The 274,177-nt window shown below is 40.5% G+C and overlaps 1 protein-coding gene across 11 annotated transcripts; it reads left to right on the plus strand.

Annotated features, from left to right (window-relative positions):
- Positions 1-12,110: 12,110 nt before the first annotated feature.
- Positions 12,111-225,772, plus strand: SLC8A3 (solute carrier family 8 member A3). Of its 11 annotated transcripts, XM_070734513.1 has the most exons (11): positions 12,111-13,876; positions 169,694-169,800; positions 179,845-179,861; positions 184,544-184,556; positions 203,810-203,870; positions 205,973-205,988; positions 208,010-208,034; positions 209,130-209,245; positions 210,928-211,027; positions 218,406-218,681; positions 225,396-225,772. In XM_070734513.1, exons 1-11 carry the CDS (start codon positions 12,111-12,113, stop codon positions 225,770-225,772), a joined length of 2,874 nt encoding a protein of 957 aa, XP_070590614.1. The 11 variants fall into 11 exon arrangements, with proteins under 11 accessions (XP_070590614.1, XP_070590639.1, XP_070590624.1 ...); XM_070734538.1 differs by lacking the exons at positions 179,845-179,861; positions 184,544-184,556; positions 203,810-203,870; positions 205,973-205,988 and adding exons at positions 170,084-170,085; positions 177,876-177,889 and having other exon boundaries at positions 169,694-169,802; positions 208,020-208,034; XM_070734523.1 differs by lacking the exons at positions 179,845-179,861; positions 184,544-184,556; positions 203,810-203,870; positions 205,973-205,988 and adding exons at positions 176,191-176,213; positions 177,876-177,889 and having other exon boundaries at positions 169,694-169,802; positions 208,020-208,034.
- Positions 225,773-274,177: the final 48,405 nt, after the last annotated feature.

A 274,177-nucleotide genomic window follows, 5' to 3' on the forward strand; every position in this document is an offset into this window, starting at 1 on the left:
GAGGAGCCGAAGATCGGGGTTTCCCCGCCGCCCACGCAAAGGGGAAACCCCAATCTTCGGCTCCTCGCTGCCGCCGCCCTGCCGAGCAGATCAGCTGCTGGGTGGCCGAAGAAACCTTCCCTGGGTCTTCCCCGCCGCCCACGCAAACTCCACCATCTGCGCATGCACGGCCATGGAAAAAGGGCACGCATGCGCAGATGGTGTTTTTACTTCCGCACCGCTACATCGCGAAAAAACGATTATCGCAAGGGGTCTTGGAACGGAACCCTCGCGATAATCGAGGGATCACTGTACATGATGCTAGCAAAACATAAAGAGGCATTAGGACAGGGGACGGAAGGCACGCTGGTGCACTTATGCACACCCCTTACTGACCTCTTAGGAATCTGGAGAGGTCAACAGTGGACAGTCTAAGGGTAAATTTTGGGGGGGTTAGTTGATGATACTACAGAGTCTGGTAGTGAGTTCCATGCTTCAATCACTTGATTACTAAAGTCATACTTCTTGCAGTCGAGTTTGGAGCGGTTTACATTAAGTTTGAATCTGTTGTGTGCTCATGTGTTGTTGAGGTTGAAGCTGAAGTAGTCATTGGAAGGATATTGTAGCATATGATTTTATGGGCTATGCTTAGATCATGTTTAAGGCGACATAGTTCTAAGCTTTCTAAACCCAGGATTGTAAATCTAGCTTCGTAGGGTATTCTGTTGCTAATGGAGGATTGAAGGGTTCTTCTGATAAAGTATCTTTGGACATTTTCTAGGGTGTTTATTTCCAAGATGCAGTGTGGGTTCCAGACTGATGTGCTGTATTCAAGAATAGGTTTGCTGAAAGTTTTGTAAGTTGAAGAGTGTTTCCTTAATTACAGGCAACAAACTCTAGATAAATCTTGTTGGGGAAAAGACAGATATAGGGCTATTATTGTAAATTATCTGGCTGTATCTGATCGGCCACCCTGGATTAGATGTCTGTTCTTAAGGTTAACTAAGTAACATGAATAGCACCTGATTTAAGTGAAGTAGCATATAATCTGGGCATGATCTTCAATACATGTTTATAATAAATGTCTAAATTGGGATGGCCCAGTCATTCCCTAACAGTTCCTCTAATCTCCTTAAGAATTAACATGTTGGATAATACTGTATTATGAAGAAGCAGAAGAATTATTATACTGTTGACATCTGTGAGATTAATTCAATATTGCATGATCTGATAGTAATTGAAAACAAGTGAAAGCTGTTGCATTTTGTGACTTTAGAAAAATAGTGATGGCATACACATAAATCTTTTCTATGGGGATCAAGAATTTTAATGATAGTCTCCAGTTTTTTTTAAATCTGCACCATCAGTTAGTCTTTAGTGTGCTCTGGGATTCTTGATGTTTATATGATTCCAGATACAGATTGGCATACAGTATCTCCCCTGCGGAATTTGAAAATTATTGGCCCTTTCTTTATGGAAGGCTATTTGTCCCTAAGGGCTATGAGTGATATTACACTACAGTTGCTGCTGGCTGAAAGCTTAATCTTGAGCTACACTTCACCAGGTCTCGGCTCACATATTTATCTTCTGCAAAAGAACATTGTCTTCTAGCCTTAGTTGTAGCCCTTGAAATTCTATTCACTGCATACTATGAAAGCATGGAAATGTGTCTGCTACCTCTCTTTAAAATATTTGTCATTGAGTCTTCCATCAACATCGATATACTTTGACTAATTAAAAAAGAGGACTTGAGGTTTTAAGCCCAGATTTCCTGCTTGTAAACTCTCATTTCCAGAAAGTCAGATTTAAATTTAAAAAAGGGAAATAAGTAACTGGATTTTCAGAAAGGACAGCAGAAAGAATCTGTCATGTCTGAAACAATCAGTATAATGGCCCCAAATCTTTTGGGCACCAGGGACGGGTTCCATAGAGAGAGATTTTTCTGCGGACCAGAGGCGTGTACGGTTTTGTGTGCTGCCTGTGTTATGTCCCGAGAAGCTAGGAAGTTTTCACTCCAGTCCGACAAGGAAGTGGAGCAAGGAAATTCTGATTGCCTCCTTCACAAAAGGGCTCCCTATTTAAACTCCTGCCAAAAGCAGGCAGGGGCCGATGTTTGCTCATTATAATGGTCAAACTTCTGGCAACTCCAAATCTCAACCAACAAATGCTCTGTCCTACACATTGGCAAAAAGAATCAGAGCACCAAATACAAGCTGAATAAACAAGACCATACAGATAACCTCACTCTGTAAAAGACCTTGGAATACTCATATCAAATGACCTAAGTGTCAAAACCCACTGCAACAACATTGCAAAAAAAGGCTTGAAGAGTTGTTAACTTAATCCTACGTAGCTTCTGCTCTGGTAATCTCACACTACTAACTAGAGCATACAAAACTTTTGCCAGACCAATCCTTGAATACAGCTCATCTGTCTGGAACCCACACCACATTTCAGAAATAAACACTCTAGAAAATGTCCAGAGATACTTCACCAGAAGAGCCCTTCACTCCTCTACCCGAAACAGAGTACCCTACTAAACTAGACTTACAATCCTGTGTCTTGAAAGCTTAGGACTACGTTGTCTTAAATACGACCTAAGCATAGCCCATAAAATCATCTGCTACAATGTCCTTCCTATCAACGACTACTTCGGCTTTAACCACAACAACAACAAGCACACAACAGATACAAACTTAATGCAAACCTCTCTAAATGTGACTGCAGGAAATACAACTTTAATAACTGAGTAGTTGATGCATGGAACTCACTACCAGTCTCTGCAGTATCATCACCTAACCCCCAAAAACTTTACCCTTAGACTATCCCCTGTTGACCTCTCTCGATTCCTAAGAGGTCAGTAAGGGGCGTGCATAAGTGCTCCAGCCTGCCTTCTGCTCCCTATCCTAATGTTTCTCTTTTACTAGTATCAGGTATATAAATATTGTTATATCTTTGTATACCACAATACGTACTTGACGAAACAAACAAATAAAATAAAAATAAATAGATAAAATAATCAATAAAGAACTGAAGTCTCACTGTCAGTCTCCTGCCTTCTCAGTATCTGAACTCAATAGCCTGCATCCCATCAATGAAACTTCACTTATTTGTGTGGCCCGGTTTCTGGCCTACCACGGTTTGGTTCAGACCAGGCGTTGGGGACCCCTGGCCTATTTCATTTCAATCTTCAATCATCTCAAGACTGCTTGATATGGATTTGTGATCCAGATATTACAAAACCAGTTATCTCCTGTTTCCTTCGCTTCATCAGCTCTGTTTCTTGCCATTCATATCATTATTTATTCCTTTCTTCTACTTTTGGTTGTCATTAAATAGTTTTATCTGGAAACTTTAATATTATTATTATTATTATTATTATTATTATTATTATTATTATTATTCACTATATATTAAATAAAGAATAATTAATAAATAATAATACTGTAATTGATATTTAGGAAGAAATAAATGAGGCAACGCAGTGAGAAAACTTCCCTTTTAGATATACCTTTTAAAACTAATAATGTTCAAATGATACCTGCAATGCATTTTATATTACATTTTGTTTGGATTTCTGATCACCTGTATTTCTGATCTATCGTTAGGCATGTAAAACTATTTCGTTCCTCTAACAATGCTACTGAACATTTCCCCAAATAGTAACGTCTGACCATTCGAGCCTGCAAATAGATTGTTTAAATTCAGACTTCAGAAAACAGTCGACAGACCTTGGCAGTAGTGAGCATTCATAGGCCTTGTCTTTTGAGTCTGCTTTTCAAAATATGAGATTGAATTCCTGAGAAGGAAGGAAAGAGATTTCAAGGCAGCATAAATATTTTCTAGGCTCCTGCCTCCCCCCCCCCACCTGACCCCTGCTGTTTGTATTGATGGCTCAAAAATTGAAAAATGGTGTATTTTTCCATGTTAGCAATGTTAATGGAGCTGTCAATCCCTATTATTAACAGAACAAGGCATTTGGAATATCATGAAAGGGCAACCCATAACATTTAATTTATTTGTGTTGCATTTGGACAATCAGCAAGAAGAACTTATAGGTAATTGGCCTCAAATGTCAAAATAGCCTGTTTAGCCACTGGACATGAGTTAGTTAGATGCCATTGACTTCTGATAATTACACAGAGAACTGCTTGCTAGAAATAAGTCTTCAACTCAGTCCTTCCATTTTATCTGTTGTCTTTCATTTCTTCTTCCCTCAACTTTGCCAACTACAGGTAGTCCTTGATTTACAACAGTTCATTTAGTGACCGTTCAAAGTTACAATGACACTTGTTGTTTCCTCATTGCTTATCTGACCCCTATGACAATTATTAAGTGTTGTACCTCATGATTCTTGACAAATGTTTCTTTTTCTTTTATGCACACTGAGAGCACGTGCACCAAAGACAAATACAAGGAATTGGCCAATAAAGAATTCTGTTCTTTTACAAAAAGTGACTTGTGACCAATGTTCACACTTATGACCATTGCAGCATCCCCTTGGTCATGTGATCAAAATTCAGATGCTTGGCAACTGACTTGTATTTATGACAGTTGCAGTGTCCTGAAGTGATGTGATCACCTTTTCCAGCCTTCTGATTTCCAGCAAAATCAATGGGGAAGTCAAATTAATTTAACAATCTTGTTACTAACTTCATAACTGCAGTGATTCTAGTTAACAACTGTGCCTCCCCCAAAAAAGGACATAGGATGAGGCAAAACTCACTTAACAAATGTCTCACTTAAGAACAGAAATACAAGGCTGAATTATAGTTCAAGGACTACCTGTCAATTATTTTTCAGTCCAAGGATGTTGAATTATTTTCAGCCAGGTTTAATAGATGCCTGAAGCACATGCAGGTATTTGTTGTTGTTTCACTGTATGGCTGTCCTAAATGTTACAGAATTTTCTAAAGCAGCTTTTCTCAAAATAGATTCATTGAAATACTGAATTTTGAACTAAGAATTTTGTCAGTTCTAGTCCATCATTATTATTATTATTATTATTATTATTATTATTATTATTATTATTGATATTGATATTAATAAGATTTGTATGCCGCCCCTCTCCGAAGACTTGGGGCAGCTCACAACAGTAATACAAAAACAATATAACAGTGAGACAAATCTAATATTAAAATAAAACATATCTAAAACCCCAACAATTTAAAACCATACAACACATACATACCAAACATAAAATATAAAAGCCTGGGGGAGGATGTCTCAGTTCCCCCATGGCTGGCGTTAAAGGTAGGTCTTGAGTAATTTGCGAAAGATTGCATATCAAGAGTCATCATCCTAGGACAGTGATGGCGAACCTATGGCACGGGTGCCACAGGTGGCACGCAGAGCCATATCTGCTGGCATGCGAAGTGTTGCCCTAGCTCAGCTTCAACGTGCATGTGTGTGCCAGCCAGCTGGGTTTTGGCTTGCACAGAAGCTCTGGGAGGGTGTTTTTGACTCCCAGAGAGCCTCCGGGGTGGGTGGGGGAGGGCATTTTTACCCTCCCTCAGCTCCAGGGAAGCCTTTGGACCTGAGGAGGGCAAAACATGAGCCTACTGGGCCAATCAGAATTTGGGAAACAGGCTATTTCCGACCTCTGGGGGGGAGGGAAGCTGTTTTCATCCTCCCCGGGAATTGAATTATGGGTGTGGGCACTCACACATGTGCGATAGCACACACTTACACTCTTTCGGCACCTGAGGAAAATAAGATTCGCCATCACTGCCCCAGGAAAAACATGTTTTTCAATTCTGAGATTGAAATTAAGTATACTCAAGCTAAACACTATTTCACATGTAGATTTTAGAGTTTATTTCAAATCGGATTTATTTTGATGGAGGCCGCTTTTCTTCACTGTGTAGTAGTGAAAAATAGTGGCCTTATGCTAGAGTGCTATTTCGCCAATCTTCTCTGGTGATGCTTTCCAAAGGAAAAAGAAAAGAAAAGAGAGTAGACTTGAGCCACATTAACAATGTCAGTGATGGTTAAGGTGACCAGACATCCCGCTTTCTGTGGGGCAGTCACACTTTTTACCAATTTGTCCTGCATACCGTGGGGTTTTTAAAATGGCCCGATTTTTTTATATAGCAGCCGGCGGCTTGAACGCTGGCTGGAGATTGTGTTGGAGTTGCTTGCCATGCTTGAAGGGATTGGCTAGCAAGCAGCTCAGCTTGGGGGACTGCGATGGGTGCGAGGGCTCCTCAGCCTTCCTGGCTCATCGCTGAGCGGCCAACACCATGCCCCCTCGCAAGGAGAGAGAGAGACAGGATGGACAGGGCGGCTGGCGAGTCCTGGGCAGTTTCAAGCAGTGGATTCACCATCCTGTCTCTCTTCTTTGTCAGATGCTCTTGCTGCCTGGGGGTTCATCGGCGGCGCGGTGGGTGCTCTGTGGATGTTCGGCTGCATGGAGGAGCTTCATGGGAAGCACTCCTTTCCAACACGCTGTTCTGCATGCCGACAGGCCTGGAGAAAATGCTGGTAGGCGCCGTAGTCATGTAAAATTTCTACCCAGCAGCAAGATCCTCTTCCTGGCCCCTTCCTTCAACGTTCCAGAGATTTTTCAGTTGTGCTGCCCTCCCCAACAACAGTGTCCTGCTTTACTGAAATTATAATCTGGTCACTTTAGTGATGGCGAACTTTTTAGACACCAAGTGCCTAAACCCCGTGTGTGCATGCCCAAGCTGAAAGGTGCATGTGTGCATGTGAACATGTGTGCACACACACAAATGCATCCATGCACAGACATGCATGAATGTACATGCGCATATGCGCAGCAGAGATCAGAAGACCAGCTAGCAGGTTGGAGCTAGGGCAGCAAAAAAGATAAGATCTTTTTCTTTCGTGAATTTATGTTTCGTCTCATGCAGGGAAACAGAAGCTCACAAAAGAAACGCCGTGGAGATCTGAGCTGGGGCAACAGCACGCGTGCCAGCAGAGAGGGCTCTGAGTGCCACAAGTTCGCCCTCACTATGTCTTATTAGGTTTTCAAATGAGTTCTTTGTCTTATTAGCAGACACCCTGTTCTTAACAGAAAATTGTTGTGGTTGGCTCTGGCCCAGCTCCTGCCCCAATGAATGTGAAGGTGGATGCAGGGGAAACATCAACATGTCATAGGCCTGTTTTATTGCCAACAGAGGCAGGTAGTGCAGTTTCCTTGGACGAAGAAGAAAGTGGGGGTGACTTGGAAGAGGGGGGTTTGGCACACAGCCCAGGAAGCCAATCTCCATTATCTTCGGTTGATTCGGATGCGGAAGTCTTGGACCCACGCAGGCGCAGAGTTATGCATAGAAGAGACCAATTGAGGACATATTACAGGAGATAAGAGAGGCCACCTGTCTTTGGGTGGGGCTCTAGTAATTAGAGCTGCTGATACAAATAGCAGCATGTTGGTTTGGCCGTTGTGGAAGATTATCTGATCGCAGTTCTTCAGGACCGTGCTTTGCTGTTTTCCGGACTTTGTTTGTTGATTTTTCACACCTTTGAAACCAAAGCAGAGCAAAGTGTGTGTGTCTCACTTCGTTGGAAGAAGGAGGGCTGTGACGTTTTTTCACAACTGCTAGCTAAGTACTTAAGGGCTGATTAAGGGAATTGTACAGCCTACAAGGTTGTTTTGGGATGAGTGCTCTTTGCAATACAAAAAGGGTGCTTTGTTTCTTTTGAATTTTGTGATAAAGAACATTGTTTTGAATTTTCAAACGTGTGTGTGTCTGAAATTTGTACCCTTGAATTTTTGGGAGGCTCATACCAGAGAGCCCAGCAGAACAGAAAATATTATCATCCTTCTGAAATATTGAATGTGTTCTGCATTTATTTATTTTAAATTCCTATGCCATACCCTCAATGTTGTAAAAACAACTGTAACAGTAGGTGGGAATGAAGTTGGAAGACAGAAGGAAGAGTAGCGCTGTAGGCAACAGCGCCATAAAAGGGGCAGCTGAACCCACAGAAGTAATAGGTGTAGGTAAACAACTTAAAAGGGACCATTCCTAGTGTCTTGAACTGTAAAGGTAAGAGGAGGAGACATTTACTTTCAGACTTGCAAGACTGTTTAATGTACCGTTATGATAGAGCTACTACTTCTGGATTTGCTTGTTGTCTGGACTACCTTGTAAGGTGGACAGCCACTCACATGATTCAAATCAAAGCAAAATCTGGTTAGGATGCTGGATTTGGACCAGAAAAAGCTGAACCAGGGAAACCCAGTTCAACTTCCTATTTGGCCACTAAATTTATTGAGTGCTTTAATCCAATTTCCTTGGTGGTAGTGTTGCAACCAGTCAGTTAAAGTTAATGTTGGCTTTGCAACATTTTGGAGCTCTTTACTAGGAATTACTGGGATTTTATTCTAACCAAATTCATAGGATTATATCATAAATGTGAGTAAAGGTAATAACGTTGATGTGGTGGTGCATCTTGGCACAAATGATTTGTCCCAGAGAAATGTTAATGTAGTAAAAAGAGATTTTCAATGTCTAAGTGTGGAGCTGGGTAAAATAACTGATTCAGTGACTTTCTCAGAGGTGTTACCGGTTTGTGGCCAAGAGGATAAAACAACGTGTATCAGAGAGTTTAATGTGTGGTTAAGACAGTGGTGTAAAGCTGAAGGTTTTGGCTATGTAAGTCATGATGTCAGTAGGTGGTCTAATTGGGAGTTGTTTAAGAGGGATGGTTTGCATCCATCATACAGAGGTACCCAGGTGCTCGGTGAGGAATTCAGAACTTTTTTGGACAGGCATTTAAACTAGGTAAAGGGGACAGAGATGTAACTGATGTGGGTGATTTCTGTCCCCGACCAATGAGGATAAAGCAGTTTTTGGAAGCTTATGAAAAGGGAGCTGCAAATAATATAGATGTAGTTGTTGATGATAAGGGGCAAACTAATAACGAAAATAATGTTCTTCGGGTAATGTGCACAAATGCTTGAAGCTTGAGCAACAAGCTCTGTGAATTAATGGCCATAATATCTAGAGATAATTTGGACCTGGTTGCCATAACTGAGACATGGTTTAAGGATTCTAATGAATGGGAAATATCCATACCAGGATATACACTGTATAGGAAGGATAGAATAGAGAGAAGGGGAGGTGAAGTAGCCATTTATATTAAAGAAAGTCTAAAAACAACACTAATTCAAAATACGTGTCAAGATCTAGAGACTCTCTGGATTTGCATGCAAAATAAAGAAGGTTCTGTCATTAGAATTGGGGTGATCTATAGGCCTCCAGGGCAATCCGAGGAATATGACAACAAGATGGTGGATGAAATTACCCAAATGGCAGTAAAGGGAGATATTGTGGTTATGGGTGATTTCAACATGCCTGATGTTGACTGGAATATCCCCAGTGCCCTTACATGCAAAAGTAAGAATATAGTAGAGACCTTTACAGGAGCAGCTCTGGCACAGCTGGTTAAGACACCAACTAGAGGGGAGAATATTCTAGATTTAGTTTTTACGAATGGGAATTGGGTTTCAGATGTCAAGGTGGGAGAAAATTTAGGTTGCAGTGACCATCTATGTTTGTGGTTTGATGTAAAAACTCATTGTGAGCAATCCTATAATGCAACCAAAGTATTGGATTTCAGAAAAACAAATTTTAATGCAATGGGAGAATATTTAGATAATGAATTAAAGAAGAGGGATAAAATGGCAGGAGCGAGCATCCAGTGGACTGTATTAAAAAAGGCCATCTTAAAAGCCACTGGACTGTATGTAAGACAAATAACTAAAGGTAAAAGGAAGAAGAAACCGCTATGGTGTAGCAATGATGTAAGGGCTATAGTCAATGAAAAAAAGGCTGCCTATAGGAGGTATAAAGAGTCTGGAAGTATAGCTGATAGGGAGGTATATAAAATGAGACAGAAGGAGGCGAAACAGATAATATATGCTGCTAAAGCCTCAAAAGAGGAAGAAATTGCCAAATCTGTAAAGAAGGGGGATAAAACCTTCTTCAGATATATTAATGATAAGAAGAAGAAAAACTGCGGCATCACGAAGCTTAGTACCGGGAATAATACATGCATTAATGGGAATAAGGAGATCGCTGACCATTTCAATAGCTACTTCTGTTCAGTTTTCTCAAAAGACACCTTACAAAATAATACTATAGAGGGATATAGCATTGCTTCCAGCTGTACGGATTCAGCTCCAGTGATCTTAGAATCCGATGTCTTAGAAGAACTTGAACGATTAAAGATAAATAAGGCAATGGGTCCAGATGGCATCCACCCCAGAGTTCTTAAAGAACTCAGATCTGTCATTACTACCCCCCTGACTGATTTGTTTAACCAATCCTTGTTAACAGGAGAAGTTCCTGAGGATTGGAGAATGGCCAGTGTTGTGCCTATTCACAAGAAGGGCAGTAGAGAAGAAGCTGGTAACTACAGGCCAGTTAGCTTGACATCAGTTGTAGTTAAAATGATGGAGACTCTACTCAAAAAGAGGATAAATCAGCACCTAAAAAACAATAACTTATTGGACCCAAATCAGCATGGCTTTACTGAAGGCAAATCATGTCAGACTAATCTCATTGATTTCTTTGACTATGTCACAAAGGTGTTGGATGAAGGTGGTGCCGTGGATATTGCCTACCTGGACTTCAGCAAAGCCTTTGATACGGTTCCACATAAAGAGCTGATAGATAAATTAGTGAAGATTGCACTTAATCCCTGGATAGTTCAATGGATTTGCAGCTGGCTGAAGCGTAGACATCAGAGAGTTATTGTTAATGGCGAGTATTCTGAGCAGAGTCAGGTTACAAGCGGTGTGCCACAAGGGTCTGTTCTGGGTCCTATTCTTTTTAATATATTTGTGAGTGACATAGGTGAAGGTTTGGTAGGGAAGGTTTGCCTATTTGCCGATGACTCTAAAGTGTGCAATAGGGTTGATATTCCTGGAGGCGTCTGTAATATGGTAAATGATTTAGCTTTACTAGATAAATGGTCTAAGCAATGGAAACTGCAGTTTAATGTTTCCAAATGTAAAATAATGCACTTGGGGAAAAGGAATCCTCAATCTGAGTATTGTATTGGCAGTTCTGTGTTGGCAAGTACTTCAAAAGAAAAGGATTTGGGGGTGGTGATTTCTGACAGTCTCAAGGTGGGTGAACAGTGCAGTCAGGCGGTAGGGAAAGCAAGTAGGATGCTTGGCTGCATAGCTAGAGGTATAACAAGCAGGAAGAGGGAGATTATGATCCCACTATATAGAATGCTGGTGAGACCACATTTGGAATACTGTGTTCAGTTCTGGAGACCTCACCTACAAAAAGATATTGACAAAATTGAACGGGTCCAAAGACGGGCTACAAGAATGGTGGAAGGTCTTAAGCATAAAACGTATCAGGAAAGACTTAATGAACTCAATCTGTATAGTCTGGAGGACAGAAGGAAAAGGGGGGACATGATCGAAACATTTAAATATATTAAAGGGTTAAATAAGGTCCAGGAGGGAAGTGTTTTTAATAGGAAAGTGAACACAAGAACAAGGGGACACAATCTGAAGTTAGTTGGGGGAAAGATCAAAAGCAACATGAGAAAATATTATTTTACTGAAAGAGTAGTAGATCCTTGGAACAAACTTCCAGCAGACGTGGTAGATAAATCCACAGTAACTGAATTTAAACATGCCTGGGATAAACATATATCCATCCTAAGATAAAATACAGAAAATAGTATAAGGGCAGACTAGATGGACCATGAGGTCTTTTTTCTGCCGTCAGACTTCTATGTTTCTATGTTTCTATAAATAAGTGCCAATTTATCATGTTATCTTGCTTTAGGGCAAAATTGGAATGCCTGATGTGATTCTTTGATAACAATTCAATTGATATCAAGATACTAGCCATGCCTAAGATAAATAATAAAGTTCTGTGCTCAGTACAGTTTCCCTCTATTCTGCTGATAAATGATAATCTTGCATGATCCATGTAAAATTAACCAAACATTATTACTATACATAAGGTAGTATAACCAGTTGTGAATAACAGAATTTATTATTATGAATTGCATTAATTGCGATGTCAGTTCTTCCTTTTATTTCTTTCCGTCTCATGGTTTTAATCTCTTTATTTCAGATTCTTAACCTGAACTGAAGACATTTGCTCCTGTGTTGTGGATGTTAAGCCTGGTGTATGGCGCGGTTAAAGTTACAACCTGTCACCTCAGCCTTCCTCCGGTTTGGGCTTTTTACTTTTGTCCTGTTTTTACATGGTTTACAAGCAGATGCTGGCACAGGGACAGATTCACCAAACATAGGACATAACGCCTCATGCTCCGACTCTTCCGAGTGCAAGGAAGGTGTTATCTTGCCGATATGGTACCCAGAAAACCCATCCCTGGGGGACAAAATTGCCAGAGTTATTGTTTATTTTGTGGCACTCATATATATGTTCCTTGGAGTTTCTATCATTGCCGACCGTTTCATGGCTTCCATAGAAGTCATTACATCCCAAGAGAAAGAGATTACAGTCAGGAAACCCAACGGAGAAGCCATCACTACCAACATCCGAATATGGAATGAAACTGTTTCCAATTTGACCCTCATGGCTCTTGGTTCCTCTGCCCCGGAGATCCTTTTGACATTGATAGAGGTATGTGGTCATGGATTCATTGCTGGTGAGCTGGGCCCTTCTACCATTGTTGGTAGTGCAGCTTTCAATATGTTTATTATCCTAGCCATCTGTGTCTATGTCATTCCTGACGGGGAGACGAGGAAGATAAAACATTTGAGAGTTTTCTTTGTCACTGCTGCTTGGAGCATCTTTGCCTATATCTGGTTATACATGATCCTTGCGGTCTTTTCTCCAGGTGTGGTTCAGGTATGGGAAGGGTTGCTCACTCTGTTTTTCTTCCCTGTTTGTGTCATCCTGGCTTGGATTGCAGACAGAAGGCTGTTTCTCTATAAATATATGCACAAAAAGTACCGTACTGACAAACACAGGGGTATTATCATTGAGACAGAAGGGGATCACCCTAAAGGGATTGAAATGGATGGTAAGCTGATGAACTCCCATTTTTTAGATGGAAACCTAGTGCCTATCGAAGGGAAAGAGATGGATGAGTCTCGCAAAGAGATGATCCGGATCCTCAAGGACCTGAAACAAAAGCACCCAGAAAAAGACTTAGATCAGCTGGTAGAAATGGCCAACTACTATGCTTTATCCCACCAGCAGAAAAGCAGAGCGTTCTATCGGATCCAAGCTACCAGGATGATGACTGGAGCAGGAAATATTCTCAAAAAGCATGCAGCTGAGCAAGCCAAGAGGAGTACTAGCTTGCATGAAATACAGCCAGAGGAGCCAGAAGAATTCATCTCCAAAATTTATTTTGATCCTTGTTCTTATCAGTGTCTTGAGAACTGTGGTGCTGTCCTCCTAACTGTTGTCCGGAAGGGAGGTGATATCTCCAAGACCATACATGTGGATTACAAAACAGAAGACGGCTCTGCTAATGCTGGGGCTGACTATGAATTTACAGAAGGGACCGTTGTTTTGAAGTCTGGGGAGACCCAGAAAGAGTTCTCCATAGGGATCATTGATGATGATATCTTCGAAGAGGATGAGCACTTTTTCGTGCGTCTTAGCAACCTGCGGGTGATAGATGCAGAGGAACCCCCTGAGCTCAACAAACTGCCCTATCCCAAGGCCATACTGGTCTCACCTAGCGTGGCTACTGTGACTATCTTAGATGATGACCATGCAGGCATCTTCACCTTCGAGTGTGATGTGATACATATCAGTGAGAGCATTGGGGTGATGGAGGTGAAAGTCCTTAGAACATCTGGTGCACGGGGGACAGTCCTAGTCCCCTTTAGAACAGTTGAAGGAACAGCAAAAGGAGGTGGAGAGGATTTTGAAGACAGTTATGGAGAACTGGAATTCAGGAACGATGAAACTGTGTAAGTAACTAATATTCTTTGTTTAAATAATTATCTGTATTTAACCCTACAATTTTCATCCATCACAGGTCAACATGGGCAACATGGACTGTCCTCTCCTCTCCTCTGGTTTCCATACTTACCTTCTCTACACAAGAACCTTGTAGCAGGATCTACTTCCTTCTCTTTCTAAGAGATGAATTAATGGATATATAGAAGCTTTTGGATGGCCTAACTAGCCTAACAGTTGCCTAATTTTTATTTTAAAGAATCTGCCAAGATTCAATACTAAAGAACTTCAAAATTAAAGCCAATGGAATCTTGATCTTGTTAGCTGCATGTACTTAATGGATTCAATGATCCTTGGCCATCAAAACCTAAGAGGACATCTGGTTGGGGAAGGCTTCTCTCGTAAATTAGTTATTATTTTCATGAACCAAATTAATATTGTTTTTTAAAGCAGTAATAGTTCCTTACTGTTCATTACTTTGAAAATAATCTTTCAAAAATGAACTCAAATAATCTTCATATAGCAAATTAATTTTTAGTATAATGGGATTCTGTACCACTAAATAATGATACAGTATATTATATTACTATATTAATCTCTGACATAGCAGATCCTGTAAACAGATCCCTCCATTAGGGAAGTCTGCTTGAACAAACATTCACCAGACAGAATTTGGTTACATGTTCCTTTTCTATTGCCACTTACTTTTGACTCAAATGGTTTTCATTTAAATATTGAAGAGGGAAGAATTAATATGCCTCCAGCGTAATCATCTCTTTTAGGAAAGCCTTAATAGTCTTCTAAAAACAGCATAACAGTCCACTCCATGGATGTGTTTTCTTCTGTGTATCTCTACAGTTTATTCCAATTGATGTCACTGTGCGATTCTGTTACGGAATGCAAGCAGATTAGCAACCTGTCCGCACCTTACTTAGGTAAAAGCAGAAAGTTCAATGATTTTGCATGATAAAGGCATCACTAGTTTAAAAAAAAGTAGGACATTATATCTGCCTTTGATCTCAGAGAACTCCTGCCAGTTAGTGTGGAATGACCACACTGAGCTAAACTGATTAACATTGTGGCTTGATTTAATGCATCCGCTAAGCAAAGGTCTTAAGCACTTATAGAAACAATAAGGTGGCATTTAAAAAATCCTGCCCACTGACATCATAGCAAATTACATCACATATGCTCACTGCATTTTCATGGTTAATTACCTTAATTACCCGACCCTAATTTTCTGTTCCTTCAGGGGGAGATTCTGCATGTTGTGCTACATCAGATGTGTCAAATAGTCGTTGGTTTGTCAGAGAAACACCAGATTATTCAGACCAAGGAGTTCTGCCTGCAAGTGGCTTTCACATAATGATTCATTACTCTTCCCCATATTGATTAGGCTTCTGCAGATGTTCAGCTCGTTTCCAAGAGGATTCAAAACTACTTGGATATAAGAGTCTGCTGTCCACCCCTGGTATTTCAAATGTGATAAAAAAGTGTGAGAGAGCTTCTGTTTGAATGTACAGGTAGTCCTCAACTTACGACCACAATTGAGCCTGAAATTTACGTCGTTAAGTGAGTTTTCCCTGATTTTATGACTTTTCTTATCAATTTTCTAAGTGAGTCACTGCAGTTGTTGAGTGAGCAACATGGTCATTAAGTGAATCTGGCTTCCCCTATTGACTTTGCTTGTCGGAAGGTTGCAAAAGGTAAATCACATGACCCCAGGACACTGCAACCATCATAAATGTGAGTCACTGGTCAAGGGTCAGTGGTAAATTGCATAACCACGGGGGATATAAGTGTGAAAAGTGGTCATGTCACTTTTCCCAGTGCTGTTCTAACTTCAAACGGTCTCTAAGTGAACAGTTGTATGTCGAAGACTACTTGTAGTCAGTTTCTTGGCTGAGCTGAGTTGTGTCCCAGCAAACACGAATAGAAGTCCTTTAAAGCAGGGGCCTCCACCTTTGACAACTTTAACACTTGTGGACTTCAACGCCCAGAATATCTATCCATGGGAAGAAAAGCAATTGGTGCTTATTTTCTTGGATCTGGTGGGAGGGATAAAGAACTAGGGAATCCACAAATCAGAGGTCATGGAATGGAATGGAATGGAATAGAATAGAATAGAATAGAATAGAATAGAATAGAATAGAATAGAATGCTTTATTGGCCAAGTGTGATTGGATTGAATTCTGGGCATTGAAGTCCACAAGTCTTAAAATTACCAAGGTTGGAGACCCCTGCTTTAAACCACCATGCTCAGCTAAGAGATGATGAATTTTTGTGTACACCCATATACTCACAGTGAATATCTACCGGGCATATCATGTTAGTACTTTCATACCCCAAACTGTACACAAGATGCGTCAGGGAGTAGATTTTGCCTCCTTGGGGATATATGATTTAAGCACCACCATTGGCCAGAGATGATTGCAATGGACATGTTTTTTTTAACCCATAAGTGGCAATAGAGAGGAATCTCATTAAAGTACTGAAGGAGATAAAACAATTTCAATTCTTTTAAATATACTTCCCTGAGAGGAATACTGGGGATGTGGGGTGGGAGAAATCTTTGAAGGAAATTTTTGAAGGAAGTTGATCCTGCCACAGTTCTTACTTATTGCTCCTGTAACTCTAGTATGGTCAAAGTTTCCTCACCTACATCTGGGTTGGAAAAAATGCAGTGTTGGCATATAGCTGGTTGAGATGATTTTCTTGGAACCCATTGTGATTTCATTGGGAATCTAACACTTGTAAATTACTACTTAATCCTGCAGGTAATGCAGATTCCATTTTTACTTGCTTTCCCCCCACAGAAGCTGACAATCTGCAGTTCTTTTGTATGTTTTCAGCTTTGCCTCTGTTAATCCCCTCTTGGATTCTATAGATGTTTTGGGAATTTTTGCACTGTATTTTCATCCTAAACCTTTAGGTCAGAAAAAAATAAAGATAATAAAATAACTTGAATTGTAAACATAGAGGCGGATTCAAGAATTACTTAAAAAACATTGTGCATAGAAAATTATTTCAGTTTGCCAGTGAAAAAGGCAGAGCGTTGGTGTCAGCAAAGTGTTCCAAATTTGAGGTGCCACCACTGAGGAGACCATTTGCAAATGGCACTTGGATCACCTCTGGTCATAGACTGGAAGCCTACATTTTATCAATCTTCTTACAGGTTAGGAGCAGTGGTGAAATCCTACCGGTTCAGGGGGTACAGGTAGCAGCAGTCACTGATAGTTTTGAAAACCAGTAGCGGCTGCAGCATGAGGCTCCGCCCACCTGCCCGGACATCACCATTTTCTTGTTTTTAACTCCCTGAGCATGCGCAAATCCTTCTGCATTTACACAGAGGGTGAAAAAGCATGGGTGCAAAGGGCGCAATTCCAGACCAGTAGGAAAGGGAAGGTTTCACCGCTGGCTAGGAGCCTAGAAAAATTCCCACTATCTAAATTCTGCTGTTATCACTTGAGCCTCCTATCTATGGCAGTTAGTTATCGATATTTAGTATCCAGATACTTAATTTTTTTTAGGTACCTTGGAGCCTACTTTCGCATGAGCCTGTTTCTCATTAATATATGTTTCAGACCAGTGATGGGTTCTAAATCTCATTGCTACCTGTTCATTTGTGCACTTGCGCATGCCCGGAGGCATCTAGGGTGAGTGGGCGGAGCTTCCCACTGCTTCCGGTTCATAGAACCATACCGTACCGGTAGCAACGCACCACTGCTTCAGCAACCCACCTTCACTCAAATATTTTAACCTTTGTAAAAAATTTTTTACTGTTCTCCCTTTTTACTTGAGTTTCAAACAACAATTTTCAATCCCTCTTTTGCTGCCACTAACACTCAGCACAACAGTAATTCATGTTTGTGTTCTCAATGCTTTAATAGGAATGGCAGCAAAATCATGCCCGCAGGCTTTGGAAGGGTTTTTGTTTGTTTGTTTTTGTTTTTATTTTTAATCATCTAATGTTCTCAGAGCTGATTCTTTTAATACTTAGTAGTGCAACACTGGCTGGTATATACAGCTGTAATGCCTTAAAATCTATCAAGTAAGTTTCATTTATTTTAGTGCATGTTTTTTTTTCAAATTCAAGGAACTTTGGAGCGCATAATATCCCTAACCTTTTTAACCTGGGGTTTTAAAAACGTAATAATTGATATGGGGAAAGAAACCTGGAGCAGATCCATTAGGGTTGTTTCCTTTATCTCCTTTGCAAATAGACCTCGCCTGAATCCTTGCCAACTTTCACCACCTCTGTGTATTTACTTTTTGCCTGAACCTGCCCCTTACTCAAGAGCCTGTCCACGGGTTACTCATTCTTAAACTGGAACCTAGATCTCATCTCAAAAGTCCTGCAATGCTCTAAAAACTTCCAGAATGCTTTCTGAGAAGAAAAATGGAGACTTTGCAGGAAATGTGTCAGTGGAAAAATGATTTCAGGTTTTTTTTAATGCCTGGTTAGATTGCATTGATTTCACTGAGGATTTTGCTATTGTGTTCACATCTGTTCCTTCATAGAGTGATATGCTTCTTAATCAGTGAAAATTGTTTAAGGGGAAAGTGGAAGTATAGGTCAATTCCTGGTCCTACCACCATTCTTTAAAATGTGCATTTGTAAAAGCAAGTCTGCTATACTTACATAGGCTTTGTATGCAGTTTAGAATTTGTGCAAGCTATCAAATTGTGTAGGAGGTTGGTAGGTTGGTGATAGAGATATAAAAGTTGAGTAAGGTCACAATTTCCCCCTGCTTGTATGGGGTTTATTTTATTGGTTTTATTGGTTGGCTATGTAGTGAGATAATGTTGTAGCTCTAGTAATTTTATAACATTAGCTTTCAAATTAAGTATGCAGTATGTCCTTGATTTTGCCAATAAAATTCACGGTTCCATTACAAGAGTAGTATTAGAGTTTAATATTAAGAATCACACTTCAGTATTAAACTTGGAGACAAGTTGGCTATTAGCCCAGTGAATGGAATGACCATCACTAATCTTTTGCATGAAGTCTATTATTATTTCTTAATACATGTTGTATATTCAAAGCAGTCGACTAAAAGGCCAACCACTGTCTCTAACAGTTTTCTTCCATCAGCCAGCCAGATCAGACCCTTGATTTACTGGGAAGCTGAGAGTGATAACAACTGATGCAAGTAGAGAAAACTCAGAATGAATCTTGAGCATGGGTTAGGGTCGATGCGTGTCAGAGAAAGCAGTGGAAAGTGCTTACTTCTCAATCTCTACTGTACTTACACTGAATAGGCAGAAAATCACTGTTTTCAGCACTGCTTTAACCTCCTTTATTCATAGGGGCAACCAGAAAAGTCAGTAGTGTGCAATCAACAATCTGCTAGAGTTCTAAATCTGTCAATTCTAATATTGGGATAGGTCACACTGATATTGTCTGGGCATTTTTAATTATGTGATGAGGACAACTACGATGATAGTGATGTTATCCATTCAATTGTCTCTAGCTCTTGCCAATTCTATGGACTGGGTCTCCCCACATCTTCTGATCTTGCATTATTTCTTTGAGGTTTTTCTGTGCTTTGACTATTGTCAGCTTTGATGGAGTTTTTGTTTTGAATTTTATTTTATTTTATTTTATTTTACTTTACTTTACTTTACTTATTTATTTTATTTTATTTTATTTTATTATTTTATTTTATTTTACTTTATTTTACTTTACTTTACTTTACTTTACTTTATTTATTTATTTATTTTATTTTATTTTATTATTTTATTTTATTTTATTTTATTTTATTTTATTTATTAGATTTGTATGCCTCCCCTCTCCCTTTATATTTTTTATCACGTTATTTAGCTGCCAATCTCTCTAAATATGAGACTGGGTGGCATAAAAGCTATAGCCCTAAACAATATCACAACTATTTAAACCCCTTTAAAGGTAAATATAAATGAAAATATTTATCTAAACACACAATACACCTTGAGGTTTTCTCCCTCTCGTGTCGCGTGGGCACACCAAATGGGCGCACATGCGCTTTGCACCGGCCCGCATGCACAATAACGAAAAAACAGAAGCAAAAAAAAAAGCCGGATAAAGATGGTGACCACATGCACAGTGCCAGAATTTGCATTGCTCAGAAGGAAATAAAAAATAAAAAAGATGGTGGCGCCCATGGATGTTCGGTGACATCATCATGACATCACCAGCAGGCTGCTACTGGTTCTGGTGAGCCAGTCCGAACCGGGAGAAACCCACCCCTGTGTGTCAGTGTAGAGAGGCCTCGCTTAAAAGATCTGTGAATTGAAACTACATGCTCTCAAATATCTATCCATGCGAAGAAAAGCAATTGATGCTTATTTTCTTGGTTCTGGTGGGAGGGATAAAGAACTAGGGAATCCACAAATCAGAGGTCATAGAATGGAATGGAATGGAATGGAATAGAATAGAATAGAATTCTTTATTGGCCAAGTGTGATTGGACACACAAGGGATTTGTCTTTGGTGCATATGCTCTCAGTGTACATAAAAGAAAAAGATACATTTGTCAAGAATCATGTGGTACAACACTTAATGATTGTCATAGGGGTCAAATAAGCAAGTAGGAAACAATCAATATTAATAAAAATCTTAATATTGATTGTTTCTTCATTGCTTATTTGATCCCTATGACAATCTTTAATATGTGAAAGTGGTGTCCTTTTTAGGATACAGTGGTTGTATAAAACCACTATTTTTAACAATCCTGTTCCTAATATGAAATTGTGATGATTTGAAGGTAAATATTGAAACGAATACATTCACAATATTGAGATGAATGGATAATTGGAACAAGGTAATTTTTGCACAGGATATGTGAAAAAGCACCGATATTTTAGACAGAGTCACATTTTTTTAATCTTGTAATGTTTTGATACTGGGAAAGCTGTCTAATATCAAGGTGGAAGTTTTATTATTAAGTATTGGCTTGACATTCTCCAAGCTGGATGTGTTCCAAAGTTATAAATCTGATATGCTTTCTTCTTTTCTTAGGAGGTAATATCTGTAAAAAATACCTGTTCCTTTCATTTGATTTTCACTGTATATTTGCTGCATAGGACTATGAGCATTAATGGGCTGCAATGAATTAAAGAGAGAATTGCGATTTATACATCACAATTTTACAAGAAGTCTTCAAATTGGCTGGTTGGTCATCTGTCAGAGATGGTCCTGAACTGACCAATGGGTTAGAGTAGATCACCTCTAATATTTCTGTTTCTAAGATTTTATTTCATTTTATTTAGGTACCAGTTAATTATATTCCTGCTTTTTCTTCCCAGAGCTTTAAATGGCATACATAATTATCTCATATGAATTTTATCCGCATAAAAAATTGGTGAGGTAGGCTAATTTGAAATATAGTGATAGAACCAAAGTGACTTGAGGATGACTTGATCCTTAGGTTAGACCAGTGATGGCAAACATTTGGCATGGGGGCCACAGGTGGCATGCGGAGCCATATCTGCTGGCATGCGAGCTGTTGCCCTAGCTCAGCTACAACGTGCATGTGTGTGCCGGCCAGACTTTTTTTGCTTCCAGAGAACCTCCAGGGGAATAGGAGAGGGCATCTTTACCCTCCCCCTGCTCCAGGGCAGCCTTTGGAGCCTGGGAAGAGCAAAACACGAGTCTACTGGGCCCACCAGAAGTTGGGAAACAGGTCATTTTCAGCCTCCAAAGGCACTTCTGGGGGTGAGCGAAGCTGTTTTCGCCCTCCCTAGGCATTGAACTATGGGTGTGGGCACTTGTGCATGTGCAATATCGGGTACGCACGCTCTTTTGGCACCCGAGGGAAAAAAGGTTCACAATCACTGGGTTAGACTGTTAATTGCCGCTCTCATATAGATTGCATAGGGTTGGAGCATACGGTAGATGGTTTGCAAGGAAATTAGAGATATTTTCAGAATTTGTAAACTCAGTCCATTGAAATTAGATACCACGATGGTTTCTAAAAGCAGAGACATACTGATCTGTTCTGTGACCTCTTACAGATGTGATGGTGAACCTGGGGCAGGGATGCTACAAGTGGCACGTGGAGCCATATCAGTGGGCACACGAGCTCAGGTCTGGTGTGCATACACGGACCAGCCAGATGATTTTCAGGCTTTCTGTGCTTATTGTGAGTCAGGAAACAGCCTGTTTTCAGCCTCCGATGGGATGGGGAAGGCCATTTTCGCCCTCCCCAGGTTCCTAGAAATGCTCTGAAGCCTGGGGAGAGTGAAAAACTGTGGCATCGCATGGCAGGAGCGGGTGGGGATCAACCTTGCATGCACAGGGGTGCATGCAGGGGTGGGTAGCAGGCAGGACGGGGTGGAATACAGTTCCACCGGCTGAAATGAAGCTGTGTGCCCAGCTCCAGCTGACTATCCCCTTCTCCCATCCTCTTCTTTCTCTTTGGAAAGTGGCAGGGAGACCAGCACCGGCAGGAGTTGCAGGGGGCCCATTTCCTCCCCCCTCTTTTTTCAACAGCTGATCGGCACCCATTCACCTAGCTACCCAGCCTGAGGTGGGTGGCGACCCAGGAAGGAGAGCACGGGAAACATGAAGCAAATTGACACCTCAGACAGCGACACTGGTGAGGTTGTAAGTTGAGGACTTAACAGTTCACTTGAATGCTAATGATCGTTCAAGCCACTCCACCTGGTCACATGGCCAGCAAGCCACTCCTACATAGTCACATGACCATCAAGCCACACCCACAAAATAAGCCACACCCACAGTGTGGCAGTAAAAACCTTGGCTGCCCATTACTGGGCACATGGGATTATAGATGCATGTGCGTGACCCCCACATCTCCCTCACTTTTGCACGCGAACCAAAAAAGGTTTGTTATCACTGTCTTATAGCCTTTATGATGGTGGCTGATGAAAAGTATGTGGAATGAAGAATAATGTATGGTTGGATCTGTGGTATCTTCAATTCAAGGCAACTCCCATACAGTCTGTGACTGGAATGAAATATGTCAGCAGAAAATATGTGAGGAACATTCTTAGCATTAAAAGGCCTTGGTGGGAAGGCTGTGAGATTAATTCTCATAGGGAGGACATGAATTTACATAACCATAGAGAGAGCAAGCCCGAACATGCCATTTTTTGACACAGATTAAACTATTCGTTTGTGACTGGTGGTGTTTCAATTACTCTTCACTGTGGTGTGAAATAATATTGCTGTTTGTTATACCTTAGCAATGTGTGCGAGTGTCCCCTTCAGGTATTTTAGAAGTGTGGTCAAAAGTATTTTCCCTGACTTCTTTCTGTTGTCAGAAAAGGTTATTTTTGCTTTGTAACCTTAGGATTAGGACAGAGGTCTTCAAACTTGGCAACTTGTGGATGTCAACTCCCAGAATTCTCTAGCCAGCTTTGTTGGGATTTGAAATCCACAAGTCTTAAAGTTGCCATGTTTGGGGACTCTTGGGTTAGAAGGTATTTCCCTTGTCAGTTGAAAAGTTCTCCAACTCTTGCAGTGGATAGAGAATGTACAGAGAGTAGATTTAACTTTGCATCTGCTAATGGCGTTGCTGGCCCCTCATTGTATCAAATCTGCAGACAACTTCCATTTTTGATCCAGAACATGTTTATCCTTATGAATCCTTCTATTCAGTTTGATTTGCAGAAGAACATTCATCAAGGCCTTATGTCAATTGAATAGAAGTATTTCCACGACAGTGATTCTTAAGTTGCAGTTGTATAACCTAATTGTAATAATCTCAAATAGATATTGCTGCAGATTTCGGGAGAGCAACAGAATAAAGGGCTTTTAAAAAATCCCTCTGCCTTTCAATTAGACTCTCGTAATTAATATACATGCTCACACATTATCTCTCTGCATGTATGAGGGTGGGAATAAAGGGGATGTAGAGAAAGAGTTTCCCTAATCCTATTGAAATATCAACATGCATATATGAGATGCTCATTTCTTAAAATGCATAAATCTGCTAAGATTAAATAATTCAAAAGGCTATGTTGAACTTCCCAGTAGAATACTTTATAGCAGGAATCAAGGACCTTTTTCAGTAGTGAACATATTTAAAACCTTGAGATCTTGCTCAATTGGCTAAATTTACCAAATGTCTGTGTAGGAAGATTTACCCTTCTACAAAATAACTGCTATGAGGAACGTTAGTTAAAGAAGAATGCCATTAGCTCTAGCCTCCCGCTCTCACCAGGATGTCGTCAGAAGAAAATAACATGTATACTGTAAAACATCTAACTATGTTAAAAAAAATTACATCTGGTGAAAGCTTATTGGATTATATAAGATAAAGCTATGAATTATTAATTAAGACTACTATTTATACCTCATGCTACACATATTTTTGCTTCTATTCTTTGTAAACCTTATAAACTATATAGAATTTTGAATTTAGCCATAACCTGGCTAGGGAGAATATACATAGTTTAGAATAATATACAGACTTGTTGTGCACTCGCCCATATTTTATTATGTGTTTTTTTTCAATTGATGTATTGTTTACTTTTTTCTTTTCTTTTTAGTATTGTCCTTTGTATTGTTCTTTTTTGTATTTTTGTATTTATAATTGTAAATAAAAACTTTATTTTTTTAAAAAAGAAGTAACACCCTTCCCATTGTGGCTCCCCCTGTTAACCATCAGGAATAGTCTAGACATAGAGCACAAATTGAATACTGTACCAGCTCTATCTTTGTTGGTTACATTAATCTTGCAAGTCTAAAAGTGTGTCTCCCATCCTTACTTTCTACTCTCTGGAAAACTAGGGAGGATCCCTTCTAAGACACTTCCCTTACTCCATCCTTCTATGGATGGAGCTATCTCCATAAGAACCACGGTGGCACAATGGCTAGAATGCAGTACTGCAGGCTACTTCTGCTGATTACTGTCTGATTGCAATTTGGCAATTCAAATCTCACCAGGCTCAAGATTGACACCACGTTCCTTCCTTCTGAGGTGGATAAAATGAAGACCCAGATTGTTGGGAGTAATATGCTGAGTCTGTAGAGAGGGCTGTAAAGCACTGTGAAATGGTATATAAACTAAATGTCAACTGTTCCAAACTAGATGCAAAAGATACGACTTCAGCAACAGAGTAATCAATGCCTGAAATGCACTACCTGACTCTGTGGTTTCTACTCCTAACCCCAAAACCTTTAACCTTAGACTATCTACAATCAACCTCTCCCCCTTTCTAAGAGGTCTGTAAGGGGCGTGCATAAGCGCACCACTGTGCCTACCGTCCCTGTCCTATTGTCTTCTTTGGTTATTTTTTATCATTACTTATCTAATGTTTTATTTGTACAAATTACCACCCTATAATTGTTTGACTAAGTAAGTAAGTAAGTAAGTAAGTAAGTAAGTAAGTAAGTAAGTAAGTAAGTAAGTAAGTAAGTAAGTAAGTAGATAGATAGATAGATAGATAGATAGATAGATAGATAGATAGATAGATAGATAGATAGATAGATAGTCTTAGTGCTATTACCTATGATGATTATCCAATCTAAATGTTCTTCCTCCTGTCTTCCAAGGTCATTTCTGCATACCATTACACCACTCAGCTTTATCCATTAGTGTAGTCAATGCTGTCTCAATATTGTGCATACAGACAATCCATTTTTTCTAGTGTGTTTTACAGCTGCAATACAATCAAGGCTGAACAGTGATTGTCCAGCGGTAAATTATTGAAGCTGAGGCACACACAGATTTCAAGGCTGGCCCAACCATCCCTTTTCTCAAGGAGGATAACCCTACCTTGCATGGACCCAATCGCATCAGCCTTTGCAAACCATGTTATTATTAGATTTTTACTGCAACTAAGCTCTGACATCTTGAATTTTGAACTGAACAAATGCTCTTTTGGAATTATATTACTCCCCTCCTCTTCCCATTACTCCAAAACCTTGCACATTTTGTGCTGGATTGCACCATGAATAAGAACCCAGTCTAATATTTAAAATAGAGCTGGTCTCAATTAATTCACATACTATAGAATTATAGGATTTTAAAGTGCCATTAAATTAGTGCTGAATTCCAAATTAAGACCCCCATAGACAGATGGCTATTGACTCTCTGCATGGACATATTCAGTGAACATATTCACCATCATTCTTAGAAACCAGTTCCATGATAAAACTGCCGGTATAAAGGTTTTTTTAAGTGAATTTTCTTTATTATTCCATTTTTTTCTATCATTCAACTAGAAACTGACTTTCTATAGACCACTATTTGTCTGGGATAATAAAGACAAAGTACGAGATTCTTTGCTATGATATCCCTGGAGTCACTCAAAGACTCATATTATCTCTCCCTCAATAATCTTCTTTCAAGGCTAAATATGTCCCACTACTTCCTTCTTTCTTTTTAATACCTGATTTACAGTCCCTTGACCATATTTGCCATTTCCAAGTCTGTTTGAGTTTCTCTATTATCCTTTTTAACGTGCAATGTTTAGAAGGGAATACAATATCCAGTATGAGGCCTGTCCAGTGTAGAATAAAGAGGACCTATTATTTTCTGTGATTTGGAAACTTTCTTTTAATGCAGTTTAAAATTGCATTTGCCATTTTAGCAGCCACACCTCTGTGCTTATTCATATTCAGCTCTGGTATATGCATGTTCAGCATATTCAACACCTATTAATACTAAATGAGGTGTTCCCCTTGCTTTATCTCTGCGTCTTACTTTTTTTCCCTAAATGAAGACATTTGGCATTTGTCTCTATTGCATTTCATTATTTTATTTTCAGCCCATTTCTTTATCAAGGTCATTTTTAATTTTATTTCTGTCTTCTCAAGTAATAGCTGCCCCACCCAGTTTTGCTTCATATGAAAATTTCCTCTGCATTTTTTTTTCACTTTTCTGGAGAAAAAAACCTTCAGCATTAATTTTCTGCCCTGTGAGCATCTTAATTGCTTTGGAGCTAAAAAGGTGCTGAGCAAGCAATTTATCACTTATGCTTAAAGATTTCCTTTCCTTCAGTTTGCATATTGTTGCAAGTAGATCCGTTTTAAAACTAGACATTTGTTTCACTAATCCAAATCATTAATACTGTATAAAGAGATATTGCAGATTGCCGAGACTTAATTCTGTGGCAGATTGCATGATACACCACCCCAGGTTGAGGGAGGGGTGGGATGAGAAACTCCTTGTAAAGTCTTAAAGCCAGTTGAGGATCACCTAATAAATATACAACCCAGGTTGAACTTAATTTGCTAACTGGAGCATCATAGGATAGCCTCCAGAGGGGCTGCTGCAGTAGATGATTCCAGTAGTGAAGAGGAAATAGTACTAGATGTTCTACTGTATGTGGTTCTTTTCAACCCTTACATTCCACAATTTTCATAGATGAAATGAGCAGATGAGTAGCAGCATCTTTTGATTATTTTTTTAAATAAAAGTTTTGTCTGCTTTTTTCCATAGGAAAGCTAAGGGTCTGAGTCATGCAACTTGTTCATTTTGAGGGACTGCTTTTCCTGTTCATCCTTGCAGATGATTTGGAAGAATCTTTCAGACTGATACCCCACCCACACCATAGAATGGTGCATGCTTAATTCAGCATTCAGTGTTTTTTAATAGAGACTGGGGCATTCTGAAGCCTACTGATCTGTTCCTGGTCAAGACTATTAAAAAGTGAAAATCTTTTTGTATGACCATGTGCATACAAATAATCCTTGATTTACAATGCAGTTTGGAGTGCGCATTTGACTCGTGAAAATTAGAAGAATAACTTCTGGATTGAGAAGATAAAATCCTAAAGTGTTGCCTAGTAGTTTTGTTCATTCAAATGGATGGGGAAAGGAACTTTAAAAATAAATGGCTACCATTATACTTTGTCCACTTATATCAAAATGATCACTTCCTCCAACATTTGAAATTGGGGTGGGAATTTTCTGAAATTGTTCAGTCTCTCCTATAATATTTAGTTCCAACCTAAGGGATGAAACGGCATCTGGACTGTCAGCCCCTTACCCAGTATTTAGAGGCTATGCTCAACAGATTCCCACAGAAAGTTGTCATCAGCCCAATCCATTTTAAAATTGCTTTCACCATGCATGATTTGTCTGTAATACAGTGATCCCCCGGGTATTGCGATCCCGATCATTGCGAAACGGCTATATGGCGATTTTTCAACCTGGAAGTAAAAACACCATCTGCGTATGTGCGCCCTTTTTTCTATGGGCACGCATGTGTAGATGGCGCCGGGCAGATCAGCTGCTGGGTGGCTTCCCTGGGTCTTCCCCCTCTTGCTGGCGGGAGGGCGAGCGGCGGGCATCAGCAAGGAGTTTCGACACCGCCCACGCAAACTCCTTGCTGCCGCTCGGCCGCCCTTCGCCCGCCCACGCCGTTCGCTCGCGCCGCTTCCCAGCTGAGTCCTGAAGCGAATTGGCTTCAGGACTCAGCTGGGAAGCGGCGCGAGCGAACGGCTTGTCCGCTGCCTGCCTGCCCGCGCGCCCGCCGCTCGCCCGCCCTTTGCCCGCCCACGCCATTCGCTCGCGCCGCTTCCCAGCTGAGTCCTGAAGCAAATTGGCTTCAGGACTCAGCTGGGAAGCGGCACGAGCGAACGGCGTGGGCGGGCGAAGGGCGGGCGAGCAGCAGCGAGGAGTTTGCGTGGGCGGTGGGGAAACCCCAATCTTCGGCTCCTCGCTGCTGCGGCGGAAGTAAAAACACCATCTGCGCATGCGCAGATGGTGTTTTTACTTCCGCAGCGCTACTTCGCGAAAAACCGATCATTGCGAGGGGTCCTGGGACGGAACCCTCGCAATGATCGGGGGACCACTGTACTGGTAATCAACATTGGTGACACATGTTCTTTTTAGCAATTCAGAGAGTTGGTTTTATCAGTCAAAATGAACAGCTAATTTTCGATAGTTCTAAGAAGGTAGGCATACTGCAGTCACTTTGGTTAGGGAAATGCATTCAGCACCATGGACAGCACAAACAAAACTATTTGGTGTCTTAATAACTCAAGGCATAAATATACCCAATACAGTACTCTCTTCTCTTCCTGTTTTCTCCACAACAACAATCCTATGAGGTGAGCTAGGCCGAGAGAGAGTGACTGGCTTTGATGCCTAAGGTGCACTAGAATTCGGTCTTCTGGTTTTTAGCCTGGTGCCTTAACCAGTAGACCAACTTTGTTGTTAAAGTGATAGGGACTGATGAGCTCCATATACCTATTGTATTAATGGAATAAAACATTGTACCAGAAGTCCAATGTACTTCTGGTTTGGACCAGTTCTATAGAACCAGTAGTAACTTGGTGGCCTGGGTCACTAGAACTGGCGGTCACCAAGGCCTGTCACGATTCAGCTTGTTACCATCTTGGTTTTTTGCTTCTGTGCATGCTCAGAAGCTTTGTTTTAGCTCTGTGCATGTGTGCACGCAGCCCGCAAGCTGCCCACACAGCGCGTCTCTGAGCAAATCGGCAGTGAAGGCAACTGGAACCCCCCCACCTGCGTTGTACTATTTTAACAATTCTGTCAGACACATGGGACCATGCCAGGAAACAGTGAGACTTTGAGTTTGGTAGAATATGTTCCAGAATATTAAATACAATTAGTCCTGTGAGGGGGATCTTTTGAGAAATGGAAGAGACAGACCAGCAGCAAAAGGCTCTTTTTATCTTCCCTGCGAAATCTGGCTGTTCTATAATTATCACAGTTTGGATTTAATATGTTCGCAGGGTCACTTTTCATTAGATATACAGTGGTCAACACAGATACATTGTGCCTGACATTTGCCCAAAAGCAACATTCAAACTAATAATAAAACAAGGGGAAATGTGTTGGCAGGCTCAGGGTTTGTTTTTTGTTTTTGTTTTTGTTAGCTGTACTGTATTACATTAAACATAAAAAAAATAAAAAATAAAGCTGAGCTTATATTATAAATAAGATTGAAGTGAAACTTTATCTCTACTATTTATCAATGGATGAGTTCCTGCCCAGGAGTGGGCTACTGTCTGGACGAGGGGGGGAGGGAACACAGTAGGGTAGCGAAAATGGAGCTCCATCTCCATCCCAATTTACACTGAAAGGCGTTGAAAGAAAATGCAGGGTGTTCTGCATAAACCATGCCCACAGTGTTGTAGTAAAAGTTTTGGTAGCCCTTCACTTCTCCTGCCCATTCATATTGGATTACCTTGGAAGGGAATCTGTTCCGCAAAGTACCGTACTTCTCTTAACATCTAAGTGAATCTTATATCTGTAATTTATTCATTCAACATCACTGTCCCATTAATAAGCTCTTTTCCACTTCAGTAAAACTGATCCATGTAGGATGAAAGTAACAATAGTTTCCAGAGGCCTTAAGGAAATTATAATTGCTATGGGGGCTATGATTTTTTAAAAAAACACATACACACAACTATTTACCAAACCTTAGCAGAGTCTGTCCTTCTGGGAGTCACAGTCATCAAATCTCCATTTGTTACATCTTAAAAATGACACATGAGCAGGATTGTGCCAAGTACATTTGGAAGGCAGATTTCCAACAAAGTGCAGCTGAAAATTTTTAGATACAGATATGATCACACAGATTTCAATCTCAATTCTTTTTCTCCCTAGCATTTTTGCCACAAGTGCTTTTTGTTTGGGCATTCATTCATTCATTCATTCATTCATTCATTCATTCATTCATTCATTCATATTTGTATGCCACCCACTCCCGAAGGACTCAGGGCTGCTTTTGTTTGAAATAACCATTTTGTAAAACACCCATTAGTTGCAACAGGAATTGACCAATTAGTGTGTTACCTGATGAGCGTGATGTTGTAGACTTAGAAAAAGTAACTGGCTCAAAGTCACCCAACCAGATTTCATGCCTAATAATAATAATAATAATAATAATAATAATAATAATAATAATAATAATAATTTATTGGATTTGTATGCCGCCCCTCTCCGCAGACTCGGGGTGGCTAACAACAATAATAAACACAACATGTACAATCCAATAATAAAAAACAACTAAAAACCCCTATTATAAAACCAAACATACACACAAACATACCATGCATAACTTGTAATGGCCTAGGGGGAAGAGCTATCTCAACTCCCCCATGCCTGGCGGTATAAATAAGTCTTGAGTAGTTTACGAAAGACAGGGAGGGTGGGGGCAGTTCTAATCTCTGGGGGGAGTTGGTTCCAGAGGGCCACGGCCGCCACAGAGAAGGCTCTTCCCCTAGGGCCCACCAAATGACATTGTTTAGTCGACGGGACCAGGAGAAGACCCACTCTGTGGGACCTTATCGGTTGCTAAGTGGGACTAGAGCCTCTAGTTTCCCAGTTTCTATCCTGGGGCCTTAACCATTAGACCAAAATGAGACTTTATTTAAATTTAAATACTCCAGCCTAAAGTTCTATGAACTGTTGTTGTTGGAATTGATCTAGTTATATTTACAATTATATATGTTATTTAAAGTTCGGAATTAACTTCTGTCCAATTGAAAACACTCAGAAAATAAGGGGTCAGGGTCAGAATTGTCCTTGAATCAGAAATTAGTCTGCAGTGAGATCGAAACTTATCCAATATTTGTAATTAGAATAAATCATCATTGTGTCTGAAAATCACAAATCATGCTTTGTTATTCTTTGCTTTGTGGCACTGTAGCTGAAGCAAGTGGAGCGAAAATAGGAGATAAACTTTTTGCTCACTTCAACTCTACCTCCATCAGCAATTGTGCCTGATGAGCAGTAGATTGACTCTTATTTGAGATTTAAGGCATTTGAATCAGTGGGTGGAAGGAAAAGAACCCCTTGAAGATTGCAAATTTAAAAATAATGTGTGTGGCAGACTACTTCATGTGGTAAGATAACACTCCCTTGAGGATATTTCTAACTTAATTATGGGAGCCTCTTGATCTTGTTCTGGGCAAGAGAATGGCTCAGCTTTCTTTAACCAGTGCCCAGAACTCTTGTGAGACACCACATAATTCAATTAGAAATGCCCTCTGGGGAGCATATAAATTATCTGTGAAACCTAATGACAACTTCCTGAAATCACATGGAGAAGGACACCACAATCTTTCACCAGTAAAGAACTAATCTGCTTAGCACAATTTGAACTTGGCAGTGGACAGCACTTGCCCAAATGCTTGAGAAGGAACCCTGCCAATGGAAGCTAAATATACGACTAAAACTCTTGTGTCTGTTTGATACGACTTTGTAACCTTCAATTGGGTGAAATGTTGCCATCAGAAGGCAAAACATTGTCAACAAAGGTACTTCAGCTGGGCTAACTTAAAGAATGCCAGGATCTTTGACTCCTAAGGGAGTGAAATTGACAACAGTTATAGTTAAAATGATGGAGACTCTACTCAAAAAGAGGATAAATCAGCACCAATCACTTATTGGACCCAAACCAGCATGGCTTTACTGAGGGCAAATCATGTCAGACTAATCTCATTGATTTCTTTGACTATGTCACAAAGGTGTTGGATGAAGGTGGAGCCATGGATATTGCCTATCTGGACTTCAGCAAAGCCTTTGATATGGTTCCACATAAAGAGCTGATAGATAAATTAGTGAAGATTGGACTTAATCCCTGGATAGTTCAGTGGATTTGCAGTTGGCTGAAGCGTAGATATCAGAGGGTTGTTGTTAATGGCAAGTATTCTAAGCAGAGCCTGGTTACAAGCGGTGTGCCACAAGGGTCTGTTCTGGGTCCAATTCTTTTTAATATCTTTGTGAGTGACATAGGGTAAGGTTTTGTAGGGAAGGTTTGCCTATTTGCCGATGACTCTAAAGTGTGCAATAGGGTTGATATTCCTGCAGGCGTCTCTAATATGGCAAATGATTTAGCTTTACTAGATAAATGGTCAAAGCAATGAAAACTGCAGTTTAATGTTTCCAAATGTAAAATAATTCACTTGGGCAAAAGGAATCCTCAATCTGAGTATAGTATTGGCAGTTCTGTTCTAGCAAAAACTTCAGAAGAGAAGGATTTAGGGGTAGTGATTTCTGAACAGTGCAGTCAGGCGGTAGGGAAAGCAAGTAGAATGCTTGGCTGCATAGTTCGACATATAACAAGCAGGAAGACAGTGATCCCACTGTATAGAGCGCTGGTGAGACCACATTTGGAATACTGTGTTCAGTTCTGGAGACTTCATCTACAAAAAGATATTGATAAAATTGAACGGGTCCAAAGGCGGGCTACAAAAATGGTGGAAGGTCTTAAGCATAAAACTTATCAGGAAAGATTTAATGAACTCAATCTGTATAGTCTGGAGGACAGAAGGGAAAGTGGGGACATGATCAGAACATTTAAATATGTTAAAGGGTTAAATAAGGTTCAGGAGGGAAGTGTTTTCAATAGGAAAGTGAACACAAGAACAAGGGGGCACAATCTGAGGTTAGTTGGGGGAAAGATCAAAAGCAACATGAGAAAATATTATTTTACTGAAAGAGTAGTAGATGCTTGGAACAAACTTCCAGTAGGCGTGGTCGGTAAATCCACAGTAACTGAATTTAAACATGCGTGGGATAAACATATATCCATCCTAAGATAAAATACAAGAAATAGTATAAGGGCAGACTAGATAGACCGTGAGGTCTTTTTCTGCCGTCAATCTTCTATGTTTCTATGAAATTTGTGGAAGTGGCTGCTTTAGCAGGGCTGCTCCTTCAGCAGGGCTGCCATGCTGCTACAGTCACGTGAGCCTCATTTTAAGTGGTCACTGACAGCTTCCCCATCTTCACATCATTTCCTCCTTTGTAGACAAGGCAAGAACAGAAAACAAGGAAGGAAAAAAGGATGGGAGGGAGGGAAGGACCGAAAGGAAGGAAAGAAAGAGGGAGAGAAAAAAAGGAAGGAAGAATGGGGGGGAGGCAGGGAGGACTAGGTAGAAACAAAGGGAGGGAGGGGGGAAAGAAGGAAGGAAGGAAGGAAGGAAGGAAGGAAGGAAGGAGACTTCCAATGAAAACTAAATGGGGAAGCCATCAGGAAGCCAGAAATCATTTGCACTCCCTCTGTTTTTTTGTCCGCTCACAGCATTTTTTTTTTGGTTTAGATAAGGAAATACTGTATCTCTGAAAGGTTGACCCAACAGGTCAAGGATTGTCTAGTAAACTTGTTAAATGCCGAAACATAGCATCCCTTGAGGTGTCTGTCCCCTCATTCACAGGCATCATCTTGTTCATTTAAAAAAAATACAAAGATACAGTGATTGTTTTAAGAAATGGTGGTAATGTTTACAATAGGTAATGTTTCTTTGGTTGTACCTCAGCCTTCCTAATCTCAAGCCCTCCAGATATGTTGAACAATAACTCACAAAACTCCAAAGAACCATATTGGCTGTGAATTATGACAGTTGTAACATATCTGTTAGGGAAAATTGCCCTGGGCTGTCATAGCATCATTATTACCATCATCCACTCACTGTACACACGCTTTGTTTAGAGTGTTTGTCATCAAGAGCTTTGCTTCTGTGATCTATTTAATCCCTTATCTTCATTTAAACTAGGATTTATTTATTCCATCTGCATTTCCATCTAATCCATCCTAATTTAGGATTCCTGCTATCAAATGCTTTTTGTGGGGGTGGAAGGGTGAAGAATTCAAACTAGAATTAATGGTTATTTTATAGTAAGAACTTCCTTACAATAATGGGAAATTTGGCCTAGTGAATTTTTAATAATTGATGCCAAAATAGAATTAGTATAGATGCTAAATAATCATTTTCAAAATGTAGCTCTAATTTAAATATTTTTGGAAATCTTTGGAAACTAGTTCAAGGTGCAATTCAATACCATCTATGTTGTATAGGCTGAAAGTCTTCTCCACTCCTGATTTTCGGGCAGAAAGTGTTATTTATTATTATTTATTATTTATTAGATTTGTATGCCGCCCCACATACAGTAACAAATCTAATATTAAAGTTTTCCTTAAATTCTTTTGAAATATAAAGATAATACCTCTGGAACCGCCTTCTACCGCACGAATCCCAGCAGCTGATAAGGTCCCACAGAGTTGGCCTTCTCCGGGTCCCGTCGACCAAACAATGTCGTTTGGCGGGGCCCAGGGAAAGAGCCTTCTCTGTGGCGGCCCCGGCCCTCTGGAATCAACTCCCCCCGGAGATTAGAACGGCCCCCATCCTCCTTTCGCAAGTTACTCAAGACCCACCTATATCGTCAGGCATGGGGGAATTAAGACATCTCCCCCAGGCTTTCTTATATTTTATGTTTGGTATGTATGTGCTGTCTGGTTTTTAAATTGTTGGGGTTTTTAATATAATTTTATTATTAGATTTGTTCCATTGTTATACTGTTTTTATTACTGTTGTGAGCCGCCCCGAGTCTTCGGAGAGGGGGATCATACAAATCTAATAAATTGAATTGAATTGAATTGAATAGTTATTTAGAAATAAAACAAACAAGTTTTCCAGTTTTATAAAAGATTATTTGGAACCACTGTTGTGTAAGGTAAGACTCTTGGGAGTGATTTATAAATAAACAATATAAATAAGCAGCCAAGCAATAATAGTTAAAATGAAAATCATACTACAGGTCTTGTTTCCAGTGCTAATTTTACTGATACTTGTTCTGCAAAGGCATGAATAAAAAACAAGCAAATCTTTATTTCCCCCATTGTATTATTTATACAAAATGGGCTTAGAGAGCAACTGGTCCCAAATCACCCAGTCCAATCATATATCAAAAAGGAGGAGGCATTCCCAGTGTCTTTTATAATCCAATAGCCTAATGCTCAAATTAAAAGATTATTTTTGTGATGCAGAATATACAGTATCTTGTGAATTCATCACCACATTCTGCTTACCAGGGCTTGAAGAGACCTCACTGCCCATTTTTAATAAACATGTCCTTTAGTTGTTCTATCATTAAAGTGGTGCTTTCCCACTTCTCCCAATATTAGTTTTGCTTTATAAACCAGGGGTCTCCAAGCTTGGCAACTTTAAGACTTGTGGACGTCAACTCCCGTAATTCTACAGCCAGCTATGCTTGGAGCTTGGAGACCCCTGGTTTATAAATAGTCTATATAACATTTGAGTCCCACGGGATTGGGCGGCTTATAACTCAAATAAATAAATAAATAAAATCTAAGCAATACAGCAAGTGATAACATGCTGGAAGTCAGAGGTCATCCCAGTTCCAGTTAATGTTTTAAGTTGATTTAGACCCCATCTAGGCCAAGGGTTGCAACTTACCACCGCTACCTGTGCACTTCCTGTGGGCACATGGAAGGGGATCGAAAATAAGTCGGTAAGTGTTGTATTGCCTCTGTACAAATCGATGGTGAGACCACACTTGGAGTACTGTGTACAGTTCTGTACACAGAAGTATATAATGGAACTGGAAAAGGTGCAAAAAAGGGCAACAAGAATGATAAAGGAAATGGAGCACCTCCCTTATGATACCAGGTTGCAACACCTTGGTTTCTTCAGCTTTGAAAGATCGAAGTGTATAAAATCATGCATGGGATAGAAAAGGTGGATACAGAAAAATTATTTTCTTTATCACACAATACTAGGACGAGGGGGCACTCCCTAAAGCTCACAGGTAAGAAAGTGAGGAGAAATAAAGGGAAATATTTCTTCACCCAGAGGGTCGTTGGTTTATGGAATTCACTTCCAGAAGAGGTCGTGACAGCTGTCTGCCTTGATAGCTTCAAGGCAGGATTAGACAGATTCATGGATGCCAAGTGTATCGGTGGTTATTGAAATGGATGTCCACATGCCGCCTCTATGTTGGTTGAGGCAGGCAGGATTCCCTTGGGTACCATTTGTTGGGGTTCAGGGGAAAGGGAGGGTTTTGCCTTCTCCTTCTGCTCAAGATCCCCATGGACAATTGGTGGGCCACTGTATGACGCAGAATGCTGGACTGAATGGGCTTTGGCCTGATAGAAACATAGAAGTCTGACGGCAGAAAAAGACCTCCTGGTCCATCTAGTCTGCCCTTATACTATTTTCTGTATTTTATCTTAGGATGGATATATGTTTATCCCAGGCATGTTTAAATTCAGTTACTGTGGATTTATCTACCACGTCTGCTGGAAGTTTGTTCCAAGGATCTACTACTCTTTCAGTAAAATAATATTTTCTCATGTTGCTTTTGATCTTTCCCCCAACTAACTTCAGATTGTGTCCCCTTGTTATTGTGTTCACTTTCCTATTAAAAACACTTCCCTCCTGAACCTTATTTAACCCTTTGACATATTTAAATGTTTTGATCATGTCCCCCCTTTTCCTTCTGTCCTCCAGACCAGTGATTTTCAACCTTTTTTGAACCGCGGCACATTTTTTACATTTACAAAATCCTGGGGCACACCACCAACCAAAATGACACAAAATGACACTCTAAGACACTCTCCTCTCTTTTTCCATCCTTGTCTCCCTCCCTCTTGTGTGTGTGTGTGTGTGTGTGTGTGTGTGTGTATACATACTTTTGAACCATTTCCAAAAACAGGTGAGGCCTGGGGGGTTTTCTCTCTTATTTTTTGGGTGCTTTTTATCATATGCTTTAAATCAAGAGTCACTTCTCTCTCTCTCTCTTGTTTCTCTCTCTTTCCTCTCATTCTCTGCCTCAATCCTTTTCTCATTTCTCTTTTCTCCTCCCCTTTTTGCTCATTTCTCTCTCTCTCCCTTCCTCTCCTTTTCTCTCTCTCTCTCTTTCTCTCTCTCTCTTTCTCTCTCTCTCTCTCAGCAAAAAGTTGTGAGACCAGAACCTGAGCTTCCTTCTTCGCGGCACACCTGACCATGTCTCGCGGCACACTAGTGTGCCAAGGCACACTGGTTGAAAAACACTGCTCCAGACTATACAGATTGAGTTCATTAAGTCTTTCCTGATACGTTTTATGCTTAAGACCTTCCACCATTCTTGTAGCCCGTCTTTGGACCCGTTGAGCATGGCTCTTCTTATGTTCATGCCTGAGTGAGATTTTGTTTCTGCGCATGCGCAGAAAGCAAACTCTCACAAGGGAATGTGCATGTGAGAGAGATTTTGGCGATTCTGTGCATGCGCAGAAGCAAAAAATCACCAAAATCTCACATGTGTGTTCCGGGGACACAGAGCTGCCTGCACAGCTCTGTTTTCCCCACCAGAGTTATGGTATGGCCCATACCAATAGCAACCCACTAATGGCCCCATTCCCTTTCCGCCTGGTCTATGGGCACTGCCCTTTACATCCATTTGGCTTTGCGCTTCAAGAGAAACTGGACGCCTGCCTTGTGCAAGAATAGACTTGTCAGCCAGAATTCTTTTGTTGTTTTGTCATAAAAACTATCAAGGCCTCAGGTGATTAATATTCTTCTACTCTCCTCCCTCCTCCTCTCTCATTTTTCTGCCCGAGAGCTGGAAGGGCAAATGGGAGAAATTAGATAAAGCAGAAAAGATATCTGTTAGTTTTTGTGCTAGCTGGCAAGTCATGGGGTTTGTCTGATTGTTATTGTTGTTTTACCTACTTTGATTTGATTTTTCCCCCCCAAAGGACTATCCTTTCAGGCGATTGATAATCCTAATACTTCTGTGGTTGAAAAATCTGGCGGAGGCTAGGTGGCGATTAAGAGAGCACAGGGTTGAAACCAGAAGCAGCATCCCTTAACCTAGGTGCAGGGTCTATCCCAACTGTTGGTTCTTGTTTTGTCACATAAATAACATTCTCTCAGGAGACCGAAAGCCTTGCAAGCCAACCAACTGGATGGAAAGGTCAGTGGGGAATATGAAGCAAGTGGGTTAATAGTAGGGGAACTATTATGAGCTCTATCACAAGTTACTGGAGAAAAGACAGAAAGATAAGATAAAAACATGGAAAGAGAGAGAGAGAGAGAAAGAAAGAAAGGAAGCTACAAAGACAAAATGGTGTGTGTGTCTGCCTAACTCTCAACAACAACTGGGTAACTCACAACAATCAAAGAAATAGATTTCTCCCTCTCCCTTTCACTCCCCCACTCTTCATATATATAAGAAAAATGGATCATGTGGAGCTCACCATCATTGCCCATCCTAGATTATTTGTTAATCAAATTCATTTGACTGCTCCATTGACGAAAAGGTGGCATAATTCTAGTTGCTTCTGAACTAGTACCACCTAGGTCAGTGCACTTATCTGCAGATGTTAGTGTTTGGGCCATTTGTCTACAAATATATATATACAGTGGAACCTCGACATATGAGAAGCTCTACTTACGAGCTACTCGAGATAAGAGCTGGGAGGGGAGCGACATTTTTGTTCGCCTCCTGAGCTCACATTCGGGATACGAGCGCCAAGGAGCTGTCTCCTGAAGCCGAACGCTAACTTCCGCGTTCGGCTTCAGGAGACAGCTCCTTGGCGCTCGTATCCCGCATGTTTTAAAAGGTTGCAGCCGGCCTGGGGGGCTCGGGGGGGGTGGTGCTGGCAAGCCCCCCAGGCCGGCTGCAACCTTTTAAAACATGCGCGCCGCTTCGCAACTGTCTCCTGAAGCCGAACGCTAACTTCCGCGTTCGGCGGCAGCGGTTTTTTTTGTTGTTGCATGGATTAATTGACTTTACATTGTTTCCTATGGGAAACAATGTTTCGTCATACGAGCGTTCCGACTTACGAGCCTCCTTCCGGAACCAATTAGTCTCGTAAGTCGGGGTTCTACTGTATTTTGGAAAGGACAAATAGAGTTTAGTTCATTTTTTGTAGTTTGCTGTCACAAGCATAGTTAAAAGGAATTTGAGAGGAACTTTCCATAGTGGCCTCTCCTAAATGTGGAAGTCTCTTTTCTGTGAACTCATGCTGGCTCCTTCTCTATTATCTTTCTGCCAATTGGTGTGCTCCTTCTTTCCCATTTTTTCTATTTCCAGACACACATATATGGCAATAACACTTAGACTTATATACTGCCTCACAGTGCTTTACAGCCATCTCTAACTGGTTTACAGAGTCAGCATATCCGATCCCCAATGATCTACATTTTACCGACCTCAGAAAGATAAAAGGCTGAGCCAACTTTGAGCCAGTCAAGATCAAACTGCTGGCAGTCGGCAGATGTAGCCTGCAATACTAATACAGTGATACCTCTACTTATGAACTTAATTCATTCTGTGACCAGGTTCTTAGGAAGAAAGGTTTGTAAGAAGAAGCAATTTTTCGCATAGGAATCAACGTAAAAGCAAATAATGTGTGCGATTGGGGAAACCACAGGGAGTGTGGAGGCCCTGTTTCCTCCCAGGAGATTCCTAGTGAGGCCCCACAGAGGCTTCTCCCCGCCTTTTCCGGTTACAGTTTCGGAGGCTCGGGTTTGTAAGTGGAAAAAGAGGCAAAAAAATCTTGAACACCCTGTTCCTATCTAGAAAAGTTCATAAGTAGAGGGGTTCTTAGGTAGAATTACCACTGTATTAGGTATGTTTATGCCTTGAGTTATTAAGACACAAAATAATTTTGTTTGTGCTGTCCATGGTGCTGAATGCATTTACCTACCCAAAGTGACTGCAGCATGTCTACCTTCTTAGAACTGTTCTTATCTAGAAAGGTTCGTAAGTAGAGGACTTCTTAGGTAGAGGTACCACTGTACTGCACATATGTACTGCACATATGTGTATGCAACATTCGTTATCTCAAAGGATTTTCTGAGTAAACTTATGTTTTATAGTTACATTCCACATTTAGATTCAAGATTTAAAGCTGTTTTTTCCTTTAATTTTGAAAATTAACTACTTTAACTACTGTGTTTTCCCAAAAATAAGACATTCACCCATTTCTGGATGTAAATCGTTCCCTGAAAATAATCCCTCCCCTGAAAATAAGCTTTCACCAAAAATATTTAAATGTATGAGCGTCCGGTCCCGCCATTTCCTCTGGTTAGGGTTAGGGAGACAGAGCTGGAAATCAGGAAAGACAGCAAGAGGCGCTCCATCTTGCTCTATTTACCCCAAAATAATAAGACATCCCCAAAAATAAGACCAAGTGCTTATTTCAGGGTTCAAAAAAATATAAGATAGGGTCTTATTTTCAGGGAAACACTGTGCCAATGGTTGGTAGACAACAAGGAATGTTTTTACTGAATGGTAACATCCTTCAGGATTGGACAGCTTAGAAGTCTCAATCAATCAATCAATCAGTCAATATGCTTATTAATGCAGTGTAACATTTTTAAAGCAGAGATTAAGTGTAGTCTTTTTTTTTAAAAAAAAATCCACTGGAGCATTTATTAACATGTGTCCATTTTAGAACACACATTTATATTTTTTTATTTTATTTGTTTTTGTCAAGTGAAGATATGATAGTATTAAGATACATGATACTAGTAAAAGTCAAAAATTTGAAAAAAAGTATTAGAAATAATAATATTCAAATACATGCAACTAGTAAAAATAAAGAACATTAAGGACAGGGTACGGAAGGCACACCCCTTACAGACCTCTTAGGAATTGGGAGAGGTCAACAGTAGATAGTCTAAGGGTAAAGTTTTGGGGGTTAGGAGATGATACTACAGAGTCTGGTAGTGTGTTCCATACATCAACTACTCAGTTACTGAAATCGTATTTCCTGCAGTCGAGTTTGGAGCAGTTTACATTAAGTTTGTGTCTGTTATGTGCTCGTGTGTTGTTGTGGTTGAAGCTGAAGTAGTCGTTGACAGGAAGGACGTTGAAGCATATGATTTTATGGACTATGCGATGTAGTTCTAAGCTTTCTAAACCAAAGATTGTAAGCATTTCCTTTCTTCCAGCAAGGGTGACAAGACCAAAAGAAGCCCTTAATGATGTGAGAGTTTATTTGTTCAGATTAGGGCTTTATCTCTATTAGCATTTTTATTTTCTTTGTCCCCAACGTGTTGCAGGCTTCTATTATTCCGTGGATCCATTGTTTCAATAACTGAGAAAGCTCTATTTGTTCTTTTATATTTTGCAGCTCATAATCTTCTCAAGTTTATTACCGGAATAAATGTGGTTGCCAAGAGTTTATAATAAATATTATATTATTACTGGTGATTAGTCCCAACATTTGTCATTTGCTTTAAATCCTTCTGTTAAGAGGCAAATAGATGCTATATGAATGCTACACTGAGGCGGAAGGGGAAAGCTTGATAAATAACAACAATGCCTCTCGAGAAAGGATTAACAAGGATTTTCCCTTTTGGAACTCTGACTAAAGTGACCTTTAAAAAAAGTGGTATGTTTGATTTTCAATGTGAAAGCTTAATTGGAAGGAGTTGATATAATTCTGATGGATAGTCATTTGTGAAATCAGTTACCCAAAAAAGCTTAATGATCAAAGCATTTCAACACCCACAGGTATCTTTCTGAACACAGGTGCAAAAAAGAAGCAGTAACTAGGAGCTGGGATGATAAAGAGCTCATGGATATGAATCGTTCAGTCTTTGAAAGTGGCAATAAAATATGCAGAACTAAAAACCTTTTGCCCCAAGGAAGCTTAATGTCCCTGAGCATAAGACAGCAACAGAGCTCTCAGCAGGGATCCACTCCAGCTGATCAAGGCTGTTATGTCAGAGATAAATATTAGGAAGAAGATACCTTGGTCTTATTGAAACTCATTTTTTCCCCTTTCTGCCAAACTGCATCGTGAAATTTCATTCAAGGAAGAAACACCAATTTCCCCTTGAAGTTTCACTGAAATGGAATCCTGTTTTAATCTAGTTAGAGAGCTATTTTGATACATTAGATGAGGTTTATCAATTCATAAAGTTTCTAAAGCTTTCTAAAGCTGCCTAACTCCAGAACAACTCTGGGTGCTGTACAATACTAAAACAATAAAACAGGTAGGAAAGAATGACAGACACAACCAGAGAGATGTTCCATCACATAGGACCTAAAAGTATAATGACTATAGAATAGAGTAGAATTCTTTATTGGCCAAGTGTGATTGGACTCATGCAGTATACAGGTCCTCAATGGAAGGCAGGTTGGCAGCAATTGTTTTTTTCTGCAGTTCTGATTATCCTCTGAAGTCTGTGTCGGTCTTGTTGGGTTGCAGAACCAAAACAATAGGCAAAAAGTACAGGAGACAAACTGGCCATCAGATAGCCAGGCTCTATTCTAGACATCCTGGGTCAGCTGCAACTTCTGAGAGGTCTTCAATGCAAATTCCATGCAAAGTGTATTGCAATAATTCACAAGTCAGGTGATCAAGGCATAAGTGGCTGTCCAAAGGAACTCCCAGTTCGGGAATGGGCACAATGAGTGCACAAGAAGAATATCTTACAAGAGTTTCAGCAGGATTATCCCATCAGCTAGAAAATGTCATTGGGCAGGGCCCAGGGGAAGAGCCTTCTCTGTGGCGGCCCCGGCCCTCTGGAATCAGTTCCCTCGAGAGATTCGCACTGCCCCCACCCTCCTCGCCTTTCGTAAGAGCCTCAAAACTCATTTATGTCGGCAGGCATGGGGCAGCTAGATCAAGCCCCCTTCCTCTGTTTACGAGATGTAATGTGTCGTTGTGAATGAATTGGCTGACTGATTTTATTATATATGGGATTATAGTAGTCATTTTTAATTAATTAGATTTGTTGTGTTGTTTTTGTATCCTGTGAGCTGCCCCGAGTCTTCGGAGAAGGGCGGCATACAAATATAATAATAATAATAATAATAATAATAATAATAATAATAATGGACCAGAATATCTCCAAGACCGCCTTCTGCCGCACGAATCCCAGCGACCGATTCGGTCCCACAGAGTGGGCCTCCTCCGGGTCCCGTCAACTAAACAATGCCGGTTGGCGGGCCCCAGGGGGAGAGCCTTCTCTGTGGCGGCACCGGCCCTCTGGAACCAACTCCCCCCGGAGATCAGAACTGCCCCTACTCTTCCTGCCTTCCGTAAACTCCTCAAAACCCACCTTTGCCGTCAGGCATGGGGAAACTAAACATCTCCCCCTGGGCACGTTGAAGTTATATATGGTATGCCTGTATGTGTGTATGTTAGTATAGGGGATTTTCTTAAATTTATAATATTTTAATTAATTGGATTGTATTGGATTGTTTTTCACTTGTTGTGAGCCGCCCCGAGTCTTCGGAGAGGGGCGGCATACAAATCCAAATAATAAATTAATAATAATAATAATAATAATAATAATAATAATAATAATAATAATAATAATAATGCAATCCTAGGTGCTTGGGAAGCGCCCGACTGATGATGAAATATGAAATCCAGCATGGCGATCTTGTTTGCTGTATTGTACTGACAATAATAATAATAATAATAATAATAATAATAATAATGTCAGTACAACACAGCAAACAAGATCGCCATGCTGGATTTCATATTTCATCATCAGTCATGCACTTCCCAAGCACCTAGGATTGCATTATTATTATTATTATTATTATTATTATTATTATTATTATTATTACTATTATTGTTATTGAGCACTAGTGAAACATAGGTAGATATTAACAATCTACGAAAGTTTTCTGTAAATTCCCGGTGGCATTGTGCCAAATAAATGTTCTTACTGGACTTGGTTTTGCTGCTGTGAAATTCCCGGAATAGGTAAAATTGTAATTACTCATATAAACTTTATTGCATGTTGTATATTTATCCCCAAGGGCATCCTTGGTTGTCAAATTTAAAGGAACTTTCTTAAAGTGTGGCATAGTGCTTGCACAAGGCTAGAATTTAGGAGGGGGAGTTCTGGTTTTAGATACAAAGCCAGGGAGGAATCCCTGACTCCTAGAAGAGGAAAGGGAGAAGGACAAACTTCTTCTGAAAATCTTGCCAAGAAAACTTCAGGGACTACCACCAGCAGTCAAAATTGACTCAGAAGTGCATGCACATCCTTTGCTTCCCTTTGCAGTGGAATAGGGATGTATGTACCCTATTGGTGATTTTACATAATGTTGCACTCTCTCTCTCTTTTTCTTTCTCTCTCCCTCTCCCCCCTTCTTTTCTGATGGAATGTCCATCACAATACACAAAATACAAAACTGTATTTCTTCTATAAATTAGATATGAATTGACTTCTCTGCCAGGGGATATGGGAGGTAGGGAAGAATTGTGAGTCCCAGCTTTACAAGGAAGGCATTAGAACAAGAAATGGATGTTATCCAAGCATCAAAATACAGTGGTACCTCTACCTAAGAATCCCTCCACTTACGAACTTTTCTAGATAAGAACTGGGTGTTCAAGATTTTTTTGCCTCTTCTCAAGAACCATTTTCCAATTACAAACCTGAGCCTCCGGAACTGTAATGAGAAAAGGCAGAGAGTAGGCTCTGTGGGGCCTCTCTAGGAATCACCTGGGAGGAAACAAGGTCGGAAAAGGCAGGGAGAAGCCTCCATGGGGCATCTCTAGGAATCTCCTGGGAGGAAATGGGGCCAGAAAAGGCAGGGAGAAGCCTCCGTGGAGCCTCTCTAGGAATCACCTGGGAGGAAACAGAACCGGAAAAGGCAGGGAGAAGCCTCCACGGGGCCTCTCTAGGAATCTCCTGGGACGAAACAGGGCCTCCACCCTCCCTGTGGTTTCTCCAATCGCACACACTATTTGCTTTTACATTGATTCCTATGGGAAAAATTGCTTCTTCTTGCAAACTTTTCTACTTAAGAACTTTTTCTACTTAAGAACCTGATCACAGAACGAACTAAATTCATAAGTAGAGGTACCACTGTATTCCTTCCAGTTTTATAGTTAAGTGCAAGCTTAGATCCCTCTTTCATCTGGTTGCTTTTTCCTCATTTCAGAGTGAAATTCAATTTGGAATATCTGGGATGGGATGTTTAGATAATTTATCGCAATGTATGAGTTATTATTTTAAGTATCTTTTACTGCCACTGTAATGAAAAACGCTTGATTTTACTGGTGTCACTGTGAGCAGATATCAGCACAGCAATGTAGATTGAGCCTCAGTGGTACCAGTTGGTGGATATTCTTACCTTGAAAAACATCATCCATTAAATTAGGTTGCCTGCAATTGGGAAAATGTTGCTCAAACTCCTAATATGCTTTCATCTTTTTGAATAGATTAATAAAAAAACCCTGAAAAGTCATGCCTCAAAATATCTCCCTGGCCTTTGGCAAAGAGCAGAGTTTGCCGATATATTCTCCTCAATTATTTCTGGTATTTGTTTTCCCTTCCTATGGCAGGTTTCACCTTCTGTTTTCTCCCATTCTCAGTTTTCTTCTCTTGACACAGGCTATTGATTAGGTCTCTGATCTATTAACTGCTAATCTTTGGGGTTTAAGTAGCAAATAGGAAAGGAAGGTAAGGTAAGGAGTTATAAGATAGAAATCTATTAAATGCTAAGCACGTGGAAGCTGATCCCACTTGGAAAGGTTAGCTCAACTTTCCAAATGTGTTGGAATAAAAATCTTCTGTAATTCAAAGGGGAACACTCTTTTAAACACAGAATCTGAACGGGGTACGAAGCCAAGGAAAGCAGGCCATAAATATACTGTAGGCACAAACAGCAGAGGATGAAGCTGCCAAGGTTGGAAGCTGAAGGCCTGAGAGCAGAAAGGATCATGATCAAAACAAGGTCCAGATGTCCTCTGTGTCCCAAATGACTGGCAAGATTCCATTCTGGTAGGAGAAAAGGATGTAAGATTATATAGAGCAGGCTGGAATAAAAGCAACTTAACCTCTTTAAGCTTTCTCCTTGACTCCCTATTGTTGTGAGTGGTCCATGACCGGGTCACAGATTCTGAGGAGGATGAACTGGGTTCGTCTTGGTACCCTAGGACAGTGTTCTTGACAACTGAGTCAGATAGGTGAGAGTGAGGGAGAGTTAGAGCCTGAGGAACTGAGGAACCTCCAGAGACTGAGAAACCCCAATGATGGTAATGTCTGAGTCAGAGGAGGAGGGAGACATGGGAGATCAGGAGCCCCTAATAGATCCCCGGATCAGAAGGTCAAGAAGCAGATAGGAATATCTTTATGGGAAAGGTTCAGAAGGTGAGTCTATGAAAGAAAGTCTAGGCAGTTTTATCTCTAGGAAACAGTTGACCACACCCAGACAGTATATAAAGGAGGATTTCTGGGTAAAGGAGTGTTCCAATGTTTGTAAGGGTGGCAGTCCTAGATTTGGGGTTCCAGAAATGCCTCGCTGGCAACCTGCTATTATTCTTCTAAATTGACCGGGCAAAGAAGCAGCTTTATGAGTAAAACTTGGAGAATTGTAAGTGTGTATGTGTGACCAAAGAAACATTATCTCACTGAGGAGTGTGTTAATTAGGTTTGACTCTTGGTGGCTGCCCGGAACTTTATCTTTTAGCTAATTTAATAAGGAAAGCTGCCAAAATGGACTGAAATGCCTGAGGTTGCTTGTAGAAATCCTGCTTTTCATATAAAAGTGTTTGATTTGAAATCTCAGCGCGTGGATTCCCCCTTTGTTCCAATCTACGTAGCCCAGAGCAGAACACCAATTATCACACTAAAACACGGGTTGAGTTTCTAGAGGGCGAGTTATTGACATGTTCTGGGTAAACTTCTGGCACAAAGAGAATTTTCTGGCAAGCCCAGCTCAAGAATCCCAATAAACCAGCATGCTAGCAGAAAAAAATTGGGAACTGTAGTTTCCAATACATTTGCGGAAACCCAGGGGTGGGCTGCTGCCCAGACCTGGGGGGGGGTGCAATGGAGTAGCGAAAATGGAGCTCCACCCCAGAGCACCCAATTTGCACAGAAAGATGTTGAAAGAAAATGCATAAGCCACGCCCACAGTGTGGTAGTAAAAATTTTGGTAGCCCTTCACTGGGGAAACCTGAAAAGATGTTCAACCTGATGCTCTGCACTGCAGCTATCAAAATGTTTATCCCTCCTTCCTCTGCCCCCCTTGTTTATTACAGATAGTTTGTTCTCATTATCTGTCTGTTGCAGGCAAGCACGCATGCACACAGCCACCCAGAGAGACACTACTAAAAGGGATAATACATTATCCCTAATTTTTATTTAAATAGGATTTTACACATAGCAGCTTATTGCTTCCTCAAAAACTCAGCTTTACGAGATAGGCATGATTACTGCCTTCTATGCTGTTGTGAAGAAAGTAACAGGCAGCTACCACAGGCAGGTTATTCTTGGGCTGGAATAAATTGTTCAGCAACCTTTCAAGATTACGATAACACTGAAGGAAGGGGACTTAGAACCAGCCCACAAAGGTGCATCCATGGCAGTTTCCCCCACAGCAAACAGAGAAAGAATGTGTCCAAGACCAACGTTCCATCTCCCTGGTCACTTGATTGCAATTGGGATGCTTGGAAACTACCTTGCAGTTATAACAGTTGCAACATCCTACGGCTGTTTGGTGTAGTGGTTAAGCCAAGGAATCAGGCTAGAAACCATGAGTTCTAGTCCTGCCTCAGACACGAAGCCAGTTGACAACCATCACTTTCTCTCAGCTCTAGGAAGGAGGCCATGGCAAACCACTTCTGAAAAACTTTGCTTAAAAAGCTGCAGGGACTTGTACAATCAGTTTCTGAGAATCGGATATGATTGAATGGAAGAAGAAAAAAGCCTACATGTACATTATATATATATATAGGTGTGTGCACACACATATGTTTGGTTTTTAATAAGGGTTTTAAATTATTTTAAATATTAGATTTGTCATATGCTGTTTTATTATTGTTGTTAGCCGCCCCGAGTCTACAGAGAAGGGCGGCATATAAATCTAATAAATAAATAAATAAACACAAATTATTATTATTATTATTATTATTATTATTATTATTATTATTATTAATTAGATTTGTATGCCGCCCCTCTCCGTAGACTCGGGGTGGCTCACAACAGTAATAATACAATATAAGCAAATCTAATAATTAAAAATCGCTAAAAACCGCTTATTAAAAAAGAAACATACATACAAACATACCATGCATAAACTGCCGGCGCTCCACCCCACTCCTACCCCTCTGGATTTCCTCTCTCCCCCCCCCCCCCAATTTTCCCTTATTCCCCCTGCAAACAGCTTTGGGGGACTCGGCTTCTCACTTCTCACAAATATTCATATACATTTATTGTCAGCCTTTCAAGGCAGTAGATGGAGACTATAACTGAGTACTAAGACTACATTTATTGTAAGAGGAAGGTAACCAAATCTTATATGATTGAAAGCACGTCTCTTCCCCTGCCTTTACTTCCCAAAGAACTTGGGAGAGTGCCTTCTGAGACACTTTCTCCATCCCATTCCTCTTTTGGACTTTATCTAGGCTGCGCTTCTTCCTCTTGTCTCTCAGATGCCTGTGCGTGCAAGCACACACTGATGCACATGTGTGTGAAGCACACACATACATGTCTGTCTGTTGGTCTGTGTCTATGTACATGCTATACACATGCCTTATTGCTATTTCTAAGGTCATCCTTAGAACTTTAAAATATCCTCTTATGGCCAGTGGCAGGTTTTATTCAACTATATTCATCATAAAGAATTTTTGAGTAGAATAAAGTACATGGTTAAAGTTAACCATTCTCTGTCCAATTGTAGTTGATTAGATTAGATTAGATTTATTGGATTTATATGCCGCCCCTGTCCGCAGACTCGGGGCGGCTCACAACAATGGCAAAACAATACATGGTAACAAATCCAATACCCACCAATCCAATTACAATTTTAAGCTAAAAATACATAAAAAAACAACCCCAGAATATTAAAAAAACAAGCACACAATCAATCCAACACCAGAACAACATGGGCAAGGGGGACATGTTTCAGTTCCCCTATGCCTGATGGCAGAGGTGGGTTTTAAGGAGTTTGCGAAAGGCAAGGAGGGTGGGGGCAATCCTAATCTCAGGGGGGAGTTGGTTCCAGAGGGTCGGAGCCACCACAGAGAAGGCTCTTCCCCTGGGTCCCGCCAGACAACATTGTTTAGTTGACGGGACCCGGAGAAGGCCAACTCTGTGGGACCGAACCGGTCGCTGGGATTCGTGCGGCAGAAGGCGGTCCCAAAGGTATTCTGGTCCGGTGCCATGAAGGGCTTTATAGGTCATAACCAACACTTTGAATTGTGACCAGAAACTGATCGGCAACCAATGCAGACTGCGGAGTGTTGGAGTAATATGGGCATACTTAGAGAAGCCCATAATTGCTCTCGCAGCTGCATTCTGCACAATCTGAAGTTTCTGAACACTTTTCAAAGGTAGCCCCATGTAGAGAGCATTACAGTAGTCGAGCCTCGAGGTGATGAGGGCATGAGTGATTGTGAGCAATGACTCCCGGTCCAAATATATCCTGTGCTGGAGAAATGTGCCCTAGTGATTCTAAAAAGAAGCTTTATTAAGCCCTAGAGCAGGGATCAGCAACCTTAAACACTCAAAGAGCCATTTGGACCCGTTTCCCACAGAAAAGAAAATACTGGGAGCCACAAAAACATTTTGACATCTAAAATGAAGATAACATTTGGACCCGTTTCCCACAGAAAAGAAAATACTGGGAGCCACAAAAACATTTTGACATCTAAAATGAAGATAACACTGCCTATATCGTCTTTAAACTTTATGCTATGTATTTTTAAAAAAACTATAGTGTGTTGTATTTATGTAATTAATGAACTGCTACAGAGAAAACATATTTTTATTTCTGTATGCAACAAAAACATTTGAACTCCCCCCCCCAAAAAAAAAGATGGATCGAAAAGCATGCCAGCAGATGTCACACATTGAAGGTTGTGATGCATGTTTTGAGCAACAGGAGCTGCAGGAGAAGGATGAAAGAGCCACATGCAGCTCCAGAGCCACAGGTTGCAGACCCCTGCCCTAGAGGCTATTTTCAGTGAATTCACAGCACTTTTTCCCAAGTTGCTGTCTCCTCTCCAGTTCTTCTCCTCCTTTTCTAAAGCAGAATTTAATTTCTTTTGGCATCACAACTGCATGGGACCGAAGTAAGGGATGACAGAGGCAAATGAACCAGGTCAGTTCCTCTTCCCCAATCTTCATTAAATTTGAACTGTACATCTCAATGCATATCATTATCCATATTGAGCCCATGCTACAACAGGTGAGGGATTTTGTTTTGGTCTTGGCAAGAAAATACACTCGCTCTGAACCTCAAGCCCTTTCAAATCTTTTGTTCAAAAGCACAAAAAGAACTGAAATGTGTGTATTTTAGGGAGACAAGAAATTACTTGTGAAATGCTATTTCTTTTTCTTTTTTTTTCTTTTTGGATTACCAGTAGTAATATATTGCTCGGTCAATATTACCTTATCTTGTGTCTCAGTATTGAACAATAGTACAGTGGTACCTCTACCTAAGAACGCCTCTATTTATGAACTTTTCTAGATAAGAACTGGGTATTCAAGATTTTTTAGCCTCTTCCCAAGAACCATTTTCCACTTACAAACCCAAGCCTCCAAAACTGCAACCAGAAAAGGCAGGGAAAAGCCTCCGTGGGGCCTCTCTAGGAATCTCCTGGGAGGAAACAGGGCCTCCACCCTCCCTGTGGTTTCCCCAATTGCACTCATTATTTGCTTTTACATTGATTCCTAAGGGAAAAAATTGCTTCTTCTTGCAAACTTTTCTACTTAAGAACCTGGTCACAGAATGAATTAAGTTCTTAAGTAGAGGTACCACTGTATAACCATGTTCATTTGGTATTTGGAATACTTGCTACAAGTAAACATTTGCATCTTTATAGTACAGTCCTTTATTTATTTATTTATTTATTATTTATTTATTATTTAGATTTGTATGCCGCCCCTCTCCGAAGACTCGGGGCGGCTCACAACAGAATAAAACAAATCATAAATAATCTGAGTAAGTTTAAAATATTTAAAGATTTTAAAACCCCATATACTAACAGACACACACACAAGCATACCATGTATAAATTAAACATGCCCAGGGGGAGATGTTTCAATTCCCCCATGCCTGACGGCAAAGGTGGGTTTTAAGGAGTTTACGGAAGGCAGGAAGAGTAGGGGCAGTTCTAATCTCCGGGGGGAGTTGGTTCCAGAGAGCCGGTGCCGCCACAGAGAAGGCTCTTCCCCTGGGGCCCGCCAACCGACATTGTTTAGTTGACGGGACCCGGAGAAGGCCCACTCTGTGGGACCTAATCGGTCGCTGGGATTCGTGCGGCAGGAGGCAGTCCTGGAGATATTCTGGTCCAATGCCATGAAGGTTTTTAAAGGTCATAACCAACACTTTGAATTGTGACCGGAAATTGATCGGCAGCCAATGCAGACTGCGGAGTGATGGTGAAACATGGGCATACCTAGGTAAGCCCATGACTGCTCTCGCAGCTGCATTCTGCACGATCTGAAGTTTCCGAACACTTTTCAAAGGTAGCCCCATGTAGAGAGCTGCATGCAAAATAAACAAAGAAACATAGAAACATAGAAGTCTGACGGCAGAAAAAGACCTCATGGTCCATCAAGTCTGCCCTTATTCTATGTATGCACTCAATATAATTTTGGATTTATTGTGTGTCTCATTTGGACTTAAAAACTGGAATTTTCTTTTTGCATTAAAGTGTGGTTTAAAAGAGTGATTAAATGTGCTACGAAGGAGTATACAGGAGGAGTGGGAGAGCCATATCCGGGTCACCCTAGCCATATCCAGGTCACCCTGGCCGGCCATCAAGTTGTCCACATCCGGGGCAATTTGGAGATGGACTTGGAGGCCCTCTTCAATGCCGTCCTAAACCCCAAGAATGCCAATGTGCCCCACATGCTCCCTTAGCTTTACTAGATAAATGGTCAAAGCAATGGAAACTGCAGTTTAATGTTTCCAAATGTAAAATAATGCACTTGGGGAAAAGGAATCCTCAATCTGAATATTGCATTGGCAGTTCTGTGTTAGCAAAAACTTCAGAAGAGAAGGATTTAGGGGTAGTGATTTCTGACAGTCTCAAAATGGGAGAGCAGTGTGGTCGGACAGTAGGAAAAGCAAGTAGGATGCTTGGCTGCATAGCTAGAGGTATAACAAGCAGGAAGAGGGAGATTGTGATCCCCTTATATAGAGCGCTGGTGAGACCACATTTGGAATACTGTGTTCAGTTCTGGAGATCTCACCTACAAAAAGATATTGACAAAATTGAACGGGTCCAAAGACGGGCTACAAGAATGGTGGAAGGTCTTAAGTATAAAACGTATAAGGAAAGACTTCATGAACTCAGTCTGTATAGTCTGGAGGACAGAAGGAAAAGGGGGGACACGATCGAAACATTTAAATATGTTAAAGGGTTAAATAAGGTCCAGGAGGGAAGTGTTTTTAATACGAAAGTGAACACAAGAACAAGGGGACACAATCTGAAGTTAGTTGGGGGAAAGATCAGAAGCAACATGAGAAAATATTATTATTTTACTGAAAGAGTAGTAGATCCTTGGAACAAACTTCCAGCAGACGTGGTTGGTAAATCCACAATAACTGAATTTAAACATGCCTGGGATAAACATATATCCATTGTAAGATTAAATACAGGAAATAGTATAAAGGCAGACTAGATGGAGCATGAGGTCTTTTTCTGCCGTCAGACTTCTATGTTTCTATGTTTCTTTGTTTATTTTGCATGTTCTTAATATAACACACAAGCTGCCGAAAGATACAATTTAATCTATTTTGTAGAATGCCCGAAATAGATCCTTAGATAGAAAAATATGTAGGAGAGTTGAAGGTGAACTTTCCATCTTTGCCACTTTTCATATTATTAGTGGTTCACGAAGTAAAACAGGAGGTGGGCGGACGAGCAATGAGCTGGGACCATCTGGCTGGAAAATAAACAGAAACTGGCACTGGGGTGGCAAATGAACCCCGGGCCTTGCAAGTTGAAGATGTGATGTGGAAGCCTAGACTTGAGGTCCTTATTGCTACTTCGCCAAGACAAGAGGCTGATTAAAGAGCAGCTTTTCTGATGTTGATTACTGCCATTCAGGCCTGGAGAGACAGAAAGAAAGAGATGGGATGTAACTCTGTATTGGCAATCAATAGACAGCAAGACATAATATAGGCTGTTCACTTGCCAGAGCAAATCTCTGATTTCTTAACAGCCCTTGCATTACCTATTATTCCCTCTTACTGATGCCAGAGGTGCTCAGGCATGAAACTGGGTTTTGTCAACATTGCGTCTTTAAGGAAAGAGTTTTTCACAAGATACCATATCTTTGGGAGTATAAGACGCACCAGAACATAAGATGCACCTTAGTTTTTGGGGAGGAAAAAAGAGAAAAGAAACTGCTTATCAGATATTCATCTGGCTAGCATCCTTAGTGTTCTGTCGGGCTCTCTGGTAGAATCCTTCCAAAAATTCACAGGTACAAATTCCAGACACACACACGTTTGAAAATTCAAAACAATGTTCTTTATAATGAAAATTCACTTAAACCAAGCCTTCTTTTGGTATAGCAAAGAGCACTCGTCTCCAAACAAACTGGTAATTTGTACAAGTCCCTTACAAGTTCTGTGATACTTAGCTTGCAGCTGTGAGGCAATTCACAGTCCTTCTTCTTTCACAAAGTGAAACACACTTTGCTCTGGTTTAGTTTCAAAGAGGGGAAAAATCAGCACACAAAAGGTCAAAGTCAGTAAAGCAGTCACGAAACACAATGATCAGATAATCCTCCACAATGGCCAAACCCACAGGCTGCTCTTTATAGCAGCCTCACTCATTACCACAGCCCCACCCAACCACAGGTGGCCTCATTTTCTTTGATAATAATCTCTCAGTTGTTGTTGCCTATGCATCGCTCTCTGCATGCGTGGCTGTATCATTAACTCTTGTTCTGAATCCAAGGAGGAGCTAGATAATTGATCTCCTTCTGAGCTGTCTGCCACACTCTCCTCCTCCCCTTCACTCATGTCTTCTTGGTCAGAGGAGCCTTCATCAGCAGATTCCACCGGGGGGGGGGCAAATCAGGCCTGCAGCATGTGGATGTCTCCCCCACATCCACAGTCCTTGGGGCAGGAGCTGGGCCAGAGCCAACCACAACACTTAGTCTGGTCAGCTTCAGCATGTTATTTTATCCCCTGGTTAGGGCTTTTAAAAAAACCTTATTTGGAGAGAGTAACAATGAAAGATCCTGCAAGCCAGTAAGAGCTGGGAAAATCATTAGCACCTGGTTAGAGCTGGAAAGAAACATTCAGAGCAAGTAGAGCAATGAAAAAAATCCCTGCAAAGACTTAGGGCTTGAAAAACATTCTTGGCAAAGAGTAACAATGAAAGAGCTTGTGAGAGCTGAGAATATTATTAGCACCTGGTTAGGGCTGGAAAGAAACATTTGGAGCAAGTAAAGCAATTTTTTAAAACCCTACAAAGACAGGGTTTGGAAACCATTCTTCACAGAGAGTAGTAATGAAAGAGTTTGCAAGTGGGTAAGAGCTGGGAACATCGTTAGCACCTGGTTAGGGCTGGAAAGAAACATTTGGAGCAAGTTGGAGCAATGAAAAAAACCTGGAAAAATTTAGGGCTTGGAAAACATTCTTTGCAGAGTTTAACAATGGGGGGAAAAGCTACATTCAGAGTATAAGACACACCTGAATTTTAAGCCTCTTTTAGGGAGGAAAAAGGTGTGTCTTATACTCCAAAAAATATTCAAGGCAGGTAAATTTTTTATAGTTGACAAACTATAAAGAGCAATAACATTGCATATGTTGCAACCTCACTGGTATTGATTGGTCCCTAGTAGTCTGATGATCACATAACTATATGCTTTGTAGTGGATCCCACCAACACAGATTTATCTCCCCACTTTACCTATCCCCCCCCCCCATTGTGGTCTTACCCACAATATCATACCTGCCATTTTAATTTCTTAAAAAGAGTTGTGCCAGCCAATTGGGGAAATGTGGGAAGTTCAGAATGTAAAACAGCTTCTAGCTACTGATCTGTGGAATGGCACCGGTATGTGACATGCCAGAAACTGGGCCACACAAACAAGCAAAGCCATGGGATGCAGGCAGCACATGAAACCACAACCCCTCTGGTCAGTGAAGGGCTGCCAAAAAATTTACTACCACTGTGGGGATGGCTTATTTTGTGGGGGTGGCTTGCTGGCCATGTGACTAGGTGGGAGTGGCTTGATGATCATGTGACCGGGGAGTGGCTTAAAGGTTATATGACTGGCTTAAAGGTGGCTCACGTCAAGGGTTTGGGTTAGGGTTAGGGTGCCTGGCCTCTCCTTGCCTCAAAGAGATACAATTTCTCTATTTACTATTACTGAACATCCAAAATATACTATTTAATTCTATGTATATATGCCATATGTGTACATACATATTACGCACAGGCACACAATAATATGTATTATCTACTATATAAACTGTATGTGTATGTATATATATACACACACGCACAGCTCTTCTAAAATTATACACATTCAACCTCATTTACTGCAATAGGAAAAAATACCCAGAGCCCAGAAGGGAAGAAAAGAAAAAATAATAATTTTTTTTCTACCAGTTCTGTGTACCTGACTATACTCGTAGGAGCCTATCACTGCCTCTGGTCCACAGAAAATCCTCTCTCCAAGGAACCAGTCCCTGGTGCCCAAAAAGGTTGGGGGCTGCTGCTTTATATGTTGCATTCTCATATTTAAAAGCCAGGTTTCTCTTCTTGCTAAATACTACAAACTTCTCTAGTTATGGCTGTATTCAAGGTTGACTTTAAAAAAAAATCACCTTTCTTCTTCGTTGTGCTAACGCTTAATTTCATCTTCGGTCAATGTACAGCCTATACTACTCTCATAGAACCATAATCGCCAGAAAGCCTTCCTCTTCTAACCTTATTCCCACCTTCTCCTGGAGAAAATTGAATATTGCGATAATTAGAAAGTTTTGTGCTACAATGAGCCTGGCAGAGCTCAGCTTGATTGCCTTTGCTGAGGATGGCCTGCAAGTATGTGATAGGCCTGTATCTGCTGCTGCTGCATTCCTTCAATTTGCCTTTATTCAAATCATTTTCCAGCATAGGAATCCAATGCCAAAGACTCATGGCCGTTTCATTAAGAGACTCCTCTTCACTGTCTCTAAGCGGAACCGAAAGGTGTGTAATTTAAAAATTAATGGACAAATCCCTTCTTCCAATGATTCCTCTGTGAAGGATACTTATAGGCTGATATCAGACCCTACTCTGTCCCACTGGAGAATCCTTATTTTTATCAAATAATTCTCTTTTTAGCTTATTATTCCATCTTACTGATGACCAAGTTTTTTCAGGCTGCAGAACCTGCTAATTAAGGTGGGGGCGAGGGGGGTCCCAGAGTTTTGATCCAGAGGCAAAGCTCTAGTAACAGAAAATGGTTATGTTCAGTATTGGGTTGCTGGCCGAAACGGGCCACACTGTGTACCAGTAGTGAAAATGGATCTGCTCACATAGTTTTGCGTTGCTGGTGTGTGCGTGCATACCCCCAGCGAAATTTTGCTTTTGTGCACCCGCAGGAAGCAAAATTTCACGAGAGGACACGTGTGCATGCAAGATTTTGGCAATTTGTTGCTTCTGCACATAACCGAAATCTCACACGCTTCATGTCCTCCCGTGAGATTTTGCTTCCTGTGGATGCACAGAAGAAAAATCTCACTGGGGTGCGTGCACCCCGGTGACGTGGAGCATCATTCCAGTAGCGATGGTAAGTAGCAACCCCACAGTGGGCTAGGAGCCAGAATGCTAAATTGCACTCACCACCGTGGCTCGTAAGTTGTTGCAGGGCCGGCGCGATTTGGCTTCCGCACTTGTGGGGGTAGCAAAATCATGCGCGGAGCCACAAGTGCACCCCTGTTTCGGCATGCATGGAAGCAAAAAGCACTCACCGAAACACTGGCACACCTGCGGCTCCGTGCATGAGTTTGCTACCTCCACAGGTGCAGAAGCAAAATCGCGCTAGCCCTGCAAGAACTTACAAGCCGCAGCAGCGAGCGGAATTTAGCGTTCCAGCTCATAGGCCACCGCTGAGCAACCCCCACCTTTTTATGTTGACTGAATTTTTCTTTTCTTGACCTTAATCTCTGCAAAAACCCCATCAGATTCTTGCAGAACTCTAGAATTCTGCAGAACATATATTGGTAAACTCTCTATTAAGGAAAAAGGAAGTATTTTGGATCTTCCTCTTGACCAAAACTCAGAACTATAAAGAATAAACTATGTTTTATTCCTGGGCTTTTTCAGTAACTGCATATTTTTAGCAACGTATGTACTTGAGCTAGGGAAAGGACTACAAGATGCAACAAGATGCTTTGGGGGTTATTAGTGTTGCCTTATTATTCTAGATTCACATGGCTACTGTGCAAACCCAAGAAAAAGATGTGGCTTTTAAAGGAAGTGCTCCGAACCGCCTGCTACCGCCCGAATCCCAGCGACTGATAAAGTCCCACAGAGTTGACCAATATATAAATGCAATGACTTTAGCACAATTTTCAGCTAAACAATGTTGTGTGGCGGGCCCCAGGGGAAGAGCCTTCTCTGTGGCGGCCCCTGCCCTCTGGAACCAACTCCCCCTGGAGATTAGAACTGCCCCCACCCTCCCTGTCTTTCGCAAACTACTCAAGACACTTATACCGCCAGGCATGGCGGACTTAAGATATTCCTTCCCCCTAGGCCATTACAAGTTATGCATGGTATGTTTGTGTGTATGTTTGGTTTTATAATAAGGGTTTTTAGTTGTTTTATTAATTGGATTGTTACATACTGTTTTTATCATTGTTGTTAGCCACCCCGAGTCTACGGAGAGGGGCAGCATACAAATCCAATGAATGAATGAATGAATGAATGAATGAATGAATGAATCCATCCATCCATCCATCCATCCATCCATCCATCCATCCATCCCTGGGAAACAATAATATCATGATAACACGTGGGCTACCTATATGGGCTTTGTAAGGATGTTAAAAGGGCAAACACAGAATTTTTGCTTTTCTCTATATTATGGGGCTGTTGTCACAAAGATTCAAGATGCTAGTAAATGGATGATTTTATAAGACTTTTCATCATAGATTTTATTTGCTACATAAGAGATATAAAAATTGTAGTTCCTTCCCATATCATTTTAAAAAGGTATCCCAAAGTTTTAAAAAAAATTAAGCAAAAGGTGGATCACCACTTTGACTCCTTCCATTTATACTGGATTATTGATTTTGAATAATGTTAATGTGCATAGTTCAAAGTACTGTACAGTAATACTTCCAAAATAATAAATGGAGAGGTTTTGGCAGCAACTTGTGATTTCTATTTCTGCATTAACCCATGACTATCCAGGTCTATTGACAGAATTGGAAATCTGCCACCACTGTTAATGTTGCCTTTATTGGCAGTAGGCCCTGAATCAACTGTGATTTGATTTGAAAGGAAGATTCAGAAAGCACATGACTCAATTTGAGTTTGTGACTGAGATTGAAATTGAAACTCAGTGACAACTTGATTTCTTTCCAGCTGAAGATTGGACTTGATCCACTCATAGACTATAATAGAGAAGTTTCAAGACATTTCAAATTACATTTTATTTTGGGATAGACTTCATTCCTTGATGACATTTAATTGGCCATGTTTTAGCTAAATAAATGCAATGACTTTAGCACAATTTTTGAAACATTAAGGCAGAGAGAATAAAGCTGAGGAAAGGACAGTCAAACAAGCCCACAGAATGACTAAAATCTAGCAAACAACTTATGAACTTGGGGTAGTTTCATACTGCAAACTTTCTGAACTCTTTTTAAAACTTGACATTTTTTAAAATTTCAAGTTTTAAAAAAACTTTTAAGGTTTGAAATTTTGGGCTTAAACAATTTAGAACTATATCCCCTTCAGTCTGACCTAAGCGTACTACATACAATTATCTGATACAATATCCTACCTGTCAATGACTATTTCAACTTCAACCACAACAATATACGAGCACACAGTAGATAGAAACTTAAGGTAAACTGCTCCAAACTTGATTGCAGAAAAATACGACTTCAGCAACAGAGTAGTCAATGCCTGTAATGCACTATCCAACTCTGTGATTATTTCTCCAAACCCCCATAACTTTTAATCTTAGACTGTGTACAGTGGTCCCTTGACTTTTGCGGGTCTGACTTTTGCTGAAAGCCTATACCATGGGTTTTCAAAAAATAAATAAATAAATAAAAATTTTGAAAACCCGTGGTATACCCAGGGTAAGTTTTTTATTTTTAAAATTTATTTAAAGAAGCCATCTTTAAAGTTTAAGTTTAAGTTTAATCAGATTTGTATGCCGCCCCTCTCCGCAGACTCGGGGCGGCTCACAGCAATAACAATACAATGTAAAACAAATCTAATATTTAAGTTAATTTAAAAAACACCACAAATTAAAACCAATCATACATACTAAATAAAAGCTCTGCTTCTGTCCCAGCCTCCTGATCCCTCCCCTTTAATTCTCAGAGCATTGGTACGCTCCACTTGAAGCCAGGCCCACTCACCTAAGCCGTCTCCCTTAGCCTGACCTCCCAGCTGACCGGCCTGGAATCCTGGCTTCGACTCATGGCCTGGATCCCTCTTGCCTTGAGCTTCCCCCGCCCCTGCCCTGACCCTGAGCGCCGGTGCTGCCACCATGGGATATGCCGGCAGCGAGAGCAGCAATGTCCCCAGCTTGCCGCCCCTTTGCCCCTGCGGGTTCTGGGGGTAAGTAAAACCAGGAATAGAGGAGAGAGGGGGAGGAAGGAAGGGAGGGAGGGAGGGAGTGTCTCTACTTCGCAGAAATTTGACTTTTGCAGGCGGTCTTGGAATGTATCCCTTGCGAACGTCAAGGGAACACTGTACTTTTGACCTCACCCCACTCCTAAGAGGTCTGCAAGGGGCGTGCATAAGTGCACCATCCTGCCTACTGTTCCTGTCCTACTGTTCCCCATTTATTTGTATCCATTTCCTGTACTCATAATCATGGTTATACTTTTAATCATGTTTATCTGTTACAAGGATGGATTGTCATTACCGCTGTTACTGGTGCACTGTGCACGCTGTGTGTTTTGGCTTCTGTGCATGTGCTGGTTCAGATTGGCAAGACTGCCCCCCTCCCTCTAGGCTCCTGCAAAGTTTTGCCTTACTGACAATAGCTGTGTTAGTGATTTAGCAGAGGAAGTGGACGGAGGCAGCCGAAGGGAAATACAATGCCACAGAGATAGGCAGCCTGGCACAGAGAAACTTGCAATTATAGCCTTGTCCCTATTGAAAGCACTAAATGGTTTGATCTAACACCTGCCAATATAAATTTGGCACATGTTCACTCTTAACGTACAAAGACCACAATGTACCCCCATCGTGCAGAATGGAAGAGAAAAGGCAAACATTTGAGCCGAGAATGGGTGCTGTTGAATCCCGAGAATGCTAAAAGCAGGCTTGAAATCCCAGTTGTGTTGGCAAGACCATGGTAGAATTACAATATACCACAAGCACAGAAGAGAACAAAATGGATCGTTCTGGCTGATCACAATAGAGAAGGTAAAAACTGAGAAAGTGAATAAAGTCCAAAGTGATGCTAGCCTGGACATCCTGCAAATGCTCAGCTAAGCTGAGCCAAGGTGGCGCAGTGGGTAGGGTGCAGTACTGCAGGCCACTAAAGCTGACTGCTAGCTCTGCAGGACAGCGGTTCAAATCTCATCACTGGCTCAAGGTTGACTCAGTCTTCCATCCTTCCAAGGTGGGTAAAATGAGGACCCGGATTGTGGGGGCAATATGCTGACTCTGTTAAAAAAGTGCTTCTGCTAACATGTTTGCCTCCCAAGGACAATTCCATCTGTCCATCCATTACCCTGGGGGGAAATCATTGACCCCCTCAGAGAGGGTCCGCAACTTGGGTGTCCTCCTCGATCCACAGCTGACATTAGAACATCATCTTTCAGCTGTGGCGAGGGGGTCGTTCGCCCAGGTTCCCCTTGTGCACCAGTTGTGGCCCTATTTGGACAGGGAGTCCCTGCTCACAGTCCCTCATGCCCTTATCACCTCGAGGTTCAACTACTGCAATGCTCTCTACACGGGGCTACCTTTGAAGAGTGTTCAGGAACTTCAAATCATGCAGAATGCTGCCATGCGAGCCATCATGGGTCTTCCCAGATACACCCATGTTTCCCAAACACTCCGTGGTCTGCATTGGTTGTCAATTGGTTTCAGGACCCAATTCAAAGTGTTTGGTGATGACCTATAAAGCCCTACATGGCATTAGACCAGATTACTTATGGGACTGCCTTCCGCCGCACAAATCCCAGTGGCCAATAAGGTCCCACAGAGTTGGCCTTCTCCAGGTCCCGTTGACCAGAATAATGTCATCTGGCAGGGCCTAGGGAAAGAGCCTTCTCTGTGGCAGCCCTGGCAGGGCCTAGGAGAAGAGCCTTCTCTGTGGCAGCCCCGTCCTCTGGAATCAGCTTCCTCCAGAGATATGCACTGCCCCCACCCTCCTCGCCTTTTGCAAGATCCATCTACGTCACCAGGCATGGGGCAGCTAGATTATGCCCCCTTCTTATCTGACCGTTAAATGTTATGTGTGGATGTGATTGAGTAGACTGACTGTTTTTTACATAATGGGATTTTAGCTTACTGTTTTTAACTATTACATTTGTAAACATATTGTTTGTATTGCATGTTGTGAGCCGCTCCGGGTCCTCGGAGAGGGGCGGCATACAAGTCTAATAAATAAATAAATAAAAATAAATGTTGTAAGCCACCCTGAGTCTAAGGAGAAGGGCGGCAAAGAAAATCGAATAAATAAATAATCAGAGAATTCAAATCTCATAGGCTAGTTACTCATGCCAAAATAATATGACCCATTATACCACTCAACTCTCCTTGTCGCACACATGCTATTTTCATAGATGGATTTGAAGTTGTGACATTATATGTTATCTGTTCGAATCTCTGAAATTTGAGAAAGTTCATTAAAAACTTTGAAATGCTTTGGAGCATCCAATTCAATGTATTGCTTTGGAGCACTTCAATTCGCTTCAAGGGGGCATTTGATCAAAGTTCTGCTTACTGAAATCACCCATTCAGAACTTCCTAACAGCCTTGACAGAGAGCATCTAGCAAAACTCCTTCTGGATATCTCCCTTTAATTTCACTTGACTGATGTAGAAAAATCAAACAAGACACGAGTTTGTCCTTTATGTTTTGACGCACATGTGGTATATCCCATCACTTCTCTCTAGCTTTTAGAATAGTGTGACAAAAAAAATACTCTTATTGGAACTGCAGAAGGGGGGAAATCAAATATTTTGCATTTGAAAAAGAACTTCTGGTTTACTTGGTCTTATCCATTTTCTTCAAAGGCCAGAGTAATCATGAAGTAAGACATATTTGACGGAATATATCTCTCCTTTCATTCTCCTTTTTGTTGCTTAAAAGCAACTCCTAAGGATATTCAAGATGGGGGGGGGGACTCTAAAGTCCTCTCCATTCTCCATTTTTTCTGCAACCAATAGCAACTCTACATGCATTTAAATCGGGGAAGTTAACAGGAAGAAATGCTCATTCCATTCCTACCTCTTTTTGGGTACCTTAAAGGCCACTTTCTTTTGCATCCTTCCACTGAAACTGACTTTGGATATTAAATCAGTGATTTCCCATGTATTGTCTAGTTTAGTATTTGAGTCTTACATTCACTCTATGCCCTTTCAGTACTGCTTCTCCTGGAAGTTTCAAAGCATCTTTTTTTAAAAAAAAAAAATTGCAATGAACTTTTTAATTTAGTCTGAATACTAAATTTCCTCTGGGAAAAATGCAAGAAGCCATTCCTCATTATTTCATCAAAATAGTAACGCTGCCATGAAAATATGTAGGAATATGTTGCTGTATAACAGACGCAGTGGTCCTTCACCTGTGTTGCTGAACATTTGTTCAGAAGCAGATGAAAAGGAATGAAAATTGTAAAAGGCAATGTCAAAAGGCTAGAAAATAAACCAGCTGTGATTTTGCATATATTTGCCAAATTGATCCAAGGACAACAACTCTAAATTTCAGATGCTTTTTAAAAAAAGTATCTTTTCCTCCATTTTAACAAGGCAGGAGTTGTTAATTCCAGCTGAAACCAGCCTCAGAGATCTGTACATGGGGCACACTTATGTGCAAGTTTATATGTATGTATACAGTGGTACCTCTACTTAGGAACACCTCTACTTAAGAACTTTCCTAGATAAGAACCGGATGTTCAAGATTTTTTGCCTCCTCTTAAGAACCATTTTCTACTTAAGAACCTGAGCCCGGAAAATTTTCCCAGGAAATTTGAGAGCAGCATGAAGGCCCAGCCAGTTTCCTGCCATTTCCCTTTTAATCCCAGCCATCTCGGGCTTTTCTGGGTGGCCAGAGGAGCCTTTCGGTGGCACTTAAGGAGGCTTTGGCAGCCCAGAGCGAACAGAGCATTTTCCTTTCTATGGGTGCTTGGAGAGGGAATAAACCACTTCGCTGTGGTGACTCCCTCGCGCTGCCTCCCATACACCCAGCGTGGGGTTGCCTCCCAGAGTGTCTGGGCATGGAAAGGCAAAAGGGGGCACTCACCTCACCTTCTTCCTTCGGCAGCAACTGTCCTCACCTTCTTCCTCCTCCTCCTCCCACCCAAATTACGAGCTTTTATTTCTTTCCTAATGTTTTTGCATACATTATTTGCTTTTACATTGATTCATATGGGAAAAATTGCTTCTACTTAAGAAGGTTTCTACTTAAGAACCTGGTCACAGAAAGAAATAAGTTCTTAAGTGGAGGTACCACTGTATGTGTGTGTGTGTGTGTGTGTGTGTGTATGTATATATATACAGTAATACCTCATGATACGAACTTAATTGGTGCAAGGAGGAGGTTCGTAAGACGAAAAGTTCGTAAGATGAAACATTGTTTCCCATAGGAAACAATGTAAAGTCAATTAATCCGTGCAACCAAAAAACCCCCCGCAAAAAAACAGCTTTCGGCGACTGCTGGGAAGCCGCACGGCTGTTTTAAAAGGTGACAGCCGGCCTGGGGGGCTTCCCAGCACCCCCCCGAACCCGGGTTCTGGGTTCGGGGGGGTGCTGGCAAGCCCCCCAGGCCGGCTGCGACCTTTTAAAACAGTCGCGCCGCTTCGCAGCTGTCTCCCGAAGCCGAACGCGGAAGTTTGGCTTTAGCGTTCGGCTTCAGGAGACAGCTGCGAAGCGGCGCGGGTGTTTTAAAAGGTCACAGCCGGCCTGGGGGGCTTGCCAGCAACCTCCCGAACCGAACGCGGGGTTCAGCAAAATTTTGCCTCTTCTTACGAACTTTGTTCGAGTTACGAACCGGCGTTCGGGAGGCTTCTGGGAAGCCCCGCCGCCCGGCTGTCACCTTTTAAAACAGCCGCGCGGCTTCCCAGCAGTCTCCGAACGCCGGTTCGTAACTCGAAAAAAGTTCGTAAGAAGAGGCAAAATTTTTCTGAACCCCAGGTTCGTATCACGAGTTGTTCGTAAGACGAGGGGTTCGTATCTTGAGGTACCACTGTATTTGTTTTCGTAGATTTTCACAGGTACCGGTATGAAGGTCTTGGCATATTTGGGTTTCTTCCCGTGTAAGTTTCAGAGATTTCTGGCGACGTTTCAACGAGGTCCCACTCATCATCTTCAGGCTGGTGCTTTTGTCCTTGTCTGGGTTCGCCCTAGCACAAAAAAAAGAGTAAATGTATATTAAGTTATATTATATTGCGTATTAAGTTATCGTATTTTTCCTGAGAATAAGACGCACCCCCCCCCCTAAAATAGGCTGAAAATTTGGGTGGGTCTTATACTGCAATTGCAGCTTTTCCAAAGCTATTTTTTCCAGCCCTAATGAGATGCTAACAAGCTTCCCGGCTTGCAGGATTTTTTCATTCCTACTCTCTCCAAAGGAGGGTGGTTTTTTTTCAGACTTAAGACTTTGCAAGCTTGTTTTCATTGCTACTCCCTTCGAACAAGATTTTTTAAAGCTCTAACCAGGGGATAAAATTATGTGCTGAAGCTGAGCAGACTAAGGACACTGGCCAGATAAATACCTGGTAGGTAGATTTTTTCCTCCTATTTTCCTCCCCCAAACTAAGATGCATCTTATATTCCAGTGCATGAAAAATATGGTTTATTAATTACTACTTTACCTTTTATGAAGTCTATGAAGTAAAATATGACATTTATAAATGTAATTCATTCCTCTCTGCCTGCATCAATCATTTTCTCTCCTATCCCCAGTCTTTTGCCTCATGCAGATAACGATAAGTACAGACCAGTGGTGGGTTTCACTTACCTTTGCTACCATTTTGGGAACTGGAGTGTGTGCACGTGGGCAGAGCCTCCTACTGTCACTGCCACCAATTCACCAGAACTGAGCCGAACTGGTAGAAACCCACCACTGGTACATACGAGCCCGCACGCACACATTCACACAGAGTTTCCAGAAGAAATAGCAAAAAAGGATGTATTTTTTTTTAAGTAGCATGGATGGTTGTACTGAGAAGAGGAGAGGGGAGGGAAAGAAATAAATGTACAGTGGTACCTCTGCTTACAAACTTAATTCGTTCCGTGACCAGGTTCTTAAGTAGAAAAGTTTGTAAGAAGAGGCAATTTTTCCCATAGGAATCAATCTAAAAGCAAATAATGTGTGTGATTAGGGAAACCACAGGGAGAGTGGGGGCCTTGTCTCCTCCCAGGAGATTCCTAGAGAGGCTCCACTGAGGCTTCTCCCCACCTTTTCTGGTCCTGTTTCCTCCCAGGAGATTCCTAGAGAGGCCCCACAGAAGCTCCTCCCTGCCTTTTCCGGTTACAGTTTCGGAGGCTTCAGTTTGTAAGTGGAAAATGGTTCTTGAGAAGAGGCAAAAAAATCTTGAACACCCGGTTGTTATCTAGAAAAGTTCGTAAGTAGAGGCGTTTGTAGGTAGAAGTACCACTGTATTAAGGTTTCTTGCAGGAAGATGTCAGGTACCAAATAAACCGGTGTCATTTTAAGTTAACTGATGTCCATTAAAATGAAAATGACCATTCTATCAGACCAGGCCTGACCCACAGGCTGGGTAGAATTCAGATAACCCCGCACTCTGGTTTGTAGTTCTGTGTTAGCTTTTATCTCTTTTTGATATGGAAATAGCCCTTTGAGAGAGAGTCATTGTGACAACTGTGCATTTGCACATTTACAGCGGCTTCTCAAATTAATTCTAAAGACTGTCATCTTTATGACCAGCTGAGCAAGAAATAAGCAGCAGAAAGGGAATATTTCCAGCCACAAGTTGCTAAGAGGTGGTTTGCAGAATTAGAATGTGCAAAAAGATTAAATTGATTTTTAAAGGGAGCATATTTATTTATTTTAATTTTTTAAAATTTATTTTATGCCGCCCCTCTCCGAGGACTAGGGGCGGCTCACAACATATAAACTATACAATACACAATATCTTAATCCAATTAACTAATTAAAAATCTACAAACACCCCCCCCCCCAGAAACCACAAAAAACAATCATTCCATTCACTCCACATTATCTCAACACATTCATTGGGCAGAGGGCAAAGATCTAATGGTATAAGTTGAGTCTTCAGACTCTTAGGAAGGCAAGGAGGGTGGGGACTGTACAAATCTCGGGGGGAGCTGATTCCACAGGATCGGGGCCCCCATAGAGAAGGCTCTACCCCTAGGCCCCGCCAAATGACATTGTCTGGTTGATGGAACCTGGAGGAGGCCAACTCTGTGGGGCCTGACTGGTCACTGAGATTCATGCGGCAGAAGGCAGTCTTGGAAGTTAAATCACTGCACCGGAGACTTCTTTGGGTTCAACAGGTTTATTCCATAAGACATAGCAGAGTGAACAGCTATCTCTGACAATCAACTCGCATTTGGCCAGGACGGTGCGGAGACGGATGGCGAAATCGTTAGTTGACTCGCCTTCGGCTTGTTGCATGAGCGCGAACTGGTGGTGGTAGACACACACTGGGGTTGTAGGTTGGAAATGGGAGGCAAGCTTGGTTTGAAGAGTGGACCATGTGATGGTTTCTAAGGTTTCTGCGTTGACCAGCGTAGAGGCTAAGCTGTATATTGTCGGTCCGCAGTAATTAAGAAATATGGCTCGCTTCCTATCGTCTTCAGCATCATGGAGATTGCTCGCTTGTAAAAAAAATGCGGAATTTTGACATGTGGGACGTCCATGGTTCTGTGTCCGGATTGTAGAAGGCGGGTGGTTGAGCCATGACCGAGCTCATAGTTGCTCAGCGGGAGTTCGACCTCCTCATCTCTACTGTTAAATCACTGCACCGGAGACTTCTTTGGGTTCAACAGGTTTATTCCATAAGACATAACAGAGTGAACAGCTATCTCCAACAATCAACTCCCAACAAAGCCAACGGCTAATCCGTTGCCCTATTTATACTATTTCTTTTGCGCGGGAATATTTCTGACAACTGTTTATTTTTGGAGGCATTCTTAACGCAAGCCATGTCTTAACCAATCAGCGAATTTTGCCTTTATTTCTTTTTACGGACATAACAGGAAGTATTCTGGTCTGATGCGATGTGATTGGGTCCGGAAACCAATTGGCAACCAATGCAGACCACGGAGCGTTGGATAAATATGAGAGTGTCTGGCCAATCCTGTGACTGCTCACGTGGCTGCATTTTGCACAATTTGTAGTTTCCGAACGCTTTTCAAAGGCAGCCCCATGTTTAAGTCATTAAGAGGAAGAAATGACAGAGCCTGCCTTCTGACTAAAGCCACACTTTAAGGCATGTCCAGCCTTGACAATTTTATGGCTGATTGGAGATTTATGGGAGTTGAAGTCCCCAAGTCTTAAAGTTACCCCAGTTTTCAAGAGACAGACACTAGTCTTCCTTTTTCTCTCCATCTTTCATAGTTTATAATTTTCAAATCTGAGTTGTCTTTGAAAAGACGAGCACTTATCCTCAAGCAAGACATATCTTGCTTACTGGCATAAATTGCAAGGTCATTCCTTGCCCATTGTATTTTATATCCTCTCTAGAAAAATGACAGACTAGCAAGCATCTGCAATCTATTTCCCTTTGCCAAAATGTGACAGGAAAGGTCCATTGCAAGGATTGATGACAAAGAGCTAGCTTGAATTATAGCTTGTTGCACATGGAAAGTGGCGCTGGATCCTCGTAAACCATCCCTCCCTGTTTCCCACACCAAAGGCAAGTAGAAGAAGGGAAAAATAAGAGAATCAGAGGTTTGTGTAAGAGCTTTTGCTGAAACAAAACATTGTGTATCAGTGAAATATTCAAAGATATTTTACTTGAGTCAGAGAAATTATTGTCAATTGTCAGGCAAAGATACTTTAAATCTGTGACGGCGAACCTATGGCATGTGTGCCACAGGTAGCATGCAGAGCCATATCTGAGGGTACGCGAGTGTTCGGAAACTTCAAACCTTGCAGAATGCAGCTGCGTGAGCAGTCATGGGTCTTCCCAGATACACCCATGTTTCTCCAACACTCCGCGGCTTGCATTGGCTGCCGATTGGTTTCTGGACACAATTAAATTGGTTGTTGGTGATGACCTATAAAGCCCTACATGGCATCGGACCAGATTACTTACGGGACCACCTTCTGCCACACAAATCCCAGTGGCTGATAAGGTCCCACAGAGTTGGCCTTCTCCAGGTCCAGACCAGACAATGTCATCTGGCGGGGCCTAGGGGAAGAGCCTTCTCTGTGGCGGCCCCGGCCCTCTGGAATCAGCTCCCTCCAGAGATTCACACTGCCCCCATCCTCCTCGCCTTTCACAAGAGCCTTAAGACCCATCTATGTCACCAGGCATGGGGCAGCTAGATCATGCCCCCTCCTTCTCTGACCATTAAATGTTACATGTGGATGTGATTGAATAAATTGACTGTTTTTAAGATTATGGGATTTTAGCTTACAGTGTTAACTATTAGATTTGTATACATATTGTTTTGTACTGTATTTTGTGAGCCGCCCTGGGTCTCCAGAAAGGGGCAGCATACAAGTCTAATAAATAATAATAATAACAGCAATAACAACAACAGCAACAACAGCAACAACAGCAACAACAACAACAACAATAACAATAACAATAACGCCCTATGTCACTCTAGCATGTATGTGCATGCTGGCCAATTGATTTTTGGCCTTCTGGAGGAAGTGCGGGAGGCCATTTTCGCTCTCCCCAGGCTTCAGGAAAGCCTCCAGAGCCTGTGGACGGCGAAAAATGGACCCAACAGGCCTATCAGAAATCTCGAGGCTTCAGTGAGGCCTGCATGAATGCACCAGACTGGGGCAGCATGGGGGGGAGGGTTTGTGCGCGCATGCATGGGGAGAGCATTGCATTATGGGTATGGGCACACATGCATACATTATCCTGCATGCTCACATCCTTTTGGCACCTGAGCAAAAAAAGGTTCATCGTTAGAGCTTTAAACAAAGGACAGAGACAGAACAAAATTGCTGGTAACTTCCCATTTTTGTTCATTATTATGGGAAAGGGGGTTATCTAAAACCTTAGATTTTGTTTAAAATCAGGGGCAGGAATCACTCACTATACGTTAATAACGCTACCTTTTAAAATTAGGGACATTATCACATACTGTATACTGTATACAAAAGCAATTCCAGAACAAAAATCATAGCAATACTAGGAGTCATCTAAAAAAAAATCAGTAACAGGTATCCAAAACTCTATCATTATATATATTAATGTAATTGAGCTCCTCAGATTTCAGAAGAGCCTAATCCCACCTCCAAGACTATCTGCTTATGTCCCTCCTCTTGTTCTTCACTGATGCTTCTTGTTCATGGGACATCTCCAAAGGCATTAGCAATGACATGGTCAAACTTTTGACAGTCTGTCTTTTTCTAAACCCAAAAGGTTCACCCTCCCTTCTCTTGTCCTCTCCACTATAGTATAGACTTGCATAAATAAAAAAACAAGCAAATTGAGAATAAGAGAAGATTTGGGGCAAGGATCAATTCAAGGAAGAGGATTCTCCGAAATCTGGAATCCATAGTGTCAGCTGCTTTCCTTTCCTTCTGACTCAGGTAGATTCCAGATATCAGGATTACAAAAGCAGGATTATCCCTCATCCTCCACTTTCAGCCGGATATATCTTCTCATCCACAGCTCAGGGTTTATTGAAGGCTGATGAGTCTTATGAGCAAATCAACTGTGGCATTTTGCCTAGAAAGGATGATGTGAATAGTGAACTAACACCAGTATACTAAAAAGCAGCTATAATTTGAAGAAATAAAATAAAAGTTTATCTTATTTGTTGTGGTTAGCTCTGACCCAGCTCCTGCCCCAAGGACTGTGGATGTGGGGGAGACATCCACATGCTGCAGGCCTGTTTTGCAGCATGGAAATCTGCTGATGAAGGCTCCTCTGACCAAGAAGACATGAGTGACAGGGAGGAGGAGAGTGTGGCAGACAGCTCAGAAGGAGCTGTCAATTATCTAGCTCCTACTTGGATTCAGAACAAGAGTTAATGATACAGCCACGCATGCGGAGAGCGATGCATAGGCAACAACAACTGAGAGATTATTATCAAAGAAAATGAGGCCACCTATGGTTGGGTGGGGCTGTGGTAATTAGTGAGGCTGCTATAAAGAGCAGCCTGTGGGCTTGGCCATTGTGGAACATTATCTGATCGTTGTGTTCGTGACTGCTTTACTGGCTTTGACCTTTTATGTGCTGATTTTTTCCCCGCTTTGAAACTAAACCAGGGCAAAGTGTGTTTCACTTTGTGAAAGAAGAAGGACTGTGAATTGCCTCACAGTTGCAAGCTAAGTATCACAGAACTGATAAGGGACTTGTACCAATTACCAGTTTGTTTGGAGACGAGTGCTCTTTGCTATACCAAAAGAGGGCTTGGTTTAAGTGAATTTTCATTATAAAGAACATTGTTTTGAATTTTCAAACGTGTGTGTGTCTGAAATTTGTACCTGTGAATTTTTGGGAGGAGTCTACCAGAGAGACCGACAGAACACTTATTTTTATTTATTTATATTTTGGATTTGCAAATAACTCAAAGCCATCAAATCTATCTAACTTCTACCTTCCTCTTCTCATTTTCCCTACAACAACATGGTGAGGTGAGTTAGGCTAGGAAAGGGTCACTAGAAAATAGCCCAAGGTCACTCAACTGGCTTTTATGGTTAAATTGGGACTAGAACTCAGTTTCCTGCTTTTTAGCCTAGTATTATAATCACTAGACAAAACCAGCTCTTTGTTCCTCCTCCTTTTATTCCATGGGTAAATGTCAACAGGATGAGCTGTTGAAACATAATTCACTAACTCCATTGCCTATAGGTAGTGCTGGCCAAACCACCTAGCAAACCACCAAGTTAGTATCAAGTTGCTGAATAAAATAAATTAAAATTAGAACAACAACATGTTAATGTGTTGAATACAGAGGACCAGTTTCATATTCACCCTCACCCAAGGAAGTTCACTGGGTGACTTTGGACCAATCACTGGGTTTTAACCAGGGAAGGCCTGCCGTTTTTGGTGCTATCAGTGCGCCCTCCGAAGCTGTTGCGAGTGTGCGCCTGCCCAGCACATGGGCCTGTCAGTGCAAAATTTCACTTCTGCGCATGTGCAGCAAACAAAATCACACGTAAAAACACTTGTGCAAGTGAGATTTTGGTGATTTTCTGCATGCGCAGAAGCAAAAAATTGGTGAAAAATTATTGATTGATTGGTTGGATTTGTATGCCGCCCCTCTCTGAGGACTCGGGGCAGCTCACAACATATCAAAACAATAAACAATATACATATCTAAAAAATCCAATTAATATAGCTAAAAAACTTTAAAAACTCTAATAACATTTAAAATCATTCATTCCCATTCACACAGTAAGGCATACTACACTCGTCGGCCAGGGGGCTAGGGTCTAATGGCCCCAAGCCTGGTGGCACAGATAGGTCTTTAAACTTTTATGGAAGGTGAGGAGGGTGGGGGCAGTGCAAATCTCTGGGGGGAGCTGATTCCCTTCTAGTCGAAGGGACCCAGAGAAGGCCGACTCTGTGGAAATTGATGAAATCTTGCTTGTGCAAGCATTTTCATGCGCAATTTTGCTTGCTGCGCATGCGGGACCTTGTGTACGTGCATCAGGGGCATGCAGCTACACATGCATCCCCAAAATTGCTGCCCGAATGGAGCACCTTACTGTTTCGGTAGCAGGCCATCACTGATTTTAACCCAAATTGCTCACACTAACAGGCCACAGCCTATTCAAAACTGGGCTGTGTGAATGGCAAGGTGGCATGCACATGTGTGTATGTGCAGCTGGAGTTGCATAAGTGGCTTGCACTTAACTTGCACAAGTTGAGCCAGCCCACCATTTGTGCAAGTTGAACTGCGTGCACATGTGCACATTGCCACTCACATACCTCAATTTTCCTCTCCTCCCGCCTCCAGTCAGGCCTCCAAGCTTCAAAGGTTGGGGACCACTGCTCTTAGGCACTAAGGCAAAACCTGAACTCCTAGTCTCGTAATTTCTAGTCTCGTGTCTTAACTGCTATACCATATGGCTGGAATATAAACCCAACATATTAAAAGACAGAGAGGCAATGCATTAGTAAAAGACTTTTTCTCACCTTGTTCCTTTTCTCTTACTGTAATAAACCTCCGATCCAACAGAACAGAAGCATATTTCTATCCTCGCATGTTTTAGATTTTTACTGGGGGTGAACTAATTGAGGAAGAAGAATGGCTCCAGGAGTCATGAGCAAAATATAGTGCATTATCTTGTTAAGTAAGGTAACACTCTGGAATCATTCATTTCTGACATAATGGATGTTTTTAGTGGTGTCCCAGGTGACAAAGCAGAGGACTTCATGTAATTTGATGCCAACACGCAACACTGTTTTCAATTAATGATTGTGTATTTATGGACAGAGGACCACCACTGGTAACAACTGCTGGGTGTGCAGAATGCCTACGTTAAGAATAACAAAAGCTGCTAGAATATCTTATGCCCAACTCTGGAAAAATAAATGGATACCAACATAAAATAACATACAGTGATACCTTGTCTTACAAACGCCTGGTCATATAAACTTTTTGAGATACAAATCCAGGGTTTAAGATTTTTTTGCCTCTTCTTACAAACTGTTTTCATCTTACAAACCCACCGCCGCCGCTGGGATGCCCCGCCTCCGGACTTCTGTTGCCAGCGAAGCACCCGTTTTTGCGCTGCTGGGATTCCCCTGAGGCTCCCCTCCATGGGAAACACCACCTCCGGACTTCCGTGTTTTTGTGATGCGACAGGGGAATTCCAGCAGGGAAATCACAGCAGTGCAAAAATGGGTGCTTCGCTGGCAATGGAAGTCTGGAGGTGGGGTTTCCCAGCGAGGGGAGCCTCAGTGAAATCGCAGCATCACAAAAACACAGAGGTCCAGAGGTGGGGTTTCGAGGACTTCGGTGTTTTTGCGATGCTGCGATTTCACTGATGCTCCCCTCGCTGGGAAACCCCACCTCCAGACTTCCATTGCCAGTGAAGCACCCATTTTTGCACTGCTGTGATTTCCCTGCTGGAATTCCCCTGTAGCATCACAAAAACACGGAAGTCCGGAGGTGGTGTTTCCCATGGAGGGGAGCCTCAGGGGAATCCCAGCAGCGCAAAAACGGGTGCTTCGCTGGCAACAGAAGTCCGGAGGCGGGGCACCCCAGCGGCGGGGAAACCCCATCTCCGGACTTCTGTTGCCAGCGAAGCGCTCATTTTTGTGATGCTGGGATTTCCCTACAGCATTGCAAAAACACAGAAGTCTGGAGGTGGGGTTTCCCATGGAGGGGAGCCTCAGGGGAATCCCAGCAGCGTAAAAATGGGCACTTCGGCTGGCAAAAGGGGTGAATTTTGGGCTTGGACGCATTAATCACTTTTCCATTGATTCCTATGGGAAACATTGTTTCATCTTACAAACTTTTCACCTTAAGAACCTCGTCCCGGAACCAATTAAGTTTGTAAGACAAGGTATCATTGTACTGTAATTGATAACATTTATAAGTGCACTGAAATGGACAAAATAACCATGGAAATTAAAGGAATAAATGATTTGGAATATTATAATATCCGGAATCTATGGTACAATTGGATAGAGAATAGAAATATGAAAAAATGATGCAATGTGTAAAAGCATACAAAAATAGACAAATATATATAATGTAACGAACAATTTGCAAACTGATTGATATAGAAATGTAAATATATAAAATGTAAAAATGCAAAAATGGAAATATAAGGAAAAGATGAAATGGGTAAGATCTGTATACAAAAAAAAAGATATTGTGGTGTATACACCTTCTTTTATTTCATTTTTGCAAAATTCAATAAAGAAATTTTTTTTAAAAAAAAGAATACAGTACATCTTCTTTTCTGGTGTTCTAAGATCTTCCTCCATTTCTTAACATTTCCTCTGAAATCAAATATGTATTCTTTGGGGCTAGGTTCCCACAGTGTAAAAGGCATTTGCCTGTTAAAAAGAAGAGAGGATTTAAGCATTTACAAAATTAATACTGAAGTGCAAAGATCAGACTTTGCCACAAGCAGAGCCATGGCGCTTAGATCAAAACCACCTCTTCTGTCATCCTGCTTTTGCACAGTGGCCAACAAGACACTCCTGGGAAGGCTAGGAACAGGATTAAAGCTAATAGCCCTCTCCTGTTGATTTCCGGAGCATGCTGCCTCTGGCCTTGCAGAAATCTGTATTCTGTTCGATACATCAGACATTCCAGGAAAAAAGTAAGCAGTGGTTAGAAAGGGCTTGTTGTGAAATTCTCTGTGTTTTTAGACTTGCATTGTCAAATCGTGGCTTCTTTCTGTGGTTTTTTTTCCCCCTCAAAACTTCTGAAAGTAAAATTTGAAGAAGAACTTAGACTACAAGAAAAGTTTATAAAACCAGATGATCGGACAACAGTTTTGGATTGGAGATCTCAGTCTTTCAAGGTAGACCAGACTAGGAAACTCAAGATCATGCAGGCTAATATTCCCTTCATTATTAAATACAAGGGTCGCCCAGAAAGTAATGCACCACATTTTTTTTCTTCAACAATTATTTATTGAACACAATGAAACTTGCATATAAGAAAGAATGATGTTTCTTCTACACTCCTTATTTTCCCACATATTCTTTGTCCCGTTCTATGGCCTTCCTCCAGCGAGACACAAGGGCATGTATGCCCTGTCAGTACCACTACTTGTTCTGGTCACGAAGCCATTTCTGCACTGTTCAAATCAACGCTAATGGCCTCACCCTCTGTGCCCAGCGACTAACCGTACTTCTATCGACTGCAGATTCTCCATAAACTGTGCACAAATGTTTGTGAATGTTCCCAACAGTTTTTTTCTCCGCAGTGAGAAATACAATGACGACACGCTGCTTGTAACGTACATCACTTACAGATGCCATTTCAAAACACTGCTGCAACTACGCTATCTGTCTGAAGAAATGCACACTTTACACACGCACTCCTGACAATTCAAATAATGTATATCTAAAGTTTCGCATTCTTACCATTACTGTAGGCTGAGAAAAAAAATGTGGTGCATTACTTTCTGGGCGAACCTCGTATGTTAAAAATAAAATTAATATTATTTTACTATTATTAGATTCACAGTGTCATCACCCCTCCCTTATCTTTCTGAGAACTAGAGAGTGTCTTGTTTTCTCAGGTTATACTTCTGCCAGATTCAGCCCTTTTATCTTATTGTTATCTCAGGATGGATCGTCCTCCTATCTCTCATGGTTATTCCTTCTTCCCATTACAGGAGGTTTCATGGAAAATATGACAGCATTGTATGAAAAATACCACCGTGGATAATTCAAATAAGTCATTGACAGTTGTGCTCAAAACAGTCTGGTTGGGCTGTGGTCTCAAGAAAGGCTCTTTTCAGGGACCAAGGTCTTTATCTGGGGATTTATTTATTTATTTATCCATTCATTCATTCATTCATTCATTTATTGGATTTGTATGCCGCCCCTCTCTGTAGACTCGGGGCGGCTAACAACAATGATAAAAACAACATATAACAATCCAATACTAAAACAACTAAAAAATCCTTATTATAAAACCAAACATACACGCAAACATACCATGCATAAATTGTAAGGTCTAGGGGGAAGGAATATCTCAGTTCCCCCATGCCTGATGGCAGAGGTGGGTTTTAAGGAGCTTACGGAAGGCGAGGAGGGAGGCGGCAATTCTAATCTCTGGGGGGAGCTGGTTCCAGAGGGCCGGGGCTGCCACAGAGAAGGCTCTTCCTCTGGGCCTCGCCAAATGACATTGTTTAGTTGATGGGACCCAGGAAGGCCCACTCTGTGGGACCTAACTGTCGCTGGGATTCGTGCGGCAGAAGACGGTCCGGGAGATAATCTGGTCCGGTGCCATGAAGGGCTTTACAGGTCATAACCAACACTTTGAATTGTGACCGGAAACTGATCGGCAACCAATGCAGACTGCGGAGTGTTGGTGTAACATGGGCATATTTAGGGAAGCCCATGATTACTCTCGCAGCTGCGTTCTGCACGATCTGGAGTTTCCGAACACTTTTCAAAGGTAGCCCCATGTAGAGAGCGTTACAGTAGTCGAATCTCGAGGTGATGAGGGCATGAGTGACTGTGAGCAGTGACTCCCGGTCCAGATAGGGCCAGAACTGGGATGGTTCAGCCACCTCTAAAATGGTCCTTTGAGGACAGTGCGTCAGTTTATGATTCTTAGAAACCTATGCAAAAACTAAAGAACGGTGATAATATTCCAAGAATAGCTTAATCATATTTTGAAATGGGGGGGGGGGGGTGTCAGGAGTGATTGCACATCTGAACGTCGGTAACTTAAAAGGGTTAAGTTTGTATTTTCAGTCCTGTTGCTTTGGGAGATCCCACTCGGCAGGCATGGGATGAAAAGAAGGAAGAGAAGTGGAAAACTGATGATTTCGGCATGCTAGACAGTCATTGACAGATGGAAATCCAACAGGGGACAGAAGGCAGCCTGGATTTGCAGTCCTCGCTTTGGTAATTGTTTCTTGTCTCCTGCACAAAGTCCTTTGATTCCCTTTTTGTTCTGAGCATTTGTATGAATTAGACACTAGGACTAGACATTTCTGGGAATAAGAATAGCATCTACAGACGCATTAGCCAGCTGTCATAATTACTGTGCCTTTGAATTGTCAGGATTTCGAAAACGCAGTTTATATCAGCTTTGGCCAGGAAGATATACAGACTTGGAAAAAAAAGAAAGTAGACAGCTTTTACAACAAGAGGTGTTGCTACCTTCCTACACATTGATGTCACATATTCAAAATAGGCACACTGAAAAGCAGCTATAATTGGCGCTTCATATCTCACACAGTCTAATATCTATGAATAGGCTTGGGTAACACATCATATTCTCCATCAGAAGCAGAGAGGATAATATAGTGGAGATGTGCAGCACTGTTGCAATCTAATGAATCTATTCAATCCAGTCAGGAAGGGGCTATATTTTAATGGCAAAATCTAACAACAATATTTCCAAACCCCACTGTGTATCTTTTAACAATGTGCATCTGGTTGCCAATTTAGAAAAGAAAGATGTAAATGTTCCCAGAGTCCTCATCAAGGCTGCAGCACCCTGGTATAATTGGCTAGGGCTGGGGAATTCTGAGAGTTGAAGTCCACCAGGCTTAAAGTTGCCAAGGTTTATTTTATTTATTATTTATTTATTATTTGGATTTGTATGCCGCCCAACTCCTTGTGGACTCTGGGCAGCGAACAGCAACAACGTAAAAACAATAAAACAGTATTAAAAAACCCTTAATTTTAAAACATTCATCCATTCATCCAGGACGAGATAGAACTATTCACTAGCTCCAGGCCTGCCAGAAAAGCCATGTTTTTACAGCCTTTTGGAAGGCCAGGAGGGTCATGCAGATCTCAAGGGGGAGTTGATTCCATAGAGTCAGAGCCACCACAGAGAAGGTCTTCCCATACGGTCCTGCCAGCCGACACTGTCTGGCCAAAGGAACCTTGAGGAGACCAACCAGCGGCGTGCCACCAATTTTGGCCCTGCCTGTGCACGTGCCTGGGGCACGCCTGTGCCCACTGCATAATCTGGCTTCTGCACATGCGCAGAAGCTGAATCTCACGCGAAGATGCACGCCCGTGTGATTTCCAGGTTTTTTTTGCTTCCGCGCATGAGCTGAAGCAAAACCCCCCAGAAATTGGAGAAAAGAGGTAAGAGCTGCCTGCCGCGCTGCCAGCCGCTGCCGCACTGCCAGCTGCCGCCATGCCCCTTGCCCTTGCTCCCCCCATTGCTCGCCCTGCCATGCCCCTTGCCCTTGCTCCCCCGCCACTTCCCTGCCATGCCCTTCACCCTTGCTTATCTTTTTTTTATATAAAAGTTTTTATTTACAAGTATACAAAACATAAAAGACGATCATAACAATTGACAATTGAGACTTAATACAATACAATATGTCTGGATGTAAAAATATAACAATTAATAAACATATAGACTTACGGAAAAAAGGGATAGAGAGAAAGTAGAGAGAAGAAGAAGGGAAAAGAAAAAGAGGAGAAGCAAAGAAGAGAAAGGAAAAAGAAGAAGAAAGAAGGGTGGGCGAGTGTACATTGGAGCTGTGTTAAGAATATGAACTAATTTTAAATTTGTTAGCTCATTACCTTAGATCAAGATTAATCGTATAGATAGGTAGAAGCAAGCGTTGAATTAATCATAGTATAGAGATTTTGAAACTAGAAGTAAGATTTCATATTTATATATCTAATATCTCTTGCAACTATTAGAAAAGAAAGGGAAAGGTTTTATACAGGATTTGTGTCTGGTCTAATATATACAGATCGTTCCATTGTTTAAACAGATTGTTCTCTTTTTTTTTAACCACCTGTAGAAGGGATCCCAACAATTGTTGAATGAAGACTCGGTTTCATTTCTGACTGTCATGGTTAGCTTAGTCACCTCTGCAGGGGCCATGGCACAGGGAGCAGGCTGGGTGGCCCCAATTCTGGCTGTACGGACTGCTCTATGCTCACCCGTGCCGCAGGCATCTCTCCTGTGACCTCACTGATCAAAGAGCAGGCCATGCGCCAGGTGCAGCAGCAAGATTCGACTGCTGCGCATGTGCAGCAGCCGAAATCTCTTTCTGGCAGCAAAAATTACCAGTTTCTTTGCTTCTGGGCATGTGCGGAACATACAAACAAAAACATAACATACAAGAACATACCACTTTATAATATTTAGGTTACTTTGGTATCAGAATTTAAGCATCTAATACTTAACATATATGCCAGCTATTCTGCTGAGCCTTGTTCCTTAGACCTTATCTATATTTTATTCTATTTCATTTTCTAACTTTATTGTAAACTACGCTTTATAAATTACATGGTTTATATCTCTTTGTGTTTCTTTTTCTGGGTTACATTATTTCTCATTACTGTGAATTGGTATTTCAATGTGTGAGTTTGTCTGCTTACTTAGTTGCCCGTTGTTGAAAGGATTTATAAGATTACTCTTTGCTTTTATTTGATTTCTTTTTAAAGTGTATACAATGTTAAAGCTTCAAATATTTTTTTTTTTGGCTTAATCAGTCATACCGCCTGTTCCAAGTTTTTGTAAAATTTTGTATTGTCTTTTTCCTGGAGTTCCATTGTTAACTTATTCATCTCTGCTACCTCATATATTTTAATTATCAAATTTAATGTCGAGGGGGAGGGGGTTTCCTGCTTCACCATGTAGGGCTTTAAAGGTGATAACCAACAACTTCGTTGGAGACCCATGGTCTAGGCCTGTGATGGCTAACCTATGGCATGCATGTCACAGGTTGCCCTATGTCAACTCCAGCGCACAGGTGCACATTAGCCAGCTGATTTTCAGCCTTGGGGAAGCCCTCTGGAAGTTTCCCTGAAGGCTCCAGAGTGCAAAAAATAACACAACAGGCAAACCGGAAGTCCATTTTTTCTGAACTTCTGGTTTGCCCGTTTGGCTGTTTTTTCACCATCCCAGGCTTCTGTGAGGCCTGTGCCATGCATGGGGCGGGGGGATTGTGCCCATGTGCAGGAGTAGCGGGGTGCGTGTGTGTGTGGGTGTGTGGGAAATGGGTGTGGGCACACAAGCCCCTTTGGCACACAAACTAAAAAAGGTTTGCCATCACTGATCTAGGGAATGTTGAAGTTGAATGTAAGTGCTGAAATATTCTAGGATTCCGATGTTTGAAGGTACGATCCTGTCACAGAAAAGAACTACAGATCATTGTAAACAGATGACCAAAAGTAACATTGCCCATTTCACAATATGCTTTTTATGTACAAATCCATCTTAGATGTTAAAAGTCTTCTGAGCAGTTCGTTCTTTTGGGAAAAAAACTGTGGATCACTTCAAAAGCAACTGGGGATTTAAAGATGAACTTTTCCCATCTACAAATTCAATTTATATTTTAGAACAGATTTTCTTAGTCAGTAGGAATTCTTCGGCTGGATCAGTTGATTTTCCATCGTGCCTTATATTGTTTTTAGTAAGAAGACAGATATCTCTAAGAAAAATAGAAGCAATGCGCATCGGAGAATCTGTTCCTTGTTGAGGACATTGGATCCTGTAGGCTTCAGTTAATAATCAAGAGATCTATCTTTCCTGGCTCCTGGACTTACTTTAAAAACCATTGATGGCAAAGGTCTTCAGTTGCTAATCTTACCACAGTATCCATCTATATTATGTTGAGCTTTTGTTTATCCAAGTGTCAACTTCTAGAAAGAATGAAGAGGGGGAAAAATCTCCTCACTTGGTATATAACCTAATATATTTACAGCATGCTTTAATTTTCTGGAATATTCCATAGTGGAATAGTGGCAGGTTACTACTAAAAATAAGGCCTGCTGAATTCAGTGACATTTATTCACAGAAAAATCAATACCATATAGGATTATGCCTCAGGTAGTTTCTGGTGGGAATTATATTTTGTAATTTTATAATAACATCTTTTTGCCAGTATTATTTCAGCAAAATTGGTCTGATTGTGTGTAAGACAAAAGTTACTGAAATTCTCCTGTAAATATCTCATCCTAATTTCTAGGAATGGATGGATCGATCTGTGTAAGGCAGAGAATTATCCTCTATATATATTGAAGGGATTGGATACTGTAGCCTAGAGGATAATTCTCTGCCTTACAAGGCAAAGGTTGCAGGTTCAAGTCCCAGTGGGTATGGCTAGCTGATGAGGCCAAAATAAGGCCGAAATAGATCTATCCTAGTCTCCCTTAATTTTCAAATTCAGCAAAAAAACATGTGACATATATATATTTGTATATATTTTTATATACAATTTCTTTAAATGTTCTTATTCTTGAAAAGTCTCCTTTTAGTGCATTTTTAATAGAAAGCCACGCTGAAAAAGATGGATAAATATAAAAGTAAATAAGTTAATGATGTTCTTGTTCACTCATTAGCCTGAGAAGTAGGAATTATGTTGCTTTTTATTAAATGGTCAACCAAATGGAATTTGTCCTTACACATTCTAAATTCATAAAAAATATATTTTAAGCATATTTTTATACATCTGTTATTTTAATTTTATTTTCCTTCAATGTTTTTGGCTTCATTGCATTTGCATTCATTGCAACATAAGGTTTTGGAAAAATTACAAAAAAATACAATTCAAGTCTTTGATTGGCTCTCGCTGCCTCACACATTCATCTCATATCCAGTGAGTGTATTCTGAATACTTTCCATGGTCTGATCCTTTGGCTGTCCTTGTCCAACCTTCTATGCTGAAAGGTCTCTTGGTTCTTATTAATACCTTCCAAAATGAATGAAGTGAAGTGACAGTTCAGCCAACTTGAGACTTTTACTTAACTCCCAGGACAAGCAGCACACAGGCTGCTATTTCCCCATCATATACAGTAATGTTACTCTCTTCCCAACCTAAGATGAGAAGAAATAGTAAACACAGAAGGAAGATCAGGCAGAGAATTCTTTCTGAACCCTTAATAACAGCTCTAGTGAATCATGTGATGAATGGGGCTTAAAATGGAGCATTCAGTCACATTAAAAGCATTGAATGTATTTGGTGATTTTTTTTAAAAAAATACTGTATGTATGCGAGTATATATGTTTATGTGCACAACCAACCCCAAGCAAGATCTGGCCAATTTTCAGATATAATATTTATTTTGGCAGCTACTCTCCACATACACCCAATATGGTCTGGTTCTTTTCAGCTTTCAGAAAGTCATTTTGCTAATGGACAGACAGACTGAGTTCTGAGCCTCTTTATATAATTTCTTTCAAAGTTCTGTAGGAATGGAAAAAATAAAAAAAAGTAAAATCTTGATTGATTCTCCATGTAGCATGGCACTTACGTAATGTTTGCCAGGTGTAAGCAAAAAAGCCCCTCTTAACTTATGTCAAATGTCCATTATCAAGGTTAGAAAGCCAGCAATTTTAAATTCCTGCTAGATTTCAACCCCACCTCAAAGTTTCCATTTCTGACAGTTTACCCTGCAATCTCAATAAAAATATTTTATTATTATTTTTTAAATATAAAGATTATACTATAGCTTAACCAATGCTAAACTGTGACTTTTAAACCACGTTTAATGCTAAACCATGGCTTTTCAAATAAACTGCAGTGGTTGGGATTATTCAGTTTCTTTGTCAAGCTAAAGAAAATAAGTTTATGGCTTACTGCATGATGTTTTGAAGCTCATCACATGATTGACCCTGTCTCTATTTTTCCATGTCCTTCTATGTGAATTCAACATTTACTGAAGAAAAAGCAATTTTGAACCGTGATATTTTAATACCCAATGGAGGAGGAATCATGTCACAGGATTACAGTGATCCCTCGATTTTCGCGGTCTCGATTTTCGCGAAATGCTATACCATGGTTTTTCAAAAAATATTAATTAAAAAATACTCCACGGTTTTTTTGCTATACCACGGTTTTTCCCACCCGATGACGTTATACGTCATCACCAAGAGTCACTTCTCTGTCTCTTTCTCTTTCTTTCCTGTCATTCTCTGCTTCAATCATTTTCTCATTTCTCTTTTTTTCTCCCCTTTTTTCTATCATTTCTCTCTCTCTTCCTTCCACTCTTCTCTCTCTCTCTTTCTTCCTCTCTCTCACTCTCTTCCTTCCTTTCTCATCTTTCTTTCTCTCTCTCTTTCTCTATCTTGCTTCTTTCTCTCTCACACTCTCTTCCTCCCTCTCTCATCTCTTTCTTTCCTTCTCTCTCTTTCTCTATCTCTCCCCCTCTTGCTCTCGAGCGGCCGGGCAAACGGCAGGTGGCCGGGCGAACGGCGGGTGAACGGGCGAGCGGTGAGCGAGCAGCCGGGCGGGCGGGTGAACGGGCGAGCGGCAAGCGAGCGGCCGGGTGAACGGGCGAGCGGCGAGCGAGTGGGCGGGCGGGTGAACGGGCGAGCGGCAAGCGAGCGGACGGCCGGGCGGGTGAACGGGCGGGCGGGCGGGTGAACGGCGGGCGGGCGGGTGCTGGGGGGGCAGGGGCAGCCGACATTCAAAGCAATCTTTGTCGGCTTCCGCACTTTCGTCGCTCCCCAGCTCCACCATCTGCGCATGCGCGGCCATGGAAAAAGGGTGCGCATGCACAGATGGTGTTTTTACTTCCGCACCACTATACCGTGGAAAATCGATTATCGCGGGAGGTCTTGGAATGTAACCCCCGCGATAATCGAGGGATCACTGTAATTCAATTTTGGATTCACTTATAATTTAGGCATGCCTAGGACTTAAGGACAGAAAGAAGATGGAATATGTATATCAGTGAGGAAGCTTCTCCCTGCACTTTCTCTGCTTCTCTGAGATAAACTACACATAATCTTAAAAAACCACTGGAGTCATAATAGTCGTAAAGGGGCATTTTAACCATTGAGACCAATAGTTGGCTCAATCCATAAATCCAAAATCAAACATCCCTGACAAATAGCTGTTGTGCATCCTTTTGAGTGTAACCAATGAAGGAAATCATGTCACATCACCTACATTTTCTTTTGTTTGGCAACCTATACATCTAAATCTAAATAAATAAAGCTCAGGATCAGTGCTTACATTATCAAACTATGTTATTAGGAAATTGTTGGTTTTCTACTTCTAACATTCAATGTCCTCTGCTTGCTGTGATTTTCAGTCTGTTATTCTGTATCCTGCACTCTTGGATCTCATCTCAGACTTTTCTTCCCAAGCCTAGACATTCCCAGTTCCTTCAATCTCTCTTCTTAAGACTTGGATTTTTGTCCAGTTTTTCAAAATGCAAACCACTGAAGAGTTTTAATAATTGGTGGTGTGTCAAGTATATAAACACACACTTAACCTCATTGCTGCTGTTGAAGATTCAGTCTCCTCCAGTTGTCTAGCATTTCCTTCAAATTCCTTCAGTGTCTGAAAGCACAGTTCATTTGGCTCTGGAGATTTCATCTCACTTAAAGAGATATTCCCAGACCAACTTTTTGTCATTCTCAAGCTTCTATGCTGCCTTTTCTTGCTGATCTGCACAGTTCCTGGTGAAATAAACTCCCTTGATGGAGAAGGCGGAGTGAAATATGGATTGAGTATCTTTATTTTTTTCTCTTTATTTGCTGTTAGCATTTTAAGCATTTTACCAACTTCGTTGAGCAGTTGGTATTCTGATTCTCTTTCTTTTATTCTGAACATATCCATGTCCTCTCCCTACAATTCTACATTACATGTCTATCTTCTTCCTTGGTCATCTGATCCTCTTTGCACTTTTTCCTTCTTTTTTTCTTTTCAGATTTTTTTTTTGGTGCGGCAATATTAGCCATCTCTGCTTTTTATCTTTTTTCCACCTTGTACTTGTTTGTGACTGTGCTTTTAGTACCTACTTCTTTCAAAATCTCTAACCACCATGGGATTCTTTTTCCATTAGCTTCTCCTGCCATGAAATCCAACTTATCGCTACTCTGAGTTAATTAAAATCTATTATCTTGACGTTCAAGATGTGTTTTGGACTACATGCATCTTTGCATATCCTAAAAACAAGAATTTCCATGTTACTCCATTACTTTTTCTCAGGTTACTATTATTTCCATTTAGCTCCCCATTGGATAGTGTCATATCCAGGAAAACATATCCCTTTCCATCTTTTTCTGCTACTTAAAGGAAGCGGTTGTCAGCAAAATACACCAAGGATTTCCTGAAAGGACCATGCTTCCCAGCAGTAAATGAAAATCTCCCTCCCAACATTACTATTTCAAACTCTTTGAAAGTGCATAATTTAAGTTTGGAAATCATTTCCACATCTTGTCCATTGGATTGGCAATGGCAATCATCAGAAACAATATTACCTTTATGTTTACAGGATTATAGGACTACTACTGTACTATTAAAGCTGCAAAGTCTGGACAATCAGAAGGTGGCAGCAAACAGTAAGAATTCTCTGTATTTCTTTGGTGGCATCTGGTGGCTATCCAGGGTACTGCCATCCTTTTTGGTGACTCATATAGGGCAAACTATTTAATTTAAATCAAACATTCTCTATAGTACCACCAAATTAAACATTCAATTGGATTTCTGAGAGGTCAGTTGCTTCTTACAACTCACACGAAACCTTTATAAGTGGCAGTTGTAGACATATAAATTAGAAGGAATTTAACTCGTTTTTCGCTGATAAAGTCGCTCAGATCTGGGCGGACCTCGACTCCAATTGGATAGCGGTGTTGGCTGACAATGAGTCAGTTGATGTGACTGGGGCACGTACTTGTCCACCTGTCTGGGAGTAGTTTGACTTGGTGACACCAGTAATGACAAGGCCATTACAGCTGTGAGTTACGCCACCTGCTTACTGGATCTGTGTCCCTCTTGGTTGGTTTTGGCCAGCCAAGAGGTGACACGGAGCTGGGTCCAGGAGATTGTCAACAGTGGTGGCACTCCAACTCCAGAAGTCCTTGGAAGAAGCCAATTATCTAGGCCCTCAACAGTCAGGATTCAGGCCCGGCTACAGCATGGAAACTGCTTTGGTCATGCTGATGGATGATCTCTGGTGGGCCTGCGACAGGGGCTTGTCCTCTGTCCTGGTGCTTCTTGACCTATCAGCAGCTTTTGATACCATCAACCATGGTATACTTCTGCACCGGCTGGAGGGGTTGGCAGTGGGAGGCACTGTTTTAGTGGTTCTCCTCCTACCTTTTCGGTCGGTTACAGTCAGTGTTAATGGGGGGTCAGAGGTCGACCCCTAGGTCTCTCCCTTGTGGGGTGCCTCAGGGGTCGGTCCTCTCCCCCCTGCTGTTTAATATCTACATGAAACCGCTGGGTGAGATCATCCAAGGGCATGGGGTGAGGTATCATCAGTACGCTGATGATACCCAGCTGTACATCTCCACTCCATGTCCCATTTTACAATTTTTCTTGCCATATTTGTTGAATAAATCACTGCAGTTATTAAATTAGTAACATGGTTGTTGAATGAATCTGGTTTCCTCGTTGACTTTGCTTGTCAGAAGGTCACCCATGACGCCAGGATGGGACACTGCAACTATAATAAATTTGAATCAGTTGTCAATGCAATTCCATGTGATCATGGGAATGCTCAATAGTCAAAAGTAAGAATAGTGGTCATAACTCACTTTTTTCAGTGCCATTGTAACTTTGGCCAACAGTCAAAGTGCCATTGTAACGTGCCATTGTAATGTGCCAACGGTCACTAAGTGAACCATTGTAAGACAAAGAGTTACTGTAATTTCAGTCATGCAAGTCTTCATTTTACTTACCGTGTTTTTCAGAGTATAAGACACACATCCCTTAAAGAGACTGAAAATTTGGGTATCTTCCCAGCTTGCAGGATTTTTTCATTGCTACTCCTTCCAAAGAAGGTTTTTTTTCCAATCGTAACCAGGGAATAAAATAATGTGCTGAAACTGACTAGACTAAAGATGCTAGCCAGATGAATACCTGGTAGGTAGATTTCCCCTCCCCTATTTTCTTCCCCCAAAACTAAGGTGTGCCTTATGCTCCAGTTCAACTTATACTCCAAAAATTATGGTACATGGAAATAAAGCCTACTGAACACTTAAGGACTTGGTTGTAAACTGCATTGTACACTTCTGATTCTCACAATCTACAAAAATAAGACAGAAGTGTATTTTAATTTATGTTGATTTGACAAGTAATTATCTTACACAGCTCTTGTTAACTTCTTCTATAGGATCTATTGCCTCATTTTCTTAGAATAATGACTTCTAGGACTAGCTGCTAAAAAAGGCAGCTAGAAAGGATTAGGTTAACAAATAATTCAATATCTCTATTTGATATTTCGGTAGGCTTAATGGAGACTCTTGGGATGCTTGAAAGAAAAAGGCAGGGATAGATTGTCATGGAGAAAATCTATTTGTCTGGCTGCCAGGAGTCGAAATGACTCAATGACACATAATCAATCATCAATCAGCATATCGACTCATTTCACGCTGGTAGGGATGTTCTTTTATAAGACTATATTGTCAGCCTTGGTTTTGCCAGTTTCCCATGCTAGCTGGAAGTTCTGAGAATTAGTTTTCACCGATTTTGGCAGGCACTTACTTTGAGTGGTGTACTTTCTTTTGCCTCCTGGAGTGAATGAAATCATTAACTAAAAGTTTGACATTAGAAATAGGGCAGAAGAGACATTGCCGTCTCTTGTTGGGGCAGTAGGCCCATGTAGCTTTTCATAGTTATTTGAACCATCTCGGCTGGCTTAGTGTTATATCTCCGCCACCCCCATACATGGTTTTTACAAGCACATTGCTTTCAACCCACTGTGTTTTTCCCTTGATACCTCCACTGCTGTGATGTCCTTAACAGACACCGATGTGACATCCAAAGCTCTGAAATAGAAGCTCTAGGGGGCTTTATCTCCTGTTCCTGCAATAAGCAGTGACAGTCTACATTTTCTTCTCCATAGGCACTATTCAGAGCCCTTTCATTAACAAGTCCCTGCGAATTAAAAGGCTTGCAGAGTGGGGGAGGGAGTGGACGGCATCATTATTAGGAGGTAAAGATCAAAATGAAAGGTGATATCCGAACTACCGGTATCTCCCGTGCCATGGACACAAATGTTACCTGAGTCTTCTCTTTCCACATGGAGGGTAAAAGACTGCTGAAACAGGATTCTAACCTTTGCATGATATTTGTCTAAATTCCGTCTCAGGCCAAGACTGAAGGTGGTATGGTGTGGCGGTGGGTTTTTTTGTCCCAAAAGAGTTCCTTATTTGAAACCAACTTGACAAAAAATAGGTTACTAGTACTGTACAGTGGTACCTTTACCTAAGAACGCCTCTACTTACGAACTTTTCTAGATAAGAACTGGGTGTTCAAGATTTTTTTGGCCTCTTTTCAAGAACCATTTTCATATCTGAGCCCCCAAATCTGTAACCAGAAAAGGCGGGGAGAAGCCTCCTTGGGGCTTCTCTAGGAATCTCCTGGGAGGAAACAGAGCTGGAAAAAGTGGGGAGGAGCCTCTCTAGTGCCTCTCTAGGAATCTCCTGGAAGGAAACAGAGCTGGAGGCTCTGTGGGACCTCTCTAGGCATCTCTTGCGAGGAAACAGGGCCTCCACCCTCCCCGTGGTTTCCCCAACTGCACACATTATTTGCTTTTACATTGATTCCTATGGGAAAAATTGCTTCTTCTTACAAACTTTTCTACTTAAGAACTTTTTCTACTTAATAACCTGATCACAGAATGAATTAAATTCATAAGTAGAGGTACCACTGTATTCCTTCCAGTTTTATAGTTAAGTGCAAGCTTAGATCCCTCTTTCATCTAGTTGCTTTTTCCTCATTTCATGCAGAAGAAGATAGAGATAGTCCTTGACTTATGACCACGATTGAGCCCAAAATGTTGGTTGCTAAGTTAGGATGTTGTTAAGTGGTTTTCACCACATTTTACTCAATCCATGACATCTCCAGTCCAGTCAACGAAGCAGTGGAAGTGATGTGCCGGTGCCTGGCGGCTGTTGGGGCCTGGATGGGTGCCAACAGACTCAAACTCAACCCAGATAAGACGGAGTGGCTGTGGGTTTTGCCTCCCAAGGACAATTCCATCTGTCCGTCCATTACTCTTGGGGGGGAATTATTGACCTCCTCAGAGAGGGTCCGCAACTTGGGCGTCCTCCTCGATCCACAGCTCACATTAGAGAACCATCTTTCAGCTGTGGCGAGGGGGGCGTTTGCCCAGGTTCGCCTGGTGCACCAGTTGCGGCCCTATTTGGACCGGGACTCATTGCTCACAGTCACTCATGCCCTCATCACCTCGAGGTACGACTACTGTAATGCTCTCTACATGGGGCTACCTTTGAAAAGTGTTTGGAAACTTCAGATCGTGCAGAATGCAGCTGCGAGAGCAGTCATGGGCTTACCTAGGTATGCCCATGTTTCACCATCACTCCGCAGTCTGCATTGGCTGCCGATCAATTTCCGGTCACAATTCAAAGTGTTGGTTATGACCTTTAAAGCCCTTCATCGCACTGGACCAGAATATCTCCAAGACCGCCTCCTGCCGCACGAATCCCAGCGACCGATTAGGTCCCACAGAGTGGGCCTTCTCCGGGTCCCATCAACTAAACAATGTCGGTTGGCGGGCCCCAGGGGAAGAGCCTTCTCTGTGGCGGCACCGACTCTCTGGAACCAACTCCCCCCAGAGATTAGAACTGCCCCTACTCTTCCTGCCTTCCGTAAACTCCTTAAAACCCACCTTTGCCATCAAGCATGGGGGAATTTAAACACCTCCCCCGGGCATGTTCAATTTATATATGGTATGCTTGTGTGTGTGTCTGTTAGTATATGGGGCTCTTTTTTTAAAATTTAATCTTAAATATTTTAAAGTTATTAGGATTATTTATGATTTGTTCTATCATGTTGTGAGCCGCCCCGAGTCTTCGGAGAGGGGCGGCATACAAATCTAAATAATAAATAAATAAAATAAATAATAAATCTCCTGGCTCCAACAGTCATGTGCAGGCTAGGGAAGAAAATCTGAAGCATTTGTAATGATCTAATGTACAGAAGTTATGGTTAAATGTGTGGCAGAAAGTAGACTCTGGGTCTGTTTTTCTAAATGCTGAATATGAATAGTTTTAGAAGAGGGGTGTGTGTGTGTGTGTGTGTGAACATACATATACTGTACATAGAGTATATATTGTAGATAATGTACTTTTCATGTACCTATACACACACACACTATACTATGAAATATGTGTGTGTGTGTGTGTGTGTGTGTGTGTGTGTGTGTGTGTGTGTGTAGATTGTTCTGAGTTTGGGTTTTGTCCCGTGTAATATTTTGAGTGTCTATGCAACTTTCGGTGAAATCACATTCACCATCATCAGGCTGAAGTTATAAGCTTCGTGCTGCTGTAAATATAGTTTGTTTGCAACTGCCATTTGTTCCTTATATATAGTGGTGGGGGTGGAGATTTGGTTTGAATGTAGCAAATAGATTGGGTGGCTATGTTTTAATGATTTGATTGGTTGGTGGAATCACATTTAGTTGAAGGATTGACATGGTGATGATTATGATATGTTTTTTTGTTTAAGGCTGGTTTCCAAATCTCTGGTAGGCGAGACGTGTCAACTCGTTTGTTCATGCTGAGGGGGTGTTTTTCTATCTCTATGGCTTCCATGATTATTCTTTTGTATACATTTTCTGTTTTGGAAAGTAATTTAGTTTTTTCAAAGTCAATTTCATGCCCTGTTTTTTTAATGTGCTGGACAAGGGAGGAAGTTTTTTCTTCTTTTTTGACTGCATTCTTATGTTCTGCAATGCGTGCATTTACTCTTCGATTAGTTTGTTCAATGTATGTGGCTGCACATGTTTTGCAAGGGATTTCATAGATTCCTTGGTTTTTGAGTTGGATTTTATCTTTTGGGTTTCTTAGGATGTTTGATATTTTTTGGTTAGTGACAAATGAAGTTTTGATATTATGTTTGTGTAGAATTTTACTAATTTTGTCTGTGGTGCCTTTGATGTAAGGGATGTTCTTGGTCTTGATTTTTGGGGGATGTCTCTTTGTTGATTAGGTTTGTAATTTAGAGAGAGAGAGAGAAATATATAGATATAGATATAGATATGCACATATATATGATGGTAGCCCTCTCAGAGATATCTTAACCTTGAATGTGGGAGTTCTTGTAGATTCATCCTAAATAATACAGAGTTGTTGGATTTGTTCAAAACCATGGAGTGTTGTTTAATCCACATAACACCCTAAGCCACAACAAGCACAATATGTGAATGCAAAAATTTCTGTGTATGTAGATAATAATACTTTTCTGAAATCCATGTAAACCAACAGAGTTCTTCTTATCTTAGCAAAACAAATTTGTGTTTGCCTAAACAATCTTAAAAAAAATTAGGTCTAGTACTAGTGGAGCTTTTTGTAGGTAAATTGTTTTGTGAATGACCCAGTTGCATTTTTTCATTAAAACTTCCAATACAACTCTTCACTTCCCTTTGCAATAGTCCTAGCCTTGTTGGCTGTGACTTTTCTCCCATTTTATCTGCTACTAATATAACATTATAGTTTGTATTACTGCTTTTGAGCAATTTGTTAAATGTCTGTCTTCACACTATACTGTAAGATTGAAGATACTTTACTTTCGGGTTTTCAAGTCTGGATATTTATTGATATATAAGTTTTCCAGACCACAATCCCTCACTTCAGAGGAGTAATAAAGAAGAGAGAAGCTGAGTGTTTAAGATTAAAGAAGATACTTGCCTTTACTATAGGAAGAACAAGAAGAACAAATGCAAACACTAAGGAATGAACAGTTGAACTTGATGGATTGTGGGTTCAAGTACTAATTCTGATATCTGAACTCCTTCCTGTGGGGAAACTAAAATGTAGCAATTTCTATTGATATATGGCGAGTGCCGTGGTTGACTTCTGTTAATCTGCAATGCAAAGTCCTTTTATTTTTGAAAGCCATTTGAACAAAATCCATGGAATTGACTTAATGATGTAGAAAAGAGTTGCACAGTCGTCTTCTGCTATAAGAATTGGTAGCTTTTTGTAAACTCAGGCCTCTGGCAAACTGGGATCCTTTATTTTCCCCCTTTTCTGGTCGTCTTCAGTCAGCTGTCTAGTTTGCTCTTTTCTCACCGCTGACACCTCCTGAAATGGCAGAAAGTAATTACTGCATTCTGTATGGATCATCTTCACTAATCATGATAAGCAAGTCCCATCAGGAAACAGACCATTTGAATTGGTCTCTCCACATGTCATCCTTGGTGAAGCATACAAACCAGTGATTGTATTTCCTGTGTTGGATGAGGAGAGGACATCTTTCTTCTTCTACCCTGGCCACTTTTTACAGAGGCACAATTGAGAGTGTTTTAACAAACTGCATCACTGTTTGGTTTGGTGGCTGCAGTGCCTCAGATAGAAAGTCCATACAGAGAGTGATAAGGACAACCAAGAAGATTATAGAAGCTCACTTCCTGTCATTCTAGATACTGCTTAAAAAGCACTATGTGCTTAGAGCTCAAACCATCGTCAGAGATCTCACACACCCACTTTATGGTCTGTTTCTGTTCCTCCTCTTAGGAATCAGATGAGGTCAACAGTGGACAATCTAAGGGTAAAGTTTTGGGGGCTGTGTGATGAAACCACAGAGTCAGGTAGTGAGTTCCAGGCATTAGCCACTCTGTTGCTAAAGTCGTATTTTCTACAATCAAGTTTGGAGCGGTTCACTTTGAGTTTGTATTTGTTGTGTGCTCATGTATTGTTGTGGTTGAAGCTGAAAAAGTCATTGACAGGAAGGATGTTATGGCAGATAATTTTATGAGGAATGCTTAGGTTGTGCAGAAGGCAATGTAGTTCTTTGCTTTCTATGCTCAGGATTTCAAGTCTGGTTGTTTAAGGTATTCAGTTGTGTGTAGAGGAGTGGAGGGCTCTTCTCGTAAAGTATCTCTGGACACTTTCTAATGTATTTATATCTGATATGCAACGTGGGTTTCAGACAGATGAGCTGTATTCAAGGATTGGTCTGGTGAATGTTTTGTATGCTCTGGTTAGTAGTGCAATATTACTAGAGAAGAAGCTACGTAAGGTTAGATTAACAACTCTTGAAGCCTTTTTGGCAATGTTGGTGCAGTGGGCTTTGGCACCTAGGTCATTTGATATAAATATTGCAAGGTGTTTGACAGAGTGAGAGTCATCTGCAAGGTCTTGTTAATTCAGCTTGTATTTGACATTCTCATTCTTTTTGCCAATGTGAAGGACCGAGCATTTGTTGGTTGAGACTTGGAGTTGCCAGATGTTTGACCATTCTGACACAAAGTCAAGGTCTTTTTGGAGGGTAGCAATGTTGTCAGTGGTGTTGAAGGTCCCTATGCCATCCATCTGGTAAACTCTCAAGATTTGTTTTTCTCACCATGTAGATTTATACATCCGAACTACGCTGTGTTGTTTCTCCGTGTCATATAATATATGTGAATACATGCATAGTTTTGTGATTATTTATTTATTTATTTTGTCATGTTTATGTAGTGTACTGTATATTGAAGGCGAAGAACCTAAGAGAGCTGTATGCAATGAAATTTCATTTTAATATCTGCCAATTAGTGTACATTCAAAGTGACAATAAAGTTATTCTATCTATTCTATCTATCATCTGAAGCCCATGAGCCAGATCCCAGTTTTCGTATGACTCAATAACAAGCTCTGCTTATTTCTGTTTTTGATCTCTTCCTGCTGTCTGTCTCTCTAAGTTGCTAATACCAAAAGCTGTAGTCCCAACACATCTGTAAAAAATCAGTTGGGAAATTTTCTACATCATTAACTCAATAGTTTCATGTATTTCCATTACAACATTTCTACTTTCTCAGGTTCTTCTTAACAATCTCATTTGTGGCTGGAGATAATGAAGCTTTTCCTGGTTGCCCCTATATAAGGGGGTGTTGTAAATCCTCTGAGAAATTTTGGTATCTGGCAATCTTAAAAACCAACCAAACAAATTAAACACCTCCTTGCTGTTTCCAGCCTTACACCATTTTTTTTGTGTGGGCTGACAGTAATAGTGAAGCAGTGCTACATTTTTTCCACTTACAAATACCTGTTATTTGTAGCAAGTGGACTTGATGGATTGTGGATTCAAATAAGTTGAGACGATAAGGTGGTTTTTTTTTTTTTGAAGAATTAACGTCTTTCTATTGTTCAAAGACAATTAAGAGTACTGTATAAGCTATTAAAATAGTAATTGTACCCCACCCAAAATCTTTCTATTTAATGGGTACAAGCAGAATTCAAGGGAAATATTTACAGAACACAAATGACTGTCTGGAATATGCCTGATTAATGTTATATTAACATATTTTAATAAGTAATAAGTGTATTTTTAGAAAGCAGGAATCTTCAAATAAATAGAAAAGTGAATTATTTTTTTCCTACAAATGAAGCATCTATTATTATTATTATTATTATTATTATTATTATTATTATTATTATTATTAATTAGATTTGTATGCCGCCCCTCTCCACAGACACGGGGTGGCTCACAGCAATAATAAAAACAATGTATAACAAATCTAATAATTAAAAGTCACTAAAAAACCCTTATTAAAAAGCAAAACATACACACAAACATACCATGCATAAACTGTAAAGACCCAGGGGAGATGTCTCAATTCCACCATGCCTGGTGGCAGAGGTGGGTTTTAAGAAGCTTACAAAAGACAAGGAGGGTGGGGGCAATTCTAATCTCCGGGGGGAGCTGGTTCCAGAGGGTCGGGGCCACCACAGAGAAGGCTCTTCCCCTGGGTCCCGCGAGATGACATTGTTTAGTCGATGGGACCCGGAGAAGGCCAACTCTGTGGGACCTAACCGGTCGCTGGGATTTGTGCAGCAGAAGGCGGTCTCGGAGATATTTTGGCCTTAGAGAATGATCAAATCCATGATTGTATGTAGTCAATGGTCAGTAAATATGCATTTTAAGAGCTCAAGAACCAAGTTTCATTGTATTTTCAACATCTTGTCCCTACATCATCTATTAATTATGATGGTAGGGAACTTGCAATGAAAATCAGTGTGTCCTTTTTATACCTCATTATGATTTGCTTGCTTGGAGTTCATTCAAGAAGTCTTTTCCATGTGAAGGCACTTTGAAGTGAAGGTTAGAAATAGTACTTTGACATGCACTACATTATGTTTCACATTATTGTCATGTCAACTCTATAGACAAGTGAATGTCAAGCACTAACTCAGCTGCTTTTTACTTGCAATACACCTGCTTTACCATTGCACTATAATCTTTCCTATTGAGTCAAAAGTTTCATTTCTCCAAGCATCCATCCACTGTTTGGGTAACATGAATCACCTTTTGGCTGAGTTCATGTATACCATGAACTAAGCTACAAACATGGTTTGTTTGGTTTTGGCTTGGCATAATGTGTAAACCAAATTCTGCTGAGTTGTAAGCCTTGATGTACTGTAGCTTATTGCATGGGGCAAAGTCCTTAGCCCACTAGTTCAATTAAGTACTGTTAAATGAGCCATGAATTCATACAACGTATTGAATGCAAAAATAGTGAGCAGTAGCAGAGATGGGTGAAGGCTGATTCCAAGGCTGCACTGTGCCTAGGATTTAGCTTTCATTGTGGCATAGAAAGTGTTGGCACAGAAACCCTTGTCCCGTTTTCAAAACGGCTTTCCAATTTGGCTCAGACTAGAACATGTTTTGCTTTACAAAGTTCTGTGTAGTTCAGCACCGAGGTGAATTGGCAGGAAAACCTGGAGGAACAGCAGCTGCTGCTGGAGGTCGTGACCGAATTGCATTGGCGAGACGGAGTATTGGAAAGTTGCCAATATCCAATAAAATATTTTGTGAGCCCAAGATGTAACCTCTATAAATAAAGTTACTAAATCATTCATCTTTCCAAAGGGTTGTTGCACCAAAGATGCAGAAGGCTCTTTTTTTCACTTCATGCTGTGCTGCTACATTGTATAATGCACTCAGCGGGAATTATACAGAGAATAGTTCAGGAAACCTTGTATGCTACCAGAGTATGGGGGAGAAATCTAGGCTATGGAGTCAATTCATGTTTGCATGCTTTAATGTTGTTGCACTGTCACTTGTGTGTTTTTCTAAATAAATGAGAGAGGTGACAGCAACTAGCCCATCTCTACAGAAAAAAAAAGTTATGTATGATATATAACTCAGAGGTGAAATGCACCAGGCTCTCTCATGCCTGTCGGTCATAGAAGAGTTGGTCGTGACAGGAGTGCAAGGTTCCGCCCACCTGCCCAGATGCCACCATTTGGCTTCTTTTACCCTCTGTGCATGCACAAAACCTTCTGTACCTGCACAGAGAGTAAAAGAACCCAAATGGCGGTGCCCAGGCAGGTGGGCAGAGCCCTGTGCTTCCTTCGCGACTGGCTTTCATACAACCAACAGGCATGAGCAAACCCTGATATAACTCAAGAGAGCTGACAGGATACACAGCTGGTTGAAGTACAAGCTGTTTTCTGCCAAGATTGAGTGTCTTTCCTTTTTTGTTGGCACTTTTATAGCAGTAATCTTCTTCTTGCTCTTGCTCTTGCTCTTCTCTCTTCTTCTTCTTCCTCTTCCTCTTCCTCCTCCTCCTGCTCTTCTCCTTCTTCCTCCTCCTCCTCCTCCTGCTCTTCCTCTTCCTCTTTTTCTTCTTCTTCCTCCTCCTGCTCTTCCTCTTCTTCTTCTTTTTCTTCTTCTTCTTCTTCTTTTTCTTCTTCTTCTTCTTCATCTTGTCCTCCTCCTCCTCCTCCTCCTCCTTCCTCTCCTCCCCCTCCCCCTGATTTTGTTCTATGCACGGCTTCGGTATTTATCCCGAAACCCAATTCTTGAAATAATATTCTCTTTTATTCATTTTACAATCAAACTTAAATATATAAATCTTTAGCAATGTAAAGGCAAGCAGAGAGGGGCGGCATACAAATCCAATAAATAAATAAAATAAAATAAATAAGAATAATTACAGTTTTCTATCAGCTTGAGAACTGAAAATTTCTGGGAAGCTTTCCAACATTCCATTCTCAGCTGGCACTGAGATTTCGGGGCTATAAATCACCACTTAGGGTCAATTAGCTCACAGGATTTGATAACAAACACAGCAAGGCAGTTTTCAACTCATTTGGAAAGGCACAGCTTGGTTTTTTTTACTCTTTTGTTCAGGAACACCACAACATCTCCACCATTCTTTTTATCAATGTTGTCAGACCACGCCTTCATTTCCTACTGTAACCTGGAAGTGACCTCATACAATCCACAGAGCTACTAATATGGATTCATACTTTTTACCTTGGATTCCTTCTAATCTTTTGGCTATCCTTCTATATCTTGGGTCAATCCATTCATCTCCCGATACATCTCCATTGCTATCTGACAAGGACCATAGAAACATAGAAACATAGAAACATAGAAGACTGACGGCAGAAAAAGAACTCCTGGTCCATCTAGTCTGCCCTTATACTATTTCCTGTATTTTATCTTAGGATGGATATATGTTTATCCCAGGCATGTTTAAATTCAGTTACTGCTGGAAGTTTGTTCCAAGAATCTACTACTCTTTCAGTAAAATAATATTTTCTCATGTTGCCTTTGATCTTTCCCCCAACTTCCCATTGTAACCTCAGCTCCCTCTAGTACTCCCACATCACTATCTGCCTCACTCTCAGCTTCCCTTTCTTCTGAAAGCCTCCCTCACCCAGGATAACCTGAGGGACCTGACTCATCATCCTCAGATTCAGGCATGTCCTAAGGTGGACAAAGATCACTCACAACAGATACCAGCTCATAAAATTTCAAAATTTTCAATATGAGCTTCTACATCTCAGCACATTCCAGTATCGTATGTGTAATCCTTTCGTTGCTTGGTGTCTTTTCATGTTTCCAACATTGAGCATAAACAATTCTTGCTACAGTTACTATGTGTAAAATGATGCATTGGAGTTATTTCTTTATCTTTTGATTAATTATTCCTAATAATAATAGTTTGGGTTTAAATTCTATTTGTTCCCCTATATCTTTTTTGGTAATGCAATTTTAGAGCAAGGAAGATGAAAATTGTTACCAGCTCTAAGGTCCTTTGGTGCTGTACTATGTTACAACTTTGACGTGTGACTACAGCATTTACAATCCTTTAAGGAATCATCTGACAGAACACTATTATACATCTTCACTTTCATCTTTTCAGCTTGTGTCTTTTAAGATGCATTATATACATGATGAAGATTTGTTAAAACAATCTGGATGCAAGGCCCAATGGAATAACTAGTAAAACTGGAGGGAACCATTGATGGTACGTTGTCTAAGTCTAGTCAGAAACTGTAGAATTTACAGGTGGTTTGCAAAGTACTGAATTATCGCTAGATGGCAGAAAATAGAGTTTTATCTATTTCTTTGTTGGCATCTGGCATTTTCTCCTCTTTTTTTTTAACCCGTGTTGGGCTGTGCAGCAATCCAAATTTAAAAGATAGAACAGTGTGCAGATTTATACATGTGTATAAATCAACCCAGCAGTGGTGGGTTGCTCCTGGTTCGGCCCAGTTCTATGAACTGGTAGCAGAAGTGGAGGGAGACTCCGCCCACCCACCCAGGACCCTTCTGTGCATGTGCAGAAGTTGTTGTTGTTATTGTTGTTGTTGTTATTATTAATTTTATTGGATTTATATGCCGCCCCTCTCCGAGGATGCATGACACTTCGGAGTGTCATGAGGAAACTAGTACAGACAGGATTTAGAACCTACTACTATTGTAGAAGCTACTGGAACAAATAAAATCATGTCTGTCTTTGTGACGTCAAAGCTCCGCTCACGGAATTCCCTATTGGGATTCCCCACCTCCTTTCCAGGCTCCAGATCAGCCGAAAACGCTGCCGCCGATCGCAAAAACAGCACTCCGCCAAGCAGCGGCGCCCGGCTGTCACCTTCTGAAACAGCCGGGAGCTTCTCGGTGGCCTCCGGAACCCAAACCCAAACCCGAACTTCCGGGTTCAGCGTTCAGGAGAATGCCGAGAAGCCCCTCGGCTGTTTCAGAAGGTGACAGCCGGGCGGCGGCACCCAGCGGAGCACCATTTTGTGATTTTTTTTTCTTTTTGCATGCATTAATCGCTTTTACATTGTTTCCTATGGGAAACAATGTTTCGTCTTACGAACTTTTCGCCTTACGAACCTATTTCCAGAACCAATTAAGTTCGTAAGACGAGGGATTACTGTATATCTTTTGATAGAACTGCATGCCATCTGCAGAGGGCAGCTACTTGAACCCAAGAAAATATCAGGTGCTTTTAAAGTGTTCTCAGCAAGTGCCATGCAAAACACCAACATGTGTTCTGAATCATGTTTGCCCTTCAAACCTGGATTGCTACAAAACTGTAATGGAGTCTTTACTACTATCCCACTGACTGGCTTCATGTCATAATGTCAATGTAACCTATAAATAAGCTCATCAGTTGGGATAAAAGTTAGGGATCCACACAAGGTTGTGATTCTATGCAGAGGTACTCCCTAATTGTACGCCACAATTTGTCTATGTTAATCTAATAAGTTAAAGATCTAACTGTACAACATGCTGACTGACTGAAGATTGATTGAAACAGATGGCCATGTTTAGTCTTTAGAAGGCTACAGGGAGATGTGATCAACCTGTCATCAGAGAACCTCAAAGTTGTCACGGAAAAGCTCTCTTGTACTCTTTCACTCTAGAGGCCAGAATTAGAAGTAATGAATAAAAGTTGACTTTGACAAAATGTCACCAGAAATGTTCTAATTGTAAAAGTTATTTGACTGGGGAACAAAGTCTCTTGGGAATTGATTGAAGTATTTAAATAGTTCTTTTTCATCTCAGATGTGTTTTTCAACTTTGTTGAAGTCTACATATCTATAGATCTATATCTATCTACTGTACATCTATATAGGTTTTTAAGAAGTGATTGGATAACCATTTGTCTAAAATATTCTAGTCTAGTCTATTCCATTGCATTCCCTTCCTTCCTATTTCTATTCCTATATCAGTGATGGCGAACCTATGACACAGGTGCCATAGGTGGCACGCCGAGCCATATCTGCTGGCACGCAAGCCGTTGCCCTAGCTCAGCTTCAATGTGCATGTGTGTGCTGGCCAGCTGATTTTTGGCTAGCACAGAGGCTTTGGGAGGGCGTTTTTAGCTTCCAGAGAGCCTCCGGAGGGATGGGGGAGGGCGTTTTTACCCTCCCCTGGGTCCAGGGAAGCCTTTGGAGCCTGAGGAGGGTGAAATACAAGCCTACTGGGCCCTCCAGAAGTTGGGAAACAGGCCATTTCCAGCCTCCAGAAGGCCTCTGGGGGGTGGGGGAAGCTGGTTTTGCCCTCCCCAGGCATTGAATTATGAGTGTGGGCACTCTCGCATGAGTGATAGCGTGCACACACGCTCTTTCGGCACCCAAAGAAAAAAAGGTTCACCATCACTGATCTGTATCATCTATATACATATAGATATAGATATCTATATCATGTACATGCAATCAACAACTTAATCCAAAAAGAGACGCCCCCCAAGAACCAAGACACAGAACAGGACAATGGCATCGCCCTCCTCCCTTACATCAAAGGCACCACAGATAAAATCAGTAAAATTCTCCGCAAACACAACATCAAGACAGCCTTTGGTACAGATAAAAAAATAGCCAACATCCTAAGAAACCCGAAAGACAATATCCAACTAGAAAACCAGGGAGTTTATCAAATACCGTGTAAAATCTGCCCAGCCACATATATTGGACAAACTAACAGGAGAGTAAATGCACGTGTTGCAGAACATAAGAATGCATTAAAGAAAAAAGAAAAAACCTCCTCCCTTTTCCAACACTTCAAAACTACAGGACATGAAATTGATTTTGACAGTACCAAATTAATTTCCAAAACAGAACACTACAGCAAAAGAATAATCATGGAAGCTATTGAGATAGAAAAACATCCCCAAAATATGAACAAGCGGGATGATACCTCCCGCTTACCAGACATCTGGAAACCAGCCCTCAAACGTATCCCAGCCATAGAAACCAGACTCAGAACACACATTACAAAACAATCAAGTAGCCTGCAAGTTCCAACTACTCAGGATATCACGCCTAATCTACAACCATTAACTAATCAGCATACCTCAGCTACATCAACGACCCCAGATGTTACCCCACTGACTCACCAGGAAAGCATACATGAAATCCACATATCTTAAAGTTGTCGAGGTGGCAGGATATTGCATTTTACAATTGTATCGCTTAGTGCTAGAAATTTTAGTCTCAATTACCGGTGTTAGGTGAAGGCTATGTGTTATAGCGATTGGGCGTCTTATAGTTAGTTGTTGGTCTGCCTGAACCCTCATTATTCCTTTTGCTGCCCCTTGCTAGAAAGTGACAGCACAGAGGCTGATAGCAGCCCAAAGTATTCATTTTCTTACAAGAATGTCTACCGCCATGATCATTTAAAAGAAAAATGTTAAAATACGAACCAAAATAGCATCATGTTTTTAAAGCAACTCTTATCACTTTCTTCATATAAATAATACACCTGTCAAGATGCTACTGAAATTCTACTCTTCAAGTTGTGAAAGGAATGACCTTCCTAAATCATGAAGCGTTCATAGTATCTGTCCTTTGGCAATGTTACGTTTATTAGATGTGTCTTCTTCAGGATATTTTTAAGTGTCTTGAATCGAGCTACAAAAATAATCTCCCCTCTAAAACTAAGAATAAATACAGAGATAGAAAGAAAGAGATGAGGAGACTTTTTAAAACGGGAGATACAGGGCTTGGTTGGAAAAATTACGCACTGTTTTTTTTTGTCTGTATGAGAGTGTTCTGTCGGGCACTCTGGTACACTCCTCCCAAAAATTCACAGGACTCTTGGACTTGACAATATCATTTTTGTTGTGTGTTATTTTTAAATCCACTTTCAGATCACTCTCAATCTTGTCTGATAAAATTTATTACTTTTCCATAACATTTTTAAACAGTTTATCTATAGAGACAAATACTCTTAAAATTGACTTCTGGGTTCATTGTTCAAAAATACCTTTCAATATACCCCAAATATATTGCTTCCTTCTGTAAGTTGACTTTTATGTTTTTTCTCCTTTAATTATAATTTTTAGTTCCTTCTGGTGTCCAGCCTTTAAAGTCTCCTTCTATCTTTAAAAAAAAATGAAAACAAAAATATTTTCCTTGCGATGGATTCTTATAATTAATTTCAGGGTGTTAGTAAAAAGCAGGGTTTTCCTCAGATCCGTTTGAGTCTGAAATGCTTTGTTTTGATAAAATGCAGTGGGATTTTAATTACCCTTCACTGGCGCACAGCACGACTTTTAGCCTAGTTGCAAACTCAGTTGCAATAAATGGCCAATTAGAACAGAGTGTGTAGAAGAATCCCTTGGAAGGTAATGCGTTATAAAGCAGGATCACCCACAGGATTGCTGTTCCATGAGGTGGATACACTTCATTACACTTAAGAGAATAGTTGCCTCTGGATCCAACCAGGAAGTGTGAAAGTACCAGCCTAGTGGTTTCCTTATTTCTTGGGACACTTGCCTCTAGAGTGCAAGTTGTTTTGGATACCTTTTCCAAAAGGATGCAAAAGGAGCACCTTGAAGGGGGGGGTTACTTCCGTGAAGGCAGGTGTTTGCAAAACGAGCTGTTATTTTGGCTCAGCTTCAGGACAGAGTGAAATGGCTACTTAAAAGAGGCTGGAATTTTATTAGCATTCTCGTTGCCTCTGGTGGCAAGCTGTGTAGCTTGTCAGAACTACCGAAGTGAAGGCTTTGTGGCAGGAAGAGTAACCCCAGGATAGCAAATCCACATAGAAAGCCATCGCAGACAAATAGCTCACCGTATTAAAAAGCCAGGCTGTGGGTACAACCCTTTCCATACGTTGGCTATTTCACATGAAATGAATAGTAAATTTATGGGGATTTTCCCCCCATTTTTAAAAAACAAAAAGTTTTCAAACTGCTATTCTGAATGAGCAAATGGCCTCCTTTCTAAATATTTCTTTGAAACACAAAATTGGAATGGATTGCCAACCATTACCTTTTAATTTTTGGTTTTTCCCTGAAAGCTTGTAGAACTGTAATGTGCAACATAAGTATACTGTGCTGCCAAGTCAAAAGGTATGAATTAAATATGCATGTATGTTCAACTGTCACACCGATTTAGAAGAGACCAAGTTTGCTTTACTGTTTCATAGCATGGAATAATCCACCCGGGATGTGGTCATAGATGGAACAATCAGACCAATTGCATGATATAATTATTTATGGGATCGTCTTCTGCCTCACATGCCCAGCGACCAATTATAGAGCATAGAGTTGGCCTTCTCCGGGTCCTGTCGGCCAAGCAATGCCGGTTGGTGGAACCGCAGGGAATGGCCTTCTCTGCTGCGGCTCCTCTGGAACCAACTCCCCCCAGAGATTTGCACTGCCCCCACTCTCCTGGTCTTTCGAAAGGCTTTGAAAACTCATTTGTGCCGGCAGGCTTGAGGCCGTTGAGTGATAGCATTCTGTTCGGGCCAGTAGTATGAATGAAGTTTTAGGCTTGCTTCATATTGGGTTTTAAATTTTGTATTTGTTTTTATCGTATGCACTTTGGAGTATTTTATAATTTTGATAGTCATTTTACTGTTGTATGCCACCCTGAGTCCATTAGGAGAGGGGCGTCCTATAAATTAGATAGATAGATAGATAGATAGATAGATAGATAGATAGATAGATAGATAGATAGATGATAGATAGATAGATAGATAGATAGATAGATAGATAGATAGATAGTAGAAAGACAAATAAGGGCAAGACCTATGAAAGAGCTGAAAGTAATGTCCAAGATACCAACTATTTGGAACCACAATCTAAAACTGGAAAACGCTGTGTGGCAATTTGTTGTTGGGTACGCGGGGGGAAGAGGAGGGGAGAGCGGAGAGAAGGCTGGGGGCTAGCCACATGGCCACAGAAAACAAATTGGGACTTTTTTAAAATGCCGCAGGACGCGGGACAAATCATTAAAAATTGGGCCATCTTATCCCGATTCTGGTGTGGTCACCTTATCCAAGGTCCCTACCAACTCTGTTGTTAATATATAAATATAAATAAATAAAAATGCATACATAAATGCATACATACATACAGTGATGGGCTACCCAAATTTTTACTACCACACTGTCGGCGTGGCTTATGCATTTTGTTTCAACATCTTTCAGTGCAAATTGGGTGCTCTGGAATGGAGCTCTATTTTTGCTACCCCACTGCGTTCCCCCCAATCCGGGCAGTAGCCCACCCCTGATTATCTACTATATAAAGTGTATGCACACACACACACACACACACACACACAGCTCTTCTAAAATTATACACATTCAACCTCATTTACTGTGATAGGAAAAACATCCCCAGAGCCCAGAAGGGAAAAAAAGAAAAAAAAAATCAAAATTTTGCTACTGATACTGAGTACCTGACCAATCTTTTGCTACCAGTACTGCATACCTGACCATGCCTGTAGGAGGCCACCACTGCATACATACATACATACTGTACATACATATATAATAAGAATGAGCAGGCCAGATTTTAAAAGAGTAGTTAATAAATCTGAGTCTATTTCTGTCTCCCTCTGGCAAAATGAAACCTAGTAGAAGAATAAACCACAAATAGCACAGCACAAACTCTCTAATAGGTAGGGTTTGTAGACATGGTAACATTGCTCAGTCGGCTACCTTTTCCAGTATCAGAGAGTAGCCGCACTGCTCAGCCTCCTCCCAACTGCTGTTCCTACATAGAGAGAGAAGGCTACAACAGTGTTTTAAAACTTTGGAAAGCCGGAAAATCAATCAAATGGCTGGATCGTGAATGAATCCCTCTAAAATGAGATGACAACACTAGATTTGATGCCTGCGATCAATTTAACATTCAGTTTCAAGATTCAGTGTGAAAGGGTGATTTGATTATATTTTCTTCAAACTGAATTGCCCCTTCAAAACAGTCTTAATCAACATTCTGTGTATTTCTTAACGAAATGAAGTGGAATCTAAACTCCAGTAGAGTCTAAGCCTATTTGAGAATTGCATTGGATAGATCTTAAGTTAGTGACACTTTTTCCTCTGCTAGTAATGCTGCATTGGCTGTAGGAGATGCCCAGAGTAAAACTGGGACAAAACAAGGAGAGTTATGTGATGTAGGTTTTTATTCTGTTCAACTGAGGATAACTCCTTTGGAGGTTCATATAATTCCTTGTTTTTCCTCCAGCTAAACTCAACTACTCTGTTTATTTCTTTTGAATAGAAACAATAACATCTAACAGCATATCTACCTTATTCCCCACACCCCTTATTTTTCATTTGGCTAATCCTGTAGACTTGCCTTCTTCTCCCAGCCTGATGCCCTCTTGAGGTGTTAATTCTGTTTTTGTAATCTCATCCAGGATAGCCAAAAGCTACATTGATTAGGGATTATGAAAGTTTAAAACAAAAACATCTAGAAAATACCCAAAGCAAGTAAGTCTGCTTTATATTCCTGGCAAACCTCTTACTCCCCAGAAAGGAACCCATTTGAACAATACATATAAAACCCGATTTCCTTCAGGCCAGTCTAATGCACATTTGTACTTAATCTCATTCTGTCTTCTTAAGGGAGTAGAAAAGGAATATAAATAAATTCCTTCCAGCAGATGCTGCTCCTACGCGAATATCATTATTTAGTTTCAGTTCCTATTACATGATGGTAAATACCTACGTACTATTTGGGATGGTCAGAATGAGGTAGCCATATCTAACCAAAGCTTTCTCTTTTTTCACTCAAAGTTTCTTTGGACTTTATATTCGTCATCTCTGCCACATACTGTTGGTGTCTCTTTGTGGCATCACTCCTCAGAGATCAATGTTTTCTGATTTTTTGAAAAAAAAAATACAAAGAGAATACATTCAATTCAGAATGTCTCAACACATATGACAGGCTTTGTATAGTTGTAGTTGTGGCTGTGACTTCTGTATCCTTGCTACAGCCCGTGGTTGCCTTCTTTCCTCCAGCAATTATGGGCAGGAGCAGTGACTGTACTTGTGGTCATTGGTTCTCTGGATGAATGCATCTATTTCTTCATGGAAGTAATTGTTACCCACAGCTGTAACCTTCCCATTAAAATATCCAACACCACTGCCAACAAAATTACATTATTCAAATATTTCTAATTTAAAACCTCTGTTTTTGCTTGCAGAAATGTGACTTTTCACTTTGGGCTTTCTATAATTAATCATAACATTTTTACTGAATAAAGAGGTTCTTGGATCAGTTGTCTTTCATAGTCAAATCTACCTTGTGTTTTGAGTGTTTTGTGTGTGTGTGTGTGTGTGTGTGTGTGTGTGTGTGATTTTTCTTGTCGAGTCAACTTGCTATATTGAAGGAGCATCACAGCTTCCTTTTTGCTTCTCAGCCGCAGCAGGGGCCATATTCCAAGGCAGATAAGATTTTTATAGCTGACAACTATAATCTGTAAGTGTAACATATTTTTGCTGATAATGAAAAGGAAAGGAGTCTACTATAGATCTATTTCGGGCTTATTTGCCTTCATCAGGTAGCCACACCCTTACTGGGATTTGAACCTGGGGCTCTGCCTTGTAAGGCAGTGGCCTTAGCCTCTAGACTACAGGCTCATCTCCTGTATCAGCTTTTACCAGGGAAAGGTTATGTGTGATTTTTTTGTCGAGTCACCCTGATATATTGAAGGAGCATCACAGCTTCCTTTTTGCCTCTCGGCCCCACTAGGAGCCACAAATGGGTTTTTAATTAGTGCAGTTCATTGGTAAGAGAGCAGGGTATGTCTGCTAACTAATATTTTTGGATAGTGCCACAGGGCAATGGGTGTGTTTTCTCCTTTATTGGTGTATAAATATTCAGCAAAAACCTATCAACTGGGAAAAAAACCAGCAAATGTATCATAGCAAGTTGTCAAGCAATCATGGTGAAATAAGGTCATGGTATGAATAAAAAGGTAATTGAAACCATTTAAGAATTTTTTGCTGATAATGAAAAGGAAAGGAGTCTACTATAGTTCTACATTATTCTACTTGCACATTATTCTACTTATATTGCCAGCATATTTTCCCCATTCAGAAAAATAGGCTGTAGCAAAATCATTGGTCCTCCCTAATGATCCACATCATCCTTCCATTTTCATTAAACTTGTTACAAGCTTCCATTGCCATTGACCTTTTAAAAATGCCTTTAGCTGCCCGGTATGAACTTCATGTTTATAGTGCAGTTTAATAGAAGCCATGATACATAGCAAGACTGGTATATAACAAATTAGCATAGTGGCAGTTATCACAGGGAGTCACAGGCTTCATGCTGGTGATTCATATTTATCAGCCATCCATATCTTAGGTGCTTCCATCAGAAGCATTTAAGAGGTACTACTGAATACCATTAGTGTTTTGGTGGTGTATATTCATGTGCATGAGAATAAAGTCTATTAGTTCTTGGTAGACATGTCCTTAGCTTCCCTCTTTCTCCTGCACTTGCATAAACATAAAGGATGTAACAGATAGTAGTCTGTCTGTTTTCATCACTAGATCAAGAGTTTAATTTATGGGTACACTGTAAGCTCATATCACAATACACCTCTATCCTCCGTTACCATATTGTGGACCCCTCGTTAAGATGCCAGTGTCAGTGTTCCTAATAATATCCGAAAAATAAATCAGAGTCCAAACCTTGGCATTCTTCCAAGTTCCAATTTATTAACAGAGCCATAAGAACATAAGAAGAGCCGTGCTGAATCGGGCCAAAGCCCATCAAGTCTAGCATTCTCTATCACACAGTGGCCCACCAATTGTACACGGGGATCTTGAGCAGAAAGAGAAGGCAAAACCCTCCTTTTCCCTTGACCCCCAGCAAATGATACTCAAGGGGATCCTGCATGCCTCATCCAATATAGAGGCAGCACATGGACATCCGTTTCAATAACCACCGATACACATGGCATCAATGAATCTGTCTAATCCTGCCTTGAATTTATTAAGGCTGACAGCTGGCATGACCTCTTCTAGAAGTGAATTCCATAAACCAATGACCCTCTGGGTGAAAAAACATTTCCCTTTATTTTTCCTTGCTTTCTTACCTATGAGCTTTAGGGAGTGCCCCCTCGTCCTAGCATTGGGTGATAGAGAAAAGATTTTTTCTCTATCCACTTTTTCTCTCCCATGCATCAAGTCACCCCTTAAATGCTGTTTTTCAAGGCAAGAAACCAAGGTGTTGCAACCTGGTTTCATAAGGGAGGTGCTCCATTTCCTTGATCATACTCGTTGCCCTTTTTTGCACCTTTTCCAGTTCCATTATATCCTTCTTGAGGTGCAGTGACCAGAACTGTACATAGTACTCCAAGTGTGGTCTCACCATCAATTTGTACAGAGGCAATACAAACTTTCTGACTTATTTTCGATTCCCTTCCTAATCATGCCAAGCATGGAATTTGCTTTCCCCCCCCCCTGCTGCTGTGCACTGGGTTGACATCTTCATTGAGCTGTCCACCAAAACCCCACTTCTTGGGTTTTCTCAAAAAACTTGGTCCCCATCAGTTGGTAGGTATAATTGGGATTCTTTGCCCCGATATGCATTACTTTGCACTTGTTTAGGTTAAAATGTATTTGCCACTTCGTTACCCACTCATTCAATTTCGAGAGATCCTTCTGGAGCCATGTTGGTTACGAACTGTAGTCAATCCAATACTAGCTTATCCTACAGTTCTCCACCCAGGTTAAGATTCATCCCCACACCCACATGTTCATCATATGGACCACTCCGGTTGCCTCAACGTCCATGATCTTCCCATGTACTTCCTCTGGTGCTGAACAAAGGAGGACCTTGAATCTTCTGGAAAGAGGCTTGGGCTTGACAGCCAGCCATGGTTGCCAACAAAACATTGGGAGGTCTATTGGCTAGATCTTGAACACTAAACCCTTAGGTTCAACACTGCCCAATTTGTGAAATCTTAAGACAAATAGGCTTCAAAAGTGAAAAAACCAAAGCTTTTACAGTTAATGGGTTTATTCATAATATACTTGTTTTCCAACTCCCCAACTCCCAATCAAAACATTATCTAGATAATGTTCTTATCAGAGCTAATAAGCAGCTATAAATAGTCAATAAAGTTTGTAAAAAATTTCTTCTGGCAAGATCAGGGATGTTATCTAAATTAGGCAACAACTGGTTGCAGTGATAATTTATCTTGTTACAAGGTTCCATGGGAACCTACTTTCTGTTTTACAGAAGGTTTCTAAATCATGCATAAACTTCATTTTTACTCCACAGGGTTTTTTATTTTAAGTTTTTAATATTGAAGACAAAGTTTAAGCAGTATGTTTTTATGCAAATGAATGTTTTCAAAATCTCCTGCTTTGTGGCTACATTTAGAGCTGTGGGAGGAGGTCCTTCTATCCTTTCAGTATACTAACTACTCAGTAGATAATAACTGTTATGACCTAGGCTTCCTGAAACAACAGAAATCACAATTGTATTCCCCAAAAACCTCTTTGGAGACAATTGAGACAGCTGTGAATTATGATCATAAGCCGTAAGGTTTCACAGTCTGGAGATTCTGACAAATACCTGTTCAAGATGACATAGTCTTTCAGGGAAATGTTGATAAGCACCCACCTTTATCTTCCTTGCCAATTAGTTTTGCAAGGCCAAACGGAGCACAGAGTCAAATGGATTTCTCAGAGCTTGAACCAATTATATGAACTAATTGCTTCCCGCAAAGGCTCACATCCATTTGATCCTCTTTTATGTCTTATGGGAGGGGCCAATCATCTTCAAGCCTTACTGTTGAGTCACTCTTTTTCCCCTTAATTTTCTTGCCTTCTGGCACCTCTGCACATGTGCACACTGAGAACAGGCTCACAGTGTTCTTCTGACTTGCTGATGTCAGATTCCAGAGGCAGCACATATTTACCAGATGGCCCTCCAATGCAGAGTCCTTGTCCGAGCCTTCCCCAGACTCCAGGATTGGCCCACGTTCCTCCCCAAACCTCCTCACTTTCCGACTCTGTTGCCAGCTCCCCAGGCACTGCCAGGCCACAACAGTAACCTTCAAACTGATTCGAGACAATGACGACTCTGCATACAGGTGGGAGGTTGAACAGCTAGCATCCAGAACAACCTTGAACTAAACACACTCAAAACCATAGAAATGGTGGTAGACTTTAGAAGAAACCCTCCTATACTTACAATACTAGACAACACGGTATCAACAGTAAAAACCTTCAGTTTTCTACAAGAGATTCTATCATATCTCAAGACTTAAAATGCACACCTAACATCAAAAATGTCATCAAAAAAGCACAATAAAGAATATTCTTTCTGTGCCAACTCAGAAAGATCAAACTTCCCAAGGAGTTGCTACAGAGGAATCATTGAGTCTGTCATCTGTACTTCTATAACTGTCTGTCTGTAACAAATAAGGCAGACACAGACTTAAATGGATAATTAGAACTGCAGAAAAAACAATTGCTATCCATTGCCTTCCATTGAAGACCTGTATACTGCATGAGTCAAAAACAGGGTTGTGAAAATATCTACAGACCCCTTACATCCTGGACATAACTTGTTTCAACTTCTACCTCAAAACTATGCCAAAGAGCACTGCACACTGGAACAACTACTCTGTTTCCCCCAAAATAAGACATCCCCTGATAATAAGCTCAATTGGGCTTTTGAGTGCATGGCAATAAGGCCAAGTGCTTATTTCAGGGTTAAAAAAAAATAAAACAGGGTCTTATTTTCAGGAGAAAACAGTAGACACAAGGACAGTTTTTTCCTAAATGTCATCACTCTGCTAAGCACAACACTGTCAAACTATTTACTAATACTTTTACTATTATTCTCATCCTTCCTATTACCTATCTCCTCCCATTTATGACTATAATCTTGTTGCTTGCATCTCTACAATTTATATTGTGTTATTTGTTTCTTAGTGTGATTTGATTGCTTATTAGTAACCTATATCACTAAGTGCTTTACTTTATGATTCTTGGTGAATGTATTTTTTTCTTTTTATGTATGCTGAGAGCATATGCACAAATTCCTTGAGTATCCAATCCCACTTGGCCAATAAAGAATTCTAGTCTAGTCGAGTCTGGTCTGGTCTAGTCTAGTCTGGTCTGACCTGGCCTGGCCTGGCCTAGTCTAGTCTGGTCTGGTCTGGTCTGGTCTGGAACCACATGAATTTTTTCCACAATGATCTTTCCCTTACCTGGTCTTTCAGGTCATCCCACAGTATAACATTGTTACTGTAACTGAGTCCATCCACTTTGCTAAAAGAGTTTGAGGTTTATTCAACCATCATCCTGTAGCCTGGCAGACAATTGCCTAATCAAAATTCCAGCAGTTCTGAACTATGGTGGCATATTTATTACTTCTTCTCTCTGCAAAAGAGAAAAATGTGCTTGAGAAAGAGACTCTCTTGGGTACTGGGAAGTAAGCTCCTATGATCCATGATCTGCTACATAAGTGGTCATATCAGCCAGAATTATGAAAACAGCAAAATGTGTATTGATTTTCTAGACCAGCTTCTGATTACATTATGGGGATCAGTGAACTTTGAATTTCTCCCTCTCTCATTCTCTTCTCTCTCTCAACATGAAATGTAAAAAAAGCAGACACAATTTAGAAAGAGCAGTGATTAGATCTATCCCTATTAGCAAAACTGTTCAGTATAATTTGTATCTTGAATAGGAAGTGGGAGATATATAGTCTTAAGGTTACTGAATGTACCCTTCTATTTCCTCCCAGACTTCAGTAAATCAAATCTTTTCTCAGCCAGCTAAATTTCTCTCAGTGCCTGTTTCCATCTAGATCTTTAACTTATGAAATCATAAACTTTCACTCCTTTTCCCACCTCTCTCTTCTTGCGCTCCACATTCTTCTAGAGCAGTGTTTCCCAACCTTGGCAACTTGAAGATATTTTGACTTCAACTCCCAGAATTCCCCAGCCAGCCAAGGTTGGGAAATACTGTTCTAGAGAACATGCACAAACTATTTGCTTTCCACATATAATGAAAAAATAATCAACCAGAGATGAAGTATGACTTACCAAAAAATGTAACATTAAGTTTGCACGAAACAGACTGAAATAATTAAATAATATCACAATTTTCCCCCCACTCCTCCCAAGGATGGAAGGTACAATGCTGGTTGTGGAAATAAAGAAAAACATTATTTTAAAATTAAATATACATTTTCTGATACATGTATGGTAATGATAGATGGGATTGTTGGAAAAGAATCATGCTATGCATGTGTAGCTGCCTCTTCCACTTCCAATTAAATGTGGTTTTTACTTGGAAAAAACTTCTGGAGGACCACCTAGGTCTGACAAGGGTGTCAAAATGGCGGACCCTGGGACAGATGCGTCACAGGCAGGCCACGCCCACCCCAGCTCCATGAATGGGGAAAACATTGTGAAATATCATGTGACGGCAATGTAACATGGCGAGTTTGACGCCCACAACCTAGGATAACCTGTTTTTAACATGGAGAAGCAGAGAAGTTATAAATGTATTGGCAATGTTTTTCAGCTTGTTATTTTCAAATGCATTAATAATTTCACTCATGAAATCCTTACCATATCTGTGCATGTAGATAGATAGATAGATAGATAGATAGATAGATAGATAGATAGATAGATAGAGAGAGAGAGAGAGAGAGAGAGAGAGAGAGACAGACAGACAGACAGACAGACAGACAGACAGACAGACAGACAGACAGACAGACAGACAGACAGACAGATAGATAGATAGAAAGGTAGGTAGGCAAGCAGGCAGGCAGCCGTATACACATACATATACATATACATATAAACATACACATACACATACATATGTATGTATATATGTATGTACAGCAATAAATTTAAACAGCAGCACCGTGGCGAAAGATGATGTACTGAATAAGATATATACTGGTACACGTGTAATGTTTCTCACTTATTTTTACAGTTTCTTTTACAACTGAAAGGCTACTTTTCAACTCAGCTGCTCCTTTTATAACTGTGGCTTGGCTTAAGCGTTTGGGCAGATGGTTCATTATAAATCTTCTGCCCTCCTCCAACTGATATGCCTGGATTATCTCCAAATCGATTTGACTGTGAAGCCACAACTAAAGATCCCACAACAAGCATGGGGTATTTCCATGTTTCTGCGGATGCCAGTGCCTCTGATTCATTGTATGTGCTTGAGGCAATATGTTGTGATCTCCTGAAGCAGTCAGGGAGATGCAGGAGAGAGGATGCTAAGACTTTTGATAAGGTCAGCTGAAGCCTAAAGGAATCCAGCAAAACTAGCTGGGATATACAGTATTTTGCTGCTGTTCTTAGTCCACATATAGCAGCTTTCTTCAGCTTACTGCCCTCCGGATATGATGGACTCCTGGCTATTCTGACTAAGGATCATAGGAGAAGAAATGTAGAAAATTTAAGAAGATAGCAAGTTAGTAAACATAGGTGGACAAAGAACCCTCTTCCAGGAGTTTTAAGCATATTTGTATTTGTTCACTTCAGTACAGGTGTAAAATGTTTCCAGTTCGTTCGTGTCTATCAGTCACCGGAGCACCGGAGAGCCAGTCACGAAGGCAGCGTGATGCTCCACCCACCCGCCTGATGCTCCACCCACCAGCGTGATGCTCCACCCACCCATTTGGGTTCTTTTACCCTCTGCGCATGTGCAAAGCATTCTGTGTATGCGCAGAGGGCGAAAGAACCCAAATGGTGATGGGTGGAGGGACCGTCGCGCTCCCTTCACGGCTGACTCTCCAATGACCGATAGGCAAGAGCAGTATCGGGTTCCTACTGGTATGTTTGAGGACGCTGCACTGGTAGTAAAAATAGAACTGCGTGCGCAGCCCTGAGTGTCCTACGGGCGTGCATTTCGTCCCTGCAAGATTTTTGTCTTGCACATATACAGGAAGCAAAATCTTATAAGGGGACGCACGTGTATGTGAAAAATTTCGCATTTTTGGTTTCTGAGCATGTGCAGAAGCAAAAAAAATTGCTGAAATCTCATGTGTGTGTGTCCCCTCGTGAGATTTTTCTCCCTGCGTATGCGCAGAAGCAAAATCTCACTGGGATACACCTGGAGCTGCATCAGTGATGGGCTACCAAAATTTTTACTGCCACACTGTGGGCATGGCTTATGCATTTTGTTTCAACATCTTTCAGTGCAAATTGGATGTTCTGGGGTGGAGCTCCATTTTCGCTACCCCATTGCGTCCCCACTGCCCATCTGGGCAGCAGCCCACCCCTGATTATCTACTATATAAAGTGTATGTACACACACGCACGCACAGCTCTTCTAAAATAATATACAGTACATTCAACCTCATTTACTGCGATAGGAAAAACAGAGCTGGGTATGGGAAAAATTGCTTCTCCACAGAAAACATCTAGGGGGAGGGAAGGCAGTTGTCCTCAACTTACAATGGTTCATTTTCTGACTGTTCAAAGTCTCAACGGCCCTGAAAAAAGGGACTTATGCCCCGTTTTCACACTTAGGACCTTGGCAGCAGCCTGATGATCGCGTGATCAAAACTTTGCTGCCGTTTCATATTTATGACCGTTGCTGGGTGTCCTGAGGTCGTGTGACCCCCTTTTGTTTCTAACTGATCCACGCCCAGGCATGAAAATGTGCCGCTCAGACATTATACTTTTCCGCCCACACCGAAAAAAAATTAGAGGGAACATTGCCCAGAGCCCAGAAGGGAAAAAAACGAAAATAAAGTCACATTTTTGCTACCGGTACTACGTACCTGACCGTACCTATAGGAGCCCACCTCTGAATTGCATGCACAGGTAACAGAGGCAGTGGCAACCCCTGCCTGGGCACGAGTGAACCGGGAACATTTCATCCCTGCTTCAGTGTCCTCAAATTGACCCTCAAGCTTCTTTCAAAGTTATTTGGAAGATATTTGTAAGTTTGAATTTATCTTAGATTAAGGCAACTAAGACAGGAGCAGTCCTGGCAAAGCCATGTCAGTTTGCATCAGTATTTCTTTGCTTTCTGTGCTTTTTCTGCACTTCAGTCAGCTGAGCTGATGATGTCTCTGGCTCGGTCTGAACATAACAATGCCGAAAAGCCAAATGCAGTGCATACAAGGGAGAAAAAGCACATAACTAGGATCTCTTAACTAGAGCACCCAGAATCTCAAACCTTCCTTGTGTACCATAAACAGTGTCGGAGAGTTGAATGTCTCCATTGGAGATTCCATTGGAGTTGGGCAGCGAATAAATTGAAATGAATTCATAAATAAGAATGAGAGCTATGGAACACTGAATAATATTCATCTCCACTGAACTGTTTGCTTGCTGCCATGCTGGCTGAGAATTTTGAAGACTACACACCCAACAAATTTGCAAAATACCAGTTTGAGGGATATTAAAACCTGATCTGGTTTACCAACAGCTCTCCCCCACTTCTTTTTCCATTTAGGCATGTTGCTGATTCTTTTTCTGAATCAAATAAAATTTTCCAAGGTTTTAATTTGAAAAGTTAACATGGGGTTGATGCAGGGTTTTTTCTTTAATACAGACACTGGTACAAAAAAATACCCTCCCTCATTTAGAAGCTTGTGAACAAAACCAGAAACCCAAAAACAAGATATGAAATAATAGATTTAAATCACAGGAAAGCAGATTCCAATTAAGAGATGGGGACAGGGTTAGGTTTTTTTGTATTTTGTTTTGTAGGACTTTTAATGGTGTACGTCATCTGGACTCACTGTTTAGAAGCCATATAAATGGGTTTAACAAATAAATAAACTGTTTATAAAATCTTCCTAACAATAATGAAAGTGGGACAATCAAACTTCATTGGATACATTCACGTGGAAAGTAGACAGTCGTATATCTGGAATGCTTTAATTTGGATTCCTAAATTAGGGCTTGAACTCAATTGCATAATTGGCTCCTTCTGATTCTCTGCATAGGTTTGGGCTCTTGGTCCTTAATCATAGATTTTGTCTCCTAAGTTTTATTGGACTCAGTTGAACTTTTTCCCCCTAAATAGGCATGTATATATTAAGCTCTGGTTTATAGGTATCAATTTATGTTAGAGCCAATTTCTGCTAACAATCTGACTTTAAATAAAGTTTACCGTATTTTTCAAAGTATAAGATGCACTGGAGTATAAGAGGCACCATAGTTTTGGGGGAGGAAAATAAGGAAAAAAATCTGCCTACCAGATATTCATCTGGCTAGTGTCCTTGTTTGGTCAGCTTCAGCACATGATTTTTATCCGCTGGTTAGGGCTTTAAAAGCCCTTATTCAGAGAGAGTAACAATGAAAGAGCTTGCAAGCAGGTAAGATCTGGGAACATCATTAGCACCTGGTTAGTGCTGGGGGGGGGAAAAGCTTTGAAAAAAACTACATTCAGAGCATCAAGACGCACCCAAATTTTCAGCCTATTTTAGGGAGGAAAAAGATGCATCTTATACTCTGAAAAATACGGTAATAGATTTCCATATTCTGTTCTGCATCTTTCATTAAAAGTTAGTGAGAGTCTTTGACAACTAATATCCATTAAGAAATTAGCCAAGTGAAAAGTTTTCATATTTAGAGTTTCCTTAGTGGTGGTTAATATTCTGTTCACTATGTTTGTTTAATATTATCCACCCTGCTATCCACCAGATGTGATGAGATTGTCAGAATTCCTGCTTAATATTAACAAAATAACAAACTGGAAGATGCTACATATTATAAATTGAGGGGGGAAAGAGAATGGGAGGGTTTCATTAAAGGATGTAAGAAAAATGTAAGCTACAAGTAGTCCTTTTTTAGTGATACAATTGTTTAGTAACTTGGTCATTAGGCAAAACATTTGCTAAGTAAAATTATGACCAGGTTTCTGTGTTAATTCAGCTTGCTTTTCCTTTACAGACCCGTAAAAGTGATAAATTCAAAGACTGATCCTAAAATTAGTTTTTTTTCCAAGTCAATAGTTGTTAAATGAGGAAGTTGCTAAATGAGGACTACCTGTTTTAAATCTGTAGTGTGCCATTTTCATGTAAACTTTTTCCCCCTAGAGTGACATCCTAAAGCAAAAAAATAATAATAATAGTTCTTAGCAACCATAAAGAGAAGTACAGATGAGCCTAACTTCCATGTTTGTTTACATTGCAAAAAAAAAGTGAGCTAGCAAAACTCCTTACCATAGAGAGATTTACCAACAATGTTCCAGAGTCTTGCACTCACATATATCCCCCAGCGAGTGTATGAGGGAAGATGCAGGCATGCAATCAATTTCCTATTAAAAATCCTTGAGGCAGCATTCGAATTAATCAAACACAAAGTTTAAAACAACAATTCACTGAAACAAACAAGAGAAAAACAAAAACAACAGCGCTGAGGAAGAGATTCAAGCATTCCAATTGCTGCCAACTCATAGAGCAAACATTTGCGTTGTGAGTATAACAATTAACAAACCACTGTGCCCACTGACATCTCCCCCTGTGCCAAGTCCTGCTGTTTATTTACTTATCTGAGCAGACCCAGTTTTCTGCTCAAAAGACTTTGCTGTTGTAATCTGTCTTCCCAAAACCCTTGACTTTTTTTTTTTTCCTCCTGGCTGTGCACTCTGTAGCTACATTGACTTCCATTCTTGTGTTCCATAAAGCTTTCATCCTACTGTAACTTAGGAAGAAATTCCTAACTTCTGTTGCATGTTGCACAGCTGATCGTCAGAACATTCTATGAAATGGTAGCATTTGTTTTTACTACTGGTTCAGATGAACCGGCCCAAACCAGTAGCATTTCACCCCTGAATGAAGCTATAAAGTAATTCGATATTTTAAGTATGTTGAATTATAAAAAATAACAAAGGTGGGATAAAAGTAACATCTGAAACTTAGGGACATAAAATAATCTAATTTGCACCTCTAACCCAATATGGAAAGTTTTTGAGGATATGATGACAAACTACACTTTTGGCAGTATACAATATCCATACATCTTATTGAGCAGTGGTGCTGCAGTGGTTAGGCTGCGATATTGCAAGCTAATTCTGCATTCCCACTGCCTGGAGTTCAATGCTAACCAGCTCAAAGTTGACTCGGTCTTCCATTCTGTCATAGACCCATTGGAGCCCAGTTTGAAGGAGGGAGAGTTTTAACTGGAACTGTCCAATGGATTTAAATCACAGTCTACGGAGAGGAGCGGCATACAAATCCAATAAATAAATAAATAAATAAAATAAATGGCACATCTACCTTGGCATATTTGGAGAGGCCAGGGGCTAAGGATGCTTCTGCCCCAGGCCCCTCAGGCATAAGGGGTGGGTTGACCAGATGGAGAGCTACCTGCCCTCACAGACACGGGAGGGGGGAAGTTGCTGACAGGCAGCAATGTTGATAGGCAGTGGATCCCCTATGATGAGGAGCAACGGCCTCTTCCACTTGATCCAATGGTAGGGAAGTAGAGCATAGGCAAGCTTAGAGAAGCGCTACAGGGCTACTTGGGAGAATGTTGCCCCACATCTCCTCACAAGGAACATCTGGAGTGGATTGACTTAAGGAGAAGCCGTGGGGAGTTAGTCATTGCCAGGAACAGTTGCTTGTTTTGGCTTACATTCCTTCGGCTTTGAGGGCTATATTTCGCCTTTTACTTTGCCTAGCCTAGCCTTGAGGACTTTTGTGTTATACCCTGTCTTTGCCTTGTGGAGTACAGTTTATCTCACGGACTTGCTTAGCAGGGTCGACTGGATGTGGGATCTTGCCCTGTGTGTATGCTCTTATTCTGTGGACTTTCTTTGTTATATGTGGGCTGTTGTTAAGGGGACTGGTGATGGCTCCCTTCAGGGTAACATTGGGTGGACCCTTACCAATCATTGGAGAGCTACTTGTAGAAACATTTACTTAGAGCAATACTCTCTAGAGGTCTGCTTTGCCTTGATCACATCTGTCATGATCCCAACTAACAAACCCGAACAAATCAGAACTCTGAGGCTGAGGTCTTCCTCTAGGAACTCCTTTATTGGGTACATCATGTCAGCATGATCAAATGGAAAACCAACTCTAAATGGTTCCCATGGTTTCTGTATAATTAAGATAGGAAATAACTCCCTCCCCCAAAGTCACTAGTCACATTGGCCAATTAGGTTAATTGGCAGGCTCTCCTCATCTCTGTCCATCACCTGTAGAGATGACCTTGGTTCCCGCTTCTGTGTGGCAATTGAGGAATAGAAAAATGGCTTCTGCCAAGTTCACTTCAAAGTTGACAACATCCTTCCAAGGTCGATAAAATGAGGATCCAGATTGTTGGGGCCAGTTTGCTGACTCTGTACACCATTTAGAGAGTGTTTAAAGCACTGTGAAGCAGTATACAAGTCTGAGTGCTACAGCCACTGCTTTCGCTATTATGGAGTTTGATAAATAGATTGAGGGAAGGATGTGTGTGTATCTGTGTGCATGTTTGTGTGTATAAACATACAAGATGAGTGTGAGTATGCATACATATGTATGTATGGTATAAAATGTATTCTGAAACGATAAAGAAAGAAAGATGTCAGAACTTGTTTTTGGGGGGTTTTGTCTAAGAAAAGCAAACAATTTTTTCTCTAATCCAATACCCCCTGGAAAAGCCTTATAGAATTGCCTTCGGGTAAATTATAGTTCCCAGTCTTGAGAGATATGTATAAAATGTTTTTTTAAAAGCTGTACCATTTACAGGAAGTCAGTTTTGAATATGTTTAACTTGTGGGCCATTTTTTCCTGTCCTCTTCTTTGCGCTACCTATACTACTAGTCTATGATGTATTATTTTACTCCTAGTATATTCTCAGGGTACAATTACATCAAGTTCTTATTGAATGTTTGCTGTCTTCAAGCCTTCTCTGTGTTTCCCGAGGAAAGAAATTAGCTTTCCCTAAGGTAGCACTGTGAAAAATAATATCCATTTGGCACAGGTAACAATGACTAAGGAGTGATTCTCCAGTTTTCTTTTGCAGTGTATTATTACATTAGAAACATAGAAACATAGAAGTCTGACGGCAGAAAAAGACCTCATGGTCCATCTAGTCTGCCTTTATAGTATTTCCTGTAGTTTATCTTAAATGGATATATGTTTATCCCAGACATGCTTAAATTCAGTTACTGTGGATTTATCAATCACGTCTGCTGGAAGTTTGTTCCAAGGATCTACTACTCTTTCAGTAAAATAATATTTTCTCATGTTGCTTTTGATCTTTCCCCCAACTAATTTCAGATTGTGTCCCCTTGTTCTTGTGTTCACTTTCCTATTAAAAACACTTCCCTCCTGAACCTTATTTAACCATTTAACATATTTAAATGTTTCGATCATGTCCCCCCTTTTCCTTCTGTCCTCCAGACTATACAGATTGAGTTCATTAAGTCTTTCCTGATACGTTTTATGCTTAAGACCTTCCACCATTCTTGTAGCCCATCTTTGGACCTGTTCAATTTTGTCAATATCTTTTAGCAATGTTTATTTAATTAATTAATTTATTTTTTTTATTGGATTTGTATGCCGCCCCTCTCCGGAGACTTGGGGTGGCTAACAGCAATAATAAAACAGCATATAATAATAATCCAATACTAAAAACAGTTAAAAACCCATTATTATAAAGACCAAACATACATACAGACATACCATGCATAAAATTTTAAAGGCCTAGGGGGAAAGTATCTCAATTCCCCCATGCCTGGCGGCAGAGGTGGGTTTTAAGCAGCTTATGAAAGGCAAGGAGGGTGGGGGCAATTCTAATCTCTGGGGGGAGTTGGTTCCAGAGGGCCGGGGCCGCCACAGAGAAGGCTCTTCCCCTGGGTTCCGCCAAACGACATTGTTTAGTTGACGGGACCCGGAGAAGACCCACTCTGTGGGACCTAACTGGTCACTGGGATTCGTGCAGCAGAAGGTAGTCCCTGAGATAATCTGGTCCGGTGCCATGAAGGGCTTTATAGGTCATAACCAACACTTTGAATTGTGACCGGAAACTGATCGGCAACCAATGCAGACTACGGAGTGTTGGAGTAACATGGGCATATTTGGGAAAGCCCATGATTGCTCTCGCAGCTGCATTCTGCACGATCTGAAGTTTCCTAACACTTTTCAAAGGTAGCCCCATGTAGAGAGTGTTACAGTAGTTGAGCCTTGAGGTTATGGGGGCATGTTCTCATATGCTTTCTCACTATTCAGTTATATCCAGAGATTAGCCTTATTGAGCCTTACTATCACAAATTGAAATCCTGGGATAGCAGTAGTGTGTATACACCCAAACACTGCTCTGTTGAAGGACTTAAGTATTCAACTACAAGTTGTCAAACACTGAAGTGTTGAAAGCTCGAGTTATAGGTGCATATGTGCATGAGTACAGCACAACTTCCTTGGAGACCATCCATCTGTGGAACAAGAATCTGGGAATAATTCCAAAACACATGTATCATCTTTGTAATATGTGTTGCACTTCCAGCATTGCACTTCAGTGAAATTTGAATCATAGAGTGAGATTCCCAACAGCCTTTTTAAAAACACCCCCCTGATAATTTTCTATTCTTCATCTGTTAGAATAGGCAAGAGGATTCATACCTCTGGATGTAGATGAAAAGGTTAGGGGGAAAAGGGATTAGTTTTTCCCTATGGAAAGGTGGCATTGTGTGCCATCTAGTTATAGGCCTGGATGATAGACTATTATTTGTATTTAATTGATTTTCTTATTCACAATGTTCTTGAAGGTGGTGGAAAACCATTTTCCCCAGACAGTTTTTTTTTAATTCCCAAAGAAAAGAAGCAACTTGAATATAGTCCATGATTTTTTTTTCTTTTTACTGATTTGAAATCCTGAGAAAGAGGAGATTTTTAAAAAATGAAGTGGCCCTGAACTGCTGTAGGTTTGGCACTGTAATTTCTCCCTTGCAGATACTCCACACATATGAAGCAAAAGTAGCCTGGTATTTTGTTGAGGAAAGGGGAGAAGGAAGCTTCTTGTCAATTTCACTCTCCTTCTGAAGGGACCTGCAAAGCCCTCAAGTCTGTATTCCTCTTTCAAGATCTGAAGCTCAGGAGCTGGGAGGAGGCCTGAGGCCATTCTCCAATGGGAAAATGGACTCATGGGATCTGGGGAGAAAGGCTAAGTAAATTCTAATATATACACCGAAATAAATCATCTTGACTGAGCTGGTGGGAAGACAGATTTCAAACCAGCACAGAATCCTTGTTGTCCTCAGAGTCAATGTCATTTCCAGATTGCCATTTAATCGAGCATGTTTCTTAACAATGAGAGAGAAGACCCTAAAGATAATGAAGGTGCTGGTGTCTTTCTAACTGATCTCATGCTGTCTTGACTCTGCTACATCAAGTTTGCTGATCCCCGGTAATGCTTAAAAAGGAAGCAAAACCTGTCTTTGGGAATCTGAGAGTTATGGTTCAGTAGAGGAGAACATTTACAACGGTGGGATTCTAACATTTTAGCAAGGGGTTCTCTACCCAGTTGCTGGGTTGGCATGACTATAGTGGCCATGGCTTAGTCAGCTTCCTGCACCCTGGCAAGTGGGGGGGGGGGCATTTTTGCCTTCCCCAGGCTCCGGAGGCTTTTCATAAGCCTCTGGGAGGGCAGAAATGGCCTCCCCAAGCTCCAGAGGTGCTCTGGAGGCTGGAAATGGGCTTCCTGAACTTCTGGTAGGCTCATTTGTTGCCCTCCCAAGCCTCGGTATGCGCCCTGCATGCAAAATGGGCCGCATCGGGACTAATGGGAACGGTGGGGTGGACAGGGCCAGCCAGGAGTGGGATTTGGGGGGGGGGGCGTCGTTCCTGTCTTTCTTGACTTCTGATGAAAAGTGTTGAGTCTGCTGTTGACATCTGATGAGAGTCACTTCGTGTCGGTGTCTTCGGCTTCATCGTAACTGGGGATTCTAGGCAAAAATGCCCTCCCCATTCCCCCGAAAGCCCTCTGTAAGCCAAAAACGCCTTCCCATAGCCTCTGTGTAAGCCAAAAATCAACTGACCAGCACGGACATGCATTTTGGAGCTGAGCTAGGGAAATGGCTTGTGTGCCATCAGACGTGGCTCCGCGTGCCATCTATGGCACTGACCTACAGCTTCCTCAGACTGACAGTTTTGTACATATTTTATCATCAGGACGTTTTGCCTCTATTTAAGTCTCAGTCATAATCATAACTATTTACAGTTATTCCACTGCATTTTTAAAGAGGGGAAAACACATACATTGACTATCTATATTGGTTAACCTAGTCCTTTAAGACATTATAGAAGTGAGCCCACCTTTGCTGATTCAGTGATTTTGCTGCCAAATTTTGATGATGCATTCTTGGGATCCCAGGAGAGAGAGACAAGAGTTTGATAGAGTGGTTAAGGTGCCAGGTTATAAACCATGACACCATAAGTTCTAGATCCACTAAGGCACAAAGCCAACTGGATAATCCTAGGCTTGCTCTCATGCCTAAGAAGCAGGCAACATCAAGCCTGCAATTTCTGCAATCTTGCCACGAAAGCTTCAGGACCTTCTTCAGGCAATCATCAGGGATCAACGCTGACTTGAAGGTACACACATTAAAAAGGGGTTACAAATGAAGGGGGGAGACGACCACATGAAGGCTGTGGATCATCCCCCACTGGAGTGTAATTTTGTTTGCATTTATATGGTTTCGATCTATCCCAGTGCAAGTAGGGTAAACTTTAGCTTCACAACACAACTGTTATATTAAAATAAGGTGAAACATTTGTTCTAAACTTCCAAATTATTCAGTTGGGAACCTGAATTTAATTAGCAAACAATGTGAGCATGATAAACACTATAAAAAGAATAAAGATATGCATATAATCTATATAGTTATATGCAAATTTTCTGTGAGGTTATGGCAGTGGCCTCATAACTTGATGTCCAAGTTATGTCTTCGGAGAGGGGCGGCATACAAATCTAATAAATTGAATTGAATTGAAATTTGAATTTAACTATCCAGGCAGTTGCCTTTGGTGTTCCTTTTTGTACAGATTTTCTAAGTAACCAGTGAATGCATGTTGTGGCAGTTTCGCACAGCAACATCACAGTCACAACAAGGGGAATTTGTCCAGCACCATTGAAACAGGGCAAAGATACTTCTTCAGTATCACATCTAATTCTGTTCAGATTAGATTATTATTAGAGTTGGAAGGGACCTTGTAGGTCATCTAGTCCAACCCCCCACTCAAGCGGGTGTCCCTACACTATTTTGAACAAATGGAAGTACAATCTCCCTTTGAAAGTTTCAACTGTTGGAGCTCTCACAACCTCTGCAGGCAAGTTGTTCCACTGGTTGATCACTCTCAATGTCAGAAGGGTCCTCCTTATTTCCAGGTTGAATCTCTCCTTGGTCAGTTTCCATCCATTATTCCTAGTCTGGCCTTCTGGTGCTTTGCAAAACAGCCTGACCCCCTCCTCTCTGTGGCAGACCCTCAAGTATTGGAACACTATTATAATGTCACCTCTGGTCCTTCTCTTCACCAGATTGGCCATGCTCAGTTCTTGCAACCTCTCTTTGTTTGTTTTAGTTTCCAGGTCCCCTCCCTCCCCTTTTTTTGTCCAATACACAATAATACACAATAAAGGTTATAGCGGATATAGCAGAGAAAATATATGAGATTATAGGAGAGACTATAGGACAGGGAATGGAAGGCACTCTAGTGCGCTTATGTACGCCCCTTACTGACCTCTTAGGAATCTGAAGAGGTCAACCATGGATAGACTAAGAGTAAAGTGTTGGGGGTTAGGGAATGATACTACAGAGTCCGCTAATGAGTTCCACGCTTTGACAACCCAATTACTAAACTCGTATTTTTTACAGTCAACTTTGGAACGGTTAATATTAAGCTTGAATCTGTTGTGTGCTCTTGTGTTGTTGTGGGTGAAGCTGAAGTAGTCTTTGACAGGCAGGACATTGCAGCATATTTTCTTGTGGGCAATACTTAGATCATGTTTAAGGCGTCATAGGTCTAAGCTTTCAAGACCCAGGATTGTAAGTCTAGTTTCGTAGGGTACTCTGTTTCAGCTAGAGGAGTGAAGGGCCCTTCTGGTGAAGTATCTTTGGACATTTTCGAGGGTGTTAATGTCAGAAATGTGGTATGGGTTCCAAACAGATGAGCTGTATTCTAGAATGGGTCTGGTGAAAGTTTTGCAAGCTCTGGTAAGTAGTGGGAGATTTCCAGAGCAGAAGCTACGTAGGATTAGATGAATCATCCTGGTTGCTCTCTTCTGCACTTTCTAAAGAGTTTCAGTGTCTTTTTTGTAGTGTGGTGACCAAAAAACTGATTGTTCAGTTTCATCCAAGAAGAATGAGGCAGGTTAAAAGTAGCTGGTTTGGCAAAGGGCCAGGCCACAATAAGTAACTTAGCCCATTCCAATCTTCAGTCATTCTTGAAATTACACTAGGTAGATGTTAAGTGAATATCTGTTTCCCCTATGGTATTTCAGTCTTGTAATGGACTGTGCATTATCCTGGTGAATGGGGAAGGCCTTGTTCTTCTACATCCTTGAGCATAGCCGAACAAGAGCTTGTTGTCTTCTAATGTGGGATACTATAATATTACTGAGTACTAAATAATCAGTGCAGAGGAGTGAGATGCAAAGTACCAGAGATAATACACATTTTCTGACGAAGTCGGACACTGAGCTCTTGGGTGCAGACGCTGTTAATCCACATGCCGGCACAATATTTAACTGAGGAATAAACAAACAAAGCCAAGGCTGTTATTCATAGGGTGTTGGCATCAGCACCCTAGGATGTTCCAGCCAGTCTGTTCAGTAAATTGCTGCTGAACCTGAATGTAACAGCTTGAAATCCTGATGGCTTTATTGACTTGTCTATGATTTTCTTCACAGCAATAAGTGGTTTGATGTTGCTTTATCCTGGGTCCCCAAAAGTCTCCCACCCCCAAGCTGACCAGACAAAACTCTGCTGAATTGCTACCGAAAATAAGAACCTGTCTTGATTTTTTTTGAACCCTGAAATAAGTGCTTGTCCTTATTGCCATGTGCTCAAAAGCTCAATTGGGTTTATTATTGTTGTAAGCCGTCAAGGGATTTGGCAGCATATAAGTCAATTAAGTTAAATTAAATTATTTATTCAATCATTTAATTCAACTTCCATGCTGCCCAATTCCATTGGGGCTCAGGGCAGCTTACAACAAACAATACAACAATAATAGTAAGAAGTCAAATATAAATATCAAACTACAAAACCCCCATTTTTGTAGTTAACATTATAAAACCCCATAATAAAACCCACCATACAGCCCTATCAAACAACACACATACCAATTGTTCTGCCGGGCTCTCTGATAGGAGCCTCCCGAAAATTCAAGGGTACAAATTTCAGACACACACACGTTTGAAAATTCAAAACAATGTTCTTTATCACAAAATTCAAAATAAACAAAGCACTCTTTTTGTATTGCAAAGAGCACTCTTCCCAAAACAACTGGGTAGTCTGTACAATTTCCCTTAAGCAGTCATTAAGTACTTAGCTAGCAGCTGTGAAGAAACTTCACACCCCTTCTTCTTCCAACAAAGTGAGACACACACACGGTGCTCTGCTTTGGTTTCAAAGGCATGAAAAAGCAACAAAGTCCAGCAACAGAAGATTCCTGACGAACTCCGATCAGATATTCTTCCACAACAGCCAAACCCACATGCTGCTATTTATAGCAGCAGCCCTACTTACTGGAGCCCCACCCAAACACAGGTGGCCTCCCTTATTTCCTGTAATATGTTCTTACTTGGTCTCTTCTACGCATAATTCTGCACTGGCGTGGGTCCAAAATGTCATCATCCAAATCAAAGGAAGATAAGGGAGATTGACTGCCTAGGCTGTGTGCCAAGCCCTCCTCTGCCGAGTCACTCCCACCTTCTTCTTCATCCAAGGAAACTAAACTCTGAACTGATTCTGTCGGCAATAACACAGGCCTGTGACATGATGAATTTCCCCCTGCATCCACCTCCCCCATTCCCTGGGGCAGGAGCTGGGCCAGAGCCAACCACAATCGACATATTTCAATTCAGTTCAATGAATTATTATCAGGGGATGGCTTATTGTGGGGAGAACAGGGTAGGAATTCAATGAGCGTATTCTATATGAAAATGTTTTATTCTGTCATTGACTCCACACTGTGAATTTAATAAGCAAGCACAATCACCCAATGCCAAATGCAACATTTGAATTGTGCTCTGGAATAAAACTTGGAAATGGTGAAAAGTGCGAACTACCGCATGGAGCAATGTTTCTCCAACTCCGGCAACTTTGAGATGTGTGGGTTGAACTCCCCAAATTCTCCAGCCAGCTATGTAGACAAAATGTGCAAACTTTAGAAGACTGACGGCAGAAAAAGACCTCATGGTCCATCTAGTCTGCCCTTCTACTATTTCCTGTATTTTATCTTACAATGGATCTATGTTTATCCCAGGCATGTTTAAATTCAGTTACTGTGGATTTATCAACCACGTCTGCTGGAAGTTTGTTCCAAGGATCTACTACTCTTTCAGTAAAATAATATTTTCTCACGTTGCCTTTGATCTTTCCCCCAACTAACTTCAGATTGTGTCCCCTTGTTCTTGTGTTCACTTTACTATTAAAAACACTTCCCTCCTGAACCTTATTTAACCCTTTAACATATTTAAATGTTTCGATCATGTCCCCCCTTTTAGGACTTAAATTTTAGGACTTAAATTCTAGGACTTAAAATATACACCTGGTTTGGAATTTAGTCAAGATCCTGGGGCCAGTAAAAAATAAAAAAATATCACTAATAAAGAGGGTATATCAGGATGCACATCACATCCTTACAGGTTTCAGTATCCAGTGGGCTCATCAATCAAAACCCTGGCTTCCCTGGGAAAATCCACAGCTCAGTGTTCACTGGCCTAGAAAATGGGACCAGACACTGTTTTTCCAAGAAAAGGTATTTATAATATTGCAACCTTGGTGGAAACTCCTTCCATTTATCTTTCATGCTGTGTGCATATATTTAATTTCAAGCCTGGTAAATATTTATTCTCCCTCTGAGAAGGACTAATTATTCATTTGCGTTTTTTATGAAATCTATATTCTTCAGCTATTAGAATTAGAGGGTCTTTTTTTTTTAAATGGCTGGCTCTTCACCATCCCCCCCCCTTTTTGGCAAAGGAACATGTGGCTCTCTAACATGCCCCCCCTCCCCAGCTAAGTGAGGCTTGTTTCCATGGTAGCCTCATTAAATTTGCATCTTGTTCGGCTTGGGCTGCATCACGGCTGCAAGTTGTATTTTTAGTTCGTGGCAGTTACATAATAAGAGACTGCTGGGGGAGGGAAGTTGTAGTGGGATCAGTGGCTTTGTGGAACCCATCTGGTTCACTTCATTGGAAGCTTGTGGAGCTTCTCTAGATGGTAGATTCCATCACGGTGTACTTGGTGTAAGGTCACATTCACTACCCCCCCCCCCGGTCAGCCAATGGTAGAGCTCAACATTTCAGAAAGATGATTGATGATCACCAATCTTCAATTCATGTCAAAAGCTTAAAATAATGTCCTGCAAGAGCCAGAAAAGTATGTTGTGGGTCTATGTCAGAAATGATATACAGTAAGCCCTCACCTATCGCTGGTGTTACGTTCCAGACCCGGCCGCGATAGGTGAAATCCGCGATGGGGAATTTATCGACTGATAGTACTTATTTTAGTATTTATATTGTAATTGTTTGGTAAGTTTTCATTGTTTTAAGTGTTTATAAACCCTTCCCACACAGTATTTATTTTAGATACAGTATTTAAATATAGTATTTACAATTTTAGATATATATTTTTTTTAAAAACCTGCCGATCGAGTTCCGCGGGCTGTTTAAATCTGCCGATCGACTTCCTCAGAAACCCGCGGACCAGCGAAGATCCGCGAATGATTTTTCTCATTAATATTTCTTGAAAACCCGCGATGAAGTGAAGCCGCAGTAGGTGAAGCGCGATATAGCGAGGGACTACTGTATATACAGGCCTGTTTGCATTCCTCTTTTAAATATGACCATAGGGGGGAAATATATAGGTAACTCCATCCTTCACAACTGTGACCCTCATTAGTCACTAAATGTTTCTCCAAATCTTGCTTTCTGAAACGAGAACTGACTGGTTAACTGCTATAATTTCTGATGGAGAAGTTCCCTCACATATAGAGAAGGTTGAAATGATTCCATTTCTATGGTGGTGATGAAAAAGCACTTTGTGTTTTTCATTATTTTTATGTCTCATTTCACAGCTGAGCTCTAGAGGGCTAACTTCATGAATACTAACTCAGGTGAGAACTAATATTGCTGTTAACATGAGCTGTGAGCTAGAATGCCTGGTTTTTAAATGGCAATCTTTGGCAATGTTCTCTCTCTCTTACTCTGACAAACTTTTCACCTCAGCTTTGGGATATCCTCTTGTAAACCGTACGGAAATCCTGACGATGGCATGAATATTTCCTTATTTCTCAATATATCTCAAATGTGCGAGGCATGTTTGCATATATTAAGGTAAATATGAAATGGCTTTAAAACCAACTGTTGCATAAATGCAAAGTATTAATGAAATATATGAAGCTCTGCCTGACCCACAAGACTATCTGAAGCTATATCTTTTTTAAAAAGAAGGAACTCTTAAGTGATGAAAGAACATCTGCTTTCCATGCAGAAGATTCTCAACTTAATCCTCAGAATCACCAAGAAAACTGCAAAAATTCCTGACCAAAACTACTAGCACTGTTTTATTTATTTATTTTATTTATTTATTTTGTCCAATACATAATAATACACAATGAAGGTAATAGAGGACACCTTCGAGGAAATAGAATTAGAGAAAGAATAGAAGAGAGAGTATAGGATAAAATAATCAATGAGAGAATAGAAGAAAGATATAAGGATAGAAGAGAAGATATATGGGATATAGGAGAGACAATAGGACAGAGGTCGGAAGGCATTCTAGTGCACTTATGCACGCCCTTGACTGACCTCTTAGGAATCTGGAGAGGTCAACCGTGGAAAGTCTAAGGGGAAAATGTTGGGGGTTGGGGGATGATACTACGGAGTCCGGTAATGAGTTCCACATTTCAACAACTCTATTACTAAAGTCGTATTTTCTACAGTCAAGTTTGGAGCGGTTAATATTGAGCTTGAATCTGTTATGTGCTCTTGTATTGTTGTGGTTGAAGCTGAAGTAGTCGCTGACAGGCAGGACATTGCAGGATATAATCTTGTGAGCAATACTTAGATCATGTTTAAGGCATCTTAGTTCTTAAGCTTCCTATTTGGACCAGGAGTCATTGCTCACAGTCACTCATGCCCTCATCACCTCAAGGCTCGACTACTGTAACGCTCTCTACATGGGGCTACCTTTGAAAAGTGTTCGGAAACTTCAGATCGTGCAGAATGCAGCTGCGAGAGCAGTCATGGGCTTACCTAGGTATGCCCATATTACTCCAACACTCCGCAGTCTGCATTGGTTGCCGATCAGTTTCCGGTCACAATTCAAAGTGTTGGTTATGACCTATAAAGCCCTTCATGGCACCGGACCAGAATATCTTCGGGACCGCCTCCTGCCGCACGAATCCCAGCGACCGGTTAGGTCCCACAGAGTCGGCCTTCTTCGGGTACCGTCAACTAAACAATGTCGTCTGGCGGGACCCAGAGGAAGAGCCTTCTCTGTGGGGGGCCCGACCCTCTGGAACCAGCTCCCCCCTGAGATTAGGATTGCCCCCACCCTCCCTGCCTTTCGTAAACTCCTTAAGACCCACCTCTGCCGTCAGGCATGGGGGAACTAAAACACCTCCCCCTTGCCCATGTTGTTTTGTTGATTGACTGTGTGCCTGTTTTTTATATATATTGGGATTGTTTTAGGAAATTACTAATTTTAAATTGTAATTAGATTGGTGGGCATTGGATTTTTATTATGTACTGTTTCTTATTATTGTTGTGAGCTGCCCCGAGTTTGCGGAGAGGGGCAGCATATAAATCCAATAAATCTAATCTAATCTAAGCCCAGGATTGTAAGTCTAATTTCATACGGTCTAGTTTCATACTATTTATCAAGAAATACCTGTAGCCCTTTTCGCACAACATATTTAATGGGTTTAGTAAGGTTGCTGCTAGACTGTTGTGAAAATAAGAGTCAGTCAGCGTGCTCAATGAATTCTCGGGGTGTTAGATCTACCCCCAAGCAAACCTAGGCTTGAGTAGGTTTAAACTAACTCAATGCAGTCAACCATTTCTCCAAAACACAGCCAATTGCCTTATTTCAAGAAAAAAAGCTGAAGGGGAAAAAACAGATAACAAAGCAATTCTGTCTTCTGTGGAGCTCAGCAGCAAGACCTTTCCCAAGCTCTGCTTCACCGTACATCTGCTTTATTGAGAGGGAGATGATGAAGTAATAAAGATCTGGCAATGGACCCCCGGCACAAAGTTTTGTGGGATATTAACGTTTCCCAGAGAAAGAGATTGGGACTCTATATTCTCAAAATGAAAAGATTGGAATTCATTGAAGCATTGGTAAAAGGAGCTGAGGGAGCCAAGTTCATAGTGATATTAAAACAATATTCTATTGAAAATGATGGGGCATACTGCTGAGTAGATTCATCTAGGCCAGTGGTTCCCAACCTGGGGGGGTCGGGACCCCTTTGGGAGTCGAACGATCATTTTTTATTTATTTATTTATTTATTTATTTATTTATTTATTTATTTATTTATTTATTTATTTATTTATTTATTTATTTATTTATTTATTTATTTACTTACTTACTTACTTACTTATTTATTTATTTATTTATTTATTTATTTATTTATATTTGTATGCCGCCCCTCTCCGCAGACTCGGGGCGGCTCACAACAAAGTGAAAACAATTTACAACAAATCTAAATTACTGTTTAAAAATATTAAAAACACCCCATTTTCTAAACACACATACATACAGACGTACCATTCATAAATTGTATATGCCTGGGGGAGATGTCTCAGTTCCCCCATGCCTGACGACAAAGGTGGGTCTTAAGGAGCTTACGAAAGGCAAGGAGAGTGGGGGCAGTTCTAATCTCCGGGGGGAGTTGGTTCCAGAGGGCCAGGGCCACCAAAGAGAAGGCTCTTCCCCTGGGGCCTGCCAACCGACATTGTTTAGTTGATGGGACCCGGAGAAGGCCCACTCTGTGGGACCTAATCGGTCGCTGGGATTTGTGCGGCAGCAGGCGGTCTCGGAGATATTCTGGTCCAGTGCCATGAAGGGCTTTAAAGGTCATAACCAACACTTTGAATTGTGACCGGAAATTGATCGGCAACCAATGCAGACTGCGGAGTGTTGGTGAAACATGGGCATACCTAGGTAAGCCCATGACTGCTCTCGCAGCTGCATTCTGCATGATCTGAAGTTTCCGAACACTTTTCAAAGGTAGCCCCATGTAGAGAGCATTACAGTAGTCGAACCTCGAGGTAATGAGGGCATGAGTGACTGTGAGCAGTGAGTCCCGGTCCAGATAGGGCCGCAACTGGTGCACCAGGCGAACCTGGGCAAACGCCTCCCTCGCCACAGCTGAAAGATGGTTCTCTAATGTGAGCTGTGGATCGAGGAGGACGCCCAAGTTGTGGACCCTCTCCGAGGGGGTCAATAATTCCCCCCCAGGGTAATGGAAGGACAGATGGAATTGTCCTTGGGAGGCAAAACCCACAGCCACTCTGTCTTATCCGGGTTGAGTTTGAGTCTGTTGACACCCATCCAGGCCCCAACAGCCTCCAGACACCGGCACATCACTTCCACTGCTTCGTTGACTGGACATGGGGTGGAGATGTAAAGCTGGGTATCATCAGCATACTGATGATACCTCACCCCATGCCCTTGGATGATCTCACCCAGCGGTTTCATGTAGATATTGAACAGCAGGGGGGAGAGGACCGACCCCTGAGGCACCCCACAAGGGAGAGACCTCGGAGTCGACCTCTGACCCCCCACTAACACTGACTGCGACCGACCGGAGAGGTAGGAGGAGAACCACTGGAGAACAGTGCCTCTCACCCCCAACCCCTCCAGCCGGTGCAGAAGGATACCATGGTTGATGGTATCGAAAGCCGCTGAGAGGTCAAGAAGCACCAGGACAGAGGATAAACCCCTGTCCCGGGCCCACCAGAGATCATCCATCAACACGACCAAAGCAGTTTCCATGCCGTAACCGGGCCTGAAACCGACTGCTGGGGACCTAGCATAGGGTCCACTAAGATCATGGGAAAAGACAAATTTCCCATGATGTTTGTTCTGGTTTCTGGTAGAAATTCAGCAAGTGCGAATAACTTTTATCAAACACATTATTTCATAAACAAAGAAACTCCATTTTATTCTCTTCTCTTCCGGTTATTCACACATTTCATCCTGGTGTATCTCTCCTGTCTCTGTAATCTCTCTTAATTGCATTCCTTACATTCCTTCTCCTGCTCTGCTAGACAAGATTTATTTTGTAAAAGCATGCTCACTAAAAACAGCAGACAGACAGTTAATCACACAGAATTTTTGGCTAACTTGGAGAGCGGCATAAAAAATCAACATCCTTTTGTTCGGCAACGTTGAAACTCCACCCTTCTTCTTTACTAGTCCCATGACGTGCCAATTACCTCACTCAATTATTTAACCCATTCATCTCCTTAATATCTTCTTCCAGACCTTTGCTCTCTAAGTTTCTGAATTCTTCTGAATTTAGGATTAACCCAGCATGCCTCTAATTCTCCCTCACTAGATCCTGAACTCATAGCCCCATCCTGTGGCTGGCCTCCCACCTGTTCTACTACCTGTAACCCCGGGCCCCCCACTACTTCATAAACACTATCTGAATCTGAGTCCTCAATATCTTCATCATCCTCCAACTGATCAAGAGTATGTACAACAGTGTTAGGAACTAAAGCTTCTATTCTGGCTCCTTGGAATATATTTTCGCAATCTGACCAATCAGGCATTTACAATGGGGGTGTCCCTCTGACCTTCCTTCCCATCAGCTTAAAGCTCTGTTGGGAGAATTATCACTAGAGGGTCACCACAACATGAGGAACTGTATTAAGGGGCCGTGGCATTAGAAAGGTTGAGAACCACTGATCTAGGCTTAGTTTATTAGCCTCATCCCATCAATGCCATGGAGCATGATGGGAGAATCTATGGCATTATTCTTGGTTGCTTCCAAAACATGGGCAGTGCTGACATCAGGGGAAGTGTCACGGCTTCTTTTCAAGTATTCTTGACTTCCTTAAACTGCCTAGGAAAAAGCTGCAATGCAGTGGCCTTCCGCACCATCAAGTTGATATCAACAGAACCAGGAATGTTTTAAGTACTTCCATCAGGTCAATTTTATAGAGTGTCTGTTAGTAGAAGGGACCGTTGCATTCTTGAGGAGTCAGGCTTTGAATGGTAAAAAGATCTAAAAATAGCTAAAACAGGACACTCCTCCAATCAAGATCAAACAAGACAAGTGGCCAGATAACTTTTCAAAACTTCAACTACTCTAGAATGCAGCAGTGATGGACACACCCATATGACTTAACTGCTCGGTTGCTAGTAAGCTTCAAGATGGAATTCAAGATGCAGGTTATTATCTATAAAACCTGGTGTGGCTTAACAGCAGGGGTGGGCTACTGCGCAGATGGGGAGGACACAGTGGGGTAGCAAAAATGGAGCTCCACCCTAGAGCACCCAATTTGCACTGAAAGATGTTGGTAGTAAAAATTTTGGTAGCCCTTCACTACTTAACAGCTAGGTTTTCTCCCAAGTCTTGGATTGAGAGATACGGGGAGGGGTGTCTTTGTTGACTGTGCTTTTTCATGTTTGGTTTTTTTTCTGTATATAAGTGGTGGCACAGTGATTAGAATGCAATATTCCAGACAAATACTGCCAGCAATTCAATCCTGATTGGCTCAGCTTTCCATCTTCTGAGGTTGGTAAAATGACGACCCAGATTATTGGGGACAATAGGGTCACTCTGTAAACTGCTCAGAGAGGGTTGTAAAGCACTCTGAAGTGGTATATGAATCCAACCGCTATTGCTATATGACTGGATCCCCTCTTGTTTTGGTTTGTAGTGGGTTTTTTTAATGTTAGTTGTCTGGCAGTGAAATAGAGATAGGGAGGCAGACAGACAGAGCAATAGCAATAGCAATAGCAATAGCCGGAGCTTAGGCCTGCTCCAGTTGTGGTTGTGGTCAGGCGTGCAAGCGCCATCCACGCGCAACCGGAGAAATTCTGGTAAAAAATTACCAGTTTTTTTCCTTCTGTGCATGCCCGAAAGCAAAGAAACCAGCAATTGGGCATCCACAAGTGGGTCCTCCTCCGATTCTGATGACTCACTAATGGGAACACTGTTTCCTCTCCTCCACTGTCTGTCTCTGGCTGTGAGCTAACTTCACTGTCCGATTCTTCTGGCAATAAAACAGGTCTCCGATAAACCGAGGATTCCCATAAATCAACATCAAAATTCCCCGCTGCAGGAGCTGGCCCAGAGCCAACCACAACAGATAGATAGATAGATAGATAGATAGATAGATAGATAGATAGATAGATAGATAGATAGATAGATAGATGATAGATAGATAGATAGATAGATAGATGATCTTGTAATGCAATGCTTAAGTTGCAGTTGCAAACCAGAAAAAAATTGATTTGAATGCTTGTTTGCCAAGGGCATGTGCACCAAACTGACACAAGTATAAAAAGGAATGTGTTGTATTCTTAATGTTGTGATGCCTGTTTGGCAAGCCATTGCTTCTCAACCCTTTATAGACATTTTCCCTCATTATTTATTGCCCCATGTGAGAAACTACATTATATTTTGACAGAAGAGCATGTAATGCACAAAATCAGAACATGGTTTCTCTTTGATAGATGCTTTTAAAAAGAGAGAGAGAGAGAGACATAATTACTAACAGAAAACAATGCTTGTGGCTCTTGTTTTCTGGCACAAATGGTGATAAGCTTATGACAAACTATTCCAGGAAGCAGAACCCAGAAACCAGAAGGCACATCTCATGATTGGGGCTGCATGGAACATCATCTGTCAATCACTCTGGCTACTGTATTGCCTCTCTTTGTTTCTGTAGCTTTAGGCAGGGCTCCTATACCATTGAATTAGTGAAGAATTAGTGAAGACTGCTTGATAAATAGTTCCAGTACTGTAGTGTCTTTATTGCAGCTTTTATTTGTTCTTCTCCCTAGACTAATGTCACGGGACTTCAACAGTCTCGGCACTAATAGTTTGTGAGAATGTCATCCTCCCAGCCTCTCATTCTTTCCCAAAAGAGCTCAAGAGGTACAAAAAGGTACAAAAAGATAATTTGACAAGGATTTTTATTTTTTATATTTTTTTGCCACAAGCATGCTTATTCAAAACTAAGCCCCACTGAGAAAATCCACTTTTCCAGCAATGGGATGCCAGGTATTTGCAACCTCAACACATTGATTGATTGATTGATTGATTGATTGATTGATTGATTCATTCATTCATTCATTCATTCATTCATTCATTCATTCATTCATTCATTCATTTATTTATTATATTTGTATGCTGCCCCACTGCGTAGACTAGGGGCGGCTCACAACAACAATAAAACAATTCAAGACAAATCTAATAATTTAAAAACATTTTTTAAAACCCCGTTATTAAAGCAGACATACACACAAACATACCATACATGAATTGTATAGGCCCGGGGGAGATGTCTCAATTCCTCCATGCCTGACGGCAGAGGTGGGTTTTAAGGAGTTTATGAAAGGCAAGGAGGGTGGGGGCAGTTCTAATCTCAGGGGGGAGCTGGTTCCAGAGGGTCGGGGCCGCCACAGAGAAGGCTCTTCCCCTGGGACCTGCCAAACGACATTGCTTAGTCGACATGATTCAGGTACAGTGGATCTGTTCTTATAAATACTGCCGGAGGTTTGGCTGTCTCTACCTTCACAAACGGGGCTGTCACTATGGATCAGTCTACTCATAAAATAAGGTAACTTGCTGTTGCCAAAAATAAAAGAGGTAGATCCCATTGAACCTACATCAGTGCAGAGATAGAAACTGCCACCAGCTAAAACATTCAAATTCAACCTAGAAATAAGGAGAACTTTTCTGACAGTGAGAACAATCGACCAGTGGAACAGCTTTGCCTTTGGAAGTTGTGGGAGCTTCATCAATGGAGGCTTTCAAGAAGAGACTGCACTGCCCTCTGTCAGAAATGGGGTAGGGTCTTCTGCTTGAATGGGGAGGTTTGGACTAGATGACCTACAACAGTGATGGCAAACCTATGGCCCAGGTGCCACAGGTGGCACATGGAGCCACATCTGCTAATACGCGAGACATTTATTTATTTATTTATTATTTATTTATTTATTTATTTATTTATTTATTCATTAGATTTGTATGCCGCCCCTCTCCATAGACTCGGGGCGGCTAACAACAGTAACAAACAGCATGTAACAAATCTAATGTTTAAAATAATTTAAAAAACCTTATTAAAACACGTTGCCCTAGTTGAGCTCCAACTTGCCTGTGTGTGCCAGCCAGCTGATTTTTGGCTCGCACAGAACTGCAGAAAAAACAATTGCTGCCAACCTGCCTTCCATTGAGGACCTGTATATTGCACGAGTCAAAAAGAGGGCGGGGAAAATATTTCCTGACCCCTCGGATCCTGGACACAAACTGTTTCAACTCCCACCCTCAAAACGTTGCTACAGAGCACTGCACACCAAGACAACTAGACACAAGAACGTTTTTTTCCCGAACGCCATCACTCTACTAAACAAATAATTCCCTCAATACTGTCAGACTTTTTACTAAATCTGCACTTCTATTTCTACTAGTTTCTCTCATCATTCCTATCATCCTTTTCCTCCTACTTAGCACTGTATGACTGTAACTTGTTCCTAAGATTTTTATTAATATTGATTGTTTCTTCATTGCTTAGTTGATCCCTATGACAATCATTAAGTGTTGTACCACATGATTCTTGACAAATGTATCTTTTTCTTTTACGTACACTGAGAGCATATGCACCAAGACAAATTCATTGTGTGTCCAATCACACTTGGCCAATAAAATATTCTATTTTATTCTATTCACAGAGCTGGGTGTGTGTGTTGGCTTCCAGAGAGCTCTGGGGAGGATGAGGGAGGGTGTTTTTACCCTCCCTAGCTCCAGGGAAGCCTTTGGAGACTGGGGAGGGTGAAACATGAGCCCATTGGGCCCACCAGAAGTTGGGAAACAGGCCATTTCTGACTTCCAGAGGGACCCCGGAGGGGTGGGGAAAGCTGTTTTTGCCCTCCCCAGGCATTGAATTATGGGTGTGGGTACTCGTGCATGTGTGATAGTGTGCATACACACTCTTTCAGCACCCAAGGAAAAAAGAGTTTGCCATCACTGAGCTACAAGGTCCCTTCCAACTCTGTTATTCTGTTCTGTTCTATTCAAAAACAATATCTTGACTACCTATTGTAGAAAGCTAGTTATTTCCACTACTGTCAAAAACTGCTTGATTTAGAGTCATTAAGTCTCATGTCATCCCTGCAACTACTCCACCTAGGGCAGGGCTGTCAAATTCCCGAGCATGGGCCGGATGCGTCACCCAGTTTAGCAAAGGAGGGAAAAGTCCCGATACGTTATGTGGTAACCCTGTGACAACGTGAGTTTGACACCCCTGACCTAGGGAATCATTGAATTACAGACTTTTTAGAGCATTGGAATACAAATTGCTAGCAAAAACTTCAGAAGAGAAGGATTTAGGGGTAGTGACAGTCTCAAAATGGGTGAACAGTGCAGTCAGGCGGTAGGGGAAGCAAGTAGGATGCTTGGCTGCATAGCTGGAGAAATAACAAGCAGGAAGAGGGAGATTGTGATCCCGCTGCATAGAGCGCTGGTGAGACCACATTTGGAATATTGTGTTCAGTTCTGGAGACCTCACCCACAAAAAGATATTGACAAAATTGAACGGGTCCAAAGACAGGCTACAAGAATGGTGGAAGGTCTTAAGCGTAAAACGTATCAGGAAAGACTTCATGAACTCAATCTGTATAGTTTGGAGGACAGAAGGGAAAGGAGGGACATGATCGAAACATTTAAATATGTTAAAGGGTTAAATAAGGTTCAGGAGAGAAGTGTTTTTAATAGGAAAGTGAACACAAGGACAAGGGGTCACAATCTGAGTTTAGTTGGGGGAAAGATTAGAAGTAACGTGAGAAAATATTATTTTACTGAAAGAGTAGTAGATGCTTGGAACAAACATGCAGCAGACATGGTTGGTAAATCCACAGTAACTGAATAACATGCCTGGGATAAACATATATCCATGCTAAGATAATACAAATCCAATAAATAAAATAAAATACAGGAAATAGTATAAGGGCAGACTAGATGGACCATGAGATCTTTTTCTGCCATCAATCTTCTATGTTTCTATGTTTCTAAATTCTCAATCTGTGCACAAACAGTGCCCACCAGGAGTAGTCACTGAGTGTTTCTGAAACTGAAAAACCCTAGGAAAGGGATCTTGTTAAGCTGCTATACTACTTTGTTTTCCCCAGAATAAGACATCCCCTGATAATAAGCCCCATCGGACTTTTGAGTGCATGGCAATATGACCAAACACTTCTTTCAGGGTTCAAAAAAATATAAGACACGGTCTTACTTTTGGGGAAACACAGTATTGGAGCAGTAATACTCTTTCTAACCTCTGCAGGTTGGATATTTGTCAACATTATTTCAATATTTGATATTCAATGACCTTTCACTACATAAATGTAGTATTTAAAATTTTATTAGCAGTTTCAATGCTCACGTTTAATACACAGTTTAATATTTTAATACATATCTACAGTGAGACTGAAGCTACTTTTAACCCCTTCTACAAAATCTACTACCTGCTTGCTTAAATCCCTTCAATTAGCATTCAAATAGCATTCAATGTCTAACCTAAAGTATTTGATCAGTTGACTGTTCTTTCTGTAAGGAGCTCCATATTTTCAGTAAAAGCTATGTTTGTCAACCTTTGGTAGTTTCTTGTTCAACTCTTTGTTACCAGTAGCTTAATCGCTAGATTTGTGGAGCTATTTACAACTATAGATCTTTGGGGACAGTGCAACTGCACATTAGTGTTGGAAAAAACTCTTTTTGTTCAGTGGTATTTGGATTTCAGGGAGTGTCAGTATAGTATGAAAACTAAATTGAAGGATTTTATTTAATTTATCTAAGGAAATTATACTCAAACTTGCTGAGTTTTGGTGGCAGCTGCAAGGAAAGTAAAAGCAATCAATGCCTCCTTATAAGACAGCCAGTGGCATTGGTCCTTCTGTTCTTACAGGAATCTGTTTTACACAATCCCACAGGAGGCAATTATTTGTCAGTGGCTGGATTCATTTCTCAGTGTGGGTTGAACATCAGCACCAAACTACTGTACATGAAAGAAAATGGAACCTGATGCTTCTTTCCTGTTATGAGCGCCATTGCTAACCAAAGTTTAATTGGAGCCATGCTGGAAATTGTGTATTATTTATTGAATTAATCTTCTGTCTTGATGGCTTCTTGTGTTATGCTCCTCTATTTTGAAATCGGTGTCATCCCAAAACTCTAGAAATTTATGGTGGTGATGGTGGTGGTGGATATTTTTCCACTAACAAAGCACATGGATAGTACTGGATGATAAAATCCAGACTACATACATGTACGGTATGCAGATTGATCCTTTTTTATTCCAGTGGGATGTTAGCCCCCAAAATGGGTCAGCCTGGCGCAAAAGCCAATCAGAACTAGACACAAAGTTCACAAACATTTAATAGGAAGCTACATTAGATGCTTTCTACCATCAGTTCTGATTTTTGATTGTATAAAATATCATTCGTTTGCTTTTTTCTAACTGTACATTAGTTTGTTTTGCTTTAAAATATCAAGTTGACCTAGAAATATTTTATGAATCAAACCCATTAAGCAATTTCTGGCAAAGCTATTTTACAACTTCATCCTTAATAGAAATGCCAAGGGTGGGTACTCAGCCTCTGAGGGAAATGAGACCCCAAACAATAGCAAATCATGATCTTTTATACAATTTCCAGAAATAGGGAAGTAGAATTTCACAAAGCTATTATCTTTCTTGGAGTTCTACCTTGCTTTTAATCTATGTGTCCATTTGTCTATGGAGTTGCGCCCTGCTTGAGCATACGTGTCATTAAGCCCCTATAACAGGGGTCTCCAATTTTGGCAACTAGAGGACTTCAACTCCCAGAATTCCCCAGGCTTAAAGTTGTCAAGGTTAGACACCTCTGCCCTAGAGAGTTACACCTTCTTAAGCCCTTCTTAAGCCCTTCTTAAGTCCCTATTCATGGTTTCTGCTGCTTATTTTTTTGTCGCCAAAACTTGTAATTTCCTATATAATCTGAATATGTTTTGTTATATTTCCTCCATTTCACGCTGACACATTATACGGTTACATTTCTCTAAGTTCTCACTCTTTCCCAGGATGGGGGTATATTGTTTCTTAATGGGTGATCCATCAGGGAGAGATGACACTCTTTCTGTTTAATGAATGGAAAGAAAGCAATATACCTGGGAAGAGGATTCTGTATAGAATAGAATTCTTTATTGGCCAAGTGTGATTTGACACGCAAGGAGTTTGTCTTGGTGCATATGCTCTCAGTGTACATAATAGAAAGATACATTTGTCAAGAATCATGAGGCACAACACTTAATGATTGTCATAGGGTACAAGTAAGCAATCAGTATATGTGTGTTGGAAGAAAGAATTGAGACTTTCATCAGAACAAAGCTAATCAACACTATTAGATGTAGGAAAACCATATCTACAGCAGAAGCCTGAACTTCAAAGTGATGGGTAGCCAGAATACAGAATAACAACAACAACAACAGAGATTGTGGCATCCATTTATTCTGGTAATAATCAAAAACACCATCAGGTCAAACTGGTAGTAAAGATGACAAACAATAACAAACACCGAAAATGGTGGCCGATAGTGGGTGCGGATAATTTAAAAGCAGGCTTTGAAAAAGTATTTTAATTTATACATTCCTGTTCATTAACTTTAAAACATGAATATATTGCAGATAATGGAAGTACAGGTATATGTTGTTTTCTGTTTCTGGATTTCCACATTGTACTACATATAATGTGATTTTGATTTCAACTTGATGATGATGATTCAGTGATGTCCAGGTCTTGGCGATTCCATGGGCCAGGTTTCTCCACGTCTTCCAATATTGCACTACTTCTTTGAATTATTCTATGTTCAGGCTGCTGTCAGATTTGATGGTGTCGAGCCACCATGTCCATTGGTGCCCTGGTTTTCTTTTACCGCTAGCTCTTCCAAATATAATTGCTTTCTCCAGTGAATTCCCCTGTATGACATGGCCAAAATTTCAACTTAGTATATTGCAATTGCCTAGCCAATTGATATTCAGTAAACCAGAAATGCACAGCTGTTATATTGCACAGTCTTTCTATGGCTTTTCAAGGACAGTAGTTTAAACCTGGATAAGCCTAGAATCTAAAAGTACCCATGCATGCACTCCAAAAATGGGAAATATTTCTCGACAAAGGAATAATTATCTGATTACATTCCAACGTGTTTTCAATGGTTTATATCAATGATGGTGAACCTTTCTTTCTTGGTTCACGTGCCAAAAGAATGGGTATGCACATTGTTGTGTAACTATGTAAATATTCCATATGTAAATATGTTATGCTAATACCTTATGCTAATCTACATAATTTGCATACTGACCACAGATTGGCTAAACCGTGGCCGGGAAATTCGAGCGGCTATCAAAGCCGTGCCTACAAGAAAAAATCCTTTAAAAAGCTAAACCCTAGCCGCGCGCTTGGTCTTTTACCATGAATTACAATTGTATACCTTGCTGCACATTTTGTTACACATGAGCCGATTCCTAATGAAAAAGAATCAGGCGGCCACGTGTCTTGCAACTTATTTCGAATCTAACACACACGCTAGCGCACGCACACATGCCTAGACCCAATTCCCCACACGCATGCACACCCCATGCGTGCTTCTCCTTGTGCATGCGCACAACCCCTGTGCATGTACATGGGCCTCACTTGAAAAAAATGGGCAAATGGGCAAACCAGAAGTTTGGAAAAACAGACTTCCAGTTTGCCCGTTGAGCTGGGTTTTTTGCACTATGGAGGCTTCAAGGAAACTCCCTGAAGCCCCAGAGTGTAAAAAAAGCACAACGACCAAACCGGAAGTCCGTTTTTCCCTGTTTTTCACACTTTGGGGCTTCAGGGAAGCTTCCCGGAAGGCTCCAGAGGGGGAAACAGCCTTCCCCAAGGCCAAAAATCACTTTGCCTTGGACTCAGATTTAAGTCTGGATGCTATCTGGAACTTTGACACTGCAACTGACATCGGGCATTGCCTCACATGCTCTCCAGTATGGCTTCATGTGCCAACTGTGGCACAAGTACCGTAGCTTCGCCACCAATGGTTTATATGCTCCTATGGCTTTTTTTTCCTTCCACACCCACAATTCTGCATGCTTACTTTTCCTTTCTGTGTAGCATACCATTTATCTGCAGCTACTGTTAAATGCATGCACAGGTCTTCCTTCATCTGAAACGTCCTCGTTGTTATTTTTTCTCTCTCTTTCTCAGTACTATCATTCTTCCTTATTCTTTGCCCAAACATAATCTTAGGCAATTTAGAACGCCAATCCTACTTCTGCTCCTCCAATCGTGATATCTATCTCTTTTATAGTAGTGTCATTCCCTAACTCTAATGAATTGTGGAGGAACTCAACAACCTCACTCATTTGCCATAGATTACTTAACTACGCTCTTAATCTACTATTATCTCTATGTGAATTCTTTCCACATTCACACACAGGAGATTTTCCAAGCTTGGTTACTGCTGCTGCATCAGTTTCAGTGGGAATAAAGCAAAACACACAAAAAAGGTATCGAGACAAAACTCAGTTTTCTTTTATGTATTCCCCTTGTATTCATAAGCTGATTAGTAAGCTTGATTCTGCTTCAGTTACAATTATTGAGAAATGTGTTCAACAATTCATAAAGATTTATTTCCCTGTGAGCTTGGAGTTGTTTTTCCAAAACAGGTGTTTGGCCACGTCTCTTGCATCCTGCAATTCGCCTGCCCTCCATCAAAAGACACACTTCAGGGAATTCTTTTGTTCAGTTCTAGCTACTACAATTAAGCCTTCAGCCAACACATATAATTTAAACAATTGCATATTATTTCCAAGTTTACGTCAACTCCAATCCTTCTTTATTGTTTTCACATTGTCAGATTTTAAACTGTATCCTTTCAAGACAGAGATCTAATCTCCCATGTTGCAGAAGGCACAAGATCTACCATTCGTGCTACTTATATAATTAATATAAATATTATAGTCAGAAAAAAGGATCTATAAAGTCTTCGGAGAGGGGCGGCATACAAATCTAAATAATAAATAAATAAATAAATAAATAAACAAACAAACAAACAAATAAATAAATAAATAAAGTAGACTCAAGGTTATGGAAAATGTGAATAAGGAAGAAATTAGCTGTAGACAGTTCATATTCCTGTATAGGAAATTATGGGTAATTGTTAGCCCACCAACTCCCTGCTGATGGCATACACAAGAGTGATATTGATTTGGCTCCTTTGGGATTCTTGATATTACAGATGGATTTGGGGAAATTAGTAAGGAAATTAATTGGGACTGACACAAAACTGTTCGTTCAATATCTCTTGTGAGTTGGAAGGTTATTTCATACATTGGATATCAGTTATTGGAATTGTTCCTTGAAGATGATAGCAATAACAATAACAGTTAGACATACTGTGTCTAACTGTATACACAGTGTATACACCGTGCTTTACAACCCTTTCTAAGTGGTTTACAGAGTCAGCATATTGCCCCTAACAATCTGGGTCCTCGTTTTACCCACCTTGGAAGGATGAGTTGATCTTGAATCCCATCATGTTGCTCAACATTAGTAACTGTGAGAGGGATCCTGGAGTCCTAGAGGACAGCCATTGAAATATGAGCCAGTAGTGTGTATCAGCTGTCAAAAAAGCCAACGCAGTTCTAGCCTACATTAACAGAAGGATAGAATCAAGATCACACAAAGTGCTAATACCACTTTAGAATGCCTTGGAATAATGCATTCAGTTTTTGTCGCCATGATGCAAAAAAGGATATTGAGACACTAGAAATAGTACAGAGAAGAGCAACAAAAATGATTAGACTGGAGTCTAAAACACATTTATTTGTTTGTTTGTTTGTTTGTTTGTTTGTCAAACAAGTATAGTATTATAGTACATATCAACATAACATAACATAAGTAGGACATAGTAATAGAAAGGATAATAAGACAGTAGGACAGGGACATTAGGCACATAAGTGCACTTATGCACGCCCCTTACAGACCTCTTAGAAAAGAGGAGAGGTCAATTGTAGATAATGTAAGGGTGAAGATTTTGGGGTTGGGGGAAGCAACAACAGAGTCAGGTAATGAGTTCCAGGCGGTGACCACTCTATTGCTGAAATAGTATTTTCTGCAGTCAAGTTTGGAGCAATTTACATTCAGTTTGTATCTACTGCATGCTCTTGTGTTGTTGTTGTTAAAGGTGAAGTAGTCACTGACAGGGAGTACATTATGGTGTATGATTTTATGAACAACAGTTAAATCAGTTCGGAGATGACGTAGTTGTAAATTTTCAAGATTTAGTATTTGAATTCTGGAGGAGTAGGGTAATTTGTTACATGAGGAGGAGTGAAGGACTCTTCTCATGAAGTATTTCTGGACTCCTTCGATATGCAATGTGGATTCCACACAGGTGAGCTATATTCTAGAATAGGTCTGACAAATGTTTTGTATGCTCTGATCAATAAATCAGTGTTTCTAGAGAAGAAGCTACGTAAGATTAGGTTTACAATTCTTAATGCTTTTTTGGCAATGCTGTTACAGTGGGCTCTAGCACCTAGGTCATTGGAAATGAGTACTCTAAGGTCTTTGACTGAGTGAGGGTGTTAGTTGTTAGTTCAATTTTACCAAGTGTATATTTAGTATTCAGATTCTTTTTACCAATGTGTAGGATGGAGCATTTGTTGGTAGAGATTTGAAGTTGCCAATTGTTAGACCATTCAACTACATGTTCAAGGTCCTTTTGAAGGGTAGAAGTATTGTCAGTGGTATTAAATAGTTTAACATCATCAGCAAAGAGAACACAATTGCTTGTCATGTTGTCATGTCTAGTCTAGTCTAGTTTAATGAAAAGAAGGACCAGGGGAGACATGATAACAGTGTTCCAATCCAACACTAGAAGTTTTTAAGAAGATGTTGGGTAATCATTCATTTGAAGTAGTGCAAGGTTTCCTGCCTAAGTGGGGATTTGGACTAAAAGATCTCCAAGGTCCCTTCCAATTCTGTTGTTGTTGTTGTTGTTGTTGTTGTTGTTAGATGATGATGATGACAATGATAATGATCAAAGTTCAGACAGTGGACAGAGTTAGTCTTCAATACTTCCTTTTAACCACCAGGGCTAATAAATAATCTCACATTCTTTTTTTCTGAGTAGATTCAACTGAAGATGCAGAAAAATGATGACAGGGACTGAAGCCTAGTTATGCCTTTAAATGTCTGTTTGAACCCTATTTTTCAAAACAAGTTATTAAAAATACTGAGCTGCAAGAGTTAGAGAGCCATTTATAGCCATGTGAAACATTACCAAGCCTCATTGTTGACGAGTCATAAGAGTAGAGAGGGAATAGTGTATTTAAGTCAATGCATGTTACAATATAATATGAGATACTTTCAGGATAGCATTTAATATTCAGTCCTTCTCACAGCCAAAGCTAAAATAAAATACAGTGCTTAGGGACCAGATGGAAAAAGAACATTAGTATGAAGGAATCAGCTATCTTTTTAGCTGTTGCACAGTAGGTTTTTCCCTTAACAATACATTGGGAATATGTTTTCTTGTTATTTTCCCATTTCCCTTGACCAAATCTAACCTATTTCTTTTTGTGTGTGTGTCTCTTTTCCCAGGTTCTTTTTTCATACATTCTTGTCTTGTTCTCTTTTAAATTCCGAGTTATTCTGCTGATGGACAAAATCCCATGTCCCATTACATAGTTTCTTTCCAACATTCTATTTGGTGAAGAATCTCACTAGAACCAGATACATCCCATTAAAGCGCCTGAAAGTTAATCCTAGTTATTCAGAAAATGCTCTGCAGAATTAAACATATACAGTATTCATTTTATTCCCCACATCCTCTTTTACACACATGGATAACACCTTGGAGCACTTCCAAAAGTTTCACGTAAAAATGGATATTATGTTCCTACCTTTCCTCTTGCCAAAAACTTTATCCTTTTTACTGGTTTTTATCCATGTACTGAAAAGTTTAGATGATTGGAAGAGAAACGATGAGATCTTGTAGTTTCACTGATAATGAAGTTTTAATTGGCATGATATTTCCATCTAATTCTCAGAATTAGGGACAAATTCAAAATCTTCTATAAGGAATTCAGTTCTGGTCATTACCATGGAAAAAGGATGTTGAGATTCTAGAAAGAGTGCAGAGAAGAACAATAAAGATGATTAGGGGACTGGAGGCTAAAACATATGAAGAATGGATGCAGGAACTGGGTATATCTAGTTTAATGAAAAGAAGGACCAGGGGAGACAAGATAGCAGTTCCAATATCTCTGGGGTGGCCACAAAAAAGAAGGGGCCAAACTATTCTATTCAAAGCACCTGAGGGTAGAACAAGAAGCAATGGGTGGAAACTAAAGAAGGAGAGAAGTAACATAGAATTTAGGAGAAATTTCCTGACAGTCAGAATGATTGATCAGTGGAACAGCTTGCCTCCAGAAGTTGTGAATGCTCCAACACTAGACGTTTTTAAGAAGATGTTGGATAACCATTTGTTTGAAGTAGTGTAGGGTTTCCTGTCTAAGACCTCCAAGTCCCTTCCACCTCTATTATTATTATTATTATTATTATTATTATTATTATTATTATCATTATCATCATCATCATCATCATCATCATCATCATCATCATTATTTCGGAGTCCGCTTATGCTATTTTGCAAACCTTAGTGCAAAATATATTTTGCTCATAATCATGATCATAATCAAAAATCCCTAAGGATTTTTCAAGTTTGAAATTACTAATCTTTCATCTAAGAAGAAAACAGAAAAATGTCATTCCATGCCCATGCATGGAACAAAAAGGAATCAATTGCAAAGAGATAATCTTCCAGGAAAATGACAAGGCACAGTTGTGATGCCAAAAGGGAATAAAATGATAACCTTCCTCAATTTGCTGCTCCCTAGACGTGTCAATATATAACTGTCATAAAGGAGGTCTTTGAAAGGTATTTCAATACACATGAAGAATAGCGTATTGTTAGCTACTCTCTGGAATACGATTAACCTCTGAATGAACGAGGAATCAATTAATGAAGGGAAGGATTGGAGTGGGGTGGGATGGGATGGGTTAATTACACTCTGGAATGAGGTTCCCACTCAGATCCAGATGGTCCCACTCTGCTGTTGTTTAGAAGAGCTATGAAGATCTGGCTCTTCACTTAAGTCTTTGACAAAGGAGATTAAAACCCTTTGCTTCATTTCATCTGATCTGTTGGTCTTGGCATCTTTCATTGGTTTTATTGTAATTTTGTTCTTTGATTGTTGTGAGCTGCCCAGAGTCATTGGGACATAGTATACATGCAAGTTTAATTTTTTATTATTATTATTATTATTATTATTATTATTATTATTATTTAGATAAGGCGGTATCAACTGACTTAAGCTACCCCCAGTTAGCTGCCTTTTAGGCTGGGATGGGCCCTTCCAATGTTCAACTCAGGCCCCATCAGAAATCAAAGGGTAAAACTCTGCCTGTTGCCAGGATCATCATTCCATCACCCAGAGAAAAATCAAGTAGATTATGTAATTTTAAGATTAATAATGCTGTTGGTCAAACAAGCAGCATTAAACATGGAAGTTGTGCATACTAATTAAATTACAAAGAAGTTTTTTATAACTTGGGAAATTAGATCCACTCATTTGTAAGACTCTTGGATCTAAATAGCTAATTGTCATTCCTGAGAACAGGACAAAGAGAAATGTATAGGAATTCCACAGGCTTCCCCTCAAAAAATAATTCGGTATTTTTAAATATTTAATTGGCAGTCAATAGCCGTAGGGCTAGATATGAGTTTACTTTTTGCAGTTGCAGTATCACCACTGACTATGATGGTTGAAAACTGGCTAATTTTCCTGCCACTTTGAGATGAGACACCATGAAAGCTGTAGAATAAATTGTAAAATGCATGGAGGAAGTACTTACAGCAAGTGCACAAAGAGGACAGAAACAAGGATATTATTGCATCTCTTGTATTCTTCTAGAACTGACAGGTGCTCATGTCAGAGCCATTCTATGCAAAAGCAATATTCTCACAGGACAGGGTTGTCAAACTCTATTTCATTAAGGGCCAGATCAGGGTTGTGTTTGACCTCGAGGGGGACTTGTATTGGGGGTGCCTAAGGAGCCCAAGCTCTCTGGCAGCGAAAACAAGCTCCCAAGCTCTGTTTTCAGCTGTGACAGCCTCCCGAAAACAGAGCTTGGAGTCAGGCACAGATGGGCTTCCCAGGTTCTGTTTTTACTGGCAGAGGCATTGCAGGCCAGTCCCTTGCTGTTTCCAGGGTGGCACCCTGGAGCCAACCCCCATGCTTTGAGTTTGATACCCCTGCCATAGGGTATTTTTAGAATAGGTTTCTCCTATCTGGGTTTTAGACAGGACTTTACAGTCAAAGGTATCATATTTTTTTTTTTAAGCATTGTGCTTCAAATCAAATAAAACTGTCCTCATTTTCTTAGTAAGACTTGTAATAAGGCATACTATTCTACTGCTATTTACATTTCATTAAAGGCTTTCACAAATACTAAAAACAACTACTGGCATCATCCACTCTTAATTGAACATAAGAACATAAGAAGAGCCATGCTGAGTCAGGCCAAAGCTCATCAAGTTCAGCATTCTACTTAAGACCCACCTATACCGCCAGGCATGGGGGATTTGAGACACCTTTCCCCCAGGCTTATTATAATTTATGTTTGGTATGTATGTGCTGTTTGGTTTTTAATTATGATAGGGTTTTTAGGTTTCTTTTAATATTAGATTTGTGCCAGTATAATATTGTTTTTATCGTTGTTGTTGTGAGCCGCCCCGAGTTTTCGGAGAGGGGCGGCATACAAATCTAATAAATTTAAATTATTATTATTATTATTATTATTATTATTATTATTATTATTATGTGTCACACAGTAGCCTATCAATTGTACATGGGGATCTTGAGCATAAAGGGAAAGCAAAGCCCTCCCTTTCCCTTGACCCCCAACAAATGATACCCAAGGGAATCCTGCCTGCCTCACTACCAACATAGAGGCGGCACTTGGACATCCGTTTCAATAACCATGGATACACTTGGCATCCATGAATCTGTCTAACCCTGCCTTGAAGCTATCCAGGCTGACAGCTGCCACCTCTTCTGAAAGTGAATTCCATAAACTAATGACCCTCTGGGTGAAGAAATATTTCTCTTTATTTGTCCTCACTTTCTTACCTATGAGCTTTAGGGAGTGCCCCCTCATCCTAGTATTGTGTGATAGAGAAAATAATTTTTCTCCATCCACCTTTTCTATCCCATGAATGATTTTATAGTCTTCAATCAAGTCACCCCTTAAACGCCATCTTTCAAGGCTGAAGAGACCAAGGTGTTGCAACCTGGTTTCATAAGGGATGTGCTCCACTACCTTGATCATTCTTGTTGCCCTTTTTTGTACCTTTTCCAGTTCCATTATATCCTTCTTGAGTTGCAGTGACCAGAACTGTACACAGTACTCCAAGAGTGGTCTCACCATCAGTTGCCCAGTCTCCTATCCTTGGTGTCATCTTATAGGCATCAAATCACTTCAGAGAGTTTCAAAGACAATTTGGAGAACTAATGATCTTCATTGCAACTTTGAACAGTCACTAAATGAGCTGTTATAAGGTGAGGACTAACTGTAATGTGTTGCACACAAAGTATTGTTACCTCTTCTCTACCTCTCCAACATGGCCATACTAACTTCATTTTGCTCACCACTTTGTAAATACTATTTCTCCTGTAGACTAACAGAGGAAGCCCATATTATTTCACTTTGATTTCTGAGGACCAGAAAACAAAGAGTTAATATTCCATGCAAGACATTTATTTCAGTTTGTACACATAAGCTTTGTCTGCATTGGGGATGAAAGAGTAAAAAAATGTGAATAAGCTATGATGAATCATTTCTGAATCTCTATACCAGAGGACCTCTTGGGAGCCCTTCCATATTTTTGATTGCCATGTTAGAACTTTGGGTGTGACATGTGCTTTTTAAAGAAAATTTAACCGCTACAGATGGAGAGAGACAGGGAGGATGGCAAATACACAAAGGGCCCAACCCTAGAAGTAAATGAATTTGAAGACTTGTGAATGGGAGCCACTAAACTCCGTTCAAAGCTTGGCTTTGAACCTCTCAGTTTTTATTAGGGCAAATGTAACTGTCAAGCAAACTTTTAATAATAATAAAAAAATAAATCCCTCCTTTAATCCATTCCAGTTTCATTAACTTCAAAAGATAGTCATGACATCCTTATGAAAATTAATTGTTCAGCTTGTCCCATTGTTCTTCTTTATCAGCATGTGTTTGTCATACTTTTCATGTTAACCTGACATCTACCCAGAATATTGTCATACGTCCTTGGTCTCCATATTCTGCTAAGTGAGTTTTGCAAGATGCTAGTGATAAAAATAGAAAGTGGCTATATGCTTTCAATTACTCTTGGTCACTTATTATGCCCTAATGCTATTCTTTCTATGGTTGAGCTCTCTTTATATCAAAGTATAAAGGGGTGGCGCAGCAGGTAGATTGCTATACTGCAGGCCACTGAAGCTGACAATAGATCTGTAGGTCAGCGGTTCAAATCTCAGACTCAGATTGTGGGGGCAATATGCTGTCTCTGTTAAAAAGTGCTGTTGCTAACATGTTGTAAGCCGCCCTGAGTCTAAGGAGAAGGGCGGCATAAAAATCGAATAAATAAATAAATACACGTTTATACAAACATATTCACAACTTTAAAGAGAAAACAAAATGGGAGCTTAGAAACAATAGAAATAGACTTTGCATTATCCTTTGTGAGTGTCATCAAAAGGACAGGTTATTATAACTATAATCTTCAGCAGCTCATAGCCATTGAAAGAGCTGTGGTAATCCAAGGGGTTGACAGCAAACATTCTAATAGCAGCACAGAGGGTTTTTGGCGATTCTGGATGAAACAGTGAAGAGTGATTCGATTTGAGATACATTTAATCAACCTTTGTCTCATTGACTCCATTTGAGGCATCAAATAGAATCAAGTACTGTATCTTTAAATCAGTTCAGACAGTTTCAAAAGCAATTTGGAGAACCAATGAGCTCTCTGGCATTCTCTGGACAAAGCCAGGGGACTGAGGAGTCTGATGGGGTCTCCGATATTGATGTGACTAGCCAGCCAATCAGTTTTATCATGTCTGCACACCTTGCCTTGGAGCAGGGGGCTGCTCAACTGTTTTTGTCCCATTTGCCAAGTTTGCTTGCAGGGAGAGGGAAAGAGAATTTTCCTCTGCTACTCTTTTCAAAAATTGACCTGTTCCTTCTTGTCTGATTATTTATTTCCCCAAACCCATGACACATTTTAAAACCCATCCATCAATCAATTCTCAGTTTTCTCTCTGCCGCTTATCTATCTTGGTTTTGTATTTAACAAGTCCCCTTCGCTGCATGACTGAGTCTGAGAATACCATTTTTTTTATCATAAACCAAACTCAGATCCTGTATCTGATTCACATTAACTGAGTTGGAAGGGACCTTGCAAGTCATCTGGATGTAGCTGCAAACCCTACATTTGCCTCTACCTAGTATTGAACTCACAATCTCCCGATTGTGAGGCAAGAGCTCCACCTGTAGGCCACAGCAGCTAGGGCTGTGGTTTTCAACCTTTCTAAATCTGTGACCCCTTAATACAGTTTCTCATGTTGTGGTGACCCCAACCATAAGTCTAATGCCAGTTCTCCTAACAGAGCTTTAACCTGATTGGCAGGAAGGTCAGAGGGACACCTCCAATGTAGACACCTGATTGGACAGATTGTAAAAATATGTTCCAAGACACCAGAATAGAAGGTTTAGTTCCTAACACCATGGGAAATTTGTCTTTTCCCACGGTCTTAGGTGACCCCTGTGAAACAGTCATTCGACCCCCAAAAGGGTCCTGAAAACAAATGGTTGGAGGATATGGATTTTTCAATATTTAATGGGAGTTTACTCACAGTTTAGAAAAAGCTTTTACTTTGAAACTGGAATAAGACACACACCACAAGGAAGTGCCCAGCAGGCTGATTTTTCTTTCCTTGCTACTTCTAATGGGGACTGTCCACCTAAAGAAAGAGCTTACTTAAGAAAAATAAACCCAAAAATAGTGGCAAACATCCACAACTCTGACAGGCAACCCAATATAATGTTATATTAGCAATATCAACTTTCAGAAGAAAAGTAGGATCACTAGGGATATACTTCATCCAAATCTCTAAAATGTTTTTCCAAGAGTAATTAGTGCTGTTTTTTTTCCCAATGTAAGATCTGAAAAGAGTCCAAAATAATTTACTTTCTCTAAGTCAAACTGCAGCTGGAGTCATACCTGACAACCTACCTTTAAAAGTTTTATTCTGATCCAGATCCAAGGAAGCAGCTGGAACAAACCATTTCCCCAAAGAAATATTAACAACTTTTAATTCAACTATTCTCTTCCCTCGTACATTGGAGCTAGAGATGATGTAGGTCAGGATTAGAGACAAGAGTTCAGGCTGGGAGCCATTTCATCAGAGTCCAGAAGCCAGAATGAATCCCACATAACAATGCAAAATTCTCCCCCAATTTCTCATCACCACTTTAGATTGTTAAGGAGTATGCAGAACACTTGAGTTATCAAGGACATGCACAAAAGAAAACATGGGATTCCAGCAGATATCGAGGAGATATGAGTATTTATTCATTCATACAAAACAGATACATTAAAGTGCATGAAATAATATTTACTTTAGAAATAGCACAGACAAGTTAAACAGTCCAGTCCTTCACATTCAAATCAATCAATATCTCTCAATACAATAATATTACAAGCCTGTCTTTATCCTACATATCAGACATATATTAGAGCTTACAAATACAGTGATACCTCGTCTTACAAACCCCTCGTCATAGAAACTTTTCGAGATACAAACCCGGGGTTTAAGATTTTTTTGCCTCTTCTTCCAAACTATTTTCACCTTACAAACCCAAGCCACCACCACTGGGATGCTCCGCCTCCAGACTTCTGTTGCCAGCGAAGCACCCATTTTTGCACTGCTGGGATTTCCCATGTTCCCCTCCATGGGAAACACCATCTCCGGACTTCCGTGTTTTTGCGATGCTGCAGGGGAATCCCTGCAGCGCAAAAATGGGTGCTTCGCTGACAACGGAAGTCCGGGGGTGGGGTTTTGAGGACTTCCGTGTTTTTGCGATGCTGCAATTTCGCTGAGGCTCCCCTCGCTGGGAAACCCCACCTCCGGACTTTCGTTGTCAGCGAAGCACCCATTTTTGTGCTGCTGGGATTCCCCTGCATCATCACAAAAACGCAGAAGTCCGGAGGTGGGGTTTCCCATGGAGGGGAGCCTCAGGGAAATCCCAGCAGTGCAAAAACGGGTGCTTCGGCTGGCAAAAGGTTTGAGTTTGGGGCTTGCACACATTAATCGCTTTTCCATTGATTCCTATGGGAAACATTGTTTCATCTTACAAACTTTTCACCTTACAAACCTTGTCCTGGAACCAATTAAGTTCGTAAGATGAGGTATCACTGTACATCAAACTATTATTGAACACACAGAGCTTACTATATCAGTCAGTGAATCAGCAGAAAAAAACAGAGAAAGCAGAGAGAGAGAATCATGCTTTCTGGCTCCCTCTTATGGCAATTTGCAACACTACCTCTTAAAGCTATAGTATTTCAATACATATACATATAAACATTCATTGTTAGCTTGTTCATACATTGCAAACCCAACTGTTTTGTACATAGTACTTTATGCCTCAGAAGTCATGTTTCAAGTACATTAAAGGGACTTTATCAGCATAGTATTATTTGGAACTGAACATACTCAAAACCATAGAAATGGTGATAGACTTTAAGAGAAACCCTCCCATACTTCCACTTCTTACAATACTAAGCAATACAGTATCAGCAGCAGAGACCTTCAAATTTCTAGGTTCTATCATATCTCAAAATAAAAACTGGACATCAAATACGTCAATAAAACACAACAAAGAATGTTCTTTCTGTGCCAACTCAGAAAGCTCAAATTGCCCAAGGAGCTGCTGATACAATTCTACACAGCAATTGTTGAGTCTGTCATTTGTACCTCTATAACTAACTGTCTGGTTTGGTTCTGCAACCCAACAAGACAGAGACAGACTTCAGAGGATAATTAGAACTGCAAAAAAAACCCCAATTGCTACCAATCTGCCTTCCATTGAGTATATTGGGCCGCTCAGAGTCTGTTTGATGAGTGGCATATAAATGCAACACATAAATAAATTTATTTATTTTATTTATTCGATTTTTATGCCGCCCTTCTCCTTAGACTCAGGGCGGCTTACAACATGTTAGCAATAGCACTTTTTAACAGAACCAGCATATTTTCCCCACAATCTGGGTCCTCATTTTACCCACCTCGGAAGGATGGAAGGCTGAGTCAACCTTGAGCTGGTGATGAGATTTGAACTGCTGACCTACAGATCTACAGTCAGCTTCAGTGGCCTACAGTACAGCACTCTAACTGCTGCACCACTCTGGCTCTATATATCTAAATATCTCCTGCATTGTATACTGCAGGAGTCCAAAAGAGTGCTGTGCAAATATTTACAGACCCCTTATATACTGGACATAAACTGTTTCAACTCCTACCCTCAAAACAACTCTATAGGGCACTGCACACCAGAACAACTAGACACAAGAACAGTTTTTCCCCGAACACCATCACTCTATTAAATGAATAATTCCCTCAACACTATCAAACTTTTTACTAAGTCTGCAGTACTATTAATCTGCTCATTGTTCCCATCACCCATCTCCTCCCACTAATAATCATTAGTATTATAATATGACTATAATGGGTGAGCAGTGTGGTTGGGCGGTAGGAAAAGCAAGTAGGATGCTTGGCTGCATAGCTAGAGGTATAACAAGCAGGAAGAGGGAGATTGTGATCCCGCTATATAGAGCGCTGGTGAGACCACATTTGGAATACTGTGTTCAGTTCTGGAGACCTCACCTACAAAAAGATATTGACAAAATTGAATGGGTCCAAAGATGGGCTACAAGAATGGTGGAAGGTCTTAAGCATAAAACGTATCAGGAAAGACTTAATGAACTCAATCTGTATAGTCTAGAGCAGAGGTCCCCAACCGCCGGTCCGCGGACCGGGACCGGGCCGTTGGGGTTTTCCAGCCGGTCCGCGGCGTCGGAGACCCAAAGCCCATCCTGCGTGGAGGGAGACGGAGCCAAGCGGGGCCACCCGGAGACCTTTTCCCGTCTTCTTCTCCTCGCTCGCTCCCCTCATAACCAGCAGCCCCGCTCGCGGGGGAATGCCCGTTCATAGCTACGCCAGCCCGCCAAGCGTCGAGGGGGCTTCTGAGGCTGAAGGGAAGAGCCGGAATGCCCTTCCCGCATTTAGATTGCTTGCCGTTGGGGGAAACGGAGAAGGCGGCGGCGGCGGTGGGGCGCGATCGCCTAGTTTCTGGAGCGAGGAGAAAAGAACCGCCGCCTCCTCCGTTTCCCCAACGGCAAGCAATCTAAACCCGGGAAGGGCATTCCGGCGCTTCCCTTCAGCCTCAGAAGCCCCCTCGACGCTGGAGGGATGGTTATGAGGGGAGCGAGCAAGGAGAAGAAGACGTCCCACTCATCGCTCCTGAGGGAACGGGCGAGGGCATCGGAGACCCAAAGCCCATCCTGCGTGGAGGGAGACGGAGCCAAGCGGGGCCACCCGGAGACCTTTTCCCGTCTTCTTCTCCTCGCTCGCTCCCCTCATAACCAGCAGCCCCGCTCGCGGGGGGATGCCCATTCGAAGCTACGCCAGCCCGCCAAGCATCGAGGGGGCTTCTGAGGCTGAAGGGAAGAGCCGGAATGCCCTTCCCACGTTTAGATTGCTTGCCGTTGGGGGAAACGGAGGAGGCAGCGGCGGTGGGGCGCGATCGCCTAGTTTCTGGAGCGAGGAGAAAACAACTGCCGCCTCCTCCGTTTCCCCCAATCTAAACGCGGGAAGGGCATTCCGGCTCTTCCCTTCAGCCTCAGAAGCCCCCTCGACGCTTGGCGGGCTGGTAGCTACGAACGGGCATCCCCCCGCGAGCGGGGCGGCTGGTTATGAGGGGAGCGAGCGAGGAGAAGAAGACGGGAAAAGGTCTCCGGGTGGCCCCGCTTGGCTCCGTCTCCCTCCACACAGGATGGGCTTTGGGTCTCCGACGCCCTCGCCCGTTCCCTCAGGAGCGATGAGTGGGACGTCTTCTTCTCCTCGCTCGCTCCCCTCATAACCATCCCTCCAGCGTCGAGGGGGCTTCTGAGGCTGAAGGGAAGCGCCGGAATGCCCTTCCCGCGTTTAGATTGCTTGCCGTTGGGGGAAACGGAGGAGGAGGCGGCGGTGGGGCGCGATCGCCAAGTTTCTGGAGCAAGGAGAAAAGAACCACTCGAGCTTGAAAAATAAAGAAGGGGGGTTATGGTTGGCGCTCGCTGATTTTATTATTATTATTGTTTGGTGGCTGAGTCTATTGAAGCCTCCCTTGAATGGAAGAGATGGGGAGAAAGAATCCAGCCTTTTCCCATCTACGGGGTTATGTTTTTGTGTGTGCGTGTGTGCGCCCGCGCGCGCCCCGGGCAGCCAAAGAGCCTCTGTTGTTAAACTCTCCCGAGAGCGGAGAGCCTCTTGCAGCAGCTGCCACAGCCACCGGCTTCGGCGCCGCTCGTCCCGCTCATCGCCCGTATCCAGCAGATAGGCTTTGAGTTTTTGGCTGGGGGGGGAGGAGTAGGACCTTCCTAAGTCCCCCCCCCAGTCAAAATCACAAAGCCAGGCAGCCCCCAGCCGCCAAAGGAGCCTCCTCATTCTCCCCGCCCTGTGGAGAAGTGTGGAGGGCTGCGTCACTAAGCTCCACCCCTCCATAACCCCACCCCCATATGACCAAAGCCCCCCCCCACCGGGCCGTAGAAAACTCGTCTAACTTAAAGCCGGTCCCTGGTGCTAAAAAGGTTGGGGACCTCTGGTCTAGAGGACAGAAGGAAAAGGGGGGACATGATCGAAACATTTAAATATGTCAAAGGATTAAATAAGGTTCAGGAGGGAAGTGTTTTTAATAGGAAAGTGAACACAAGAACAAGGGGACACAATCTGAAGTTAGTTGGGGGAAAGATCAAAAGCAACATGAGAAAATATTATTTTACTGAAAGAGTAGTAGATGCTTGGAACAAACTTCCAACAGACGTGGTTGGTAAATCCACAGTAACTGAATTTAAACATGCCTGAGATAAACATATATCCATCCTAAGATAAAATACAGAAAATAGTATAAGGGCAGACTAGATGGACCATGAGGTCTTTTTCTGCCGTCAGTCTTCTATGTTTCTATGCTGTTGCTTGTATTCTTACAATTTATATTGACTGGTTCCTAATAAGATTTGATTGCTTATTTGTACCCTATGACTATCATTAAGTGTTGTATCTTATGATTCTTGACAAGGTATCTTTTCTTTTATGTACACTGAGAGCATATGTACCAAGACAAATTCCTTGTGTGTCCAATAACACTTGGCCAATAAAGAATTCTATTCCATTCTATTACACAAAAATAGAAGCAACACCTTTCTTTTTCTCCTACTGCACAGAGATCGTGTAACCTTAATCAGGGCTGCTAGATGACAATTCGATGATGCAATATGATTGAGAAGCCTGAATGCTTCACTGCCCTTCTTGCCATAGTGTAAGCTCAAATGTGAGCTCTTACGTATGCTTGATCAATTTTACTTCTAGTCTTCATCCAGTGGTCCCCCAGGCATTAGGAACATCCTCCCCGTCTCCATCTGTAGCTGTTAATTTTTCCTCAAATAGCACGTATCCAACCCAAAGCCCTAATATGACAATAAAAAAAGCATGGAAGAAGGTTCCTTCGTGGTCCACTGGGTTAAAGACTCAGAAATGATTCATTATAGCTTATTCATATTTCATCTCCCAGATTTATTCCCTTACTAAAGGAAACACCCCAGGATCTACCAACAAAGAGAGACTGCTTGGAAGCAATTGTACCAAATGTCCTACTTTACCTCTTGATCTCATATGCCAACCGGTCCTTACACCTGATCTGTAGCAACATATAGATTAGTTCACACCACATCAGCTCCAGAGCAGAAAATCTGGCTACAGTTAACACATGGGAGAACTTACCAAAGAAGGCTGTCCAGAATGGAATGACTTCTTCATTTTTGCATTTTGTAATGCACTATTTGATTTTAAATGCATAACTATGCTAAAATTTGCATGGCATTTTATTGAACATTATTTGCTTGTGTTATGTTATTTATTGTAGACCATCTTGTACTAGTCAATGACCAAATAGATGCTCTTTCCACCAAAACCCCTTCATCTACCAGGATACTCCAGATATCCTGATTTCATTTTGCTCACGACTTTGTAAATACTATTTCTCCTGTAGACTAACAGAGGAAGCTCATATTACTCCACTTTGATTTCTGAGGACCAGGGGGGGGAAAAAAGAGTTAATATTCCATTCAAGACATTTATTTCAGTTTGTACACATAAGCTTTGTCTGCATTGGGGATGAAAGAGTAAAGAAATGTGAATAAGCTATGATGAATCATTTCTGAATCCCTATACCAGAAGACCTCTTGGGAGCCCTTCCATACTTTTGATTGCCATGTTAGAGCTTTGGGTGTGACATGTGCTTTTTGAGGAAAATTTAACAGCTACAGATGGAGAGAGGCAGGGAGGATGGCAAATACACAAAGGGCCCATCCCTAGAAGTAAATGAATTTGAAGACTTGTGAATAGGAGCCACTTCAACTGGCTTTGAACCTCTCCGTTTTTATAAGGGCAAATGTAACTGTCAAGCAAACTTTTAATAATAATAAAAAAATAAATCTCTCCTTTAATCCATTCCAGTTTCATTAACTTCAAAAGACAGTCATGACATCCTTATGACAATTAATTGCTCAGCTTGTCCCATTGTTCTTCTTTATCAGAGTGTGTTTGTCATAGCTTTCATGTTAACCTGACATTTTTCCAGAATATTGTCATACCTCCTTGGTCTCCATACTATGCTAGGTGAGTTCTGCCAGGTGTTACTGATAAAAACAGAGAGTGGCTATATGCTTTCATCTAGTCATCAAATGAAAATTTTCAAGGTTTTATATTCTTTTAAGATATGAAATGCTCTCTGGAAGATTAAAACGCCCAAGAATCTAAATTCCCAAGTCATAATTGTTGATGCTACTGACTCCATATTGTCAATAAGCTTCATAATGAAGAAAGCTTGGATCCAGTTATAATTTTCTACTTGTGGAAATTCTTTTGTGAGATCAGTCCAAGATTCCTCTAGACCAGAAATGCATAAATGCCACTATCTTGGATTTTTTGCTAGAAAACCAACAGGAAAAATATATACATGGGAATGATTTATTAATTGTATTTAATTAATTAAAAGTGTGGGTTATGACCTACAAAGCCCTACATGGCATCGGACCAGATTACCTCCGAGACCGCCTTCTGCTGCACAAATCCCATCGTCCGGTCAGGTCCCACAGAGTTGGCCTCCTCAAGGTCCCATCAAGCAGACAATGTCGGTTGGCAGGACCTAGGGGAAGAGCCTTCTCTGTGGGGGCTCCGGCCCTCTGGAATCAGCTCCGCCCGGAGATTCACACTGCCCCCACCCTCCTTGCCTTCCGAAAAAGTTTAAAGACTCATCTATGTCACCAGATCTGGGGTCATTAGATCTTCCCTCCTGACCAACAAGTGTTTTACTGTATTTCACGGAGTGAATGGTAATGAATGTTTTTAATTACATTAGAACTTTTAAGGTTTTTAATTATATTAATTGGATCTAGATGTATTGTTATGTTTTCTTTGTTGTGAACCGCCCCGAGTCCCCAGAGAGGGGCGGCATACAAATCCAATTAATAAATAAATAATAAACTGTCATACATTTAAAAGTCATTTTATATTAAATGGAATCAAATTATTTTTTTAAAAAATTCCCCCCTCTTTTGTATCATCTTGGTTTTTGGTGGTAAACTGGTGATGGTGGGGGAACAGCTACAAAGAGTAAGGAAAATGACCTTAAAGGAAATGGTCAAGAACCATTACTTGGCAAAAAAGGGTGAAATATTTATTAAAGCCCTGAGAAACAAAATAATATTCAAAAGTGGCTTAGAAATAGATTGTCCAGATTCACTGAGATATGAGAAAGGGAAGAGGTACAGAATGGTCAGGTTCTCTTATTGTAGCTAATTTCAATTAAGGTACCGTAGATTTAGCTTAGTTATAAGTTGATTTCTGATCTGGTTTCCAGCACCTAGTACAGCTTACAAATTACATCTCTTTATTTAAAGCAGTATTTTTTTTACAAAGAGGCAGATGCTGTTTGAATAACTTCTTTTATTTTGTGTCGCAACAGCTGCTTTTTAAAGGTGTACATGGTTTTTTTTATTTATAGAGTACTGTAGCCATTAATAGGTCTATTCTTTATTATGTTTGCCAAGGAAGCTATGGTCATAATCACATTGTTTATTAATTTTGTGTGGCCTCCTCTTTACTGCCAGTTAAGGACAAATATATTCTCATTAGTTGAAGGGGTTAAATAATTTTAATTTCCACTTCCAGTTTCCCCTCTTTTGACTCTTATGGCAATAGATCATATTTCTGTTTTCTTATCTCTTAATTTCATTCATTTTTGTTGGGTTTATTTTTCAATCCTTGTATTAAGATCCCTCCTTTTTAAGTCTTTTCACTTCCATTTCTATCAATAATTATCACCTGAGTTTGCAATTATAAGATAATTATGAGGAATAGGAAGTTACTTTAGCCACAGTATTCAGCTATCGTTTAGAAAGGTCAATTACATAGGGAAATGATTGAGTTGTCCTGTTGATTTGAGGCATTGCTGTATTGCAAGTTGGTAAATGCTAGCCCAGATAAGTATTTTTCTAATTAGTTGTTTGGTACAGATGTATAATGTGGCTTAAATAATCACAGTATTTTAAAACAGCTTAGCTATTTTAACTATCTCTTAAACATTTCAAATTGGAATTACCATTTTGGATTAAATCTCCATTTTATAGATTCTGCTCATCGTAAGTGATTATGGTAGCTTGCAGAAAATGTTAATATAGTATAATATTTTCTTTAATCATTTAACATATTTTTTCTAAACATAAGATCATCTCAGCTAAAAATGGACAGTGCACATTTAAAATAAAGAAGATACTTAAATAATCAAGGAGGCAAAAAAAGGGTGTGTGTGTGTAAGGTAATGAGAAAAACATATACTGTATCACAACCAAGGCAAACAATACACATCAAGTGATCATACCATCAACCTTAGAGCTTGAGGAACAAGTTTTTAAAGATTGTCTGAAGTTACCCTCATGTAGATTACGAAAGAGAAAATGTGCTTCCTACTTCCTAAGACTCATTATTTAATCATTATTATAAATAATTATTTATAATAATGATTAAATAATAAATAATAATTTATTAATTATTAAATAACTCATCGTTATTAATTAATGGATTGGAAACAAAAAGTTCTCATCCTATTGAAATACACTGCTGAAAAAAATAAAGGGGACACTTCAACAACACAATATAACTCCAAGTAAATCAAACTTCTGTGAAATCAAAACGGTCCACTTAGGAAGCAACACTGATTGACAATCAATTTCCCAAGCTGTTGTACACATTCAACTTTGTACATAGAGTGGATAGAGATGATGATGTAAGGGACCTAAAGCAATTTAACATCCAGGCAGTAACAAGAGCAAGCCAAAAGTAAATAAGGGTTAACTAATATGATTAATAAATGAAGTTGATATCCTCCGTCTTCAGATCTTATTTATTCATTTGACTGTTTGTTTGTTTGTTTGTTTGTTTATTAATTATTAATTAGATTTCTTTGCTGCCCTTCTCCTGAGACTCAGGGTGGATATTACAACTGCCCTAAGGCAAAAGCCAGGCCAAATGTATAACTACCATAACTACTGTTCTGTTCTCAGTAACTTGGGTTAGGACTGTGGTGGCCATAGTTGCCATGAGTTTCTCAGCCACATCAGACTTAAGGCACATGAGTGTTAGATTCTTTCAGAATTAATCAATGCTGGAAACTCCACTGCTAACTCAGTGACTCAAGCAATTCAGAACAGGAACCAGGGTCACCTCCTCCACAGGGGGGGGGGGAGTGGATCAGGATGTGTATTGCCAAGGCCTATGAGATCCAGACCTTCCCTCTGCCGAAACATATCATAGCCCATTCCACTAGGAGTCATAACCCATTCCACATCTGCAGCATGGGTGACAAAGGCTTCCATTGAGGAGGTCTGTTGAATGGCCACCTGGTCCTCTCCCTCCCCTTTCATCCACCATTATAAGTTGGACTTCCACACATCGGCTGAGGCAGCCTTTGGCAGATGTGTGCTTCAAAGTGTTCACTCAGGCCAGCGGACTCAGGGTCAAGCCGCCCCCTCCCAATAGGATAGCCAGATTTGGTATGTTCCATTCCTAGATGCTGTCTCCACTGATATTGAGAAAAGTCTTACCTCATAAACTCCTTCTTGTGGACATGGTGATAGCATCCAGCCCCACCCGGATTGCGTCCAGTCCTGGTCATCATGGACACATTATTACAACACAGAGCGACACTAAAGACTGCATCAACATCTTCATCAAAAAGCAGGAAACACAGGACGAGTAGGTGTGTCATCTCTTTTGCAGACTCAGTCCTATTAGTGTTTCCCAATCTTGGCAACTTGAAGATATTTGGACTTCAACTCCCAGAATTCCCCAGCCAGCATTTGCTGGCTGGGGAATTCTGGGAGTTGAAGTCCAAATATCTTCAAGTTGCCAAGGTTGGGAAACACTGTATTAGGTAATAGATAGAGTTAACCCATTCCTGGATGCTGTCTCCATTTCCACAAGATGGAGCATATCAGGTAAGACCAACACCAATTTTCATTGACCCTGCCTTCTTTTGAAGGGTGATTCCAATGTGAGCACCTGGAGTTGTGAAAGAAAAAAAAGAAAAAAAATCAAATGAATAAAAATATCCTACCTGTATCTCCTCTTGAGATCAAGATGACGTATAAACATTTCAATAAATAAATAAAACTTGCTCCTTCATGAATATGTCCTATTCCCATGTGGAACCCTTCTGTATCAAATGGAATGTCAGCCTATAGGATGCGATATATTTTCTTTCTTTCTTTAAAACGAAAAAGTTCCGGCACTTTAGTTTTCAACATAGGAGAGGTATCCAGTCATTCTTACTTCCTACCGATTTATTATGGAGTTCAGCACAGGCTCTTAGAACAGCTAGGAACCCATTAAATAAAATTAATACTAAAATATAATTATGATCATATGCAATTAAGTGAACCATAGCAATTTAAAATATCTTAAGGAAGCACCACTAGGCTGGAAAGCTTCTCACACTATCAATTTTTCTCTGTTCTACCTCTCCAAACAAGCATCTTGAATCCTAAAAACGCTCTTCAAGCGATGATTCTCAGCTGCATAGACAGTGTTGAAGTTGTAGTGGGAGAGGTAATTGCTTAAAATTGTGCTTCACTGAACTCCTTTTTATACTGACAACATGAAAATAACTAAATAATTTGCAATTATAATTTTTAATACATGTTGATCCAGATAAAAAGCCGAGAGTTTTTCTAGCCAGCCCCATCACAATTTTTTTCCTATATTTACTTGTACTCTAGCATATAATGTACCTTTTGTTATTCTTAAATTGCTTAAAAAATTGTTATTCCTGCAGGAAGATGAAAAATATCGGGGTGGGGAGGAATACATATATATGTTTCTGTCCTTACAGTTTCTAAGAGATGTTTTGGTTTTTAAATTGGCAAAATAATTTTTAGGATTTTAATTTGGAAACACTGCATTTCTCTGAAGTATGACAACAAGACCTTCCTCAACAATTTTAACTGTGTATCCAAAGAGATAAGACTTGTAGTCAGAGAAATGAAATAGAATTTCTATCTGGAATATAATGGCTCTAGGAATTTATAAAAAGACTCCTTTTAATTATTATTATTTATGGCAACCCAACCCGACATTCCTCAAGGGTAATGAGTGAATAAATCTTTAAGTGCTTATCTGAAAAGTTCAAAACATGTTATTACTATATAAACCAGCCTGCTCCAACTTATTGATATACTAAGTCAGAAGAGGCTGTGTTGCTAAGAATTCTTAGTAGTATAACTCCAACATATAACGAATGGCAGATTAATCTAACAATCTAGATTATTTAGTCTTTTGCTTTTTGAAATGAAAGAACATGGAGTTAAAATAATACCATAATTAGGGGGAAATAGACACTTTGAAAGTATGCTGGTATTCTAGTATATAAATGCAGCTTTATCATAATTAGCTTTCATTGTCTGATAGCGTTTGAAGGCAGTAAACTGTTATAAACATTGAACCAGGCTTTGATGATTTTGAATAAAATAAACAAATATAAACTTGTTTGGGGAACTAATAGGAAATGCGATCAATGTGGAGGATGAAGTAGATAATCACAAACATTCTCCACCAAAACACTTTACAGGGATATGTTTACATAGTACATTTAACCATAGTTTACTGTATCTTGATTTTCAGGAAGTATGAAAGTCAAAAAAGTCATGGCATTTGGTAGCTGAATTCATACCAAACCATTTGTTTTAACTGTGTGGAATAGCAATAGCATTTAGACTTATATACCACTTCACAGTGCTTTACAGCCCTCTCTAAGCGTTTTACAGAGTCAGCATATCACCCCCAACAATATGACTCCTCGTTTTACCGACCTTGGTAGAATGGAAAGCTGAGTCAACCTTGAGCTGGTGGGACTCGAACTTCCAAATTGCTGGCAGACAGCAGTAAGCAGAAGTAGCCTGTGGTGCTGCATTCTAACCACTGTGCCAACATAGCTCGTAATCGGTAATTATTTTCTATCAAGGCGATCATAAGGTTGATGGATACCAAAGTAGATTGATATTATATTTATTTTCATGTATTTATTTTTGTTTGTTGGCTAAGTTCATGCGACTTTGTGAACAGAGCTGGGAATCCTTATGGAGTCTGTGTGGTATATAAAACTACTGTATACAGTGATCCCTCATTTATCGCAGGGGTTACGTTCCAGGACCTTTAAAGCAGGCCTCCATTCATTACTGCTAGGATCCAGAACCGCCTGCTACCGCACGAATCCCAGCGACCGATAAGGTCCCACAGAGTTGGCCTTCTCCGGGTCCCGTTGACTAAACAATGTCGTTTGGTGGGCCCTAGAGGAAGAGCCTTCTCTGTGGCGGCCCTGGCCCTCTGGATTCAACTCCCCCCGGAGATTAGAATTGCCCCCACCCTCCCTGTCTTTCGTAAACTACTCAAGACCCACCTATATCTCCAGGCATGGGGGAGTTGAGATACCTTCCCCCAGGCTTTTTATATTTTATGTTTGGTATGTATGTGTTCTTTGGTTTTAAATATGATAGGGTTTTATATGCTTCTTTTTAATATTAGATTTGTTTCGCTATAACATTGTTTTTTATTGTTGTTGTGAGCCGCCCCGAGTCTTCGGAGAGGGGCAGCATACAAATCTAATAAATTATTATTATTATTATTATTATTATTATTATTATTATTATTATTATTATTATTGGAGAAGGTCTGACTCAGGCAAAACCGCAGCCACCCGCGTTCACGTCCGGGTTTTTCAGCAACCCGCGATGCACTGAAGCCGTGAAAGGTGAACTGCGAAGTGGCGAGCGATCACTGCATAGATAAGATTTATTTTTTAAATAGCATCCACAAACATTGATGGTTTTGCTACTGAGTATCTGTGGACAGATGTGGTTTGTATATCACAAAATGCCACTGGGATGCCTGAGGCATATATCTCTCCAAGCCAAGAGTATAGTGGCTCATTTCACACTGAATAGCAAGCCATCAATCACAATGAAGGGGGCCTTGGTGCTCTCTGAGCTTGGCTGTTTTCTTGCAGCTGTTTCATTTCCGAAACTAGGTAACATCATCAGTGCTAGTCATGAATCACAGTTCACACATCTTAATGGATGAGTATATACACCACAGTAAACCCAACCCAGTTTACAGCTTAGTGCAATGTGCAAATAAATGCAACTAACTGTTGTGGTTGGCTCTGGCCCAGCTCCTGCCCCAAGGAATGTGGAGGTGGATTCAGGGGAAACATCAACATGTCATAGGCCTGCTTTATTGCCGACAGAGTCAGGTAGTGCAGTTTCCTTGGATGAAGAAGAAGGTGGGGGAGACTTGGAAGAGGGGGGCTTGGCACACAGCCCAGGAAGCCAATCTCCATTATCTTCGGTCGATTCGGATGAGGAAGTGTTAGACCCACACAGGCGCAGACTTATGCATAGAAGAAACCAATTGAGGAAATATTACAGGAGATAAGAGAGGCCACCTGTGTTTGGGTGGGGCTCCAGTAATTAGAGCTGCTGATATAAATAGCAGCGTGTTGGTTTGGCCGTTGTGGAAGATTATCTGATCGTTGTTCTTCAGGACCGTGCCTTGCTGTTTCTGGACTTTGTTGATTTTTCACGACTTTGAAACCAAAGCAGAGCAAAGTGTGTGTGTTTCACTTAGTGGAAGAAGGAGGGCTGTGACGTTTCTTCACAGCTGCTACCAGGTTGTTTTGGGAGGAGTGCTCTTTGCAATACAAAAAGGGTGCTTTGTTTCTTTTGAATTTTTGTGATAAAGAACATTGTTTTTGAACTTTCAAGTATGTGTGTGTGTGTCTGAAATTTGTACCCTTGAATTTTCGGGAGACTCATACCATAGAACACTAACATGCACTTTTTATTCTGTGAATAGCAGCCATTGTGGAAAGCTAAGCAGCATTGGAACTGTAGAAGATAGGAAGGGGGTATTTTAGTCTTCTCTTCCATGTTAGAATAACTTTTGGAGGCTTCTTTTGAAAAACAAATGATAATTTTTCAGAACAATTTTTGTTGGGTAGGTTCTCTCACAGTCATGGCATATATATCTCAACTTTTCAGTTATTGGGGGGGGGAGAAGCATTATGTTAAGATGGGAGATTAGACAACAGATGAGACACACACAGGGAGAGAGAGAGAGAGAATGCTTTTTAATAGTTACACACACAGAGAGAGAGAGTGCTTTTAATAGATACACACACAGAGAGAGAATGCTTTTTAATAGATACAGAGAGAGAGAGAGAGAGAATGCTTTTTAATAGATACAGAGAGAGAGAGAGAGAGAGAGAATGCTTTTTAATAGATACAGAGAGAGAGAGAGAGAGATTGCTTTTTAATAGATACAGAGAGAGAGAATGCTTTTTAATATTCTAGTAAAGCAAAGATGCTTAACGCTGCATCAAATAACTAAAGAACACATAAAATGTACACTATGCATTCCATAAATTACAGCTTGTATAAATACAGACGTGTATTGCTGTTTTTAATTAAATGTGAAAGCTGCCAATAGAATTCTAGATATGACTGGATATCTGAGATGTTATTGCTGGAATCTTTTTTTAACAATCTGTTTTCATTCTCTCTATGTAAATGCTCTTCCAGATTAGCCAGCCAGGATATAAAAATTAAAATACTTTTGGGTTGTTGGGTTCCCCCCCCCCCATAATGGGTGAGTAAGCTTTGACCATTTAAATTTTCTCTTTTCTCCCTCTTTTCCCCAGCTTGCTCACCCCCTTCTCCCCATTATGACATTTACTATTTTTCCATTCACAGCAAAACTATTCACATCAAGTTAATTGATGATGAGGAATATGAAAAAAACAAGACTTTCTTCATTGAGCTGATGGGTCCTCGAATGATGGATATGAGTTTACAGAAAGGTGTAGTACTGGCTCTCCCAACTAACATTAACACTCTTCTTTCCTCTTTTTTCTTATTTCCTGCCTTTCTTTTTTCGCTATCAATGGCCTCTGTTATTTTTTTTAATTTTCCAACTGCTCTATCCTTAACACTGCTGTATCTGCATAGCCTGTCACATGGTACTGATGGAAGTTAACAAAATGGTGGTTTGTTTAGCTGAGAATGCAGTATTTAAGTGTGTGTGTGTGTGTTTGTGTGTGTGCCTGTGTCTGTGTGCTTATTTGACTGAAGGCTGTCAATCAGGGGTGGGTTCCAGATTCTCTTACTGCCAGTTTACTCAGGGATGCACCACATAGGGGGAGGGGGCTGCACATGCGCAATTCATAAAAAATAGCAGCTGCGCATATGCAGAAGCAGAAAACAAGATGGCGGCACCTACACCACCACCGAGAGAACCGGCTGAGGGCGTGGCAGGCCCAAGTCACTGTCAGTCCCAGCGACCCATGCTGTAAAATTACTAACAGTTCTATAGAACTAGTCCAAACCAGTAGGAACCCATCTCTGATGTCAATTCACATTCTTGCAATAACAGGGCACTGGGGTTTTCAAATCCATCTTCCACACCACAGAAATAGGCCATAGAGCTCAACCCTGCAGCATGATGCAAACTTATATGCATATTAGAAGTCTTCCACCTCAACTTGTTTTTAGCATACCTATCATTGTCCCAAGATCTTTATTTATTTATTTATGTATTTACTTATTAGAGTTGAAAGGGACCTTGCAGGTCATCAAGTCCAACCCCCTGCTTAAGCAGGAAATCCTACTGCACCCCAGCCAAATGACAGTCTAATCTCCTCTTGAAAATGTCCAAAGTTGGGGAGTTCACAACCTCCGCTGGCAGGTTGTTCCACTGGTTGATTGCTCTGACTGTCAGGAAGTTCTTCCTTATTTCTAGGTTGAATCTCTCCTTGGTCAGCTTCCAAACGTTGTTCCTCGTCTGGCCCTCTGGTGCCCTGGAAAACAGTATGACCCCTCCTCTTTGTGGCAACCACTCAAATAACTGTAGACTGCTATCATGTCCCCCCTGGCCCTAATTGTTTCTTGCCTTGCAAAAGAAAATGGGTATTCATTTTTCTGTACAAAACAAGACGTTTTATGAAATCAATGATCCAACATGCCAACATATCATTCTTGTCTTCCAATAAACTCATTTGACATTTTAACTTCAAATCCATGCCGGTTCAATGTACCATGGAAGGGGACTAAATATTTCCTCTAATTAAAAGCTATTTATTTAGAGATAGAGTTGGCAGAGAGATAATGACTTGGCTCAGTTCCTCCAATATTGGCATATATATATATATAATTGAACAGAGATTTGAAATTGGTCTTTCCAGATGTGCTCCAAACCCTTTTATACTCATGTGTATAAAGACGCTTGCTTGTATCTCAATTGCCTGTCCCCAGCCTACTTTTTACAACCTTACACTCTGTTTGTTTAATTCAAAGGCTAAGTTAGGTTGTGACATTTTACACAAAGTGTTGGACCCAAATATATGTTTTTATCGAACCACCCAAGAATGCTCTTTCAGAATCACATATTTATTTTGATATTAGCCTGTCGTTTGTGTGGCAAATTGATATTGACAACAAACTGTGGGCAGGAGACTAGATGTGGAGAAGTGGAATTCATACAGTTGTTGTTTTTTGCCCAAATTTCTTTCCCTTAAACGCTTCTCCATTGTCTGTGTAGAAAGATTTGATCCGAAAATGAATCCAATCAATCTACTCTGGACATTTTAAAGAGGAAATTGGACTGCCATTTGGCTAGGATGCTATAGGGTTCCTGCTTAGGCAGGGGGTTGGACTTGATGACCTGCATGGTCCCTTCCAACTCTAACAATAAATAAAAATAAAATGAAATACATGTGACTGTCCGTGTAAACTGAGATTCGCAGTTAATTCTAAAAATACATTCCAGCTTTCTCATCATTCTGCAAGTTATATGGGAAAGTTGTGGCCAATGCAGATTGTTCCTTGGCTTAAAAAGGCTAATTTAATGTTGCATTTCCATTCTCGGTGTTTTGAGGATACAGGCATATATCAGGATCTAGCTCTTTTGTGGCCCTTTCTACAAATTGAAGGAAATAATTAGGATCCCTTGAGAAAATAACAACAGAGATTGTGTTAGAACTGGTCCAGTGCCTCAAATAGAAACCCAGTCAATATAAATAGATAACTGCTAAGGAAAAATGGGAAACCATTAGTATCCATTCTTTGTCGTTCTTCATGTTTGTATATTTTTTAAAAAAAATAGATAAGAAAAGAAGAGGAAGTAAGTTTCTGAGCGATTCTGAGGCATGTTGATGAAAGTGAATGCCGCTGAGTTTGATAGGATTTACTCCTGGCTAAAGGAAATATAGAATTGCAACTTCATTGTTACAAGGGTCTATTTCGTATCAATGCACGATACTCAACTAGGTCGCATTGTATTCTGCCCATACCCTTATAACATTGAATTTCATAAGCACCGAGCAGTTCAGTCAACAAAAGTTTTCAATTCTCAGTTAAAAAAAAAAATACTGTAACAAGTATGAGGAAAGAAACCAAATTGCCTTTGCAGAAAAAAAGATCTAGATGAGAAAATCCTAGCTATGTTTTGTGCATGAGTTTTTGCCTGCGTGTGTGTATGTGTGTTAAAAGGATATTTTAATTCTGTCTTATTGTACTCTCCACCCACTGATCAAGACAGAGAAAAATTGGCTTTTTATCTACTGCGCTAAAGATGCTTGTCCCATCTCTAACTGTAGGCTGTTTTGGATTCAGCCAGTTGATGAACTGTTATTACCATGTGACATTTGACTAAATGTGCTGCAGAGGTCACCTTCCACTAACCATCACTATAGACCAGGTTCCTCTTCCTCACTCTTTGCCCCTCCCTCCTTTCCTCCTTCTTTCTTTCCTTCCTCTAATGTTCTCTAATTCAGTGTTTCCCAACCTTGGCAACTTGAAGATATTTGGACTTCAACTCCCAGAATTCCCCAGCCAGCATTTGCTGGCTGGGGAATTCTGGGAGTTGAAGTCCAAATATCTTCAAGTTGCCAAGGTTGGGAAACACTGCTCTAATTCATCTAAAAATCAGCTCCAATGTCCTAGAAAGCAAGTGAAAGACCACCAAAGACAGTGGCAGAAGCAGGCTGCATGTGAGAAGGTGTGGTGGTAGGGGCAGTTTCGATGGCTACTCTGAATTTGCTCCCAACCAGGCTACCCACTGTACACCCATCTTTTTCTTGTTGTCCCTACAGGAAGACCATAAGGGTTAAAATAGTAGATGAGGAGGAATACGAAAGGCAGGAGACTTTCTTCATTGTCCTTGGTGAACCGAAATGGATGGAACGAGGAATATCAGGTGTGAGATCCTTTTTTTGAAAAAAAGAAAAGAAACCAAGCAAATGCAGATTGCAAAAGCAAAAAGCTTTTTTTTTGCTCCGCCTTTTTTCCTCTTTGATTGTTACACAGACCAAGTTTTATTCTTTTCCCTCCTATATTCTCGCTCTCACCCTGTTTCGGTCCCATCTCTGCATTTTTGAGCTTAGCTTAAGATCCCCCCTTTTGTGCAGTGCTTGTGCCTTACAGGCTGTTTGACCTTCCATGCATTTGGATCCTCCCCTTTCTCTTTGCTCTCCTTCCCCCTACCCCCACCCCATGTTCCTTTGGTCCTTTTTGATGTGATCTTGTCTCCTTTTCTTGTCCGAAGATGGAAAGTCCTTTTCTCAGAAGAATGTGTTAAACTGCATGGTTGCCTGTTCAGCTTGCTCCCTGATTCTGAACTTTGCACAATGATCCCTGTCTTTTTTAAAAAAATTCTCTTTCTTCATTAATTACAGCTTTGTAATTAATATTAACTACTGATTATTTTTGTATAAATATATATATGGATATATACAAGTAGATATTGCAGTCAGATTTAACAAGTGCTGTGAATGATAACAGCCAAGAATGTTTGCAATTGATTCCCTGCCAAAAAAAAAAGAAATCTCTAAATAGACCAAAATACTTTATAATACAATCAATCAATTCAATTTTTTTTATTAGTCAATCGACCATATCAAAGCAAAAATAGTGACCACATTGGTCATCATAAACACTGTACAGCAGTGTAAACTGATTAAAATACAATAAAATTAGATAAAATAAAGAGAATTTAAATAAATGAGTTAGAATACAGTATAATAAGCTAAAATTAAGTAGTAAAACATGAAAATATAACTCATGCAAAGGTTTACATTAAACAAATGTAAGATACTGGTATAAAATATTCTTAAGTGAATTCATCTCCTTTGCATGCCATCCCAATATGTTCCATTAAAGGTGTTCTCATCTGTTTGTCTTTTCTGAAACTTTGAGGAAGTATTTCCTAACATAAGTTCTATGAAGTATTATAAAGTCATAGAACTCCTGTTAGGAAATACTTCCTCAAAGTTTCAGAAAAGACAAACAGGGTCTATGACAAGTCGCCCTGGCCATCTCATCCCAGTCAACTTGCCCTACGTCAAATTGCTGAAGGACAACTCACCGCAGCCAACTCACCATGGATAATTCAAACTAGGGATAATTCAAGACAAGGACAAGTGAATTGCAGTAGACCTTGTCTTGCTTTAGGTCTGAACCTTCTCAAGTTAGTCATCCTCAAGGCTGGAGTGAGTTGCAATTCTACTTGTCCCTCTCCTCAGTTGTCCCCCTGTGGGGCAAGTTGTCCCACAATGAGTTGGCTGCAGTGAGTTGGCCAAGTGAGTCAACTATAGGAAGATGGTCTGGATGAGTTTTCCCATTACAGACAGATGGGTATGTCAGCAACAAAGAATTTCTGGGGTGGAAGTCAAAGCATGCTTCGAAGGAATCTACCTTAACTTGCTGCCTTCCAAATGTGTTGAACCAATGAGCAGAAGGTCTGTGCTGGCTGCAAATTCTAGAAGTCTAATATATTTGAAGGACCACACACCTGGAGAAATCTGTCTTCAGCTGCCTTTGCTGAGTTTGTTAACCCACTTGTGGGTCCCAGAGCTTTTGTGTCTGACCTTGCATGTTTCAAGAATCTTTATACAGCAGCACTACTCTTTAATGGATGACATTAACAAAGATCTAGTGGACTTCCATATATTTTGCATTCATCTTCACAAATAAAACTCTTTAAAAAGATGCCTATAACAATTATTAGAAATTAAATGTAGATCAGTAAAGAATGCTTCATAATACACATTGTACAAAATATTCAGATTATTTAGTTTTTCTATTTTAGTTTTTTCAAGGAAGATGGTATCACACCGATGCTTCAGAACAATGGAGCTAACACTCTTGAAAACAAAGAAATAACAGCTCTTAAGTATTTGTAATAGCAGCATACTGCTATTGCTTCTTCCATTAGCTTTATGTTTTATTCTGGACTATTCTTCATTCAAGGGGCAATTCAGAACAGTTCTCCAAAGTTATAATGCAGCTAATTGTTACATAGAATTGAGACATTTAATCTAAAAACCAAATCCCTTCTTTTTGAACTGGAAAGTTTGTTATCAGCCATTCTTTGCTGGGTTTTCAGAATCCAGATTAGGTTATTCTAATGATTCTTTATTTGTAAACTTCCATCTTTTTTTGAAATCCTCTTATACTCCAAATTTCTGAGTTCACCTCTCTCTCTTTTCATCCCAACACTCTACTACCATCAGCCCACGCACATCATGGGTACTTGGAAATTTTTATCAGAATTTGTTGCAAAAATCAAAACCAGAGCAACACAGAGATGACTGATTCAGCTGAATTCATTAACTTCTTTATATACAAGAATATTAAATGAAGTAAATTTTAAAATACCCATATAGATTCTTCTTCAAGCACTTACAGGTAGCAGAGAACAGTTAGTTTCATTTCAGTGGAGCAATACAGAGAGGGGAGTGCAGAGTGGGCTGAGCCACTCCCAGCCTTAAGCTTACATTTTTCAGTTTTGATTCTCTGCACAGACTCAGAAGTGTTTAACTCCCGTTGACTGACTTAGTTGCTATGCCTACTCATTGGCTGACCTTGATCATGAATATCTTAACATTTTCATGTTATCTTTAATTCGCATTAATGTGAGCTTTAAGCCATTTTAATCATGAGAAAATATTGATACTATTGGAAAAGAGGACAGTGTTTATCATGCATTTCACTGAAATGGTGTTTCACTGGAATCAGGGAATCAGAAATCAGAAACGGTTCGGTTGTTTGTTTACTTGTGCAGTTTATCAGCCACCCCAATCCTAGTGGACCTTAAGCAGCTTATTGATATTAAAAGAACCTTGATAAATAATATTACTTTTAAACATTAAAATTACAGAAACAAATATATAAGCACTGAAGGCCTTCCAATAGAGCCAGTTCTTAATTTATTGGGCTTGTACACCTTTCCAATCAATAAAGGGTTACCTCATCTTACCTCATCTACTCATCATTAAAAAGGTTTTTAAAAATCATTATAATAGCGACAATAACAACAGTGCGAATTAGTCTGACAACAACAAAACTGTTAGCACTGGGAAGTATCATCGTCAAAACTATTTCCCTTTAGGAGAAGCTATTTCAGATCTCAAAGGCTTGCTGAAACAGCCAAGTCTTAATGGCCTCATGGAATACCAAAAGCATAAGGGATGAGCAGATGTCCACTATACCAGAAAAGTGGGTAATTGCAGGGAAAGCATATCACAAGGCATTTTATGAATATGTCTCATCCGTACACAAACACAATTATCATTAAAATGATTCTGAGCATCAAGCTTCTTCCTCTTACACCAACAGTGAACAATGTTCATTCTGACTAAGGGAAGTGAAACAACCAAAGAGGAAGTTGATGAGCTATAGAAATGTTGGATTATCTTTCCCTAGGCTAATGTCACATGCTTTGTTAGGGTCTCATGCAGTTTTGTCTTCTCACGTCTTTTAATGATGAGACTTTGGGACAGAAATTCACTAATGAGTGATGAGAAGAATATGCCAATTGTTTTAATAAACTCCAAGCTTGGATTCATAAGGTCTATTAAAAAGCCGGAATGGCGTTACCCCGTTTCAGCTATTTCTTATTGCAAAGGCAGCTGTGGCCCATAAGGCCATTTTCCTGCTTGTGTGAGCAGTGTCCATCCCCCAGTAAAAAGCTAACATCCCTTTCTATATTACTGAATCTTAGTTCATAGAATTCTTCAAATATTCATGCACTACATTAGAAGTGAAAGAGAGATAAGCACTCTTTTAATAGGCTGAAGCACAAATGGTAGTGAGAGACCTCAGACCTTCAGGAGATTAATGTTTTAAATCTATTACCCTTGAGGCCACACTTGTAGGAAGGAGCACAAGCCAAACCCCAGGGGGAGAAAATCAGTTTTGAGACCAAGAAGGTACATTCTGTTCACATATGCCAGAGGCTATGGGTTTAAAATAAGAAGAAGAAGGTGTAACAAAGGACAATTGATCTCCCCGCCCACTCCGGCGCTTTTCTCTAGTCAATTGCTTCAATTAGTGTTTCCCCCTCACACACACACCCCACAGCTTTCCAATTTCAAAGCTAGAAAGCAGAAAAATGCCCCAATAAACTGGTTTGATGGATATAGGATGCCAGCTGAGGCAGACCCAATATGCCCAGATAGTCTAGAACAGTGATGGTGAACCTTTTTTCCCTCGGGTGCCAAAAGAGCATGTGCGCATGCTATCACACATGCACGAGTGCCCACACCCACAATTTAATGCCTGGGGAGGGCAAAAACAGCTTCACCCACCACCCAGAGCACCTCTGGAGGCCGGAAACGGCCTATTTCCCAACTTCTGGTGGGCCCAGTAGGCTCGTGTTTCAACCCTCCAAAGGCTTCCCTGGAGCCAGGAGAGAGTAAAAACATCTTCCACCATCCTCCCAGAGGCTCTCTGGAAGCCAAAAACACCCTCCCAGAGCCTCTGTGTGAGCCAAAAATCAGCTGGCCAGCACACACACATGCATGTTGTAGCTGAGCTAGGGCAACAGTTTGCATGCCAGCAGATATGGCTCCACGTGCCATCTGTGGCACCCGTGCCATAGGTTCACCATCACTGGTCTAGAACCATGCTGGTGAACTTATGGCACGTGTGCTACAAGTGGCATGCTGAGCCATATCCGAGGGCATGTGACGCATTGCCCTATATGATCTCCAGCATGCATGCGCATGTTGGCCAGTTGATTTTCAGCCTTCTGGAGGGAGGAGGCCATTTTTGCCCTTCCCAGGCTTCAAGAAAGCCTCCTCTAAAACTGGGTGCATATGCCAAGCAGCAAAGTGCCAGAGCTGGGCTGCCCCAACAAAGGGACGAAGCGAAGCAATGTCAGCCGTTTCCTGGTGCCAGAGACAAAAGGGCCCGGCAAAGCAGCTATGAAGGTACACCAAAGGTAAGGGACTGGGACACCAACAGGGCTGGAGTCAGTCTGTGAGGGAGCAACAGGCAAATTCCATTTTGGCTGAAACAACAGGTGTTTGTTGAGGTCTGATTGGGGAGGAGGTCAATAAAAATGGTGGAGATGGAAAGAGCCAAGCTGGGGAAGGAGCAGCCCCGTGTGCCTGAGTCGGCTCTCAGGGTTTCTCATATGCAGCCCTATAACCCCAGGAATGAAGCATCAGTGGCAAGCCTCTTTGCAGCGGTGGAGATTGGGCCTTACCACAAGCTGAGCGGCATCCCCACCCAGCCCCTTCTCTTCCTGCTGCAAGCTGAGCCAAGCCAGGTAAAGAACAGAGCTGGGGAAGCCAACCAGGGTGGTCTCTTCATCTTAGTGGTGATGGTGGGCTTTGGCAATGTGTTTCCCCACCTCGGGAGGGAACCTGACTAGTGACTCAGCTTTTAGGCTCCCTCCTACTGCGCAGCAGTGGCGCTGGAGGAGGAGTGAGGTGGTAGTGGTGCCGCAGCTCTGACTCGTGATTTGGAAGTCTGACAGGAAGGAAAGGGGAGAGTAGGCGGTGGCTGGCCTGAAAACAGAGCCAGAGCTGCAGTGGCACTAATGCCTTCCTCCCCCTCCCCCCCAGCATTGCCACAGTAGGGGGAAGCCTAAAAGCTGAGATGCTAGTTGTTGTGGTTGGCTCTGGCCCAGCTCCTGCTCCAAGGAATGTGGAGGTGGATGCAGAGGAAACATCAACATGTCATAGGCCTGTTTTATTGCCGACAGAGTCAGGTAGTGCAGTTTCCTCGGAGTAAGAAGAAGGTGGGAGTGACTTGGAAGAGGGGGGGCTTGGCACACAGCCCAGGAAGCCAATCTCCATTATCTTCGGTCGATTCAGATGAGGAAGTGTTAGACCCATGCAGGTGCAGAGTTATGCGTAGAAGAGACCAATTGAGGACATATTACAGGAGATAAGAGAGGCCAGCTGTGTTTGGGTGGGGCTCCAGTAATTAGAGCTGCTGATACAAATAGCAGTGTTTTGGTTTGGCCGTTGTGGAAGATTATCTGATCACAGTTCTTCAGGACCGTGTTTTGCTGTTTTCTGGACTTTGTTTGTTGATTTTTCACGCCTTTTAAACCAAAGCAGAGCTAATAGGCAATGCAGTGCACGTGCAGCGGCTTGCATGCACATGTGAGGGGGGTGTTGCATTATGGGTACTGGCACAGCACACATGCGCAGCAACAAAAAGGTTTGCCATCCCTGTTCTAGATAATCTACTGGTTATTGCTTATGCCGGTTCAAGCTAATAGGAATTGAAGTCCAAAAAATCTGGAGCATTGTAGATGGACTGCCTCTCATTTAAACATAACACCCCTGCCTTCATTTTATATTTGAAAATAGCCCTGTCAAATGTAGTTCCATCCTGAATTTCCTCCTGCCATCTTAAAGGTACAGTCCAACATGGTTACTATTCAAATAGTCTTTTGCTGTTGCCTTAAGCAAGTATTAAATAGCCCTACAAAAGTGAATTTATTTAAAAGGCTATCATTAACAATTTCAAATTCTCTTTATTCCATGTACTTGTTAGGTTTTAAATACCAGGTCCCTACTTTAATGGGTATTTCTGTGGAAAACTCAATGCAGCATTGTTAGTAGAAGATGTCATTTATTCAAGGTCAACAACCACAGTGAGATTCAGGCGTATTTTAAAAAGCCGTTTCTTGGAATGCTATTCTCCAGAGCTTCCCATCTCAACTCGTAAACTTCTGTTAAGCCCGAAGCAGCAGTCAGATTCTTCAGTTGCAATTGGCTAGGCCAGTTACATCATGCAGCTTGTATGGATTTCACTGACATACTATTAAGTGAAATAGTATGGTATAGATTAGGTTTTTTCTTGTCCTTGAAATTAGATTATAAATTATAGGACAAATCTATAACACTAAAGAGACAAAATTCAGTTCCTATTTCACACTGGGGGTTAATTTTTATTGAGACAAGGTATTTTTTGTATTCCAAATGGTGATACAGTGATACCTTGTCTTACAAACTTAATTGGTTCCAGGAAAAGGTTCTTAAGGTGAAAAGTTTGTAAGACGAAACAATGTTTCCCATAGGAATCAATGAAAAAACTATTAATGCGTGCAAGCCCAAAATTCACCCCTTTTGCCAGCCGAAGCACCCGTTTTTGCACTGCTGGGATTTATTTATTTATTTATTTATTTATTTATTTATTATTTAAATTTGTATGCTGCCCCTCTCCGCGAACTCGGGGCGGCTGAGGCTCCCCTCCATGGGAAACCCCACCTCCGAACTTTTGTGTTTTTGCGATGCTGCATGGAAATCCCAGCAGGGAAATCCCAGCATCGCAAAAATGAGTGCTTAGCTGGCAACAGAAGTCCGGAAGTGGGGCTTCCCAGCGAAGGGAGCATCAGTGAAATTGCAGCATCACAAAAACCCGGAAGTCCGGAGGTGGGGTTTCCCATGGAGGGGGGCCTCAGGGGAATCCCAGCAGCGCAAAAACCGGTGCTTCGCTGGCAACGGAAGTCCGGAGGTGGGGCATCCCGACGGCGGTGGTGGGTTTGTAAGGTGAAAATAGTTTGTAAGAGGAGGCAAAAAAATCTTAAACCCCGGGTTTGTGTCTCAAAAAGTTTGTATGACAAGGCATTTGTAAGACGAGGTATCACTGTACTTCTCCAGATTCTTCTCTAAATATCAAACTAATATTTTGATTAAAATATTTTCTAAAATGAAACTGATATTTCATTCTTCTTGCTAAAGCATAGGCAAATATAGAGAGGAGTATAAATCAGAGTACATTTAGAAGTTAAGATAGTTGTCTTTAGAAATAATTGCACAAATGTAAGGAATTAATTCTTAGAAAATAAAATCCTAAGAGTCATGTTGAGATATATGAAATAGAAGAGAGTACAATGAGATTTAATTAGAAACTCGAACACTTAAAAGATCATTTATAATCAAAATTAAAAATACTGCAAATAAAATATTCTTGACAGAAGCATACTATTAATTAGCAAATAGAAATTAAAAGAACAGCAGAAGAGACTTTTAGGATTTGCATTTCTTTTTGCTATTATTGACTGATTTAGAATGAACTAGTTACTGTAATCAGTCTTCATAGACCAAAACCAGAAACTGGCAGTTCAGAGTTTAGATTTAAAACTAATACTATTCTCTGGAGCCGTCCATCTTATTCAAAGGTCTTCAATTTGGCAACTTTAAGACTTCTGGACTTCAACTCCCAGAACTCTCTAGCTAGCATAAGTGGCTGGAAAATTCTGGGAGTTGAAGTCCACAAGTCTTAGAGTTGCCTAGTTTGGGGATCCCGATCTTATCTCTTGATCTCATGAGGTCAGGAGAAGCACAGATTTATTTATTTATTTATACAACACAACCAACATAAGCTATGAAAAGGATAGCACTCCCCATACTTCAGGACCAACCAACAGACTGTTGGAACCATATGACATCACTGTAGTACATAAACTAACTAAAGTTCTCCAAAATATTTTAAGTAAACCAAAAGACCCAGAAGAAAAAACAGGGTTCATGTACAATATATAGTGTGAGGGCTATAATTAGATAAATAAATTTGATAAATAAATAACAGCCATTCTCTAGGACAGACAAGCAAAAGACTATCATGATTAGTCTGGCATGAATAGGAAGGGAATCGAAAATAGGTCGGCAAGTGTTGCCTTTGTACAAATTGATGGTTAGACCACATTTGGAGTACTGTGTACAGTTCTGGTCACCGCAACTCAAGAAGGATATAATGGAACCGGAAAAGGTACAAAAAAGGGTAACAAGAATGATCAAGGAAATGGAGCTTCTCCCTTATGAAATCAGATTGCAACACCTTGGTCTCTTCAGCCTTGAAAGATGGCATTTAAGGGGTGACTTGATCAAAGTGTATAAAATCATGCATGGGATAGAAAAGGTGGATAGAGAAAAATTCTTTTCTCTATCACACAATACTAGAGTGAGGGGGCACTCCCTAAAGCTCATAGGTAAGAAAGTGAGGACAAATAAAGGGAAATATTTCTTCATTGGTTTATGGAATTCACTTCCAGAAGAGGTCGTGACAGCTGTCAGCCTGGATAGCTTCAAGACAGGATTAGACAAATTCATGGATGCCAAGTGTATCAATTGTTATTGAAATGGATGTCTATGTTGGTTGAAGCAGGCAGGATTCCCTTGGGTACCATTTGCTGTGGGTCAAGGGAAAGGGAGGGTTTTGCCTTCTCTTTCTTCTCAAGTTCCCCATGTACAATTGGTGGACCACAGCGTGACACAGAATGCTGGATTCGATAGGCTTTGGCCCAATTCAGCATGGCTCTTCTTATGTTCTTATGTTCTAACAGAATACATCAATGAACACCAACCAGCAATAAGAAGACACAATGAAAATGTCTTAATTTGGATAGACTTAACCGTAGTTTCCAGTGGGAAACTGGGAGCATACTAGACCAAGCTAAATTAGGGAAATCCTAAAAGCTTGGTATTCGGACAGATCAACATGAACAGAATCATAGAGATAAACTTTCAAAAAATTCAATTAAAAAACTAAAATGGAAACAAAATGATGAGAACACCCCCTTGCCATGCATCAATACCTGGATAAGCAGGGATTGATACCAGAAGCAATACTGGGCAATCAAGCAGCAAACAACAGCTTAATCAAGGAACTACCAGGGAAAAATCTACATCCCCACCAACATAGACTGGACAAGTTACTGCATATAAATAAAGAGCAAAACTCACACTCTTCTAGCACTGAAGATGAAAAATGGAACATCCTCAAGAAAACACACAATCTCAGAGAGCACAAAGATTTCCACTTCACACTATTGCTAAATGAGTACATCTGCCAAAACTGGACTGAAAAAATCTGAATGAATACAAGATGGCAGCAATCAATTAGAGATTTGTTTTTAATCCCTTTGTTGCTATCTAGGAGTTACTGGGAAGCTGATTGTTATAGCCCTATTAAGTGGTGATAAAATAGCTATACAAAGTAGGTAGGGTGATATTTCATTCCCCATTGAGTGACAGTAATTCAGCTAGGGTGATACTAATTTAATTTCTGAGTATGAATCATTGCATCTGCCTGACTTCCGTATTAATTTTTACTGAAACCAAAGTTACTTCCTTAGGTGTAGCCAATTGGAAGAGTTCTAAATGGTAGAAATGCCTTCCCTAGGGCCAGTAGCTAAGCACCAGTACTGGTTAAAGAACCAGGCTAGAAACCCAGAAACCGTAAGTTCTGGTTCCATCTTAGGTACAAAACTAGGTGCATGACCTTGGCAGTAGCTCCTTTGGACCTAGGAAGAAGGCAAGGGCAAACCACTTCCAAAAAATCTTACCAAGAAAACTGCAGGGATGAATCCAGGCAGACATCAATATTGACTTGAAGGCAAATGAACAAAAATCCACTAGATGTGCCCCAGATTCTGGCCCTGTGTTGCAAATTTCTATTTTGGTTGCCTCCACAGTCCTCTCCTCCAAGTCCTGCCCCTCCCATCCTACTACCTGCACCTTTATTCATAAGGGAAGCGGGGGACTTTGAAACCCTTACAATCGCACCTGTTTGATGCAGCTTCATCTCCATTTTGTGGCTCCCACGCATGCTTTCAAACCTGCTTCTACCATGAGGCTACCAAAAAGCCATTGTTTACTTCAAGCGAGCTCATTATTATTTAACATGGTTATATGCAAAATGCTTATAATCCTGTCATACAGAAAATAATAACTCTGTCTCTTCCTTCCTTTTCTTTTTTTATTTCTTTTTATATAGCACTTCTCTTGACTCAAGGTAAGTCCATTTTTTTTCTCCACCCATCCTCCCATAACTTCCTTTTCTCCGTTTGAATTTCTGCTCTGTCCTTTTTTTTTGTCTACAGCCTAGATCTGTGATGGCGAACATATGGCACGTGTGCCACAGGTGGTACACAGAGCCATATCTGAGGGTACGTGAGGTATTGCTATATGTCAGCTCCAGCACATAAGTGTGCACAGGCCAACTGACTTTTGGCCTTCTGGAGGCCAGGGGAGGCCATTCTCATCCTCCCTAGGCTTCAGGAAAGCCTCCTCAACCTGTGGGTGGCAAAAAACAGACCCAATTGGCCTACTGGAGGGTGGGGAGATGCCATTTGTGCCCTGTCCAGGCTTCAGGAAAGCTCCTGGAGCTTGTGGGTGGCAAAAAATGGACCCAAAAGGCTTACTGGAATTTTGGAAATGAACTTCCGGTAGGCCCATTGGGCCTTCAAGAAAGCCTCCTGAAGCCTGAAAAGGGCAAATAACAGCCCAATGAGCCTACTGGAAGTCTGGAGGTTTCAGTGAGGCCTGCACGTATGCTTGTGGGGGCAGCGTGTGAGGGTTGTATGCACATACACAGGGAAGTTGCATTATGGGTATGGGCACACATGTGCACCCAAGCTAAAAAAAGGTTCGCCATCACTGGCCTAGATTCTAAATATTGTCTTTCATTTGTAATGACTTCATACTTCAAGGATTTCAACTCAAGGTTTAGAACCATTGCCATTGTTGAGAATAACATGAACCTGAACACACACACTAGAAAGTAATGAAAATGGCTCAGCTGGAGAGAAAGAACCAAGGGTTGTTGGAACTGAGGTCCTTTTGTGTTCTCTATGCCCTTGAGGGAACCTGCTACATACTAGGGTGAACCTGTAAGAACAGGTTCATTTTGCACAAATGAATGTGAACATATGCAGATATGCAGACAGGGAGAGTGAGTCCAGCCTTGTCCTTCTGACTCAGGAAGAGGAACCCAGAATGATGGTAAATCTGCAGGATCTGCTATTTTCATTCAAGTGATGAAAGCAACACCTCACCATTGTGCTGCACACATTCTATGTTTGCGCAATATAAGATAGGATAATAAGAATGGGACAGGATAAGAAGATAAGATAAAATAAGGTAAGATGAGATCAGATAAGATAACCTTTATTGTCAGTTTTTTATTGTGACTGCACTGGCACACATTAAAAATGGAATACTGTTGCTTGCTCTAATGGATGGATGGATGGATGGATGGATGGATGGATGGATGGATGGATGGATGGATGCAAGGATGGATGGGTGGATGACAGACAGACAGACAGACATCATTGTCCATTTTGAATACATAGTGGAAAGAGGAAACCTGAGAGTTCACAAAACAGTGACTGAATCTAGATATGCTGCCTCTCCCAGAAGGTAATAAAGAAAACAGATCACAATGCTTCTACAAAAGGGGCAAGACTTGAAATATAATGACACTTTTAGCATTTGCTTGACTCCCGCTGGATAACTCTGCACTTTTTATGACAGTGTCATTGTTGTAAGCTGCCCTGAGCCTTCGGAGAGGGGTGGCATAGAAATCCAATACATAAATAAATTGTAAAAGGTTGGATCTTGTCAAATGTAAACAACTAGAATCACTCACAGAGAGGCCCAAATAGATACTCTATTGATGATCAGTTGTATTACAAGACTCTCGCCAGGCTGTCTACCATCTCTTGGAAAATGGCAGATATACACCCAAGGGTTCGATTTCAGACATTTCCTCCTCTGAACAAACTCTAAACTGGAATTTCTCCTTTTCACATAAAGCCCGCCTCCCATTGGTTCCACCACAAATTAGGAATAATCATAGCTAGCTTTGAGACAGTGGTACCAAAAGATTGCTGGTCTTCTGCGATCATATAGTTTCCCTCCAGTTGTGTTGGATTACACCTTCCCCATATGGGAACTATAATCAAGTAAATCAGGAAAACTGCCTTGAGCATTTATTTATTTATTTGATTCATATCCTGCCTTTATTTGTACAACTCAAGGCAGCATAGATAATGTTCCTCTCTTGTATTTTTCCCTATAACAACAACCTGGGAAATGAATTAGGCTAGGAGAAAGTGACTGGCCCAAAGTAAGCCAGTAAAAGTAAGGATTAATGTAAAAGTAAGGATTAAAATATGGCTTTCATGTCTGAGGATACTACAAGTAAGTGTCTCCAACTTTCTAGTCCAGCACTTTATAAATTAGCCATTATACCAATCCAATTCTCTCGAGCTGGTGCTGAGTTTTTATTCATTTATTCAGTTCATATTTTGCCTCCCTGGTTGGTAAGTGTGCAAAAGTGGCTAGCAGCATTTAAGAGCATCAACAATATGAAATGTTTAATGTAGATATTAAAACAGTAAAATAAACCAAAAGACCAGCAAAAGATATGTATTGTTGCTGATTTTTATGAGCAGTGAGAGAGTGAAGATCAAACCACTCTTAAGGACAGCTGGCTGGAGAATTCTGGGAGTTGAAGTCCACAGGTCTTAAAGTTCCCAAGTTTGAAGACCTCTGGCCTGGGGGCTAGAGTCTAGTGGCCCCAAGCCTGGTGGCATAAATGAGTCTTAAGACTCTTGCGGAAGGTGAGGAGGGTGGAGGCAGTACGAATCTCTGGGGGGAGCTGATTCCAGAGGGCGGGAGCCCCCACAGAGAAGGCTCTTCCCCTAGGTCCCACCAGACAACATTGTCTAGTTGACGGGAGCTGGAGAAGGCCAACTCTGTGGGACCTGACCAGTCACTGGGATTCATGTGGCAGAAAGCGGTCCCCTAGGTATTCTGGCCCAATGCCATGTAGGGCTTTATAGGTCATAACCAACACATTGAATTGCATCTGGAAACCAATTGGCAGCCAAAGCAGTCCGCGGTGTGTTGGAGAGATATGTGCAGGTCTGGGCAAGCCCACGATTGTTGGCGCGGCTGCATTTTGTACAATTTGCAGTTTCCAAACACTCTTCAAAGGTAGCCCCATGTAGAGAGCATTCGTCATTGGCCAAGTATAATTGGACACACAAGGAATTAAATTCAATTAAACTAGGTCTAGCTTGCTGTAGTACAACTTAGACTGGTAAACAAAGATCTAAGAGATTAATTATACTAATTCCAGCTCTCCATGGCCCACACGAGATCAGCACTTTCATCCAGGATTAAGTCTTGGATAATAGATGCTTTATCAATAATTGCTCTGCCAGTCCTTTTTCAACAGCCTCTTACCTCGCCTGTATTCCTTGCTGATCGCATTGGAGAGCTTTCATGTAGTTAGGTTTGATGTGCTGCCTTCATCGCTTTATAAGCACTTCTCTGCTTCTGTCAATTGGGGAAGCCAAATCAGTTGTTCATTTTTGTTTCCTGCATTGGTCATTTCATCCACTTAACTCAAGAACCTAATTTTGCTCTGACAGGAATTCAGAAGAAAACTTTTTACTCTTTTTAGATGATAAGTGAAGGATGACTTCTAGGGTCATTATTGTAGGCTTGTAATTATTGTAATTAAATATATGTTTCAATTGCAATAGCATTTAGACTTACATGCTGCTTCATTGTGCTTTACAGCCCTCTCTTACAGTATCCGCATAATTGCAAATCACATTTAAGTTAGCTTCTTTGGACAGTCCTAAATTTTGATAGCAATAGCTATTGATTTGTCCCATTATGATAATAATTAATTAACACTAGACATTTTCCAATCTCCTGTTTGTAATCGCATTGGAGGAAGAAAAGGGAGAGATGTATCTTTACACATGAACAGGAGACTTAACAATAGCATTAGCACTTAAGACTTTATTATTATTATTATTATTATTATTATTATTATTATTATTATTATTATTATTATTATTTGAATTTCTATACCACCCCTCTATACCGCCCCTCTCCAAGGATTCAGGGCAACTATATGGCTTCGTAGTGCTTTACAGCACTATTTTATTTTATTTTTATTATTTATTTATTTTGTCCAATACACAATACATATAGAAGAGAATAGACATGAGGTAATATATATAAAGAAAAATATAAGATAGAGGAGAAGATATATGAAAGGAAGAAAATATATATGATATATGAGATAAAGGAAAGACAATTGGACAAGGGACGAAAGGCACACTGGTGCACTTATGTAGGCCCCTTACTGACCTCTTAGGAACCTGGAGAGGTCAATTGTGGATAGTCTAAGGGAGAAATGTTGGGGGTTAGGGGTTGACACTATTGAGTCTGGTAATGAGTTCCACGCTTCGACAACTCGATTGTTAAAGTCATATTTTTTACAGTCACATTTGTAGCAGTTAATATTAAGTTTGTATCTGTTGCGTGCTTTTGTGTTGTTGCGGTTGAAGCTGAAATAGTCATTGACAGGTAGGACGTTGCAGCATATGATCTTGTATGCAATACTCAAATCGTGTTTTAGGCGTCATAATTCTAAGCTTTCTAGACTCAGTATTGTTAGTCTATTTTCATAGGGTATTCTGTTTCTAGTGAAATATCTTTGGACGTTTTCAAGGGTGTTGATGTCCGAGATGTGGTATGGGTTCCAGACAGATGAGCAGTTTATAAATGTCAGCATATTGCCCCCAACAATCTGGGTCCTCATTTTACCAACCTTGGAAGGATGAAAGGCTGAGTCAACCTTGGACCTGGTAACATTCGAACTGCCAAATTGCAGGCAGTTAGCAACCAATATGTGACCTACAACTTCTCTCTCATTACAAAGAGCAGGATTTCTAAGTTAGAGTTAGATGGGGCCACCAGAATTTCCTGGCACACCTCTTAATATCAGACCACAACTTTAACCAGCAGTCCTGATTCCATCCCCACAAGCAGAACCCACAAAGACATAAACAATTTAAATGAAATGCTTAAGTCTTCCTTGGTAGAATTTTGCAGTGATAAAACAAAGGGGAAAATTCTTAGCTTTATTCTCTTACCACCACAGGCTTTTTAAAGAATAGTTTATGCAATCCAGAATTATAGGAAACCTGTTGCCGTTTGATTTAAATAATAATTACAGAGAGAAGAATTTGAAATAAATCCATGCTCAGTATTATGAAGTTATTTGTGTTTTGATGAAATAAAGAAATACAAAACAGAAAGGTTTACCGGTATTTTGTTTTTTGTTTTTTAAAGTACCATGGCAGTAAGTTTTGAGTTGGGTAAATTTTGGAGGAAATTGCTGATCATTTTCTTTAGCATTGAAAGCAAAAAGGGAGAGATATTCTTATTATCAACAGCAGCCAAACAACCATGGAAAAGATGGTGACGCCTTCTCAATACCGTAATGTACATTAACCAACCATACTAGTTGTAATTGATTAATTGAATCTTATCTGACAATTGGTGAAGGGAACAGTTCAGGCAACTTTCATGGATAAATCTGCATTATGGTATAAACCAGTGTTTCTCAATTATTTTCTGTTTATTATTATTATTTATTTATTTATTTATTAATCAGATTTGTATGCCGCCCCTCTCCGCAGACTCGGGGCGGCTCACAGCAATAATAGTACAATGTAAACAAATCTAATATTTAAGTTTAAGTTAATTTAAAACCCCAATTTAAAAACCAATCATACATACTAACATACCATGCATAAATTTTGTAAGCCTAGGGGGAGGGAAAGTATCAATTCCCCCATGCCTGACGACAGAGGTGGGTTTTAAGGAGCTTACGAAAGGCTAGGAGGGTGGGGGCAACTCTGATATCCGGGGGGAGTTGGTCCCCCCGAGAAGAAGTAAACATTTTGTACCACCACCCCAACTCTCTGCCGGGACAGTTGTTTGCAATATTCAGCACCTTTTCGCTGAAAAACTTCAAGCAGCTTATCAGTGTGATTGGGGTGTAATGTGTTTAAATAATGTCTTAATTTATTTGGCTTCATGCTGTCCGCTGCCAACATTTTTAGGCACAATAAACATACTGGCCTTTCCTCATCTCCCACTGTAGTCACAGTGAAGCCAAGTGCTACATATGCTTCATCATATTTCCTCGTCTTAGCTTTCAGGAGACTTACATTTGTCTCATTATCTCCGTCTCTCTCCTCCTTTCTTTTTATTCCTGTTAAATATTTATCCATGGTGTCTCTTAAAAGTTTGTTATCTGCACTTCATATCTCCTACTCTGTGCTGTGTGATATTGTTCAATATTAAAAAAAACTCCTCCCTGTTGCAAAAAAAGCACATTCCCCAGGGTCACGCGCCCCCCGGCATTGCTCCATGCCCCCCCAGGGGGGCCCGCCCCACTGTTTGAGAAATGCTGATATAAACACAAGAGTCAGGAAACAAGTATAATTAGTGATTTGTTTGTTTGATTGTTTGTGTATAGGAAAGGAAAACGGTCTGCTTCTACAGTCATTTGCTTGCTAGGTTGTAAAGTCACATGAATTTCATACATGCCAAAAAACAAAATATTATGAGAATAATGGGAGCCTAAACACTCTTAGAATTCTAACAGTTCTTTATTTCAGAAAATTTGTCACAGCTGTAATCACAATAATTGTGTAGTTCTATTCAGTAGTGTGCAAATTCAATTAATTCTCCTTCAACCAAATAATATGTATTAAAATGATGCAATTCTACCCAGTAGTAGAATTAGTGAAGAATTAGTCTTCACTTACTTTCCCCATCAGTTCGGGAGTGCACTATTTTTCACCTTTCATGTATGCACAGAGGGTTTTTTAAAAAAGAAAATGGTGAAAGGTGGGCGGAGCCTTGTGCTGCCACTGCTACAGTTCTCTACACTACTGGCAGTTGCTGCTACTGGACGCCCAAATCGGTAGCATTTCCCCCCTGATTTCCCCCCTTTTTCTGCTCAGATCTTTTTAAATTTTTTAATTTTCTTGCCGAAAGTCCCGGATAATTCATGTTTGCCTTTATAGAAAGTTTCTCTTGCTTTAATAAGTGAGGAACTGGACATTCTGACCATGTTAGGAAAAAGAGGGTAACCAGAAGATTGTGTTAAATCCTTTTCCACATCCCATGCACTCTAGGTAGCATCTTATTGCTTCCGATGAACTGTCGAGTTGCTATTTCAATTAATTCCTGCAATTGGTCTCATTTTTGAAGGTTGAATTGACATCTCTTGGACATGTGGGCATAGTACTTCAAATTCTGTTAATCTGTGACATATCAAAGGCAGAGTAATATAAAAATGCATCTGTTACTGCACAGGACAGATCATGACTAATAAGTAAAGAATGGCAATGACATTTTCACTTACTCTATGTCATGTTAGATTTAGAAAATGTAAGCATTTCAGGAGTGCTGGAAAAAATTACATTGAAGATTCCACTGAAGCTTGTCATTGTCTTTTTGACTCTAATTTAGCTTTCTTCAATCTGGTGGCACCCGGATATATTGGACTTCAAATCTGATATTTTCCAGTTATTGCATTAAGCTGTCTGGGGTCTTAAAATCCAAAGAGCTAAAAGACATGTACCTAAGGCAATGAGTCTTCGGAGAGGGGCGGCATACAAATCTAATAAATAATAAAATAATAATAATAAGGCATGCTTTTAAAAAAAAATGTCCTTCCTCTTTCCAATATTCTGTATAGTATAGGGGTTTGCTTTTTAATTGGCTTGATTCTTATTTTTATATATTTTTAAAAAGGTTTTAATTGAATAGTTTTAAAAGACAAAACGACATGGAAATATTATATATATATATAAACACATATACAGACATACAGACATAACATCAACACTACATTATTATTATCATTATCATTATTATTTATTAGATTTGTATGCCGCCCTTCTCTGAAGAGTTGGGGTGGCTCACAGGATACAAAAACAACAAAACAACAAATCTAATTAATTTAAAATTACTACTAAAATCCCATATATAATAAAATCAGTCAGCCAATTCATTCACAACCACACATTATATCTCGTAGACAGAGGAAGGGGACTTGGTCTAATTACATAACCTATATGAGATATTGCATTTATCTTTGTTGTTCAGCAGTTTGAATAAGGGAAGCTGAAAAGACATACCACAGAAAAGGCAATTGATAGTCTTTATGGCAAGGCTTATGACCAATGCTATTTGCAAACAGCGAACTAATTAAGCAGGTGTTTTCTTTTTTTTCTACATAAAATAAATCAGTAACTTTAAAAAAATGGTTAGGAACCTATTTCAATGAGATGAACTTCTCGACCTACCTGGAAATACACTCTCTGTTTCTCCTTGTCAACAAAAATAGTACTTTATCAGCTTCCTGTCCTTTAACACTTGCTTAATTCTGGAGGAGCAGTGCTAAAAATGGAATTATTTTCTTCCTAACCTTTTGCAATACCTGGAAAGCGGGGATGAGAATTAAAGAAATACTGACAGGTTTGCTCTCATGCTTGGCATCTTCAGACTAATTGAAGTTAGCAGCTAGGAGTCTAGGGTGCAATCCATGTTGAAAGCTAAACAAATCAGGAATGTTTAATAATTAAGTTACATTTTGGCAGTGTTCACCTTGACCAAGTTGACCTGCATATAAAGATACATACACACACACACCAAAAGAAATATTAGCTTCTTTCTTCTGCCTTATGGATCTGTTCTTGAAATCCCCACCCCTTGAAGCCTGCAAGTGATTGTCCTCTAGCAATAGCACAGCTGGAATTCCTTCCTTTCAGATTTTCATGTATATGCTTCTCATTTTGAAACAGTGCCTACAACTCAGTGTGCTCTACTGTAGTTAATTGTGGGTTTTTGCTTAGTTGCGCCTTCCTTTCCTTTTACCACGCCTCCCACAAAGGCATGTATTGTGGTCTTTGTGAAGTTCTTTGACTGCCAGAAGCCAGGGGGGGAATCCTTTTGCAATACTAGTAATCAATGCCATTGTTATTATTGTTGTCATCCTATGTTTTAGTCAGCAGAAGAAGAGAGTTTTAACGATTTGGAAATATGGGGTATGTGCAGTCATCTCAGAAATGATCACTCGGAGTATCCAGAATATTGCTAAAAGTGAGACAGCTGGATCAATTAAGTAGGCAACATGGGGAATGGTTTCCAAAAAGCTCAAGATGATCCTTTCACTTCTATGTTCTTAGAAGAGCCAGGCAGGCTGTATAGTCTTTGCAACCCATTCAGATAATAATAATAATTTATTAGATTTGTATGCCTCCCCTCTCCAACAACAACAATAGATACAATAAAATACAAATCCAATATAAACTATATTAAAAACCCCATTATTATAAAAAACTAACAATTCTAAAACAATCATACCAATCTCATATGTTGAGTCAGGAAAGGTAAGGGAGAAATCAATCCCCCCATGCTTGGCGGTATAGATGGGTCTTCAACATCTTATGGAAGGCAAGGAGGGTGGGGGCAATTCAAATCTCAGGGGGGAGTTGATTCCAGAGGACCACCACAGAGAAGGCTCTTCCCCTAGGTCCCGCCAGACGACATTGTTTAGTTAACGGGACCCAGAGAAGGGCGACTCTGTGGAACCTAATTGGCCGCTGGGATACATGCAGCAGAAGGCGGTCCCGTAGGTATTCTGGTCCAATGCCATGTAGGGTTTTATAGGTCATTACCAACATTTTGAATTTTACTGTTCATGTTACAGATGTTACTAAGAAATGAAGAAGTCATGATTTTGAAGTCCATCAGAGAGGGGCGGCATACAAATCCGATAGATAGATAGATAGATAGATAGATAGATAGATAGATAGATAGATAGATAGGTAGGTAGGTAGGTAGGTAGGTAGGTAGGTAGGTAGGTAGGTAGGTAGCTTAGATAGATGGATGGATGGATGGATGGATGGTAGGTAGGTAGGTAGGTAGATAGATAGATAGATAGATAGATAGATAGATAGATAGATAGATAGATAGATAGATAGATTAGATAGAGAGATAGAGAGATAGAGAGATAGAGAGATAGAGAGATAGATAATAAGTACTTAATTATCTGTATACCTCTAGGCTACACTTAGACGCGGCATTAGAGGCCGAACGCTTGTCTCAGAAGGTCTGTTAGCAATGTTGTTGTTGTTATTATTATTATTATTATTATTATTATTATTATTATTATTATTAGAAACATAGAAACATAGAAGAATGACGGCAGAAAAAGACCTCCTGGTCCATCTAGTCTGCCCTTATACTATTTCCTGTATTTTATCTTACAATGGATATATGTTTATCCCAGGCATGTTTAAATTCAGTTACTGTGGATTTACCAACCACGTCTGCTGGAAGTTTGTTCCAAGGATCTACTACTCTTTCAGTGAAATAATATTTTCTCACCTTGCTTTTTATCTTTCCCCCAACTAACTTCAGATTGTGTCCCCTTGTTCTTGTGTTCACTTTCCTATTAAAAACACTTCCCTCCTGAACCTTATTTAACCCTTTACCATATTTAAATGTTTCGATCATGTCCCCCCTTTTCCTTCTGTCCTACAGACTATACAGATTGAGTTCATTAAGTCTTTCCTGATACGTTTTATGCTTAAGACCTTCCACCATTCTTGTAGCGCGTCTTTGGATTATTATTGGATTTGTATGCCGCCCCTTTCCGAAGACTCATACGCTGGAAAGAGATCATTGCAACAGTTATTTGTGTTCTAATAACTTCATAATTGGTTTATCACAGCATGTTATATATGGGCTGACTTTGCAGATGGACCACAAACCAGAGCATGTAGAGACAGACAGAGGAAGGCATAAATGAGTGGTGTCATGCCCCAGCATATAACCTTTATATACGATTGTTGCTCTCTATCACCATCTAATAGCTGGAGGGACAAATATGCCCCAACATACGATCTTTAGAACAAGCGGTTGGTTTTCTCTATATCTCCACAGATGTTTAGACAATTTTTCTCCCATTGCTATGGACAAAAATAGTAGGTTCACTTTGAGGTGCAAGTCAATAAATTACTACATGAACCCATGCACCTATTTCAAGTAGCCTCTTTCAGATGGCTCTAATAGCGAAAATGAGAATTAAAACCTTTGAAAGAATTGTTCAACTGAATAAATTGTTCCCATGCACTGGCCTATACATTAGTACCAGCAGCTTCCAGAAATTGTGGCATCAAAATGACAAAGAATAAAGAGCTTCTATAATCATTGTGAACAATCATAACTTTGATCTGACTTTTTCTATTGTAGTTTCCGAGGTGCCAATAAGTAAGAATCATTTTTCGCTCTACTATGATGACCCAAGTGGTAAATATTCTCTATTGATTCTTTCTCATTCATACATACATTAGTGGAATCTGGCTGGCATTCATTGTAGTATATACTGTCTACTACTGTTCTTTTATGCAACTATTTGTTACACACTTCTAAGGTGGTTTTTTTTTAAAAAAATGGTACAGAACACAGACACAAAGATTTAATTTCCCATACAAAGTCTTCGGAGAGGGGTGGCATACAAATCTAAATAATAAATAAATAATAAATAAATAAATAAAACTCTTTTCTCATGCAAACTTAAACTCCTAGCTTATTCTATTAGCTTCCTATTACTAATAGGTTTGTAATTAGTAATTACTTCTATTCTTATTTAATCTATACATTTCCATCTCTTATGTTCTATGTTGATGTCCCTACTTCTATATTAGCATTGTTTTAGCCTCTTAGCTATTTCTTCTTTAAATCACACACATATACTGTACCATACACAAGCACACACGATCCTCAGGGCTTGTAGCCATTCTCAGTCCACATGTGTGTAAAAATTCTTCACTCCTTTTTAGATTTGGGAATGGACTTTTCTCCCCAACCTCCCCAGCCCTTACAGTCTTAATTCTGGACCTGGTTTGCAGAGCCCTGCACCTAAGTTGCTGCAGGCAAGTAAGCTCAGCTTGGTTTGTTTGGTATTGAAGACCAATCAGGCTCTTTTCCTCGATTTTCTCAGCTCTGCCTCTCACTGGTCTTGCAGGTCCAAAAATTGATGATTTCCTTTGCTGTCTGAAAACTGCTGCTGTGGTGCTTGCCCTTCAGTTGCAATTTCTTTACCTCTTTTCTCTGCTGTCTTCTCAGCTTGACTCTTTCTCAATGCTGACACACCTGCTTGTTTTCAATTCCTTTTTTTTTTGTAAAACTCTCCAGCAAAGGAGCAGCTGTTTTGACCCTCCTTCCCAGGTAGCAATAGCAATACCTTTTAGACTTATATATCACTTCGTAGTGCTTTTACAGCCTTCTCCAAGTGGTTTACAGAATCAGCATATTGCCCCCAACAATCCGGGTCCTAATTTTACCCCCCTCAGAAGGATGGAAGGCTGAGTCAACCTTGAGCCGGTTGTGAGATTTGAACTACTGAACTACAGCTAGCATTTAGCTGAAGCAGCCAGCAGTGCTGCACTCTAACTACTGCTCACTAGTGATGGGCGAACCCAATGGTGTTCGGGTTCGGCAAGTTCAGACAAACTTTACAAAAAATTCGCCCAAACCTGAATTGAACCCAAACTCGAACCCGAATGGGGAATACCTCCCACGAAGAGATTCCGGGGGCGGAGTTTTGATGTTCACCGGCAGGTGGCTAAGGATGCCAAGGTGATCACTTCCTGGATTCCATGGAATCCAGGAAGTGATCACCTTGGCATCCTTAGCCACCTGCTGGTGACATCAAAGCTCCGAACACTGAACACGACCCTGAACTTTGCCCAAAGTTTGAAAAAAATTCGGGTTCCTGTTCGGCATACCGAACACCGCAAAATTCGGTACGGACACGAATTGTGCAAGTTCAATTCGCCCATCACTACTGCTCACCCCTGCTCTTAAGCATCCAAAGTTCAGGACCCTGGAAGAAAAAAGAAATCTGCTCACTCCAGGTGGTGAGTTCACTTTACCACATTCACACAACATAAAAACGGAGCAGGAGGGGGGAAATTTCCCACCTCAGAGATTTGGTAGGATGAATGCAGATTTTGTTGTGGCAGTTTGATGTATTGGTGATGGCAAAAGGTGGATAGATTTTTTTTTTCTTGCAGTGATAAATTAAGATGGCATTGCCCGAAACAGGAATGCAATGGAATTTCATTTTTAATGTAGGCCCATTAGTGTGCATTCAAAGTTACAATATAGTTCTTCTATTCTATCGTGTTATGCTTATGTACTTTGCTGGCTCTGTAGAGTTAATAAACGTTGTATCAGAGATTTTATGTTGAGACAAGATTTTAAATGATATATGAAGTCTATGCGGGGGTATTTTGTTTCCGAATAATTTCTTGAGGTTAGGAGTCATGCAGGATGCATGACTCCTTTCAAGTGCTTTGTGCTCACAAAAACAACCAGAACACTTCATAAATACAGAAGGAACCCTCCATTTTATGCTTGCTTGGCATGCCAACTCAGGGAAGAAAGGTCAGCATTCAGGAGAGAAAGGGGAGAAGAGAAAGGTCAGGGGAAAGGATGCTTGTTACCATAGCTACTGACTCTACTGCTTTTTTAAGCATAGGGGTGGGTCAAGTCATGTGACACTGGTAAGGGGATTGCACCTGTAATACTCTTTTGAGATAACTGTGTATCTTTGGGGAACAGTAAGGATTGGGCTGTTAATCACTACAAGTTTTAAAATGCCTTGCCTGTCTGAGGACTCTGGCTGACTTTGTTATCACGCCCAATTAAATACATTTTTAAAGATTAATTTAGATAGAGCCAAACTGAATATTTCTGATACACAGAGAGCTGTAAAAATTGTGATTACGTTCTGAATAGTAACACTAACAACTGCAGAAAATTGGAAGCGGTTTTTGCAATATTGATGGCACAAAAAATGGATCCCCCCCACCCGCTGCCTCTGGAAAGGAAAATCCATTGTGTTGAAATAGAGGTTATTACTTAGTAAGGGATAAAGAAGTGCAACTAGCGCTGTTGTGTTTTCAGATAAATTTCCATTTTCATGAAAGTGACGATGGTCCAAGGGTGTGTTGGGTGGGGGAAAATGTCTTGAATAATTTTGCACAATCAGGGCTGTCTTCTGATTTCTTAGATTTCTGTATATTTTGGCTTGGCTCAACCTGTGGTCCACTACTCTTCCCAGAGATGTAAAAGTTTGAAAATTTGGAGGGGGGAATGAATTCTAGTACAAATCAATATACACTGCTCAAAAAAAGGGGAACATTTGAACAACAGAATAAAAGACGCCCTGAGTCTTTGGAGAAGGGTGGCATACAAATCTAATTGATAATGATGATGATGATGATGATGATGATGATGATGATGATGATGACGAGGAGTCTTCGGAGAGGGGCAGCATACAAATCTAAATAATAATAATAATAATCATCATCCACTGGATGATCCACTGGAACTTGTGCTGGAACTACCATTTATCAGTGGCAAAGAACTCGTGGGATCATAAGCCCGAAAAAGTGGTCGAAAATGAGCAAGCAAAGCTACTGTGGGACTTCCCATTTCAGACTGACCTAATTCTGAAGCATAACACACTAGACATCCTGATTGTGGAGAAAAAGAAAGTATGGATCATCGACATCACAATCCCAGGGGACAGCAGAATTGAGGAGAAGCAGCTAGAGAAATTAGTGAAATACGAAGATCTAAAAATTGAGCTGCAACGACTCTGGCATAAGCCAGTGAAAGTGGTCCCAGTGGTACTTGGCACGCTGGGCACAGCGCCAAAGGATCTCGGCGGACATTTGAAAACCATCATAATTGACAAAATCTCCATCTGTCAATTGCAAAAGCCCGCTTTACTGGGATCGGCAAACATAATTCGCTGCTACATCCCGCAGTCCTAGGTACTTGGGAAGCACCCGACTGGTGATGAAATACGAAATCCAGCATAGTGATCTCGTTTGCTGTGTTGTATTGACATAATAGTAATAATAATAATAATAATAATAATAATAATAATAATAATAATAATAATAATAATTCAGACTTTCGGGGTCTGCTACAGCCTCCTCCTGGCTTTGGGTGTAGGCTGGAGGGAAGTGCCACAGGTGGCAAAGAGCCAGAGAGCCTTGTTCCAGTGGGAGTGCATCATGGCCTGGAACTGGCTGATCATCAAAGCACACTGAGCCTCCAGGCACTGGTACCTGTCCTTGCACTCCCACAGGTCTTTCCTCTGCTTGGAAATCCTATGTTCATAGTCTTCAGTGAGGTGCTTCTGCTAAGCCTCCCTCTTGGTCAGATCCAATTTGAATTGAGCCAGCTGTTTTGCCAACTCTTTCTCGTGGTGGCTGCTGAGCTCCAACAACTGCTTCCTGTTGGGTCCTAAGGAACCTGGGTGGGGAGGCAAGGAGGGCTGACATGGGAGGGGCGAGTAGAGGCTGGCGAGGTGCCCCTTGATGTGAGTCACATTGAATTGGCCACATCCACCCAGTCTTATGACAACCTAGCCATGCCCACCCAGTCAGCCATTAGTCAGATTATATTAGCAGTCTGCAGGATTTAAAATTATGAATTTAGTGATCCCTGAGGTCTGAAAGGTGGGTGACCTGTGTTTTAAAGGATAATAAACCACATCCTTGAAAAAGAACATTTGGCTTTTTATTGAAACAAATGGAATGTAAAGAAGAAAAACAGAATGACAAATGAGGTTAAACAAAGAATCAAAGCAAACAAAGACACTGGGACAGAGAGAGTGAAATATAATATATTTAAACAATTATATTCAGTAATTCTACTCAGTCGCTTGTACAGAATATTAACGTAGCTAATTAATTGAGAGGATATTTAAAGGCATCTACATTTAATTAAAGGTTCTTCAAAGCTCTTTTCTGCACTTTTAGATAGCATTTATGCAAATAACGTTTTTCAGCTTTCCATTGTTTGGTTTGACATAGTGCATCTGGCACTAATTGTAAGCTCTGTATTGTGCTGCAGCAATTAATAAATTGTAGGAAAAATAGCCAATGAACATTGGTAGGCTTAACAGTTAAACATCTTTCAGTACCATGGACAGGGTTGGTTGGTTGCTTGTAAATCTGTTTCTAAACACTTAATACAGCACAAAGTTTGAAGTGTTTCTGTGTTTAAGTATAAATTGCACGAGATGATTATGAGATGAACATCACATGATAAATTATATCAATCTGATTTAGTTCACCAATTTATTTTCTTTCCATAATTTTCCTCTTGGTTATTATCTTGGTTGCTTGGTTTTTCTCCTTTAATTGTGCTATTATGGGTACGGGTTCACAACCTATGACCACAGTTGATCCCAGAATTTATGTTGCTAAATGAGAAAACTGTTAAGTGAATTTGGCCCCATTTTACGACGTTACTTGTCACCATTGTTAAGTGAGTCACTGCAATTTTTAAATTAGGAACAAGATTGTTAAGTGGATCCGGTTTTCTCATTGATTTTGCTTGTCATAAGGTCGCAAAAGGGGATCACATTATCCTGGGACACCGCAACCGTTATAAATGTGAATCACTTGTCAAGCATCCAAATGTAAATCACATGGAATGGGGATGCTACAGTGGTTGTAAGTGTGAAAATGGTCATAAGTCACTTTTTTCAGTGTTGCATCTTTGAATGGTCACTAAATGAACAGTTCTAAGTAGGAAACTACCTTTATTTTTCATCCCACTTACCTAAGAATTTAGGTGAGTTGTTTGTTTGTTTCTTGGAAATCCTTCTGTATATATATATAATGCTGTAGAGCAGTGATAGCGAACCTTTTTTTTCTCGGATACCAAAATAGTACACATGCATGCGTGTGTGAGTGCCCACACCCATATTCAATGCCCTCAACTGTTGTGTGTACTCCCTTGCAGCGTGAGGAGTTTTCAGATTCGGATGGTGATGAGTGGGATTTAGAGATCATAAATCTCCCTGCTCTACCAACAGTTAGCAATGTTAGTGAAGACCACGGAGCTAATGACATAGACATGAAGTTCGAGTGACTCAAATGGGGGAGATCATAGATGGAGGGATGCTTATTTCAGAAGGTTTAACAAATGCTGGGGGGGGAGGAGGAGGTATTAGACAGTAATTAATTAATGAATTACTTCACATTCTGGTGTAAAACAGAAGAGATGCTGAATTTGTTCAATCTTGCAAAATAAGAATGGCCGCGTCCCGAAGCGTAAGCTATCATGTGTGATTTATTACTTGTTTCTTTATGATTTCTAGCTAGCCCTAATTAGCCATAAATTTTAGAATGACTTGTGGAATATCTTTTATGTTACGGCCAAGCTTATCTACTTAGTTGCTGAGATAATAATGATGAGAGAAGAAAACTGCATGCAGAGTTGAAGTGTTAAAGGACAAATTAAAGAGGATATGTTTTATAATGAGATGCATTGAGAATTTCTTTATTCCAAGTATAATATGAATCAGCCTGAAATCAGAACACCAACAAGCCCCATTTCCTGACTTCCAATGGATGTTTTACAATGAGATGCATTGAGAATTTCTTTATTCCAAGTATAATATGAATCAGCCTGAAATCAGAACACCAACAAGCCCCATTTCCTGACTTCCAATGGATGCAGTAAGCCCATTTTCCCCTCTCCATGCATCAATGGCTTTCATGGAGCTTGGGGAGGGCAAAAAACATCCCCCTTGCTCCCCTGGAGGCCCTCTGAAGGCCAAAAATGTCCTCCCAGAGCTCTGTGTGAGGCAAAGATCGGATGGTGGGCACCCACATGTATGCTGGAGCTGAGCTAGGGCAACAGCTTATGTGCCAGCAGGTATGGCTCCATGTGCCATCTGTAACACACATTCCAGAGGTTCACCATGGCTACAGAGAATAAGATATATAAGGTTTTGTGGCATCAATAGAAAAATAACAGTTATGTAAACATAATTACATCCACACATGTAATATAATCATTGATTTAGTAGAGAAGATGAAAGATTGGTGGGCTATAGTCAAGATGTATCGAGAATGGGGATTATGAAGTGTTACAGGGATTGTATGCATCTGTGCAATTGGTATTGGCATATTTTTTCCATGTTCCAGTTGGCCATGAATAGATAAGGGAAGATTGGAAACTGTAAAAACAAAAGACTGAAGCAGGAAAAGTGCTTAGTAAGGAGGAACATAAAAAGTAATTTAAAAAGTTTTTAAAAATAATCTTAATAAACATATAGATGTAAGAATGGTTTGAGATGCAAGCAAAGATTTCACGAGATGTTATTTTACACAACAGAATAGTAAACTCAAAAAGTAAAGAGGAGAAAAAAGCTATTTTTGAACAAAATAAATAAAGGAGACGGGATTAAAGACGTTTTCAAAGGAGATAAATATTACTCAATAATTTAAATAAGATAAATACTGCTCAACAAGTTCAACAACTTGCAGTGTCATGTTGCCATCACATGTTTCACAACATTTTTCACTTTGCAGAGTTGGGGTGGGCATGATCTGTGCATAATGCATCCAGCCCATGTGATACCAGTTTGACATCCCTGTTACAGCAGCAATAATCTATATTAATCTATATTATTACTAAGATGAACAATAAAAACACCCAAAAAATTGAATTAGTAAATAAATCAGAGAAATAATTGACCTACAAATTGCAAAAAGAAAAAGAAAAAAAATGCTACTGAAATTACAAGAGGGATATATCATAATGACAGATAAATAATGTGCTTTCTTAACTAGAAATACTTTGAGGATGAACTTTTGCAACTTTTAGAAGTTATTATGAACTCTGTTTTATGGGGGAAAGATTGCAGACAGCTGGAAAGAGGCAAATGTAGCATTAATATTTGACTTAATAAGAAACTATTAGCCAATGTAATTATTGAATGATGACTGCAAGTGGTTTACAATGATTTTGGCTGAGAGGTTGAAAATAATTTTGCAATTCATGAAGATCAATGTGGGTTTTTACTCACTTTATTTTTAAAGGATAATACTTGGAGCAATACAATGGAAAACAAGCCACATTGGTTTTCTTAGATGCAGAAAAAGGCTTTGACAATTTGAAATATGCAAAAAAAAATTGATTTTTCACATTATGAGAAATGTGAATTTTGGCAGGTTTTTATATTGATAATGTTGATCAACACTTCACAGAAAGCAGATATAACTATCAATGCAGATATAAAAATACTCTATGGGATATAAAAAGGAACAAGACAACTGACTATTCTCCTGTCCTTTTTATTTTAATTCTTGAAATATTGAATATAAGATAAAATGAGGGAACTGTAGAAGTAAAGATTTAAAAAGAAACTTCTAAGTCAAGAGCACTGGCACATAATTTGATGTTGATTTTGGAGGATAAAGAGAGACAGCAATGAGATTTTTATTTTAAAAAATTGAACACTTGCATGTTTTAAGATTAATAATTATAAGATAAACATGTTTTCAAAAATATGGAAACAAGATCAAAAGAAAAAATATGGAAACAAGATCAAAAGAATTCATGAAGAAAAAGATTGAGAAGATACAATATATCATGGCATTTCCATGACAAATATAAAGTATATGTTATTTCAAAATGTTTACATTAGGACATGGAATGAAGTTAAAAAATATATTAAGTTTTGAGAAATTACGATTGTCATGTTGGAGAAAACGCCCGTGATAAAAAGAATGTTTGGTGGAGAAGGATATTTTTGTTTGAGACAATACCAGTCTTGATACCTGTTGTATCATTTAAACTCTGGCAAAATGTCTAAATGTGTATGGCAAAGGGGAACAACCCACAAGTTAAATATAAGGTGTTACAAGATGCAAAGGAAAGACTTGGGTTTACCTGATTTCAAATTCAGGAAGTTTTAAATACAATGATACCTTGTCTTACAAACTTAATTGGTTCCGGGACGAGGTTCTTAAGGTGAAAAGTTTGTAAGATGAAACAATGTTTCCCATAGGAATCAATGGAAAAGCAATTAATGTGTGCAAGCCCAAAATTCACCCCTTTTGCCACCCGAGGTGGCCGTTTTTGCACTGCTGGGAGGCTCCCCTCCATAGAAAACCCCACCTCTGGACTTCTGTGTTTTTACAATGCTGCAGGAGAATCCCAGCAGGGGAATCGCAGCATTGCAAAAACGAGCACTTCACTGGCAACAGAAGTCCGGAGGTGGGGTTTCCCAGCGAAGGGAGCATCAGTGAAATCGCAGCATCACAAAAACACTGAAGTCCTCAAAACCTCACCTCCGGACCCAAGTCTTTCCTTTGCATCTTGTAACACCTTATATTTAACTTGTGGGTTGTTCCCCTTTGCCATACACATTTAGACCTCTCTGTTTTTGCGATGCTGTGATTTCACTGAGGCTCCCCTCGCTGGGAAACCCCACCTCCGGACTGTTTTTGCGCTGCTGGGATTCCCCTGCTGGGATTCCTCTGCAGCATCACAAAAACACGGAAGTCTGGAGGTGGGGTTTCCCATGGAGAGGAGCCTCAGGAGAATCCCAGCAAGCAAAAATGGGTGCTTCCCTGGAAACGGAAGTCCGGAGGCGGGGCATCCCAGTGGCCATAGTTCCCTCTAAACTGAGCAGTGAGCAATGGCTCACTTAAAAATCATCATCAACTCAGAGTTTTTCAAACCTGCCCAGAAGCCGAGAGGGAAAGAGTGAGAGGGGAAGAGTGCTGCCCAGTCCCGAAGGGACTGCCGCTCAGACACTATACTTTTCCGCCCACCCCCCAAAAAAATTAGAGGGAACACTGCCAGTGGCGGCGATGGGTTTGTAAGGTGAAAATAGTTTGTAAGAAGAGGCAAAAAAATCTTAAACCCCGGGTTTGTATCTTGAAAAGTTTGTATGATGAGGCGTTTGTAAGACAAGGTATCGCTGTATTAATATACAGCTAGTTGCACATTAATATACAAACATTTAAATGGTTAAATGGTTGGGGTGGGTGGGGAATCATGGAACTTTGTTTTTATATTTTTATCTTTTGTGTGATTTATCACAGAAACTATCTTATTTATCTTGTAAAAAATGGAAAGTTTTGCCAATAGGAATGGTTGATGAAGATGATAGACCTTGCTAAAGTGGCCAGATTGATCTCTTGAATAGAATACAATAGAGTAGAGTAGAATAGAATAGAATAGAATAGAATAGAATAGAATTCTTTATTGACCTTGTGATTGGACACACAAGGACTTCACCTTTGGTTCATACGATCTCAGTGTACATAAAGAAAAGAAATATTTGCAAAGAATCATGAGGTACGACACTTAATGATTGTCATAAGCTACAAATAAGCAATCAAGAAACAATTCGTATTAATATAAATTGTAAGGAGACAAGCAACAAGTTACAGTCATACAGTATAAGTGAAAGGAGATGGGTGATAGGAATGATGTCTACAAATAGTAATAGTAATGCAGGATTAGTGAATAGTTTGACAGTGGTGAGGGAATTTAATAATAGGCAATATCTACATTTATTGCTGACTGAAAATCCTTTATGATCTTTTTTGTGTAAAACAAAAAAATGAACTTATGATCTATAGTTTTAACTATTACATAGGATGAATTATAGAAAAAGAGAGTCATGGTGTAACTTTTGAAAATGAATTAAATCAACAATTGTACTTATAACTGCTGAAGATTAGAAGCCATTTCTTTATATCTTTTAATAATAATAATAATAATAATTATTATTATTATTATTATTATTATTATTATTATTATTTATTAGATTTGTATGCAACCCCTCTCCGAGGACTCGGAGTGGCTCATAAAATTAAAACATCATATACAAATCCAATGTTAAAACAGTCTTTAAAAAACCCCTATTAAAAACAGTCATACAGCCCAAACACACCATCCATAAAATCAAAGGCAGCTAAGGATATATCAATTCCTCCATGCCTGGAGACATAGATGAGTTTTCAAAAGTTTATGAAAGGCAAGGAGGGTGGGGGCAGTCCTAATCTCCAGGGGGAGCTGATTCCAGAGGGCCAGGGCCGCCACAGAGAAGGCTCTTCCCCTGGGTCCCGCCAGACAGCATTGTTTCATCGACGGGACCTGGAGAAGGCCAACTCTGTGGGACCTTATCAGTCACTGGGATTCGTGCGGCAGCAGGCAGTCCCGGAGGTGTTCTGGTCCAATGCCATGTAGGGCTTTATAGGTCATAACCTGTAAAATATTTTCTGTTTTTCTTCTAGCCCTTTTCTTCCTCTTTCTTCCTTTTCTCTTTACTTGATTTTAGTTTGTATTATTTTTTTCTTTTTCTTTTAAAACTTTTAATAAAACTATATTAGAAAAAAAAACCTTAGATACTATATGAATCTTGTTTTTTTTAAAAAGACTGCCAATGTTAAATAAATGTCACTTTTCTCCCGATTGCTGAGTTTGCTAGTAATGTTCATAAAATCTCCTGTTATGCCCACCTGCTTGTCGCTATAGGCAAGCCTCAGTACGATCCATTTTTTAGTCATTTATAAGGTGAAGTACATAGTACCAATGCCTTGAGGCACTTTGATTCTCTTGCAATTCTGAAAATAAAACTTTATCCAGCGTGGTCATCAATCCCATGTTGATAAAAACTGTTCATCAATACAGTGATACCTTGTCTTACAAACTTAATTGGTTCCAGGATGAGGTTCTTAAGGTGAAAAGTTTGTAAGATGAAACAATGTTTCCCATAGGAATCAATGGAAAAGCGATTAATGCGTGCAAGCCCAAAATTCACCCCTTTTGCCAGCTGAAGTGCCCATTTTTGCACTGCTGGGATTCCCCTGAGGCTCCCCTCCATGGGAAACCCCACCTCTGGACTTCTGTGTTTTTGCGATGCTGCAGGGGAATCCCAGCATCGCAAAAACGAGTGCTTCATTGGCAACGGAAGTCTGGAGGTGGGGTTTCCCAGTGAAGGGAGCATCAGTGAAATCGCAGCATCGCAAAAGCACCAAAGTCCTCGAAACCCCAGCTCCAGACCTCTGTGTTTTTGTGATGCTGCGATTTCACTGAGGCACCCCTCGCTGGGAAACTCCACCTCCGGACTTCCGTTGCCAGCAAAGTGCCCGTTTTTGCACTGCTGGGACTCCCCTGCTGGGATTTCCCTACAGCATCACAAAAACACGTCTGGAGGTGGGGTTTCCCATGGAGGGGAGCCTCAGAGAAATCCCAGCAGCGCAAAAACGGGTGCTTCACTGGCAACGGAAGTCCAGAGGTGGGGCATCCCAGCAGCGGTGGTGGGTTTGTAAGGTGAAAATAGTTTGTAAGAAGAGGCAAAAAAATCTTAAACCCCGGGTTTGTATCTCGAAAAGTTTGTATGATGAGGCGTTTGTAAGATGAGGTATCACTGTATGTGCATTTTTTCCTCTTTATACAAGACAGATGTCTCCAGAAAGAAAAAAAATATTAATGAAATAAATTAAAACATAATCTAGGAATTCATAAAAGGAAGCATGTATATTTAATAAATGTGTGAGTCATATTTCAGATAATAAGCCCTCACAATGACTTAAATAGGAAATGCATGTTTAAATTATCAAGGCCACAATCCAGCAAAAATATAAGCATGATTAAACTTCACAGGGTTATATGGCCCATAGGTAGTAGTAGTAGTAGTAGTAGTAGTAGTAATAATAATAACAATAATAATAATAATAATTTATTAGATTTGTATGCTGCCCCTCTCCGCAGACTAATATTACAAACAGTTAAAAATGAAAAGTAGTTCCAATATTTTCTGTAAGTCATATTTTTACAGAGAGAATAAATTTACTCTCCCCTTATTCTGTTTCATTCAGATGTTATCATATTAAAAAGCAAAACATAAAAATAGGAGAAGAAACGTTTATTGGTTGTATTCTCTGCCATGCTTCATAATATATCACAGTTTCCTATAAGATTGAAACTGATGTTTGTGTGTGTGTGTGTGTGTGTTTTGTAAACAATGGACAAATGGAAGGAATCTTCACAGAGACGAAACAAGCGGATGTTGATTTTCAAAGATACAGTGGTACCTCTACTTAAGAACTTCATTTTTTCCATGACCAGGTTCTTAAGTAGAAAAGTTTTAAGAAGAAGCAATGTTTCCCATAGGAATCAATGTAAAAGCAAATAATGAGTGCAAACCCATTAGGAAAGAAATAAAAGCTTGGAATTTGGGTGGGAGGAGGAGGGGGAAGAAGAGGAGGAGGACAGTCGCTGCTGAAAGAAAAAGGTGAGGTGAGGGGAATCAAAAAAAATCCAAAACTTTAAGGCTTAAAAGAAAAGAGGGATTCTGAAGCGGCGAGGAGGAGCATGTACCTCCCATACACTCGGCATGAGGCTGCCTTCCATACACTGCGCCAGAGAGAGAAACCCAGGCAGGCGAGAAGGGGAGCGCCATTTAAAGGCTCCTCTGGCAGCCCAGAAAAGCCCAAGATGGCCAGGATTACAGGGGGAATGGTAGGAAACTGTACGGGCTTTGTGCTGCTCTCAAATTTCCTGGGAAATTTTTCCGGGCTCAGGTTCTTAAGTAGAAAATGGTTCTTAAGTAGAAAATGGTTCTTAATAAGAGACAAAAAAATCTTGAACACCCAGTTCTTATCTAGAAAAGTTCTTAAGTAGAGGCATTCTTAAGTAGAGGTACCACTGTAGCTGAAAAAGATCCAGGATATATAGAGGGCAAGGTTCTGGTGTGCTTTTTGATGACGCGTTTCTTCCTCCTTTAAATTCCTAGATTTTTGTAATAAATCTATATACAAAACCTTGTGTCTGTCTGGGAATGGAAATAGCAAGAATAAGCCATGGTGGGAATGAGCCATGGATGCAGTGGTTAGAGTGCAGTACCACAGGCTACTTCTGCTTACTGCTGTCTGCCAGCAATTTGAAAGTTCGAGTCTCACCAGCTCAAGATTGACTCAGCCTTCCATCCTTCCGAGGTTGATAAAATGAGGACCCAGATTGTTGGGGGCAATATGCTGACTCTGTTTAGTGAGCGCTGTAAAGTGGGTATATAAGTGTGCTATTGTTATATAGAAAGTGTATCACTGCTACAAAGCCTGTAATTCTGTGAACAATTTATAAGAATGAATGCAAATGTAGCCATTGAAAAAGAAACAAAACCAGCCCTTTTCCGAATCCAGGTCTTTTGCTATTGACTTTGTCCTTGTCCTCTTATTAATAGCAATAGCGCTTAGACATATACTCTAACCACCGCGCCACCTCATCCCTTTATATTATACATTGGAGACCATATAATAATATATTGGAGACTCACTGTATATCCATGTTTTCTTCCACAGAGGTTGCAGAAAGAAAGCTGACCATGGAGGAAGAGGAAGCCAAACGTATTGCAGAAATGGGAAAGCCAATCCTGGGTGAACATCCAAAACTGGAGGTTATAATTGAAGAGTCCTATGAATTCAAGGTCAGTGCTGGGTATTCAGAGTTTTTGTAGGAAACGAGGGAAAGAAAAGCAGGAAAGGAACTAAACAGAAAAAAATTGGTTAGCAGAGCTGAGCAGAAGAAAGGAAGAGAGTCAAACTGGAAAAAGGAAGGGTGCAACAGAAGAAGAAGATTGCAAGGAATGCTAAGCTAAGGCAAAGGTCCAGGCTAAGTCCTGGGAGAGAGGAGAAGGCAATGAGAAAAATAAATAAAATGAGGTCAGGGAAAAAGAGAGAGAGTCTGAAAGAAAATAATTAAGAGATTTTTGAAGAATAGGTCCTACTTTAACAATAAAAGTACAGTGGTACCTCTACTTACGAACTTAATTCGTTCCATGACCAGGTTCTTAAGTAGAAAAGTTTGTAAGAAGGAGCAATTTTTCCCATAGGAATCAATGTAAAAACAAATAATGTGTGTGATTGGGGAAACCACACAGAGAGTGGAGGCCCTGTTTCCTCCCGGGAGATTCCTAGCAAGGCGCCACGGAGGCTTCTCCCCACCTTTTCCGGGCCTGTTTCCTCCCAGGAGATTCCTGGAGAGGCCCCACGGAGGCTTCTCCCTGCCTTTGCCGGTTACAATTTCGGAGGCTCGGGTTTGTAAGTGGAAAATGGTTCTTGAGAAGAGGCAAAAAAATCTTGAACACCCAGTTCTTATCTAGAAAATTTCACAAGTAGAGGCGTTTGTAGGTAGAGTATGTCCAAAAGTTTTACCACTGTCTTCTGAACGGAATGAGGAATAGAAAATCCTACATTAGAAGGCAGGTTAAGTTGATGATTTGAATTATTATTTTAAAAAAATAGAGACAGGGCATAAAAAAGACTTTAATAAATAAATAATAAAATATTCATGCATTCAAGATACATAACTAAGAACCAACTAAGCCAAACGTGTGATCGTTTCAAGCTAAAAGAATTGTCACACTGATCTATGGGAGAAATTAACAGGCAAATATGCTAAATTTTATCCTGCTGCTTTCAGGTGCTAATCCTTACTGTCAAATGACTCCAAAGCCAAGCTGCCATGCCCTTACATCTAGCTGAAACAGGTTTTCTGTCTCTCTGAAGGTTTGGTTGCCCTGGAAATTGTTTTCAGCGAAACGTCTGTCTCAATCCAGGTCAACGCTGCTAAGGCTCATAGAACGCTGTAGAGGAACTTGAGCTTGCTAAGTTCACGCCATTGTAAAAGGGATTTACTGTATGAATGGGAAATAATTTATCCAATGACAGAGTACATTGTGGGCTGTGAAAGAAGAATGGTATTTACCAAGAAGGGAGAAAGTTTTATATGAATAAAGAAGCAGGTGGTGCCCTTTTTCTTAACGATGCAACAATTACTTTTAGCAAACAGCCTTGTCATAGAATGACTTCCTGACCTACTTACTGTTTGATGTTTCTATCTTTCATTTCTTTTATTTATTCCTTTGTGGACATTCTCAGTGGCTTAAGTTAGCTTCTTGACGTTAATGCCTTCTCAAAGAATTAAGATTACAATTACAAGGAAACCTATAAGGAATGGAAATTCTGGGTCATGTAATCATAAAACCATTGGAAGACACCTGCGTGGAAAAGCTACCTTACACCTTCAGCCAACCTCCACGTTGACTGAGATGCTCCAAAGGAAAGCCTTTGATAAAATCAATATTCTTTTTGTCCTTCTAATTGACAGAGTACAGTGGACAAGCTGATCAAGAAGACAAACCTGGCGTTGGTTGTAGGAACTCATTCATGGAGAGACCAGTTCATAGAAGCCATCACTGTCAGTGCAGGTGAGACAGAGTAAACGCCTTGTACTCAGCCAAGGAAACAATCACCCAGAAACAGAGGGAAATTCTAACATGAATTCTTATTTCGGCAGTTTTTATGAAGCTCTTGCTCCTCAATAGATGTTATGAGCAGGTGAAAGCATTTAACTTGCTTGACTTTGGTTTGACTTTTGTGGAGGGTCCATGCACTGGATAGGAAATGAGTATATATTAAGTATATACACTGCTCAAAAAAATAAAGGGAACATTTAAACAACACAGTATAACTCCAAATAAATCAAACTTCTGTGAAATCAAACTGTCCATTTTGGAAGCAACATTGATTGACAATCAATTTCATATGCTATTGTGCACATTCAACTTTGTACAGAACAAAATATTCAATGAAAATATTTCATTCATTCAGATCTGAGATGTGTTATTTGAGTGTTCCCTTTATTTTTTTTGAGCAGTATATTAAGTCTGATAATAAATTGTTTTGTTAAATAAATAAATAAATTGTTTTTGTTAATTACTTGTTTTTTAACTGTTACATACATAACAGCAGCTGTTTTTTTGAACAGTGTTCAAAAAATCACTGAATGGTGAAAATTTCAGATAATCATAGTGTCTGAGCTGGATACTAGCATTCTTCCTGGGAAAAGAGTTCATTTCCAATAAGCCTACTGCATGTGAGCTTCCCAGAAACAATGAGAAAAGTGCAAGGAAAATCTCAAGCATTCTGTTTATGAAAGTATTCTCTTTTTAAGTTTTTTATTTACATATAAACAATAGACAATAAAAAACAGACAATTAGTCTACAACAAAACAATACACAGTACAAACAAGCAATTGAAGACAAGCATGTAATATACATCCTCTCCCCTCCTGTGGCTGACTCATGGACAGCCTCCTTTTATATTCTTAGCAGTATAGTAACCATTGGTTTTAACTATAGGATATAGTTTATAATTTGTGATACTAGATTTAAATTATTGCTATATAACTTATAAAATATATTATATTAAGAAAGACAAAAAAAGGAATTATATTTAATTCTTTGACTGGTTTTGCTTTAGCGCAGCACTACTGGTAATTGTTTTTTATGTTATTTTTTTTATTCAACCATGTGTAAAAGTCATTCCAAATCTGGTAATATTTTGAGTTATCTTGCACTTTTAGCTCCAATGTCTGAAGTATTCTCACTATAAAATGTGGGACTTCCTTGCTTAGCGCAATTTGTATTTCAACACTTACTACGTCTTTCTCACTCCTCTTTTCTTTCTTCCCTATTTGGGCATGACTTTGGGAATACTCTGCTTGGAGCCCCAAATCACACATTCCCCTCCAAATAAAAACCATCAAAATCAATAGGATCAGTTTTCACAAAGGCCTGTTTATAGCAAACTGCTGATTTATTGTTCCCATACCTCTCCTTTATCGGTGCTCCGTTTATTTTATCCTCACTTTGTGATACTGCTTCCTGTAAAAGCACATATTATTAAACAAGTTCTTCCCAAGATTACTCTGTACAACTCTTCAAGCTCAGGATTTTGCCCTCATCAATGGTAGCCAAAAGCAGAGTGATCAGAAATCAGAAAATTAAAGATACCAGCTACTCCACTTGTTTGCTTTTCTTTCGAAAAGAATTCTTTGTATTCTCAGAAGTAAAAGCAAAGAGGGGAGTTGGAGACTAGAACCACCTTGCTTTCTAACTAGCCAAAGTAAATTTTATGGAGCCAAGAACTCTGTCTAAATAGTAGGGAAGGTCATGAAGCTTGAACGGGTGTTTGGATAAATGCAGGACAGAGCTATGGTGTAGGGATGCATGTCAAGTCATGGTTAATCCCAAGAAAAGTTGAAGGAAACCATTATTTGAAAAAAAACAAGATTTCATTTTTCAACCATTTTTCCCAGTGCAACCCAGGTATTTAGTGCAAAAAAACCTGTTGAACAAAACAATCAATTTTCAAATCCATCTTTTAGATGCAAAGCTGTTAGATGAAATATCTTGCTGACTTTTATTTATTTTATTGAGTGAAATGGCTTGCCCATATCACAGCAGTAACTCTGGCCAGAATGCAAAATTCAGCATGTAGAGTTAAAGGCAACAGTGTAAACAATCTGAACCATAATGTCCAAGGTGATAAGAAAACATTAACCAGCAGATCCCTAATACCGAGGGAATTAGATACGCATATCATAGAAACTCTGAACCCTTTTGATTGTTCTGTCCATGCGAGCTGGCACCTGAATTTGAGCCTCACTCCAAACAAAAGACTTCAAGGAGAGTATGGAAAATCCAACTATGACATTCAAATTGGTAGTAGTGTATTTACCCAATGCTATTACATTCTTTTTCCTTCCATCCCTCACTCCCCCCCCCCCAAGCATAGCATTGCATATATAAACATGTTGGAATAAAGATAGATTGATATTATCTAATACATTTCTTGGTCTTCAGCTGTAGATTGTCATGAATCGCTTCCTGACTATTTAAAAATGGTAAACAAATATAGTCACCATATATTACTAAAATAAACTTGGAGGGTGACTTTTACTAAGAGAAATCCTCAATCTGAGTATTGTATTGGCAGTTCTGTGTTAGCAAAAACTTCAGAAGAGAAGGATTTAGGGGTAGTGATTTCTGACAGTCTCAAAATGGGTGAACAGTGCAGTCAGGTGGTAGGAAAGTGAGTAGAATGCTTGGCTGCATAGTTAGAGGTATAACAAGCAGGAAGAGGGAGATTATGATCCCACTGTATAGAGCACTGGTGAGACCACATTTGGAATACTGTGTTCAGTTCTGGAGACCTCACCTACAAAAAGATATTGATAAAATTGAACAGGTCCAAAGACGGGCTACAAAAATGGTGGAAGGTCTTAAGCATAAAACGTATCAGGAAAGACTTAATGAACTCAATCTGTATAGTCTGGAGGACAGAAGGGAAAGGGAAGACATGATTGAAACATTTAAATATGTTAAAGGGTTAAATAAGGTTCAGGCGGGAAGTGTTTTTAATAGAAAAGTGAACGCAAGAACAAGGGGGCACAATCTGAGATTAGTTGGGGGGGATCAGAAGCAACCTGAGAAAATATTATTTTACTGAAAGAGTAGTAGATGCTTGGAGCAAACTTCCAGCAGACATGGTTGGTAAATCCACAGTAACTGAATTTAAACATGCCTGGGATAAACATATATCCATCCTAAGATAAAATACAGGAAATAATATAAGGGCAGACTAGATGGACCATGGGATCTTTTTCTACCGTCAGTCTTCTATGTTTCTAAATGTTTGCGGGGGAAATGTTCTTTTGAGATTTTGAGCAGATCGTTGGACTCAAGAGTTCTTTCATCCCAAGCATATATCTTTTGTATCAAACATCAGTTAATTTTTTTAAGGTTCCAGAGCTGGTCCCCTCCTGAATTTTACTGTACTGTGCAGGAGAAATCAATCTTGTAACTGAGAAGTATGAGCCCTTCTATCTTGTGTCTAGCACCAAATACTGAAATTTTACTCTGTGAGAAACAATGTCTTTGAATAACCTTAGTTCAAATGCTCGCTTCTTCTGAGAAAAGATGAAAAAGATTGCCTGTCTTCAATCTTTTCATGAGGCTGTCACTGTTGCTATGGTAATAAATGTGGTCATCCTCTAGGTGCTCATATGAGAACAAAGTTAAGGGCATTAAATGTTGCTTCCTTTGCTGTTACCTACTTTCAAGGTTTATATTATCATTATAAGGGATAAGGAACCCCAGTGCAGTCTCGAACTATTTTTCCCTGCTAACTCTCCAGAAACTAATAAAATCAGAAGAAATGAAACTACGGTTTTAACACTGCCTTTTTTTTTAATCACTCTTGAAAGCAACTGACTAGAAAAAGACTCTTTCCATGGTCAGCTTTGAAGAGATTGAATTTTATTTTAAAATAATTTTCCTCCGTATACTGATCTCTTTATGCTGCACCACTATTTTGGAATATAGAGATTGTCTATAATAAAATAAGTAGCCTTTCAGGAAGCATACAGGTATACAATGATAAGTTCCTTGTGCACCTTTTGGGAAGTAAGAAGAACAACATAGAATGCTGCAGGCAAGAAGATCAGTTACCATCAAAAAGCCTCTAAAGGCTTCATGTCCGCAGGAGAAAGTGGAGCTTATGATCCAGAAAACAGAACAGTTTCAAGAAGAAGATAGGTGACAAAATCAAGAAGTAGAGACTCCGAGAAAACAGCCAGTAAGCAATGTGTTAGCATCCCAGTAAACATCTGAGAAATAAACCAGAGTCCAAACCTTGGCCTTCTTCCAGGTTTATTAACGAAGCCATCTGGGATACAGACTGTGGTCAAACTAATGCTAATTTTTCCTACAGCTCCCCACCCAGGTTAAGATTCATCCCTCATCCCCTCACCCATCATGTGGACCACTCTGGTCTTTTCAGCATCCATGGTCTACCTCCATCTTCCAGCTGCTACTGAACAAACGATGACCTTGACTCTCCTGGAAGGAATGTGTTGTTGCTAGTAACTTTCCCCTCTCATGCAACCACCCCTTCCTAATTCCCACAGAACTACTCTACTTGTGGCAGACCAAAGTCTCTACTCAAATGATGGCTTGGGCCTGACACAATGTCCATAGGAAGATAGGAAATGTGAAGACAAAAACAAGACAAATTTCTGGATCAAACACCAGCATAGCACTAGATAGAGGTTTCCTAATTTGCTGGCCTCCGTGTATATTATGACAATTCCAGCCCTACTGCATAGCTCTAGAAAGCAGCTAGTTGTATATGACTTTCTTAAATAACTTACTGGAAGACACGCTGAAGCTTCTTGGGAGCTACCCAATAACCTGAAGATCAGGAAAGAAGTAGCAGATAGCCTTAGAAAGCTTAGAACTACGACGTCTTAAACATGATCTAAGTATTGCCCACAAGATCATATGCTGCAACATCCTGCCTGTCAACAACTACTTCAGCTTCAACCGCAATAACACAAGAGCACACAACAGGTTCAAACTTAATATCAACCGCTCCAAACTTGACTGTAAAAAATATGACTTTAGCAATCGAGTTGTTGAAGCGTGGAACTCATTACCAGACTCCGTGGTGTCAACCCCCAACATTTTTCCCTTAGACTTTCCATGGTTGACTTCTCCAGATTCCTTAGAGGTCAGTAAGGGGCGAGCATGTGCACTAGTGTGCCTTCCGTCCCCTGTCCAATTGTCTCTCCTATATTTTATATATCTTTTCTCCCATCCATATATCCTTCCTCTACTCTTCATTGATGTATTCTATTCTCATATCTCTTTATTTATTTATTTATTTATTTATTTTATTTATTCAATTTTTATGCCGCCCTTCTCCTTAGACTCAGGGCGGCTTACAACATGTTAGCAATAGCACTTTTTAACAGAGCCAGCATATTGCCCCCACAATCTGGGTCCTCATTTTACCTACCTCAGAAGGATGGAAGGCTGAGTCAATCTTGAGCCGGTGATGAGATTTGAACCGCTCACCTTCAGATCTAGAGTCAGCTTCATTGGCCTGCAGTACAGCACTCTACCTGCTGCGCCACCCCGGCTCATTATTCTTCTTCTATCCCTTCCCTGATATTTACTACTACACGTTTTTATTCTCCTTAACTTTCAGTTTCTATTGGACTAACTAACTAACTAACTAACTAACTAACTAACTAACTAACTAAATAAATAAATAAATAAATAAATAAATAAATAAATAAATAAATAAATTAAAAAATAAAAAATAAAATAAAATAAAATAAAATAAAATAAAATAAAATAAAATAAAATAAAATAAAATAAAATAAAATAAAATAAAATAAAATAAAATAAAATAAAATAAAATAAAATAAAATAATAAATAAATAAATAAATAAATAATAAATAAATAAATAAATAAAATAAATAAATAAAATAAATTTACCCCTTAGCCTGGAATGTTCCCTTTTTGATCAGATGATGGTTCTAAATACAAAAATGGCTGTGGACCATATGGGGCAGGCAAGAAAGTTATTCTTCTATGAAACATAATAATAATAATAATAATAATAATAATAATAATAATAATAATAATAATAATAATAGTTATTATTATTATTATTATTATTATTATTATTATTATTATTATTATTAATTAGATTTGTATGCCACCCCTCTCCGGAGACTCATTAACTATCCAAATGGTTGTCCCAAAGGTGCTTTTTCAGTAGGCAACGGGACTTTCTTGTTGTTTTTTTCTGTTGAAAACATGGCAAGGTGGGGAATGGAAGAAAAGGATACAAATCCTTCCCTTTCCCACCCTTCAGTCAGAGCTGAAGAAGCCTCTTGGATGAGAAGCGAAACGTCTTCAAAGAAAGAACAAGAAGGTTCAGTTGCCTCCTGAAAAAGCACCTTTGGGACAACCATGACCTGGATGACAGAGATTCTCTACAGACTTTTATCTAAATGGCTGTTTTCATAGAGAACCTTTTCAAGGGACAGATCAGTAATTGACACTGTTTGAGCACGTACATATGGTGAAAAGGTTTGGAAAACTGTATTATCTGGGTCCTGTTCATCTGATGTGCATATTTATTTATTTATTTATTTGTTTGTTTGTTTATTTGTTTATTTATTTATTTATTATCTAGCTATCTGTCTGTCTGTCTGTCTGTCTATCAATCTATTTATTTATTATCTGTCTGTCTGTCTGTCTGTCTATCTATCTATCTATCTATCTATCTATCTATCTATCTATCCATTATCTATATGTCTGTCTGTCTGTCTGTCTGTCTGTCTATCTATCCATTATCTATATGTCTGTCTGTCTGTCTGTCTATCTATTTATTTATTTATTATCTGTCTGTCTGTCTGTCTGTCTGTCTATCTATCTATCTATCTATCTATCCATTATCTATATGTCTGTCTGTCTGTCTGTCTGTCTGTCTGTCTATCTATCTATCTATCTATTTTTTTATTTTTTAAAAAAATTTATGCCGCCCTTCTCCTTAGACTCAGGGTGGTTTGCAACCTGTTAGCAATAACACTTTTTAACAGAGCCAGCCTATTGCCCCCACAATCTGGGTCCTCATTTTCGCCACCTCGGAAGGATGGAAGGCTGAGTCAACCTTGAGCCGGTGATGAGATTTGAACCGCTGACCTGCAGATCTAGCAGTCAGCTTTAGTGCCCTGCAGTAATGCACTCTACCCACTGCGCCACCCCAGCTCATATTTGAAAGCGAAGTTTTCTGAGAAATGAATAAAGCCACTATGCCGTCAAGAAGAACCCAATAAAGCAGTGGTTCTATGACTTGTTATCCTTTCACTGTTTCTAGGTTTGGACCATAGGGGTTATGCATAGCATCCACTGACTTGAAGCTCTCTGTGTTGTCTTCCCTACAGCAGGCGAAGAGGATGAGGATGAGTCTGGTGAGGAGCGCCTGCCCTCCTGCTTTGATTATGTCATGCATTTCCTGACGGTCTTCTGGAAAGTGCTCTTTGCCTGCGTACCTCCAACAGAGTATTGCAACGGCTGGGCCTGCTTCATTGTGTCCATCCTGATCATTGGTATGCTCACTGCCGTCATTGGAGATCTGGCCTCCCACTTTGGCTGCACAATTGGCCTCAAGGATTCTGTGACTGCTGTGGTCTTCGTGGCCTTTGGCACTTCAGTCCCAGGTGAGTTTAAAATAGGAGGGTAGCACCACAATGGCTTCTAACTATTCCATCACTTACAGGTGAAAATCGAAAAATTAGAATATCGGGCAAACATTCATTTATTTCAGTAATGTAACTTAAAAGGTGAAACTTAATATATGAGAAATATTCATGATAGGGAAGGCAGGATAGTTCAAGTCGTGATTTGTCATAATTGTGATGATTATGGGGTACAGCTCATGAAAACCCCAAATCCCCCATCTCAGAAAATTAGAATATTATATTTAATCAATTTAAAAAAGGGTTGTACGTAAAACAACATCGGACTTTTGAAAAGTATAAGTTTGCATATGTAGTCAGCAATGTTCCCTCTAATTTTTTTTGGGTGTGGGGGGAAAAGTATAGTGTCTGAGCGGCAGTACCTTTGGGACTGGGTGGCATAGCAGTATAAATAAATGAATGAATGAATGAATAAACAAACAAACAAACAAGAAAAAAATTCCCTTCTTTTTTATTAAAAGAAATTAATAATAAAACAAAACCAAAATCTATTACTATTATTACTATCTTCTCTTGTTCTACCCCTGTCTCCTCCCCCCTTGTGTGTGTGTGTGTGTGTGTGTGTGTGTGTGTGTGAACTCTTGAACCATTTCCAATAACAGGTGAGGGCTATTGGAAATGGTTCAAGAGTTCACACACACACACACATACACACACAAACGGCTGGGGTTTTTTTTTTCTCTGTTATTATTTGGGTGCTTTTTACCATATGCTTTAAATCAAGAGTCATTTCTCTCTCTTTCTCTCTCTCTTTCTCTCTCTCTCACTCTTTCTTGTTTTCTTTCTCTCTCTCTCTCTATTGCTTTCTTTCTCTCTCACTCTATCTTTCTATCTCTCTTGCTATCTCTCTCTCCCCCCCCTCTCTCTCTTTCTCACTTACTTTCTCTCTCCCTCCCCCCCTCTCTCTCTGTCAGTGAGGGGGCTGTGAGAGCACTTTCTCCGAGCACTTCGGGAACACCTGCCCTGCCTCTACTGCAGCCCCCTTGCTGAAAGTCCGGGATAAAAGCTCTCTCAGTGAAGGGGCTGCGAGATGGGCGGGACGGGCATTCCTGAAGCACACAGAGAAAACCCTCTCTCGCAGCCCCCTGGCTGGGAGTGTGGATGAGGAGGAGCCGCAGCCGCTACAGTGACTGCCACAGGAGAAGTCGCGCCCCAAGGCAGGAGGCAGAGGAGGAGAAAGCTGGAGAGGGGGCAGATCTGGCGGGCAGGGGGCAGCGCCGTGAGGCCAGGGGCACGAGGGGGCTGGAGGCACCATGGGGAGGCAGGGGCAGCTGTGGCTCCCTTTCCTTCCACCCATGTCTACTGCCATCACCTCCCCGCCCCCTTCCCGCAGGCTGGCAGGGGGATGGGGAGTGCGCGCCTGTGGAAAAGAGTGTGTGAGGGGGTATTTGGGGGGGCTTGTGCGCACGCGCGCAGCTTACAATGAACAGTGGTACTCAGTAGTTGGTTTGGGCCCCTTTTGCAGTAATTATTGCCTCAATGTGGCGTGACATTGTGCTATCAGCCTGTGGCATTGCTGAGGTTATGGAAGACCAGGATGCTTCAATAGTGGCCTTCAGCTCTTCTGAATTGTTTCGTGTCATGTCTCTCATCTTTCCCTTGGCGATGCTCCATAGATTCTCTATGGGGTTCAGGTCAGGTGAGTTTGCTGGCCAATCAAGAACAGTAATCTCAGGTTTTGGTGCTTTGGGCAGTGTGGGCAGGTGACAAGTCCTGCTGGCAAATTGAAGTCAACATCCCCATAAAGCTCGTATCCAGATGGAAGCATGGAGTGCTCCAAAATCTCCCGGTAGACGGCTGTGTTGACCCTAGACTGAATGAAGCACAGTGGACGAATAGCAGCAGAAGACATGGCTCCCCAAATCAACAGAGACTGTGGAAACGTTACACTGGACCTCAAGCATCTTGCAGTGTGTGCCTCTCCATTCTTCCTCCATATTCTGGGTTCTTGGTTTCCAAATGAGATGCAAAAGTTTCCATTTTGGAGCACTCCATGTTTCCATCCGCATACGAACTTTTATGGGGATGGTGATTTAAATTTTCCATCAGGACTTGGCACCTGCCCACACTGCCCAAAGCACCAACACCTGCTTCAATGACTGTGGATTACTGTCCTTGATTGGCCAGCAAACTCACCTGAACCCCATAGAGAATCTATGGGGCATTGCGAAGAGAAAGATGGGAAACATGACATGGAACAATGCAGAAGAGCTGAAGGCCACTATTGAAGCATCCTGGTCTTCCATAAAACCTCAGCAGTGCCACAGGCTGATAGCATCCATGACACGCCGCATTGAGGCAGTAATTGTTGCAAAAGGGGCCCAAGTGAAGTACTGAGTACATATGCATGTTATACTTTTCAGAAGTCCGATATTGTTATATGTACAACCCTTTTTTAATTGATTGAATATAATATTCTAATTTTCTGAGATGGGGGATTTGGGGTTTTCATGAGCCGTACCCCATAATCATCACAATTATCACAAATCACGGCTTGAACTATCTTGCCTTTACTGTTATGAATATCTTTCATATGTTAAGTTTCACCTTTTAAGTTACATTACTGAAATAAATGAATGTTTGCAAGATATTCTAATTTTTTTAGTTTCACCTGTACAACGATTGCAAGCTTTCATGGGGTTATCTGCAGCTTCCGAGAAATGACCTCCAAAAATGATGTTTAAAAAATAATCCAGGCTTAGACAAAGTGAATAAACGGGGCACCTGAAAATCAGTCACAGAATTTTTATAAGGAAAAGCAAAAAGACAAAATTACTGTATGTTTGCCTTACTTAACTCTTTGGAGGGCTGTCAAGTAGGAAAAATAATGAAGAAATATTTTGCATCACGCATCAGCCTTTTTGGAATTTATGATGTATTGTGCCTTCCAAACAGATGTATGTATACATAAGAAAAGAATGTCAGCAAATGATAAAGTGCCTCTCAAGAAGTCTGTTACAAATATTCTGGCTGAACTTAACAAAGAAACTGTTAGAAAAGCTTCTTTAAAATATTTTGGGTAGGATTTGTTTATGGAGTAGGGAACATTTCCATATTTTCCTTCTTTGCACAAAATTAATGGCCTTGGCTGTGCATATTGCTACCAAATTCAGTAACAAATAAGTCACTTCCACCAAACAGATTTCTAATTGTTTTCATTCTTATGCTAAAAAAAAAACCACAATTCAAGATATTTTATGCAAAATGGTAGCATATAAACACAGCTATCATTTAACAAGCCCTGTTGCTACTAAGACTAAATGCTACATATAATTTCGATAGTCAAGACAGTCAAAAGCCATGGGACACCATCCAAAATCAATGTAGTACTTTTGTCCTTTGCTCCACTGAATATAAATAGGGTTGCACATGCTGCCAAATACTGTTCCTCAGCATCATCTGTGGTCCCACTTGCGATTTTGCTGATTTTGACACCACCACCCACTCCTGCAGAAACATCTGCCTCTTTAAAAAATATGATTCGATTAAATTTCAAACTGTGAATAAAAAGTAAGCAAACCAGCAAAAGGAAGTGCCAAAAAAGGAGGAAAAAACATACCGTATTTTTAAGAGTATAAAAGAGGATGAAAATCTGGTGCATCTTATACACCAAATGTAGCCCCACCCAGCCTCTCAAACAGAGGTTTCGGAGGCTGAAAACAGCCTCTGAAATGGAATTTTGCAAGGCTGAAAACAACCTCTGAAATGGAGCTTTGCAAAGCTGAAAAAACAGCCTTTCAAATGAAGCTGTGCAAGGCTAATATACCTGTTTCAAGCTGTTTGCTAAGGATGCTAGACAGATGGATGCTGGTAGGCAGAATTTTTTTTGCTTATTTTCCTCCCCAAAAACTAAGGTGTGTCTTACAGTCCAAAATACAGTGGTACCTGTACTTACAAACTTAATTCATTCTGTGACCAAGTTCTTAAGTAGAAAGGTTTGTAAGAAGAAGCAATTTTTCCCATAGGAATCAATGTAAAAGCAAATAATGCATGCTATTGGAGAAACCACAGGGAGGGTGGAGGCCCTGTTTCCTTCCAGGAGATTCCTAGAGAGGCGCCACGGAGGCTTCTCCCTGCCTTTTCTGGTTACAGTTTCAGAGGCTCGGGTTTGTGAGTTGAAAATGGTTCTTGAGAAGAGGCAAAAAAAAATCTTGAACACCCGATTCTTTTCTAGAAATGTTTGTAAGTAGAGGCATTCGTAGGTAGAGGTACCATTGTATACGGTAAATATAATATAGACAATTGTTAATTTTAGAGTACAATTTGATGTATTTTTTTAACCATTATCTGTACCAGAGAAAGTTGGAAGCCACATACTCATCCCTCCACAAACATTTCTACTGTCCATTTTCAATTTACCTATCAAGTCTCTCTGGGTGCAAATGGAAGTGTGAGAAGGAAACATTTGAATGTATGGTTCTTCTTTGGAGTACCTCACATGAAAGGAGCAGGTTATCGTGATTGGTGACTCTTCAGGCATTCCTGTAAACTGGTGTTTCTCAACCGTGGCAACTTGAAGATGTATAGATGCATGGTTGACTGGGGATCCCTGACAACTGAAGTGCACACATCTTCAAGATGTGAAGTTCACAAACACCGATCTTAACAAATGAACGAATAAAGAAACCCTAGAGACCTTGAAAGTGGGTGGGGGAAAGACATGCAGGTTATTCCTAATTCCACTTACTAATCTCACCAAATTTCACAGTGGAAGTCTAAGAGGGACGTTTATGGTTATTTTTTTCCATGAATGGAAGAGAATAAGATCCCCAGCTAAATAGGGACAAGTGGGAGTGAGTGCAGGAGTGCAGCCCCCCCTATAGAAATACTTGTGAAATAGATGTGATGTGACCAGCTACACATCCCACCAACTAGGTTGAGAAAGGTTAAGAACTTGTTCTCTTAATGAGATATCACTGGTGCGATTGATTGGACTAAGAAGTGAGCAGAGGTTTGGACTTGATGACCTGCAAGGTCCCTTTCAACTCGAATGAATGAATGAATGAATGAATGAATGAATGAATGAATGAATGAATGAATGAATGAATGAAATTAAGCCACACCTACAAAATAAAGCCATGCCTACAGACTGGCAGTATAAGTTTTTGGAACCCACCCCTGAACTGGGCCTGGAAGCTAAAGCATATGAAGAGAGGTTGCAGGAACTGAGCTTGGCCAATCTAGCAAAGAGAAGGACCAGGGGAGACATAATAGCAGTGTTCCAATACCTGAGGGGCTGCCACAGAGGGGAAGTGGTCAGGCTATTTTCCAAAGCACCAGAAAGCCAGACAAGGAATAATTGATGGAAATTGACCAAGCAGAGATTCAACCTGGAAAATAAGGAGAAACTTTCTGACAGTGAGAGCGATCAACTAATGGAACAGTTGGCCTTCGGAGATTGTGAGAGCTCCAGCACTTGAGACTTTCAAGAGGAAATCGGACAGCCATTTGTCAATGTAGGGCAGGGGTAGGCAAAGTTGGCTCTTCTATGACTTGTGGACTTCAACTTCCAGAATTCCTGAGCCAATCATGCTAGCTCAGGAATTCTGGGAGTTGAAGTCCACATGTCATAGAAGACCCAACTTGGCCTACCCCAGGTGTAGGGTCCCTTGCTTGAGCAGGTGGGTTGGACTAGATGACCTACAAGGTCCCTTCCAACTCTGTTAATCTGTTAAGTGCCCTTCACTTTCATGTGAGCTGTCTCATTATCTTAATGCTGTTGGCTGTTTCTTTTTTTGCCCTAAAAAGCATCCCCATCTTCTTCGTGCCAGGACCACGTTTGTCTTTCTTTATACAGTGATATCTTGTCTTACAAACGTAATTGGTTCCGGGATTGATTGATTTATTTGTTTGTTTGTTTGTTTGTTTGTTCGTTCATTCATTCATTCATTCATTCATTTATTTATTGGATTTGTATATCGCCCCTCTCCGAAGATGAGGTTCTTATGGTGAAAAGTTTGTAAGACGAAACAATGTTTCCCATAGGAATCATTGGAAAAGCGATTAATGCGTGCAAGCCCAAAATTCACCTCTTTTGCCAGCTGAAGCACTGCTGGGAATCCCCTGAGGTTCCCCTCCATAGGAAACCCCACCTCCAGACTTCTGTGTTTTTGTGATGCTACAGGGGAATCCCAGCATCACAAAAACCAGCGCTTCGCTGCCAATGGAAGTCCGGAGGTGAGGTTTCCCAGCGAAGGGAGCATCAGTGAAATCGCAGCATCACAAAAACACCGAAGTCCTCGAAACCCCACCTCCGGACCTCTGTGTTTTTGCAATGCTGTGATTTCACTGAGGTTCCCCTCACTGGGAAACCCCACCTCCGAACTTCTGTTGCCAGCGAAGCCCCCTTTTTTGCGCTGCTGGGATTCCCCTGCAGCATCACAAAAACACAGAAGTCCAGAGGTGGGGTTTCCCATGGAGGGGAGCCTCAGGGGAATCCCAGCAGCGCAAAAACGGGTGCTTCGCTGGCAATGGAAGTCCGGAGGCGGAGCATCCCAGCGGCGGTGGTGGATTTGTAAGGTGAAAATAGTTTGTAAGAAGAGGCAAAAAAATCTGAAACCCCAGGTTTGTATCTTGAAAAGTTTGTATGACGAGGCGTTTGTAAGACGAGGTATCACTGTACTGGGAAGGCTGCTTGAACTGTTATTCATGCATTGGTTTCCTTTTCCCTTCCAGATACTTTTGCTAGCAAAGCAGCTGCTGTTCAAGACATTCATGCAGATGCTTCCATCGGCAACGTCACAGGCAGCAACGCAGTCAACGTCTTCTTGGGCATCGGACTGGCATGGTCAGTAGCTGCCCTCTACTGGGCTTCTCGAGGAGAGGAGTTCCATGTGTCGGCCGGCACTCTTGCCTTCTCTGTGACACTCTTCACCATTTTTGCTTTCGTCTGCATCAGCGTGCTATTGTACCGAAGAAGGCCTCATTTTGGAGGAGAACTAGGAGGCCCTAAAGGGTGCAGACTTGCCACAACTTTGCTTTTTGTAAGTCTGTGGCTATTGTACATTTTATTTGCCACCCTGGAGGCCTATTGCTACATCAAGGGCTTCTAAGTCATGGAGGGATTTCAAGCCAGAAAGGAGGCCTTCTCCTCCTCTGATACCTCACTGAACACCAGTCCTAAGAGGGTCGTCTAAACCAGGAGTGGCTGCTCACTATCAATTTTCCAGAACTGCCCAGGTTAAAGGATGACCGGGCTTCAAGAAGGGCAAAATTATCATTATAAAAAGTCAAGACAGATATTAAAATAAAGCCAACAGCATCAATCGTTCACTCAAATCAGAAACATCAGCAGTTCCGGAAGTACCCATTTGTTGAATTCTGCTGTAAGACTCCACAATGTTCATTTCTTCCACTTTACGAAATATCATATATTCAAATAACGATCTTATAAAACATTGGGGTGGGTGTTTGTTTGTTTTTTAAATTTGAGGAGGGTGAATCTTACCTGATCTATTTTTATTTTTTAACACAAAGAAAGGGGCTGGGGGGAAAAATTACAGGTTCAACTTTCATGCCATATCAAAGCTGAAGTTGAAAATGCTCTATATTTTTTACTCTATATGAACATTTAATGATCATTTTTCACTTTGTTTTAGAGTTATAGTGCTATTGTATTTTAAGTGCAAACATAACCCATATAGACATGACACCAACACATACGGACACACAGACGAAAACTACAGTTGAAAACTGGAGCATGTAGCAAGTAATACACCTCTCTGGGCTACCAAAAAACAACAACGACAAAAAGAACAAGGAGAACAAGCTGTAAAGATATTCTATGTGATGTGTATATTTTGAATATGGCAAATCTCTTTGTGTAATTAACATAAAAGCTTTTAGCACTGCAGAATTAAATATATATAAATATATATAGTTATTTATACACAGCAAATAAATCAATGCAAAGGAAAAACTGCAGTGTGAAAAATACAAAAGTAAAACCAGCACAAGTTTATTACTATTGTCATTATCATCCTCTTCATCGTCATCATCTATTTGTTCCATATGTGGAAAAAGAAGATTCTTTTTTAAGTAGAGAATAATTTGTGTAAATACAGTTCTCACACTTTTTTGAGTGTTAAAATATCACTCAAAATCCTACAAGGATTATATTGTTTTGCTTTGACTTTGCTCTTAAATGAAGTTTAAACTAAACAAAGTTTTTTAAAAATGGCAATATCTCTATACATTTTGTCAGATTGGATAATGGAATTCCTCTTTAACAAAGGTTGTTTTTCTAAAAAAAAAAAAGCTGCATTCAAATCCAATATTAAATCATAGTTTGATGTTAACTTGAGACCTGGTGGTGCAGTAGTTAGAACAAAGTATTACAGACTCATTCTGCTGACTGCCAAGAGTTCGAGGTCAGTAAAATGAAGAGCAATATTGTTGGGGGCAATATGTTGACTCTGTAAATTATGCAGAGAGTGCCATAAAGCACTATGAAGCAATACATAAGTCTTAAGTGCTAATGCTATTGCTAACTCTCCTGTTTATGTATAAAGAGCACATCCCCCCTTTTTCTTGCTCCAGTGTGATTATAAATAGGAGACTGGAAAACATCTAGTGTCAGTTAATTATTATCATAATGGAACAAATCAAAATTTACTGGAATTATGCCTGTCCAAAGGAGCTAACTCAAATATGATTTGTATTTATAGCTTGTTCAGGTGATAAGAATAGAGAGGGATGATACGCGTAACATAACTATATTTTAACAGATATGGAGTGAAGATGTCTGATTGTGATTGCCCATTACAAACACTAGCCAAGAATGAAAGTAAATTATAAAACAGCTGCAATGCGTTATTACTAATCTACATTTTGCCATTGCTTGGTATACCACCGAGATAATTTCTGAATCCCTTTCAAGATACAGGACAATCTTTCAGAGGATTCTACTAGGGAGTCACTGCACTTTCTTGTAAAAATGATCATCAATCTTGAGGGTTTCAATAACTGCAGACTTAAATATAGGATTGACACTAAAAATTATATTTGTCTTGGCACTGTCTCACATGCTTATGGACACAAGCCCATTTCTTAAGCGTAAGGGGCAAGTGGGGAGCTAGAATTTTTTATTTAAGAAAAAAAGGTCTTTTTCATCCAGAAATACATAATTTTTCTTAGATTTTGAACTCCTTGGTAAATAAACAAGGAAAGTGAAGTTTCAGCATTCTAATTAGCATCTGAGAAATAAATCAGAATCCAAATCTTGGCCTTCTTCCAAATTCCAATTTATCAACAGAGCCATGTTAATTACGAACTCTAGTCAACCCGATACTAACTTGCCCTACAGTTCACCACCCAGGTTAAGATTCAACCCTTGACCCACAAGTTCATCACATGGACCACTCCGGTTCTCTCAACGTCCACGATCCTCCCCTGTACTTCTGGATGGTGCTGAACAAAGGATGACATTGAATCTCTTGAAAGAATTTGTTGTGGCTAGTATTTTTCCCTCTCGTGCAACCACCTCTCCCCAATTCTCACAGTACTATTCTACTTGTGGCAGGCCAAAGTCTCTAACTCAAAACAATGGCTTCAGCCTGACATGAAGTATTTTTATTGTGTACCTTTTTAATACTTTAAAAAAAACAGAAAAGAAGCTTATGAGCATTTGAGACTGATCCTATATAGGGGCAGTGATCCAAATATTACATTCCTGAACATGGAAATAGATGCAAAATAATTTCAAAAAGTTTTGACACTGATTTAAAAGGGATTAACCAGAGTTTTTATGCCAACTATACTCCACTTTTATTGCCCTGTTCCATATAAAAAAGGAATCCCTGCAGAATTTATTCCACTAGTTGTTGCCAACTATAGGGGAAGGTGCTCATCTCCATCTTAAGGACTGTTGAGCTAGCGCCCTCCAAAGATGTTTCCCCTGTCATGTGGCCAGCATGAAGTCACAGAGCGCTGTTGCCTTCCTAATGACGTGGTACCTATTTATCTACTTGCATTTGCATGATTTCAAACTGCTAGGTTGGCAGGACAGGGGTTCACCCCATCACATGACATGCAGGTCTCAAACAATGGGGGTGTCAGTGCCCCAAAGAGCATCTGGGAAATAAATCAAATTCCAATCCAATTCTCTCATCCAAGGTTCGATTTATTAACAGAGCCATGTTGGTCAAACCATTGCCAATCCCGAAATTAACTAACTTCCAATTCCCCACCCAGGTTAAGGTTCATCCCCCATCCCTACACCCACAAGTTCATTATGAGGACCAGTCTGAGTGCAGGGATTTCACTAACCACCTACTTACATCTGTGACTGCAGAACAAAAAATGACCTTGGACTCTAAGAAAGGAATTTGTTGTGGCTAGTAACTTTCCCTCTCATGCAACCATCCCTCCCAGTACCCGTAATACTATTTTACTGTGGCAGGCCAAAGTCTCTAACCATGATGGCTTTCGGCCTGATAGGCGGGTTGCTGCTGGTTCGGACCAGTTTACCCATCACGGTGGGGGAAGTTTGCACCCGCTCATCAAACCAGCAGAGATGGCTGGCTGTCCATGCTGCCAAACCAGTTCACCAATCATCGCAGCCTGGCAAAGAAACCTCTGTGCTTGCGAGCGAAGAGAGCATCCATGTGCAAAACATGTACTCCCATCACAATGTGAACCAGTAGGGAAGGTAAGTGGAACCAACCCCTGGTCTCAAACCTGGACTGTCGGCTTTCCAACCAACAAGTCCAGCATCTTAACCCCTGAGCCATCACCCCTCCTCTTCCATATATACAGGCATAATTGATACTCTCAAATCTCAACCTTCGAGTTAATAATAATAATAATTATTATTATTATTATTATTATTATTATTATTATTATTATTTATTGGATTTGTATGCCGCCCCTCTCCGTAGACTCGGGGCGGCTAACAACAATGATAAAAGCAGCATGTGACAATCCAATAATAAAACAACTAAAGACCCTTATTATAATACTAAACATACACACAAACATACCATGCATAAATTGTAATGGCCTAGGGGGAAGGAATATCTCAACTCCCCCATGCCTGGAGGTATAAAGGAGTCTTGAGTAGTTTACGAAAGATAGGGAGTGTGGGGGCAATTCTAATCTCCGGGGGGAGTTGGTTCCAGAGGGCCGGGGCTGCCACAGAGAAGGCTCTCCCCCTGGGGCCCGCCAAACGACATTGTTTAGTCGACGGGACCCGGAGAAGGCCAACTCTGTAGGGCTTTAAAGGTCATGACCAACACTTTGAATTGTGACCGGAAACTGATCGGCAGCCAATGCAAGCCACGGAGTGTTGAGGAAACGTGGGCGAATCTTGGAAGCCCCACGATGGCTCTTGCGGCTGCGTTCTGCACGATCTGAAGTTTCCGAACACTTTTCAAAGGTAGCCCCATGTAGAGAGTTGGAGGGAAATGCCATCCCCTAAGAAACTGGCTCTTCTCAATGGTAACAGTATGTGAGACAGACAGGATGTACCCCGTCACCAAAGTGTGATGTCTCACATTGTTGTTCTTAATAGTTTCAGAACAGCAGATACCTGTGTCTAATGGCCAGGAAATGCTAAATTGGGCTTGCCTCAGCAGCTCGTAAGTGCTTGCGGGGCCAGTGCGATTTTACTTCTGCACCTGTGGAGATAGCAAAATTGTGCACGGAGCCACAGGTGCGCTTGTGTTTCAGCGAGGTTTTTTTTGCTTCCACACATGCCGAAACATGAGTGCACCTGTGGCTTCGTGTGCAATTTTGCTATCTCCACAGGTGCAGAAGCGAAATCGCACTGGCCCCGCAAGCACTCACGAGCCACGGTGGGGAGCCCAATTTGCAATTCCGGCTAGACCCCCCCCCCCCTGCTAATGGCATACCAGGGATTCCCTTTGGGTAGAATCATTTTGTGCCCAACACAGACATTGTTATCCCTAAACCAGGCATATTTTGCAGGGGTGGGAAATGTTTGGGGGGGTGTTTTCCCCATCTTTCATTTGCCTGTTACAAATCTATTTTAATGTCACCTGCTTGAATTCTTCAGGATAGGGAGGAGGCAAATCTGGTCTATTTTAATAAATCTCTTGGTTCCTGCTGTACAAAAAGTCCTGTACAAATCCTTGACTTTATAAATTATTACCTCTTCTGGATATAAAAAAGAAGGAGGAAGATTGATACGATTTTTTTTAAAGATCAGAATTTTGAGGAGTCGTCATAGTCAGCTAGAATCGGTGTGATTTAATGATATGTTGTTGCAGCGTACCTTAATACTACTGATCTTTTCACTGAAAAAAACCAAAGTTCTCTTCTTTCTTTGGTTTTTTTTTCATTTATGTCTTGGAGTTTTATGTGTCACATTTGTGCTGTACCTTTCCCCAAAGAAGCCCAGGACAATACAAATGAAGCCTTGTTTTATCCTGACATCCTTGGCAGTGACCTTGCCAGGGGAAGACAGCCTGAACTGTCTGTGTGGTTGCTAAGCATTACATTTGGGGCTTGCAATCAAGTTTCACAAGTCATTTGTTCAATGCAGTGAATAGTGTTGTCTTCCTGACGCAGATAGGAAGTTTCCGCTCACAGCTCTTAGTGATGAGCTACATACAGGCACCAGCCTGTCTACTGTTGTATTTAAAGAGTGTTTTTGGTCATCAAGGATTTCAAGTGAATTGTACTCGAACTCTGCCTATCTCCCCCATTCCTGGTTGCTACATGGCCTTGATACAATAAAGCCTGTTAACTTTATCAGATTCCTTAGAGGTCAGTAAGGGGCGAGCATAAGTGCACTAGTGTGCCTTCCGTCCCCTGTCCAATTGTCTCTCCTATATTTTATATATCTTTTCCCCCATCCATATATCCTTCCTCTACTCTTCATTGATGTATTCTATTCTTATATCTCTTCTTCTATCCCTTCCCTGATATTTACTACTACACGTTTTTATTCTCTTTAACTTTCAATTTGTATTGGACAAAATAAATAAATAAATAAAACTTTATCTACATGGATGGCTTCAAACAGATTCCTATCTGCTTCGTTATGAAATCGACCTTTTGGGTAGGAAGAACTGAAGGTATCACCGTGTCATGTTTACCGTATATATGTACAGGGGAGATCTGGTCCACCCTGACTTTTCTCCACAAAGTGTTTCATCATTTTACTTTTAACTCATTAAAATGCAAGAGAAATAAGCTGAAATTTTGTGCCGCCTTTTTTTCCCAGGGAAGGTGATTTCCATTTCTTTCAAAACTTGTGCCGGCTTTTAAAGTCTTTTAATTCCATTTTATCCTTCTTATTTATCCTTACTTATCTTGCAGCAGGAGAAGCCACTGAGATTTTGAAAAGGGAATACAGCATGTAAAATAATATCTTAAAGCCTAAGTTATGAAAAAGAAAAGCGACTGCAAAGACAGTTCGAAAGCTTACTAAACCTTGAGATTGTTAAAATGTTTAGCCAAACAGCCAAACAGACCATCATGGAATTAACAAATCATTGTTGACCAAGTCTTCTGCAAAAATAAATATGAGATGCCTTTCCCAAAAGGAAAACATGGGAATTATAATCCAGTATCTTTGTTTGATAAATACCTCAGTCTCAGTCCCCAATCCTGCTTGAGTTGAAGAGGCTGATAGCCATGTCCTACTTGGGCCTAGATCAAAAAAGAAAAACCTTCATTCAGACAAAATGGACTCAAGACAAAAAGGAGCTACTTACCCCTTCTCAGTTTTGAAATATCTCTATATGTATTGAATAATCCTTTAAAAGCTGCGTTCATTGTTTTGCTCAACTCAATACATTTGAATCTATGAATTAATTCTGTAATCCTTTTTATCTGCAGAAGAATTTACTTTAAATTGGAGGCTCTTGCCGAATAAAGAAGACGTTTTTTCTTTATTTTTTCTTCGCCTTGCTCACTCCGTTAAAGTGTCGTGGTTTTTTAGAGGAAGAGAAGCTGCATCATTAAGGCTACCATGTTTCTCCAAAAAGACGACCCACCTTGAAAAGAAGCCCTATCACGTTTTTGGGTGCATGCAATCAAATGAAGCCCCACCCACAAAATTAGCCCTAATTAAGACCACGCCCACCCCACAGTGCAGGGAGTGGGACAAGGCACACAGGTAAAAAATAAACTAGGAGTCTTCTGATGGGCTCTCTGGTAGACTTCTCCCAACAATTCACAGGTACAAATTTCAGACACACACACATTTGAAAATTCAAAACAATGTTCTTTATAATGAAAAGTCACTTAAACCAAGCCCTCTTTTGGTATAGCAAAGAGCACTCGTCTCCAAACAAACTGGTAATTTGTACAAGTCCCTTATCAGTTCTGTGATACTTAGCTTGCAGCTGTGAGGCAATTCACAGTCCTTCTTCTTTCACAAAGTGAAACACACTTTGTCTGGTTTAGTTTCAAAGCGGGGAAAAATCAGCACACAAAAGGTCAAAGTCAGTAAAGCAGTCACGAAACACAACGATCAAATAATCCTCCACAATGGCCAAACCCACAGGCTGCTCTTTATAGCAGCCTCACTAATTACCACAGCCCCACCCAACCACAGGTGGCCTCATTTTCTTTGATAATAATCTCTCAGTTGTTGTTGCCTATGCATCGCTCTCCACATGCGTGGCTGTATCATTAACTCTTGTTCTGAATCCAAGGAGGAGCTAGATAATTGATCTCCTTCTGAGCTGTCTGCCACACTCTCCTCCTCCCTGTCACTCATGTCTTCTTGGTCAGAGGAGCCTTCATCAGCAGATTCCACCGTGGGAAAAACAGGCCTGCAGCATGTGGATGTCTCCCCCACATCCACAGTCCTTGGGGCAGGAGCTGGGCCAGAGCTAACCACAACAAGGAGGAGGATGGGTGTTTCTGGAGCTGCCCTCAATGACTGTGAGAAGTCACTCCCTGTCCAAATAGAGCCGCGACTGGTGGACCAGGTGCATCCATGTGGATGCACCTCTCACCACAATGCCCTCCTCTACCAGAGCTCACACACCCCAATACCTGCTTCGCCTTCTTCTAAATTGTATTTTTAAAAATTGGATTTGTACACTGTTTATGTTGTTGTGAGCTGCCCCGAGTCTTCGGAGAGGGGTGGCATACAAATCTAATAAATTATTATTAATTATTATTCTGCAGCTACTTGCATGCATCACTCTGGCCTCTGTTTCGCCTTCAGATGCCTGCCAGATGGTCTCTGCAGCCAATAACAGAGCTCAAGATCAATCTGGAGCTCTGTTCTGTTATCAGCTGCAGATGCCTCCTCGCAGGCTTCTGAACACAAAATGGAGGCTGGGGCAATGCATGTGAGTGGCAGCAAACAGTCAGAGATGAAGTGGGTCAACAGTGAGCTCCTGCTGGGTGGGGTTGTCGGTGCCCCCACCTCGAGGTGTGTCAATAATTAGAACCCTCCAAAAAGAAGGCCTCGCTGTTTTTTCAGGCCTTCTTTTTAGAGAAACACAGAAATAGAAATATCACTTGAGTAACATCCCAGCTGCCAGAAATTTGCAGTGTATCCTTCTGAGATCGGTGAAATTAGGACCCAAATTTTGGGGGGCAATATGGTTACTCTGTAAAAAACTTAGAGAGGGCTGCAGAGCACTGTGAAGCTATTATAAGTCTCAGTGCTATTGCTATCTCATGCACATGAACATGTGCATTCTGCGCATGTGCAGAAGCCGAATCTTGTAGTCCCAGCCAGCAGCAACAGCACCCCCTGCTGGCGGCTCTCAGTCCCAGCCGGGAGCTGCCAGCAGGAAAAAATGCTCCAGTGCAGGCCTGGCGAGCGGGCATGATGGTTGGCAGCTAATTCTCCAAACTGCTTCTCGCACTGGCTCAGCCAGGAGATGTGCCTGTCGCCCCGCCTGCTTGAGTCTTCGGAGAGGGGCAGCATACAAATCTAATAAATTATTATTATTATTATTATTATTATTATTATTATTACTATTATTATTATTATTAAGCTGCCCCACTCCCACTCTGGCTGCAGCAGGGTGGTGGGTGCATCTCCTGGCTGAGCCACCACAAGAAGCAGCTCGGAGAGGTGGCTACCGTCCATTGCGCCCACCCACCTGGCCCACCCTGGAGCATTTTTTCCTGCTGAGTCCAATAGCGAGGAGGTTGAAGAGGATTTGGTGTCAGAGGCTGAAAGCCAACCAAGGGTTTCTGCACCTCCCAAGGTGCACATGAGTGACTCGGGAGAAGAGAAGGAGCCTTTTCTTGAAGCTAGGGTATGCAGGGCTGTTAGAAGGCAGGAGTGGCTAAGCAAGAGGATGTGTCTTTGTGAATAGATCTGTAGAACAATTGGCCATGCCCTTAGACTATTTAAGGCTTAGCCATATGATGCTTCAGTGCGGAAGTCAATGTCGTTCCATTCCAGAAGGGTTTTATTCCTCTCTCTCTCTCTCTCTTTCTCTCTTTCTCTCTCTCTCTCTCTCTCTCTCTATCTATCTATCATCTATCTATCTATCTATCTATCTATCTATCTATCTATCTATCTATCTGTGACATTCTTGTTCAGCTTGTGATATTAAAAAATGGCTTTCCTGATTTTGTCTAATGATCTCCGGGCTTTCTGTCAACCTTGTGTAAGTTCCAGGGAAGGATATTTGCTTGGACTCTGGCCAGTTGTTAAGACATTAATTAGCAGCTGCCTCACCGAACAGCCTTCTTTATGATTTCTTAAACTTTTAAAAAAGACTTGATTGCTAAGAAAATATTAGGAATAAATAATTAGTGTTTAAAATCAGTTTGTATGGGCATATTTATTGATGGGCTTGACGTAGGGACAGAACAAGTCTCAACATTTTTTTATAATATGGTGACCAAAATTGGATGCAATACTCTAGGTGTGGTCTAACTGAGACTTTATAGACTTGATCTTGATCTTTGTTACCACTAAGAGATGCTCTGGCCCTTGAGTTAGATTTGTATTCTCTGTGTTTATGTTTCTCCAAGAAATTAATTTCAAAATAATGGATGTGCCTACAGAAAGTATCCTGCAGTTTCCAGGACAACTGGCAGTTAAAGTGCAACACTCTCCAAGCCCGAAAGGATCAAATATAAAGAGAGATCACATCAACATTTTATATTCTTTTAATGCCAATCAGTAAAGATGCTCATAAATAGGATATACTGTAGCAATAGCTGGGTTTGCTTTAATGAAGCAAGGGAATTTGTCCAAATTTTCATCAGAATGTTCTTTCTGAAAATGAGCAAGAGGTATGATTTTGTAGCCAATTAGTAAGTCCAGAATCTGCTTCCCTCTCAGGGATGAGTATCTGGAAGGCTGTGGCTGACTCCCTATTTTATTTATTTATTTATTATTTATTCATTTGCCCAATACACAAATATATATGAAGAAAAATAGACATGTAGTAATATATATATAAGGGTAAAGTGAACTTAGAGGAGAGGATATATGAAAGAAAGAAAATATATATGATAAGTGAGAGAAAGGAAAGACAATTGGACAGGGGACGAAAGGCACACTAGTGCACTTATGTAGGCCCCTTACTGGCCTCTTAGGAACCTGGAGAGGTCAATCGTGGAGAGTCTAAGGGAGAAATGTTGGGGGTTAGGGGTTGACACAATTGAGTCCGGTAATGAATTCCACACTTCGATAACTCGATTGTTGAAATCATATTTTTTACAGTCAAGTTTGGAGCGGTTCGTATTAAGTTTGAATCTGTTGCATGCTCTTGTGTTGTTGCGGTTGAAGCTGAAGTAGTCATTGACCGGTAGGACGTTGCAGCATATGATCTTGTGGGCAATACTCAAATCGTGTTTTAGGCGCCGTAGTTCTAGGCTTTCTAGGCCAAGGATTGTTAGTCTATTATTTTCATCCACAATTTCTCAAAGCAATATGCAGCTTTAATTTATGTGTGCTACATGCTGCAGTTTTTATTTTAAAAAAATAAAACAAAATGGATACAAGAATAAAGCAGGACATTATTTTAAATGGGCATTAGAAATTAAGGGAAGAAGGAAAGATCATGTGGAGGTACAGGCGAAGTCCAAGTCACTTGACTGTCTTCACCTCTTTTATTCTCTTCCAACTTCCCTTTCAGTTTTGGAAAGCTCGACTAGGCAATTCTGTTCTTATTAAGTCAAGGAAGAAAGCCTGGAATTTCAAAGAAAGAACTGAAGTCTGTAAATGCTACTTTTAGCAGTTCTATTCTGTTCGTTTTTTTGTGGGGAAACCTGTCTGAAATCCTTGAGGGTTTCTATTCAAGATGTTATGTTTGCAAGTTGTTAGAATAAATGTGATCACTGATTGGAGCAGGCGTGACCAATAAGAAGCCCGCTAGCGCAACCAATGGGAAGCCGAGGCGCGACCAATAAGGAGCCTCCAGGCTCAACCAATAGGAAGCCCCGGCGCGAAGTCTTGAAACATTGTCACCAATCCCAGCGCTGGTAACAAACTATATAAGGTGCGGGTTTGGCCACTTGTTTTTTAAGTCGCTACCTGCCTGCGAGCTGGTCACTTTAGATGTTCCTGATTATTAAATAAAAAGCTGTTATCCTCTTCATCGGCCTCCAGCCTCTGATTTAACACAAGACTTTTAAAACTCTAAACACTAAAATTCTTGGAGTGACAAAGTCACTTTCTCTCCATTAGGTTTCACTAGCCTGAGCCAAGGTGGTATAGTGGTTGGACTGCAGTACTGCAGGCTACTTCTGCTGATCACCAGCTGCCAGCAATTTGGCAAATGGAATCTCACCAGGCTCAAGGTTGATTCAGCCTTCCATCCTTCCAGCCTTCCGAGGTGGGTAAAATGAGGACCTAGATTGTTGGGGGCAATATATGCTGACTCTGTAAACCGCTTAGAGAAGGCTGTAAAGCACTGTGAAGCGGTATATAAGTCTAAATGCTATTAGAAGGTAGTTAAGAAAGCAAGAACAAAATACATTCATTAGTGCTATATATGGTATTACTATGTTCCTCATACAAACAAAATACACACACACACATATATCCTACTATAATTTCCTATATCCTCACCCAAATGAAAAATCTGAAGCTCTCTAAATGTTGCCAAGCAATTTCCAGGATCCCTGATGATTAGTCAAGATGGCTTAAGCCACACGTATCCTGAAAGTCCATTTTTCCAAACTTCTTGTTTGCCCATTGGGTAAGGTGACCAGACGTCCTGCTTTTGGAGGGACAGTCCCAGTTTTTAACGATTTGTCCCGTGGGGTTTTTAAAAAGTCCCCATTTTTGGAAAGAATCAGCAACATGAGAAAATATTATTTTATTGAAAGAGTAGTAGATCCTTGGAACAAACTTCCAGCAGACATGGTTGGTAAATCCACAGTAACTGAATTTAAACATGCCTGGGATAAACATAGATCCATCCTAAGATAAAATACAAAAAAAAGTATAAGGGCAGACTAGATGGACCATGAGGTCTTTTTTTTCCATCAGTCTTCTATGTTTCTATGTTTACTTTTGATGCACATAATCGGGTTGCATAACTGTTACCCATTGCAAAGTTTCTTTAGTCCAGATACTAAAAAAATGCTTTCTTGGCCAAATTTCAGTCACCCAAACCCCTTCTTGAGAGATATTCATTCCTAGATCTCATTCTCCTTATCCTTGCATCTAACAAGGGGTCCTGATTATTATTATTATTATTATTATTATTATTATTATTATTATTATTATTATTATTATTTAGATTTGTATGCCACCCTTCTCCAGAGACTCGGGGCAGCTCACAAGATGCAATATAAACAATGCAACAACATGTCTAATGAATTAAAAATTACAACTAAAATCCCAATATATTAAAATCAGTCAGCCAATTTATTCACAACCACATATCACATTTAGTATACAGAGAGGGGGAGGGCTTGATTCTAGTCATCAAAGTGCCCATCATCCTCTGACTCACTCAGTCCCATAACTGGGGGTTCTACAATCTCTGGTTGATCCTCAATCCCTAACTCTTCCTCACTTTCACTCTTAGACTCAGAGGGCAAGAACACTGGCCTGCAATGCCAGTAATCTTCCATCTCCTGGTCCTTGAAATCCGTGACCAGCTGAGCCAGATGTGGACCACTCAAAACACATGTTACATTTTAATGTAATTTCCTAATTTGTTCCGTAAAGTCTGCAGTCAGCCTACTAAAAGGGCACTTTCTTCTGATTTTGTCTTTTATCTTTGAACACTCATTGGAACTTCATCTGTTAACTTTTTAATCACGCAGGGGTCCTATTTAGAAGCATCTTGGTTGTTTATTAAACTTTGTGCTTGTTTTTGGAAAGATCTGATAGAATTTCCACCAAGGAGACGTGAGATTTATAGTTTTCTGAAACTAGAGGACGCAGAGGCCCACCATCAGGGCCCAGGCATACTCTGTCCCATGAGAACATCCTGTTTGATTTTTAAAGCACATTTCATAGTCAGGATACACTTGACTGAACATGCATAAAGTAAATTATGCACACTTTGTACTGAGATAAGGTTATATTTAAAGCTTATTATTCTTTTTTGCATCCTTAAATATACGAGAACCAGGTAAATTGAAAGGGAAAAATAGAGTTATAAACATATTAACATAATTATGGTAAATGTAAAATGTGTTGACAGAAAAATTTTGTACCCATACTAATTGATTAATGATGTAATGTTTGTTTAGAGAAAAAATAAAAAAAATATTTTAAAAATATTATAACCAAATTTGTTTAGAAGAGCACTGTGTATCATATTCAAAATACAGTGGTACCTCGTTCCAGAAATGTGGTCGAGAACCGATTTGGTCGAGTACCGAATTAATTTATCCCATAGGAAATAATGGAAATGGGTTTAATTGGTTTCCAGCCTTTATTTCCTTTATTTCCTATGGGATAAAGATCTGAGGAGCTCTATAATCTAAGCACTCCAAGTTGTAGGAAGGGTGGGGGCGGCTGCAATACCGGCAGTTTCGGGGGGGCTCCTTTCCTCAGTGGTTCGTCTTGTAGCTGTAGGCAGCTACACCAACTTTCTCCTTCCCGGCAGCAGCGACAGCGGCGGCGGCTTTCCTTCGAGCAGCAGCAGCGCCGGGAACGTTACATGAGAAAGGGAAACCGCTGACGTTCCCGGCACTGCTGCTGCTCGAAGGAAAGCCACCACCGTCGGGAAGGAGAAAGTTGGTGCAGCTGCTTAAAGGGAACAAGATGAACCACCGAGGAAAGGAGGCCCCCGAAGCTGCTGGTATTGCAGCCGCCCCCACCCTTCCTACAGCTTGGAGCGCTTAGACTAGAGACTGGGAGGCTGTTTAGTGGGCGGCCAGGTTGGGCGTGTCGGATTCCGACTCCCATTCCGTCTCACCCCGTCCCCTCAGATCTTGTAGCATTTCGGATAATAAACAAAATTTTCTGTGGCTGTTCGGTATCCAAATTTTTGTTCAGATACCGAAGCAAATTTTTGCCGAAAATTTTGTTCAGTATCCAAACTGTACGAGAACCAAATCGTTCGAGAACCAAGGTACCACTGTATCCTTATTTTAGTCTATTAAAAATAACATCTTGCAATCCAAACAACTTCTTGCCTCTCGAGTGAGTAAATTCTAACTTCAGCTGAATACTGGTTTTTCAAACTTGTCTTCAAATTATCTTGTAAACGATTAAAGTAGGATAATGAAGGTGAACCTTTTTGGCACACTCATCAGGATCGCGCTCTGGAAAAGCCGAACTTCTGGGTTCTAGCATGCATGCAGGCTCGACAATCAGATGGCTGGCATGCATGCACAGGCCGGATTTCAGCACTGTTGTGTGTGCAAAGAAATTGTGCTCCGGAAAAACCAAACTTCCAGGTTTTAGCACATATGAGCACCCGACTATCAACCGCCTGGTGCATATGTGCAGGCTGGTTTTTGGCACTGCTATACGTGCAAAGTACAGCTGATTGTCATGCACACGTGCATTGCAGAAACCCAGAAGACAAACAGGCAAGGCCATGCATGCTGGACGACATGGTTTTGCATGCCATTTGGGGCACACGTATGCCATACGTTCGCCATCACAAGGCTAGGCCCAAATGGGTATCTGTAGCAGGTAGGAATTGGTTAAAAGATATTAAGATGGCTGTCAGTGTTCCCTCTAATTTTTTTTCGGGGTGGGCGGAAAAGTATAGAGTCTGAGCGGCAGTCCCTTCGGGACTGGGCGGCATAAAAGTATAAATAAATGAATGAATGAATGAATGAATGAACGAACGAACGAACGAACGAACAAACAAACAAACAAACAAACAAACAAACAAACAAATAAAGTAAGTGTGGGTGTGCGCTATCACACATGAGCGAGTTCTTGCAACCATAATTCTATATTTTCAATAGTTTATTTTCAAATACGCAGTAATCATTCAACACTCCAAACTACCTAAGATTAGCCTCTTACAACAGCCATTGCAAATTATAAATCTTTCCCTCTAGAAATACCAAGGTGTATTTGAGAACTTTAGCTTTAGTCTGTCAGTCTGAGATTAAAAACATTATCAATATCCAATATATTCATAAATGTATTTAATAAATCAAAAAAGTCTGGCTCGCCTTACAGTTTCTCGCGTCTGTCTCTCACATTGATGATGACCATTTCATCTTTGTCTTTGTCCATTCTCAAATACATCTTGGTATTTCTAGAGGGAAAGATTTATCATTTGCAATAGCTGTTGTAAGAGGCTAATCTTAGGTAGTTTGCAGTGCTTAAGTGGGTGCTAGAACAATATTAAGATGGCTGTTACAAGTTAAGAGTTGAAGAATGTGTTTTGTATATATGTGACATTGACGACTCACGTGAAAAAGAGTGGGCCCTTGCATGATTACAGACAACATCTTGATTTGTGTTTTTTTTAACAAACGCACACCCCAGGATAATCCTGGACTAATTTAATTTGATTAAAATTAAATTTAGCGTACTGAATTTGATTTCTTTCAAAATACCTTTTTCATGTTTCTTTTGGCTCGTGTTAAAAACGTGGTGAGCCACATGTGGTTTCAGGGCAGCACATTGTGCATCATCCCCTAAGTCCCATATAAAAGAACTTCAATGATTTTCTCAAGATGACAAAAGAATTTGTCTCAGATGTGCAAGGCATTCTAAGATCAACCCTTTGGCTGAATTGCTATCAAAGTTTCTTTAAAAAGCCTTCTTCTGGTGCAGGCTGTGTGGTTTGGACATTTGGGCCTTGTGAAAAACAAGGGATGAGAACTAGTTTAATCTACTGGATTAGAAATGGGAGCCGTGGCTTCTAGTCTCCCTTCGGCATGGAGGCTTGCTGGAGGACCTAGAGCCCATCCCATCCCATGAGGATCTTGTAATAGGAAGAGACATTATGCAGTATATGCTGTCTATATTATAGATTATATAATTATGTTGCCATAATATAAGCAGTAATGGGCAGCCAAAATTTTTACTGCCACACCATGGGTGTGGCTTATTTTGTGGGTGTGGCTTAATGGCCATGTGACTGGATAGGAGTGGCTTGCCGGCCATGTGACCAAGTGGGAGTGGGTTGAACGATCATCATCGTTCAAGTGAGCTGTTAAGTCCTCGACTTACAACCTTCCCAGTGTCGCTCGCTGGGGTGACAATTTGCTTCGCGTTTCCTGCACTCTCCTTCCTGGGTCGCCCCCCCCATCTCAGGCTGGGTAGCTAGGCGAACGGGTGCTGACAGAAGTATAAATGCTGCCAGCACCGCTTCCACCCACGCCTTCTGCTTACACCTCAGGCGGGAGGTGGCCGTGTGAGGCTGGAAGGGAGTTGGGCAGGAGAAAGGGAAGCTTGTCCGAGGCCAGGAAAGAGGAAAGAGGAAAAAACCAAGGAGCACAGACGCAGCAGCAGCAAGGAATAAAAGGAGAGCCAAGCCAAGCCCAGTAATCCAGGAAGTGACAGCCGCCGATCAGCTAGAGCTGCACATGCATCTTCATTTCCGCCAGTGGAACTGCATTCCACCCCGTCCTGCCTGCTGCTCACCCCTGAATATAAGTAATATAAATGGAAGGTGGTGAACTCTCCCTCAATGGATAAAGTGATAAGGATATTGCAACAATTCCTGCACAAGGCAAAGGAGGTGGATTGAACTAGATCTGGAGATCCCAAACTCTTAAGCTCATCAACATTTTCAAGTTTCAGATTGTTCATTGATTCAAGCGTTTGTCACGTGAAAAATAATGTGATGAATGCCACTTTAGGGGTGGTATTTCACTAGGGGTGAATTCCTCTGGAGTCCGCTACTGATTCGCTTTGCATGCATTTTGCGCATGCATGCGTGCCACGGGCATTATCGTGCAGCACTGAAAAAGGAGCATTTTGAAGCCATCAGAGTCTGCAAAGGTAAGTAGAGCAGCAATCTTGCTTTCTAGCTAATCTAGGTTGTGCGGCACAGCCGATCGTTGGATATACGTAGCATTTTTTACTATTAGTTCAGGAGAACTGGTCCAAACCGATAGCATTTCACCTCTGATTTTAACTAATAGTTCTATGAATAATAACATAGCAAAGTTGTTCCCAATTTGGGTCTGAGCCTGGTGCCAAAGTAGATGAAGAACACCAGACATGAGGTGTAGGTTTTGTTTCTTTTTATTGGAGTGCTCCAAAAAAAGGGGTCCTGGCCAGAAAATGCCGAGGAACCCCAAAAAATAGAATTAAGAAAGTGTTATATAATTTCACTAAAGCGGAAGGCAGGATAAGGCAGGATATATAATAAATATCATCTAATAAACACTTTAGTAATGATATAATAAATGTTGTATGGGTTTCTAGACATCCCCATTCCTAAGTCTTGATTAATTAATGCTCCAGGAGTTATTTTAGGCCCAGCACTCTTCAACACCTTCATAAATGACTTAGATGAGAGAATTTGTGAAGGATACTAAGCTGGCAGGAATAGCCAACACCCCAGATCCACGATGGCGAACCTATGACATGTGTGTCACAACTGACATGTGGATCCATATCTGAGGTCATGCATTGCCCTATGTCAGCTCCAGTGCACAGGTGCACACAAGCCTGCTGATTTTTGGCCTGGGTGGGAGGAGAGCATTTTTACCTTCGCCAGGCTCCAGGAGAAAATGGCCCAACAGCCCAACCGGAAGTTCATTTCCAAACTTCCAGTAGGCCTGTTCGGTCCATTTTTGCCACCCACAGGCTCTGGAGGCTTTCCTGAAGCCTGGGGAAGCTGAAAATGATCTCTCTCCTGCCCTCCAGAAGGCCAAAAATCAGCTGTAATCCATTTTTTGTCATCCACAGGCTCCAGAGGCTTCAGTGAGCCCTGTATGCGCGCTTGGGGGGCAGCGCAGGGGGAGTTGTGCACATATGCATGAGGGAAGAGCATTGCATTATGGGTGTAGGCACACATGCATTATTGTGTGCATGAGCATCCTTTTGTCAATGGAGGCATGGCTCAAGATTCATGGATCTTGTCCTTTTGTCCTTTTGTCATGGCTCAAGATTCAGGTGGATCTTGACAGACTTGAACACTGGGACTTATCTAACTAAGCAAAATTCAATGTAGAGAAAAGTAAGAATATTTAGACAAGAAAACACAAAAATACACATATAGACTGCGTGAAATCAGGCTCAATAGTAGTAACTGTGAGAGGGATCTTAGTGGACAACCAATTAAATATGAGCTAATAGTATGCGAAGACAGCCAAAAAAGCTAATGCAATCCTAAATTGCATTAACAGAGGGATACAATCAAGATCAAGTGAGGTACTAATACCACTCTCTAAAACCTTAGGAAGACCACACCTAGAATATTGCATCCTGTTTTGGTCACCACACTATTAAAAAGATGTTGAGATTCTAGAAAAACTGCAGAGAAGAGCAAACCAGATGATTAGGGGACTGGAGACTAAAACATATGAAGAACAGTTACAGGAACTGGGCCTGGCTAGTCTAATGAAGAGAAAGACCTGAATAGCAGTGTTCCAATATTTGAGGGGCTGCCACAGAGAGGAGGGGGTTAATCCATTCTCCAAAGCAGATGAAGGTCAGACAAGGAATAACAGATGAAAACTGATCAAGGAGAGATTCAACCTGGAAATTGTTGTGGTTAGCTCTGGTCCAGCTCCTGCCCCAAGGAATGTGCAGGTGGATGTGGGGGAGACATCCACATGCTGCAGGCCTGTTTTGCTCCCAATGGAATCTGCCGATAAAGTCTCCTCTGACCAAGGAAGCGTGAGTGACAGGGAGGAGGAGAGTTTGGCAGACAGCCCAGGAGGAGATCAATCATCTGTATCATCTCTGGATTCTGAACAAGAATGAATGACACATCCACGCATGTGTAGAGTGATGCATAGGAAGCAACAACTAAAGGATTATTACAAGAGAAAATGAGGCCACCTGTGGTTGGGTGGGGCTGCTGTAATTAGTGCTACTGCTATAAATAGCAGCGTGTGGGTTTGGCCATTGTGGAGAATTATCTCATGGTTGTGTTTCATGAATGTCTTGCTGACTCCGGCCTTTGTTTGTTGACTTTTGAAACCAAAGCAGAGCAAAGTGTGTTTCATTTCGTGGAAGAAGAAGGGCTGTGACTTTCTTCACAGCTGCAATCTAAGTACTTACGAACTGATAAGGGACTTGTACAAACTACCAGATTGTTTAGGGACGAGTGCTCTTTGCAATACAAAAAGAGTGCTTAGTTTATTTTGAATTTTGTGATAAAGAACATTGTTTTTTTCCTAACGTGCGTGTGTCTAAAATTTGTACCTTTGAATTTTGGGGCGGCTCCTACCAGAGAGTCCGGCAGAACAGAAATAAGGAGAAATTTTCTGACAGTGAGAACAATCAACCAATAGAACAGCTTGCCTTCAAAAATTGTGGTAGCTTCATCACTTTAGACATTCAGAAGTGGTGTACGGTCTCCTGATTGACACACCCTATGACAATCATTAAGTGTTGTACCTTATGATTCTTGACAAATGTATCTTTTCTTTTATGTACACTGAAAGCATAAGCAGGCAAGATTTGAAGAATTTTCTGACAGTGAGAACAATCAACCAATAGAACAGCTCTTTTTTTTGAAGTTGTGGGAGCTTCATCACTGGAAACTTTTAAGAAGAGACTGGACTGCCATGTGTAAGAAATGGTGTAAGATCTCCTGCTTGGTCGGGGGGCTTAGACTAGACCAGGGGTAGGCGAAGTTGGCTCTTCTATGACTTGTGGACTTCAACTCCCAAAATTCCTGAGCCAATCATGCTAGCTCAGGAATTCTGGGAGTTGAAGTCCACATGTCATAGAAGAGCCAACTTCACCTACCCCTGGACTAGATGACCTACAAGGTCCATTCCAACTCTGTTAATCTGTCTATCTGGCTGTCTTTGCCACTGTTATCAGTTCTCTAACCATCCAGAATTGACACAATTTTTTACACTACATATTCTCTGTGAATAAGCATTCTTATTGTTCTTGCCAGGCAGCCTCCACAATTCCAGGCTTCCTGGTTTTCTTTCAAGTGTACCTCGTAGTCTTGCTTTGTTTCAACAGATAGCCCATCAGCAACAACAGTTTTAGCTTGTCCCATCAATGTTTGTTTGTTTGTTGATTGATTGATTGATTGATTGATTTGTCCAATACACAAATACATAGGAAGAAAAATAGACATGTAGTAATATATATAAGGGTAAAAGTGAACTTAGAGGAGAGGATATATGAAAGAAAGAAAATATATATGATAAGTGAGAGAAAGGAAAGACAATTGGACAGGGGACGAAAGGCACACCAGTGCACTTATGTACGCCCCTTACTGGCCTCTTAGGAACCTGGAGAGGTCAATCGTGGAGAGTCTAAGGGAGAAATGTTGGGGGTTAGGGGTTGACACAATTGAGTCTGGCAATGAGTTCCCACGCTTTGATAACTCAATTGTTAAAGTCATGTTTTTTACAGTCAAGTTTGGAGCGGTTCGTATTAAGTTTGAATCTGTTGCATGCTCTTGTGTTGTTGCAGTTGAAGCTGAAGTAGTCATTGACCGGTAGGACGTTGCAGCATATGATCTTGTGGGCAATACTCAAATCGTGTTTTAGGCACCGTAGTTCTAGGCTTTCTAGGCCCAGGATTGTTAGCCTATTTTCGTAGGATATTGACCACTTTGGACAACCCAGAAGTAGAGGATGTTTCCAAGAGCCTGCAAAGTCTCTCCTTTTCAGATACTACAAAATAGTGGATTTGCTGCTCTACTACCAGCATGAAGGCCAGCTCTGTTTGATGCAGGTTTCTCTTCTTATTGTTAATTCTCTCCCAGCATGACTCTGCCCAGGGGCATTACTTTGTTTTGCTACACCTGAACTAGAGCTGCCCTTTTCTCCACCGCATGGAGAGCTTCCATGAATTAATTTAATGAGGAAATGGGATAATGCCGTTCACTGTGGCAGAACTAACCTTGTTCGCTGTATTAGCCAGATTGAAAGAACACAGCCGTTCACTCTTGGCAACAGATGGCACTCCTGCTGAGCAATATCCAAAACTTAGGTAGATGGGCTTGATTTTTAATTACAATCTTAGTCACAAAGGTGCTTTTTCAAGAGGCAACTGGACTTTTTTCTTTGCTTCTCGTCCAAGAAGTTTCTTCAGATACATCTTTCATCAAGAAGTTGAAACTCCACTTTCCGCAAGAAAGTCACTGTTGAACATAGGGGCATGCGGTTGGGGAAGTCAGATGAAGAAACGTATTGGATGAGAAGCAAAACAGATTCAAAGAAAAGCGAGAAAGTCCAGCTGCCTCTTGAAAAAGCACCTTTGGGACAACCATGACCTGGATGACTGAAATATTTATGGAGGAAATTACAGCCTTTATTTTTCCAGTCCTGGGGACATGGGCCTTACTTTTAAGATTATGGCATCTAGAACAAAAGATTATACTCAGGGTCATTTGTTGGTGGCCTCCGAAACTGTAACTGGAAAAGGCAGGGAAAAGCCTCCGTGGGGCCTCTCTAGGAATCTCCTAGGAGGAAACAGGGCTGGAGAAGATGGGGAGAAGCCTCATGAGGCCTCTCTAGGAATCTCCTGGGAGGAAACAGGGCCTCCACCCTCCCTGTGGTTTCGCCAATCACACACTTTATTTGTTTTTACTTTGATTCCTATGGGAAAAATTGCTTCTTACAAACTTTTCTACATAAGAACTTGGTCATGAAACAAATTAAGTTCGTAAGTAGAGGTACCACTGTACTGGAAGCACTAATGAATTTTCTACAGCCTTAAAAATGCTTCCCTGTTTTCTACATGTTGCAATTCCCCAACTGACAGACGCAATTGGAATACTCTTTCAATCATTGCAATTCCCTGCTGCATTTGTTTATTTTGTAAAAAGGGGGTTAATTATGCAAACACAGATAAAATGTAATATTATTGTGCATGTTATAAAATGTGCATATTTTAGTGCAATGTTTTTTGTACATACACGTGCGCAAGAGCACAGCACTAAACTGTCAAACACAATCAATTGGGTAAAATGCATGGAAGCCTAACCACAGGCAGGCACTTCCATCAATCCTCTTATAGCTTAGTAAGGTGGGTTAAGAAGTGGTACTAGGCTTGGTAAAAGCAGCCTGGAGATTTTTTAATCAATCTCAGCTGGCTGTATTTGGGCATCAGATTAAATCCCTGAAGTGAACTCACTACTAACAATCTATATGTCACCTCACCAGCATTCATCTAGCAGTCTCTTAGCAGCACAAGCTTGCACAGCTACAATTCAGTGACATCGCGCGCCCCCCCTAAGATTTTTCCTGTGACAAAAATAAGAGACTTTAGACATTTTGTCCCTTATCAAGCTGCAAAGGTTAGGGACCACTGCTCTAAAGGGGTACTTATTGACTAGGGTAATTTGGTAAACTGAGTCTGGTTATTTGTGCCTCAAATGAGAACTATGGCGTGATTTGTTCTATCATCCGTTGACCTGTTTTCTTAGTTATTCATGATAGTCTCAATAGTCAATAGTGGAACCTTGTTATTGTATATTGTTTTATCACTGTTGTGAGCCGCCCCGAGTCTGCGGAGAGAGGCGGCATACAAATCTAATAAAATAATAAAAATAAAATAACCTGTCTTGGTGAGCCAAGGCATTTAACAAACCTGCTAAGAGAGCCAGAAAGAACCTGGATTTTTCTTTCTTGTTCCACAATGCTCTAGAATGATGCTCTCTTGGATAAGAAATATTTTTAAAGAGCTATGGGCCCTTCCAGGATGGAAATATTGGCTCCTGCCCAACTATGCCAGCTGTTGGAACCCTCCCTGAGAGCAAATATGCCAAGCAGCTAATATTCATTAAAATTCTTAGTACTGTGGTCTGGGAATTACTAATGAATGTCATCAAATAAATGGGAAACATCAAAGTAGCTTGAAATGCTACTCAGAAAGTGAACATCTAGTCCAGGATGGAATTTAGTACATAATTTTTCCCTTGTTTCAATCTTTCTCAGGTTCTTTTCCTCCTTTGTTAGTTTCCTTAAGAGTTAGAATCATGTAAACTTAGCTCACTGTCACCATTGCTACATGAGCTGAATTGACTGTTGGTTGGCTTCCAAATACAGTTCAAGTTTTGATTATTACCTAGAAAGCCCCATATAATATAAGGTAATGACAGCGAACCTATAGCATGTGCGCTTCAAGTGGCACGTGGAGCCATATCGGTGGGCATGTGAACTCAGGTCCAGCGTGCATGTGCATGCCGGCCAGCTGAATTTTGGGGCCTTCTGTGTCCACTGAGAGTCGGGAAACAAGTTGTTTCCAGCCTCCGGAGGGTCTCCAGGGGGTGGGGAGGGCAAAAACAGCCCTAGAAAGACTCTGAAGCCTGGGTAGAGCAAAAAAAAACCCCAGGCCTTCCAGTCCAATGGAAGTCGGCAAATGAGCCATTTTCTGCTTCCAGAGAGCCTCGGAGTATTGTGGTTGGCTCTGCCCCAGCTCCCGCCCCAAGGAATGTGGAGGTGGATGTGGGGGAAACATCCACATGCCACAGGCCTGTTTTGCTCCCAATAGAATCTCCCGATGAAGGCTCCTCTGACGAAGGAAGCGTGAGTAGCAGAGAAGAGGGGAGTTTGGCAGACAGCCCAGGAGGACATCAATCATCCTTATCATCCCTGGATTCTGAACAAGAATGTATGACAGACCCACACATGCATAGAGTGATGCATAAGAGAGAACAACTGAAGGATTATTACAGGAGATAAGTGAGGCCACCTGTGGTTGGGTGGGGCTGCTGTAATTAGTGCTACAGATAAAAAGAACAGCGTGCTGATTTAGACTCGTGGAGGTTTATCTGATTCATAGTTTCGTCAAGATCGTGGGTTTGCTGTTTCCCTGTTCAAGATTGTGTGTGGACTTTCTGGACTTTGAAATTGGACTGAATTTCCCAGTTACTGGGTGAGAAATTGGATTGCATTTAACCTGTGCCTTGTTTGTACCAGAAAATCCCTTTGACATTTAAAACGGGAGTTTTTTCTGCTTTTCTGTTGATAAAGACTTTTGGTTTTCCTTCTATCATGTGGTGTGTGTCTTTTTGGACCAAATACCCTGTATTTACGGGCAGTTGGGACACGCCAGCAGAACAGGGGTGGGAGAGTAGGAAGGCCGTTTTCACCCTCCCCAGCCTCCAAGAAAGGCTCTGAAGCCGGGAGCAAGAGGGCATATGTGCATGCGCCGGGGTGCATGGAATTATGGGTGTGAGATGCATCAATGGAACAGCTTGCCTCTAGAAGTTGTGGATGCTCCATTACTTGAGGTTTTAAAGAAGAGCTTAGGCAGCTTTTTGACTGAAATGATATAGGATTTTCTGCTTAACCAGGGGGTTGGACTAGAACAGTGATGGTGAACCTATGGCACGGGTGTCACAGGTGGCATGCTGAGCCACATCTGCTGGCACGTGAGCCGTTGCCGTAGGTCAGCTCCAGTGTGCGTGTGTTTAGCGGTCAGTTGATTTTTGGCTCACACAGAGGCTCTGGGAGGGCGTTTTTGGCTTCCAGAGAGCCTCCGGGGGAGGGCATTTTTACCCTCCCCTGGCTCCAGGGAACCCTTTGAAGCCTGAGGAGGACAAAACATGATCCTACAGGGCCCACCAGAATTTTGGAAACAAGCCATTTCCAGCCTCCAGAGGGCCTCCGGAGGGGAGCTGTTTTTGCCCTCCTCAGGCATTGAATTATGGGTGTGGGCAATCGCACATTTGCAATAGCGCACACGCACACTCTTTCAGCACCCAATGAAAAAAAGCTTTGCCTTTACTGATATAGGGCCTGGATATCTTGGAGACTACTTGTTTCTGTGTCTGCCCACCCAATACAGCCCAGCAAAGTGGGTATGATCCAGGCCCTTTCTGTTAAACATTGTCATCTTATGGGACTAAATGATACAACTCCCATCCTCTGGAACTCCCACCTTCTGGAACAAATATAAGAATTGTGCCATGTCTCTTTATAGATTGTTTTAATTCTATATCTGTAACGGGTCTATTTAATCTTTGCTGTTGGGCTTCCGTTAAAACTGGAAGTTTTATTTGTTCCAAATATTTAAAAATTAAATCCTCGCTTATCTCTTCTTTCTTATATAATTGTTTATAGAATTCCGAAGCTATTTCCTTTTTGTCTTCTATTCTATGTTTTATAGTACCTTTTGAATCCATCAGATTTTTTATAATTTTATTTTCTCTCTCTTTTCTAGGTTTGTATGCCAGCCATCTTCCAGGTTTATTTGCATATTCAAAATAATCTTGTTTTGCTCTTTTTATCTTTTCTGCAATTGATTCTTGTTCTATTAATCTCAATTTATGTCTTATTAATTCTCTCTGATTTTTTAATTTGTCGTCCTTATCCTCTTTTTGCATTAAAATTTCTAATTTTCTTAATTCTTCTACTAATGTTTCTTGGTATTCTTTCTTTTCTTTATTCTTTTTTGCTGTGAATGCTATTGTTAATCCACGTATATATGCTTTGGTTGTGTCCCATAAATTTTGAGGGGTAGTATCTGCATTTTTATTTATTTTTAAGAAAATCTTTAACTCCTTCTCTACCCATTTCTTATATTCAGGATCTTTTATTATAATTCTATTCATTGACCAATTCTTTATTATCCTTTTACCTTTCCAATATATGGATAGAGGGTTATGATCGGCCCAAGTATTTGTTTCTATTTCTATTTCACTTATTTGTTCCATTATTTGAGTAGGAGCCCATGCCATATCAATTCTAGACCAAGTCTTATGTGGATTGGAATAAAAAGTATACTGTTTATCTTTTAAATGCTGTTCTCGCCATACGTCTTTTAATGCCAATTCTGTTCTCATTTTCCAAAATGATGCCGGTAATATTACCTTTTTTTTCTTTTCTTTTCTTTTCCCATTATAATCCATTTGGTCATCTGATATTGCATTAAAGTCTCCTATTATTATCATATTTTCAATTGATAACTCATTGATTTTTTCATGTAGGTCTTTATAGAATTGTTTTTGATTATCATTTGGTGCATAAATTGAGACAATTGTTAAAGGTTTTATTTCTAAATCTAATTGTACTATCAAGATCCTTCCATCACCATCATTATATATTTCTTTAGATTCAATTACCGTATATACTCGAGTATAAGCCGAGTTTTTTAGCCCCAAAAATGGGCTGAAAAACACAGCCTCGGCTTATACTCGGGTCATTGACAAAGTCACCACACGAGGGCGCCATTGCTTGAGCCAGAGCGAGGAGGCACCAGCTTTTGTCCCCTCTGGCACGCCGTAGTTCCTCTCCCTAGCTCAAGCAAAGAAGGCAGCCATTTGCAATGGTGAGTCGGATTAAAAAGGCCCCCTGCTGTCAGATTCTCCTCCCCCTCCTTTGAAAGGATTTAAACTGTTTAAAAAATGGTATTTTGTGGTAGTTGCTGTCCTTGCTTGGATAGGATCTAATAATGTGTTATGAGGCAGAGCTAGACAGGAATTCTTTTTCTATCTGTCTATCTTTCTGTCTATCTATTTTTCTATCTATCTATTTTTCTATCTATCTATCTATCTATCTATCTGTATCTATTTCTTTCTATCTATCTATCTATCTATCTATCTATTTTTCTATCTGTCTGTCTATCTTTATATCTATCTGTCTATCTATCTATCTATCTATCTATCATCTATCTATCTATCTGTATCTATTTCTATCTATCTATTTTTCTATCTAACTATTTTTCTTTCTATCTATCTATCTATCTATCTGTATCTATTTCTATCTATCTATCTATCTATCTATTTTTCTATCTGTCTGTCTGTCTGTCTGTCTATCTATCTTTCTATCTATATCTATCTATCTATCTATTTTTCTATCTGTCTGTCTGTCTGTCTGTCTATCTATCTTTCTATCTATATCTATCTATCTATCTATCTATCTATTTCTATCTATCTATCTATCTATTTTTCTGTCTGTCTGTCTATCTATCTTTCTATCTATATCTATCTATTTCTATCTATCTATCTATCTATCTATTTTTCTGTCTGTCTGTCTATCTTTCTATCTATATCTATCTATCTATCTATCTATCTATCTATCTATCTATCTATCTATTTGGTTTTCTATGCTGATAACCTCACAGCAGCTAATGCTGAAGCTCTTCTTTGGATACACTTATTTGTTTGTTTGTTTGTTTGTTTATTTATTTAATTGGATTTGTATGCAATCCCTCTCCAAGGACTCAGGGTGGCTCACAGCATATATAAAAACAGAACAATAATGTAAATCCAATTAATGATGAGAAGGAATCCAGTTTTGAAGGATTTTAACTCTTAGGTTTTAGCTTTGTTCCTGATCGAGCTACTTTTTTTACTTTTTAATTTATTGTTAATATTGTTAATTTGTTTACCCTCTTTTAAATTTACAGAGCTAGTTTACTGGTTTTCTTTAAAATAAATATTCTAAAACATGTCTCAATTAATGTAATTTTATTGTTTTCCATTTTTATAAGTTACCAGTAGCCACTGCATTTTCTAACCTCGGCTTATACTCGGGTCAATACGTTTTCCCAGTTTTTGTGGCAAAAATTGGTGCCTCGGCTTATACTCGGGTCGGCTTATACTCGAGTATATACGGTAAATCATCAATATACATTGCTACACCTCTTTTCTTTTGGTTTGCCAAACTTGTGTATAATTTTCCCAATTTGGGATTCTTAAGGAGACTTCTTTTTGATTTTTTGATATGAACTTCTTGTAGGATGCTTATCTGGGCTTTTTGTTTCATAAGTTTAGTTAATACTTGGTTTCTCTTCCTGGGGTTATTTAATCCATTTACATTGACTGAAAATATTTTCAGATCATGTGTCATCTTTATTTATAGTACCTTTTGGGTTCTTTTGGTTCTCGAAGTCGGGTATCTAAAATTAAGTCTTGTGAGATCTGTAGTTGTTTCTGCCTTACCACCAACGCTTCTTCCCCTCCACCACCTGTGGCCCCCATCACTTCGTCGCCAAGCTCTGATTGGATCCGAATTTGCGCAGTACTGTCCAGTCCACTTCGTGCGAGGAAAGATCGTGCTTGTTCTACACTTTCTATTTTCACTCTCGTTGATTGCCATGTTAGGGTCAAACCTTCTGGTATCAGCCATCTGAAAGGAATGCTCTTTCTGATTAAAATACTTGTAAGAAAATAATATTGTCTTCTAGCCTCTCGGACTCTCCTCGGAACTTGTTTCAGAATCGCAATTTCTTTTCCATTACGTTGGAAAGACTCGTTTTTTGTGTATCTCAATATCGTATCTTTGACAATTCTTCTTGTGAACTTGATGTGGACTTCTCTGGGTAAATTGTGGCGCCTAACATATCCAGTCTGAACTCGGTAGACTTCGTCGATCTCTTTTACCAGGTCTGTTGGGTCCAACTGCAAAATGGCTCCCATAACTTCTGCCATTTTTGCGGGAGGATCTTCGTCTTTTTCTTCTTCGATGTTTTGAAACCTCAGTCCATGTTGAGCAGAGTGACGTTCTAAATTGGTTATTGCTATGTCAAAGTCTCTACGGGCAGCGTAGTTACGGTCTTCATATTCTTCTACTCTCTGTCCCACATCTTGAATTTTCCCTTCTGTCACTTGTATTCTCTTTTCGCTGTCTTGTAATTTTTGTTGAATAACTTTTATATTTCCATCCATTTCGGCAACATTTCCTTTTACTTCAGTTAATTCAGTTCGAAGTTCTGCAATTTCTTTTTTAATTTCGTCTTTCATCTCCTTCATCTCTTGCCTCAGTTCCTGTAAGTAGGTTTTCATTTCCTCTTTGTCTGTGTTGCTTTGAGTTTTTGCCTCGGTTTGTAATGCCTTGATATCAGCTAATGCTTCTTGGATAATCTGAAGACCAGGGTCCATCGTAGGCTTGTCTTTTTCTTTCTCTTTAGCTAACATTGTGGGTATGGTCATTTGTTGTAACGGTGATGAATTTGGAGAAGTCCTAGGTGTTGAAGTTGGAGCAGGAGTAGTTGGTTGTTTTCGCGTTGTTATTGTAGTCACTGAAGTCACACTCTGTGCCCTGTGGGAACCTTTCATAGTCCAAAATTTACTGTTAATTATTTTGTGTTAAAAAAAATATTTTAATCTGGATCTTATGTATCTTAATAGAAAAATGAAGCAGTAAAAGGAAAAAAGAAAGATTAAATATATTGATTTAATTCAATTAATGCTATAATTTATTGTTGAGTTTAATTAAAAGGAAAGTAAAAAAGAAAAAGAAAATAAAGGGGTAAAGGTAAAGAAAGAAAAAAATATTTTGGTGAGTTCCTAGATTCCTTAAGTGGGGGTCAGGTAGGGGAAAGGAAGAAACCAATATTCTAGCACATATCTATTTAATAATAATTAAAAAAAGAAAAAAATATAGAAGAGAAAAAAAAAGGGGGAAGAGAAAAAGAGGAGAAGAAAAAAGGAGAAAAGTAAAAGGAAAGAAGGATAGAGAGGGTTTCTTCAAAGAGGGGTAAATAGAAAGTAAAATCAATACCTAGATAGAATTTCTTTTAAGAAGACAGAAAAGGGAGAGGAGAAATAAATATTCTATATAAAAAAAATAGAAAAATATATTTAAAATTATTTTAAAAATATACTTATATGTGTAGGAATGCAAAAATAAAATAAAATGAAATAATAAAATAAAAATTAATCCAATTAATAAACAGACTTTTTGTTAAAAAAGAGAGATATATCAAAAACTCTAAAGGAAAAAGGGTTCAAAAATTTCTAATGAGTCCAAAAAAAAACAAAAAACCCAAAAAGAAACAGCAGGCCTAACTTATGCTCTAATAAAATTATCCAGAGAAAAAGGGAAAAAAGAGAAAAATAGGTCCAAAATCAATGTCCAGAATATTTTCTAAATTCAAATACCAATGAGATGGTCCAAGTTTCTATACTATATATTTAAAAAGAGAGAGAACAACGAGAGTAAAAAAAGTAAAAATACAAAAAATATCCTTACGCCTCTAAGATCAGACAAAAAATAGTCCCAGCAAGTCCAAGGAAAGATTTATAATAGAACAAAAATAATATCAAAAGTTTTAAAAATAGGAAAATAAGATGTATACTCCAAAATTCGTTTAAAATATTTATAGCTTCAGAAAAAATCCATTGAAAAGAAAAAAAAACATAAATTGAATTAGTTCAGTTCATTAGTTCCACAATGCTCAATTGATTAATATATTTTACTTCATTCACTCCATGATTTCCAAGTCAAACTTTAGTTTTAGAAAAGAAAAAATTGTAACAAGAAAAAATATAAGAAGAAAAGGGAAAGTAGACACACCACACTATAATCTTAAAGTAGCAAAAAAAAAGTGAAAGTTATACTCAGTTGTAACAAAGGCAAGTAGTTCCGGCTGATCTTCTCCACCGCGGATGGATATCACTTACAGTTTTCTTCTTTTACTGTATTCGCCTTAGGGTTAAAAATCTTCTTTTTCCCAAACTTATGTTGATACCAAGAGAATCTCGTGTGGTGCTGTAAGACTCCTTTGTCTGCTGATCTATTTTTTGTAGACTTCTTCTTCTTATTTTTGACCTTCCGCTTTCGGCGATCGCTATGGCTGCGACCCGGCAGCCGCCTGGGCGCAGCTCTCCATATAGAAACATAGAAACATAGAAGTCTGACGGCAGAAAAAGACCTCATGGTCCATCTAGTCTGCCCTTATACTATTTTCTGTATTTTATCTTAGGATGGATATATGTTTATCCCAGGCATGTTTAAATTCAGTTACTGTGGATTTATCTACCACAACTGCTGGAAGTTTGTTCCAAGGATCTACTACTCTTTCAGTAAAATAATATTTTCTCATGTTGCTTTTGATCTTTCCCCCAACTAACTTCAGATTGTGTCCCCTTGTTCTTGTGTTCACTTTCCTATTAAAAACACTTCCCTCCTGGACCTTATTTAACCCTTTAATATATTTAAATGTTTCGATCATGTCCCCCCTTTTCCTTCTGTCCTCCAGACTATACAGATTGAGTTCATTAAGTCTTTCCTGATACGTTTTATACTTAAGACCTTCCACCATTCTTGTAGCCCGTCTTTGGACCCGTTCAATTTTGTCAATATCTTTTTGTAGGTGAGGTCTCCAGAACTGAACACAGTATTCCAAATGTGGTCTCACCAGCATTCTATATAGTGGGATCATAATCTCCCTCTTCCTGCTTGTTATACCTCTAGCTATGCAGCCAAGCATCCTACTTGCTTTCCCTACCGCCTGACTGCACTGTTCACCCATTTTGAGACTGTCAGAAATCACTACCCCTAAATCCTTTTCTTTTGAAGTATTTGCCAACACTGAACTGCCAATACAATACTCAGATTGAGGATTCCTTTTCCCCAAGTGCATTATTTTACATTTGGAAACATTAAACTGCAGTTTCCATTGCTTAGACCATTTATCTAGTAAAGCTAAATCATTTACCATATTACAGACGCCTCCAGGAATATCAACCCTATTGCACACTTTAGAGTCATCGGCAAATAGGCAAACTTTCCCTACCAAACCTTCCCCTATGTCACTCACAAATATATTAAAAAGAATAGGACCCAGAACAGATCCTTGTGGCACACCGCTTGTAACCTGACTCTGCTCAGAATACTCGCCATTAACAATAACTCTCTGATGTCTACGCTTCAGCCAGCTGAAAATCCATTGAACTATCCAGGGATTAAGTCCAATCTTCACTAATTTATCTATCAGCTCTTTATGTGGAACCGTATCAAAGGCTTTGCTGAAGTCCAGGTAGGCAATATCCACGGCACCACCTTCATCCAACACCTTTGTGACATAGTCAAAGAAATCAATGAGATTAGTCTGACATGATTTGCCTTCAGTAAAGCCATGCTGATTTGGGTCTAATAAGTTATTGTTTTTTAGGTGCTGATTTATCCTCTTTTTGAGTAGAGTCTCCATCATTTTAACTACAACTGATGTCAAGCTAACTGGCCTGTAGTTACCAGCTTCTTCTCTACTGCCCTTCTTGTGAATAGGCACAACACTGGCCATTCTCCAATCCTCAGGAACTTCTCCTGTTAACAAGGATTGGTTAAACAAATCAGTCAGGGGGGTAGCAATGACAGATCTGAGTTCTTTAAGAACTCTGGGGTGGATGCCATCTGGACCCATTGCCTGCGGGGCTATCCCTTAACCCCGGGACCGTGGCGATCCGTCCCAGGGTGTCCAGGAGACCCCCTGTCCTGTGCCGACCCCTCCGGAGTCGGCACAACGCGAAACCGCATCCTGCAGACTGGAAAGGAGGACAGCGGTGCCGGAGCTCAACCTCCGCTCCTCCGGCGCGATCGGGCTCCTAGGATTTTAGAAAGCCCTTAAAATCTGACTTTGGTCCCAGGCAGTGGTGGGATTCAGCCAATCCACACCACTTCAGGAGAGTTGGTTGTTAACTTTCTGAGCAGTTCGGTGAACTGGTTGTTGGAAGAAATCAGAGAACCAGTCGTTAAATTATTTGAATCCCACCACTGGTCCCAGGACTGGGAATGATGTACCAATATATTGTTGTCTTTCTAGGGGGCCCTGTTTTGTTTGATTTGTGTAGCTTATAAAATGATTTCAGCTTGGGCTACATATGTGTTTTTATGTTTTATCTGTTTTCATGGATTTTGTACACTGCCCAGAGTCATTGGAGTCAGGTGGCTACAATAAACTCAATTAAAACAAGAAAGGAAGGAAGGAAGGAAGGTGTTCTGTCTGGGTCCCCCCAGATGCCAACACCAACCAAAAAGAGTATCCAGACACACTGGTAAAAAGCAAAGGCAGTTTATATAATTCAAAGCAAACACAGGTAACAAAAACTGTTCTTACAGACAGGAACACTATGAAGCTTCACAGAGGTTTCACGAAGGCCAGGCAATAAAACAGGATTCTTGCTGGCAAAAACAACGCTGGAGATAATAAAACCCACGCCTCCCCCAAGTCTTCCAGACTTCTAGGCCACAAGCCAAGATCAGAGACGCCGAGAATCGAAGCAAGGTCACAGGACTCCTAGTTGATAACTCTCCACAAGACTGTAAGGGCGGGCCTGCCTTTTCAACCCTGCTGAGGAGAACCACACCCAAACCCAGCTGTTGCCAATTCAGGGATGGAAATACCTTTCTAATTGGCCCCGTCTTTGAGCTGCAGGTCGCTGCCTCATGTCTATTATAGCCTGTGCGTCTTCATCCAAGGAATCCAGGCTACTAGCTGGGGAGAGCCCCCCCCCGGGGGGTCTCAGGCTGCTCTCCCTCCTCCTCTTCCTCACATTCCTCTCCCCCTTGTGCCTGGTCCTCCCCCTCCTGTTCACTGTCCTCCTCCTCTGGGCATGGATCCGGCAGAGATCCAGCCGGTCCCTGAGGAGCCTCAGGCTGAATCACAACAGAAGGAAGGAAGGAAGGAAGGAAGGAAGGAAGGAAGGAAGGAAGGAAGGAAGGAAGGAAGGAAGGAAGGAAGAAAGAAAGAAATCCCACTTGGCAAAGCTTGGGGAAAATGTCTGCAGGGCTAACATTTCTCAGCTGTGTTCCCCAACTGTAGAACTATTAAATCCTGATCTGTAGTTTAATTTTCTTTTTCAATAACAACAACCAAATGAACATATTAGCATTGCTTTCCAAAGTGTTAGATCAGACCACCTAGAAGAAATATTTTCATTTTCAGTAATGTTTTAAAGCAACCTTTCTGAAAGCAGGAGATAAAAACATGCATTAAAAACAAAACAAAAAACAAAACAAAAAACAAACAAAAAACCCACAGCAGGCTATTTTTGCCCAAGGAGTTAGCAAGATACATAGCAGCAATTTAGGCTCTTTATGGAGCAGCTGAATCTATAATCCCATTGAGCACCAGATGACATTGAAACAAACAAGTCCACATGTTTCAAAATAGTCAGTGAGAGGTTTCCCCAAACTAATATGCAAATATCCGGCATCTTCAGCCAGAGGTTTCTGGTGAGGGATCTATATTTGTTGTAGCAAAACAATAACAAGAAGATGCTTATAATATCTTCAAGTGCAACAGTTCAATATATTTCATACATTTAATGCAGAGGAAACCAGAGGTTTCTGGTGAGGGATCTATATTTGTTGTAGCAAAACAACAACAAGAAGAAGATACTTATAATATCTTAAAGTGCAACAGTTCAATATATTTTATACATTTAATGCAGAGGACTTTGTTGAAAACAAATATCACTCTGGGGTATTCTGCCATCTGAGTCAAAATAATGAGCTTTGATCCCACTACATTAAGTTGTAACACAATTATCACAGTCAGATTTCCTTTGCCTCTGATCCTGGTGTGTGGGGGTTCAGAGAAAAAAATCCTTCTGAAATGAAAATATAATGAGAAACTAGACCAAGGAAGACTCTTACTTCTGAAATCATAAAACAACCAGATTTATTCACCTATATCAGTGATGGTGAACCTTTTTCTGCTCGGGTTGCAAAAGGGCGTGCATGTTTGTGATAGTAGAGAATGCCAACCTCAGGCCTACCAAGTGTTGTTCTCTGAGAGATGGGACCTGCAGTGTGTCTCTCTTCTCCTGCCTTTTGCTTCCCAATGTACACATATGCATTAACATGCAACACAAAGATTGACAGCATAAAAAGACCTCATGGTCCATCTAGTCTGCCCTTATACTATTTCCTGTATTTTATCTTAGGATGGATATATGTTTATCCCAGGCATGTTTAAATTCAGTTACTGTGGATTTGCCAACCACATATGCTGGAAGTTTGTTCCAAGCATCTACTACACTATGTACATCTATGGCTTTGCATTTTAACCTTGGTTTGAACTATTTAAAGCATTATTTAACATCTATCTAACACTTGTAAACCTTTTTTTAAAAAAATGTAAAATTTTTAGTAATTAACTGGGATTTTAAGTTATAATATTTTAGTGGGAAGGGTTTAATGAAGAGGATGTATTAAGAATGAATGGATGAGTGGGGTATGTTTGAGAGGGGAATGTATATTAGTATAGTATTGAATATATATTTTTATTATTGTATTTTAAGAAAATTAATTAACTTATGATTGGAAGCTGAATCTTTGAAATGAATGGGATGAATGGAAGGGTCAGCCTAAAGGCAGGAGGAGTGGGGGAGCCTACCTCTGGGGTGGTAGAGGGCCGGAATATTCTGGTCTTGCTGGGGAGAGCAAGATATGGAGGAAGACATGGGGTAGGCCACTCTCGGGGAACAAGGGACCGCTGCTTGAAAGTAGTCCCTCATTCTGGCCCCATGGACTCAGCCCGGAGAACTGGTGACAAGTGAAATCCAGACCCTGGGCTCAGGCTGTTGCTGCTTAATGCCAAGTCTGCTGTAAATAAAGCTCCCCTCATCCAGGATTTATTCTCGGAAATGTGCCCAGCCGGGTTTCAGGTGTGGCACCAGCCATGACCCCAGGGAAGGGGGGGAGTGGCAATTATAGCCAGGAAGACCATCAAGCTGTGTAGGCTCGCTGCCCCTGAGATAGCAGGTTGTGAGTCCCTTCTTATGAAGTTGGACCTAGGGGTACAGGTGGACTTGTTGCTCGTGTATCTGCCTCCCAGCTGCGTGTTAACAACCCTGCCTGCACTACTGTACATCCCAGCTACTATAAATATATAGGGATGATGCAGGGGAGGACCAATAAAAACTATCCAAATCTCTCACACACTGGCTGTTTAAATCCAACCAATCAGGTAGCAGCCAGGTTGGTTATAAGCCAGGATTTAACCATCTCTATTTAATTTTTCCACAGATTTTATATATATGCAGAGGTGGGCTGCTAAGGTGGAATGGTGACACATGCTGGCCCCGTGGCTCATATACAGAGGTGGGCTGCTAAGGTTGAACAGTGACTCTGAGTGCTAGCAGAGTCCAGCGCAATTCTGCTACTGCACCTGGGCAGGTAGCGAAATCGCTCACAGTTGCAGAATTGTGCTGGACTCCGCTAGCACTCAGAGTCACTGTTCAACCTTAGCAGCCCGCCTCTGTATATGTATGCATGTATATGTAAATGTATATACACATATCACAAATGTCTATCTGTCTGTCTTTGTGTGTGAGAGAGAGAGAATGATTGAGTGTGTAAATGTGTGCATATATATATATACATAAACTGTTTGGATAGATTCCTGCATTTGACTCTTCCTTAATCAGTCTCCTACTTGGATTAAAGATTGCATTTTGATATTTTCTACAGATGCTTTGACCCCTCTCCTTCCCACTTCCCTTTAACAATCCTCTACTATAAATCATGTTAGAAATTGTGGGTTTAATTTACATTTTAATGAGTAACGTGTTTGTTTTTTTAAATGCATTTCACTCTTGACTATTTTTTGCATGGACTCAGCAGTATTGAAATTATGGATTCACCTCTTGATTTAGTAAAAGATATTTTATCCACAAAGATTTTGAAATATTACCTCAGTGTGAACCACCCTTCATACAATAAGGCAACTTTTATACATAACTCTTCATCTTTGCTTTCTTTTACAGACAATATATTCTTCCTTCCATCTCCTTCTTTGTGATATTTTTCTTCCTCTAGTACTTTTGCAGCTGAAGTTACTGCACTGGCAAGATAGTTCAGCACTCTTTCGCAGGTTATCTTAAAAGCACTTACATCTTCAGTTCAGAAATTCTTCACAACTTCAGGAAGTTTCAGATAAGAAAGCTCTCAGCTGGTTGCAAAGTTCCACCCACTTTATCTTTCTAAATCCAGAGTTACTCTTCTTCATTAATTGATACTGTACTCTCTTCCTTATTTGCTGTTTCATAGCCAAAATTCATGACCCCTGAAAGTGTAGATTTAGATTTAGATTTAATTGGATTTGTATGCTGCCCCTCTCCGAGGACTCGGGGCGGCTCACAGCATGTACAAAAAAACAGGAAAAAAACCCAGTAATAACAATCCAATTAATAGTACTGTACATTAAAAACAGTCTTAAAAATTCTAATTAAAAACTATCATTACAATTCATTCAACAATCATACTAAACATTCAGTGTAATAATGTACTTTCACTTCCTTTTACGTAGGTGGTACCTTATCACAAAAATAGGATCAATCAAGAACAAGTACTATTCAGGGTACTTCATGCTTTGAATTTTACTTTACTTTTGAGACTCAATTGAGATACAAAGGATACCTATTAGAGTGTGTGTTAAATAATTAAAAGAATATTAACGATTCATATAATTTCCCTTTCATTCCATGTTAAAATCTATTTTGGGGGGAGGGCTGCTCCCTTTTGTAATGGAACCCAATGTGGTCTTCATGGAGTGCAACCTCACTTCAGATTACTGTACAGTATATCATGGAATTAGAGTAAATCATACCTTAAACTGGCTTTTTACATCAAATGGGTTTTTAATGCAAAATGGAGAAGTTAAATATGGTGCATTCATAACCTGACTCTCTTGAAAGGAAGACTTGGCAATAGTTCAGTTTACTCTCTCAGTTGCTAAACTTGTATAATTCTCTAAACTGGGATTGCTTGAAAATGAGATCTTCCACCGGACTCCATTATGGAATTTCACAATGCAGACTGCATCACCTTCCATTTGTAACCTTCCTTATCCTCCTTACTTTTTAACACATAAAAATTCTTTCTCTGTTGCTGAAAGGGCCCCTGCTATCCCCTTTGTCACTTAGGATTTCAAACTCTCTCTTTCCTTAAATATCTTGTAGAGAAAATGTTGGAAATGTCAAAGGAGGAGATGGGGGCTGACAGGAATCCTCTGACGCACTAGGAGTAAATGTTTAATCAGGATAAGTTATATTTGAGAAGCATGCCTTTGAATTGAGGCTAAAGAAAATGAATATTTAAGAGACTGGTCTCTTTTTGTACAAATACCTTGATAAGACCTCATTTCCAGTCTCTGCAAACATTAAATCATAAAGCTTGATTGCATTTTTGAGTCCCAAAGCCCCCAAACCATTTCTTCCCTACTCCCCAGTCCAGATCTGGATCCAAAATAAAACTTGAATTTTCTACTGCTTCTTTCAAATCTGTGGCATTCAAAAGAAGTCATGAAAAGCCAAAGCTTACAAAGCCTTTGATACACAAAGCCCAACGCAGTGTGTTTCTTCTTACATAATAAAATGCTTCTTCCATATTATATAGTTTATCATTGGGAAGAGATTAGAGAATGGATAGCCGGTACCCATTCTTTTATACCAAAAACGTTAATTTTGTTAGATCCTTATCCTTGCATACACAATCACTTACAAAAGAGATGGCTCCACTAGATAGGATACAACCAATCGATTCCTTCGCTGTGTAGACATCTTTATTATCTATCCAGAAAATAAAGTTGTGAAGGGTGTTTGTAATTATTAAGAGAAAATAATAAAGGGAAATAAATAAAATAAAATCACTCCCCTTCAGATATTCATATTTTGTGAGTGATAATGGGCCCCATTTAGGGAGCTCCCAATTTACATGTTGAGATGGCTTACTTTCAGAGTAGGGCTGATATTTTATTTTTGAAATGACAAAAAAAATTTATGTCAGCATATTAGTAAACTTTAGCATATTATAAACCTTATAATGCTTGTTCACAGACAAGAGCTATTTTTACATTAATTTTAAGCAAAAAAGAACCCTCTAAAGATTCAGCAAGTAGATAAAGCTAGAGCATTATTCCATTTCCTTCAATTATTGTATTTTTTGGAGTATAAGACACTCCTTTTTCCTCCCTAATAATTTGGATGCATCTTATACTCTGAATGTAGCTTTTTTTTCAGCCCTAACTAGCTCTAATGATCTTCCCAGCTCTTACCTTGCAGGCTCTTTCATTGTTACTCTCTGCAAAGAATGTTTTCCAAGCCCTAAGTCTTTGCAGTTTTTTTCCCCATTGCTCTACTTGCTCCGAATGTTTCTTTCCAGCGGCTAATGATGTTCCCAGCTCTTGCTGGCTTGCAAGCTCTTTCATTGTTACTCTCTCTGAATAATATTTTTTTAAAGCCCTAACTAGCTGAAGCTGACCAAGCTAAGGATGCTCGGCCGATCTGGTGAGCAGATTCTTTTCCCTATTTTCCTCCCCAAAAACTAAGGTGTGTCTTATACTCTGGTACATCTTATACTCTGAAAAATACGGTATAAGCCTTTTCCACCTCAAATCAATGGTCAAGCAGGCCAGATAGATAATTATTCTCTAGATCAGGGGTGGGGAATGATGGCCCTTTTGCATTTGAACTTCCAGAATTTTTGTCTGGCTCAGGAATTCTGGGAATTTAAGTCCACAAGTCCTAAAGAAGCCATTGTTCACCACCTTTGTTCTACAAGGATGAACTTCAACTTGTAGAATTTCCAATAATTGCTTTGCTAATTGGGGAACACAAGAAATTAAAGTCATGTTTCTGGCAGGATGCCCAGATTGAAAAGATTAGCTCATCTGTATCTAATATGACTCTCCAAATGCATTAAGAACATAAGAAGAGACATGCTGAATTGGGCCAAAGCCCATCGAATCCAGCATTTTGTGTCACAGAGTGGCCCACCAATTGTCCATGGGGATCTTGAGCAGAAAGAGAAGGCAAAACCCTCCCTTTCCCTTGACCACCCAATAAATAGTACCCAAGGGAATCCTGCCTGCCTCATCCAACATAGAGGCGGCACTTGGACATCTGTTTCAATAACCACTGATACACTTGGCATCCATGAATCTGTCTAATCCTGCCTTGAAGCTATCCAGGCTGACAGCTGTCGTGACCTCTTCTGGAAGTGAATTCCATAAACCAATGACTCTCTGGGCGCAGAAATATTTCCCTTTATTTGTCCTTACTTTCTTACCTATGAATTTAGGGAGTTCCCCCTCTTCCTAGTATTGTGTGATAAAGAAAAGACCATTAACATTTTGAATGCCCAACCATCTTTTGTTAATGGTCGCCACTCATTATTTTTCCTTGCTTGCCTCTTTTGTATATGAAATACATACTAGTTGACAATTATTTTTACCGTGGCACTAGTATGTGACAATTGCTTTGCTGACATAATGGGCCAGATGAAAAAGGCCATCTGCATGTAACCACAATTTTCCATGCACACAATTATACCATATTTTGTTCCATTAACAAAAATACTAGCTTTATTATAATATCCAACCTTTAAAGGAGCTGCCATTTTGCATTTGCAGAAGTCAGAATTCATTCAGAAACTTGGTCATAGGTTACATATTATGTTTTCCATATACATCATAGTCCTGAGTAATGTCATAGTGTTATGATAGAGTAGTGTCATCCATGTTAATTCAGTTTCTTTTCAATATGTTTTGTTTGGTTGTATTTTTAAAAATAAGACTGAAATACACTGGCAGAATGTCTCACATATAATTTAAAATGTCATGCCCAATTTATATGCATAGACAACTTTGTACAATGAAAACACTAAATGCAGATCCTTGCCTCTCCACCCCAACCCTTGAATCATTAAATATGTTCTTTAAAAAAACAAAAACCCTGCTCTTTTATTAGGAATTTTGAAAACTCTCTGCTTCAATGATATTTTTGCATTGTGAGTTTTCTAATCAAGTATCGTGAACTGACATTTATCATGTTCTGGAATTAATTTTCAACTAACCATTGAACAGTATGGTAACATTCAGAACTTATCACATTTGATCACCTTAAGCACTGACAAAGTCAATATATCACAACGTATGAGATTTCAACATGAAATTTATTGCCTTTTAATATAACTACAGCACTCTCTGTTCCATGAAAGACAGTACTGTATTAATTAGAGCAACCAAATTTGAGCTACCGGAATGCATAAAATCCCTGAGTGGCTACTAGGATATGCATAATTCTTTCTTGCTACCTCATAATAATCAGGATTTTTGTAGCCCCAATTTGGAAACCACAATAGTGTGTGATGCTTCACTTACTGAGATGCTGGCACACTGGTTCAGTTCTGTTTTATTCCTCAAAGCCTTAATCTAGTGACACTGAAATTTTAAGATACAACAAATTAAAATCTTATTTTCAAATGGGACTTTGTTCCAATCATGTTTAGAAGGATTGCTACTGATACAAGGAGCTGCTGATACAGTTCTACAGAAGAATCATTAAATCTGTGGGTTCTGCCTCCCAAGGACAATCCCATCTGTCCGTCCATCACCCTGGGGGGGGAATTATTGACCCCCTCAGAGAGGGTCCGCAACTTGGGCGTCCTCCTCGATCCACAGCTCGCATTAGAACAACATCTTTCAGCTGTGGCGAGGGGGGCGTTTGCCCAGGTTCGCCTGGTGCACCAGTTGCGGCCCTATCTGGACCGGGACTCATTGCTCACAGTCACTCATGCCCTCATCACCTCGAGGTTCGACTACTGTAATGCTCTCTACATGGGGCTACCTTTGAAAAGTGTTCGGAAACTTCAGATCGTGCAAAATGCAGCTGCGAGAGCAGTCATGGGCCTACCTAGGTATGCCCATGTTTCACCATCACTCCGCAGTCTGCATTGGTTGCCGATCAATTTCCGGTCACAATTCAAAGTGTTGGTTATGACCTTTAAAGCCCTTCATGGCATCGGACCAGAATATCTCCGAGACCGCCTCCTGCCGCACGAATCCCAGCGACCGATTAGGTCCCACAGAGTGGGCCTTCTCCGGGTCCCGTCAACTAAACAATGTCGGTTGGCGGGCCCCAGGGGAAGAGCCTTCTCTGTGGCGGCACCGACTCTCTGGAACCAACTCCCCCCGGAGATTAGAACTGCCCCTACTCTTCCTGCCTTCCGTAAACTCCTTAAAACCCACCTTTGCCGTCAGGCATGGGGGAACTGAAACATCTCCCCCTGGGCACGTTTAATTTATGCATGGTATGTCTGTGTGTGTGACTGTTAGCATATGGGGTCTTTTAAATATTTAAATATTTTAAATTTGTCTGATTGCTTATGATTTGTTTTTTACATGTTGTGAGCCGCCCCGAGTCTTCGGAGAGGGGCGGCATACAAATCTAAGTAATAAATAAAATAAATAAATAAATAAATAATTGTCTGGTTCAGTTATGCAACCAAACAAGACAGACACAGACTTCAGAGGATAATCAGAACTGCAGAAAAAACAATTACTGTACTGCCAATCTGCCTTTCATTGAGGACCTGTATACTGCGCAAGTCAAAAAGAAGGCCATGAAAATATTTACTGACCCCTTGCATCCTGGACATAAATTGTTTCAACTCCTACCCTCAAAATGATGCTATAAAGCACTGCACACCAAGCCAATTAGTCACAAGAACAGTTTTTCCCCCAAACGCCATTACTCTGCTAAACAAATAATCCCCTCACTACTGTCAAACTATTTGCTAAGGCTATTACTATTAGTCTTCTCATCGTTCCTATCACCTATCTCCACCCACTTATGACTGTATGACTGTAACTTGTTGCTTGTATCCTTACAATTTATATTAATAGTTTCTCGATTGCTTATTTGTACCCTATGACAATCATTGTTGTACCTCATGATTCTTGACAAATGTCTCTTTTCTTTTATGTATACTGAGAGCATATGCACCCAGACAAATTCCTTATGTGTCCAATCACACTTGGCCAATAAAACATTCTATTCTATTCTATTCTTCTATTCTATTCTTCTATTCTCTTCTCTTCTATTCTATATCAGCAATATGCCTGAAGCTTTTCTCCCTGATAGAAAATTGCATTTTTGGGATCATTCTTTTTCAAGCATTTTGTAATTCACTGTAACTTGAAAGTTAGCCATCCTTCTCAACTAGATGGTAAAGAGTGCCCCCTAAGGTTCGATTTTTTTTCTTCCACAAATGTGTATCTTTTCACATATATATTTACTGAAAAGACAGCTGTACTGCCTTAAATAACTGTATTATTTGTCTTGTTGGTTTGCATTGCATTATTTGAATTTTTAACTTTTAACGCCATACAGGTAATTGCTGATTTACAGTCACAATTGGGACTTACTCAGGGGCTAAGCAATGTTGTTTGTTAAGCAAACATCACACGACTGAATCCAATTTTATGGCCATTTTTACTGCAATTGTGCCCAAAGTCCAATCGCAGGGGATGCTGCAGCTTTTTCCAGCACCATCCTAACTCCAACCTGTCATTAAATGAATGGTCATAAATCTAGGACTATCAGGTAGTGTATCACCAAGGTGCTGTTATGCCTGGCAACAGAGGGATGCTTCCTGTGGAACTGAGTAGAACTTTAGTATATGGAGAGATGCTGTGCATGAGGTGACCAGACGTCACGCTTTTGGTGGGAACAGTCCCACTTTTTGATGATTTTGTCCTACGTCCTGGGGCCTTTGAAAAATGTCCCACTTTTTTTTACTATGGAGACTTCTATTCTGGGCGGAGCGATTGTAGCTCCTTTCTTTGCTGACCCTCAGGGACAAAATAGCTGAAAATGAAATTGGTGTTAAGGAATCTCTTTCCATATTTCACTTTCTCCATATTTAGCATAAAAATGATATTCTGACCATTATTAATGTCGCTCTCAATGGTGGATTCTCTTTGTACACCTGGAAAGCTATCACTTTCTTTTGCATGCATGGGACTTGCAGAAATCTTCCATCTTCCTTTGCTTCCCTTCCCTTTCCTTCCTTCCCTTCTTTCCTTCCCTTCCTCTTTTCTCTTTGTTCCCTTCTTTCTTTCTTTTTCTTCCTTTCTTTCCTTTGATTTTTCTTTCTTTTTCATTCTTTTTCATTTTCCTTCCTTCCTTCCTTCCTTCCTTCCTTCCTTGGAAAATGTAATGCTGTTTAAAAACAAACGGTATCACGATGTACATGTAGAGCAAACTGTTTCCAAACAAAAGTTATTTTCTTACAATTATTCCAGTTGCACCAAGTTATGCCCTGGCAAAGAGAGGTTCCTCCATTTGTTTCATGTGCAAAAGATCCCCAGTTCAAAACTGGACATAATTTTTTTTCCTTATTATTTTTATTTCTCTCAAGTTCTCCACTTTGCTGCTTTTCTTTTTAAACTGGGGAATCAGGTTTTTTTTAAAGCAGCAAAGTGGAGAACTTGAGGGAAATAAAAATAATATAAATTTCTGTTATCAATTTCATTCCAACTCCCAAATAGCTATGTAAGACTGAGAAAAAGTATCACTCCATTTTGCTAAGACTGCGGAGAGGAACAACCTACCTAGCTAAGTCAAAACATTTCAGCAGTCTATTCCAGGGGTCTCCAACCTTGGCAACTTTAAGACATGTGGACTTCAATCCCCAGAATTCTTCAGCCAGCAAAGCTTGCTTAGGAATTCTGGGAGTTAAAATCCACACATTTTGGAGACCCCTGGTCTATTGGAAGAAGTGCTTTCCCCAAAGTAGATATACAGTAAGTATTAATAAAACCAAAGGACTTATTTTGATAATGCATAACTATCAGCATGAATAATGAGCTTTAATAAAGGACCCTTTATTGGATTGTGTGAAATCTTCCAATTTAATAAAAGTAAATGGACTCTTCAGGGAAATGAACAGTTGTGCATTTAACCCTAGGAAGATTCTGAGAGGGGAATTAAGCTTAATAGCTTAAGTTAAAATGGCTGTGGATGACTTGAGCAGGACCAGAGGGGATGGGACATTCCTGCTAATTACAACGTAGCATTTCATGCCATGGCAATAAAGTACAGAAGAGAAATCAGACATCATCCTTTCTTCTATCAGATAGTGGGAAACACTAGTTTTGGGGCAATGCAGGAAGTCAGAGGTAGTGGTTGCATTTGCAAGCAAAATGTTTAAATCTGTCTTTAGAGTGACTATTGTAGTTTGTAAATAATAGCTGAGGTGTGAAAAAATGTACCGCTATTGCTTAGACTTAACTTTTGTGGATTTAGCTGTTATTCATTTCTGCAGGAGAGCTCATCTTCCAAAATTTCCTGAATTCCTCTTATCATAGTTACATTTTTGTTTGTCTTCTTGCTTGCTTTTGACCGCTGATACATTGTCTTTAGATATTCTGTTACATAAGAACATAAGAAGAGCCATGCTGAATTGGGCCAAAGCCATCAAGTCCAGCATTCTGTGTCACACAGTGGCCCACCAATTGTACATGGGGATCTTGAGCAAAAAGAGAGAGCAAAGCCCATTCATTCATTCATTCATTCATTCATTTATTGGATTTGTATGCCGCCCTTCTCCGCAGACTCGGGGCGGCTAACAACAATGATAAAAAACAACATGTAACAATCCAATTTAATAAAACAACTAAAAACCCTTATTATAAAAACCAAACATACACACAAACATACCATACATAACTTGTAAAGGCCATGGGGAAGGAATATCCTAACTCCCCCATGCCTGGCGACAAAGGTGGGTCTTGAGTAATTTGCGAAAGACAAGGGGGGTGGGGGCCGTTCTAATCTCTGGGGGAGTTGATTCCAGAGGGCTGGGGCCGCCACAGAGAAGGCTCTTCCCCTGGGGCCCGCCAAACGACATTGTTTGGTCAACGGGACCCAGAGAAGGCCAACTCTGTGGGACCTTATCGGCCACTGGGATTCGTGCGGTAGAAGGCGGTTCCCTTGACCCCTAACAAATGGTACCCAAGGGAATCATGCCTGTCTCAACCAACATAGAGGCGGAGTTCTGATTTTTCTGTTTTTCTGATTAAGCAGAGAAAATTCAGCCAGTATGAATGAAATTGACTAAGCCATTTCAGTAAACCAGCACAGAGTATCTGGCTTGCTCTTCAAAACAATAATTTGTATCTACTTGCTCTGAGTCAGATTTCAAGAGCGGATAAGCAAATATTGGCTCCCAATCATTATGCAGGCTCAGGATTCAGACTGAACACTGTATTTATTTTTTTTAGAAAAAATATCAGATATGAGTTAATCATTAAAAACTGGAAGCAGGGGGGAGTAAAAAGTAGCGCCGTGCAATGTTTCAGTTGGAAAGAGAAAAAGAATACAGTACAGTGATACCTTGTCTTACAAACTTAATTGGTTCTGGGACGAGGTTCTTAAGGTGAAAAGTTTGTAAGATGAAACAATGTTTCCCATAGGAATCAATGGAAAAGCGATTAATGCGTGCAAGCCCAAAATTCACCCCTTTTGCCATCCGAAGCGCCTGTTTTTGCACTGCTGGGATTCCCCTGAGGCTCCCCTCCATGGGAAACCCACCTCAGCATCGCAAAAACACTGAAGTCCTCGAAACCCCACCTCCGGACCTCTGTGTTTTTGCGATGCTGCAATTTCACTGAGGCTCCCCTTGCTGGGAAACCCCACCTCCAGACTTCCTGCTGGGATTCCCCTGCAGCATCACAAAAACACAGCAGTCCAGAGGTGGGGTTTCCCATGGAGGGGAGACTCAAGGGAATCCCAGCAGCGCAAAAATGGGTGCTTCACTGGCAACGGAAGTCCGGAGGCAGGGCATCCCAGCGGCGGCGGTGGGTTTGTAAGGTGAAAATAGTTTGTAAGAAGAAGCAAAAAAATCTTAAACCCTGGGTTTGTATCTCGAAAAGTTTGTATGACGAGGCGTTTGTAAGACGAGGTATCACTGTACTCACAAAGCTTCTAATAGCATCCCTTTTCAGGAAGGTACTGTACATCTGCCTTTCCCTGGTGCAGTTTTGGGAAAGGATGTTTGTTTTATGAACTTTCTCTAAGCATGGTCTTTTTGCAACGCTTTGACAAAATCCTTAATTAAAAATAATACAGATCAAGCCTTTCCTAGCTGTCATCATGAAACAAAATAAGAACATTCAAGGGAATTAGTTGACTGAAGGAAGTATTAGCCAAATATCCATACCCATTTGAAAAGTCCAGGATTATTTACCTCAACCACGATTAACACGAAATATGCTTTCTTGCCTGTATTTTCCTAAAGATTGTCCTTGTTTATTTACAGTTACTTATAAAAGATCTAAAGATTCTGCAACCCACATTTCCACATTTGTGGAAAAAACAGTTGCTACCAACTTGCCTTCCATTAAGGACCTGTATATTGTGGCTGTGAAAATATTTACTGACTCCTCACATCCTGGATCTAAACTGTTACAACTCCTATCCTCAAATGACTGTATAGAGCACTGCACGCTAAGACAACTAGACACAAGAACAGCTTTTTCCTGAATGCCATCACATTATTTAATAATAATAATAATAATAATAATAATAATAATAATAATTATTATTATTATTATTATTATTATTACTACTACTACTACTACTACTAGACTTGCCCCTCTCCGAAGACTTATTTGCTAAACAAATGCTTCCTTCAACACTGTCAAACTATTTATTAAGACTGCATTACTATTAATTATTATTATTATTTATTGGATTTGTATGCCACCCCTCTCTGCAGACTCGGGGCGGCTAATCTCACTGTTCCCATCACCCATCTCCTCCTACTAATGACTGTATAACTGTAACTTTGTTGTTTGTACTCTTACTATTTATATTGATTGGTTCCTAATATAATTTGATTGCTTATTTGTACCTGGACTATCATTAAGTGTTTAGCCTTATGATTCTTAAAGAAAGTATATTTTCTTTTATGTATACTGAGAGCATATGCACCAAGATAAATTCCTTGTGTGTCCAATCACACTTGGCCAATAAAACATTCTATTCTATTCTATTCTATTCTATTCTACTCTACTCTAGACTGATTTCCACTTGAACTCTGATAATGATAGAAGATGGAATGCAATTTTTCAGCAGAAAACTGTATCAATTTTTAATTACTTGGATGTGGGAGAACCAAGAAAGGTTATCATCACTTTCATGCTTCTTTTGAACATGACCATAAGAGTGAATACTGCTGGGTCAGAGGAAGGAGGATGAGGTAGACTTTGGTCTAAATCCACCTTAAAAACCATCATACAACAGATATGCCTCTTAATGAGGAAATTATGAAATCTGGTATTGTGAAAAAGTTAATGTATTTTTATTATTCCTTATCTCATATATCATATATATTCTCTCCTTATCTATCTATCTATCTATCTATCTATCTATCTATCTATCTATCTATCTATCTATCTATCTATCTCTATCTCTCTATCTCTATCTATCTATCTATCTATCTATCTATCTATCTATCTATATATATATATATATATATATATATATATATATATATATATATGT

This window comes from Erythrolamprus reginae, chromosome 1, assembly GCF_031021105.1.
Source record: "Erythrolamprus reginae isolate rEryReg1 chromosome 1, rEryReg1.hap1, whole genome shotgun sequence".
Classification (NCBI taxonomy): Eukaryota; Metazoa; Chordata; class Lepidosauria; order Squamata; family Dipsadidae; genus Erythrolamprus; species Erythrolamprus reginae.

Coding starts and splice junctions, on each gene's coding strand:
- SLC8A3 (XM_070734513.1), top strand. CDS start 12,111: ATGGCGCGGTTAAAGTTACAACCTGTCACCTCAGCCTTCCTCCGGTTT. Junction 13,877..169,693: donor TTCAGGAACGATGAAACTGT/GTAAGTAACTAA, acceptor TTCCATTCACAG/CAAAACTATTCACATCAAGT. Junction 211,028..218,405: donor AGCCATCACTGTCAGTGCAG/GTGAGACAGAGT, acceptor TCTTCCCTACAG/CAGGCGAAGAGGATGAGGAT.